This window comes from Oncorhynchus kisutch, linkage group LG15 (assembly GCF_002021735.2).
Source record: "Oncorhynchus kisutch isolate 150728-3 linkage group LG15, Okis_V2, whole genome shotgun sequence".
Classification (NCBI taxonomy): domain Eukaryota; kingdom Metazoa; phylum Chordata; class Actinopteri; order Salmoniformes; family Salmonidae; genus Oncorhynchus; species Oncorhynchus kisutch.
Window position 1 is genome coordinate 53,500,284 of NC_034188.2, and position 288,358 is coordinate 53,788,641.

At 42.5% G+C, this 288,358-nt stretch overlaps 7 protein-coding genes and 2 long non-coding RNA genes across 19 annotated transcripts in view; 3 read left to right on the forward strand and 6 right to left on the reverse strand.

The window, feature by feature from the left end:
- Positions 1-4,428, reverse strand: part of LOC109905463 (phospholipase D3) — a 12,811-nt gene extending 8,383 nt beyond the window's left edge. The window contains exons 1-4 of one of the 6 annotated variants that reach the window (XM_020502844.2): positions 4,069-4,428; positions 1,086-1,205; positions 919-1,000; positions 779-829 (exon numbers count right to left, since the gene is read on the reverse strand). In XM_020502844.2, coding sequence (XP_020358433.1) covers positions 779-829; positions 919-945 — 78 coding nt within the window. In that variant the 5' untranslated portion in view covers positions 946-1,000; positions 1,086-1,205; positions 4,069-4,428. Of the gene's footprint in view, positions 1-778; positions 830-918; positions 1,001-1,085; positions 1,206-4,060 lie in introns of all 6 variants that reach the window. The other 5 variants (XM_020502845.2, XM_020502846.2, XR_004203104.1 and 2 more) reach the window with 5 other exon arrangements.
- A 31,262-nt stretch (positions 4,429-35,690) lies between these two features.
- Positions 35,691-39,877, reverse strand: LOC109905464 (hepatocyte nuclear factor 3-beta-like). Its single transcript, XM_020502847.2, has 2 exons — positions 39,377-39,877; positions 35,691-38,431 (listed from the first exon to the last, which is right to left on the reverse strand). The coding sequence occupies exons 1-2, from the start codon at positions 39,446-39,448 to the stop codon at positions 37,184-37,186; spliced, it is 1,320 nt and encodes a 439-aa protein (XP_020358436.1). The 5' UTR covers positions 39,449-39,877; the 3' UTR covers positions 35,691-37,183.
- A 1,144-nt stretch (positions 39,878-41,021) lies between these two features.
- On the reverse strand, positions 41,022-47,225 carry LOC109905466 (interferon regulatory factor 2-binding protein 1-like). Of its 3 annotated transcripts, XR_002257276.2 has the most exons (3): positions 45,114-47,224; positions 44,808-44,867; positions 41,022-43,883 (listed from the first exon to the last, which is right to left on the reverse strand). XR_002257276.2 is itself a non-coding variant. In XM_020502849.2 (2 exons), the coding sequence occupies exon 1, from the start codon at positions 47,003-47,005 to the stop codon at positions 45,134-45,136; it is 1,872 nt and encodes a 623-aa protein (XP_020358438.1). In that variant the 5' UTR covers positions 47,006-47,225; the 3' UTR covers positions 41,022-44,864; positions 45,114-45,133. The 3 variants fall into 3 exon arrangements, 2 of the variants coding, with proteins under 2 accessions (XP_020358438.1, XP_020358437.1); XM_020502849.2 differs by having other exon boundaries at positions 41,022-44,864; positions 45,114-47,225; XM_020502848.2 differs by having other exon boundaries at positions 41,022-44,867; positions 45,114-47,223.
- Positions 47,226-47,239: 14 nt separating this feature from the next.
- LOC109905467 (DNA-directed RNA polymerase I subunit RPA34-like) lies at positions 47,240-49,275 on the forward strand. Its single transcript, XM_020502850.2, has 3 exons — positions 47,240-47,642; positions 47,877-48,012; positions 48,235-49,275. Exons 1-3 carry the CDS (start codon positions 47,567-47,569, stop codon positions 48,986-48,988), a joined length of 966 nt encoding a protein of 321 aa, XP_020358439.1. The 5' UTR covers positions 47,240-47,566; the 3' UTR covers positions 48,989-49,275.
- Positions 49,276-56,841: 7,566 nt separating this feature from the next.
- Positions 56,842-114,375, reverse strand: LOC109905468 (RNA-binding protein Nova-1). 2 transcript variants are annotated; one of them, XM_020502852.2, is made up of 5 exons: positions 113,436-114,375; positions 111,487-111,561; positions 102,475-102,618; positions 82,007-82,173; positions 56,842-70,476 (listed from the first exon to the last, which is right to left on the reverse strand). In XM_020502852.2, the coding sequence occupies exons 1-5, from the start codon at positions 113,590-113,592 to the stop codon at positions 69,448-69,450; spliced, it is 1,572 nt and encodes a 523-aa protein (XP_020358441.2). In that variant the 5' UTR covers positions 113,593-114,375; the 3' UTR covers positions 56,842-69,447. The 2 variants fall into 2 exon arrangements, with proteins under 2 accessions (XP_020358441.2, XP_020358442.2); XM_020502853.2 differs by lacking the exon at positions 111,487-111,561 and having other exon boundaries at positions 113,436-114,374.
- A 20,373-nt stretch (positions 114,376-134,748) lies between these two features.
- LOC109905469 (G-protein coupled receptor 4-like) lies at positions 134,749-184,423 on the reverse strand. Of its 2 annotated transcripts, none has more exons than XM_031790500.1 (2): positions 184,086-184,423; positions 134,749-136,934 (listed from the first exon to the last, which is right to left on the reverse strand). In XM_031790500.1, the coding sequence occupies exon 2, from the start codon at positions 136,401-136,403 to the stop codon at positions 135,279-135,281; it is 1,125 nt and encodes a 374-aa protein (XP_031646360.1). In that variant the 5' UTR covers positions 136,404-136,934; positions 184,086-184,423; the 3' UTR covers positions 134,749-135,278. The 2 variants fall into 2 exon arrangements, with proteins under 2 accessions (XP_031646360.1, XP_020358444.1); XM_020502855.1 differs by lacking the exon at positions 184,086-184,423 and adding an exon at positions 159,326-159,395.
- A 5,405-nt stretch (positions 184,424-189,828) lies between these two features.
- On the reverse strand, positions 189,829-212,382 carry LOC109905470 (echinoderm microtubule-associated protein-like 1). 2 transcript variants are annotated; one of them, XM_031790501.1, is made up of 22 exons: positions 212,219-212,382; positions 202,186-202,392; positions 201,433-201,565; positions 201,096-201,200; positions 197,204-197,226; positions 196,224-196,353; positions 195,500-195,649; positions 194,551-194,620; positions 194,120-194,230; positions 193,849-193,944; positions 193,479-193,613; positions 193,292-193,391; positions 192,955-193,109; positions 192,571-192,696; positions 192,261-192,392; positions 191,965-192,032; positions 191,700-191,788; positions 191,420-191,517; positions 191,242-191,329; positions 191,058-191,153; positions 190,498-190,628; positions 189,829-190,325 (listed from the first exon to the last, which is right to left on the reverse strand). In XM_031790501.1, exons 1-22 carry the CDS (start codon positions 212,289-212,291, stop codon positions 190,200-190,202), a joined length of 2,442 nt encoding a protein of 813 aa, XP_031646361.1. In that variant the 5' UTR covers positions 212,292-212,382; the 3' UTR covers positions 189,829-190,199. The 2 variants fall into 2 exon arrangements, with proteins under 2 accessions (XP_031646361.1, XP_020358447.1); XM_020502858.2 differs by lacking the exons at positions 201,096-201,200; positions 201,433-201,565; positions 202,186-202,392; positions 212,219-212,382 and adding an exon at positions 199,920-200,032.
- A 12,611-nt stretch (positions 212,383-224,993) lies between these two features.
- Positions 224,994-232,040, forward strand: LOC116353620 (uncharacterized). Its single transcript, XR_004203105.1, has 3 exons — positions 224,994-226,725; positions 228,899-228,966; positions 230,474-232,040. It is a non-coding gene; the product is annotated as an uncharacterized LOC116353620 (long non-coding RNA).
- A 28,986-nt stretch (positions 232,041-261,026) lies between these two features.
- Positions 261,027-263,840, forward strand: LOC116353621 (uncharacterized). The gene is made up of 2 exons (XR_004203106.1): positions 261,027-261,272; positions 261,642-263,840. It is a non-coding gene; the product is annotated as an uncharacterized LOC116353621 (long non-coding RNA).
- Positions 263,841-288,358: the final 24,518 nt, after the last annotated feature.

A 288,358-nucleotide genomic window follows, 5' to 3' on the forward strand; every position in this document is an offset into this window, starting at 1 on the left:
TGTCTGTTTAAAGGACTATTTTGCCCATGTAATTCAGTGGTCCCTAGTAGACACATTCACACACAAAATTGACAATGCCTGAGTAGATATCTAGCTTTGAATGTCCTGACCAGTCCTGATGTTCCCAATTGCCAGTTTGAGTCAATTCCTACAACTCCCAAGATTCCCCTCTCTCTAACTGGGTGGAAAGGACGACGTGTGGGTTGAACTTGGTTCAACGTGTAGGTGTCAAAAGTGCTTCAACCTCTTCAAAAAATAATAATGTTCCTTGAGTTTTGTCGGAGTTTAGAGTGAAGAAAAGCAGCTTAACAGCCATGCTCAGTGCTCGCTCATGTTTCATCAATGAGCAGCCTAAGCAGAGCCGTTGCTATGGATACTCAGACACACGCAGAGCCATCATGATGGGGGGGGGGGGGGGGGGGCTGAACGTTGCAGGCATGGGTAAGGCTCAGGCAGGGCTCTATTAAACATTGGTCACAGAAGATCATTTGAATTACATGCCCAACATAAGTTGTGCTGCTTTCTAATAATCACTGGCATAGAAGAGCAGGATAGAAGTGTAAAGTGTTAAATGCAACTTTTTGACACACGGGGTCTTTCGATAGCTATGATGCAACTGTATGCTAAATTATGATATGCGTAGTGGAATGACTAGAAATACACATGAAAATGAATTTAGGGTACATTCCCTTTTAACTCACAACCTTGGCCACTGACTAATCATCTTTTTACACCATTTTCATTAGGTTGCTTGGTAAATGTCATTAATATTGGATACCATCTGTGCTTTCCTGCAGGACTCTTCTCTCCTCGACTCCACATTACACATCTGCACCAGAAGAAGATATTAAGGAGTTAGAAAACTGAGACACAAAATTCCGTCAAAACATATGACAACAGTACTGACAAAAATCTTACCTTCTCATAGGGAATATCAGAAATCATGGTTACAGAGTACTGTCTCTTTTGACAAAGTTCTTCAGTAAGCTCAGAAAAGGCTCTAAACAGAACAGAAGAAAATAACATCAAATAATTTAAGACCCAGCTATAGTTTTTAATTCTAGTCCTTTAGCAGACGCTCTTACCCAGAGTGACTTACAGGAGCAATCAGGGATAAGTGCCTTGTTGTTTGTGGTTCAAGTGACAGGAAACGTGTTGAGCTGTATCTCTATAGTGCCTGATGAGTGACCTTACTCACTGAGCCCCTATATCACAATGAATGGTGGAATACAGTACTCTCAGTCAGTAGTGTTATTCCACCGACGACATACTATCGTCTCCACACTACCTCTGCTGCCCCCCCACCCCCAATTCTGTCAAGACCTATTCATAATAAAGAAAGTTCAAGGTGTCATTAACACTATAGAAGAATGACTGACTTCAAAGCTACAGGCCAGGAGTGTTTGCAGGCAGGTGTTCAAGATAATGCACAGGCCTATATGGTGCACACTTTACATACAGTGCACACTTTACATACAGTACATGCAGAAAGTATTCAGAGCCCTTGAATTTTCCAAATTTTGTTAAGTTACCCCCTGATTCTAAAATGGATTTTTTTTTTTATGTATCTAAACACAATACCTCATAACGACAAAGCAGGTTTTTAGAAATGTCTGCTAATTTATACATGTTTTAAAACAGCAAAACCTTATTTACGTAAGTATTCAGACCCTTTGCTATGAGACAAGAAATTGAGCTCAGTTGCATCCTGTTTCCATTAATCATCCTTGAAATGTTTCTACAAATTGATTTAATACCATCCCTACAGTGAAGCATGGTGGATGCAACATCATGCTGTGGGGATGTTTTTCAGTGGCAGCAACTGTGCGACTAGTCAGGATCGAGGGAAAGATGAATGGAGCAAAGTACAGAGAGATCCTTGATGAAAAACTGCTCCAGAGTGCTCAGGACCTCAGACTGGGGCGAAGGTTCACCTTCCAACAGGACAACGATGCTAAGCACACAGCCAAGACAATGCAGGAGTGGCTTCAGTACAAGTCTCTGAATTTCCTTGATGGCCCAGCCAGAGCCTTGACTTGAACCCAATCGAACATCTCTGGAGAGACCTGAAAATAGCTGTACAGCGACGCTCCCCATCCAATCTGACAGAGCTTGAGAGGATCTGCAGAGAAGAATGGGAGAAACTCCCCAAATACAGGTGTGCCAAGCTTGTAGCGTAATACCCAAGAAGACTCAAGGCTGTAACCGCTGCCAAAGGTGCTTCAACAAAGTACAGAGTAAAGGGTCTGAATACTTATGAAAATGTGATTTCCATTTATTATTATTTATTTATTTGTACAAATTTGCTAAAATGTCTAAACCTGTTGTTGCTTTGTTATTATGGGGTATTGTGTGTAGATTGATGAAGATAAAATTAATTTAATCCATTTTATAATAAGGCCGTAACATAACAAAATGTGGGGGAAAAATCAAGGGGCCTGAAAACTTTCCGAATGCACTGTATCATTTGACAAACAGCACGAGATACTCCAGAGCACATCTTGTGGCTTGACATTTAATTTGTGGAACGCATTTCCTATGCTCATGACTCCAAAAAAATTATACGCCATTTCTGGACAAAATGTTCCAGAAAAGCAGAAGCATCTTAGATACGCTTAAACATATCAGTTTCTGAGGAGAAGTTAAATGAGCTGTTTCAGAGCTGTAAGTCACGAGTGGGAAGCCTCGACTGAGGGCAGGGCTCTAGTGACTATGAATAGGCTATCAAGCTGTACGAACTTAAAGGCAAGACGTTAACAGAATCATGTTGACCATTGTTTGCTTTGCTAATGACTGGTTCTCAAAGACACAAATAACAAGTGCTTTTAGTCAAACAAATGGCATATTGTTAGTGCTAAATTCAACAAGGAGCCTCACAAAACATTGTCTTGTGGCTGGCCTAGTCTATCTCTTTGTAAGAATAACTACATTTGTAGGGTAAATACGAAGAAGAATGCTTATGAGGCGAGTCAGCGTTAGAGAAAATGCTACTTATTTCAAACTTTACCCTTAAATGGTTATCTTCAATGACCATGTCATTATGGAAGATAAGATGGCTACATTTGGAGCTTGCCCCATGGTAATTGGCATTGAGTCATAGACAAACACGGTTATGCGTAGGTCCCCATATCCATGGTACAGTGAAATAAAGACTTGATAAAACATATCGTTTCAGATTTTGTGTTTATGTTCCTCTTTCTCCCTTGTCAGTAAATTGAGTGTCGTAACCACCAATTGCCTATGCATATTGAAAGTGTTCTGTGTGGAACACCTAGAGTAGGCCTATGAGTCAATTTCCTGTTTTTATTTGCTGAACTTGTCAATCAATTAGATATCATATTGCATGAGTATTGCAGCGGTTACATTATAGCCATAACATTGTTGCAACCAGTGGAGTTAAATACTTAATTAAAAATACTTTAAAGTACTACTTACGTAGTTTTTGGGGGTATATGTACTTTACTAAATAGATTTTTGCCAACTTTTACTTTACTACATTCCATAAAGATAATAATGTACTTTTTACTGCATACATTTTCCCTGACACCCAAAAGTACTCACTACATTTTGACAGGAAAATGGTCCAATTCACACACTTATCAAGAGAACATCCCTGGTCATCCCTAATGCCTCTGATCTGGCTGACTCACTACACACAAATGCTTCGTTTGTAAATTATGTCTGAGTGTTGGAGTGTGCCCCTGGCTATCCGTCAAAAAATTATAATAATAATTGTGCTGTCTGGTTTGTTTGCTTAATATACTGAATTTGAAATGCTTTATACTTTTACTTTTGATACTTAAGTACATTTTAGAAGTTCCATTTACGTTTGATACTTAAGTACATTTAAAACTAAACACTTTTAGACTTTTACTCAAGTAGTATTTTACTGGGTGACTTTCCCTTTTACTTGAGTCATTTTATATTAGAGTATCTTTACTTTTACTCAAGTATGACAATTAGTACTTTTCCCACCACTGGTTGCAACAATGTTTCGATGTTTGGAGCGTGCCTAGATGATCAAAGGCTATATAAGCGAGTAAAACAACAAGACACTCACATCCATACCTGAAATCATGCGGCCAGGCCTTGTGAAATCCGTCATGGATTAAATTACCGAATGTAAATTATCGTTAATGTTTTTACCGGTTACATTAGGCTATTGTTTTTAACAACTAAATGTAGATAAACAAAATGCAATTGCCAGAATGAAAAAATACCAGAGCATATACTTTACAAATTGGCTACGCCGTCTCGAGCGTGTGGTCATATGACCAAGCCTAAACAACCAATGAGAATCCAACCCAACGTCATATTGTGAGGCATCGCATCTAACGCCTGAAAATAGATGCCTTACATACTGATCTTGACAAGGATGCAAAGGTGCCGAGTGAGGTTGTCTTCTGCACGGTTTAACCAATCCAAGTAAATGTGGAGGAGTTAAGATGGACGTTAACGCCAAAAGCGGATAGTCGCGTCACAGACTCTCTTTACATTTCCCCTGAAAACCGGTACATCTCGATGTCGGGGACTCGACAGGCTCTGCAGAGGCTACATCCATAAAGATAGATAGAGGACTCATTTTTGTATCTGTACAGGGACGGGCAACGCCATTGAGGAAATATACATTTTTAAGTAGTAAATTTTCTTCTTCATGATTGGCTGACCCCTCCTCATGACCAAGTTGGACATCACCAAGTTGAAAGTTCCCCCTAGTTGACTACATTAATAAAAATGGTGTAAGACCTTCAATGGCGCTGTCCACGCTAAGATGGCCTTTTGGCCACTGGAGGCTTCTATCATACTCTATGGCTACATCAAACCAAAAGCCCCTCATTGTACTCGCCATGTAGTTTGACAACCAAACGAGGGCGCTGTAAGATCATAGCAAATCCTATTGGGTTTATTAATTTGATTTGATTATACTGATTATGGTAACAATCCACAAATACTGTGACTGATGCCAAAAGCAGGTGATGCCCAGGCCTACAATGAATGGGTAAGTCCCTTTTGTAGTGAAGTCCCACTGTCATGTGCGCAGGTATTTTTATTTTTGTCACATAGCCTAGTCACAAACCCGATAGAGGCCCCCAACTAGGTTCAGATTAATGTTGATCATCAACAATATGCATATTTATGCTAATAATAGAAAAAAATAACAATCTACATCATCATCACACATACGCACACACACACACTGTTTAATTTATTTTATCATAAAGTGTTGTGTAATTTGCTGCGTCTTTCAGTGCTGTGAGGCAAGGTGCGGGAAAACGAAGCGGTAATAACGTCCCCAGGGAGGGGACAGCCGTTGAAGGGCGAGGCCCTCGGGAATTGTCGCTCATCCAGGATACGATCAGGTGAATAACTCCTCTGAAACGGTCGCTCATCCAGGATACGATAAATAACTCCTCCCGTCATGCCAAGAAATTCTACTTTCTCTATGAACTATTCTGTAGGTATGGACATGGTCCATATACTCGATTGCGCTTGGACCAGTTATAAATGTTTCGATAAAAAAGTAAATATATTTATAAATAAATAAGCATAAGTAAATAATGATCACTTGCATTTGGAGGAAGTGACGTTTGTGACGCCTATTGTTTCTTGCGTTGCGTTATTCCTTGCAGGCTGACTGCAAGGCAAACGTATTAATGAAAATGTTTTTAATCATTGGTTTAGAATAGATACATTTTATTGTGTTAAAAGTTAAAAGTCATATATTCAAATATTTAGGATTTTTTTTTAATGACAGCCCAGAGACTGGCACCAAAACGGGCACCCAAAAAAATGGGCCTACTGTTTTTGACTGTGTCTGTGTGTTAAAACTATACTTATCTATTCTGATATAACTTCCCGTTCAAGGGTTTACCTGACATTTGTTTAGCCAATGGCAAATCATACTCACTCCAGGTTAGAAAGACAGACTTTTTACAAAGTAGGCTAGCCTAGGGCCTAGCCTAACCCATATCGAACACCTGCTATTGTAAAGGGAGATTTACCTGCTTAGCCTACCTGTCCAATTCCTTCCTGATGGAAGAATGTATTTCGTAGGCCTTCAGTACAGTTATTCAGACCCATGGCATTAAAATAACACAACTTGCACAAGTGAAGGCCTATTATGATCAAAAGGATGTTTATTTTCAGATAAAAAATTGTAGCTTACAAATCAGAACAATGATGTACCAAATTAATCCTGAGGTGTATTGTTTCCAATCAATTTAATATTAATAATATCTTTTTATTTGTAAAGTGCATTTCCCATACACAATGCGCATAAGGAAGAAAACTAAACTCAAACTAAATTCAGCCACTATACATTAAAAAACAAGCACAATAACATCAAACCATTACCTACCTACTGATACAAAATAAACTTTGCCATTTACTAGTTGTAAAACTTCTAATAGTTTGCCTAATTTCAGTTTATTTGACAAAACAAGCAAGGCGTAGTGTGGAGAATCATTGTACCATCTAACCGTTGTGAAATATATTTTCAATAACCCAAAATACTTTATTTTCAGCTGTTTGTAGCTGGTGTACCAAACTGAAAGTAAGCTAAATCTAAACTTAAGAATTGAAAGCATAGAAATATCGCACATAGCGCAGATATACCGCTTATGTGACTTGCTTTCAAGTAGATCTATATCTTAGATTTCTATGTGAATTTGGTTGACTCACACACAAAAATTACATATAAATTGAAGTTGCCTCCCTTACATGTGTAGGTAGCGCATTCCAGAGCTGAGGGGCCACATGTGAGAAGGCTCTGTCACCCATGCTGCACTGGTTTGTTGCTGGTGTAACCAGGCTGTTTGAGTCTGATGATCATTGTGTGTATGCTGGGGAATAGTTCACTCATATGTATTTAGGTGCATCACCCTTGAGAAAGGTAGAATGTGCTCATCTTGCTCCGTGCACTCTTAGAGCCAATAAGCACACGCTCTGTTGTGTTGCAATTAAGTTTTAGGAAGTTTAACTGCATCCATCTCTTGATTGCATCTAGAGAGTCTGTCAGTTTAGTTGTTACCGTTACAGTATCCCCTTTTGTCCTCACATATATTTGTGTGTCATCAGCATAAAAATTAAGGTTTAGTCCAAATCCTATGATTAATATACCGAGTGGCAGCATGTATTTAGAGAACAGGAATGGACCCAAAACAGAGCCCTGTGGGACCCCTTAATATGACACTAAATATGTTTGTGCTTTCCACAGTAGGCCTACCTACTGTAACCACATGGTGCCAGAAAGTCTGAAAGAGGAGGGATAGAGATGGTGAATTTGCTGAATATTACTAGTTCCTCTCTGCAAGAGATGGTTATCCAGTTGTTTAGGTAAAGTTGACTTGATGGATGCCTTCTCACAATGTAAAAATATCCATAATCTAGGCTGAAGACTAAAACTCAACCATTAGGCTCATACTGTCTCCCTTCCTCAAGAACAGTGTAGTTAAAAAGAAACACATCCACTGTCAAAATCCCCCGTAACTGATGCAATATCCTAACAGATGAAAGGACACTTTATTAAACTTTTTTTTTTACAGGCAAATAATCCCTTCTTTGCAAAGCTGCTTCAAAAGAAATTTCTGACTGACCTCAGGAGAGAAAAAAACCTGTGAAATGTATGCCTTTTGGTGTTTCCACAGTGGTACATATAACCTGGTTTATGTAGGTGGCCTCTGCAAAGTGTACACTATTACAATAGGCTCTTTGCACATGCTAGCTCAATTAGCTTGCTTGTTTGTGGGAGCAGTATGACTGTCCAGCCCAAATGAAAAGCATGAAAAGCATACTAAGTACACTCTGGAGACAATGTTGACTTTGTGTGATTAAAAGCCTAGGATTGGTGTCCGGGCAGCTATTGTTGCACCTATAAACAGTGAAAAAGTCCTCATCTTTGCCTTTTTTGGCTTGACTTTTGCTCTCTATCCAGAGTAGGAGGAGAATGACTGTCAATCTGTGGCCCTTGAGGTGTAGATTCAAGTTCTCATGAATGTTTATTTCCAAACCATTGGGTCAAATGGAGTTTAAGCGTAGAGGGCAGGAGAACCCAGACATCAAATACCAAGAATATCAGAGGTGATGTCACCAGACAGAGGGATAATTAATGAATGTGAGAGGCACAGGTGAGTGTGGCAAATGGGTGAGGGGAGGGGGGTTACCATGGAGACTTCCATTGTCGCGTACTTTTTTTTTATGACAGGGTGAGTCAGACACCACTTGCTGGCATAAGGCTATAAGAGCTGGCGCAATTCCCCTCAGTAGGGGGAAATTTCCCCTGCATGCATGTCCTTTCCCTGTATGTGACGTCACACCTGGCAGAGGGAGCCTATACCTTTTCCCCCTCTCTCCCCATTTTCTTGTTTAACTTATTATGTTTTTATCTGTGCCTAACACACCTGGATCTGTTGGGAACTGCCCAGCCAGCCTGTGACACAGCAGATCATGTCAGACTCGCAGTGACCACCTGACCAGAGACTCATTGTAGTACTCATACCTTTGGTTAGTGTTCCTGTTTTGGTTAATGAGTACAGACAGTGCCAGAAGTTGTAGTTGATGTAATTTAGGACACTTTTCTTGATGCATCAAGTCAAACGTACCTGTAATTGTTTGCCTCAATACATTCGTGAAAACAAATATTTTCTACAGGACAATGTAGGGGAGACTTTAGAAACTGAGTGACTCATTTGTTGTTTTTCATCAACCTGGTATATTTTCTTATCATCATTAGGATCTCTCTCTCTCACTCGCTTTCTCTCTTTAAAAAAAACATGTTTTATTTATTTAACCTTTAATTCATTATTATCTCTCTCGCTCTATTTATATTCTTTCTCTCTCTCTCTCTCTCTCTGTCTCTCTCTCTCTTTCTCTCTCTCTGTCTCTCTCTCGCTCTCTCTCAAACACACACGCACACACCCTCTCTCTCTACCATGGTAACGTGTGCTGTTAAAAATACCTTTTTGGCCTCCTTTCAAACTCAATATTAGTATTTTCTATTTATATGCATCCCAATTAGCTGCTGCCAAGGCAAAATTAAGTTACAAAACAAATTATATACAATTAAAAACATTACATTACATTTCACAACATTTTTCACAATACATTAAGTGTGTGCCCTCAGGCCACTACTCTACTACCACATATCTACAACACAAAATACATGTATACGTGTGTGTATAGTGCATATGTTATTATGTGTATATGCGTGTGTCTCTGCCTGTGTGTGTGTGTGAGTCTCTTCACAGTCTCTGCTGTTCCATAAGGTGTAGTTTTATCTGTTTTTTAAATCTGAATTTACTGCTTGCATGAGTTACTTAATGTGGAATGGAGTTCCATGTAGTCATGGCTCTATGTAGTACTGTACGCCTCCCATAGTCTGTTCTGGACTTGGGGACTGTGAAGAGACCTCTGGTGACATGCTTTGTGGGGTATGCATGGGTGTCTGAGTTGTGTGCTAGTAGCTTAAACAGACAGCTCGGTTCATTCAACATGTCAATACTTCTCATAAATACTGTACAAGTAGTGATGAAGTCAATCGCTCCTCTACTTTGAGCCAGGAGAGATTGACGTGCATATTATTCATGTCACAGCTCTCTGTGTACATTTAGATTTCCTTCTGAAGGTGTGCACACATCATTTCTACAGGGCAATGTAAGGGAGACTTTAGAAACAACTCACCTGACTCTCTCTCTCTTTCTCTCTCTCTCTCTCTCTCTCTCTCTCTCGCTCTATCTCTCTCACACACAAACACGCACACACAGTTAATGCTACCCGGATCTTGAGAAAGCCATTTGCACGGTCTAAGGGTTTGGAGAAGAAACGGTGCAGATCTAATTCTGTGGCTTGGTAGCGATTGTGAGCGTGAAACTGGGTGGAGTGCTAGCACCCATTAGCTGGGGTGACGCCTATTCAAACACAAGCTCTGGGCCCACCTAGCCTTATGCTATGGCCATAACAATGCACAATGACACTCAAAATTAAAGCACTTTTCATCCTTTAATTTTGTATATAGGTACCAGTTTTTCAAACAACCCAACACTAATGTTTTATAAATGTCAATTATCCGTTGTAGTCAAAGTGACATCCAAAACCCCAGAACGAAGTTCAATTCCTATGCTAGAGAATAGGGTAGAGCAATCATTCTCTCAGAGGACAGTCGTCTTTGGCCATAGAGATAACCAGGTTGGCAGCCTACACTGGATAGGGTTAACTTTCTGTTGGCCCTCTCTTTTTTGGACCTGGTGACCTGGGGACGTGTATAAGGGAGAGGGGAGCGAACAGTTTGTTCGCCCGGGTGAAGGCTGGCAGATAATGGACTAAGGTATGGGGGTGTGGGGGTCAGAGAGGAGGGGAGGAATGGACGGGATGAGTAGAGTGACTGGGAGCTAGTGGGGTGGGTGAGGTAGGGGGGAGTGGGATGGGGTAGAGATCCCAGGTAACTCATTAGCCAGTCTGGTCGAACAAGGACGGTGAGCGGGAAGAGGTGGGGAAAGAGGAGTATCTGAAATATCGATCCAAATGAATCCAAATCCCCAATAGTTGTTGCACCAAGCTTTCCGGCAGTTATTTTACTGGACAACAGGTGTTTGCGTAAGCATCTTTATAGTAGATTACAAAGGATACCCCTTTGACTTACAAGGGTTTAGTGTGAAGTGCCTGTTTCTCTTGCATAAGGCTTTCTAATAACACCTACTCTAGCAAAGCTTTTTGAGAGTTTTGGGGATTCTGTGTTTTTCCCACCCGAGAATTGACGGTTGTTCACTTTTTGTTGTTGTGTAAATTCACAGTGATTATATTAGATACTGTACTTTAAAAATGAGGAAATAACAGGAAGTAGACTGAATTTAGCCAACTGGGTGAGAGTTCAGAGGTCACAGACAGAAAAATCCAGTTGTAATGGCTACCTCACCCAGTCTGGCCCTCATAATACAGTATATCTCAACAGGCAGGGATAACTATTAGCTCTAGATGGAATAAGGAATCCCATGGTTGGATGATTATGACATAAACTATACCTTCCAATAGGTGGCTTCCATTGTCACAACACAAGCCCGTTTGCAGTTGGTCCCCTCCCTCTTCTCCCTGGCCATGTCTGCTGGGCTGGCCTTATCTGTCGCTGTCCTTGGCCCCCACACATGTAGCAGCAGGCCACAGCGCCACGGGCTACTCATTAACTAGGATTTTATTTTATCCACCACAGACTGACGGCCCCTGGGTCAGCGCCCGTTGAAAATGCCAGGACCGGGGGCGAAACTGAGACACAGGGAATATGGTGTAGAAGTGAGCCTTGTCCTGGGCTGGAACCTCTTTCCAAATGAAATATGAGAAATAGGTTAATCTGAAGAGGGAGGATGGACGCTACATTGGTTAGCAAGTGAAACATGAGAGGGAGGTCTAATAATTAGGTGGGAATTTTACATTTCAAACAAAAACTGTCTGAGTAACTGAGCTAGAGTGTACTGTCCTGTTAAAATATCCTCTTTAGATTTAGGCTATGGCTCCAATGCAGCTTCTCTGATGGGTTGGGGTTGAACTCCTTTTGATGTTAGGTTTGGTTGGATCGTCTGAAAGAACAAAAAGACAGTCTCAGGCGTTGCTGTTCATGATTGTTGAGTTCGTTTTAAGAAGAAATCTTTGCTCCAATCATCATATTTTCTGTAGATGTTCGAATATTACCATTTTACAGAGGGGTTAAACTTTTTTCTAATCTGACATGTGTTCTCTGGTAACTGCTGGAGTAGAAGGCGGGCTTGACCAATCATTAATACAGGTGGTATGCGGCGGTCTTATCAGTTGGCACTGAGCCATCAGCCGGGCCAGTGTGGGGACTGAAAAAAATATAAAGGCCCTTATCAGTTCATGTTGGACACAACACTGCAAATCGGCTAGCAGCCAACCCTAAAAAAGATATTAACATAGGAAACATTTAAAAAAAAACAGATTGAAATGTTTGACTCATCCATTTTGATACACAACAAACCGTGTTGATATAGTATTTTGTTAAACTCTCCAAGCAGATTGCAGTTACTTCGATAGGTTACTTAAATGATGTGCTTCCTTTGTGATTTCAGTCTTCTATTTAGAACTGAAAATATTGCCAGTACTGTTAAATGTTAGGCTTTGAACTCTTTCATTGTTTTGGTAATGTGATTAAAGTCCATAAGAAAATGGCAAGTGCCTTGGCCCCAACCGTCAACGGAGAACGGGAGAAACCCAGTATTTCCAAACGTTGGCCTGTCAATAAGGTGCGTGACAAATTGGGAGGAACGCTTGGAATCCCCATCCTTCACCCTCCACCATGTCACCTTGCCAACCGAATGTGTCCTCGTCCAAACTCTCACTCTTAGTTCTCTCGGCCAGGTTTTGGAGGGAATTGTCACCTTGTGTTCATTGGAGAGTTTTCAGCTGTCAAAAGAACACATCCATCAGAGAGGTGACTAACCTAGCGCTCAACAATCAACTGCAAACATTCCAGACCATCACTGCTTTCACAGGCACCGTCAATAGTGGAGAGTAAAGGACTTTCCAGCAGCCTGAAGAGGGAGTTGGAAAGGGCTATAAAGAAAATAGAGTATTTACAGAATGAATGGGTCTGCTGAAACATTTCCTCTCTCACACACTGTGTAAGAGATTCACCTGCAGTAGCACAAAAGCTTTGCAGGAAGAGAAATGTGTGTACGAAAAGAGAAAGGTGTTTCAGAGTGCTGGTCTAGGGCCTTGTAACAACGGTTAGTGTAATAACCTACCAGTTATTGTAATAAAATGTTATAAGTTATTACATTAACTGGTAGTTATTACATTAACCGGTAAGTAACAACGTTTTGGATGAATAATGTAATAATTTCAACCGATTGTGTAATAACATACCAAAATGAATGTTTTTATCTACTACTTCCCTCAATTTGATGCACATGCCACCACCCACAGCCAATTGTAACACAAACAAAGTCATGCACATCATACAGGAATGCTCATACATAGAGACACTCACAAGCAATAGAAAACATCAAGGATTCAGTCCGATGGCCCCCTTTTCGGCTATGTAGCATTTAAAGGCAATGTTACGCCTGTTGAGAAGATCGCATTCAAAGTAAACAGCTGCAGATGTCAGCTCAATCCTTTAAATGTCAACCGCACTAGAATGCAGATCTTTCACAGTCCCGATTTTGGTTCAACTGGAACTTGTATTTTCGCAGTACCTGACCCCTGACACACCATGCACACAACAGGGAGTGTATCGTGAGGAGTATTCTATGTGGAGTCGCCAAAAAACGCTAACATCCCGTTTTCAGGGATACAGCATTTTCAACCTGACTTCCGTTTCCCCTGAAAAGCAGAAGTGGGAACTCTGCTATGGCGTCTCTCTATACCTGCTACGGTAGGCTACATGACGAGTAACCTTGCATGAAACCTTGTGGTAGATCTAGAAACCTGGGTTGGAATCCAGTCTTTGCCCAGATGGGTCTAAAAGTGTAACAGAGGTGGTTTGGTAGTTTGGGGAACCAAACTTGCATGTTCAGTAACCTTGTGTGAGACCTGAAGACTTATGTGGTTGTGCCTTGCTCAAGGGCACAATGGCAGGAGATGGCATCTAGGATTATATACCAACAATTATCCGGTTGTTGGCCAGCCCCTCTACCCTCTAGGCTACATGCCGCCCCATAGTTCAGCAAGGTAATAAGGTTTGAACACCAGCAACTGTCTGGCTCACACCAGACAGATTGTTCAGTTACTGTCCTGCCACTTGAACCTCTTTAGGTATCAAAAAATGTTTCTAAACACACAAGCATGGCTTATAGAACCACCTATGTGACACTCCACCACCCATTTCACCTCCTCACAGATACCTATCCAGGTCACACCACCAATGGGACAAACTGGTTTCTAACCTACAGGTAACTGCCAAAAATAAAGGAAACACCAACATAAAGTGTCGTAAAAGGGTGTTTGGCTACCACAAGCAGCCAGAACAGCTTCAATGCGCTTTCGTATAGATTCTACACGTGTCTGGAACTCTATTGGAGGGATGCGACACCAATCTTAAATGAGAAATTCCATAATTTGGTGTTTGGTTGATGGTGGTGGAAAACGCTGTCTAAGGCTCCGCTTCAGGATCGCCCATAAGTGTTGAATTAGGTTGAGCTCTGGTGACTGAGACGGCCATGGCATGTGGCTTACATCGTTTTTATGCTCATCAAACCATTCAATGACCACTTGTGCCCTGTGGATGTGGGCATTGTCATCTTGGAAGAAACCACTCCTATCAGGATAGAAATGCTTCACCATAGGTTGAAGGTGATCCCTATGAATGGCTGTGCATTTATTGGTGTTTACCTTCCCAATAAATGTGGTTGAGTGGACCTAAACCATGCCAGGAAAATGTACCCCACACCATAAGAGAGCCATCAGATGACTCATTTACTCAAGTGGTCCCTTTATTCTGGCAGTTCCTGCAGGCCAAGCTAAGCTTAAGCATAGACATTAGCTCAGGGAGTTTACACAAATCCTTCGGTCTCAGACAAGTTTAACCACACCTACATCACTTTTCAGGTGCTATTTCCCACTGCCTTAGTGACCATGAGTAAGGCACTTTGCCCCTAAACTGCTACAAGGGCAATGCTGATCCTGTTCTGCTCAAAGCCTGTTCTGTGTTTGCGGTGTCATAGGGTTGGATATGGTGACAACAAAAATACATGTTTCCATTATACATTATACCTTTATTTTGAAATAAAATGTATGTGTGTGTGTTATTTTGTCACATGCGTGTGTTTGTATGTGTGGGCAGTGTTGGGGAAGCTACTCTGAAAAATTTTTTTCCAAAAAAAGGTTAAGCTACACTAAAGCTACAGTTAAGAAAAATATTGTTTACTTAACTAAAGTTACTTTGGGAGACTCATGAGGCAGTGCACAATTTGCCCGGCGTCATCCGGGTTAGGGAAGGGTTCGGCCGTCCAGGATTTCCTTGTCTCATCGTGCTCTAGCAACTCCCTGTGGGGAGCCGGGCTGTCACGACTTCCGCCGAAGTCGGTCCCTCTCTTTGTTTTCGGTTGGCGTTCGGCGGTCGACGTCACCGGCTTTCTAGCTATCGCCGATCCACTTTTCATTTTCCATTTTGTTTCGTCTTTGTTTTCTACACACCTGGTTTCTATTCCTACCAATTCTACCAATTCAAGGATGAACGTCTTGTGCACCTGAGGCAGGGGGACGAGGAGTTCGCATTGGACTTCCACACCCTGGCCGCACCCTGACCGGGCCCTGATCGATCACTACCGTTGTAGTTTACGAGTTTACTGAGTTTTTTTACCAAAAAAAGGGTGGCAGTTCTCTTTGTTATTATTTGCTATTATTTCAACTGCTGAGTGCCCCTTTAACCGTCAAGTTATTACATTATATAATCAAATCAAATTGTATTGTATTTGTCAAACGCTTCAAGAAAACAGGTGTGGACTAACAGTGAAATGCTTAATTTTGGTCCCTTCCCAACAACACAGAGAGATAGAAAATAGAGAAATAATAGAAAAGTAAAACCCGTAATAATAAAAGTAATAATAGATACACGATGAGTCGCTATTTAGCAGTCATATGGCTTGGGGGTAGAAGCTGTTTAAGGTCCTGTTGGTTCCAGACTTGGTGCATCGGTGCTGCTTGCCATGCGGTAGCAGAGAGAACTGCTGGAGTCTTTTACCATTTTTAGGGCCTTCCGCTGACACCGCCTGGTATAGAGGTCTTGGATGGCAGGGAGTTCGACCCCAGTGATGTACTGGTCAAGATGCTCTCAATGGTGCAGCTATATAACTTTTTTAGGATCTGAGGGCCCATGACAAGTCTTTTCAGCCTCCTGAGGGGGAAGAGGTGTTGTTGTGGCCTCTTATATAGTGTGTTGGTGTGTTTGGACTATGATAGATCTTTAGTTGTGTGGACACAGAGGAACTTAAAGCTCTCGACCTGCTCCCCTACAGCCCTGTCGATGTGAATGGGGGAGTGCACGGCCCTCCGTTTCCTGTAGTCCACAATCAAATCAAATCAAATGTATTTATATAGCCCTTCGTACATCAGCTGATATCTCAAAGTGCTGTACAGAAACACAGCCTAAAACCCCGAACAGCAAGCAATGCAGGTGTAGAAGCACGGTGGCTAGGAAAAACTCCCTAGAAAGGCCAAAACCTAGGAAGAAACCTAGAGAGGAACCAGTGGCCAGTCCTCTTCTGGCTGTGCCGGGTGGAGATTATAACAGAACATGGCCAAGATGTTCAAATGTTCATAAATGACCAGCATAGTCAAATAATAATAATCACAGGCAGAACGGTTGAAACTGGAGCAGCAGCACGGCCAGGTGGACTGGGGACAGCAAGGAGTCATCATGTCAGGTAGTCCTGAGGCATGGTCCTAGGGCTCAGGTCCTCCGAGAGAGAGAAAGAAAAAGAGAAAGAGAGAATTAGAGAGAGCATACTTAAATTCACACAGGACACCGGACAGGACAGGAGAAGTACTCCAGATATAACAAACTGACCCTAGCCCCCCGACACATAAACTACTGCAGCATAAATACTGGAGGCTGAGACAGGAGGGGTCAGGAGACACTGTGGCCCCATCCAAGGACACCCCCGGACAGGGCCAAACAGGAAGGATAACCACAATCAGCTCCTTTGCCTTGTAGATGTTGAAGGAGCGGATTTTGTCCTGGCACCATACTGCCAGGTCTCTGACCTCCTCCCTATAGGCTCTCTCTTCGTCATTTGGTGATCAGGCCTACCACCATCATCGTGTCGTAGGCAAACTTAGTGATGGTGTTGGAGTCATGCGCTGCCAAATTAGGTAAAATAGATTGCAATTTTCCTGCATTGAAATCACCTGCCACTAGGAGCGCCGCCTCTGGGTGAGCATTCTTTTCTTTGCTTATGGCCCTATACAGTGTGTTGAGCTTGGTCTTAGTGCCAGCATCGGTTAGTGGTGGTAAATAGACAGCTACAAAAAATATAGATGAAAAAACTTGGTAAATAGAATGGTCTACAGCTTATTATGAGGTATTCTAACTCAGGCAAACAGAATCTTAAGACTTCCTTAAAATGAGAGATTGTGCACCAGCTGTTGTTAACAAAGAGACACACACCACCCCCCTCGAGCTTACCTGATGCTGCCGTTCTGTCCTGCCGACGCATAGAAAAACCAACGAGATGTATATTATCCATGTCCTTGTTCAGCCAGGACTCCGAGAACCGTAGGGCATTACAGTTCTTCAGGTCCCTTGGATAGGTTAGTCTCAAACAGAGCTCGTCCAGTTTGTTCTCTAGTGATCGTACATTCGCCAATAGAACAGAGGTTGGAGGCGGGTTTATTTACCGCCGAAGTCTCATCAGGGTGCCCGCTCTTTCTATTCCGAGTGTCGGGGTGTAGGGCCTGGTTCGTGGTGAGCAGCATGTCCAGCGACACCGACTCGTTGAAGTAGAAATCTTAGGTTAGTGGTCGCTTTCTGATGTCCAGAAGCTGTATTCGGTCATAGGAAACAATGGCGGAAACATTATGTACGAAAAGAGTTGAGATCAGTGCAAAAAAACAAAAATAGCAGAATTGGTCAGGAGTCCGTAACCAATTGTATTACATAAAAAAATCAACAAGTTATTACCTTTATTAAATGAACCACTGTTATTATATTAACTTTTGTTACAGACCTTTGTCCAGTGCCAGGACATAACCACTACATTGCGGTTTTTGATTCGGCCTAGGAAAATTAACTGTCCGTGGATCAGTAGTGAGCTGTATGACTGAATGATGTATTTTGTTTCAAGTTCCTCATGTCATTTACGGTACAATTAATAATTGTGTCTGAATATGGAGCCATAGGTTTAACACAATCTACAGAACAGAGTTCATGGATCGTAGCCCTTTCCTGCTGTCAAATGACCTAGTGGCCTCATGGGTGGAATGCTATTAATATTTTTCATAATTTCATATTTAATACACTTTTTTTATTACATTTTTAAAATCAATTTTTTCTATGTCAAACAGTGTTGTTACATGTGATGTAAATAAAGTGTAATATTAACGATGCAAACTCAAAATGTAATACATTTCGTCTCTATATCTGACATGGTACATGTGTCTTCTTTCTTTTAAGCCCATAACCATGTGTGTGAGGTGAATACCTTTGTCTCAAAATAGATTTGTTCGTTCAAGACTACCAGGAATCCCTCAGTGTACCTCTGATTTAGCCCACTGCAGTAAAAGGTTAAAGGGTGTTTCATTTATGCTACAATACCTGCTTCTACCAGCTTCAGTTTTGGATCTCACAAGTTGACATTATTGGAGACCAAACACTTAATGGATTGCTTTCCTGTGTATTCTAATTAAGGCACCATAACAAGGGGACATAACATGGAAATCATACTGATAAAACCCCCACTAATTACACTTTCAACGGTCTGTGCGGACTCTCCGATTGGACCCGCTATCATTAATGGTGATGGTAATAATCATGTCTTTATTGTTTGTGCTATTATTTTTTTTATTTTTTATTTGCTTGGCAAACATCTTGGTCTAGTATAACCTCCAACTCTCACTACCGTTTACTGTTTATAGATGACGTGGTTAAATCACACTCACCGGTCTCACAACCGTCAACTGGGTTCAAATGCAATGAGGAGCACATTCTATATGGCCAGAGAGCTGTCAGACCCTCCTGAGTACTCCTCACAATACTATTCCAATACAGAAGAGGGGAAATAGTCTGAATGAATAATGTCTTCCCCTTTTGGGGGTCACACTTTGTTCTTTACTCATCTCGTATCTTTGTCCTACTTCCTTTATCATAGGCACTCTGTGTCCGTCCCAAAATGGCCCCCTATTCCCTATTTGGTGCACTATATAGGGAATAGGGTGCTATGTGGAACACAGCCTTTAAAATTGAGATTTGGTACGAACTACGGCTGTCACAGTTAATTAGTTAACTCAAGTTAACTTTTTGTCATTTTAGTGCACTCATTCTTTTTTTATCATGATTAATCTCGCTGTCTGAAAACGTTCAAAATATATTGAAAACTCCCATATATACAGCAAAAAAACTGGGGTAACCCAGATGTAGAGATCGGGGGGTCACACGGTTGAGGTCACAATGGATTTACTTCATCTTTAGAGGCATCCTTCCCACAATGCACATTGTTTCTCCATGATGGTCCCTGCTGAGCCATTGTCTCGTGACACAGCACCCTTCACAAATCTTGACAGCCTTCACATGTCAGAGAGGCACAGTATCTGTGTGTATGTGTGTGCGTGTGTATGTTTGTGTGTGCATACAAGCGCATGTGTGTGTGTGTGCGTGCGCGTGTGTGTGCGTGCGCGTGCGAGTGTGTGTGTGCGCGTGTGCGTGCACGTGCAAGTGCGCGTGTGTGTGTGTGTACCTTCCCTGCCCTGGGTGATCCACTAGAACATGGGTTTCCAAACTTTTGACTTTAGAGTGCATTAAATTAGCATACAAGGAGTTTTACTATAACTGCTGCAGCGCATGATTGGACTAACCAAGTTTAAAGCCCCTCCTCTTCACATCGGAGATAACATTTAAAACGTTTTCAAGGTAATTTCCTGCAATTGCCATTGGGCAGAGACACACTTTTGCAGTTTTAAAGCTTAAATTACAGTACAAAACAACATTTTAAGGAATAAAAGAAGTATTGAGTTGAAAATTGGATCCTTGTTAGAGTACTGTGGATCCCTGTGAGCCTCCCAGGCCCAGTTGTGCGTCTAAGGTTAGCCTGTATTGTCGTTTAATAAGATTACATTGTATTGTAATGCACCCTGTAAAATTGTTTAACAGACCTCTAGGCCAAATTTGTTTCATCTGTTGTTGCTAGCAAAACATGTTTTTTTTTTAGGACAACTCATTTGGGGTCGGGGGAGATCTGGCCGCGGACCACCTGCAGTACCTCCACGGACCCCCAGGGGTCTGCAGACCCCAGTTTGAAAACTCCTGCACGGGAAGACAATCCCCTGATGCCCTCACGACCAAACAAGGGCTGGACCGGGGCAGGTTCACATAGAGGCTTCTCGCTGATCCCGTTAAAAGCAATTAGCAGTGTGTTGACTCAGTTGTAAAAGCCACAGTGTTCCCCTCCCCAAGGGTCCCTCCCCAGCCTCTCTCAGAACCAGGTGTACACAAACAGCCCTCTCTCAAACACATGGATGAGCTGGTGGTCTCAGCAGGGGGGAAACTTCCATCATCAGGTGATAACAGGAACAGCAACTGACTGTTGAATTTACACTACACTCTTAGAAAAAGGGTTCCAAACGGGTCCTTCGGCTGTCCCCATTTTGGTTCCAAGTAGAACTCTTTTGGATTCCATGTAGAACCCTCAATAGAAAGGGGTTTACATGGAACCCAATAGGGTTCTTCAAAGTGGTCTCCTATGGGGACAGCTGGAGAACCATTTTAGGTTCTAGATAGCACTTTTTTTTCTGAGGGTGTAGATCTGTTGAAACTTGTAGGTTCAATCTCAACGTTGTCAAGTGTAACTGATGCTATTAAATGGGCAAATCCATTGTGAATGGATACATCTTAAACTGGTACAGGGAAGCATCTAAAACCGATTTGGAGAACATCTTATCACTGAACTGTAACATAACCCCCCCTACACAGAATTTAAATACTGGTGCCATTGATAGTATATTCAATGAATTCCATATATTCAATATTATTCATATCCTTCAATTAACCTTTCCATCTCCTAACCCTATGCATCCTAGCCCTGCTGCTGCCTAATCCCTGAGCCAGGCATCGTGAGTGGGCTGAAACCCTCATCCCAGCCATCTATTCACAGATAGAGCCAGGTGAGTAAATGAGCAAATAGTGGACACAATACCAGTCAACCCGATCATCCACTCTCCTCTCACTCTGAGAAGCCAGGCATTGTTTTGGCCCTGGCTCTGGATGTGAGCGATCTACCTGAGCTAGGTCCCCCCCCCCCCTGCCCCCCTATCCCTCACCCTGGTGGTTCATTTACCTGCAGAGTCTCCCACTGGCTATCTGGAGCTATGGACCCACCCCTCACAGAGGGGATAACACAAGGGAGGGCTAGGCTCACTCAGACCAGAGGCTAATTCCTCTCTTAGCAGCCGGCCGACTACAAACTATTATAGAGACGTTTTATGTCTTGGAAAGGTGTCTGAGAAAACCTGGCTTCACATACTGTATTGAGGGAGTGGGAGGAAGCTTCTCCTTATGGCAGATGGGTATTTTTGGCTTGTTGGCTTGTTTTACATGCAGCGCCTCGAAAAGAGTCATAAAGATCTTATCTAGGCCAAAGAGAAAATGTGCGCTCATTGAAATATAGAATTAAAATATGCCTCAATGTGAATCACATGCCAATATTGTATGAACAGTCATTTAGTGCATATTTTGTACATTTGCACATTGTTTACTGTAGAGTTACATAAAATGTTGATGTACATCCCTAAATGGCAAAATGATATCGTAGATACAAATGTCCAGCTGACATTATATTGCTGATTAAATGTGTACTATTCTATTACTATCCCTATGACTATTCTAGTATCAGATGTTATCAAGCACGGTCTATATCCATTCAATAATCTATCCACTTGTGCCTGACAATCTCTGTCATTGTGGAAATGATTAGTTAACCCACTGCTGTTTCTTTACGTTTATCCCTGGGGATCTGTTCGCACATTGTCTCGGGCTGTCTCCCCAACCAGTGGTCGGCCCCATCGCCAGCGCCATGGCCCTGCTGCCCACCCACCATATTGAGCAAACAGGACGAGCAAACAGCGGGGAGTGCCTCAGATAGGTCCCCCCTGCCTCCGCCCAGAGCCCGGGCCGTGAGCAAACACTCCAGCCTGCAGAACAAAGGAGGATGAATAATCGGAGGGAAATGTCAACGTTTCATCGTGGCTGCCCTGGCCCGGTGAGTTATCCATTAACCACAGGCCGAGTGCTCTATCGCAGGGACGCCTGAATGTACCCGCAACAAGAGAGAGAGAGAGAGAGAGAGAGAGAGAGAGAGAGAGAGAGAGAGAGAGAGAGAGAGAGAGAGAAACACCATTGTAAATACAACCCATATTTATGTTTATTTATTTTCCCTTTTGTACTTTAACCATTTGTACATTGTTACAACACCGTATGTATACATAATATGACATTTGTAATGTCTTAATTATTTTGGAGCTTATGTGAGTGTAATGTTTACTGTTCATTTTTGTTGTTTATTTCACTTTTGTATATTATCTACTTCACTTGCTTTGGCAAGTAAAGCCCATTGAAATTGACAAAAATTGAGAGAGGGAAAGGGAGATAGAGAGAAAGTGTGAGAGAGATTGAGGCAGAGGTGAAGAGGAAAGACAAAACGTGTGTTGAAGTAGTAGTTGAAGAAGTGAGACACAACATGGGGTGAGAGAGAGAGAGAGAGAGAGAGAGAGAGAGAGAGAGAGAGAGAGAGAGAGAGAGAGAGAGAGAGAGAGAGAGAGAGAGAGGGAAAAACACATTTCTCATTAGTATTATTGTAGACAGACACATTACCAATCATCCTGCACCGGTTGAGGGAGTATTAGGACTGAACCAAATCTATTACTTCAAAGCCAAGTTACATAACAGTAAGTCATGCTTACCAACAATGTTACCAAGTGTTTATTCAATTCTAATGAGATATTGGACTATTTCGTGGCAAAACCGAGTAATGACTTTGAGTCTGATGCTTGTATTTATGACGATATATCAAAGAACTTGATAGTCGGCTGTCATCGCAATGGTCCGATCACAGCCCTGTAAAGGCAGACTTTGTGGGTGCACCTACTGTATATCTATAGCACTAAGTGTGGCCGTATCAATGTCCACAGCACATCACTTCTGCCCCCCTCCCCATATAAAGCAATATAAGATGCAATTAAAGGAGATGTAATTATAGTTTCATTGCGTATGTATAGTGTACAAAGAACTTAGTGTTGGTGTCTCTCTCCCCGGGTTCGAGTAGGGAAACATACCAGGGTATTTATTCCAGAGAGAGAGAGAGAGAGAGAGAGAGAGAGAGAGAGAGAGAGAGAGGTGGAGGGAAGAGGGAGGAGGTCAAGACAGTAAGGGCGGGTTGGAGGTGGGGGGGGGGGGATACTCTGGAAATAAGACATCTGATTCATGAAGCGGATGTTTTGAAGGAAACTGTCTAAGGACGTCGCTGCACCAACTGTACCTTCCAGCGGCTGTTTCTGTGCCGGTCTGCTTCCCAGGTTCCTGAAGTATAACTGTGATGATACACATGTTATTTCTCCTATTTAAATGGACTGGAAAGCATTGCCTTAACCAGACTCATAATTCTCCCATTGATAGACTTGTGAAGCCTGTGTCCAAAGGCCATCCAGCTGGTATTTGTCATTTGCGAGAAATGTAAAATTCAGTACCCTCCATTTATTACCTTCAAATAAATGGTGATTTCCTTCTTTAACAATACAACAACAAAAAGATTTAAAGAAACGTTGCATTGGGTCAATTGAGGTGTTTGCACTGGGTAAAGTCTGAGAACTTGTCTGACCTGTGGAAGTTCAACCATAACCTTTAAATTGCCACTCTATGCCACTCTATTCCACTCTATGCCACTCTATTCCACTCTATGCCACTCTATTCCACTCTATGCCACCCTTTCCTATTTATTCTTCTATTTATGTCGAATGTGGGGAAGGTTTTTTTTCCACGTTTTTTTCAGTGCGAACCAGAGAGAAAAAAAACTGTAAATGAATCTGCGTTATTTATTTGGTTTGGAGCCCTGGACCTTTAGCAGTGAAAAATCACCCACCGTATCACTAATTCCGTCTCCTCCAGCTGCCTGTGGAATTAAAAGACCCCTGAAAGAAACGCTGAACAGAACCAGCCTGTGTGCCCTGCCCTGCCGGACATGAAGGATTTCGGCAGCCATGTGCAAAACCACAATTTTTGTCCCTGACTACTGCCCTCTTCTGATGGAGTGGCCTGAATCTTATGTGGCCACTCATAGTCCATTCAGAATAATACTCTCTTCTTCACCTATTACCAGAAGATAATTCTCAGTGAGTATAAAACCTCCTGAATCTTTGTGTGGAAAAATCCATAGAACATCCAGAACTATTTTTGTTATTTATTGTCTTACACGTGGACACCACCAATTGGCCAATGCCGTTTCAGAAAGAACAAGCGCAACATTGAAGGACAGGTCATAATACAGTCTCTACACAGGGGAAACAAATAACACCAGCCAGCCTCAAAACAGCAATCAGAATGACAGAGTAAAGCCAGAGAGATACAAGAGGGACCTCAGCATCACCTGATTCATGCATGTAACATCAAAAAATCATCTGGGGTTTGGACAGTGTGATTATGCTACGCCATGGGCACACCTCCATAAGACATAATGGCAAGTTTGAAAAAAGGCCAGTACACAAAGAGGCCTTTCTAACGGCATGCATTACTGTGGTAGAGAGAGCGAGAGAGAGCGAGAGAGAGCGAGAGAGAGAGAGAGAGAGAGAGAGAGAGAGAGAGAGAGAGAGAGAGAAGCCAGTGGGTTGTGTGAGGGATAAGTGAGGGTGAGTCATGAATGAGTACACATTGTTAGCACAGTTAAATATCCTCGCATGTTCCTGGAAGAAAAAAAGTCTTACGTGACACCAGGATGCAAGACAGCTCCTGAGAACAGGATCACCCACCCCTCCCTGCAGCCTGCACCCAGGCCTCCAGCTAGCTGCCCCAGGCCTTCTACCTCCTTTACTGTCTACAGAGAGATTCTCATTCGCCTCAAAACTGGCCCCAGGACTGCTTTTTGGTATTTGACATTTGTTTTTCAATGTCAAACTCTTTGATTCAATGCTTTGATCAGATGTTTGAGATGTCATTTGTATTGTTGAGAATGACAGCTACCGAAAAAGATAGTAGAGCAAAGATCAGACTGGTCTCACAGACTAGACGTAACATAGTAAACGTAAATCCAGGACACTGAAATTAGTAGGATGTGTTACGTTTGGTGTGGTTACAGAAGACAGAAGGTTGCTTAAGGCAACAAAAAAAGGGAGGTGGTTGGTTAAGGTGGATGGGTGGTTGTATAATGCAAACGTCTAGCAACGCGAAGGTTGAGCGCTCAAACCTCATCACGGACAACTTTAGCATTTTAACAACTTTGCAACTACTTACTACTTTTTAGTAACTTAGCATGTTAGCTAACCCTTCCCTAACCACAACGTTAACCCTTTTAGCTAACCCTTCCCCTAACAATAAACTTAATCCCTTAACCTTACCATGACCTTAATCTTAACCGTAACAGAATAATACGAAATGCTCTGAGACCATGTTGCAAAGATAGCTATTCTTATTATAGCTAGATACATTTCTGTTGAAAGCATTCAGTTGTACAACTGACTAGGAATCCCCCTTTCCCTTTGTTGAATAAGCAATATTGGAATGGAATGAATTTTATGCTGTGGTTTATCTTTAAGTGAATTGAGCATTGCTCATCATTGACGTGATAGGTCTGTGTGTCCTGCCTACTGTATGGGAAGATATGGGAAGCAAGAATCCCTTTCTCACCTATGTCTTTCATTCGGGATGTGAAGTAGTGATGTACGTTCTGATGATAATTGATTATGTTTACTGCTTCCAGCCGGAATGTGGCACGGCTAGCTTGTCCTCAGATATACTGAATCCCTCCTCTCGATTCCCTCTGAATCCGAGCGTCTTTGCCGAGCTAATCTTTATTTGGCGCTTAACCGCAAGTCTTTGAATAAGGCACACAGCTCATTTACGGGAAACACACAGGGCACCATCACACCCAGCCACCTCATGCGTCCAAACCTTTTCCAAATTGCTTTGCACGAAGCAAACCATTTAGAGATTTATAAAAAATATAAAAAATCCTACTCCACGACAACCCCAGTAGCTAAAAAATGGTCAGCGGTGAAAAATAAGTTTATCTAAATATAAACCCGTAAAAAGGTAGCTTTGTAAACCAAGGTGGCTTGAGAGAGTGAAAGTGAGAGTTAGAGACCTTCTCCCTGCGGCCTAACTGCTAGGATGGAGCCAGGGGTCGGATTTTTTGCCCACTATGAAAGGATTGATTGTCCCGGGTCCCACAGAGCCAGGAAAGTTCCCCCGGCAGCGGTTAGGACCCTATCTGCCAGGAACGCAGAGCGAGAGAGAGGACGCAGAGAGAGAGAACCAGCACTAGGTATGTCAGATACCTTTCAAGAAAAATACATTTTAATTTGTTTATAAATGCCTGCGTCAAAGTAAGCATGTAGGGGCCATGTAAAATACAAAAGAGCTCTCAATCTGTTTATTTTGACAGAGAGGAGTGAGCGGGGGGGGGGGGGGGGGGGGAGAAGGAGAGAAAAGAAGAGGATAGATATTTTGGGGTTGTACATTCCACTTTGAAAAGAACATTCCATTGATTGTCTGTTGAGATGGACAACATGGCGCACATGTTTTCAGGCACTTTGTAGCTGTCACAATGCAAATATCAGAGCCTGAGGGAATGTGGATGGTGGACTGGGAGCCAAGGACCCTTCTCTTCCACTAACTCGGAAGGCCCTGTAAGGTTTAGAACACTGTACCAGTCCATGTCCATATTAGATCAAGCCAGTTCAGTGAGAATTGGTCAAAGTTAATTTGATAGAAATGCCGTTTTAGGAAAAAAACATACACAGTATAGATAATCATGGCAGTTCCAGAAACAGAATGGTACTGAACGTTGTGTCCTAGCTATAGAGTCAGGACTCTGCAGTACTCTTGGAAATTGTGGTGTGTGGAACAGGTGCTCTAAGCAAATCTCGCTGACACTCGATGTTGTTGATGTGAGAATACACCTGTTCCACCAGTGCTGTGAAAACCTTGAGTTTGTCTATGGTGCGTGAGACGTTCTGGGCTTTCGTGAAGTCCTGTTTGTGAGAGAGCCATCGACTCAGGAGCCTCATTCATCCCTTTGCGGCCCAGCTCCCTCCCCTGCTTTTTTCGTCCCCCATCCTCCTCTTCCTCCCCCTCTCCCAACCACTGGCGTTTATGGTGCCCAACAGCACGAAAACAGACTAGGGGAGAGGTTTGCGGGACGGGACAGGCCACGAGATGCGTGGTGGACACATCCGTGACAAACACATGGTGTTCAAACCAGTAGCGGTATCCAACATAAAGTGCTGCTCTACTGTTAAAGCTGTATCCTGCCATGTTAAAGGGGATACCGTATGTGTTGGTGGGATGACGTTGTGTACAATAGTAAGGTAAATGTGAGTCAACATGTTTGTGAGAGAGAAAGAGGGAGAGAGAGATCAGAGAGAGAGAGAAAGAGAAGAGAGAGGTCAGAGAGAGAGATCAGAGAGAGGGAGAGAGAGAGAGAGAGATCAGAGAGAGAGAGAGAGAGATCAGAGAGAGGGAGAGAGAGATCAGAGAGAGAGAGAGAGAGAGATCAGAGAGAGAGAGAGAAACTCAGAAGAAGTAGGAGTGTGTCTACATAGGTCCAATGAGAGTGAGTGTGAATGATTGTGTATGCTCGGGACATACTGTATTGTTGCTGGCAGCCCTTTCTCCCATCCTTCTCACACCCTCCTTGTTTTTAGCCCCTCGCACCGGTAACCCGAGAGGCAGGCGGGACGCCTGGAATATGGCCCAGCTGGTTCCTGATGTTGCTAATTGGTGCAAACGAGGGGGACCTGTGATTGCGTGGCCATGAAAACAAAACCCCCAGTAACAGGCTCGTGACAGGGCGGGGGACCCAGGGTTAAGGAGCTGCTTCCACCAAACTGTGACCTCTCACTCAACCAGGACCCAGCGGTGGGGGGCGAACAGGGACTCCGAACAGGGACTCCAACCAGGGACTCCAACCAGGGACTCCAACAATGGACTCCACAGGCTCTTATAGATGTACAGACACAGGGAGAGGCTTTTTACGGACTTACTCAATTTAGAGTAATCATTCTGCCTTTAGGTGTAGACATGCCTAACATCCTTATACAGCCATAACTGTCACTTGAAGTGAGCTTTTTATGATCATGTAATAACCGAGGGGTGGTAGACGAAGTGTCAGTGTTTTTAGCTAGACTTTTGCCAAGTAAGTGATGATAAGAAAGATCGTAATGATGCTGATGGGGATGAGTGAATACCGCCAGTGTTATTGATGATTAGTCGATTCTGGAGGATTGCTAATTTCCAGGGTAATATAGTCACCACACAGAAACAACTGACAGAGCTCCGGTATTATCCATTTGAACAGCTGAATACACACTGAGGCCACTCACTTTCAGTGGCTGGCTCAAGTTCTCGCACCCGTGTGACAACCTCTAACCCTCTGGTCAAAAGTCCAGGTCGGTCATAATAGCCTTACTACCCCTTTGCTACATCTGTCAGTGGGTCAAGGGAAACTAGTGTGTATCAGATACGGGACGAGACAGAGAAAAGCTTATCTGATTGGACTGAGTAATGAGGTCACATGCTGCAACGGCAAAGGGGCGGGGGCGTATATGTCACTCGCACACCTGGGATGCAAACGGCTCATAAGTACTGATAATAACCGCTTGGAGACGTCGGGTAGGTTGGGTGTGTCAAAAGTCCAGAAGTCCTTGTTGGGTTCCTGAAGTGTTGCTACCTACACCCCTTATCTACCAGTGCTCTCTAGCAACATGCTTGGAGAACAGGAAGAGGATCTCTAGATTTCATCAGATCATTAAACGTGGTCTAAAGCCTGTGAGATCTTAGCTAGATCCTATCTTGTCTACAATTGAGCACATTCAGATTATTGTTGTAAGGATGATAAAACCCTTTTCAAAATAACCATGTGTTGTGCTATGTATAGGGGCCATGTGTTGTGCTATGTGTAGGGGCCATGTGTTGTGCTATGTATAGGGGCCATGTGTTGTGCTATGTATAGGGGCCATGTGTTGTGCTATGTATAGGGGCCATGTGTTGTGCTATGTATAGGGGCCATGTGTGGTGCTATGTATAGGGGCCATGTGTTGTGCTATGTATAGGGGCCATGTGTTGTGCTATGTATAGGGGCCATGTGTTGTGCTATGTATAGGGGCCATGTGTTGTGCTATGTATAGGGGCCATGTGTTGTGCTATGTATAGGGGGCATGTGTTGTGCTATGTATAGGGGCCATGTGTTGTGCTATGTATAGGGGCCATGTGTTGTGCTATGTGTAGAGGCCATGTGTTGTGATATGTATAGGGGCCATGTGTTGTGCTATGTATAGGGGCCATGTGTTGTGCTATGTATAGGGGCCATGTGTTGTGCTATGTGTAGAGGCCATGTATTGTGATATGTATAGGAGCCATGTGTTGTGCTATGTATATGGGCCATGTGTTGTGCTATGTATAGGGGCCATGTGTTGTGCTATGTGTAGAGGCCATGTATTGTGATATGTATAGGAGCCATGTGTTGTGCTATGTATATGGGCCATGTGTTGTGCTATGTAAAGGGGCCATGTGTTGTGATATGTGTAGAGGCCATGTAATTGTGATATGTATAGGAGCCATGTGTTGTGCTATGTATATGGGCCATGTGTTGTGCTATGTATAGGGGCCATGTGTTGTGCTATGTGTAGAGGCCATGTAATTGTGATATGTATAGGGGCCATGTATTGTGCTATGTATAGGGGCCATGTGTTGTGCTATGTATAGGGGCCATGTATTGTGCTATGTATAGGGGCCACGTGTTGTGCTATGTGTAGGGGCCATGTATTGTGCTATGTGTAGGGGCCATGTGTTGTGCTATGTATAGGGGCCATGTGTTGTGCTATGTATAGGGGCCATGTGTTGTGCTATGTGTAGAGGCCATGTATTGTGATATGTATAGGAGCCATGTGTTGTGCTATGTATATGGGCCATGTGTTGTGCTATGTATAGGGGCCATGTGTTGTGCTATGTGTAGAGGCCATGTATTGTGATATGTATAGGAGCCATGTGTTGTGCTATGTATATGGGCCATGTGTTGTGCTATGTATAGGGGCCATGTGTTGTGCTATGTGTAGAGGCCATGTAATTGTGATATGTATAGGGGCCATGTATTGTGCTACGTATAGGGGCCATGTGTTGTGCTATGTATAGGGGCCATGTATTGTGCTATGTATAGGGGCCACGTGTTGTGCTATGTGTAGGGGCCATGTATTGTGCTATGTGTAGGGGCCATGTGTTGTGCTATGTGTAGGGGCCATGTGTTGTGCTATGTGTAGGGGCCATGTATTGTGCTATGTATAGGGGCCACGTGTTGTGCTATGTGTAGGGGCCATGTATTGTGCTATGTGTAGGGGCCATGTGTTGTGCTATGTATAGGGGCCATGTATTGTGCTATGTGTAGGGGCCATGTGTTGGTGGTGGAGGTGGCTTCACCCAGGGGAAGCAGGGTGGGTGATGAACGCCTCTGGAATGTCCGCCGCCATCTGGGGTCCATGTGGACGTGGGTGCCGGCCCCGGCCCCGGCCCGGCGGGAGCAGGGGAAGAGCATGTCAGCCCCGGCTAGACCTTAAGACAACACGGCCAGGTCTGACAGCCACTGTCCACTGCCTTGTAAATCACCGGCCACACTGTCGCACACTGTCCCTCTTACCCTGCAGCGAGACACTGCTTTGTTTGGACTCGGAGAGTGCCGTGTTTTTGGAAAGGAAGAAATAAGCATTCCTCCCTCTGACTGAATGTCCTCGTCAAAATGTGTCAGCTCGTCTGTCGCAGTGTAAGTACCAAGAGGCAAATGAGGGTTTATGGACGTGTGAGCGACAGAAACTGTATCAGATGTACGGAGGGCAACTATTACAGGCCATACCAACAGTATGTGGTAGTTGGACATCAGCCAATACATAAGAGCAGACAGAAGCTCCTACGTGCCGAGTTACAGCCAGAGGTATGACTGTGGTACCGGGTTGGCCATGGAACCTTTCTCTCTGTATCTGTTGACTCAAAACTTAGGCCCTGATCAATCCAGTAGCTTTCCTTCTTTCTTTCTCACAGGGAAATATAATCAGTCCCCTTCCCTGTCTCGTTCTCTCCCAGTCCTGCTTTATCAGGAGCCACTTCAACAACATCCACAACCCAAAGAGCAAAGTCCAGCGTATTATCTCTGCCTCTGTCTCTCCCGTGTGCACTCGCTGACTGGCCTCCTCTGCACAGCACAACATACAGCATGCTGGAGAGAGCTGGAGCAGGATATGAAGTAGTGGGTGACAACAAGCACAGTCTAAAATAAAATATCTATATCTGTGTCCCGTTACCACACTCTAAGAAAAAAAGATGCTATCTTGAACCTAAAAGGGTTCTTCGGCTGTCCCCATATGAGAACCCTTTGAAGAACCCTTTTTTTGGTTCCATGTAGAACCCTTTCCACGGAGGGTTTTACATGGAACCTAAAAAGGGTTTGACCTGAAAGTAAAAGGGGTGCTCCTATGGGGACAGCCGGAGAACCCTTTTGGTACCCTTTTTTTCTGAGAGTGTATACCAACATAAGCACAATGCCTAATGTACACTATCTACATTAAACATAAGACAAGGCATGTTTTCATAGTCTTCTTTATCTAATGTAATTATTACATACGAGATTACATTATGAATGTAGGCTATCCATTATAACTGTAAAAACATGCAATATCACCATGTTCTATTTCACAGGGCTCAAACGTGTAATATTTCAGTACATGCTTCAAAGGGCAGCTACATTCAAAAGTGCAGTCATCCCACTTGCGCAACAAGTCTTTCGTTATTTCACAAACGTTTTCCTCCCAACAATCCAACACGAGAGTATAGCCTGAGGGTTGAACTGTAAGCCTCGGCTTTTTCTTTCTTCTCTTTCCCTGCTTAGGAAATGTCAACAGGATGCAGCGTTGCATCCAGGATACAGGATACAGCTCTCATTTGCATAGTACATCTTAAAGGGATGAGCCAGGAGCCACCCTTCTCTCTAGCTTTACCTGTCACATACACGGGTAACAGCCAAAACAATGGAAACACTTGAGTAAATGGGAGAAACAAAGTATCTTGAAAGCAGGTGCTTCCACACAAGTGTAGTTCCTAGGTTAATTAAGCAATTTACATCCCATCATGCTTAGGGTTATCTATCAAAATGTTTGGCAGGCTATTATTTGGGGCAATATTTTGGAAACCATGGCTATGCCCCAATGGGATGATAATGCCCCCATCCACAGGACACGAGTGGTCACTGAATGGTTTGTTGAGCATGAAAATTATGTAAACCATATCCAATGGCCGTCTCAGTCACCAGATCTCAACCGAATTGAACACTTATGGAACATTCTGGAGGGGCGCCTGAGACCGCGCTTTCCACCATAATCAACAAAACATCACATTATGGAATTTCTCTGGTAAGAATGGTGTCGCATCCCTCCAATAGAGTTCCAGACACTTGTAAAATCTATGACAAGCTTCATTGAAGCTGTTCTGGCCCAACACTCGATTAAGACGCTCTATGTTGGTGTTTCCTTTATTTTGGCAGTTACCTGTACATATGACTAGAAAAACACAGCCAGGTTATAAGTATCCAACATCAACCGCCTGCTATGACAGCTTCTAACATCCCAAATTGAGTGATGGCTGACAAGCCAGGAAATCCAAAGTGTATTAAGCAACAACTTAACTGAGGGTGCAAATAATAGTTAATTAGATACATGGTCTGGATGAACCCTTGGTTCTCTATGGTGTTTAGGTCAGAGCGTGACTAGGGGGGTGTTCTAGCCATTGCATTTCTATGTTGGTGAGTTGTATGGTTCCCAATTAGAGGCAGCTGGTAATCGTTGCCTCTAATTAGGGATCATATTTAGGTAGCCTTTTTCCCACATCTGTTTTGTGGGATATTGTTTTTGTGTGTGTGCATGTTGCACCCCGGCTATCACGGTCGTTGTCTGTTTATTTTATTTTTATGTTTCACTTTAAATAAAAGATGTGGAACTCAACTCACGCTGCACCTTGGTCCGTCCATTACGACGATCGTGACACATAGAGAACATCCGAAGGTGTTAAAGTATGTTTTTCACCTGTTCCTGTGCCTCAGGTGAAACGTTTAACAAGAGCAACTACAGAGTTTCTCTTGAGAATTACATTTTAAGATACTATGCAAGACTGTACCCTCTGGGTAAAACTGGATTGAGTCGAAATAGTTGACTTGCTATTTTCATCTTACTTTAGTGACGTGACTTGGTTGAATTGGCAAAAAGTTCTCAAATTGTGGTTCATATTTTTGTCTCATTATGCTATTCTCAAAAGTGAACAGATTCTGATCATCAGTAGTGTTATGCTCATACAACTATCTGAGAGGTGTTTGAATGGGGTTATCATGCTTCCCAACAGACTGCAAAACCAATCACAGCTAATATATGGGGGTGTCACTTTGTTGCAGGTTAGTCATAACTGGGCAGGGCTCTGTCCCTTGTTCCCAATGCACCTTTGTGTAGCTGTGGCTGCCATATCAGCTAAATACTAGCCTATCTTATCGAACCAACTGCACCGTTTTGTGTGAAATATGACGAACGGCCATATATTCCCATGAAAACATTCAGACCAGAGAGAGAGAGAGTGTGTGTGTGTGTGTGTGTGTGTGTGTGTGTGTGTGTGTGTGTGTGTGTGTGTGTGTGTGTGTGTGTGTGTGTGTGTGTGTGTGTGTGTGTGTGTGTGTGTGTGTGTGTGTGTGCGCGCGTGTGTGCGCGATCTACGGTCAGCTTCAAAGGCTTGCGACGTCACACTGGAGAATGGTTTTGCACCCCTGCGTGACAACTCCAAAAACACAGAGCAGTGTTGAGCAAGAAGGCTGTGGAGGGCTGTCCTACGGTCAATGGAATGCTGGTCTCTACTGAAACTCAATATAAAGGTTTCCTCCCCCTGGATGACTCCTTCTTGTAGAAGGTGAATAACATGCAGTTTATACCCCCTCCAAGAACAACACAGAATGTGTCCTGTCTAATATGATGCAGAGAAGTCTTCTTTTTGGTCACACAAAATCATTTGAAGGAAACTTTTTTTTATCAAACTAGAAAAAGTCAATGTTCTGAAGAAGCTTTGTGTGTTTGCTAAATCTGTGTCTGGCAAGGCGTTACAGGTCACAAAGAAGTATATGTAAGAATCTAAGTTAGGGTAGCCTGAACACTTTCAAATGAGTTTTCATTTAAAAACTTTAATAGTTACAGCGTTTACTAGGGACGCAACTGTTTTTGTTGTCACATAAACACTCCAAACAGCCTACCCAACCACTCGGAGGCATCTGCATGGTCCTAAAGCAAAGCATCACATTCCAATGATAGAAAATGCAATTTCATGATGTGAGGGAGGACATGTCCCCCCCGTCCACAGTGAAAGTTACGCCCCTGGCGTTTACTCTAATATTCATACTCATGCAAATTAAAATAATATAATGTCTAGGTTTATTGCAAGTGGGAATAGTCTATTCTGTCGAGTTGGATTGGTGTTATATCTTACAGTACATTACCTATATTCAGTATCATTATAAGTAGGCTATCTGCAACTTTAATATGCTGTGATCTGTAATCATTGTGTATGCTAATGCATGCACATGTTAAAGTTTACAGTAATTAAGTAATATCATGGTGTTTCCTGAAGTTGGTTTGGTGTTTCTAGCTTGAATGGTTAAGAAAGCAGTGGCACTTTAGATATCATGGTTGCCCTTGACTCACATGCCAATTATGCAAATGTTTAATAGTTCTAATTTCCAAATGATCAAAGAAAATCTAAAATCTGACTGGAAGCAACATAATTTACACTGGACCAGACATTTTGACGTTTCACATTTTAAACACTGTTTTTTTTAATTAATTATGAATACAGGAAGTGTTTCTATCTTCCTGGAAGTTGTTTTTTGTGTTTCTAGCTTAAATGGTTAGTAGTATTTTGAATGTCTACCCATTGACTCCCACGTTATTAATTGGGCATAACATAATCCAAAACAAAAACAAAACAAACTGCAAATGCATCTAACAAGTTTGTAGTCACAAGCTTGATGTAGTCATTGCGTGCAATGAATATGAGACCAAATACTAAAACGTACACTAAAGTGCTTTCATTTCTAACCGGTAAAATAGATGTGTATGAAAATACACAAAAATAAAAGCTGACATTATGTACTGTCGCCTAATACGAAACATTCTCATATCTAAAATGCTGGAATATAGAGCCAAATGTAAAATGTTTGCTTCACTGTCCAAATACATACGGAGGGGAGTGTACCGAGTTAAGATTATTTACAGCCAAAGTAGGATATCCTGAAAACAGCATGACAAAACAAAACTGCAATTAGAGATTTTTTAATACCTAGAATTATGCTTTTTGTTCAAATGTGAAGGCACCAAATCCTGATTGAAACACTCGGTTTGAGATGATTCACTGGCCATCAGAATACAGTAGTGTCTAGAAGCCAGTTTATGTTGGGGCCAGAGGACCAGCATGAGTTCCACACTGTTTAGTCTAACCTACCCAAAAGTCACATACAAGAGTAATTTGGTACTGTACGGAGCTGTTTCAACAACCCGATAATTCAGCTGAACCTGTCAATCCTGCAGCAAGACCTACATCACAGAGCCTCCAAATTAACATGTAAATGACATCAGATGTATTTGATTTTTTTTTCTTCACAATACGTCTTTAAATTATTTGAAAGGATTTTGTAAAATAACATACACCCATTTCATCAAGTCTATAGATAATCTCACATATATATTTACCTCAACGCAACAGACAACAATCGTGTTTCTCCCCAATGTTTTGCTTTTTAATAAGAAAAACATGAATCATTCAAATCACAACATTCAAACCATGAACAACAACCTCACAATATATACATAAACATAATTTTCCAAGTCTGAAAAGCCACATAGTTTAAATAACAAGTCTTTAAAAACTAAAATACAAGAAATAAAAACAGTATTTCTGACCTGAAACTCATGGTTTATATTTCAAAAAGTGTTCCTTCAGTGAATATGCAGTTATTGGTCATCCATTACCAGAACATCTTGAAAGGCACTTTGAGGATGAGGGTTGCGACATAAAGCTCAATGTGGCATTGACAGTGGTCCAATTCTAATTGACCATTTGCAGTAAAAAAAAAGAAGAAAAAAAGGTAATTACATAGCATTGTTGTAACATACACTATCAGGGCCACCCAAGCTGTGCAAAATGGTGGGAACTCTTGTGCAAAGTACTGTATGTAAATGGTCCTCTTACTGCATTTCCATTCAACTCCTATCTTCGTAACTGACATACCATGGCCCCTCTCCATCCTAACCCTTGGTATGTTGTGTAATATAACGTGAAGCCATTCCAAAATATCCTATGCCATAAAGACCTGTGGAACAGCAGGCTCTCATCATTGATAATAAAAGGGTCCTCTGGGGGGGAAAAAAACATGTTTTAAAACAGACAAACAAAGATGAAATTAGATCTACCACAGTTTCATCCCATTTTAAACAGACTTCATCCCCCCCCTCCCCCCTTAAAATTGATACCTGGTAAAAGAATACAAGAAATGGCTCTCTTATCAGTAAAAACAACATCACTTGCACCACATGTAAAAATGAACCATGGCAGCTCATTTGTGTTCACGGATGTGTATTTGAAGAGATTAAAACAGCATGTTAAGAATAGGAATGAAGTATCATGCTCTAAAACACAACAAGAATTCCCTGTAATGCAGTAACAACTGCCCCGAAGCAGTAACCTGAACCTTTTCTCACTCCCACAATCCCTCACATTGTTTCATGTCACATTTGTTTTGTAACGCGTCTACACAGCACTGTACAAGATATATTAATTTTCTTCCCTTCATAAATAAATGCACATCGCCTTTCCCCCACTCCATCTATTTACAATGTGTACAACCCAAGTAGTCCTGCATGTCTGTCGAACAAACTAAAACCCAGTTTGAAATAGTCTAAAAATGGCACAACAAAATGGCAAAGGGGGGTGTGAATTTACTTCAGTGTGAATTTATGAATGTGTCCGTTTAAAGACCTGATGAATGGGTGTCTATCCAGCACTGGGTTTTTACCTGTGTCTTCTACTTCATGTATCTGCAGGTTTTCCCTGATCAACTGTGTATTCAGCTCTGCTAAATGTTATTTTCGTCCCTTTGGCCCCTCGTGAGTAGACTTTCAATGGCAGCCACCTTACACTTTGGGATTTCAAGGCTGCTAAAAGTCCTTGTCAGCACCACTTGGCTGTGGTCCAGAGGCCCCCATGTTAGGAGGCATTGAGGACCGACCGGCTGTAGAGGGTCTGGTAGTAGGCCCCAGAGTCCATGACCGAGGGTCCGGCGCTGTCGTAGATCTGCTTGGCTGCTATCGGAGAGGAGGAGGCGTAACTGTTGTAGGCCATCACGTGGTCCTGGTAGGTCTTCAGGTCCATCTTTTGCTCGTTGGACATGAGGTTGGTGATGGAGAAGGGGTGATTGAAGTTGTAGTGGGGATCCATGGCTTTGAGAGGGTCGTTCTGCAGGTCCAGATTATGCATGGCGCTGGGGAGGAGATGGGGGCTGCCTCCCATGACCTGGGAGTGGAGGAGAGGGGTGGTGGAGGGCACTGAGGAGGTGATTGCCACAGGGGTGCTCTGGATGTGGGACTGGGGCTGTGGGGGGCAGTCCAGCTGGACCATGCTCCTCTGCTGCTGCTCCTCTGAGGAGGAACCTGGGTGGGAGTTGTCAGAGTGAGCCGAGTCGGCCCCCTCCGAGCCCCCCGCTGGGCTGTGTTCCTCCATCAGGTTGTCTCCATGGCCCCCTTTCCCCGAGCCTCCCTCCTGGGTCCTGCCAGACTTCTTCGCAGCCTTCTCTTGATCGATCTTGAAGCGCTTCTGGCGGCGCAGGTAGCAGCCGTTCTCAAACATGTTGCCTGAGTTGGGGTGCAGGGCCCAGTAGGAGCCCTTGCCGGGCTTGTCGGGCGAGCGGGCCACCTTGACGAAGCAGTCATTGAAGGACAGCGAGTGGCGGATGGAGTTCTGCCAGCGCTGCTGGTTCTCGCGGTAGTAGGGGAACAGGTCCATGATCCACTGGTAGATCTCGTTGAGGGTGAGCATCTTGCTGCCGGACTGCTGGATGGCCATGGTGATGAGGGAGATGTAGGAGTAAGGTGGCTTGGCGTGGGTCAGTGAGCGGCGGTAGGGCTTGGGCACCTCCTTGGCCCGGTTGAGGGAGGTGGGAGAGGGGTAGCTCAGCTGGCTCATGGGCTGGCTCATGTTCTGGTAGTGGGAGAGGGAGCCTAGGGAAGGGCCTGGGGAGCCCAGCTGGGAGAGAGAGCTGGGGTTGAGGGATGAAGTCACCGGGGACAGGTTCATATGGTTGGCCCCTCCGCCCATGGAGGCCAGTTGACTGTTGAGCCCAGAGCTGCCATAGCCCATGTTCATGGTGGCTGGAGAACCAGCTGGGTTCAGGTTGATGTAGCTGTTGATGGTGCTCATTGAGCTCATTGAATTCATGGCAGTGGGAGAGGAATACATCTGAAAACATAACAGAAAATGGTTGATTTAGTCATTTAGAAACTAAAAAGTCGGTTTAGACAATAAATAATGTAATTTATTTTGTTGTGTCCAAAAGCCTGTACTAATGGAAAACATCAATGGTCAATGATACCATTGGAGCGAAAGGGACATGGATTTCACATATCATTGTTAAACCTGAAAATGCGTAACATGCGGGTCATGGATTCTTTCCCTTTCATTTAGTAGTTCTCCCTCGTCACTACTAAGTGCTCCAAAACCAAGGCAAATAAAACGAACGTTTTAAGAAACGTTCCAAAATATCTGACCATCAATACACGTTTAAAAAGGATTACACAGCCGTAAACTACATAATCATCAAAGTATCCTAATATTTATTTGAGAGCATATAAAGTTGATTAAAGACAGGATTTAATTTGCCATTACTTTAATCACGAATTTCTTGGGGGAAATGTATCGTTATTTCAACTCTCGGAGGTAGCCAACCTTGATCAAATTGACTGATAATTTAATTTCCGAGATGCTTTATCATTCACATAATTTGCATATTTAAATGGTATAGTCCATAAGTGTTAGTATAAACAGACTAGGCAATTCATTAAAAAAAATAAGATAGATTTGATGTAAACAAGCCTCTAAATGTCACATATACAATTTTAACAGGTCGCACAAGGACAAACTGAGCCAAATCCTATCACATCAGTGTTATATGTTGAATTGTAAAATTCTAACAATACAAAATCAAAGATAAGAAATTGCAGCCAAAATTCTGGAGTGATAAATATTAAAATCAATCCAATGTGTTTGTAAAATACTGAGCTTTCGATTCAATAACTTACTTCTAAGAAACTCTAGAATAGACTTTAAACAAACAAATATCCAGCAACCACACACACGCACATAGCCCATATGGTAAACTTATATAGGAAAAAACGGTGTTTTTACCTCAGTGGCTTCGCTGTAGAAGGCATTCCACTCTGGCAGTTCATGAGACTCCATCTTCACTGAGCTCAACATCCCAAATACAACTTTTTATAGTAAGAAAATATATTTGAGAGAATAAAAGACAGCAAATCCTTGTTTGAGTTTATAATTAGCTTTGAGTTTCTGCTCAAAATTCAGGACTTCAGCAAAGGAGTAAAATTTTAATCCAAGATAACGAAAGAGTTCCACTGACTAGATTGAAGACTATAATAAAAATAATCAAGAACTAAAAAACGTTTTTTTTTTATACAATGCTTCCTCGGGCTATGAGTGGGTCTTCAGTGAAATGTCAATATTTATTCGTCGATTTATCAATCATCCATCGTTTCATAATCAAGATTAACAGGTTATTTATCTAAAGCGGACGTGCTCTTTGGGAAACGCTAGATCCGTATGAAGTCCGCAGAATGCTCCTGTGCAAGCCCCGGTCCGTGTGCGTGAGTCAATGTGCTGTGGGCAAGTGGAGTAAAAGTTGGACGTGCCTTCTTAAAAACTCAGGTAAGGTCCCGCCCCATAAGGGCATTTGAATATCGTCCAAGGCAATTTGAATATCGTAAAAAGACGTCTCTTGCCCCCTGGTGAGGGTGTATATTGGCCGGGGACAGACACATCCATCTCAATTTCAAGCATGCATCCTCCATTTCTTGTCTAAAAACTCATGCTTAACCGTCTCTGGATGCAGACACTGATTGTAGGCTATTTTCATCATTTATTTTACAACACAATTATAACCTCGTAAGTAATTTATGGATTTAAATGATTAGAATATGAATGTATAAAGGATTGCTTAACACTGAGTCGTCTTCTGATTGACTTCAATTCGCAGTCAAACTGACGATCAATATGTAACTCAATGGAAATCAAATACCTTTATTTGGCTCTCATTTTAATACACTCGACCAAAGAAAATATCAGCTCAATAGGTCGAGATCTGAAATGAAGGAGGATTTATTGCAGGCCTTGATGAGGTATTGATGTGGACAGGGGTATAATCTCACGGGTTAAGGTCATCAGTGGGAGGTCTGATAAGGGAGCCTGAGGTGACTGACAGGTGGGAGAGCTGTTAATTCCCGCGACAATCACTTCTCTGGAGCTCTAACGGCTATATGGAGGATGATGAGTTGCTGGAGAACTTGGAATTCTCAGAAACACGTTGGTTCCCAACTCCCATAGCCTCGTTATAGGTCTGCAAAGTTTTAGTCCAATTGAAGGCCACATTAACGAAAATGTGTATTATACGTGTGCATTACAGGTGTACATGTTAAGGTAAATTAAGTGAAGAATATATTGGCCAACCAAAATAATGAAAAACAAATAATGTAGACCTAATCCAATGTGTCATGTAAGGCCTATCCTTGGCCTGATTCAGAATACACATCTCGTTGTCAAGCGCAGACAGTCAAATTTGAATGTCAATGCATTTCTTAATTGTCCATGAATAGAGCTGTAATGATGCGCCATAGGTGGTCAACAGGATTAGTTGAGAAAAGCGTTAAGGAAATTACGCAGCAAGGAGACGTCGCGTTCAGCGCAATACGTAGAAATGGCTTACTTCGGGACACTTTGTTTTTTAAAATAATTGAATGAATGAAAAACAACATAAGTATTTAAAAGTTTCAAAACAACAGAATCCGTTTATTCAGTCATCTTTTTTGATTTCACAGTAATATAAGCAGGACTATAACAAAAGCTTGATCTCGATCAGGCCTAATGGTCTGAACACGTCCAACGATTTGCGCCTTCTTGCAAAACGTTGTCAGGTCGATTAACACATTCAATGGGATAACACATGGCTGTCTGTAATGATAGTAATGAAGCTTTATAGAACAATGCTTTCCTAACCAAGTATATACCTACGTGATTAAAGTATCTATAAGCAACACATTTTTAGCACTGATTTGAACAATTATATTCAGGCATGGCCCAAAATTTAATTATATTCAAGCATGGCCCAAAATTTAATTGAACTGTTTCCCATGGCCAAATACATATAGCTAACCTCAATTGTCTTGAATCGAAGGCCAGCTATTTCGATAGATATAGATAACCCGTTCAAAAAAATGGTTCTACAATATGGAGAGCTTTGGAGGAATATGTTGCGCGCGCTGAAACGCATTTGAGTAATGAGCAGAGAACTACTTCCTCATTAATCCTTTGCCTTTAAATGGTCTATTCCCCCATCACAGATCCCTACATCCTCCTGCAGGTCGGCCGCTTCTAATGCCAATGTGACAGTAGATCGTTCATTAACACCTCAACGATTAGCTAACAATAGCTTTAATGAGTTGACACTAATAGAGGAAGCCAGAGATTTCAATATGCATTCTAGTGGGGGGAGTTACGATTCGCCCTCTACCATATCTTGGTAGGCGGCGTTGTACAATTACGCTAACCTTTAAGCGTGTTTAAAGAAGTGTATGCCTACAGTAAAATACATTGAAAAACAAATGACTACAACATCAGATAAAATAACACATTTATCTAAGTGAAATTATGGCCGATGTCAAATAAGAAGCCATCTAATTGATTAATCGGCAACTGTGCCATTTCCCTCCAATATAGACGACCGCCTAGATGATTTATTTTTTTGTTCACAACACATCTCTAAAATCAAGATCTGCACAGGTTAAAGTGCGCCATCTACTGGACATAGCAAGACAATGACCATCGAGCGTTTCATTGCAACACAGTTATAACACCGTGGTAGTATTTTTGATTTATTTATTTATGTACGCTTCAAATTTTTGGTCAATTACCTAGAAGCTTCATGAGAAATAGCAAATAAAATGTGACATTTACATCCAATGAACAAAACAAATCATATGAAACGAAACGATATGAAACGAAAAGTTTATATAGAGTTGGAATACAAGCTTTACCCTTAAACTGTGTTGAGATAAGCAACTACAAAAACAACTCAACAGGAGGCCATGGCAGACAGGACCAGAATAATAGAAAGGCTGGCACAAGACAATCCTTACTAATTTAGTGGCCAAATACAAAAGTGAATAGACTTATAGGGATTTTTAAAAAGTGCTTTCAGACAGAGGATGCCATTAAAGGCACTTGAGGAAAGTTGCATGAACATAGTGTTTCTGTGGGAAATTCATTTTTTGTTGTATTGGCTACATTTGAATTACAGTATCCTATTTTAGATAAGAAATAGGCCTAGGCCTAATTTTGGTACTAAATACACTTTCAGATACAGCTACTAGTGTACAATACGTATGTTTGTACAGTATACATTCATGCCCACGTGATTGGCAATGGCTTGATGCATTGTCCTCATTTCATATTAACACATGCGCATGCTAGGGTATTGATTGGCACTAGCTTTGCAAATTGATCATTAAATTCATATATTCATTTTGGTGACAAACATCAAAAGGTTAAGGAAAACCTGACAGGGAATTATTTTGATATACATGTATATATTATATTTTAGACAATTCAAAGAGTTAAGTTCATAGGTAAAAACAGAGCATTAAATTGGGATATTATAGAACTTATTAAAATAAAATAAAAAAAATCCTATTTCATGAGGATCACATGAAACAAACCTTGAATCTCAATCTATATAGAAAAAAACCTTTGACTTTACATGAATAGTAAATTCCTTTAATTAAACACCAAACTATTAGTTTAATCTACACCCTCTACAACTTCAGTTAACAGAACCTATAACTATCCTAACAATAACCATTTCACCCACTATTTCCCTGGCACATATTGAAATAATAAAGACATTTAACACATAAAGGATAAGATTAGTTTTGAAATGTACAGTGCCTACAAAAAGTCTACACCCCCTTGAACATTTTCCACATTTTGTTGCGTTACAAAGTGGGATTGAAATTGTCATTTTTCATCAACAATCTATTACTCCGTAATGTCAAAGTAGAAAATAAAAAATAAGATTCTTCAAGCTCTGTCAAGGTGTCAAGGTGTTGGGGATCATGGCTAGACAGCAATTTTCAAGTCTTGGCGTAGATTTTCAAGCAGACTTAAGTCAAACCTGCAACTTGGTCACATTCACTGTCTTCTTGGTAAGCAACTCCAGTGTGGATTTGGCTTTGTGTTGTAGGGTATTGTCTTTCTGAAAAGGTGAATTCCTCTCCCAGTGTCTGGTGTACAAACAGACTGAAGCAGGTTTCCTCTAGGATTTTGCCCGTGCTTAGCTCCAACACATTTCCCTTTCTTCCTGAAAACCTCCCCAGTCTTTGCCTGTGTCAAGCTTCTGAACTCATTTAGGCTTGCCTAAACAAAAAGGGTGAAACTTATACAACGACTATATTTTAGTGATTTCATTTGTAAACATTTTTTAGACGCCCCCCCCCCCTTCACTTTGACATTAAATGGTGTATTTTCTGTAGATCAAACAAAGATTTTTATAAATCTATCGCCATCCTACTTCCTAACGCACCAACATTTGAAAAAAGTTCACAAATTTGTGGGAGGTGGGGAGAACCTGTTGAGATTGTCGTTATCTGTCTGCAGGCTCCAGCTCCACTCAGGCGTCAACAGCCTTCTGTCCAGACAGACATCACACAAACAGATTATAAATGGTAGATCTTCTATAGGGCACTGTACATTTACTTCAGCATGAATCTTTGGTTTCGATGCACGTGTTTAGGCTACTCAGTGGTACACACCACAAGCTGTATTGGTCTCAAAACTATAGATTGCACATCTATTACCGCGGAGCAAGATCGTCTTGCATTCGAACATTCAGTATAAAATAGAGAGGTATCCATCCCATTTCATACATGCTGGATAAAAGCGTCTTTGTTGGGCACTGTGAAAGCCATGTTACTGTATCGTCTAGCACTGAAAGCCACCGTTGCTCTCTTATAATATCGATGGCGCGACAGACGTCAACTGCTGCTGGTCTGAGGTTTCAACAAGGAGCAAACAATTCGCTCCGTGACAGTCAGTTTTTTAAAACGTAAAGCGCAAAATGTGGCGCAAAACAAAACACTTCTAGTCTGTATGTTGCTGTAACATGTAGTGAAGTCGTCCCTCTTTCACGTTGACACTCAGAAATCTGTTAGAAAGATGTTCAATGAAACAGAAAACAACAGCCCTATAATCACCTAGAACAGAGGCTAGATGAAGTTTATACTTCTCAACCATGGTCCACTGGTTTATAACTTCAGTGACTAATACTAGTGACCAATACTAATGTATATAAGTTGATGTTTGAGGGACATAGGGGTGAATTAGGTATTAGAGGTGAGCTGGGGCTGGGGGTATCGTCACCCCCCTAACCAACCAGACAGTGAAGTGGTAGTGTAAGGCCTGCTCCATGCAGGTGGATGTGTATGATGATTGGCTGTGAGTTGGGGAGAACCTGGTGGATTTCCGTGGTGATTGGCTGCGAGGTGGGGAGAACCTGTTGAGATTGTCGTTATCTGTCTGCAGGCTCCAGCTCCACTCAGGCGTCAACAGCCTTCTGTCCAGACAGACATCACACAAACAAACAGATTAATAAATGGTAGGCTGACCATATTCGGTGACAATTTAGGCTACATATCATATATTATACTGTATCATAAAGCATAGGATGTATTACCTATAAGCATGTCACAAACACTAAATTAGCCTATGGCCTAGCTACATAGAGAATACTTTGGCCTAAAGACTGACTCCAAGACAACAAACTCAATGGAAACCAAGGTGTAGTGAAATTGCATCTTACAGTCAGCTGTCCCAGAGGATTTAGGGGTCGCGCTCCTTCTTCACCTTGACGTCTCCAGCCAGGATGGTAGCGATCTCTCCCTGCATGAAGGCCCAGGGCACGTTGGAGCCCACCAGGGGACACCGCTCTCCACTGGGGCAGAACACCTCGCTGCCTGCCTCCTGGCTCCGGATGAAGTCTCTGGTGCAAGGGAAGCAGAACTTATGGGCCGCAACCGAGGGGCACTGGACAAAGTGAGTGTCTTCCAAGCGCTCGTGGCAGATGGTGCAGCAGAGAGGGGGACCAGAGGAGCCGGAGGGGTCCCCTGCTCCTTGGTCCGAGGCCCCAGCCAGGGGGAGAGCTGCTGTGGTGCCCCCTGCAGAGTTGCTGGCTCCCTGAGGTTCCCCATTCCTGGAGGCCAGGCGCCGCTGCTGCCCCGCAGGGCAGGCCGCCATGGGGCTGCTGCTGCTCTGCCTCACTGCCAAGGAGGAGTGGCCCAGGCCTCCACCACTACTGCTGCTGCTAGGGGCCTCTCTGGGTGACTCAGCCACGCTCATCAGTGCTGTGATGGGGGAGGGGTCGCTGCTGTGGGAATGGGAGGCCGAGCCCTCCTGGTGGGGAGGTGGCTGGCTAACGCTGGGGAAGGAGGAGGCAGCTAGGTGGATAGCCATTCCCGGGTACATCCCCATGGGCCAGTGCTGCCGGAGCTGCTCCTCTGTGGTCAATACCTCTCCACCCTGGGGCTCTGGGGAAGCCTTCCTCCGGCGCCCGCGGACTGGCGGTGCCGAGCGGGACATGTGACACAGCGCTGTGGGCAGAATGGAGCAGCTGGCGTCCAGGTAGGGCTGGGGGAGAACGTCAGGGCCGGGGGTGTCCTTAAAGGCCCTTACCGCATCACTCAACAGCTCAGAGAGCAGTCGCCAGTCCCCCGTGCCATGCCTTTTCTCGTACTCCACATACTTTAGGCCCGAGTTGACCATCTTGCTCCCTGAGTCTCTCTGGCTATCGTGGAACATCTGCTTGACCAGCGCCGCCAGGCTGGAGAACATGTTCCCCGAGCCGCACGGGTACTCCGCAAAGATCTTCAGCTCAAAGTCCAGCGCCAGCTTGGCGTCGAAGGCAAAGATCCGTCCCACCAGGCTGTGGTCCTTCTTGAAGCGCACGTTGAAGGGGGTGCAGCCGGAGAGGGTGAGCAGGGCCCCTCGTACAGCCTTGGGTCGGCCGGCCCAGTCGTCTGCTCGGTTCCGTACACTCTCTGACAGCTCGGCCAGAGCCTCTGCGTTCCTCTGCTTCTCCCTCAGCTCCTTCTCAAACTCAGGGCTCAGGAAGGAGGCCACACTCATGCCCATGCTCAGCTGCCTCTTGGTGATCTCGTTCAGCATGGGGGCAGAGAGGGTGAGGGGGGCTCCCCCGACTCTGGCATTTAAACCAGGCACAGCTGCTAGCAACCCGTGTGGAGCCCCCACAAGGCCTTGTGTCATTAAATTGGGCGGAACGGTACCCCCCATGGGTCTTCTGGCGTTGTTAGGGCTTTGTCCACTGAGTTCTTGTTGTGGGCCCCCGTCATCTATTCTGTGCAGACCGTTGGGGATCCGTGCTGGGGCTCCGTAGTCCCCTCTTCCCCTTTCAAAGCGTTCAGGAAGTGGTCTGCCACCCTCCATAGGTCCATCTCTCCCACCTGGGCCATGTTTAGTGGGTTGGGGACACGGGGACCTGTCATCCTGCATAACATGAGTTATTTTCAACTGCCTTGCCGTCTCTATGAGAAATTCAATACGGTCCGTACCTTCATAATTCACACAGCCTCGGCAGACAGTCTCGCTAAAGTCCCAGATCATAGCCCATGGCATCTTAGGCAAATCGCAAAGGTAACAACACCACTGCCGCCTTGAATATGACTGGGGGGAGGACATATTTGATAGGCCCTTTTATATCTTTCTTGCTTTCTGAGGTCCTGATTAAACAGATGCAACGTTAGCTTTCAATAGTTCAGAAATAATCGCCGCGTCTGTTACTTCTCCAATACCTTAACAAATATGATACACACTCTGTATTAAACACACAAAAAAGTTGTGTTTACTCCATTTCGGCCGCCCTGTGCACGTGAGTGTTTATACTAGAAGACTGTCTTTGCTGGAACTTACACAACGCCGTGCTAATGGTGCATTCTGGGATTTGTTGTTTTCGTTCCGGGCCTTCGCGAGTATGCGCTTCGTGAACAACATCAGTTGCGTCTAAAAAGCGAATTTTGACTGCACACAGACCATGGTTTATATTAATCAACACTCTATGTAAAATAAGATATATTTACAAAGGTACCGATATGCGCAGCCCAGATCATCGCGAACCGAGCTAGATTTAGTGTATCCAGGTCAAAGGTACTATATATTTTTTTGGAACAAAACATGTTGATGCAGGCATACGCTTTTAGTTAGACTAAGTTAAATGTAGTCATTTATCAGTACTCCGAGATCATGCCAAATGAGGTATCTTCATCAAGCGATGATTCAAGTGACACGGAGGAGGTTCCGCAAAAACGGAGAAAGCAGGGTAAGTTATTTTCTACCTTAACTAGCTAACTTAGCTAATGTTAGCCACTCCAATCAACCCCATCAAAGCTGACTGCCAGATATCTAGTAAATCCTGTTAGGAATCAAAAGTGAAGTGCTGTAATGGGCAGACAACATTGTGCATTCAATGCTGATTTCCCAGACACACACACACAGAGTATGTTCACTTAGCTAGCTATCTAGCGAATAACAATAACTATGTCACAACCCTCAGCTTCCAGGTATCAGTGTCCAGCTGATTTTGTGGCATTTACCCACAAACCCTGTGCCAGTACCCTCATCGAAAGGCTTCGTGATGACAACACAGAATTATGGCTAATCAAAGCTCCCAGCGGATTCAACCCGGACTGGTAGGCAACCCCTCTTTCCATTTATTTGAATTATCTTAGAAGAGGCATGATTCACTTCTAATAACAGACAGGGAAATATCTAACAATGTCCTCAGCATTTCTCTGTCTGTTATTAGAAGTGAGTCACTGTCCACTTCCATTGCTTTACACCCACATTGTCTACATCTGGTGTGCCTCTTAGCACACTGTCTGTGACTGTCATCTCTCTCTCCTCCCTCCCAGTTTCAGCAGTCTGAAGATGCCTCTGTCTGGGCTGCAGACCATGCAGGCCCCTGCCCAGCAGGCGCGGGGCAGTGGTGGGAATTCCGGGCAGATCTATAGCGTGCTGGGTGGGCCCTCTGGTGCCGCGGACCTCCACCTCCTCACCAGCCACCGCCAGAGGCTTGACTCGGTGGTCTGTGCCCCGACCTTCAGCGGCCTCCTCAACATCTGTGAGAGCTACGGCGACTGCAGCACCAACCAGACCACCATAGCCATCCCAGCCACCCCGGCCCCCACCGTGCCCCCGGGGCTCCGCCTGCGCTTCCAGCCTTTCGGAAGCAGGACCCCCACCCTCTCCAGAGTGATGGAGTATACACTGGATACTCCGCTGCCGTCTTCACGAGAGACGCCTCTCAGGGTCACACTGTACCCGGGGGAGGAGAGGAAGAGCAAGAAGAAAAAGAAGAGGAAAGACAAACTTATAAAGACTGAGGAGGAGGAGGAGGAGGAGGTGGTCAGGGTGAAGCAGGAGCTGCTACACATGACCCCAGAGGAGTCCTATGAACTTCCTGGGCAGGAAGCTGAACTCTCAGAGGAGAAGAGGAGGAAGAAGAAGAAGAAAAAGAAGGATAAGGACAGAGGAGAGGCAGAGGGAACTGTAGATTTGTCTTTTAATGTAATTAAACAAGAGGTGGAAGTAAAAGTTGAACCAATGGACAATTCCTATGGTGACGTTGAAGATTCTGGAAAAAAGAAAAAGATAAAGAAAAACTAGCATGACGATGACGAGTCTGTTGTTTTTACCATCATCTGGTTTTGTGAAGTTATGCTATGATATAATTGTATTATTCAATTAGGCACTTCAACAAATAATTATTATACTACTGTACTGTCATTTTGTTTTTTTGGGGAGAAATGTTATTGTCTAATAAAACCTAGACAGTAACACATAACAGTCTTCAGACTTGTGCCCCTTTTCACACTGAACAAGTATATAAACGCAACATGTAAAGCGTTTGTCCCATGTTTCATGAGCTGAAATAAACGATCCCTGAGATTTTCCATACGCACAAAAAGCAAATTTTTCTCATTTTGTGCCCAAATTGAAGCTGATTTAGAGAATTTGGCATCACGTCCAACCAGCCTCAACTGCAGACCACGTGTATCCACCCCAGCCCAGGACCTCAACATCCGGCATTTTCACCCGCGGAATAGTCTGCTTCTTTTCTGTTGAATGTTACTTGAAGAACTGAATACCATGAAAATACTGTACCTATTAATGCTTGAGGGAGAAGTGTTCAGCATAAATGGCTATCCAATGTAAATGAATGTGTAGATAATTGATTGCTGTAGATGAAACTGGGATTGCACAACTGAAGAATTTCTGCACAAACTGTCAGAAACCGTCTCAGAGAAGCTCAAATGTATGCTCGTCATCCTCACCAGGGTCTTGACCTGACTGCAGTTAAATGTCGTAACTGACTTCAGTGGGCAAATTGCTCACCTTCGATGGCCACTTCCACACTGGAGAAGTGCTCTTTACGGATGAATCATGGTTTCAACTGTACCGGGCAGATGGCAGGCAGCGTGTGTGGGTGAGCGGTTTTCACATTGTAAACAGAGTGCCCCATGGTGGTGGTGGGGTTATGGTTCGGGCAGGTATAAGCTACAGACAACGAACATAATTGCCTTTTATCAATGGCAATTTGAATGCACAGAGATACCGTGACGAGATCCTGAGGCCCATTGTCGTGCCATTGATCCACTGCCATCACCTCATGTTTCAACATGATAATGCACAGCCTCATGTCACAAGGATCTGTACACAATTCCTGGAAGCTGAAAATGTCCCAGTTCTTCCATGGCCTGCATACTCACCAGACATGTTACCCATTGGGCATGTTTGGGATGCACAGGTTCCGCCAATATCCACCATCTTCGCCCAGCCATTGAGGAAAAGTGGGACAACATTCCACAGGCTACAATTCACACCCGGGTCAACTCTATGCAAAGGAGATGTATCACGCTGCATGAGGCAAATGGTGGGCACACCTGATACTGACTGGTTTTCTGATCCACACCCCCTACCTTTTGTTTTAAGGTGTCTGTGACCAACAGGTGCATATCTGTATTCCCAGTCATGTGAAATCCATAGATGAGGGCCTAATGAATTAATTTCAATTGACTGATTTCTATATATGAACTGTAATTCAGTAAAATCTTTGACATTTTTGCGTGTTGCGTTGATATTTTTGTTCGTTGTAGTTAATTTACCCTCAATGTTGCCATTAACTATTGATTCTGCTGCAGTCCTGCAGTACTCTTGCTCCACAGGCAGATGGTGCTGTAGTTCTTCTCTCGTCACCGGCCACAGATGCGGTCGGCTGCCTCTCAGCCTGCTCTTACTCTGCACTGGAGTATGGTCCTGTTTTCTAATGAGTTCAGAGACACCTCTGGTGCTATCCAACTCGATGTCTGTACTTTCCTCCCACTACACCACCCCCTGCATGTATGCCTCACTTACTCGCTGCAAGTCTGTGGTAGTGTCGCATTTCCTTATTTTTTTCGGACACTTTACTGTATTTTTTTAAGTTGCGTTTGGGTTTGTGAGTGAATTATGAGCCGTGAACAAAATAACGTTGAATAGGCTACATGTTCAATTCAATTCTTCGTATAAAAGGTTATGTAATTGTTAAAATATATATATATTATATATATATTATTTTGTACATGAATAACACTTTTTTTTAAACTTGCATGGAAGTTCTGGTCTTCAGAATTCTTTCTTGAAGCTTGATGCTCAGAGAGTATCTCATAGACAACAGCTGCTATTTTATAACTCTGGTATGGAGGGCATAGAACTTTGATGTTGGATCAAACCTTATGCGAGATGTCTATGTATTCTCACAGATACATGCAATGTGTGTGTGTTTGGGATCTCAGGTATGGTGTTGCAGATAACTTGGCTCCTAGCTAGTGGGTTACACAACAGGTAAACAGCAGAACATTGACTCCTGTTCTGTGGGTGTCTCCTACACACACCGCTACTCACCTTTGCTGTCTCACAGGCTAACACGTTTCACCATGGCTGGTTATTTGTCCGTTTCCATTTGACCCACTTGAGAGCAGTCGAATGTCCTCCAGCAAGAAACCAAGATGGACACTATCATTCTGGTGCCTGTGTCTTCCTCCACATTGTGCACACGGTCATTATTGTTCAGTGGATTAGCCATAGGGTCACCAGGCCAAGTCACAGCTGGGACAATGAGGTCCTGAAGTGAAGCACCTGGATGTGAAACAGAAATCTAGTCGAACTCTATGTTCTCGTCTATCTCTATGCGTTGATGTATTGTTTAATGGGGATAGATCTGCTATAGGCGCAGCAGGTTGCTTGAACAGTAAGTGCCGTCTGGCAAAGCAGATGAATAATTGAATGCAGTCTGAAGTTTAGATACAACGTGTCCAGACTACAGAGCAGGATTGGGCCATGCGCGCCCCAACCGATGCAAATTTGGGGGGAGGGAGAGGGGAGCGACTTGTGGGGGTAATGCATTGGAGAACCAATCTCGCCTGCTGTACCCACCCCCCCTTCTCTTCCCCCCTCTTCCCTCCTCCCTCCCCATCACTGCAGCGATTCCCTCTCCCCCGTCTCCCCCTGTACTGCTCTCCTTTTCAACCAGCGCGCTCCAGCTAGCCTGCTGCAATGTGAGGGTTTCCATGGCAATGCAGTCCTGCCAAGGACCATGGTGCTCTGCTCTGTGGCGATGGAGAGAGAAAGAGAGAGAGAGGGATTGGGCTCATCAATGTATTATACGTGAGCTCCACCACTTCGGGCATGCTAAGATTGCTGTCTCGGAAAGCTGCAGTTCCCCCCTGCTTTCCTCTCTGTCCTTTTCTTTGCAAGCCCATAACACTCAGCGTTTTGACGGAGATTAAAGTGCATGGGTCGATGCAGAGAGAAATGGTCCATCGGTTTAAGGATGACAGTGAAATTGGTCTGTGTTTCTTAAATGCAATGAGAATTGGTCTTGCGTTCTGGCGTTGTTTGCCCTTTGATGAATAAGTGCCTCCCTGACATTGCTTTGGCTGCAGGAGAGTGCCTCCAAAACAAGTCTTACCACACCAGCAACTTCATTGCATACTAATGCCTTAACATGACGCACACTCAAGCAGCCCTCCCATTCATAGAGCAGAAATATGTCATTGAACCGAATAGGATAAGGCCGCCTCTGCAATATAGAAGAAACACAATACAGAAGTACTGATGCGTAATATTTGAACGTTTTGAATGAACACTGTCTTCTGAATATAAAGACGTTCTGTCAATGGAGACAAACCTTGTACCGTTGATCAGGTGTATGAGGGTTTGGGAAGCTGTCGCTGATGATGTTTGGGGTCTTTCTCGTCTCCTGGGCCTTCTGTTCATTTGAATGGGCTCCTCTTGTCTGCTTCTTTTCTGTTGAATGTTACTTGAAGAAGTGAATACCATGAAAATACTGGACCTATTAATGCTTGAGGGAGAAGTGTTCAGCATAAATGGCTATCCAATGTAAATGAATGTGTAGATAATTGATCGCTGTAGATAAAGTGATTGAAAAAAGAAGTATTTAGATTTGATTAGCCATTCAAATGAACAAACCTTCAATGGGAGATGGTCTGCACTGAGGAAAATCTGTTGCTATGCACTAACAGACAAGTCAAATCAGATGTATGCTGTGAAAGCAGCCCGAGCTGTCTTTGCAGCCAGTCTCCATGACAACCTCAATGCTATTTCCCTCATTGTTGCCTTGGACTAGCGTTAGATATGCTGAAAGCGTTTCTTGGACCCTAATTCGTAAAAGCCTGGAAGTCCTTCTTTGGGCTTGCATGTATTCATAGTTGTCATTCCCAGGTGGCAGTGTAGACTTCTGGAGGACTAGACAGCAGAGAGAGACAGCAGTCCCCTCAGGGAGAGACAAGTCCTTGCCTTGACCTTCACAGTGGCAGGGAAGAAGGAGCAGTGAGCAGTTCAAACCATACACTGGAGACTAAGACACCTAAAAATCAACCTTGTTGTTGTTGTCTGCATGCTGTACAGTGCCACTACACACTGTGACATTAGCCATACGTTACTGCAGAACATTCACTCCTTCAATCCAACATATGAACTATTTCCAAATCGGCGCCATCTAAACATTTGTCACTTGAGTTTGCTCATATGTAAGGTACGGAATGGAATGTGTATATGTATTGTACACCTTAAGACACATACTGGCATAAAATATACATAATATTGGTGGGATGTTATTAAAACATTCAGTAAATATTGAATATGGGCAGTAATGTGGGTTACTTTTGTTCAAGAATGACTACGTTGACTTGAATTCAGTGAAATATACCACATAACTACAGTCCATTGTTACCGTAATTCCTCCTTTATTCAGAGTGGACGGCACAGCTGGACAAGCTGTGCAGGTTAAGTGCTTTGCTCAAGGGCAGAGCAGCACTTTCTTCTCCTGGGACTTCACATGGAACAGATGACACCATACCTTAGTCCTTAAGAATGCACCAACTCACTGTCTCTAATGCAGTCTGACATTGGCATCATTTGCGATCTTTCAAGACGTCATAGCATCTCATTTAACAGAAGGAATCAAACCTACATTGTTAGCAACAATGTGTACTATACTATTTAATTTATCACGTCATATACAGCCCAACATTTTTTTTGTGGCTAATTCAACCTAGTATGAAGGTTCAATGTGTTTTTAGCAGTGTAGCTAATTCTACCTTGTATACATTGTCATACCAGCTCAGTGTGTTTTAGTGGTGGATGAGGTTTGTTTGTGTTTGTTGTTGACAGTTTTGTCTCTTTGTGTGGCCTGGGGGACCGTTGTCAGAGGCCAGGTTTCAGGGGCCAGGGCGCATGATGAGGAGCACGTAACCTGTCGAGGAGGGCCACCGCTGCCTCTGCCATCCCTGCTGTGCACCCATCTGCCGCTGGGCAGCAATACGCCCACATGGTTCCGTCTGTCCAGTAGCTCACCCCACACACACGCACACGTACATGTCTTCACCCACCGTCTCCATGTTGTTTTAGGGGTGAACTAGATAAATGGGGAAGTGGAAGAGGAAAATGGGTCACGGGTGCTTTATATACCTCCTCCATGTGTATGCTTTAACCTTCAAGTGCTTGCTGCTGTCGCTGGAACGGTGGACGGCCATTTTATGTGACTCAAAGTGGAAACCCTAGAGTGGGATCCACTGACAAATATGACAGAGGCTTTTTCCTCCAGCCATGTTCAGTATTACAGTATGCATGAAGCTTGAACCAGAAGTTTTGGTTCAGAATAGTATCACATTTGAATTAAGTGGGTCAAGATTGCAGCAGGCTAACTTTTTCCCTTAAATAATCACTGATTAGTCGTGGATATGAACATATTAGTGGACCTACAATCAGAGAGTACCCAATACATTTTAGTATGATAGTAGCAGAAATGTATCTAGGCTGAAACTGGACTTTCTCACATTATTCTGCTTCTCAGAAAGCAGGCTCCATAATCTGAGTTATGTAAAAAAGGATTATGTCTACTGCAAGTATTGCATAAATAACCCTGTCATTCTAAATTCTCCCTGTGATGTTCATCCATAATTTTGTATCCCTGGGCAATACACAGGTGATCCTTCAATCCTCAGCCTTAAAAGTCAGTTCAGTTTACAATTGATCTATTTTTATAAGTGATTTTGCTTCCAGATGTCAATTATCTAACCATTATGTTTCGCCGTGGTCTCCGGGGGAGAATAAATAGCAGTCGTTTAATTTTCCTGCCCACTTTATCTGATTTGATTAGTCTGACATTGAATGGTCATAAAGCCTATAATAACTTGGATGGGTTCAATCTAAAGGGCTAGTATTATTTGTGTCCTACTTAATATGTCTAGTCTATGACCTTCCCCAGTTGAATAATATCTTACCTCATGTACTTTATTCAACCTTTACCTTTTTGTCCCTGTGTGCCTGCTCAAGTTAAAGTAGCAGCTCCTTGCCCATCAGCCTATGGAGTAAAATCCACACAACGGCCTCAGTCTGTCTCAAACTGGGCCAAGTCATTTTGAGCTCCCCTGGCTTCTCCCTAATGGTTCATTGGCATGCTGCAGAATCTTCCATCTGCGGCCTTCTAAGTGTCAGGCCAGGGCTCCTTAGAAAGGTAAAATATGTTTGTGTTTCTGGAGGCTCGAAAAAAGACTAATGTGTGCCTCTAGGGTTAAAGCGATCCTTGGAAAGTCCCCGGGTGGCAGGTGTACAGTGTACGTCTGTAGCAGGACATGAAGCCAGACATCAGGTGATGGAAGAGTGGTCGTTTGGTGTCGAAGGAATTTGAATTTCACCATGCAGTCTGTATCGACCAGTGTAGAGTACCTAATAGTACCCTGTAGTCTCTGTGATCGATTAGCAAGCCCTGGCTGGAACTCATTACTAAGAAAATGGGTGAGTCAGTGTGCATTTAATTTTCCTGACTGCTTTGATCTGTAATTGTTCAAATTAGCTGTTTAACACAAATTGCTGGAACAATGACTATACATGGTACAGCTATGGTTGATCATCTATTATGTGAGCATTTATAAAGTACAGTATATGCCGCTCCCTTTGGGTAATTTAAATTAGACAAAGTATCGTATAGAAAGACAGTTCAGGACCGTACAAACATTAAGATACCAAAGCTATTGAAAGGACTGAAATGAATGATGCCATTGTTGCTTCCCTCTACGAAACGTTTGTTTCGTGCTAATTACCTGATGTCATTACAGAGTGTTCCTTTGTCCATTGGTATCATAGTAGTTCAGATTTCCTGCAGGTACTACATGCCAAATCATTTCAGATGGGCTCATTAATAAAACACACACACACACACACAGAGTATCATCGGTTGGAAAATGATATGCACCCAAAAAACATTCTCATTATGCAAATCCACTTTCAATCGACCCAGGCTCAGAATTCTATTGGTATGCTGTATGTGCTGTCACCCACTCTATTTCCCTGTAGGGTCATGTTGATACTAACCACACAGAGACAGTTCACACATAGGATACTGGAATAATACAGCAGGCACTGCTTAGGCTTCCCTTATATACCGTAGAAAATGTATTTATTAAAGCATATGCTCAAGAACTGAAAAACAACAACTGCAAGATTGCAGAACATATCTTGTACCATAAAATTGATAAAGGAATCACTGTACACGCCACAGTGTTTTACAATCACAGCTTTTGCATCGCAATTTAAATGTATTTATTCTCATTTGTATTTATGCACATAATAATCAAACATTCATGACTTTTAAAATACTTTTTGGAATAGTTAAGAATGAAATGTGTTTCTTATTTTAAACTTAATCTGTGATGTTGGTTAGAAATATCACAACAGCAAAAAATAAAAACATACAAAAACGTACAATCATTGTTCAGTATTTTGCTTATCTGACTGGCATAAATTATTAAATCAATTTGATTTAAAGATAATTATCAACCAGATGGAATACATTTTGGTCTGTGGAATAAATGCTCTGAAATATAATCTACAAACTGGCCGTGAAGCAAAGTACCATCATTATAAAATCATTGGCTTACACCTGTCCTTACATAGGCCCGTCTCATACCAATGCAACTACCTGTGGAACGGCCTATTACACTGTAACAGGCTAGTTCAATGTCTATGTAATGTAAAGTGTTGCCAAAGGACAATAGCCAGTTTCCACTTTAGTTACTTAGGATGCGGGAATAATTTTAACATTGTTGCTAGTCAAAGATGGACAGCTTTTGTACCAGTACAGATGGCAAGTTTTAGTGAGAGAGGTCCGTTGAGGTTTTCTCCAACCTTGGGGTTTGTTGTAGCTCAGTGGTTTGAAGTTTATTTCCAGGCCCAGGAATTTCGATATAACTTTTATGATGAATACTTGTTAAATGCATAGAAGGTACACGCAAATGGAAGACAGCAACAACTGAATGCTGAAAGACAAGTGGTGATTTAGTTTCAAAATTTCAGCCTTGTGACAGTCTACAAATGTGTATCTTCCTTCAATCAAAGACAAAGCATTAGTTTCCTAGACAAACATGCAATAAGTAGACGAAAACATTCAAGAGATAACCCAAACATTGACCTGAGTCCCTGTAAAATTGCCAAAATTCTGGTATAACTGTTAGAACACAAACTTGGTCTTCCACAGGCAGTCGAAATACAAATAGCATTCTGTTTGTCAAAAATATACATTCCAATTTCAGATTTAATTAAATGACAAATAATCTCCTTTATCAGCCACTACTTTCAAATCTGATGTCGTCTAGAATTGAAAATGTGTCTTCCCTAATTTTGATACAAAATATTGCATTAAAAATACATTTATCTATTGATTCAAGCGGAGGGAAGGGTGAAATTGTCATTAATATAAACACAGGATAAAAGTACTCCCTAATTTAAAGTCAATCAAATGTCTATGTACCTATGCTAATTCTTAGTCAGAATTTTCTCTGCAATTCTTGGTCAGAACTTTCTCTTAACTCTTGGTGAAAACATCTCGTAAGGGAACAAATCTCAAACATTGGCTGTTACGACACATTATTATTCTTATCCTCTGTATCAACCCGTGCCTGGAATAGCCACGCACAAGAGAATAGAAATGAGCTTCCATGGATTTCAATTAGGCAGTATACCACTGTGATTTGCCAAGGATGAAGTGCTTGTGTGTTCTATCAATTGAAAACATATGTTGTTTATTCTGGCAAATGCACAGCCCCCTTACCAGCGACCTAGGTAACAGCGCAGTAGGGTGCGAGTGGACATGGGTGTGATGTTGCAGACAGAAATCTGAACAGTTACATACAGTAGGTATGGTGGCGTGAGGAATGCTACTGTATTGTAGCCACAGGCAAAGCAGGTTTGATTTACAATCTGATTGTGCAAAACGCAGGTTCAAAATAATTATTAGCAACCCCCCACCCCCACATTTGTATCTATGGCACATTATAAATCGCTATCATCTTATCTATGAGGGGGATTATCTATATTTTATCCTGTGGACCCCATAGGGTCAAGTCCTGACTGGTTTGTTATTATGATATTATCAATTGGAGTTGATTTTGATGGCCTTGTTCTTAGGTGAGGGTGCAACTAGGTGCACAATCTAGTCGCTCCAGACTCAAGCATACTGTATTAGGGCAAACTCTTTGTCTCTCACTCTCTGTCCTCTGGAACTGAGTAGGATGTTAACCAACACTAGCATCAGCTGAGAAGCAGTGAGGAGAAGCGCCGAGATCTCAGCAACAAGATGCTGTACGAAAGCAACAAGGCATTATGTCTATCCTACCTCTCCTATCTAACTTCCGAACAGGACGAGGGAATTCCATGGGACAGCTGGTCTGGGATTTACAGGGATTCTTGGGCTTCAGATGAACAAGGGAATGGAAAAAGAGCAGCAAGGAGAAGGAAAATCAATACCGCCTCAGGCAGGAGAGATGCACAATTAACAGGATTGGCTGCATTGGCAAAGATGAAGCACAAGCTACCACCACTCCAGTCCCACTGGCAGGAGAGATAGATGGGAGGTATGTGGAGGGGCCTAATCTGTCACTGTAGCGGCTTCACCAGATGCCCAGAGGTTTTCACGTAAAAACACAAGCCACAAATGGGGCTTGCAGAGTTTGAGTGGTATTCCGTGGAGTGAATAATACAATGCAAACACACCCTTTAGGGATAGTTCACCCAAATTACAAAAATTACATATTGGTTTCCTTACCTTGTAAGCAGTCTATGGACAAGGTATGACAGCAATCCATGCTTTGGCACTGTTTCCACATGCTAAGGTTTTTGAATTTGTGGCATTAAATCCCATTCAAGTCATGGGACCGATATTAGCATTCTTTGCGCATCATTTTCTAAACATATGTGACTTTGTCGAGCTTCACAATTAGTTTTAGATACGTTGGATGATTTGGACATAATGCGTGAAAAATGCTAATATCGGTCCCATGACTGTAATGGGATTTGTGCCACAAATGCTAAAACATAAAGCACGGATTGCTGTCATCCTTTGCCTGTAGACTGCTTACAGGGTAACGAAACCAATATGTCATTTTGTAATTTTGGGGTGACTATCCCATTAACATTCAGTTATTCTCCATTAATCTCATGACTTACCTCCTTTCAGTTCATTGAAGTTCTGGTATGACTACAAAGCTATCAAGGAGACAAAACAAACACATCTACAGTAGCGCCTAACGAAAGGCACGTCAAAGTTCTGACTTTGCTCTACCACATAGCTCAGGGGCTCATTACGAACATTGGGAGGTGTGTGCAGGAAACCATAAATTCTGCTTCATTCTGAACCTTGGAGGTACTTCTTTAGTGTATGGAAGGTTTGCGAGACAGGTTTGGTTTTCAGACCATCCTGTGAATATTGATATGCCTGGAGACTCTGCTGTGCTGCAGGTCAATAAAACAACAGCCAATGCATGGAGAGGTCTAAGCCCATTAGCCAGAAGTTGCATGGATCTGCCTAAATCCGCCGGTCCGGATAGGTTGGTTGTGGAGACATGGTGAATGTGGGGGTGGTGTTTGCTGGTTGGATGAACTGGTTGGTGCACAGTGATAGTGGGAGGATGAGAATGTCAAAGAGCAACATCTTGATTGTGTCACTTCTAATGTGTTGGGTGTACTGGATGGGGTGAGAGGAGTCCCAACCCTTCCGATTGTTTCATAACCTCTGATTGCTATGCTGCAACCCTCCTGATTTCCTGATGCCCATTCAGCAAAAACATGGGCATGTCCAACATTGTCCTTCATGTCCTCCTTATATACCTAAATCCTCTTGAAATATACTTTCTGCCTGGGGTAAACGTGTGTTTGTGAAACACCACAATATCAGGTGCACATTGTATTACAGGAGTAGGGGTGTTTAACTTACCTCTTTTGGGGTTTGATTATAGTAATAACTGTATTCGGTCCAATATCAACTGATTTCCAAACACCTCTTTGAGTATTAACATGGTAAACCAATGTGTGGGCCTTGATGAATTAATTAGTAAGACTAATGTCTACCTGACAATTAGCTTCAATGGTTTATTTGACCCATTATTACCATGTACAAATGAACAAAACCTTTACAACATTTTGGCATTCATTGGTCCAAAACCTCTCCTCATGGTGACATTAACACGCACACCAACGTTTGTTTTATTATTAGCGTCTAAATGTTGCACGAATTTGACAATGTACCATCCATTCTAACAGTTCAAAAAAATATATTTTCATTGCAAAAAAATAGTACCATGCAATGACTCATAATTACATTAACTCATGTCACAGAAATTGTCGTTGAAATGTCATCATTTAGCAATACGGAATTTGTTTTTGTCCTACACATTCTTTTTCAACAGCGTTGGTCTCATTTAGGTTGTAAACAATACAGTATGTGCACGCTCCTCTAAGTAGGTGCACATCATCCCTCAGAATAATTGCTAAGCAACCATTACATGAACATGGAAATCATCGTCGTCTTTGGGCTCCATAGAAATCATTAGGGCAGAATAAAGTGGGACAACCGCAGAATGCGGGATATAAAGGTAGATCAAGGAGACACCCTGAGCATCACTATTTCTCTCTATCCTCTTGTTTTGAGACAAATCGTTTTCTGATGGGCCTGGCCCCGGCAGCTAGAGAGGATGGTTGAGTATCATGTGGGAAGCAGGTTGACTGGCAACGCGCTCCTTTTGGAAACATGGAGGAGACATGTTAATGTGGATCTGGTCGAGTAGTATGTTATCGATGGAGAACATCACATGGTGATGACGTGTGGTAAGGGATGACTCAGGGATAGGGTAGTGGTGGAGAGTGGTTGGGTGGGAGGGTTATGAACGATAGAGTCGGCTCAGGTCACATGATGAAGTTCCAGCTATAACGTCAGGGGATTCCATTGGTGAATGGAAGCCCTCCAGGTTTTAGCTTTGGTGGACATTGGACAGAACACCCACCCACCAAGGCTGAGATAGCAGCCTTTCCATTCACTCACTCACGCGCGCGCACGCACACACACACACGTTGCTCATACCATATGGCCCCGCCCCCAGACCGAGCACATGGTTTCAGGCACAAACTTGCAATGTGTTACTTGGATGAGACTGAGTGTAGTGGGAGGTGAAGAATAAGACAACAGAAGACAGGTGATGCTAAAATGAACATTTATAATGACTGTTGTTGCTGTCGGAAAATAATAATCCTTAAAATAAAGATGAAATATATATTAGCACTAGATTGCCGACTTCACTGGTAATCCACAAGTCAATAAACACAACTCACTACTTTTTTTTCCTTTTTTTTTTACAAACACAATGCTACAATTACATTAAATATTCAATACTCTTTAAGTCAGTTAATGAATGGTGTTAAAAGCAACCACTAAAATGCTAAAAAAACAAAACAATAATTCACCTTTCCAGTCATTCCCTTTTTTCTTGTTGTCTTGTAATTTATTAATAGTATATTATAGGTTGAAAATAAATAGCTCATGAAGTGTTATCAGAGAATGAGGCTGGCAGCATAAAACTTTGTGAGTGGAGCACAAAGCTAAGCAATGATATGGTCAGTCCAGTCTAGCTGTGTCAAATGAATACTTTCAGTCAGTTTAACTCTACTAAACTCACTGAGAGAGATATGTCTCAGTTGGCACTACGGGCACCTTTGTCATGTTGGCATTTACATTCACCAACGCCCACCTACAATATGCCTAATTAACATAATCCTAGTTCTAAACTATATCACTTCTATCATGTAAACCGCAGTAACTCTATTGCACTAAAGAGGCCTCAACTTCCTTTTTGTGGTTTGGGAGCGACACGTTTTTTCTCCCCCCTAGTCTTGTGTGTCCCACATTTAGTGTAAGGTGCTGAGTCCAGCAAGTTCTCCACATTGATATCTTCGTACACTACAAAGCATTACAATAACTACGACTCACTCTAAGCGGAACAAAACCACCAACAAATACAACTACGGTAGCAAATGTAAACAATTCTATCAGCTCCAGAACTGAATTATCTTCTACGTTTTTATATAATTTTATCTAAGTGGAGCTAGCATGGCGATAAACAACAACAAATACAGCAGGTCACACCAATGTCAAGACCACAAGCTACTGTAGCAGAACAAACGAGTAGATGTATGAGGTGCACCTTTCTTTTCCTCTTTCCACTAAGTGGATTTTATGCTGCCGGCCCCATTCTGTTGAACACGCCTCTCTTTACAGCTCAACAAAATCTGACAAAAATATTTACAATGAGAGAAAAATGAAATTGTGGAGAAACAGTTTTTTTGTGTTTTTTTTTGTCTGTATTTCTTTTGTGGATGATTTTTCATTCTTTATCTCGGTGAATTGCCCCACTGATAAGAAACAAACAAAAAAAAAAACAAATAATTTCAACTAGAATTGCACAGTCTCAAATAGGTTTGGTGATGGAATGGAGATTTAAGTCCAAACAGTTTGATGAACATAGAAGGGGAGGAAGAAGGTCAATAAAGTTCATGAGGGGTGAAAAGTTCAAAGTTCAGAAGACAGAGGATGGCTGCGCAGCTGACGATTACACTCCTCACACCATTCTGAGTGTGGTTAAATGTTAAAGAAAAAAAATCGTCATTAGAAATGGATTTTTTTATTTTTTTTCCCATCGAAAATCAAATGGAGAGACTTGGGGGGTGAGGAGAGTGACAAGTGCCCCCAACACTATGGCACACAATCAATGATGTCCTGGAGGTTGAAGAGATGATAGAGAATTAGGAAAAGCAGTTTATGAGAGGTAGCCAGCCTTTACCGGGTTAATCCAGGTCTGCTTTTAGCTCGTTTATTGTTTGTTTTTTTGATCTGTTTCTTTTGGGTAATGTTGAGGCGTCATGACTGACATCATGTTATGGAGGAACATGCTGGCTTCATGGGTGCGTCCAATGGATGTCCAACATACAAGAAAACTCAAAAAAGTTTGGAATGGTACTGTTTTTGTTTGGCACTCGGGAGAAACTCGAGGAGGAGGAGAAGGTGGGGGGGAGGGGGGGGGGGGGGGTGGGAGTTGGTGGTGTGGCGGGATCGGAGCAGAAGTGTGGGGGAGTGGTTGGAAAAGGAGGGGCAGTGAAAGTGCAAAAAGGAGAAAAGGGGGAGTAAACAGGGTACACATGAATGGCATTTTGTTATAATTGGTCTAGGTTAGAGAGCGTAGTACAAATAAAAAACAGGAAAACAATAAAGAGGAACTGAACAGTGATATGACAAATGCAGTTTAAAATTGCTGGTGCTTCGATGGGGTACAAGCTCAAGAGTGGGACCCTGGGTTCCGTGAATGTCTGGCTACGGGTGGTGGGTGCGGGTGAGAGCGAGGAGGGCGGGGGTTGGGGCATTGTGAGGTTTTGGAGTTGAGCACTAGTAGCCACACACCCACTGAAAATAAATGATGTCACCTGTAGCAGGTGAACCATAAGTTTGCATTCCTCTGCACATCACAAAACAGATCTGTTCACCCAGCGACATGGAGACGACACCATGATGCTGACCTACTGCAGACACACAGACACGAGAGCCAGACAATAGCACATGCACAGCAAGGTACTACTCTATTGCACAAACCCCCATCTCAGCTTACTCTACAGAGCTATACAGCTATACATGCTGACATTCTATTGCAACTGAGGCATCGCTAGGAACAGGGATGTCAATTTGGTTATAGTTTAAACTGAGTGTCCCTTTTTGACACTAATCTAGATCATTGAACGCTTGAGAAATATACAAAAGGCAAGATCCTGTGTTAAATGAGGAAAAGCTATGTTTTCTTGTGGCTGACCAGTTTTTGTTATTTACAATCCCTTTTTGAGCATGCCGACACCACTCAGTTGTCTAATGGTGAAACTGAATGACAGTTGGGAAATGGACAACATGGGGAATATTGGCAATATTTGTCCTTTTTTTTCTCTCACTATAACTTTTTGTTGTAGAAAGTGTAATCATGTAATGAGACCAAATTCACCGAATAGAGAGTAAAACACACCGTGTCCCAAATTCTGGAGAGAGACCCAGGGGATTGAGAAATACAAAAGCCGAGCAGCAACAGAGCGTGAAAAAACATGGTGCCTACACACAGCCTAGCTTGATACTTCAAAATACTGTTTCCTTTCAGGAGATGGGGGTTTAAATGAGAACTCTGTCTAAATGAGAAATATAAAGTGCATATTTACATCAAGACAAGAGATCAAGCTCAGAGGGAGCCGGAAGGGTAAACAGATGGTTAGAATGACACTAGGGCCAGATCTGGCCTTACCTGATGTTAGTTATTCACACAAAACACATGGACACTCAAGCCCTGAAGTCATGATCGAAGAGTGATATGCAAACTTATGCAGAGGTGAGTACATTCATGGACAATATCTCGGTATCTATGGTAAAAAGCATAAAATATGATCCGGAATTAAATAATGCAGTTTTAGTAAAAGAAGCACAACCAACAAAAAAAAAAAAAACGAATTGTTTCATGTTTGATCAAAAGTTTGTTCCTATCTCTCTAAGAATGTTTAGATGCCTAGACAATGTTCTCACAAAATACTCATCCAGTCATACAATCTAATTACACTGTGGCCTTGCTCTACTGGACGATGTCCCTGCATGTGTTTAGTGAAAACAACACACGTTTGAAAATGTGTCAAGGAAAATAAAATTGCTTTACCATTGTTGGCATGCAAAGATTTGTCTTCAAAATGAACAAAACACACCGCCAATTTTTTTTAACAATTTTTGTTTCTTACATTTTTGTTGTCCACGCTTCACTTTGATATCATGCAATATAGACGTGCAAAAAAGATAACATCTATCTCCACAAAATACATTTTCAGAACTATAAAAGGCTGTATTAAGAATGTTAATATCATGTGTATCATTAACCATGCTAATCTATCTATACGTTGATTCTTCTGGCCCAGGAGTCTAAGTACTGTAGAATTCAAGGAAATTTGGATTACTGGCTAACAAGATGGCTCCCTTCCTTCACAATCCCTTATTTTATGTCACATAGTAGTAAAGAGGGCATTAAAAGGTTTAACTAAAAAGCTTATTTCTAATTTTTTTTATTGATTTTACTCACACACAAAAAAGTATCTTGTACCATTCCCTTCTATTTACAATTATAAATATGGTTCGTTTGGCACTTTTCACATTATTTTTCTTATAAAAGTATGATTCCTTTCATGTAATGTTTTTTAAATCACGCGCATTTCCCGTTTCAGTCTTTAAAGATCTATTTTGGCACAGGTTTATTTGTTGAGTTTGTTTTTACAGTAATTATTATCTTATCAGCATGTATAGCATTTAGTACACCTCTGGGAACTACAACATCCTGCTAAACGACCAATCAGATATGTTTTAACTTTATTTTTAGTACATCACTTATTAAATAGCAGCAATTTCACAAATTAAAAAAGTTGTAATTAGGTAAATCTATTTAACATCTAGGTAAATCCAAAGCTTTGACAACAGACAGAATAAAAAGACAATACAAGGACAACATGCTACTACGTATATTGCTTCCAGTACTCATCACATTTTATCTACATCCCCTAAATTACAAACCAAACAAAAATGGACGCTCTAAAACCCCATCATCATGGGGTAATTTTGTTGAATTCGATAAAAAGATAACAAAGCCATCCTTTGACGAACTTTGTTGGCACCTTCTCGTGATCTCCAACGACAGGTATTTGATATTGTTGTATTTGATATCGTTCACATTGATTTGTCACAGTTTTCGCATCGCTTATATCCAGTAATCTCTGTCATTTCTTCATGACTTCAACAAGCAGTATTTCCCTTATTCTACTCGCAATCTATGTGAATGTGTTTATGAATGTACTGTATGTATCTGCCCATGCATTCCAAATGTAGCAAAGTGCTTTCACTCCTGTCAATAACATACAATATAAAATATGGTTTCAAGCCACTGGCCATTGGATTGACAGAATTAAGTCAGCTGGTATCTTTCTCTCTTAGTTGCCTGGTTGCAGGTTCTCTTTCCTACTTCCACTGTCACCTACTAATTTGTTCTCACTGCTGCTGGCAAAATGGTCACTAACTAGTCTCTCATGCTCAGCTCTACAATCAAGGGGACGCTGTCCTCTCTACCCTCAAAGCACTAGGAGACTCAGAGAGTCATTGTTTTGGAGTAGTTGTGGTCTGGAAGGGCAAGCAGACATGCATCGCAACACCAGACACTATCACCCATGGAGAGATGTGAGAGGGGGGGCTCTGGGTTGATGTGTAAGAATGGGGTGCACGGCGGTACAAGGGTTGGGGGGGGGTGAGGAAAGTGGATGGTATTAGATGGGAATAAAGAAGACTCCTTACCAATCTGTCGAGATACGCGCTTCACTGTCGCTCCAATAGACAATAGAGAAAACGTTCCAATGGCGAATACTAGTGAGAGCCCACCATTGGATAGATTGCCTTAACATGACAGTGTCTAAATGTCCAATTGGGGAGATAGGTTCCCTTACCAGACCACGTTAGATTATTTAGGGTCGAGCAAAATGTGCCCCCCCCCTCCTCCTTTGGCATTTTAGAAGTCATCACATTTTAGGTTAGCCAGCCATTTTCAGTTGGCTAACAGAATAAATCAATTTCAACTGTTGGTCAAAACAGCAAATATAAAAAGGGTCGGACGATTAGAGCAACCCTGTCAAAATTGGGATAAAACTCCACATACCTCCAACTATTGTTGTCTTTGAATAGCAAAAGCTGAACATGCACACTTGCCACTCCCCCCCCCCACCCCAATCCCATCCTATAATTAGAGACTGTTTCTACAACCACATGACTTTCATTGCCAAACTGAGTCAAAGCGCATCCAAAGCCTCAACCCAGGATCCCGGTTTCAATGTGGTGTTTAGGAACATGAATACTCTTTCCTCGTCTTGCATATCTAACTGAGAACTGACACTGTATTGCAAATAGAGTTCTGTTCATGAGATATGATTAGTCGCCTGGTATTTCATGTGCGTACATTTCCCTGACATAATAACGCACACGCCTGTGACAAAGCTCCCCTACAGAACACAACCCTGACCTCATGGGCAGAGAAAACGATCCCCACACTTCACAGTGCATAAAGATCAACTTCAGTGTACTCCGATTGCAAAAACAATACAAAAACAAGAGAAAAACAAACAAAATCATAGCAGCTTATAGGTTAGTGGGCAGTATCCATTGCATGGAACGTGTAGTGGGAGGTCCCTGCAGTTTGCCAAAAGCAGAATAACCCACAACCATTAGACTTAGCTGTCGTTAACGCCCAACAGACCGTGGCACGTTACCTTCCCCCCGTTCATCGTGGACAGTTGAACACTGCTTGATAAGAGCAAGTATTAGGGGAAAACAACTTCTAAATATGCACTGTGTTCAATACCTCTGCTCGCCACAAGACAAGGCCTGGCAAACTGCATGGACCCTAGTGAGATCAACTTTCTCATCTTCAGTGTTTGTATTTCTCAGTAGTATGTACGTATACTGGCGGGGCCACCACCTCTAGGTTCTAAGTGCCCCTGTTCCTGGTCTCTCGCCTGGCCTGTCTAGACAGAGTGTTGTTAAGAGTGCCACAGGCAGAAGAGCAGCGCTCGCTGGATATCTCAGTGGAGACGCCTATGGTCCTACAGTCCCAACAACACTTTGGCTTTTCACAATGTTGAGGGACGCAGGCTAAACCGGAGGGAGGAGAGACATCTGAGCTCAGACAACATTGAAACAACTTTGGGTTGGCGTTTTTCGAGCGCTTCGGCCCCTGCCAGAATGTGAACGGTGCTCTTGGGCCCGTTGTGCAAGTGGCATTTTCATTTTGACGCTATCTATGTATATACTGTAGAGACTAGTCTGCTTGATTTCACCGTAATCTGCCATGTAGATATGTTATAATCCCTTTATAGCACTGAAATAGCATCACAGGGTGTGTGTGTGTGTGTGTGTGTGTGTGTTTAAATTGAATATTTACTGTCCTGCTCTTTTCTGGATATCAAAGTTGACCCTTACTCTTCATCATCACTGCTGTGATGCTTATGCTCCATTTCTTACTGGACTTAAATAAGACATACTGTATATTACACTATGTGACATGTTATTAAATCCACTTAAATGAAACAAATCAAATCAAAAATAGTCTTTTACATTCATGTCAACCTGAATTTACAGATAAAAAAATAAAATAAAATAAACGATATGGGCGAAATCATATTCATAAATAATGACGATGATATCGATAATAATCATAATAATAATAATCATAATATCAGACTGCAAACCGTGTTGAGAAAAATGCCCCGACCTCCATATGTACTCTTGCGCTACGCTAGAATTCTGACCCAATGAGATGCACCATGCGTCTCTGCCTTCGTCCTACATACGAAACACAAGCATCCCGGATATATAAATAAGGAGCGTGGCATAGCATGCATCTGGTTAAATCAGAACCTAAGGCGCGAGGCTATAGGGGGTACGAGGATAATCCATGTGTGGAAGTTGGGCACATCTCTCCCCCTCCTTTGCTCAAAACAGAGTGGGGGTGGCTGGGAGAGGGGCGAGGGATCGGGGCATGGAGGGGTATGTCATCAACTACAGGGATTTTCCTTAGATCTCTAACCAAGCACTGGTTTGCAGTCTTATCAGACCCTTGTAGGGGCAGGGCAAAAAGTGGGGGGCAGGGTAAGGGGAAAATTGAAATTGAAGGCAAATCTGAAGAAAAACATCAGTGAGCTACACAGGAATGGGGGTGGGGGTGGGGAAGGGGCTGATTCCATGGGGGTCGGCCCCCAGTACCCCCACCGCCCCCCTTTTCCAAACTGCAGCGCGGCAGCATGCCAGTTTAAAATCGCATTCACCACTGTCCGGAGAATACACAAACAAACAAAAAAACAAAAGAACTAGAAAATAAAACAAACAAAAAATCCCGAAACATCAAGACTTAAGTAATAAAACCGTATTTACATTTTACACCTTATTTTCCTTTGTTTTCCGCGGTACACTTTCTCCTCTCTCCCCGAGCGAATTTTTGTGTTGCATCATTTTTTGAATACTGAAACATCAAAAAAACGGGCAGACGATTCCTTCCAACATTCTTGCTCTCCTCTCCCTTTCTCTCTCCCTTTGCATTCCTCCCCAAGCCCCCACTCGTTTTCTTCCTTTCCATTCTCATTTTCTAGCCCACCTTCTGTGGGTTGGTGGCGCGCACACCCTGCTCATACGTGATCCGTTGGCTGATCAGATACTGAGCTGCCTGCGTTGACGCCGGAGAGCCGGTTATGGTAACTTTACGGTTCCGGGTGCCGGGAATGAACTCTCCCTTTTTGGAGATCTGGATCCGGGCTCCAGTCAGCTCCTGGTACTCCACTAGCGTTTTCCCTCCTTTCCCCAAGATGGCTCCTACCAGGTTTTCGGGAACAGCGATCTCCACCACGTCCTTGGCCCCCTCCTGCATCTGCTTCTCAGTGGCCATCAGGGATTGTGCCATCAGCGGGGACGAGGCGCTCAGGTAGCCATTGGTGGCCCCAGTGGCCGCGGCCAGCGAGCCTAGGGTGAAACCTCCCAGGGAGGCGGCCTGGTGGCTTGCGCTGGTGGAGGCATCGCTGGCGTAGGACGCCAGGAGGTTAGCAGCGGCAGCCGCGGCAGGGTTAGCGCTAGCCGCTACGGCGGCCAGGACTCCTGAGGCTGCGGCGGGGTTGAGCCCCAGGCCCAGGGAGTTGGTGTTGTAGCCGTAGCTGGCTAACGTGTTGAGTGCCGAGGTGATGGTCAAGAGGTCGTTGCCTGAGAAGCTGGGACCCATGGTGGTGGGGAAGCCGCCCATACTCTGCATGGTGGCCTGACCCAGGAGGCTGGAGGCTGTGGCAGCGGCGGCAGCAGCAGCAGCGGGGTTCACCTCGGCTGAGTTGGCGTAGGGGGAGCCGGTGGGGTTGGAGTTGGCCACAGGGCCAGAGATGTTGGAGTAGCTGATGTTGAGGCAGCTGCTGCTCTGGGGGTCCTCTTGGATCTTCTGAACGATGATCTCCACGGCTTTACGGTTCTGCTCGGGCTCTCCGCTAATGGTGACCACGCGCTCCTGCAGGTTGATGCCCTCTGGTTTTTGGGAGAGCTGCACCCAGGCGCCCGACTGCTCCATGACGGCCTTGACTGTGGCTCCACCTTTACCAATGATCAGACCTGCTGTGCTGTTTGGTACTATCAGCTTGGCCTGGGGAGAGGAGCAGAGAGAGAGGACATAGAGATGGTTAACGCGCTGCTTTAACATTGTATCTCCACATGACAGAAGTGTGATATCAATTGAATGGAGGAAGGGACTGGGCGAGGGAATGGAAGAAAAGAGATAACCAAGATAAGAACTTGAAATAGCCTGGAACAATGGAGAAGGACGTAAGATAACCAACAAAGAGTGAAAATAGGGAATATATGTTAGAAATACCTGACAGACAGAGAAAAAGAGAGTGAATCAAGCTTGAAATAGAGGAGGCTAGTTAAAAGGGGAAAAAAAGCACAAAGGGGGGATACACTCAAGATATTTTTTTTTATGGCGTAGCATCGGGGAAAAATAAGAGAAATACCTTCGACCAAACATTATAACATTGACAGAGAGAGTAGTTTCTGGAAAGAAAGGGAGAGAGAAAGAGTGTATTTTGTCTTTGTTTCCGAGCTGTGAATCTATGGTTATAAAGAGGCTCCTGGTGAAAAGCATCTACTCCCAGGGGTCAGTGTTACCATGGAAACACAGCTCCAGCATTCAAGGGGTACTGAAAGGGAGTCGAAGCGATGCGTAGCAACTAGACCCCCCCCCCCCCCACCAAATTCACACAAGCGTGCACGCACACATACACACTCAACAATTCTCCATACAACTATGTGTATACTATGTACTGTATTAACAGTATACATTCTCACATAAACACCCATATTGAAACATATTCACGCATTCACTGTCCTTTGTCTTACAACTTTAGAGAAAAGCTGCCAGCTGGGCAGAGAGTAAGGAGGGGGGGGGGGGGGGTGCTTTTTTCTTGATAAGTACAGTACTTGATATGTAATTGATAAGGACCACAAATAATTTATGATCGTTAAATGTACTGTAGTGGTATTTTGAACGAGGGTAGTTTTGCACCAAAGCAAGTCACACAATGTTCTGAGTAAACCTACTCGGTAAGGATGATACATGAGAGGAGTTTCTGTTCTGAAGTCTCACAGGTTACCTACAATATGTCCTTATACAACGTGGAAACGGTTACAAAACTATTCTTTCAATATATTTGACAAAAATGGCAAAAGAAAAGCAAGTGAGTGTTGGTTGGTTGGAGGACAAGGCAAAGAAAGGAAGGAACAAAGAGAGAGATGTTGTGTGTGTGTGTGTGTGTGTGTGTGTGTGTGTGTGTGTACAGGGGAAGTATGGGGCTAGTAATTGGCATAGACTCCATGTTTCTCCTTTTGTGTGGCTGGATTTGATCTTTACACGTTCTCAATGTTTGCTGCAGTCCTCCATCCATAAACATTTCTTTACAGAGGCGCTGCTGTAACCTTGATTCTGTAGCCTTGCTGGCTGTGGTACATTGCAGTGAATTTACATAGAAATGGGAAATTAACAGAAGGCAGGGGGAGGGAAATCAAGACTTGACTTCAAACTATTAAACATCAAATATTATTCTGTGTTTGTAGTCAAATATTTTATTCACATATTTATTTGTGACAGAAATGAAGATTCACCATGCATTGGAATTGAGGGATTATTATTATTATATTTTCTTTTTGTTAAATAAAAAAAAAACATTGATCGGTCCCCATATGGATAAGTGCCATCTAAATTGGTCTTGGCTCATCCAGTTTCTCACAACCAATTTTTCACAACATTCCCCCTAATTTTCATACAAATGTGTGTGGTTCAGTGTTGAGGCAAAAAACGTTTCCCTCTTTTTCGTTCAAAGCACAACATTAGAGACGCGGCTCAAAACAACTGAGTGAGCGAGAGAACGAGGAAAGACTCTCCTAAGAATCCTTTTCATCTTCTACATTGCACATATACATGCACACACACACACACACACACACACACACACACACACACACACACACACACACACACACAGATGTTGCATGTTGTTGGATTGGACGTGTAATGATTCAGATGGGACTTGCCTCCTTAAGATTAGGAGAAGCAGTGGAATAAATAGCTGAATAGTGTGATGTATAAAACCCATTACTGCTAATGATGAGTCTCGAGGACCACATTCAGCTTTTCAATATTTGATAGATATTCAAACTTCTATTTGACTTTCTCTCATAAGTCCTTTACCCCACATGCACTGTTTCTAAAGCATTCTTTTTTTTTTCTTGGTCGCCGTTGAGTTTCCCTCGCCATGTCATGGGCGGCCATTTTAATCTAAAATAATCGTCCTCATCCCTGAGAGTTATAGCTGACTTTCATTTTTTAAAATTTTTATAAAGGCAAGAACATTTGGCCTGTGCGTCGGAGCAAGCTGCTGATTAAAATGTAGGCTCTTTAGCGTGGGGTAAGAATAGAGCAACGTCCACAGATACGCCGGGCTAATTCTGCTGAATGTGTGTCTAATGTTCAGGCAGAGAGACAGAGATAGAGAGAGAACGAAAGAGAGAGGGGGGGAGTTGTGAAGGAGGAGATTGAGAGGATAGCGGGAGGGGTGAGAGAGAAAGCGAATAAGAGAGAGACCTGCTGCCGTTTCATCAGCCGTGGCTAGTCATTCATTATGTACTGTGTGTGTATGTGTGTGTGTGTGTGTGTGGGTGGGGGGAGGCTGGGGCTGCTCTGATGGGGAGCAGGGATAATAGGGATGGGGTGTGCTGAGGCATGGAAATATGTCAGAACCAGCTTTTGGAGATAACATGAAAACAAAACAAACATACCCCAAAAGTTAACAAGGCCAACAGCAATCAAAGAGATAAAACAGAGTCATTTGCTCGGCTGCCGCCGTCCCCGTTATAGAGACCGCTTCTTTTTTCGGTTCCAGGTTTCCATCACGCCCATAGCTTGACAGAATGTATTGCTGAAGCAGTACTACACGCCCACTGTTCATCACCCCCTCTCCTGGTTTCTCGCACCATGCTCAGGGATACTGAGAGGCTCAGCTCATGTCTTCTCTATGTCACGGGCTAAGGCTCACCCTAAACCTCCCACAGCACTGTTTCAGCAAGGAGCCCGAAGGGCGTTATTGTCTGTGGACGCCAGAACCCCACCCCACCCTTCTCTACCCTCCCCAGCCCCCGGTTACGTACGTGTGGGGACACGGAGCAACTGTTGCCCTCTGTTCCCTCTGTCCAGCCCATGGATGTGGTATGATCCGTGAGCAGGGGGCTGTTTGTACTTTGAAGTCTTAAGCACTAGACTTTAGGTTAATCGCCTGTCTCCTGATCCCCGGGCTTAGCCGCTCCTCTCTGCCTCGTCTGCCTTTCAGTGTGTGGCTCTCTCTTCGAGGCTGGGGGGAAAAAACCCTGGTTAAAAATAACACAGAAGCATCACACTGCAGCCGACCAGCCGCTCGGCTCCAAAGGTTGACAAGAAGGGTCCCGAGTGATGGACCTTCGTCCGCCCGCCGCGCAATCCAAATCAAATGATGAAATGAAAGAAGAATGCGTGCCTAGAACGAGCGCTGTGGCACTCACTCTGGGCAGCTAGCCTGGTGTAACAATTGTAATTTTTCTTGAAATATATATACATATATATTTTTGTGGCCGTAAGGATTAACTCTGGTGGTCATCTCAACCCCTCCCTTTCTCAGTAATGTTAATCCGCTCATTCTCCCTCCATTTCACTGCCTATCACACTAAGAAAGCTGCATTTAGACACGCTAGTGATATGAAGGGAGTTTGTGACTTTTCTTTCTTTCTGATGCTATGGCCAAACACAATAGGGTGGAACTGACATCTAAACAGAGAGATACAGTATTTGAGGGGAGGACTTAAAGTGGAACTCACAGTGTTTTAAAACTACTTTGCAGACATGAAACAGACAAATATAACATTAGTCAAAAATATCAAATTCACAGTTTATGCTTCAAACCAACTGTATAAGAGGTTGAGAGAATAGATGGATGCAGTTCAATGCATTATTAATATAATTCACCAATACATTTCTTGGTAAGCCAAAGAATATTGCTATCCAGGCTGTAAATCACAGCTGGCCTGAAACATTGTTTGCTGCCTTCACCCATTCGGGATTCACTGCTTCAGTTTCAATGAATCAATATTTTGAACAAATACAAATGATTGTCACTAAGTCTGGGAATGTCAATACAACCAAAACTAGCAAGGGCAATGATCACACGTCAGTCATAAAGTAGCTAATGGGCTAGCGCACATGTGTCAAGGCCCGATACACAAGCGAGTAGGATACACAAGCGAGTATAAATCAGTCAACAGTTGAGTCATCAACTAAGTACAGCTTGATGCGCTCGCATCGGTGAATTCAAATTGCGCTGTTTTCGCGGGTCCCGTTTACAGCGCGCCGCAGAGGGAAAGTGTGCAGACACACGTCACAGTCCTAGCTAGGCTAATAAAAATGTCGCAGTCAGGCTTCGGTTTTTAAAGCTTGACAATTAATAACCAAAAACCCACGCAAAGGGGAACAATGTAAGCCAATAACTGCAACATTTGAGCAGTAGCCTAGGCTGGCTACTCAAACTACATTGCATTTTGAGTGTAACATACAGCTATCAACCACAATGGTGATCCATGCAGTGCAACATTTTATTTTTTTAAACACGTTACAGTACATATTTAAATGTTACAATGACCTACAGCTATTTTTTGTTGTTTGGAGTTATTAAACACTTTTTGATGAGGGTTGATGAGCTGATTATGCACATCTGCAAGTATAGCAGCAAAGGCTGGACAAATAGTATGTATCTCTTTTGTTTAAAAATGTTAAAATGCTATACACAGCATCCTATGTCGAGTAAGTGGGCATGATAAAGGGCCACATCTTCTCAAGTTAAACAATGGCCGGCGAATTTGTTGTATTTTTTTCAATATGGCCCGTGAGACTAACGTTAACTTGCTAGCAAACCGATGGGAGGAGTGTGGTGAGCGACCAACTTTTTCCCCTTTATATAGTTTTCGGTGGCTACAACTAAAGATTCAGATGTCATTTGGTTAGCTAGCAAAGAAATGTCAATGCTGACCTTGAACGACTGTTATCCACAGTTAGCATATCTCTTAGTTGTCAATCAAATGTATTTGGCATCAATCAAATAGGCAGGCAGGCAGGAAAGTTCCCATTCAGTTGTCAAAACTTGGGTTGGGACACGCATTGGCAACCAAGCTGCAGGAGGAGGAGTAGGCCAGTATTCCCCATCCTTTATCAGAGCAATTTTGATGATCAATTAGCAGAAAAAGTTTTAGAGAGTTTATCTAATGTCCCCTCATTAGATTTTTAAGCTCATCTCGCTCTGGTTAGCATTAGTTATTGATATTGTTGTTGTTCATGTGGATAAGCAACTGAGGGAGAGATAGCTGTAGCCTTTCATCGTTCTTTGATCAATAGGACTGTGAAGTTCGCAAATGTAAGAGGACTCCCTTGGGTATTTGCAGAAATCCATTAAATTCTATTTTGTGGCATTTGGTGAATGTGTTCTAATGATCTAAAGTCACACTGTGGCTACTGCCTGTAAACACACAGTTCAGTTCAAAGTGAATGATGGCATACCCGTGTGGCAAATGGTTTATTTTCATTATAGGCCTACTGTAGCTCAAATTGGCTATGGCGCACCGGTCTGCGTAGACTCCGGTCCTGAACAAGACAGATGTTTTTTGGAGGGTTTATTTTTAGTGCAGTGTCTATTAATTGTCCAAACGGCCGCATTCCCACTCTATAGTGCTATAGAATTTTCACAAGTGCCTTACTATACGCCATTCCCAGACATTCTATGAATTTACGAAACTGTGAAAATGACCACATCTAAGTGCTCGCTTGTCAGAAAATGTTTATTTTTATTTTTTACGTGACATATTCTCCCAGGGGGTATATAGTAACTGCCCCTGAACAAGGCAGTTAACCCACTGTTCCCTGGTAGGCCTTCATTGTAAATAGGAATTTGTTCTTAACTGACTTGCCTAGTTATATAAAGATTAAATAAAAAAAGATGAACAGATTCTAATAAGATTTCATGTTGCTAAAATGCTGTCAGTTCCATTTGAACTGTATTAAAAAAGCAGTGCATTCCATATGGATTGTGATCTAAAATAGGATCTTAAATGTTTTGGGTCAGTATATTCACATATACCATAATGTATAGTACATGAACATATGCACGTGTTTTGCAAACACACACAAGCTCACACGCACACACGCCCATACACACATATAACAGCAACTTTGCTCAGAGTCGTGGCTGGCTCTGATCCCAAACCTGAGTCCTAGATCATGCATTAAGTGACCTCATGAGGCCTGCCATCGAACAAGTGCTGATGAGGCCCAAAATAGCCTGTCCTTGTGGGGCTGAGGTGGGGCCACGTCCATCCGAGGAGCCTCAGTGTGCTGCTGAGCCGGGCCGCCGGGCCGCTCTGCCAGGACGTGTTCACTCACAGACCTTAACACACTGTGACAACATGGAGCGGTGAAGAGAGAGAGAGAGAGAGAGAGAGAGGACTCGAGAGGAAGACCTTCTCCTTCCCACTCCAATGGAAACAGGGCTGATGCTGTGTTCAGGCTTTTAGGCTTGGAAGTACCATTCAGCCTTAAGTAATACAACACCACTGTCCACTTAGCCCTCTCAAGGCATTCATTAACAGAAGAATTCTGAGCTGTGGCAAGGCTGATAGAGAATTTTAAGTCACTGGGGAATGGCAGTGTGTTTTGAGATAGGCTGGGAAGACCATGTCAAACACTATCCAACCAGAGGAGGCGATGGATGGCATGCTCAGAAATGTTGGCGACCACAATCTTATCGGATTGTTTTTACAGACATCCCTTGTCACAGTGGATTACAATAACTCAGGACATTGGTGTGCCGCTGGGTAGGAATTTTTCTCACGCATATTTAATAAAAGGGGACTAGTAATGAATTGTTCTAGTATCCATGGCAACTGCTGACCTCCATCCTCCATCTTGGTCCCATTCCCGGTCCAAGCCTTGCAGACAGATATCGTACATTACATTGGGGCTACACATGTTTTTATCTTTTTTTTATTCAATTTAAAAAAAAAATACAAACCATACGCATTCAAACAGCATACAGACCCACGCAAACATCAATTACATCACACCTGCCCAGACCCACCTGCTCACACCCCTATCCCCAGCGCCCGCATCACTCTCCGCCACATGGCCTCAAACTGCACCATGTTGTTTCTCTCTGTCGCCCACGCACTTTCAACATTTAGTTAATAAATAAAACATTTGAACTTTCCATTCTGTTAACGATGGAGGATTGGATGATTTCCAGTTTTTAAGTATATGTTTTGGCTACACATTTAAAATACTGGACATATCACATACACACATAGAAATACTACCTTAACAACAGATATGTTAGCTTTGCTTCCACAGAAGCCTGATCTAGACCTGATCTAAGATTCCTCTCCACAGATACTGTAAAGCAGCAAATGGATAAACCTGTATTTCAAAAACATGAAACACTCTCCTTCAAATGACCTTTCTTTCCCAGATACACACACGCATGGAAGCACGCTCACACACACATCCATACACACAGTGGCACATTTGTCCTTTCTTCCTAAGAGATTTAACCCAACATTAGCGGGTGCATATCCTTGTCAAGACAACAAATATCTTGTTGTGCCTCTCTCTTACCGGCTTCCCTACGAATGGGATCGATACCTGCCAGAGGAAGTGACCTTTTCCTGAGCCAGCTGATGAACGTGAAGGTTAAAAATGGCATAAAATATTTTCTGCCGGCAATCGGTCCTCCTGAGACAAGGCTGGAGAGGGAGAGGGGGCGGTTGGGGGGGGGGGGGTGGGGTTGCATTGCTCTGTTTTATTTTTTTCATGCGTTACAGCAATTTTCCTGATGTTGCTTTTAATTTAGGAGACGAACGGCCAACGCTGCTTGCGCTAGGCACGGCTGTATGGATTAGCCGGCGCTGTGTGCTGTTCCAATGAGTGCAGTTATTAGATTCAGGATGCTGGTTAATGAAATAGACTGGGCTTGGTGGTGTTGTGGAGGGAAGGGTGGGCTGAAACGGTGCAGCCACTTAAAGCAATCACTTATGTCTTTCCAATGGAGAACAACCTCTGTGTTACTACAGGGTTAGGGATCATTTTAAGAGTTGAGTTTTACGGCTCTTTTAAGAGATGAGAAGAAAGACCGATCGTTTACTGCGTAGGATCTTCTTGGTCGCTTACATGTTGATTTTCGGAACCGTTGAGAATATAAACGGTATTGTTTCTGTGACCGACCAGAATAAAATCCACATTTCAATTGGAAACGAAATCACTGAAGCACAATTCCTTGTAATTGACCACAAAACCTCAGTTATATCAGATGATCATCACGGAAACCAGAGAATATTTTACATTATTCAGGAGTTGCTAGGGTCATGCTGTGAGGGAGGGCTCATGTTGTATGGGAAGCGATTGTTTATACTGTGCAGAGTCACTCAACTATGAAACTATTTCTGTATCACAACAAATAGCCCTCTACACACATGGTGTGCTAGTCACAACTACAATGCATTTTGGTGTCCGATGGTGGAGCATGACACATTTTTGGGAGAAATTCCAATACCATATCCCACATTTCCACTTTTCCACTCACTCACAGCTACCTCGAAGTTAACCTGACTCCTGATTTCCTTTGCATTAATGGGCTACTTCCTGTGTGGACAGGGCAATAACAGGAAGTAGGAAGCAGGTGTTCCAGCATGGGGTGAAAGGTCACAGGAAACTGCGGTTGGCCAGAGGAAATCACTGGAGGGAGGATTCTGAAAACATTTGAGACCAAAGGCAGCAGGGCACAGCGCAAAGTTGACACAACTTCACTGTCATCATGCTATTTTAGACATCACAATCTCGCCATAGTGGGCTGTTGTTGCCTTGAAATGCCAGATCAGATCAACGTTAGCTAGCACAACAATGCTATTTAGCATTTCAGCTAAACTAGTCATGTATTAGCCTAGGTATCAGTTTGAATGTCGCTCCATGTTAAGTGAGATTCAGCGTCGGTGGGTGTGAATGTGTTTTGTGCTTGCCTGTCTGTCTGTCCTGAGTGATTTGATTGAGTTAGGCGTTAGCTTTTATTTTTTGTAAGCTGCCTGTGCTCCTGCCTGTCCTGTCTCCATTTGGCTAGTGGATATTAGCGGCTGTACCTCACAGAGAGCCAGGCTGGCAGCTGTTGCTTAACATGACTTTACATCTGATCTTACATCTCTCACTCACTCCGCTCCCTAGGGTGACCAACAACGAGACACATGCCACGACAGCCGTGCTCGTGACAACAACCACGTTGAAACAATAACCACACACACAACCAAAATTTAGCCCTCAAAGCGCATGCGTTGGGCCTTTGGGTTGAGTATGGAAGTCCATTCATCAAATGAAACCAGACTATTGGGAGTTTGGAGAAGAGCTTACATTACTAATAGTCCAGCAATCGACAGGCTACACTGTCTGTCTGTAATTCAAACACAGAATCCTTCCACACACCACTCTCAAACTCATTATTATTAATAGTAAAAGAGAGGCACGGGAATTATTTCTGTCTAAAATAACTGCCTTTTATCTGATGCCATAGGAGCTGTTCTTTTTCCAGCCCTGCCATCAATCCATCGTTGGATTGATCCAAGGTCACTCCAAGTTCACTCAAAAGCTTAACGGAACGATTCGCCCATTTTGAATGTTATTTCGTTTTAGTGATGTTCTCTGAGTGATGTTCTATCAATTCCGGGGGTCATTTCATGTACATCTTGAGCTAATTGCCGCTCAAGCAGGCAGAAATACAGCTGGTGTGACGAGTTGTGCAAAAACGTACAACATTCAAAATGAGTGCATCTTTCCTTTAAATACTGGTTTGTGTATCCGCGTGCATCAGTTTCGATATGCACTGTATGTGCGTGTGTTCCTAGGAAACATTATGAGTGTGTGTGTGTGCGTGCATGCATGCCTGCCTGTATAATGTGTGTGTAAGTGTATATTATGCATAAATTCCTGACTATATCAGAACTGCAAAATGTCCACTCTGCAGTAGCTTTTTCCCCAGTGGACTATTCTTTAGCCAGCAGAGAGGTGTGTAACTCGTCTGATAACTCCTACAATTACACACGTTAATAATAAGGGCTGGCCGCGCGGCAGGAGAGGGAGCAGGCCGTGTTGTGTTCCACGAATTTAGGTTATGGCCTCCCGTCACTGAGTCTGAGCTCGGTAAGCACAGAAGGGACAACGCCATGAGGGATGAGCATGGCCGAAAACATAGCACAGATACCAGAAAAGAACTCAAGTTCTGAATTATTAATACCCAACATGTGCTCTTTGTCCTAAAGGGTAATTGAATTAACGGGACGGTAAATAGATGAGCAGGGTCAATGATGCAGATGAAAACAATGCAGGTCCTCCCCGAACGATCAATGGAGTGCAATCATCAAGTGGCCAGAAGTGATAATCATTTAAAGAGATTGGGAGGGGGGGGGGGATCAATGGCTTGCCTAATTGAGCCTGTTCTGTGTTGGTATGAACTGGTGGACTCTGAAAGGCCAAACAACAGAGTTCTATATGAAAAAAATACAGTGACAATTCTTCTTGTAATTTTCATTCGATGGTTCCGCTACGGTTGATTTTCAAGGAAGTGGAAGCTGGAGAGGGTGATGGAAAGAGCAAATCATCTGGATTAAATGTCGCAGCACAAATGAGCTGAAAGTCTCAGCCCTGATGTGGATTTTTGGAGGATGGCCTTTGCCACTTCTAACACCTCATCTATGTGTTTTAGCTGGACGACACTTATGAGCCACACTTCCTCTGCAGTGCTGGGGGAGCTTCCTTCCAGACCCTGGCCTGTGTGATAGCCGGTGACAGGTTGAGGTTAGTGAGGCTAGCGACCCATGGTTAATGTCACGTGTGGCTTTAAGGGGGCCTATCTGGAAGAGCAAGAAACCCCACACCCCAGCCTCCGTGTCCTGTCTGAGTGGATTATATCACAGCCGGAGGATGTCTCTTTCTGTCTGTTAACATGGAAGCCGGGAACACTCCCTCCCTGCATCGAGCCTCGTGCAGACACAGAATCAGAGCTTGGCCACAAACTCACACTGCAATGATTTATTAGATTGGGCCTTCTTCGAAAGACAAATAATAAGGACTTCCACCCCTTGTTGTGAGATGGTAGCTGCCAACACACAGACAATGGAGTGAGGCTATATAGAAACTAATGACTGGGATTAGAATCATCCATTTTGGGCTGACTAGCTCAGGGGTCAACATTTTGGCTCAGCTACCGCACTGACGCTCCTCCATAATGGTTCAGTCCAGGATTGTCAGTTTGCTAAGTCACGTTCATACCTACCTACCCAACACACATCTACAACCAGACGTGTACGTGCACACGCACACGCACACAGACACTTTCATTGCCTCAGTTGGCATGAAATAGGTTACAAAAACACATGGGAAACTCCCTTTTACATTCACTATACACTCTCAGCTTGAACTCTCATTTAGTCCAGGGAGAGAATGTAGTCTCGGTCTCAACACTAGAGGGTCTTGAGAGAAAAAAGGCAGGGGTTGGGATCATGGTAATGGGCTTCACCTGTTTGATGCGGTCAGGGTTGACGGTGGTCTGTGGCTGCAGTACGCTGACCGGTTCTGATTTCTGGGTGCTCTGCGGCATCTCCCGCACCTTCTCAGCGATGAAGTTATGGACTCCATTCAGAGCCTCCACTGTCCCCTGGATCAGACACACCCGCTCTGTCGTGCCTTGAGAACAGACGGAAACACATACAGAACATGACTTACTAACTTAAAGATTTTGGTAGGAGCTTTGGTTGTTGACAAATACATATAGAACATATGCAATATTTATTACTGGTAATGTACTCTCATTACCCATCAAACATCTTCAGAAAATGTCATTTTATGAGTATGTGTAGGCCTAATCAAACATAAAAAAAACAGAATGTGTATTTCTTTAATGTCCAGTGATTCCCTCTTTTCCCAAATGTCAAAAGTTTCACTTCTGGTCTTTCCCAAGATGGCGGCCAACATAGGAATTGTGTAATAATAATAATAATCCCATCTGTGAAAGTAATATCAGTAACGCCTGGTCAAATTCCACCAGTAAAGTCATACAGGGTCAGAAGGATGAATACAGCCTGGTTACAGATCTGTTTTGTACTGTTTTGCCAACTCCTATTGTCATTGTCTCACCAAAAGTATCATACAGGAGTTGTGTATATGTCACAAACAGATCTCGGACCAGGCTAGAATGAAAATACTAAATTGACTAGAGGCATGCTTAAATGAAGTCCATGACTATTATACTATGGTGTGTCAGGTCATTTGAAATGTACACAGTGATGATATACCTAAATGAAGCCTGTTAGGCTGCATGAATACTACTGAGTAATTAACATCACCCAAGGTCAAAGTGCGCTTACAGTAATACAGCAGATTAAGGATCTATGTCATGCTCTATGCACTAGTCCTATATTTCTACAGTATATATATATATATATATATACAGTGGGGAGAACAAGTATTTGATACACTGCAGATTTTGCAGGTTTTCCTACTTACAAAGCATGTAGAGGTCTGTATTTTTTTTAATCATAGGTACACTTCAACTGTGGGAGACGGAATCTAAAACAAAAATCCAGAAAATCACATTGTATGATTTTTAAGTAATTAATTTGCATTTTATTGCATGACATAAGTATTTGATCACCAGTAAGTATTCCGGCTCTCACAGACCTGTTAGTTTTCTTTAAGAAGCCCTCCTGTTCTCCACTCATTACCTGTATTAACTGCACCTGTTTGAACTCGTTACCTGTATAAAAGACACCTGTCCACACATTCAATCAAACAGACTCCAACCTCTCCACAATGGCCAAGACCAGAGAGCTGTGTAAGGACATCAGGGATAAAATTGTAGACCTGCACAAGGCTGGGATGGGCTACAGGACAATAGGCAAGCAGCTTGGTGAGAAAGCAACAACTGTTGGTGCAATTATTAGAAAATGGAAGAAGTTCAAGATGACGGTCAATCACCCTCGGTCTGGGGCTCCATGCAAGATCTCACCTCGTGGGGCATCAATGATCATGAGGAAGGTGAGGGATCAGCCCAGAACTACACGGCAGGACCTGGTCAATGACCTGAAGAGAGCTGGGACCACAGTCTCAAAGAAAACCATTAGTAACACACTACGCCGTCATGGATTAAAATCCTGCAGCGCACGCAAGTTCCCCTTCTCAAGCCAGCGCATGTCCAGGCCCGTTTAAAGTTAGCCAATGACCATCTGGATGATCCAGAGGAGGAATGGGAGAAGGTCATGTGGTCTGATGAGACAAAAAGAGAGCTTTTTGGTCTAAACTCCACTCGCCGTGTTTGGAGGAAGAAGAAGGATGAGTACAACCCCAAGAACACCATCCCAACCGTGAAGCATGGAGGTGGAAACATCATTATTTGGGGATGCTTTTCTGCAAAGGGGACAGGACAACTGCACCGTATTGAGGGGAGGATGGATGGGCCCATGTATCGCGAGATCTTGGCCAACAACTTCCTTCCCTCAGTAAGAGCATGGAAGATGGTTCGTGGCTGGGTCTTCCAGCATGACAACGACCCAAAACACACAGCCAGGGCAACTAAGGAGTGGCTCCGTAAGAAGCATCTCAAGGTCCTGTAGTGGCCTAGCCAGTCTCCAGACCTAAACCCAATAGAAAATCTTTGGAGGGAGCTGAAAGTCCGTATTGCCCAGCGACAGCCCCGAAACCTGAAGGATCTGGAGAAGGTCTGTATGGAGGAGTGGGTCAAAATCCCTGCTGCAGTGTGTGCAAACCTGGTCAAGAACTACAGGAAACGTGTGATCTCTGTAATTGCAAACAAAGGTTTCTGTACCAAATATTAAGTTCTGCTTTTCTGATGTATCAAATACTTATGTCATACAATAAAATGCTAATGAATTACTTAAAAATCATACAATGTGATTTTCTGGATTTTTGTTTTAGATTCCGTTTCTCACAGTTGAAGTGTACCTATGATAAAAATTACAGACAATTACAGACCTCTACATGCTTTGTAAGTAGGAAAACCTGCAAAATCGGCAATGTATCAAATACTTGTTCTTCCCACTGTATATATATACACACAGTGGCTGATGAAACTATTCACCCCCTATTTTTTTTTTGGGGGGGGGGGGTTGTATCATTTGATTTACACAACATGCTTACCACTTTGAAAATGCTAAATATTTTTTTTGGGGAAACAAACAAGAACTAATATTTAAAAAATGGAAAACTTGAGCGTGCATAACTATTCACCCCCCCAAAGTCAATACTTTGTAGAGCCACCTTTTGCAGCAATTACAGCTGCAAGTCTCTTGGGGTATGTCTCTATAAGCTTGGCACATCTAGCCACTGGGATTTTTGCAAGGGGGATGAATACTTTTGCAAGGCACTGTACTAGCAACCCATCTGCTACATTCATTATCAACCATTTGGCTTCACTATTGCATGTCTACAACCATGATTAGCAGTGAGACATGTTTAAAATGGCCACATGGCCACATCTGTTCAGTGTTACACTGTACTGTGATCCCATGACTGGATGAAGTTGTGAACGCAGCTGAAACAACAGCCACACGGCTATGGAGTGTCTTGTTGTTCAGAGAATGGCCTACAGGACATAATGACTAGTGTTGGACAGGGAGTCTACTGAAAGACTTCATATTGCAACTAATTCAATAGTAACACGAGTCATTGACTGGTCTGACATTGGAGTGTCCCTCAGGAGGGGAATTGGACAATAAAAGGGTTTATTTACAATGTCGACCTCTGCGTTACCAGTACTATACAGTAAGCACTTCATTTTTAGGTCCAGATTCTTTCAGCCTTGCTACAGACCTTGGTTAATTATCTTCCTCTACTGCCTTTATCAGTTGCATTGGCGCCATGCATCCAAGACCAACACAACTTCTCTCTGTGTAAATATATTATCACCGTTCTCTCAGAACATGTGTGTTTAGACCATGAAAGGAAAGCAACCCGCCTAAAAGCCCTCATACCGTGGCAGAAACTAGGCCAGTCCCAAACCGAGCCCTCTCCCTCTCCCTGTTTCCCTCCCTCTCTCTTCTGTTAGGGCTGGACTGACATTTGTCCTTATCGCCTCCGACCAGTTGCAGCGTCCTGCTTCCTCCTTTCCCTCCATTGTTTTCTTGGGCCAACGGGGTTGAGTTTGGCCCTACGCAGTACCAGTTGTGGCGCACTATTAATACAGAGCAATTGAGGAATCTCAGACTGTCACTTGGCGTAAAGAGCCTCTGTGAGTTCCTGACAGCTGGTGTCCCATGGGTAATCTGGGCCCGACCAATCAGCCAGTGGATTATTAGGGCAGAGATGGCCATTGTCTTGGCATGTTGATGTGGGTAAGAGGGGTGGGGAGGGGAGGGCAGACTGGTTATACTGCAGCAAAGGCCATCCTATCAGATCCTATCAAATTGTACCTTTTTTTTGCAACTGTTTTCCTGTATTTTCAATTGTATTGGTCATTTCTATAGATATACTCTCTGCCTAAGGTTTGATATTCAGCAGCACAGTTGAACCCTACTCGTTAAATGAAGGCCTAGGAAAGTGATGACTATTGTAATGTAGCTAAAGGGGAAATGTGTGTGCGTGCGTGCGTGTGTGTGTGTGTGTGTGTGTGTGTGTGTGTGTGTGTGTGTGTGTGTGTGTGTGTGTGTGTGTGTGTGTGTGTGCATGGGAGGGAGGGGGTGAGGTTACATGTGGTAACCCTGCAGGAGAAGTGTCACTGTTTGACAAAGCTTTTCTCTGCTATGTTGACATCTCCCACAGTGCTCACAGAGCATGCTCAGTTGGCAGTCCCATCCTTACTACTCGTGTTGGTCTGACTAACCTCTACCTGGTTACTGCTCTAGTTACAGTTACTATGGCAGGGAAACCCCTGGTTTCCTCCCAATTAAAAGCACACAAGACTGCTTAAAAGTATTTAGTACTTTCTTATTTACAATTTCTACGGGTGAAGGATTTCCTTCTGCAATCATCTGAACCTGAAATGAATGAAAATACGAATACAACTGAACTGTTGATGGGCATTATAGGGAACAGGTCAAATATTTTCTTCAAATGTGGTCAGATGAACCTCGTTTTGGAGCCGTTGGCCTGACACAAGTCATTGAGAAGCACTTCATGTAGTAGATGGATGGCCTGGCTGGGAGAATTCAGCTACAACAACAACTGCCATGCTGAGAGCAATGGGCCATTTCAAGAGCAGTTGTTTTTATGGAATCATTAATTGTGTGACTCATTCATTCCCTGCACGAACGGGCAGAGAGGGGAGCTGCTGAGAGATGATGTGTGCCCTGGCCTCCCCTGCTCCCCTGCCCCTGAGAGCATGACAAACCTCACATGCAGCAGCAGCAGAGGGGGCAACCCTCCGCCTAAATGTCCTTTTACACAGCTCTTACATACACACTTCTCCTGGCTAAATCTGGTGGGCGTCCAATGGCAGAGCCCATCTCTGGACCACCAGGAAGCACTTGAAGATGTATTTAATTCTACCGCTTTCACTGAAATCATCCCAGTTCAATCCCTTATTCCAATTCTGAGACTTCTTGAAAACAATCCAGTATTCTATCATGGCTGGATTCACACTGGGATAACCTTAGAGAGGGGAAAAGCCTGATACATACCAATCTTAAACTTTGAGATATGGTGGATAGGTTTAATGTAAGCTCATTAAAAGGAGCTCCATAGGCCCTGGGTAAACCCGGTAAACTGTGTACCTTTGATCTAATAGAAGGATTATCGGCCTATTATAGGGGAGACTTTCATCCATTTTGTTTCAATGGGTTTAATATCACAAAATAGAGGAAATGTGATGAGGCAGAATCACTCAGCCATGTCACATATGCTGTGTTTGTTCTAGGCTGCCTGTGTAAAAAATATCAGAATTCTCCTGCCTGTGTAAATGCAGAACAAAAACAAATCCAGATTAAAAGAAAGCTCTCAGACACTCGAAGTGTGTTGTTCTCATGGGTAAACAGAATGCATACTCTCCAGTAACCTTATGGTCAATTTATGGTGTTAAACTATTTTTAGATTACAGGTTAACACTGAGTCACACCACAAAGGTTGAATAGATCAAAAACCCATGTCTCCAAGGGAAGAACTCACTGTCATTTAGAAAGTGCTGACCACAAGCTGATACCAGCCTAGCAGAGAGAGATTGATTGATTCATTGATTGACAGGGTACTGAACCCATAGAAATGGCTTAATGACCCGGCCCAGCTCCAGGGACAAAGTAGGCAGAGCTATCTGTCTCAGCAGACAGGGGGACACTGTAGCAGAAGACTCTGCCTGTTCTGACTAGGTTTTGGAACATGAACTCTTACCCGTGGAAGGGGTTACAGATGTTTCCTGGCTTGATGACCATCAGAGAGAGAGAGAGGAAGAGAGAGAGGGGAATAGGGAGAGAGAGGGAGAAAGAGAGAGAGAGAGAGAGAGAGAGAGAGAGAGAGAGAGAGAGAGGGGAATGGCGAGAGGGAGAGAGAGAAAGAGTGTGTAAGAAAGAGTCAACGAGGACGACTGAGAGACAGGGGAGAATATAAAAACAGGCTTCACCCTTCCTCTGTGACTCGTATTTTCCTGTCCACCCATCGCGGCTCACTTGATTGCACTTTTGAAACAGATGGGTCCCCTGAGTGTCGGGGGCTCATTGTCTAGCCCTACACACAAAGCAGGAGAGAGAGGTGCTGGGAGACTGGGGTCTCCAGGGATGCAATGTGTTTATGTGTGTTTTGCTGGAGAGAAGGAGGGGGTTGGTTCAGTCCAGACCCATGACTATTCCTCCTAGTCACCCAGGCAACCGGCAGGCCCCCCGAAAATATTACGGGGCAGCTGTTGCCTGTTGGGTGACGTAATGTGCTATTATTTAAAAAAGAGAGGTTGCATGTGAGGCGACTACACTGGATGTGGACGTTGCATGTGCTTATGCAATCATGAACAGTAAGGGAGGAGGGGGTGGGGGTCAAGGAAACTTGGCAAATGGTTGCCGTCCAAAATCACTTTATGTCTTTTGAATGTGGATGAGATGAGTGGTCAGAGAGAGAGAGAGAGAGAGAGAGAGAGAGAGAGAGAGACACACTCTGCAGCCACTGAGTCTGAGGGCCAGGTTGGGCCGGAGTACAGCCAAGGAACGGATTTAGGTCATTTAGGAAACCATATGAAAACGGAATGTTGGTGTGGACAACTGGCCTGCAGCTTTCTAGAGGAATAAGTACCTGTAACAGCAAATCAGCAAACATAATTCACAGCCTCCTCCTCAGCTTTGCAATGATTGAGTACACCAGAGGAAGAATAAGAAAATCTCAAAAGAATAACAAAAGCACTTGGAAGAAACAGTAAATTCCTCTAAGGTGATGTCACTCTTTTGAGTGAGTCCTGGGCCTTCTCCCCCCCTGTCCACTCAGCCACCCCCACTTTTACTCAGTTCGACTTCAGCCAGCAAGAATGGCGTTGTCATGGTTATGGGGCCCATGCCGTGCAAACAGCTGAAAAGATGCCATGTCTGCTCTCTCCGCTGGTGTGCACTTCATCTTCTCTCACACTCTGTCCCTCACCCCCCTAAGGCCCTCTTTCACACCTCTCTGAGACCTTCCAGCTAGTAGACAGTGCACAGGAGAGGGAGAGAGGGGGGAGGGGTTTAGAAAGAGAGAGAAGGAAAGAGAGTTAAAAAGAGAGCGAGAGAGAAGATATGGGAGAGAGAGAGAGTGATAGAGAGACAGTGGTGGGAAAGGAGGGGTGTTACCCAGAGAAAAACACATTCTGCCAGGTTGCTGTAAGGACTCTTGGAAGTTGTAATTTCCATGGACAGTTGTCACACTTTCTTCCAATTAAATTTCAAACGGGTCTAACTGCATGTTAACATGGCCACAGAGCCAGAGTAAGGAGATGTGTCAAACCAGCCTTGTTTGGCTGTGAACCAGGCTGCGTTAGCGAGGAGCAACGTGTTTTTACTATGGAGATGATTTCAAGTGGCTGATACTACTAACATCCTAAAACATCTGACCCACAATACACACAATACACACACGCACGCACACACACATGCACACACACACACAGAAAACTCACACGTCCAAAAGCATACTCACAGAGGCCTATATATACTGCTATAATCACCAAACATTCACTCTGCTTAATGCACACATACCAGGCACACAGACCAAGAAAATAATCACACACTGACACACATATACCTAGAATAGATGCTCTCTTCCAGCTAAACCGTGCACATTTGAAACACACACAGAAACACAGTTACATATACACATTTCAGCAGCTCATTTGTGGTCTCAGGGCTTGTGTGGTAACTGGACCTCGTGTGAATTCTTGGTCAGCCCAGATCAGTCTAACGGTGACTGATTGCCATCCGCATTGGGCTCAGATGGAGGGAGGAGATGAGATCAGAGGAGGAGGGGGGGGGGGGGCTGGAGCACTCTGAAACCCTGTCTCATCAACCCCTGGGCCGGGCCGTACTGCACAGACGGCCTAATTATGATACACCCACACTCCCCTTCGCACACACACCAACACACACACACGCACACACTATGAATAATGAGGCAGCTACTCTTGGTTAGTGGGTGATGGAGGAGATCGAGAGGGTAGGAGGGAGGCAGGGAGGGAGGGAGGGATGAAGGAATGAGGCTAGGGGGGAGAGAAGAGAGGCTCTTGGCTGCCCTCCCTCACTGAACTTCACCCCTCCAGCCCTCCCTCTCTGAACATCAACCCCCCAGCCCTCTCTCACTGAACATCAACCCCCCAGCCCTCCCTCACTGAACATCAACCCCCCAGCCCTCCCTCTCTGAACATCAACCCCCCAGCCCTCCCTCTCTGAACATCACCCCCCATCCCTCCCTCTCTGAACATCACCCCCCTAGCCCTCCCTCTCTGAACATCACCCCCCTAGCCCTCCCTCTCTGAACATCACCCCCCTAGCCCTCCCTCTCTGAACATCACCCCCCTAGCCCTCCCTCTCTGAACATCACCCCCCTAGCCCTCCCTCTCTGAACATCACCCCCCTAGCCCTCCCTCTCTGAACATCACCCCCCTAGCCCTCCCTCTCTGAACATCACCCCCCCTCTCCTCAACCTCTCACCACAGTTAGGTTTAAAAAAAAAAGTTGTATTTTATTTTATTTAACCTTTATTTAACGAGGCAAGTCAGTTAAGAACAAATTCTTATTTACAATGACGGCCTACAGCAGCCAAACCCGGACGACGCTGGGCCAATTGTGCGCCCGCCTGCTTTTCTACTTGGACTCTATTATGTTGAATTGACTATTTGACTCCCACCCGAGCTATCCCTCTAGCGCCCTGTGTGTGTGTGTGTGTGTGTGTGAGGAGGACAGGAATGGAGGTCTGAGTTTAGACTGGCAGCAGTGGCCCGGGGCTTTAAGAAGCATTAAGGCTGGCTGTGACCTTCTCTGCAGTGGGCCCGGGCTCCAGGGTCAACCAGACCATGGTGGCTCCTGTCGATGGAAAGAGATGGGGGCCTGGTGAAGCCTTCACTCTGGGGATGGGGTGGAGGCAGCTGAAGGCAGTCGATTAGGGCTCTAAGCCTCTAACCCTACCCTCCCACCCCAAATGCTCCCTGTCCTCAACTCTTTTTTGTCATCCCCATTAAGAACATCTCCCCTTGGCGGTGTTGGGTACCGCACACCTGTCCCCGTTCGCCCCGCGTCCATCAAAGTTGTCTAAACATCCCCCTGGTCTGGTCTGGAGGGTGGCCAGATTGTGTCAGCTGGCATCAACCACCCCACCCTACCCTTTGCCCCTCTGACCATCTACTATCCGTGTGTCAGCTGCCTCCCTTCCTACCCACAGTGACTCACCCTCCGTTACCACCCTCCTCCCTCTATCCTCCACCTGGTCGTGTGGCTCCCCTGACGAGCTGCAGGGTTTATTGGGCCGGTCACCCCCCCTCCCCCCCCCCACACACACCTCTTCTTCTCCACCACCCCTTCTCCACGTCGTCTTCTCCACCTCTCCTTCTCCACCACCCCTTCTCCACGTCTTCTTCTCCACCTCTTCTTCTCCAATACCCCTTCTCCACGTCGTCTTCTCCACCTCTCCTTCTCCACCACACCTTCTCCAGCCATGATGATGGAGTCCAGTGGGAGCCGCAGATTCGAAACAGAGTTCTTTTCATTGTTTCCATGGGCACGTGTTGTGAGTAGTGTTGTTCCTTCTAAACTCTTATTCATCTGCACCACAGCGTTTACTCAACAAATGACCTTTTCCATGGAGACAGGGGATGCTTGCCGTTTTACATCATATAAAATCTGTTCCCTATTTTATACAGCTGCAAACTGCAATGAGGCAATGGAGCCTGTGAACGGGCCTCAGCCAAATAACAGAGGCTCTGCAGTCTGCACTCAGCCCTACATGGGCTGCTATTTGAACTGCATTGTTGGTTAAGGGCTTGTAAGTGAGCATTTCACGGTAAGGTCTACTACACCTGTTGTATTTGGCACATGTGACAAATACGATTTGATTTGAATCGCGCAATCCCACGGAAAAACCACATGAAACCCATATGCTTGCCGATGTCGGCACATCCTTTATCACAAGTGTTGTTCTACACTGTGTAAGCACTATGAAAGGCAAACTCACCTATATGAATGTGCTCTCGCTCTCTCCTAAACAAACAGAATCTAACACTCACTGGAGTGTCAAGTAGACAGCTACGTGTCAGTCAATATGTTGTGAAATAGCTAAACCACCTCCTGGTACAGGACGGCATGTTTTAGAAAACAGCGAAAGATTTCTCAAGTGGAGACCCAGTCTCTGAGACGACACTAGTAAAGACTCTACAGCTGAATCGGTGGATCAGACGTTTCCTTTCAAATGTGGTTCAGCATGAGAACGCCAAAGGTTTGAGTGTATGGGTCAAGGCGAGTCATTTGGCTTTTCCCAGGAAGCGTGGGGGTTTGTTAGGGTTAAGATGCTGCCCCCCCTCGATTCCCCCCTTTTTCTCTCGTTGCCTGTTGGCAGGCGGACTGACGATCCCCTGTCCCCTCGCATCCCGGTTAGAGGTGTAAGGCGGTATAGCGCGCAGCTCCAGAAGAAGCCTCTGAAAAGCAGCCTTCTCCTCTCGCACCTGCCAGGAAGAGGAGGCGTAGGGGGGCTGAAGGCTGGGATCGCACGTGCGGCCCATGGGCGACCCTGGCCTGGGCTGCCTCTCATAGGCCTCTCTGTGTTTAGACTAGAGACATAATCAGCAGGACTATAATTATGCAGAGGAGAGGGTCTGACTCAACTAACAAAATGCACGGGACACCATTCCTACTCCATCCATTCGCCTCCTCTCTCTCCTCCTCTTTCTACAGATATTTTTACTCTTTCTCTCTCTCTCATCTGATTTATGGGTGTCCTCTTTCAGTCTTTTTGGGGGGTGTTTGTGTGGTTCCAACAGCAGGGTGAAAAAATAGCAATTAGCTATCAGCAAAACAACAATTAGCAATGTCTTTAGTGACTAACGGGACCAAGGTTTCACCCGTCTTTACTAATGCAGTGGAGCTGAGGCCGCTGCTCTAGGAGTGACATGAAAAACTCACTGACAGTAAAGCATCCCAATTCAACACTGATGTCATTATCATTCATCAAAACCCTATGGCGTTGGATGGCTATGATTTCAACTGACCCAAAATAATTTGTTTCATAAACAGCCTCACCAATTCATGCTGGGCAAACATTAGGTTGATTTACTGTTTCCATATTTCTCTGTAATTAAAAAATACATCGTAAATCACCATATACTGTATTTTTGGTTAGCGAGTTAATAAATAAAAACTGTCTCAAATTATCATCTAGAGTGTGTCATGCAAGAGAAGAACAAGACCCCAGAATGTAGACGCCACGCATCATCAGACTCAGGTCAAGGGTTATGAAACCCATCAAGATCTCATCACAAGCCCTCTCAGGGCTCCAGCAGCCATGTGACAATGGGTCCGGCTGTCTCATGACGTGGCTGGACACCAACTGTACTGACCCCAGCCAACACACCCACAGCCCTGCCCCCCTGCCCTGCTCCCCCGCCCCGTTGCCCCCTAATGAGACCCCTCTGCCAGGTCACAGTTAATTAGCGTGCCCCGATCTGCCGCAATTAAAGTGAGAGTGCAGATTGTGTGTTGAAGGGGCCGTTCCAGCTAATGGCTTTGGGGAAATGAACCACAGAGAGGGGGCGAGGATATAGGGGGTTGGGGCGGGGCGGACTTGGGGTGTGAAGGGGGGAGCTTTTCACTGGGGATTAGAGATAATGGAGGGACAGGGGACGGAGCTAGAGGCAGCTGTGGAACCTGGTCTTTTTTTTTTTAGGGGGGAGATGGGGGTTACCGGGGGTGAGTGGGAGGGGGCACAGGGGGGGAGCTTTGTCCCCATGTAAGAGACTGGGTCTGTAAAGATGGGGGGGAAATCCACTACCGGGGCAGCTCTCTTTTTCAATGAACCTCTTTGTCAGCGCTCACCTTCCATTTTAAAGGGAATGCAAACTACACACAAAGCAGGTCTCCATCAGGCAGTAAAAGTGCAGCACGCTCCTTTAAGACCTTCCATTTCTTTCCGCTGAGAGTTGCGGCATACACTCTCTTTCCTTCAGACAGTGTCTCCACCCACGGCAAGGACATTAGGAGATTTAGACCTTTGCTTCTAACCTCGTTCAGCAACGAGGGACGTCTCCACGGCAACCATAAATGCTAAGTGTCATTGTGGTGAGTGTGCAATCACAGGAGAGCGTACTCAGGGCCCCAACCCTGCTATTGGGTGTCTGCGCGGCAGAGAAACCAGGCAATCCAGTTGGAGCACAGATGGCTCGATTTGCATATAAAGATCTTGTATTTTTCACACGTTCTCCCTTTGAATATCTGTGCTTGAACAGTAGCATAAAGCCAGCGACCATAATCATGATTAAAAGCTCACTATATTTGCTCTATAACTTAATACTTGAAAGTAATGCATTACCTATAACAACCACGATAGACCCAACCAACGTAAACGATCAAAACCACAATGTTATCGAATCCAAAAAGGCTTCGAAACAATCCAGTTCTCTTATCGAGGTAGAACTTCCATACAAGTAAAAGGTCAATCTGACATTGCTGTGTTTTTTCCCCATCCTTTCCGCGGGCGCACAGAAACGACTGCAGCGCTGTTCGCTACCCATTGGTTTCCTGAATCTGTGGCCCCCTCGATCTAAGTCGAACACGGAGAGCCGCTGATGAGCTGCGCAGCCGCAGTCCCACGTCACCCTCCTCTCCTCTAGCAGAGACACAAGGCCCGAAGTGACAGACATCTTCCTCTTCCTGCTACACCTGCTGAGGCGAGGAAAGGAGAGGAGGGGGGGGGGGGGGGGGGGGGGAGGAAGGGAGGGGAGAGGGCGCCGTTGCTTGGGGAGCTGTCACTTTGATTCCGATCACCAAGGCAACAGGGCGTGCAGTGCAGTCCCACAAAACCCTGCTTTGTTTTGCGAGGCAGGGTGGAATACGAGGGGCGTGTTGTCTCCTGCTTTGTACCTCGAGAACACCGTACACACGTATACACACACAAGCATGCATGTGCACCAGTGGAGGCTGCTGAGGGGAGGACGGCTCATAATAACGTCCGGAAAGGAGCAAATGGAATGGCATCAAACACCTGGAAACCGTGTGTTCGATGTATTTGATACCATTCCACAGATTCTGCTGCAGCCATTACCACGAGCCCGTCATCCCGAATGAAGGTGCCACCAACCTCCGGTGATGCGAACACAGGAAGTCTCTCTCTCTCAGCTCTCTAACATCCCACAATGCAGCTCAATTCAGATGACAAAACAAGTCAATTGTGGTGGTGATTCAGACGTCTCAGTGGGTGGGGCTGAGCTTTGTGACAACATGTTTCAGGAGAGAACACGTCAACTCTTTTCTCTAACTCGACTCTGTTGTTGAAGCCAGAACGTCTGTTGTCTCCTACACTGTCACTCATGGCGTGTTCCACAGTAACGTTTTTTCACCCCTCTTTTTGTCTGAAGAGGCTGGCCTTGTTGCTTAGCCAAGCAAGCCTAAATAAAGACCACGCATTTTTGTGATGAGCTCGCAGAAAATATGCAGCTGATGACAAGACGTGAAGAGAGAGTCAGGCAGTTTGATAGCCATCAACTATATTCTGCTGGCTTCAGCAGGGTGGTACACAACAACAAGATATATTGTGATTATATCAAATCATACTCATGGCATTGACAAGACATGGAGAGTGAGTTGCATTATTTCATTAACTGCTAGGATAGTACAATGAGCTAGAAAGCCTGGGTTTGTATCTCCTTAGACAGCATATTTCAGTGGAGGCTGGTGGGAGGAGCTATAGGAGGCCAGGCTCTTTGTTATGGCTGGAATGGAGTCAATGGAACGGAGTCAAATGTGGTTTTCATACGTTTTGATCTGTTTCATACCACTCCATTTATTCCATTCCAGCCATTACAATGAGCCCATCCTCCTATAGCTCCTCCCACCAGCCTCCACTGGTAGAATTACTGTAGCTATCAAACTTATACAACACACCCAAACATGTGGTCAAGCTAGCAACCAAACAAATGCATAACATGCTAAAACAGATCAAACTATAGGCCAGTGCCTGCACACACACACCACACACAGTGTGACATGAACCTCTTGAGGCAGATGGGCGACCAACTCGCTTCCCCCTTCCCCCACCCTTGAGGGGCTGAGCGGTCACAATGGCAAAGACTCTATTGTCATTAAGAGTGGCCCACCACTCTCTATTGTCGCTGACAGTTTGGGGCCATCATTGACCATTCAAACCACTGGATATTGCTTTCCTTCATCACTCTCCCATTCTGTTTTTCCCTCCCATTCTCTCTGTTCCCCCAATCTGTCACATACACATTCCCACCTCTAATTAAGGCACAACTCTCTCCTTCCACATTCACCTCATCCATTCATACAGCTACACTCTCAGAAACCTCATCCATTCACACAGCTACATTCTCAGAAACCTCATCCATCCATACAGCTACTCTCTCAGAAACCTCATCCATTCATACAGCTACTCTCTCAGAAACCTCATCCATTCATACAGCTACTCTCTCAGAAACCTCATCCCTTCACACAGCTACTCTCTCAGAAACCTCATCCATTCATACAGCTACTCTCTCAGAAACAAAAGACCCGTAGCCATAATCTCTTTACTTGTGTCTTCAACCATAGAAATTAATATGCCTGCATCAACCCCCTCTAACAAACAGGCTCTAGCATTGATTAGTCCTATGTAGGTCTGGGCCTCTTTAGGTCAGGCAGTAGCAGTTGTTGTATAGTCCCAGAGAGGAGACAGCACAGCTGGGGCAGAGCTTTGTCATGCCAGCACAAAGGAAGGATTGAGGTGGGCTATTTTCGACGCCCTTCGTACATAATCAGCCTGTAACAAAAGCCCCCGTCCCTCTCTGTCAGCCAGCCCGGCTACAGCCAATCACAGGACAGCTCTGGCCTGTCTGCTGTGCCGGCAACCACAGAGGTGTATTCTGATTGGTTGCCAGGTCTGATGATGTTGTGATTGGCAGGTGCCCTGTGGCGTGAGATTCACTGGGTCAGATTTCCCCAATTTAGACACAGAAGAGGAACCTGTTCAAAGATTCTTAAAAGAAAGTAAGATAATGACTGGATTCACTGTCCCCTGCATTCTTTTACTGAGGAGAATATTGTTGCAGGACATTTTTTAAACCAAGTTTCATGACATACAATTTCAGCTGGAGATAATGCACCCATTTGGTTTTTATTCAAGCATTTTTAAGAAAACATTGCTATTTTTTTTACTCTATGGTGTGAGTTATCAGACTGACTGGCTGTGGTGCTGCAGGGGGAGTCTGGGGGGGATATGAGTAACCGTGTGATAAAACTCAGCGGGTGGAAAAAGATTACTGCCTCTCTTCCCTTAACCTTTCCCTGCACACTTAGCCACAGTTCTCATTTCCAGAAGTAAACACAGACTTAGGCCTGTTAAATCAATGGAGGTTATGCAGGGAATGGATTATCGGGGGTTGTTTGATAGTGAGAGTGTAGGGGGTTGATGACAATCATATTTCACCATGCAGGCGGGCAGGATGCTCCCACTCCCGGCACAATTGATTTGTGGGATATGTTGATGGAGGCCGGTCCCAGTGAGCTCTTTTATTATATCTGATTTAAAAAGCTGGAGCACATGGAACCGGCGAAGGTACACCACCTCAGAGACTGAAGACAGCAGGGAGAGAGAGTGAGAGAGAGTGAGAGAGAGTGAGTGAGTGAGTGAGTGAGTGAGTGAGTGAGTGAGTGAGTGAGTGAGTGAGTGAGTGAGTGAGTGAGTGAGTGAGTGAGTGAGTGAGTGAGTGAGAGAGAGAGAGAGAGAGAGTGAGTGAGTGAGAGAGTGAGTGAGTGAGTGAGTGATGCAAAATGGGATAGCTGCAAAGGATCGGAGGGAAGAGGAACGCATCTGGGTATATACGTCTGCAGGTAGCTACAATGTCCTGCACTCTGCTATGGATGTGGCTCTTAGATTGATTAGCCATGCCTTTCCTGGCTGGGCAGGGTGATTGATGTGGCCTGATGCAGGCATTGGCAGAGGTAAGTGAAGCCTCTGGGTTAGTTACACAAGGCAGCTGGGTGATGGAGTGGACCTGGAAGCGAACAGAATGTCGAGCAGTCTATCTCGCCAAACTGACTACATCACAAACATAGCTGTCATATACAGACAAGCAAGGCCACCTTGATAATGCCAGAAAACCATTCAAATCAAAACAATAACCCGGTGAAGATAATGTGGATGATGAGGCTGATAAGTAGTAGTTTAATCCTCATCATTCTAATCCTCCCTGTGCTCCTGTGTGTGCTGCCTGCCTGTGACGTGACAGCCCCATGGTGGCATGGTAGACCGTGCAGTGATCGCTCAGGCACTGACTGGCACCGAGGAATTATTCAGCCAGTGGGCCGTTTGTTGGCGTTCACGGTGACGTCACACATGATGGAAAACAAAACAAAGCCAGTGGGATTAAGGGGACCTCCTCTGCCCCCACGGTGACGCTGGACACCCTGTCACCAGCCTGTGATCCCTCACTGGGACTACTGCGACTGCTGCTGTTACTACTGGCGACACTGTCACTACTGCTGCTCAACAAAGACCCTCCACATACTAGGCTGACATGCACACAGGCACTGCATACAACTAGGTAGCATTGACTCAGCATCAGCCAAGTGCTGTGGAGTTCATGATATTGTATTAAAATGAAGATGGAGTGTATTGCTATTAAAATGAGAATGGTTGCTTTTAAAGAACGGCTCATAATAATGGCTGGAATGGCACCAAAGCATGTATTTGATACCATTCCACCTATTCCGCTCCAGCCATTACCACGAGCCCATCCTCCCCAATTAAGGTGCCACCAGCCTCCTGTGAGCTGTACATGTATGCCAATGGCATAATGTTGGCAGTGGTGGATACAGGAGAATTTTCTATGTTTTCTAAAGGTAATCAATGACAGAAATCATTGACAGTTCAAGGCAAAACTATCTCAACCCAATGAAACTGGTTTGTCTCTAGGTGTGAGTTCACGGAGGTTAACATCAAAATACAGTCAAAATAGTGGTATCCTTCCACCATTAGCCTTAAAATTCCCCTTCCCATATCTAACTAATCCCCTGAACAGCATCACTTCCTGGAATAAAACTACAGCCTGGAATGGCTGACCAGAAGTGAAAAGAGAGAGGGCAATCGAGAGAATGACAACATAACTTCATATCAACAGTGAAGCTCTCAGTTAAGCGGCATGGCACATCAAACTATGCATTCATCCCAATATTTCTGACAATCAGTCAGAATCAACATCAACAATTGTATTTAGATTACATACTGAATTAACTGAATAACTGAATTAAACCACAGACGGTAATAATGATTCATCTAGAAAATAGACCGTAAATGAAAACAAACACAAAACTCATTTCACCCAAACGAGTTGGATATGCAATATTGCGGGTTTTCATCCCTCAGTCAAAAAGCTTAGAGCCTAAGCGGCTTAGAAGGGAGAAATCAGTAATGTTGATAATGCCTGGGGGGGGGGGGGGGGGGGGGGGGTTGGCAAGGTATTAAATACTGAAAACCGAAATCATGGCAGAGGATTAAGACAAAGCTTCAATATGGTGCCTCGCTCCAGCGATAGGGAGGGACAGAGAAGCTGGAGGGAAAGATCAGTGAGCGGTTGGTCAGGATACGCGAAATGTGGAGGGAGTCAACATTGAGGAACAAACAACAAGACGGGGGGGGAGGGGCACTGTCGCTCACTTCAAGGGAGAGTTCTTTATTCTTCCACCATCGTCACCTTTGAACCCCATTAAAACGACCCTGTGGTGACTTCATACCGGGAGGGCATCCTAGGGGATGGGTGTCACAGTTGGACAACGACAAACGATTTGGAGGTGGTAGCCTGTAGGTGGGTTCATAGGTCAAAAACATGTAAAGGCTGTGGTCTTTATGAACCATGTGACAATAAGCATTTTACTGTAATGTATCTCCCAAATTTGCAGCAGGTCCTCAATTTAAAGGAGGGAAGGAGACGCCACCTCCATTCTCTTGACCTACTTACGGTCTCTGGAGACAGTAGACATCTTCCAAAGACTGGAGAGGTGACCCAGAACAAGTAAGCTCATCACCTGGATGATAATTGGACTGGAAAACACCTAGCTATCTTCTTGTATTCCTTAGTCGGCAGCTAACATATGAAAGTGAACGAGCATATAGCACCTTGGGGCTCTTTGCCATTTACATTTTTTATTTATTTAATTGAACCTTTATTTAACTAGGCAAGTCAGTTAAGAACAAATTCTTATTTACAATGACGGCCAAACCCAGACAACGCTGAGCCAATTGTGCGCCACCCCATGGGACTCCAATCACAGCCAGTTGTGATACAGTCTGGAATCGAACCAGGGTGTTTGTAGTAACGCCTCAAGCAATGAGATGCAGTGCCTTATACCTCTGTGCCACTCAGGAGCCTATCTGAAGGCATGAAATGAGAAATGTTGACATTGACTTTCTTAATCAGTTTCCAGCATTTCTCAAATGTCAATATCACATACAGCATGAGCGGGAAAAGCCTGACTAACCTGTACCCCCGCACATAACCTGTACTAACTAACCTGTACACCCCCTGTATATAGCCTCGTCCCTGTATATAGCCTCGTCCCTGTATATAGCCTCGTCCCTGTATATAGCCTCGTCCCTGTATATAGCCTCGTCCCTGTATATAGCCTCGTTATTGTTATTCGATTGTGTTACCTTTTCTTTTTTACTTTAGTTTATTTAGTCAATATTTTCTTAACTCCATTTCTTAAACTGCGTTGTTGGTTAAGGGCTTGTAAGTAAGCATTTCACGGTAAAGGCCAACACCTGTTGTATTCGGGTCATGTGACAAATAACATTTGATTTGATTTGATCAGTTCCAATTGTGCTCTGGGTGCGATGGCTAATGTCTTAATATCTTTGTTCTGCTTGTGATCCCCAAAGAAAGAGTAATGGAGGACACGAATGGCCGCAGCATCCTTAACCTTCTCTCCCTATAGGCCCAGACACCTGCAGTTATGAGCAAAGACGCTGTCATACAGAGATCTTCTTTCTAATCTACGTTTTTTTCAGCCCTTGTAAAATTGAGCAGCGCGCCTCCACTCTGTCCACGCAAGGTCGCAGTAAAATATGGCCTCTACTTTCCAGTAAACATTGCAGCGGCCTATATTTGGAAGGGGCTGTATCTAATAAATCTTGGCTCCAATAATAATGAATGTTGCCTGTCTCGGCCCAATACTGCTGTGGCCAACTAATTGGTTGGGAATTAAATGCTGGTGAGGCACTATCCCAGGTTGAATTGAGGCACTATCCCAGGTTGAATTGAGGGAGCACGTCTTGTGCGGTGGGACAGTCTCAAGCGCTACACGGCCATTTGCTTCTGACTTGATTCAACTTTTTTCATCATTCCCCACGGCACCCACTACGCCCAGCGCCTCCCTCCGTGCCCCCCTCCCAGACAGGACATCGCAGCAGGTGGACCTTTTGATTTGTCACCCAGGAAGTGCCGCCCGGTGCTCATTTGCATACAGATGCCTCCTTCAGTGCAGAGGAAGGACCCCCCCCCCCCCCCCCCCCCCAAGACGACAGAAAGGGGCCCTTACAGCCATCTCTTTCTTTAGCCCCCTTTCACTCTCTTCCTCCCTCTTTCTGTGGTCCTTTTCACTCTCTATCTCAACCCCTCTCAACATAAGATCGCTAGTTACTGCCAATTGCAATAAGGGAGGAGTGTTGGGGGGTGGTGGGGGTCTCGCATCTTGCATCTGCTCTAGCTGGCTGGAGTATGGGGTCTTGAGTCCCAGGGAGAGGAGATACAATAGAGATGGCCTGTTCTGTTGACATGGCTAGCAGTAGAAGGATGTACAGGGAATTAGAATGTTCTTCTAACAAGGAGCCCAACATCTGAAACTGATTCTACCTTCTCCCATTTCACATGTCCAGACAAGAATCCCATTGAGTGCGATAGAGATATAACATGTACAGTGATTGGTTCGTCTCATAATTTCAATGTATCCCTTCCTGCCTGCGATGTACAGAGCAAATTCTCATCGAGCACACAAGCTGCTTCACTGACAGCCTGGGCACATAGCTGAGGCGCATCTCAGTTTAGGCAAATACAATTTCACCTTTAATTAACCCTAATCCTGTATCTGTGGTGAACTTGACTCTGTGTTCGCTCCACGGCTGCATGAAACCTGAGCCCCGACAGAGGCCATGTCTGTTACCCAGTGGAATCAGGTTTCAGACACAACACGTCTGGGAAAAGGGAAGCCTCTTTGAGAGGCAGAGGTCAGAAAATAAATTCATATAGGACACTCCGGAAATAAGCTTATTTACTGTATATCGAAAGATCTCTAAAATACAGCGTCATTGATTGAAATATAGCACTGGTCAATGAGCACTCACCAGGGTAGAAGTCTTTGGATTTGGACAGCTTGATGGTGGCGCCGGTCTCTTTCTGCAGCTGGACGATGGTCTGTCCGCCCTTGCCGATGATGGAGCCGGCCGCATAGCTGGGGATCAGAACCTTCAGGAAGTACTCACCTTCCTCTGCAGGCAGGAAACAGAAAAGGAAGTAAGAATATACTACACTCAGGTGATCCATTTACCTGTAGTAAAATTATACAGCCACTATCATCCATCTCTGTTTTGCACCCTCTTTCTCCCCCAACAACTATCCTCTTTCTATGCATTTACAGCTGTAAACCCCCCCCCCCCAGTCTTGTCTCATTGCCGCAACTCCCGTATGGACTCAGGAGAGGCAAAGGTCAAGAGCCATGCGTCCTCCGAAACACAACCCAACCTAGTCGCACTGCTTCTTGACACAACACACATCCAACCCGGAAGCCAGCTGCACCAATGTGTTGGAGGAAACACCGTACACCTAGGAGTCGCCCGCCACAGGAGTCGCTAGTCCCTGCCAGCCAAACCCTCCCTAACCCGGACGACGCTGGGCTGTGACTGTGCGACTGTGCGTCGCCCCATGGACCTCCTAGTTGCGGCCGGCTGCGACAGAGCCTGGGCTCGAACCCAGAATCTCTGGCGGCACATCTAGCACTGCGATGCAGTGCTCTAGACAACTGCGCCACCAGGGAGGCCCCAGCTGTAAATCATTTCACTAATTATTTTAATCTAATTTTTGCGTTTCACAGAAGAACCTACTCTTTGTCATCATCTTGGCAGACCGTTATTAATAAAGGGATGGGATTTGTTAAATCTAATTGGATAGATGTAATTCTTTTGGAAACAGTCACACATTGCATAACCATATTCCCTTATATACACCATCTACTGCTACACAGTCTGGTTTCCATAAATGTCCCTTACACTTTGGCCAGTTTCGAAACTACTGTATACATTAACAGAGAACACTTTGACATCGCTCTCAGCCCACCCTTCTTGGATATAGGACAAAACATGAAGGCACACAGGCCTAGGAACACAACTGAAACATCAAAGACATGAAGGCATTGCTTCAAAGCGGGCAGATGGGGGTTTAGTAGCATAGAAGAAACAACCCCCCCCCCCCCGGAACAAAAGTACCTTTGTTTTGAAGGGCGATAGCTACCTGCCTCCTGAAGCGTCCACATGCTTCCCATCCAAAACAGTTCAGAACAGTTCCTACATATATTATAACAACATTCTGTGACATTTTTGTTCATTTGGGACAGTTTCTTTTTTTGCTGTTCGTTCATGCAACATTCTTTCTCGAGGCAAGCCGAAATTCAAAAGCCGAAGTCTACGCCCCTTCGTCGGTGATTGGTCACCAGTAGGGTTTCTTCATTTAAGTGTTTGTTGCCATTCAACGATAGACAACTTATTTTCATGCACATTTGTTCACTGGAGAAATACTGCACCAAACATCCTAGTTAGATTTAAAATTGTGCAACTAAGATCTCCTTGGCAAAAACGTCCAAATGAATGACAGATTTCTTGAATTGTGACTATTTTGAGGAAGTGTTTTACTGGCTATGGCATCTCAAGATAGACAAACAGTTTTTTCTAGTTTTTCAAGCAAAGGTCTTTTCAAGCGGTCGAGCACACTTGCATACCTAGGCGCCAGCTGAACTGAAGCATGTGGAAGCCTTAAGCCAGCTACCGGCTGTAGCCTATTCCCTGACAGGGACTTTAAGGTCTATAGCCTCTTCCCTGACAGGGACTTTAAGGTCTATAGCCTCTTCCCTGACAGGGACTTTAAGGTCTATAGCCTCTTCCCTGACAGGGACTTTAAGGTCTATAGCCTCTTCCCTGACAGGGACTTTAAGGTCTATAACCTCTTCCCTGACAGGGACTTTAAGGTCTATAACCTCTTCCCCGACAGGGACTTTAAGGTCTATAGCCTCTTCCCTGACAGGGACTTTAACCCTCAAACTACTGACTGGGGACATTCTGACCCCATAGGCATACTTTTGATCATAGTCCTAAGGTGGTTTTATTCAAATCTTCAATTGTTTTAATGACTTTGTCAGTCCACTTTTTCTTAATAAATCGAAATAATTGTATGGATTTTCATTTTTTACATTCAAGTCCTTTGGGGTCATTCTGACCCCCAGCCAAATACACATCATTCTGCCGATAGAAATGGTATATATAGGACCTTCATTTGAATCTAGGTTTCTCTGGGGACATAATTACAAATTATCCATGCCACCAGAGGGTTTAGGGGGACCTGTATCAGATAGACGGATCACCTGCAAAGATATACCTCCCCATGTACTCTCCTAAAATGAGACTTTTCTCTACCACGTATCGTATGACCGTCTACAAAACCACCTTATTTTTGTGAATATAAAAATCTGCCATAGGTATTCCAAGTCTGCCAATGGTCTAAATACTTGATAGAACTGCAATACAGAACTCAGATATGTTCTGAATCTCTGTGTATTCTCCGAAAAGTCATTATTCTAGGGCAGGGATCTCCAACCCTGTTCCTGGAGAGTTACCGTCCTGTAGGTTTTTTCAACACAAATGTATCACACCTGATTCTAATAACGAGCTAGTCGATAAGATGAATCGGGTTAGTTACAACTGGGATTGGAATGAAAACCTCCATGAGGGTAGCTCTCCAGGAACAGGGTGGGAGATCCCTGTTCTCGGGAAAATCCAAAAAACTATTGATTTGAATCCAGGTTTCTCCAGAGACATAATATTAAGCTGAGCAGCTCAAGTCCCTGGTTCACCTGGAGAAGATTGACCCCAAGAGAAACATGTAAGAAGGGGTGTGTTATATCGAGCCTCTTTTGGCTGTCATGGACAAAGTTTTTTTTTTTTTTAGGTGGAGAGGGACCTGTTGGAGTGATCTTGACCTGAGATATGGATATGGAGCATCTTATGTACTTGCCTATGGTTATAACTGGTTATAACTAGGTATGACCATGTACAAAATCAAAATGACCTAAGATACATGCTTAGTCGCAGTCAAAATAGCTCATAAAAGTATGTCAGTGGTATGAATGCTTGGTAGAATTGTAACACAGAAACCAGTTAGCTTCCCCTCTGAATGTATATATAGGGAAAGGGGATACCTAGTCAGTTGTACAACTGAATGCATCTTCCACATTTAAACCAGTCCCTCTGAATCAGAGCGGTGCGGAGTCTTCGGCACCCAAAGAACAGTGGGTTAACTGCCTTGTTCCGGGGCAGAACGATATATTTTTACCTTACCTTACCAGCTCGGGGATTCAATCCAGCAACCTTTTGGTTACTGGCCCAACGCTCCTACCCGCCAGGCTACCTGCCGAGTGTAGCCTGGCGGTGCTGATTTGTATATACTTTTGTATTGGTGTGTATTCTCCGAAAAATAGTTATTCTACAGAAAATGATATATAAATACCAGAATTCCTTTAATATCCTCCAATATTCTATATGTGCAACTTGTTATGGTACTTTGGTTGCTATAACATTTATTTTGAAGTGACTTTAAGGATTCGGGTATGCTTTTTTTAGGCATCCTGCCATAGACCCTACCACTTCCATTGTTTCACTAGCAGTGATGCTAATGCTGGCTGTGGGGTAAGTAAATAAAGCAAACTAAGCCATATGTCTCTCAGGAACAATGAGTGAATTCCTTTTTGTCCCAAAAATCGAGCATATTTCAAATTTTGGTGTACTGCCCCTTTCAATGACAGACATTTTTACCACAAATATGACACAATTCATACTTACATAACTGAATGATATTACAATCAATTGATGGTAAATCAGCTTTTTAGTGTTAATGTGGATGTGTATAAGGGATTTTTTTCTTATTTTCGTTTTACAGAATATGCTAATTAACCGTAGCTAAAATAACAATCTGTTTATATTTAATTTTTTATTATCTGATAACATTATTTACATGTCTAATGATGTTTTGAAAATAATTAAGCTGACCCAAGATGGTAAATCACATATGTAAAATATGTTGGTAGTTTAAGGGTTAAGGTGACAATGTATCCCAGTGTCTCAACCAATCGCCTGGGTCCTCTCCTCCTCTCCTAATATTCCACCACAATTAATCCAGGTTGCCTCCCCCAAGGCGGCAGATATAAATAGGATTATTATTAAGAGGGCATGGTTTTGTGTCACTTCACGACACACATTCACTGTTGATGGAACAAGGCACAATACCTGTTCTATACTAATGCAACAGCAATCAATCCACTGTGCAAGATGTGGAGAAGGGGGAGGGGGGTGCGGGGTCATGAGTTACGACACCGATTATAATGATGGCTACCCTCACACTTTGACTTGAGATGCAATAAAATAGCGACACCTCTTGCATGTGTATTGATGACTTCCTAGCATGTATTCAGGAGTGTCTCGTATTTCTAACCAAGAACACTGAGTACCTCATAGAGTGACGGTGATGGTGAGAAGGGTGCAGGCAGGCAGACAGAATTAGGTTTTGGTCTGGCCAGGGGAATCATCAGCTAATTGAGAGAGTTCATTATCTTTCATCGAAACACTCACTGGTCCTGCTATAATCTCATTAATCGATGCACCCCCACTTGTTGTGTTTTGTGTGTGTGTGTGTGTGTGTGCATACGTGCGTGTGTGCAGAGAGTCTGTGTTTGTTAGAAATAGTGTTTTCTAATCACGGCTTTTCTCCTCGGCATGCTCCAAATCATAGAACTGCACCATTGGCACCGTCTGGGACCTGGTCTGTTGAACGAACCCAAGGGCGATGGAGAGAGAGCGCTATACACGAGGAGGAAATACGATACTTTCCCTTCTAACTGTGAGTAAGGTCATAGACATGAAATCCTACATAGAGCTGGGACGGACCTTTGTGTTTTAAAGCAGGTTATAGAATTGTTTTCTCCCGCACAGCACTGCCTGACAGTGAGCCTGCCTACGCTGAGTATAAGAAGCAGCAGAACTGCCTGTGTTCTGCAATGACCCAGATTCCAAATAAAGCCAAGACTGACCTCATTTTGATTGGGGTAGATCTACTTTTAACCAGCCTCAATTGATAAGTAATATCAAACACAAACGGGTTCTGCTGCTGCACATGAACCCTGGTACGCACTACACAACACACGTATACACACACAAATACAACAAAAACACAGACAGACAGGTGGACATACATACATACTGTATATCCATAGAAACATCTCATAAACAGTAAACACACACCTTTCATACACAGTGGGCCATTTTTTTTATACATGACAATTAGGTTCTAATTGTCTCTGTTTAAGATACTTGTTTTATACAGATCTGACTGTATCATGGCGAGTCCCAGTCCCTGAGATGATAATCCTGAATGCAGCCCTTACTAATCAAGCATGATGACTGTGCACAGTTGCTCGGCTACTCCTGGCTAGACAATCAGCACGAATTCTACATCGATCTCTGATAGGGAACATAAAACCACTCGCTCTAACCCGGTCAGATTTAGTTCCTCGACGGTGTCACCAAGGAAGGCTAGGGCAGAACACCCTTAGATTGAATTAGTATGTCTGGTGAGAAGAGGCTTTCGGCTGAACTGTTGGTTTTAAATATTTAGCTGATACGTCCCAGTGAGGACTGTGGATGGATTGATATAAATGAGCATGGACCTGACAGAGATGTGATCCGCCCCGAGCAGATGTTAGGCATCAGGATTGTAGTTCCTGGTCTTTGCTTTCTTTCCTCTTACACAACACAGACAGGATCCCAGCAGTTCAAGTTTCTGGAGGAACACAGTCATTTCCTCTTACTTGTCAGTGCATAAGACTTGAAGGTATACTTGAAGGTATACTTCAGGATTTTGGCAACGAGGCCCTTTATCTACGTCCCCAGAGTCAGATAAACTTGTGGATACCATTTTTATGTCTACGCGCACAGTTTTAGGAAAGTTGCTAACTAGTGCTAGCGCAATTGCTAACTAGCGTTAGTGTAATGAATGGAAGTCTATAGGTATCTGCTAGCACGCTAGTTAGCATTGGCTTGCGAATCTCTAACTTCCTGAGTGGTGCAGCAGTCTAAGGCACAGTATATCAGTGCTAGACGCATCACTACAGACCCTGGTTTGATTCCAGGCTGTATCACAACCAGGCCGTGATTTGGAGTCCCATAGTGTGGCGCACAATTGGTCCAGCGTCATCCCGGTTAGGGTTTGGCCGGGGTAGGCCGTCATTGTAAATAAGAAATTGTTCTTAACTGCCCAATTAAATAAAGGTAAAATAAAAAAGAATGTTGCTTCCAACTCACCAACTACTGGGAAAACAACAAAGTGAGCCAGCTAGGTCAGAATACATCCAACATGTCTTACTCCTACTATGCTTGGCGTTGGATCCGTGTCATTTGTTCAAGAGTGTGCGTGTCATTATGTGTGTATGTAAGGGGTAGCTACAATAAATAATGAATAGGCATCTGACATAATAAACTAGTTGGTAAACACAGCAATCTGTTGCTAGGGGCTCCCAGGAGTCCTGGAGCCCAGAATAGGCTCCATCAGCCTGGACGGTTCAAATCTGGGGATCTGGTGTCGGGGGCTGGGTGTGCCTCTGGGCTAGGCTAAAGCATTGGGGTGTTATAAAAATCCAGTTCACTTAAGCTGGGTGAGTTTGTGTGGGGGAGCAGAGCTTAGTCTCACCCTCCACTCCTTTTGTTCAAGTTAAATCTCCACACCAGTTAGTGGACAACCACCTGTCTTGGTTGTATATGGGGTTACTCTGAGTCATGAAACCTAGAACATGAATAAGACCAAATAAAAAGTATTTCACATCTGTAGCCATTCTGTTGTCGCGGGGTATTTTCAAGGTCACCAGTGAATCTGTATGAACTTCTTGGTGGCTGTCCTCTGTTCCTTATGTAGCGAGATGCATAATGTGTTTCGGTTGGGTCTAACCAGTGTATAGTCTTTTCAAAATGTCCCCCCTTGTAGTGTCCACATTTGAGCCTTTCCGGACACGGCTATCTGAACTATGCTAATGCCCATGCTGAGCGGCACTCCATCTCCAGTGTATTTGAGTGTGTGAAAAGCGCCATGCATTGTTCGTCAAGCACGGCTGTTTCGAGAGGGGGCTAGATCTTCCCCTCTGCATCGCTCTTTTCATCGCTCTCATCCATATTCATTGTGAGGTCTCTCCGCCACTCGGCAGCGGGCTGGAGGAGACAGGCGACTTCAGTGTCCAATTGTAAGCAACCATTTCGAGAGCATCACCCGAAACCCCGCCCTATACAATGGGATTTTTTTTATTTTGTTTGACGCAGTGCTTTAAAAAAAGAACAGATGATGAAGAAGAAGAAGCAGCGCCCCCTTCATGTTCATGGTAATGGATGGGGATCGATGGGCAGACACGGCTGCATGTGGTTGCTGGGGGTAGGTAGTGAATGGCAGCTGGTGATTGATGAGGTGGGTGGGTAGGTGGAGAAGAGGGAGCAGTCGTGATGGTCTGAAGGAGAACCATGATTAGCATGGATGGAGAGAAAGAGAGCGCCGTGCTGCCTAGAAACACTCAGTTGAAAAACAGCCATGCCGCAGAGAAGTGGGAGGACACGCAGTGTTTTGGCTACAACAGCCCGAGCTCACACACACTGGGTGGCTATGAGATTGGCAGGCGATAGGCCGGGACAACGCTTATATTTGCCCTTTGTTCATAGTGCTCCTTCACCATCATTGACAAATCAATATCCAAATGTTTATGCAAAGCCTTTATAAAAAACCAGCTCTGCTATATTTTGGTCTTTTTCACTCTGTGAAAGTGTGACGCATTCTCCTCAGCACCAATGGATAGATCCGGGGGAAGGTAAGTCAGCTCAGCTCCGGAGGGGAAAGCAACACAAAACACGAGTGATGTGATCGCCTACATCAAAGGCCCTGTCCTATAGACCGATGGCTCAGTGCTCTGTATGGTATCTGCCAGACGGGGGTGGGGTGGGTTGGAGAATAACTACTCGTCTGGGTCCTCATCGTCACCCCCCCCTCTGTTCACCCTCCACGGACGTATTCACAGTCTCCTCACGTCATTTGGCAAGGGCATTAGAAGGCCTCCTCACCACTGTCCACTGAAGCCACTTTGGTGCCAGTCCATCCATTAACGAAATGACTTCAACATATCTCATTATAGTGGACAGAATCTTTTTATTTATAAGAGGGGAGTTGGGCTGAAGCCCTATCGGAATATGCGTCCCATGGGTATGCAGTGGGAGCATGTCAAGCATGTGGATGGTAAAAAAAAATCTAACCAAGGGAGTCAGTGACCCCCCTTGATATGAATGTCACCTTATGTCACATATAATCATGATTTAGAGCCTCTATAGGTTACAGCACAATGCCCTCTCATCCCATCTCTTCTGCAGTATGACCGAGACCGAGATGAACAGAAGAGAGACAATATTTAGAGAACACAACATCCATTGAGGTTTAAATATGTCTAATCCACTTTATCATCATTCCCAATCAATCCCCCCTTTTAACAATGTCATGCAAAAGGAATGAAGGTGATCGTGTCAATTACAAAATGATCAACAACCAATTTCATATACACAACATATCCAATAGATGTGCAAATATTACAAATGTGATAACCTTTTCAATTCCACAAATGTGAATAGCATGGCAAAATAAGCATGGCAGTTTAACATGAAAATGGATGCTATGGATTTACGTATATAAAACGTAAACATATGCCTACATTTTCTGCAGATGATATGCTTATAATCAAAGCTTCCATGATAGTCCATATACATAAGATGCTTATGAATTAAGATACATTTAATCAGTTTAGCTCAATTAAAGATGTAGGCCAAATCTATTAAATCAGATTTAGAGGTTTTCCAGAAATAGTTTCAGAAAAGATTGGGTTATTTTAGTCTGCAGACTATTTTTTGCCTTTCTTTAGGAACTATTCATATCACTGTCAAACTGCTATAACAATATTGTAATTTAGTAAGCGAATAGCAAAAGAAATTAGAATAATAACAAAATCAAAGTGTCTCTCTTACCATGTGCCTCAGAGTGTGATTCCTGGTGAGGGAATACAATGCCTTCAGTTTCAAAAAGGGGTTGCAGGAAGGCCACTATACAGGAAGAGGAAGCACATTGTGTGTGTGTGGCAAAACTAATGTTATCACACATAATTATGAGGTACTGTGCTCCCCTGTAACTGGCATCAATGTCCCGAAGTCGACAACTGGTTCTGTTTAACCACAAACAACCTGCACATGAGGCCTGTTGATTTAGGTATTGGGCTCCAATATGGACAGGCCTCGAGCTAGCCTACGTACAGTGTAAATGGCTGCTCTGCTATTGACACATTCAATTACTCGTGAGTATTGTGATGACGGGGGTATCGTTTAGAATGGTCTCAGTGGATTTTTAGTGAACATGTTCTGAATGTTTGTGTGCAATGCAAATCTTAAAACATCAAGCTATTGAAGCGGTTGCTGCTACAAATGCTTTACTACTTGGCAGTCATCATGTCTGAGCATTTATGTGTTCTTATAAAGCGTGTATCTTTCCGGGACCTTGCTCTTTATATCACTTCTAAGGAAGTCATTCCAATTTTTCAAGAAAAACAAAACTGGCATTTTACTACGGTACAATCTCATTGAGTAGACGCATGTGTGTAAGTGTTTTGACTGGGCGTCTGACTACAATACTCCATGGGAAAGTTGTGGTAGTTACTGCACTCTAGCTGTTCTCATAATCACAGACATTTAATTTGGTCAAATGGATGAGATGTGTGTGTAGGTAATGTCTCCCAAGAGTGCTGCATGGTTTTTTAGATATGTGCAGCTGAGTATCGATTCCTTTTAACAAAGCTGTCTCACTTCATTTCTTTGGCAGCGTTTGATCACCGTAATGCATTGTGGGAAATTACTTTTTGGGTCACTATATAGCTATTTCTGGTTGTAAACAATATCATGATATTGTTATGTGTGTGGTAGGTAAGCGCACCACACTCAAATTAATATTCTACAATATATTTTGTTTACCTTCAAAAGTGTTTTGTAAGCCTATCAAAAGTCCACGAAGTCAGGATAAGTAAATATTAATGGTATAGTAATAATGACTAGAAGGTTGGAAATGCTTGGCGCTTAACAGCAATGTAAACAAAAACCAAATGCTGATTACCTACGGTGACATCCATGTTTGATCCAACCAGTGAATAGAATCATGATTAGAATGTATTCATTGCCAATGTAGCCTTTCTTTAATGAGAGGTGCTGTATTTGGACTGCTACAATGATAATGATGAAGTATAAGCAGTGACTGCATAATAGCGGATGACAATGTTGCACTGAAATGGCGACATATACTGTAGACTCCTGTATTTGGGCTTATTACTAACGGTGTCTATATGCATGTTATTGTCTTCTTGAGTAAATTGTACGCAAAGAGACTAGAGTACCCTAGCCTATGTGCCAGATTATCGATAATCACACGATTACCCGTCACACAGCAAGGGATGTGAGCGCGGTCAACAATGGAATGTTTTTCAGTTGTTTGTAGTTTGGAGACGGTTTTGTTATTCGCAATTTATTGTGCCCAAACCTAAAAATGGGTCAAATAAAATATGAATGAAATAACCCTTTTAGGTTCTAGATAACACCTTTTTTGTGCATGTGCATGAGATCATAGGGTTCCCTCCAAATCAGCACCCTCTCACTCACCCCCTTCATTGTCTTCATTCCATCAACACAAAGGATTTTCTTTCATTTGTAAATAGATGCAATGGATAAAAAAGACTATAACAAGAGGCAATATATTGGACATTTCGCTTTATACATCACTAAATAACACTAGTTTCAGTGGTGTCGAGGAATGCTACATCAAGATGATAATCAACCTGCCATCCTTTCCCTTTCTCCGTGCTACCTCTGTGTGGGCATAATGATAAACTGGATTCACACATTCGAGATAATCTCCCGCATCCCCATCATTTACTTACCTCCAGTGTTTGTGCGTTTAGTGCTGCTTGCCTCAGTTGGGGTCTCTAGCGGTCTTTTACGCGAATCTGGGGGATCCGACTCCATGTGCGGCTGTTGATTGTGATGGTGAGGATTCAAGAAAATCCCGTTTTGCTGTACTGCCCCGCCGGCCATCATTTTTAAAGTAGGTTGGATGAAACTGCGTTTATCCCTTTATGCAACGTAACCAATTGAGAAAAAAAATGGTATTTGAATAGACGAAGCGATTCAAAATCGAAAATGCCTATATTCTTGATAATGAAATATCTTGCGTGTTATCCTCGCCCTTTCAGAGAACACCGAGATGCTACGATGAGTATGGGCTATGTGTTCTAACCGAGGAAGACGATGCTTGCGCTGCGTATGGAACGTAACCTCAACAAAAATCCAATGAACCGATAAATTATGTCCCGCTCCAGATACTATAAGCGTGTTGTAGAAAGTAGGCTAATTTAATCTTCCATTAATTTCTTCATATGTGTGTTATTTCATTCCACTGCAATAAAGCGCGTATTCCTATCAAGCAATGCAGAACGACCTCCTCCTCTCTGTATTGCAGCTAGGCAATGGTCAACAAAATAAAAGATCAAAACAAAAAATATACAGACGACAGAGGTTAAATAAATAAAGGGAAAGGAAAGGTGTTGAAATACAAATATGGTGTTCTATCCGGTCCTCCTTTCGTGCACGAAGACACCCTGCAGTTCGATGTTGGAGGGCAAGAGGTGCGTTTTCAGGAGGGTCCAAAGGGGAGAGAATACCGAGAATGGATACAAAGCTAGAGTGAGATGCGATTTGTTTGTAGTCTCTCAGGAAAGATGCTGCAATCTTGCGTTTAGAGCATCCCTTCGCTTTCTGACTGTCGGAGCGCAGGGTATCGAGTGACGTCATGAGGATCAGAATAAATCCCTGTCAAATGTTGAGAAAACGAGCCGCCCCTCTCGAAATGCGATTGGATGAACTGATTTTCTCTGGCAAACGGAGTATAAAACGAATGTCACATGATAAAGAAAGAGGAGGTGTCGGGGACAACTAGGTCATGGCTAGAAAGGATACAGGTTTTTGTCAAATTAACGTCAAAAGTTGATATTTTCTTAGCTTTTTAGCTAACCCTAACCATTTTCCTAAACGGAACCTAAGTATCATAACCTGCTACGCTAAATCTCCTAACCTGCTGCGTTAATTATCCTAATTTGCCACGAAAAGGTAAATCTGACAAAAGCTGTATCCCATCTAGTAAAAATCGGACAACTAACCGAGGGTCGCGCTGCACAGGAAGATGTAAAACTAGGCTGACTTGAAGCCGTAACTTCTAACGGCGCTCAACTGTGCCTCGTTCACTGAAATAAAAAACAGCCACGATGAAGTGGCTTAGTCATAAAATCATATTATTACTCTTATTATTACCTATTAGGGTAGGCCTAATTATTATCTTATTGTTAGAGTGTAGGCCTACAGACTATAATTTCCATAACATCGTTGACTAAATAGTTAAACATAATTACACCCCTTAAATCAATCAGATTCTAAAATAAACCCTTTCCAGAAAATGCTATACCTATAGGAAAGGAAACTTGGAAGTATACCTGTGTGGACTCCAGCCATCTCCGTGTGGAAGAAACCAAATGGAGGGATCCTCCGTGCGCGCGAACTCTCCGAGCCGGTCTTTACTGCCTCTCTCACACACAAACACACTTGCCGGCACACACCCTCTCTCACTGTCCAGTCCAAGACAGATGCCGAGCGCCCCTCGTGCTCCTCTAGATTCTCGTCAAGGTGACATTGCGTCGACCGTGGCCTAAACACAAGCAGGGATCTCACACGATTTCACATGGCTGTGAAATTCTATGCGGGGAGACATCTCGGTTTTCTCCGAGAATACGCCGCTTGATGTGTGGAAATACGTGACAAATCCAAGGCAGATGTATGCCACTTTATTGGACCGTCGGAGTTCGGATAAGAAACAATTGCGCAGCATCCCACTTTCTTTCAGCCCATGGTGTGGACCTTTCATGTCCAGCTATCTTTTTAGTGGTTGCCTGCTACAGTAATATGGAAAATGTGAAGTAGCTGAGCCCATAAGCTATTTTTAAAATGAGGAATACTAAGAACATTATTTGGGTTTTTATAAGGCAGGCTGTATAGCAGCTAACAGATGTAGCGTAGACTATTATGACGCTTATCTGGGTGTACATTTCCTAGATTGCCTAATGGAAAATGTAGGATGCTATTTGTACCTGTTGATAGAGAGGCTGATTATTCAGCCGACGCACTGCACAACATACGATATGGGACCATAAATCGGCTCTGGCATTTCTACACACTGGACAATCCCCCCTTGAAGCCCACAAACCGGCACATCTTTGTTTTATTTATTTTTATTTAGTTCACCTTTATTTAACCAGGTAGGCTAGTTGAGAAGGCTAGGTGAGAATCAAGTTCTCATTTGCAACTGCGACCTGGCCAAGATAAAGCAAAGCAGTTCGACACATACAACAACACAGAGTTACACATGGAATAAACAAACATACAATCAATAATACAGTAGAAAAATCTATATACAGCATGTGCAAATGAGGTAGGATAAGAGAGGTAAGGCAATAAATTGGCCATGGTGGCTAAGTAATTACAATATAGCAATTAAACACTGGAATGGTAGAATGTGCAGAAGATGAATGTGCAAGTAGAGATACTGGGGTGCAAAGGAGCAAGATAAATAAATAAATAAATACAGTATGGGGATGAGGTAGATTGGATGGGCTATTTACAGATGAGCTATGTACAGGTGCAGTGATCTGTGAGCTGCTCTGACAGCTCGTGCTTAAAGCTATACCTGCCTATTTTATTCCTTGAGACGGCCATTATTAGCCAGATATTTATAATTTTGGGCAAAAAACCCAACTAAGACAGGTCCACTAGGCTAAAAATGTATTGTGTGTCATTTGGAGTATCTCACCTTCCTCTATGACAATAGGGCAGCTCTTATAGGGGTCCAGGCCAGGGAGACCCACTTTTATGATGGTCTCTTCCAGATGTGGCAGGGTGGCAGACAGGCCATTCGGCATTTGCCCAAAATGCCAGATGGCCTGGCAACTAGACCCAATACCACCATTAAAATAACTGGTAACTGCAGTGGATTCAGGGTGATATGGTACCTATTATGTGAAGGTAAGCCACCAATCTCTGTATTTTCCCATCAAAGCATTGTATTAATTTGGTCATTTTGGACAGATGGCTTGGGGTAAAACACTCCATTCCAGCAATATGGGTTTATGAGCTTTCACATAAACCCATGCGGCTCTCCTTCTGTGCTAGAAGTAAAAGGCTAAAGCCTGCGTGATGTAGACCAGCAGCGGATGATTCTCCATGCATAACCCCCATCCCATTGTTTGGAGGGGGTCCCCATCTGCCCCCTCCTACATGGTGTTGGGACTGTTGTTCCCTCCTGACCTTCTGCCTGAAAGGAGCCGGTCAAATAGCCACATCTGGTGTGATCATTCTTATGATATTTAAGTTTTTAAAGTCTCCATTATGTATTATTATTTATTATAATCATTATTATTAATAATAATATTATTATTCAACTACATGAAAATTAGGTCAAAGTTGTTTGCACGTTTTATTATTAAATCGTATTGTTATTTACTGTTATGATGTTTTGTAGATATAATATTTCATATTTTTCCTGGATCCTTGATCCAAAAATAACGGCCTTTGAATCCACAAACCCTCGTCATTATGCATTATAGGCCTATCCGCATGGTGATTGGTGAAAGAAAAAGTGGGCTATGATACAAGTGGAATTAGGATTATTATGCAATGTTGCCACCTAGTGGTTAAACTGAGGAAACAGCTAAACTACTCTAGCTACAATATGTAGCGGTATCCAGCTGCAGCCCCGGAGACTGTTAATGTCAGGTTACTACTCTTGGACACCCAGAACTTGATTAAGATGCTTGATTAAGTTCCAGGGGAGATATGTTAGAAAATGTACTAACAAGAATAGCGAAGTCTCCCTCTCTCAACAGAAACTCTCAGCCAGTATCTGAAAAGTATATGAGACAAATGTCCCCTTCCGAAATTCAAAAAATGCTAGAGCCTGCAAAATCATTATTTGTCCAAATTATCAGTAATTCTTTTGTCCAAATGATCATACCTCCAGACATGGTCCCCAAAATGGTTGTCTTCACACAAACAGAGTACACAGCATTGACGCCACACAATCTCTACACTGGACCTTCAGGTACAAAAGTACTCATGACTCACATGAAGAGATCTAAGGGGTGCTTTTATGGTTAGTTCTATCAGGAATCCTTGGGATGTCCCTACCCTAACCATAACCTTAAGCAGTGGCGACCTGTCATTCAGGGCAGGAGGGGCAGAGCCCACCTGTTTTGAGTCCCACCTGTTTAGCAAAAAAATTAACCCTCACCCTAATCCTGTTTTAGAGAAATGACATCATTGAATATCGTAAGAGATTTCATTGTCTGCTTATATGCCCCCTTTATTTATCCTAGGATTCTGACTTGGTGTAAAGGAGAATACTGTAAGAATGTCCCATGTTCTGAATTCTGTCGCTGTACATTTCAAAAGTGTCCTGAAGAAATAGTTATATTGACTACGTCCGTCTTAGCTCGCTCATTGTCGTAATCATAATTACTGACTGCCTCTTATCCGCTCATCATTCCCTCATGCCATAGTTTGTACATTTCAATTGTCAGTAGAAATACACATCACAGACAAACTGAATTGGTCCACTCACACAGACAGCATCGTGAAGAAGGCGCAGCAGCGCCTCTTCAACCTCAGGAGGCTGAAGAAATTCAGCTTGTCACCAAAAGCACTCACAGATGCACAATCGAGAGCATCCTGGCGGGCTGTATCACCGCCTGGTACGGCAACTGCTCCGCCCACAACCGTAAGGCTCTCCAGAGGGTAGTGAGGTCTGCACAACGCATCACCGGTGGCAAACTACCTGCCCTCCAGGACAGCTACACCACCCGATGTTACAGGAAGGCCATAAAGATCATCAAGGACAACAACCACCCGAGCCACTGCCTGTTCACCCCGCTATCATCCAGAAGGCGAGGTCAGTACAGGTGCATCAAAGCTGGGACCGAGAGACTGAAAAACAGCTTCTATCTCAAGGCCATCAGACTGTTAAACAGCCACCACTAACATTGAGTGGCTGCTGCCAACACACTGACTCAACTCCAGCCACTTTAATAATGGGAATTGATGGGAAATGATGTAAAATATATCACTAGCCACTTTAAACAATGCTACCTAATATAATGTTTACATACCCTACATTATTCATCTATGTATACGTATATACTGTACTCTATATCATCTACTGCATCCTTATGTAAATACATGTATCACTAGCCATTTTAACTATGCCACTTTGTTTACATACTCATCTCATATGTATATACTGTACTCGATACCATCTACTGTATCTTGCCTATGCTGCTCTGTACCATCACTCATTCATATATCTCTATGTACATATTCTTTATCCCCTTACACTGTGTATAAGACAGTAGTTTTGGAATTGTTAGTTAGATTACTTGTTGGTTATTACTGCATTGTCGGAACTAGAAGCACAAGCATTTCGCTACACTCGCATTAACATCTGCTAACCATGTGTATGTGACAAATAAAATTTGATTTGATTTGATTTGTTTAAGCAAGTCAGCCATATCAGCTATGTTTTTTTAAGGCAGTAAATGAGGCTGAATGAATGAGTCTCTACTGATAGCCAGGTGTAGCGGTGGTAAGGATTCACTTCATGGTGCTGAAAAGAAAGCTCTGCTGTTGGGACATCTTTCTGTAGGCACTACCAGTTTGTGGGCACCGTTTGTCACCGTTATAGTGCAATTCATGTATTGTTTGGTGTTGTACTGTGTAGTGGCTTTACTGGCATGCATCTAAAAATATAGATTTTTAAGTTTGCCCCATCAAGATTTACGTGTTAAAATCGCCACTGACCGCCAAATCGCCACTGATCGCCAAAATCAACCATAACCCTTACCTAACCCTAACCTTAACCCTTACCTTAAAGGTGCAATATACAGAAATCGCCCCTCCATTTCCTCAATGCTCAAATTCAAATAGTTACCCTTATTTCAGTTTATGTGACCAAACAAGCAGGTTTGCGTAGATAATCATTGTAACATCTGAACTTCTGTGAAATATATTTTCCATAACCAAAAATATTGTATTTTCAGTTGTTTGAAGCTGGTGTAGAAAAACCTAAAGTAAAAGATGCAATAACTAAACTTAAAAACAGAAGCATAAAAACAGCGCACATAGAACAGATATAGCGCTTGTTAGACTTGCTTTCTATGAGAATGACACATTTATAACTCACATTTCTATGTGAATTTGGTCGGGTTGCCCAAAAATGTGAATATTTCAGCTTTAACGTCATAGCGTCATAAACGTGATTTGTCCTGTGTTTTATATATACCACTATGAGGATGGAATAATACTGTGAAATTGTGAAAAAAGACAATCAAATCAAATTGTATTAGTCACATGCGCTGAATACAACAGGTGTAGATCTTACAGTGAAATGCTTTCTTATGGGCCCCTAACCAACAATGCAGTTAAAAAAAAGGATAAAAATAAGAAACAAAAGTAACAAGTAATTAAAGAGCAGCAGTAAAATAATAATAGCGAGACTATATACAGGGGGGTACCTGTACAGAGTCAATGTGTGGGGGCACCGGTTAGTTGAGGTAATATGTACATGAAGGTAGAGTTATTAAAGTGACTATGTATAGAGAATAACAACAGAGAGTAGCAACGGTATAAAAGAGGGGGGGCAATGCAAATTAGGTGTTCAGGAGTCTTATGGCTTGGGGGTAGAAGCTGATTAGAAGCCTCTTAGACCTAGACTTGGCGCTCCGATACCGCTTACCGTGCGGTAGCAGAGAGAACAGTCTATGACCCTGGTGGCTGGAGTCTTTGACAATTTTTAGGGCCTTCCTCTGACACCGCCTGGTATAGAGGTCCTGGATGGCAGGAAGCTTGGCCCCAGTGATGTACTGAGTCATTCGCACAACCCTCTGTAGTGCCTTGCGGTCGGAGGCCGAGCAGCTGCCATACCAGGCAGTGATGCAACCAATCAGGATGCTCTCGATGGTGCAGCTGTAGAACCTTTGAGAATCTGAGAACCCATGCCAAATCTTTGATAATGCCCTTTTAGTGTAAGAGCTGTTTGAAAAGGCTGCCTGAAATGTCTGCCTGTTTTGGTGGGGTGGAGTTTTGGCCTGCCTGGTGACATCACCAGTCAGTAAATTAGCTAATAGACCAATAAGAAAGAGAATTCGATACCTCTATGCCAATAATAGCTAGTTTTCAGTTTTCCCCTCCCGACTTAGACCACTCCCAGACAGTCCTAGAAAATTATTTATTGAGAAATTTCTCTTTGCAATTAAAGAAGCTATTTTTGTTTATTTTTGACCATTTTAGTAAAAAACTATCATAGTAAGGTACTTAATTGTTACCCAGAAATGATATGATGTTGACATAAAAACAGCTGCATTGGACATTTAACCGTTTTCAATTTCAACTTCAATGGGGTGATGATCAGAGTTGGGACATCCCAAGGATTCCACTTAGACTTTTCCATGCTTTTATACTTTCTGCATGTCTCCACTAATTAAGGTCCCCTGAGAAACACTGACCAAAACATTGGATATGCCACAGTTGTATAACCACAGAAGCATTAGACAATTATTTAGTGTGTGATTTCATTTAATAGTTTTGACAGATTTGAGGGATATTTAAAAACGTCTTCTCCCTGGATTTATTGTGTGGCAACAGCTGTGTCGGTAAAGATGATGATGATGATGCTGACTATCAGGCAGAAGCTGGATAATGCAGAAAGGTGTACATCGTTGTACACTAGGTGGCGCTCTTGTGTCTTTTCCTTTATCAATTTTAAATGGTTCTTCAGCAACAGCTGTGTACTTGCTGTAAAGGCCAATTGTGGTACATCAACACTTATAAAACATAAGTGTTGTTTTCTTTTCATCATCTAGTTTAGGGACAACATTATAAGCAAGTAAGTTCTAGAAGTTAATAATACACCTTTAGAGTTATTCGTTGCTTCATACATTTGTATATATTTGTATATACGAGTATATTTTAAGAGTGACGCGATAGGAATGGTCTGTTTTATGCCTGTCTAGCACAGAGACAATGCCCTCCACAGTGGATGCTGGTACATATGATATGTTGATGGAAGACAAATAGACAGATCTTATGTTCATATACACGTTTTTTTTTTTTACCAATCTGTGTTTATTTTTGCAACATTATGTTTGTTTAGATTGTGTGGGAAAATGGTCCCTTGTTCAATGCAGAATTATGCAACCCTAGTCTCTGTCTTGGTGTCTGGACGCCTTGCATTCGCAGGCCCATCACTGGGCCACATCCTCATAGGCCTCTTCATATTCATTGCCATACAATAATCACAGATCAACAGGGCGGAAGTTCCCAAGTGAAACCCATTCTGACACATTGTTTTTGGGGCAGAATTCCTGTGGATTTTACAGTGGTGAGTTTTGGGTATCATTTATGATTTTACTAGAACAGGGGGTTAAAAAATCAATTCTGCTCAAAACCCAAATGAGAAATTGACCAATGTTTCCATGACCCAAATCGCACTGCAACTACCAAAATGAAGAAGAATAATTGTGTTTTTGGATGTATTCTCATAACTCACGGCCCACCTCTCACATGCTCTGGGCCCACTTTGGTTCCCAACCCATAGTTTACGAAAACAAGTACTAGACAATCAAACACGTAATTAAGGCAAACAAAAACAAGCAATTACCCACAGATCTGTTAATAGATTGAAGCTCTTGAAAAATATTCTGTTTGTTAGACAATGACATTTGATTAAGTTTGTGCCAAACACTCAAATATGTGCAGAGGATTTTGGTTGTTTGTTTTTAAGTCGATTATGTTCACTGATACCCCATCTCTGCAGCCGCCAGCCAATCACAGTCATAACCAATGGTACTACATGTTCTCTGTTCTCTCCAACACTGTTCTCTCCTTCCTGAAGTCCCCCATTACTGCAAGACCCATCAATCACACCAATTTACTCAAGATGAAAGAAAGATGATTTAAACATCACCGTGCAATTGCGTTGTAAAATCACCACTGTATTTCAAAATGTGAGAAGACAGATTTATGCATGTTTCTCAATACGTTGTCAATAGTACTTAAAGAGCCAATTGGCATGTGTTATTCTGTTGAACGAGATTTCAGTCTCGTTCAACAATTAAAAATTGATTTAACCTTTATTTAGCTTGGAGTCTTGGAGGTGTTTCCTGACTGACTCCACATTTGGTTAATGATGTTTGTCCCCCATGAGACACTGTAGCCTATTTCACTTCCTCAAAATCCCCAGAATGAATGTAAGATAACTCAAGAAATCTGTAATACATTTTGATGTTTTTGCAGTGGATGTTTTAGTTGCACAATTTTACATCTAAGGTGTTTTTGGTGCAGTATTTCTCAAGTAAAAAAATTTGCTAAATGTTGTCTGTCAACAAAGTCGGAGTTGCTGGGCAGGTCTGTCTCAAGGTCTATGCTATTGGATAGAACGCAATCACTGTAGCTGTTCACCACATGTTAGTGGGCAAATGGACATCATCAAATCAAAACCTAAACTCTGATTTAGACCAGACTGACTTTATGACCAAAATGATCCTATGTACACTTTGTAGTCAATTTTGAGACTAGAATAACTGTTTCTGACTCATATCAATGCCACATAGGCCGTTTTCAAAGGGATTTGTTGCTTTTAAAGGCAGTCACTCTTTATTAAGGCCATGCAGTGCATGATGCCAGGCAGGAAGTAATTACAGCATCACTAAGAGGTCATTCCCATCTCCAAGCCTGTACTGTGTGCTGAAGAGATTGTCAAGTGGACTTAGAGGGGTTTACATTTCACATTCACTTTTGACATACAATTAGCCATACGAGCCAGCACAACATCCAAAGCAAACCTTATGTCTCACCAGTAAAACACAAGTTGTGTTCGAATACCCTTACTGACATACGGTATACTACATACTTAATGAGTATACACTACATACTATATACTATTATTTCATTTTAGTATACTGTAAACGAATAGTACCCTTTCCGTTGAGCGTACTAGCGCTTCACCTGTCAACCGGAAGTTGATGCTGTTGCTATGCAACCTCTTGCTAGGTAGTTAACATAACAAATGATCAGTTAAACATTTTACGACTTCGGGTGTGTTCACTTGTAAATTCAGAGCGTTCCGCTCTCGGAGTGCACACTGGACGTTTTGGCCAAGGTGTCACGACTTCCACCAAAGGTAGTTCCTTTCCTTGCTCTGCGGGTCGGAGTAGCAGGTCTACTAGCCATCACCGATCCCTTTTTCCTTTTCTGTTTGTTTTGTTTTTGGTTCTTTTCACACATGGTTTCATTTGCCTTCATTTCTGTGTGTATATATTTACCCTGTTGCCTGCCTAGGTTTGTGCGGGATTATTATTTTATTGTGATGTAGCTCGGTGAGGTTATGCCCTATTTCTTGTTTTCACAGATTTTTAAGAGTGTTATTGTCGGAGCTTTGTTGTTCCTCCATGCGTCTGTACGGATTCTCTGTTGTCGAGTGCGCTTTACTTTTTTGATTGTAACATACCGGTGTTGGTGGACTTGCCAATTAAAGTACGTTTCTCAGACATCTCTGCTCTCCTGCGCCTGACTCTTTCACCTACCTCCTAATGCAACATTATCACACAAGGAGTAGGGTTGATTTGAGCGTTCTGACTTTACAATGGCAGTCAAGCACCCAAGCTAACTGGCTAACTTGCTAGCTACTTCCAGACACAAATGAGACCACTCTGACCATTTTACTCGCCCTAGCAGAGCTGGTTAGGCAGTTTTAATATTATCCAGGGCATTGGTGGCTGTAACTGTGCTGCTGGCAACAATTTAATTACGCTTTTTTGTCGAAGTGTACTGACATCGGCCATATTCAACGGGTGTGGAGCTCTCATAAATTCATTATTCTGCGCTCTGGTACTCTCAGACGAGAGTGCATTGAGAACGCACAACGACTATACTATTTAGCTAAGCTAAGAATGATGGGAATAATCAAGTCAATAATTGTTGGATAGTTAGCCTATAGTTAATATAGTGGAAAGTTTGATGTATAAGTAGCTAGCTAACAACATATCGGTACATACTGCTGTAATGATATGCTATGTGGTTCGTAAGGACAGTGTAGCTAACAAATTGTCAGCCAACGTAACCTGGAAGGTAACTTGTTTGAAAAGTCATTACTTTATTACATTGCTTAACATTTGTCATAATTAGTTAAAGCAATGAATTTGTATCTGCTCTCGTCGGACTTCGGCTGCATATTTTCCGCCATTTTCTTCAAATCTGAAAACAATGTGAAGCCATGCCCATTTCCTGAAGAATTGCATTATGGGCCCTAAAGTACAGAAATAGTGTCCTCTGCGTGTATACTTCATATTTTGGCGAATTTAGTACGACATCCGGGAACTTTTGGCATACTAACTATATCCATACTATGACCAATAAGCATACTATATACTCAATTTACGTCACAAATAGTATGGTTAGTGCAGTTAGTATGAGTATTCGAACACAGTAACAGTCTGACTTTTTCTTTGTTTGGGTCTGTTGCTAGTACACTTTGTCATCATACACCATTCACCTCTCTCTCTCTCTCGCGCTCTCAATCTCTCTCTCTCAGGCCCCTCACTGGTGCAGTCACGGAGTTATTGGAGACTGTGTTTACAGATGGGATGGGAATGCTGGAAACATGACCGCATCCTGAATCTGTCTCTGTCTCCCCTGGTCCCACTGGACTCAACACTGTGGGACCAGCTGGAATCCCGTCTCCCCGGTGACCCAACAGTGTGACGAACCACGAGCCATCACCATGACGATGATTCCAGCAGGAAGTTGGATGCGCCTTAGGGCTGATTTCCTGCTTCTTCTCTGTGGTCCACCATCATTCCATCACAAAGATGGAGCAGCCTACACTTTGTAGCTCAGTTGGTATAGCATGGCAGTGGTAACGCCAGAATCGTGGGTTTGATTCCCAGGACTACCCATACATTATGTATAATGTATGCACGTGTGACTGTAAATCGCTTTGGATAATAGCGTCTGCTAAATAGCATATTACAGTTTTTCTCAATTGCTAAAACACTAAAACTCATTGGCTGAACAAAGTTCCCAGTTGCCTGGACTCATTTACCTAATTATGCAGTCTGTTGTCAATACCTTAAACCATTTCACATGGTAAAACACAATTTGCAGATCTCACTTAGACTTTTCAGGAAAACTCAAAACACATTCTCATTCTCAAAACACATTCTGCACTCTAATGCACATGTCATCCATACTGGTAAACACAAGTGGCAACAATCAAATACAAAAAGAGAATACATGTCATTGATTGAACACAACCACTCAAATTGATTTAACCTGTTTCAAATGGCACGACACAACCAATATAAGCCAGTTCAGAGAGCAAACAGGTTGTTGAAGGTGGGAAGGAGAAAGTCTGAGAATGGATAGAAGAAACAACGTGAGAGGACGAGGACGAGTGCGTATGCGAGGTGGGCGACGAGGAGGAGGAGGGCAAGAAAGAGGAAGAGGAGGAGGAAGAGGAAGAGGAAGACAAAGAGTGGAAATATCTGATGAAATTCGAGCAACAGTTAAAGACCATGTTCTTGTCCATGGACTGACAAAGAGGGAAGCAGGACTTAGAGTGCAACCCAATTTGAGCCGATTTTCTGTGTCCACCATAATAAGGACATTCAGAGAAGAGAACAGGTATAGGATACTACTGTCTTTTTGTAATTGCAAATTTACTGTACTACACTATATGCAGCTGTTTCAATAGACATGTGTAAAGTTAATCACTGTATGTATTGTACTGCATGAATATGTTTTGGAACTGCACAACTACTTTTTGTAGAATTGCAAGGCTGCCACATGCAGGTGGAAGGACAGCTATATTCACTCGGAAGCAATAGGCCGTTATAGTTGACATGGTCCTTCAAGATAATGCAATACGACTCAGAGAAATCCAGGAACGAGTGATACAAGACAACACACACTTCCAGGGAATCGACAGTGTGAGCATTTCCACAATTGACCGTGTCCTCCATCGTAACAGGATGCGAATGAAACAAGTACACAGAGTACCTTTTGAGCGCAACTCACCAAGGGTGAAAGAACTGCGAGCTTAGTATGTGCAAGTAAGTGTACATTCAGAAACATTTACTGTAATCCAGATTGTCTACAGTACTAACACATACTATGTGAATGACATTACTCTTCAGTACATACAAGGTATGTGAATCAGAAGCCTAATTGTACTCTACAGTATAGCACTGTCTCTGTACATCTTACAAAATCCTACATACAGTATATTGAATTTCTACACAGACAATATTTGACTTGGAATCCTTGGACAGACCCCATGAGTTCATCTTTGAACATGATTCGACAGCGGGCCATTGTTGAAGTCCCTGGTCAACGAGGTGGTAATGTCACAATCTGTGCTGCTATCAGCAACCATGGTGTTCTACATCACCATGTTACACTCGGGCCATATAACACACAGCACCTTCTAAGATTTATTGCCAATCTAAGAGATATTTTATTTGAGCAGCAGGTTCAAGAGCAGCAGTGACAGAGCTAAATGAGAATCCCATTCCCACCTATGTGTTAGTGTGGGACAATGTCAGTTTCCACCGAGGTGCTCAGCTAAGGGAATGGTTTAACATCAATGGGCAGTTTATGAACTTGTACCTCCCTCCATACTCGCTTTTCCTGAATCCGATTGAGGAATTTTTCTCCTCTTGGAGATGGAAAGTGTATGATAGACAACCATACACCAGAGTAAATCTGCTGCAAGCCATGGATTTAGCCTGTGGTGATATAGGTGAGGAATCATGTCAGGGCTGGATACGGCACACAAGAAGCTTCTTCCCCCGTTGCCTCAGGAGGGACAATATTGCTTGTGATGTTGACAAAGTGCTCTGGCCTGACCCAGCCCAAAGACAAGAAGCACATTGATCACGTTTACTCCTTTGATTTTTGTCCCTTTTAGTATTGTATACTGTAGTACAGTGCATTGTAGGCTGTATACTGTACAATGGACAAATTGTATGGCCCTGAACATTGTGCTTTCCATTTATTAACAGTACTGACTGCTCAATAGATTTTGACTGGTTGCAGGTTCATATCAACAAAGAACAAGAATTACAGTATCACAGAGACAAAGGACAAGTGTGTGAGATGCAGGGTACAGTACTGTAAAAATAGGGGAACAAGGAGGAGGAAGAACAAAAAACTAAATTGCGAAGAGCAAAGCAGAGTAGTATTTTCTGATCAATTTTGAGCTACTATGATAGAACGATGGAAAAATATGAATATTTTTTTAGATTAAAAATTGACTTCTCCCTGAGAATTGTATGTTTTGAACAATGTGTTTTCTATTTTTCGGTGTATTGTTTACTGACTGCTTGAGAGTGTATATCATTTTGATCACATTGTTTATGATTTGAGAGCAGTGTTTGATTTTGAACACAGGTAAAACTGTTTTGAGGTGAATGTTTCATTTTGCGAGAGGAGTCAGAGGTTATGTAAATAGTGCTTGAAGATGAGGTTTTGTGTTTAATGTTTTCAGGAAATGGAGCAAGGTTTCAGAAATTGTGTTTTAGCAATTGAGAAAAACTGTATTACAATATTATTAGATGTCAGATATCCCTGTGGCAGAACCCTTTGAAGAACCCTTTTGGGTTCCAAGTTTAACCCTCTGTGGAAAGGGTTCTACATGGAACCCAAAATGGTTCTTCAAGGGGTTCTCTCATGGGGATAGCCCAGTTGGGAACAGTGAGGCCTAAGGATTTATCTTTTCAATAATATTTCAATGATATTCTAATAATATTATTATTTTCAATGATATTCAGATTTAATCTCTTTAGTTTGTGTTGGAAAGGAAAGGGTTAACACAGAAGAGAAGAAAAAAAAGATCCAATCAGGATTTTTCTTTGATGGTCTCCGGGGAGATAAAAGAAGTGACTTGAAGGAGTCGGAGGTTCACTCCAAAAACTCCGCAGACGTGGTATTGTGGCCTACTGCAGCCGCTAGCTAGCTAGACCGTGAGAAAACTGCTACTCGCTATTGCGCACTGACCTGTCGGCCTTCTGGAAGGCAGACGATTCCATACGTTTTTGTAAAAACGGTCCCACCCATAAGTCAAACTGTGATTGGTTGATTCCACTGTCACTCAGAAATCCTGTCCTAATAAAGTTGAATGTAGGATGCCTTCTATCGACAGTGTCTTCAGAAAGTATTGATACACCTTGACTTGTTCCACAATTTGTTGTGTTACAGCCTGATTTTTCTCTCTCACCCATCTACACACAATAACCCATAGTGACAAAATGAAAACATATTTTTTGCAAATGTACTAATAATTGCTCAAATATTGCTAGACAGACATTTTCAAGCCTTGCAATAGGTTTTCAAGCGTCACCATGCTCAAAGGGATATTCAATGTCTGCTTTTTTTGCCCATTTACCAATAGGTGCCCTTCTTTGCAAGGCATTGGAAAACATCCCTGGTCTTTGTGGTTGAATCTGTGTTTGAAATTCACTGCTCAACTGAGGGATCTTACAGATAATTGTATGTGTGGGGTACAGAGATGAGGTAGTCATTCAAAAATCATGTTAAACACTATTATTGCACACAGAGTGAGTCCATGCAGCTTATTATGTGACTTGTTAATCAAATCTTTTCTCCGGAAATTATTTAGACTTGCCATAACAAAGGGGTTGAAAACTTATTGACTCAAGACATTTTTTATTAATTAGCAAAAATGTTTAAAAACACAATTACACTTTGACATTATGGGGCATTGTGTGTAGGCCAGTGACACAAAATCTCAACGTAATAAATGCCTTAATTCAGGCTGTAACATAACAAAATGTGGAAAAGGTCAATACTATTTGAAGGCACTGTAGCTTCTGAGGCCCTAGCCAATGGCTGTTTTTGTATTCTTATGATTGGGACCTACTTGCTTTGTGTAGATTTTTTTAGTTTTGTTTGGTATTACGTGTTGGAAGATTTTTTTTCCCACACTGAAGGCCTACGTCCAATAGCCATGGTTCGCCACTGCGTAAAACCCTTTTAGGTTTTAGGTATAACCTTTTTTCTAAGAGTGTACAGTCTGTCTTGATGTTATGTTGCTTCCAAGGTCTCTGCTAATGCTCTTCTACATTTGTACAAAATTATATTACATTTTGCCCATACAGCGCATTTAGCTAATTTAATTATGCTGCAGTAGTTTATGTGTCGGGGGGCTAGGGTCAGTTTGTTATAACTGGAGTACTTCTCCTGTCTTATCCGGTGTCCTGTGTGAATTTAAGTATGCTCTCTCTAATTCTCTCTGAGGACCTGAGCCCTAGGACCATGCCTCAGGACTACCTGGCATGATGACTCCTTGCTGTTCACAGTCCACCTGGCCGTGCTGCTGCTCCAGTTTCAACTGTTCTGCCTGCGGCTATGGAATACTGACCTGTTCACCGGATGTGCTACCTGTCCCAGACCTGCTGTTTTCAACTCTCTAGAGACAGCAGGAGTGGTAGAGATACTCTTAATGATTGGCTATGAAAAGCCAACTGACATTTACTCCTGAGGTGCTGACTTACTGCACCCTCAACAACTACTGTGATTATTATTATTTGACCATGCTGGTCATTTATGAACATTTGAACATCTTGGCCATGTTCTGTTATAATCTCCACCCGGCACAGCCAGAAGAGGACTGGCCACCCCTCATAGCCTGGTTCCTCTCTAGGTTTCTTCCTAGGTTTTGGCCTTTCTAGGGAGTTTTTCCTAGCCACCGTGCTTCTACACCTGCATTGCTTGCTGTTTGGGGTTTTAGGCTGGGTTTCTGTACAGCACTTTGAGGTATCAGCTGATGTAGAAGGGCTATATAAATACATTTGATTTGAATAGGAACCACCAAACTAGATCACAATGAAGCAGGCAGAAATAATTAAGCAATTTATATTACTGGCTAAAGGTTTCATTCTAACATGTCATATTAAATAGAAAAATACATATTCTGCTATATGTACAGTACCAGTAAAAAGTTTGGACACACCTACTCATTCAAAGGTTTTTCTTAATTTTTTACTATTTTCTACATTGAAGAATAATAGTGAAGACATCAAAACTATGAAATAACACATATGGAATCATGTAGTAACCAAAAAGTGTTAAACAAATCAAACTATATTTTCTATTTTAGATTCTTCAAAGTAGCTACCCTTTGCCCTGAAGACAGGTTTGCACACTCTTGGCATTCTCTCAACCAGCTTCATGAGGAATGCTTTTCCAACAGTCTTGAAGGAGTTCCCACATATGCTGAGCACTTGCTGGCTGCTTTTCCTTCACTCTGCGGTCCAACTCATCCACAACCATCCCAATTTGGTTGAGGTCGGGTGATTGTGGAAGCCAGGTTATCTGATGCAGCACACCATCACTCTCCTTCTTGTTCAATATTGCCCTTACACAGCCTGGAGGTGTGTTTTGGGTCATTGTCCTGTTGAAAAACAAATTATAGTCCCACTAAGCGCAAACCAGATAGGATGGCGTATCGTTGCAGAATGCTGTGGTAGCCATGCTGGTTGTGCTTTGACTTCTAAATAAATCACAGACAGTGTCACCAGCAAAGTCCTCCATGCTTCACAGTGGGAACCAAACATACTCTGCGTCTCACAAAGACACAGAGGTTGGAACCAAAAAATCTCAAATTTGGACTCATCAGATCAAAGGATAGAATTCCTCTGGTCTAATGTCCATTGCGCGTGTTTCTTGGCCCAAGCAAGTATCTTTTTCTTATTGGTGTCCCTTAATAGTGGTTTCTTTGCAGCAATTCGACCATGAAGGCCTGATTCACAGTCTCCTCTGAACAGTTGATGTTGAGATGTGTTTGTTACTTGAACTCTGTGAAGCATTTATTTGGGCTGCAATTTCTGAGACTTGTAACTCTAATGAACTTATCCTCTGCAGCAGAGGTAACTTTGGGTCTTCCTTTCCTGTGGCGGTCCTCATGAGAGCCAGTTTCATCATAGCACTTGATGGTTTTTGTGACTGCACTTGAAGAAACGTTCAAAGTTCTTGAAATGTTCTGCATTGACTGACCTTCATGTCTTGATGGACTGTCCTTCATGTAATGATGGACTGTCCTTTCTCTTTGCTTATTTGACCTGGTCTTGCCATAATATGGAGTTGTTTTTTATGCAAATAGAGCTATCTTCTGTATACCACCCCTACCTTGTCACAACACAACTAATAGGCTCAAACATTTTGAAGGAAATACATTCCACAAATTAACTTTTAACAAGGCCCATCTGTTAATTGAAATACATTCCAGGTGACTACTTCATGAAGCTGGTTGAGATAATGCCAAGAGTGTGCAAAGCTGTCATCAAGGGAAAGGGTGGAGAATCTCAAATATAACAGATATTTTGATTTATTTAACACTTTTTTGGTTACTACATGATTCCATATGTGTTACTACATCGTTTTGATGTCTTCTGCTATTCTACAATGTAGAAAATAGAACAAATAAAGAAAAACCCTGGAATGAGTAGGTGTATCCAAACTTTTGACTGGTACTGTGAATATTTTATACTTAAAATTATTCCACATTTCAGTTATGTAAAGAGAAGGTATTCTAGTTGGATATCAGATTTCATGGAATGGATATGAACATGAAACCTTTGATGAAAAGAATGGACATCTGTTGAAAATAACAGTTTCCATAAATACAGGACTGTTATCTTTTGCCAGAATCCTCTCAACAGCACGTGTCAGAAACCAAAACTCTGGAGTATATTGATGTGCGAGACTCAAGCCACATTTTTGTTTTACAGAGGATACCACAAAATACTGTGGTAAAGAAGATGATGATCGTGTGAATGAAAACGCCAGCACAATGAGATAGTAATTACATAAGAGGTTATTTGTAGCTCTGCCTGAAAATTCACAGTATCACACGTCACTGCTTTCAATGTATTCACTGTGTATCATTGTGATAGAATAAACAGTATCTTACTGTACCATACAAATGAATGTGTTCATTTGGATAAAAGCTTACAGTAATTTCAAGCTTGGGTTCATCAGCGAGTAATATAGTATACCAATGATAATTTGCATGACAATCCAAATGTACAGTAGTAATGCACGACAAAGGTCATTACTCACAGTGTTAGTTATTTCTGATTGATATAGGACAATTGGGGCACACTAACACCTTGTCTTATCACTGAGGATATCAATCAAACGAAATGCCTGGAGATACTTTCTCTTATTTTGTGTCAGTGTCAAGCCAGTGATTTGGTTTGTGGGAAACGTCAGAGGAAATTTCAGTTCAGAATGAACATGGGTTTATGATGCCAATGAATTAGCAAGGGAAAGCCTTGTTTCTGCAGTTTGTGTTTTATCTGTAGGTTGGCAGGATGCATTGGAGAGACCTGTTTGTGGTAAGATGCAGTGTGATTTGTTTCCGCAGATTCTAAGCGGTGCTCACTAAAGCAAAGTGTGGGCTGTCATGCTAAGATTTCACAAGCGTAATTATAGAGAAAGGACTGTTTTGGTTACAGCATGGCCATTATTATATCTGATTAAGAGCCCTACGCCAACAACAACAACAACAAACATCAGTGGGCTAGGGCTGTGATATTTCACTGGTCGTTCTTTCCCAGAGTATTTCTGTGACAAGATCTCCTTCAGAAATAACATTTTGTACAGACTCCAGGCAAACCTAGTGTATGTCACTTGTTTAATCCTCCTCCTGAAGCTGCCACAATTAGGTGATTCAGAATCCATTTGAAGAAATAACTTCATCTAATTCAAATACTCATTCGTATTTCCATATTGTCATAACAAAGTAGGTCACGAGGCTCGCTTTAAACCCCTTAATATCAATGAAAACATAACCTGCCTCTCGGAGATAAGAAGCCCATTGTATTTGAACTATTGACCTTGATCCTTTCCATGTCATTGAGCAACAGCCTTAACCCATGGAGGCAGAGCGAGAGGCTGCAGATGACCCCAATCTGATCTGGGAAACATTTTACAGGCAGAGCTGTGATCACATCTGATTAGGAATCTCACCGGCTCATTAGTGGTGATGAGGGTGATAGCTGCCTTGCCCTGCTTACTTTAAATAGGCACATCATGCAGGACTTGCAATGCCAATGTAGTGTGGACCCAGATCACACTGCACTGTTTTCATTGGGAGGAGTTGTCTCCCTGACATCTCAACAACTACCACCCTGGAACAATGTGACAGTCCCATCGACACACCATCAATATCGTGGTCCGTCAGCCACAGGGCGGAGGGAAAACAATCCCCCCCCCCCCAGTGGAATTACCCATCATCCTCATTACTTTTATCTCCCTCACCAACTTCAAACATCAGCTATCTGAGCAGCTAACCGATCGCTGCAGCTGTACATAGTCTATTCGTAAATAGCCCACCCTTTTCACCTACCTCATCCCCATACTGTTTTTATTTATTTACTTTTCTGCTCTTCTGCACACCAATATCTCTACCTGTACATGACCATCTGATCATTTATCACTCCAGTGTTAATCTGCAAAATTGTAATTATTTGCCTACCTCCTCATGCCTTTTGCACACATTGTATATAGACCCCCCCTTTGTTTTCTACTGTGTTATTGACTTGTTAATTGTTTACTCCATGTGTAACTCTTTGTTGTATGCTCACACTGCTATGCTTTATCTTGGCCAGGTCGCAGTTGCAAATGAGAACTTGTTCTCAACTAGCCTACCTGGTTAAATAAAGGTGAAATAAAAAAATAAAAAAATAAAATAAAATTATCACATCAGTGAATGGTGTGAAAGTCATTTGGAGTTTTATGTCTGATTTTCGGATATGACAGACAAGACCCAAGAAATGTTGATGGGGACATTAATCATAAGTGTTTGTTATTCTATCTATTCAAATAGGCACCAACTGCAAGACAACCTACAGTAGTTTCAAGAGTATGACAATGAACATTGAAGATGGACACACCACTATTATCAGGTCCATGGTCAACACACTAATGCTTTTACGGCAACACATCAACCATAAAGTTGACCCCCCTTGGTTTCCTGACATTATATTTGTTCAAAGTACTGTTACAGCAGACACAACACAATTGAAACAATGATATAATTTATTTCCCAGTGAAATTGTCGAACAAAACAAGTATTATTGTGCTTCACTCTCCGGCTGACAGAACACATTTGGGATTTTTGGAGCTGTTACGAGGCATCTGGAGCTCATTGAAAGAGAAATGTAAACATGTCGAATCCATGGTTAGATAACCTTGTCCCAACTAGAACACAAACCTACTATAGATCACGAGGAGGAGAAAGAAACCGTTTGATGGCAAACATCCTTTGTTTCACATTGCATCACATCTATGCCACTGAACATACTATAGTCTTTCTTACGGCTGTCACAATGTACCCATGGTCCATCTTGATTTGATTATATTTGTCTATATCAAACACATTTCAATCACAGTTTAACATATGAGGTACATAATATGAGGTGTCATCCCCAAAACTAATAAAACAGCTAAAACATTACACATAATAAAACCTCTCCCATTTTCTATGCAACATAAACTGACCCACTTCCTCATAGTCTTGGGTTTTTCTCATGGCGGATCAGGATGGCTGTTCATTTCTTAACACTGAGTATGGTCATCTGAAGACACTCCTCTTTGAGGGCCACCAGCTCTGTCTTGTAGGTGCTGGCCTTGACCTCGCTGTACAGGCCCAGCTGCTTTTTGGTGGACAGTGGTGTCTCCAAGGTGAAAGATCCGGCTGCCAGTGCATCAGCTGGCGCGGGCGAGTTCCGCTTGAAGACACCCAGCAGGGTGGTGAGCGCGTGACCGACGTCATGTCGTGCGCCCTCGTTAACAAAACAGTAGAGGATGGGGTCAGCCACACAGTTCAGGCTGGTGAGCGCCAGCGCCACATGGTAGGCTGCAAACAGGTCCTCCTCTGCGCCACAGTCGCAGGGCTTCTGGAGGAAGAGGATGCTGCGACACAGCAGGAGCAAGTGGTATGGCCCGAAGCACAGCAATACGATCAGGATTAGACTCAGCGCCAGGCGCTTGATCTTCGCCTTCTCGTGACACTCCGTGGACACATTGCCGCGCACCGCCCGCAGAATGCCCCGGTACGCACCCAGCATGATCAGCCAGGGCACCAGGAAACCCAGAAAGGTCCGGTAAAGGTTCATGCCCGCCACCCAGTCTTGCATAGGGTACTTCTCGAAGCAGAAGGTGTGGTTGAAACGGTCCTGGAAGAGCTCGTCGTGGAAGAGTGGCGCAGAATTGGCCACTATCTCGATGGTCCACACCACGGAACTGACCAGCACGGCAGTTTTCACCCGCCGGACCTTGGCGAACTTGAGCGGGTAGGCCACGGCCAGGTATCGGTCGATGGAAATGCAGCAGAGGAAGGCGATGCTGACGTAGATGTTGGTGTAGAAGATGAAGCCGAAGAGCTTGCAGGAATTCTGGCCATGAATCCAGTCGTCGTGCTGGAGGAAGTAGTCGATCCATAGGGGCAGGGTGCCGATGTAGAGGAGGTCAGCCAAGGAGAGGTTGATCAAGTAGATGCCCAGCTCGTTTTTCTGCTTCACCTGCAAGTAAGCTGCCCACAGAGCCATGCAGTTGGTCGGCAGGCCCAGGACGATGACAATGATGTACAGCGTAGGCTGGAAGTACTGGTCGATCTTCGAGTCCACATTACAGAAGGAAATGTTGCACATTGTCCTCATATTCTGTAGGTGCATTGTTTATTTTGTGACTAAGCGTTTAAAGGGACGGGACAATCCAACATGTTGTTGTTAATGAGAAGGAAAGAGGGAAAACGACATTCCGTTAAGTGACGTTTCCTTTTTGTTGTTGAGTAATTCCTTAAATCCAGGCCTGAAAGCACACTTTCTCTCCAGATGGGCTTCACATGTAAAACAGACGTTTCCCATTTCACGGCTGGTCCCACACCTTTTTCTAATGAGGAAGAAGATGAGAGAAAAAAAAAGTGGTGAAATAAAACCCCTCTTATGAACAAAGAGCCAGGCCTCCACTCCGGCACAAGGACATCATAAATCTTGGAGAGATTATTGTCCAAGGTCTGTCGCTAGCTGTGGAGAGGGAGGTGGGAGGTTGATGGGGTGTAGGGGGATGAGAACTCTTCTGCTGGATGAGAGCTCTTCAAACGCCAAAGAACACACCCTTCCTCCAAGACTGTCACTGACGATCCGTGCCACGCACACAGCAGCAGCAGGCGATCTGTTAACTCAGGCCTCTTCGTCACTGCCCATCTAAAACAGAAGAAAGGAGAGTGTGTGAGATAGTGTGTATTGCCCATTTCAATTAGTTTCAGTTTTCCAACCCAGTTAGTTGTTCACATACAGTTGATGTTTATGCACTTGGATTGAATGGTCAGATCCTTACTCTATATCAGCTTTCTGTACCTATTGTTTCTGGTATGTACTCTAACCTTGAACTTACAATACTCCTCGCCTCTGCTTGTTTTCATATTGAAGCCATTATTTTTTATTCTTAGATCATTCCAGTCTGACCAACAGTCTCTCACACTCGTATGTTTTCACTCATAGTGTATGCATTACACAAGAGTATAAAAACATATTTGATACGAAAGTATTTACTTTTCTAATGAAAACACAGCAATCACCGTAACCACAGTCCAAGGTTCTCCTTCTTGAACAGAAATACAGACGGACACAAGGGACAGTACTTTCTAATCCACCTGTCATGATTGGTCCAATTAGTCCCAATTCTGATGGAAACTACACCAATCCCTAGTAGTATAATATTCAGTGGTTTTGAACAGTAATTATGACCATGAAAGACACCATGCTAGTCTTTGTTGTGAAAGGAAGGATGGGCCACTCCTATGGTCACCGTGTCAAATGCAGTTCAATGATAACGATCCTTCTGATATTCAGCAGAATAACTGGGTTACAAAGCACGTAGTCAGCAAGCCATAATAAAAAGTGCTTAGCGTTACGGCTCCTGTTAGTACCCACAATAGGAGAGATACAATTACACAGTCATGGTGGCGAGGGACCAAAAATGTAAATCATTCTCATCGGTTCACAAGTACGCCCATGTGTACGTGTGTGTGTTTGTATGGGTACTGGCAAGTCGAGATGCACCCAGAGGATCGTTGAAAAACGTATTTTGTGAAAGTACAAAGTGAGGGCTTTTCGAATTCCAGGTCATGGGGTTTGGGTTGACAAATGCTCCAAGCAGCTTCCAGCGTCTCATGGACCTGGTGTTGTCTGATTTAGGGTGGACAACATGTTTGGTGTACTTAGATGACTTCATAGTGTTTGGTCGTACATTCCAAGAGCATGTGAAGCGTTTAGACAAGGTTTTCAGCAGATTGGAGCAGGCAGGACTTAAGGTGAAGCCATCTAAGTGCCACATGTTCAGGTCGCAGGTGAGCTACCTGGGACACATCATCTCGGGCTGAGGGAGTGTCCACTGACCCTATGAAAACAGAGACAGTCAGGTCATGGCCTAGCCTCAAGTCGCTGACAGAGGCAAGAAGCTTTCTAGGCCTGGCGTCATACTACAAGAGGTTCATAACAGATTTTGCAGCTATGACGGAGCCTTTGTACAGGTTAACAGATAAGGGGAAAAGTCCAAGCTTACCACATCCCCCATACTGGCTTTCCCGGGACCCAAATCTAGATTTCATCATGGATACCAACATGTGACACAGGCATAGGGGGCAGTCCTCTCCCAGAAATACAAGGGTAGAGAGAGAGAGAGAGTAGTAGCATATGCCAGTCGGGCACTGTCAAAAAAGGAGATGAAGTATTCAAATACGAAGAAGGAGCTTCTTGCTGTGGCAGTGTTTCCAACACTTTTTGCTGGAGAGGACATTTCTACTGAAAACTGATCACAGCTCACTGAGGTTGGCTAGGGACAGTTGGCGAGATGGTTGGAGAAACTGGGTCAGTTTGACTATGATATCGTCCACAGGCCAGGGAGACTGCACAGTAATGCTGATGGAGTGTGGACACAGCTGTCTCACAGGAGGCCACTGTCAATCTGAGAGCCATCGTAAACAAGCCTCAGGATGTCACCATTGAGCCTGTAGCTGGAGCTCAAACAAGCCAGGCAGGATCCAGAAATGCAGCTTTCCTTTTGGAAGCACAGGATAGAGACCCAGTGGTCTCCCAGTTAAAGACATGGAAAAAAAGAGGGTAGAGCAGAGCTCCCTGTGGAGTTGCAATCGGAGCCAAAGTTTAGGCCTTTCAAACAAGTGTGGGGGGCATTACATGTGAAAAATAAGGTGTTAAGAGTCAAAACTATGAGACAGATGACACCTGCCCGCCCGTCCAACATCCCTACTCTGGACGGTTCTGACTTAGAATATGTGGACAACTACAAATACCTAGGTCTCTGGTTAGACTGTAAACTCTCCTTCCAGACTCACATCAAACATCTCCAATCCAAAATTAAATCTAGAATTGGCTTCCTATTTCGCAAACAAAGCATCCTTCACTCATGCTGCCAAACATACCCTTGTAAAACTGACCATCCTACCGATCCTCGACTTCGGCGATGTCATTACAAAATAGCCTCCAATACCTTACTCAATAAATTGGATGCAGTCTATCACAGTGCCATCCGTTTTGTCACCAAAGCCCCATATACTACCCACCACTGCGACCTGTACGCTTTCGTTGACTGGCCCTCACTTCATACTCGTCGCCAAACCCACTGGCTCCAGGTCATCTACAAGATCCTGCTAGGTAAAGTCCCCCCTTTCCTCAGCTCGCTGGTCACCATAGCAGCACCCACCTGTAGCACGTGCTCCAGCAGGTATATCTCTATGGTCACTCCCAAAACCAATTCTTCGTTTGGATGCCTCTCCTTCCAGTTCTCTGCTGACAATGGCTGGAACAAACTACAAAAATCTCTGAAACTGGAAACACTTATCTCCCTCACTAGCTTTAAGCACCAGCTGTCAGAGCAGCTCACAGATTACTGCACCTGTACATAGCCCATCTGTAATTTAGCCCAAACAACTACCTCTCCCCCTACTGTATTTATTTATTTATTTTGCTCCTTTGCACCCCATTATTTCTCTCTCTACTTTGCACATTCTTCCACTGCAAATCTACCATTCCAGTGTTTTACTTGCTATATTGTATTTACTTCGACACCATGGCCGTTTTTTTGCCTTTACCTCCCTTATCTCACCTCATTTGCTCACATTGTATATAGACTTATTTTTCTACTGTATTATTGACTGTATGTTTGTTTTACTCCATGTGTAACTCTGTGTTGTTGTATGTGTCGAACTGCTTTGCTTTATCTTGGCCAGGTCGCAATTGTAAATTAGAACATGTTCTCAACTTGCCTACCTGGTTAAATAAAGGTGAAATAAAATAAAATAAATCTGGAGAGGGGTTGTACCAGATGAGCTCGTATATGAGATACTTACAGTTGAAGTCGGAAGTTTACATACACTTATGTTGGAGTCATTAAAAACTTGTTTTTCAACCACTCCACAAATTTCTTGTTAACAAACTATAGTTTTGGCAAGTCGGTTAGGACATCTACTTTGTGCATGACACAAGTAATTTTTCCAACAATTGTTTACAGATTATTTAACTTATAATTCACTCTATCACAATTCCAGTACATACACTAAGTTGACTGTGCCTTTAAATAGCTTGGAAAATTCCAGAAAATTATGTCATGGCTTTAGAAGCTTCTGATAGGCTAATTGACATCATTTGAGTCAATTGGCGGTGTACCTGTGGATGTATTTCAAGGCCTACCTTCAAACGCAGTGCCTCTTTGCTTAACATCATGGGAAAATCAAAAGGAATCAGCCAAGACCTCAGAAACAAAATTGTAGGTCTACAATTTTGTTTCTGAGGTCTTGGCTGATTTCTTTTGACAAGTCTGGTTCATCCTTGGGAGCAATTTGCTAATACAGTGCCTTGCGAAAGTATTTGGCCCCCTTGAACTTTGCGACCTTTTGCCACATTTCAGGCTTCAAACATAGATATAAAACTGTATTTTTTTGTGAAGAATCAACAACAAGTGGGACACAATCATGAAGTGGAACGACATTTATTGGATATTTCAAACTTTTTTAACAAATCAAAAACTGAAAAATTGGGTGTGCAAAATTATTCAGCCCCTTTTACTTTCAGTGCAAGCAAACTCTCTCCAGAAGTTCAGTGAGGATATCTGAATGATCCAATGTTGACCTAAATGACTAATGATGATAAATACAATCCACCTGTGTGTAATCAAGTCTCCGTATAAATGCACCTGCACTGTGATAGTCTCAGAGGTCCGTTAAAAGCGCAGAGAGCATCATTAAGAACAAGGAACACACCAGGCAGGTCCGAGTTACTGTTGTGAAGAAGTTTAAAGTCGGATTTGGATACAAAAAGATTTGGAGCACAAGGAGCACTAGGAGCACTGTGCAAGCGATAATATTGAAATGGAAGGAGTATCAGACCACTGCAAATCTACCAAGACCTGGCCGTCCCTCTAAACTTTCAGCTCATACAAGGAGAAGACTGATCAGAGATGCAGCCAAGAGGCCCATGATCACTCTGGATGAACTGCAGAGATCTACAGCTGAGGTGGGAGACTCTGTCCATAGGACAACAATCAGTCGTATATTGCACAAATCTGGCCTTCATGGAAGAGTGGCAAGAAGAAAGCCATTTCTTAAAGATATCCATAAAAAGTGTCGTTTAAAGTTTGCCACAAGCCACCTGGGAGACACACCAAACATGTGGAAGAAGGTGCTCTGGTCAGATGAAACCAAAATTTAACTTTTTGGCAACAATGCAAAACGTTATGTTTGGCGTAAAAGCAACACAGCTCATCACCCTGAACACACCATCCCCACTGTCAAACATGGTGGTGGCAGCATCATGGTTTGGGCCTGCTTTTCTTCAGCAGGGACAGGGAAGATGTTTAAAATTGATGGGAAGATGGATGGAGCCAAATACAGGACCATTCTGGAAGAAAACCTGATGGAGTCTGCAAAAGACCTGAGACTGGGACGGAGATTTGTCTTCCAACAAGACAATGATCCAAAACATAAAGCAAAATCTACAATGGAATGGTTCAAAAATAAACATATCCAGGTGTTAGAATGGCCAAGTCAAAGTCCAGACCTGAATCCAATCGAGAATCTGTGGAAAGAACTGAAAACTGCTGTTCACAAATGCTCTCCATCCAACCTCACTGAGCTCGAGCTGTTTTTCAAGGAGGAATGGGAAAAAATGTCAGTCTCTCGATGTGCAAAACTGATAGAGACATACCCCAAGCGACTTACAGCTGTAATCGCAGCAAAAGGTGGCGCTACAAAGTATTAACTTAAGGGGGCTGAATAATTTTGCACGCCCAATTTTTCCGTTTTTGATTTGTAAAAAAAGTTTGAAATATCCCATAAATGTCGTTCCACTTCATGATTGTGTCCCACTTGTTGTTGATTCTTCACAAAAAAATACAGTTTTATATCTTTATGTTTGAAGCCTGAAATGTGGCAAAAGGTCGCAAAGTTCAAGGGGGCCGAATACTTTCGCAAGGCATTGTACCTGAAGGTACCGCGTTCATCTGAACAAACAATAGTACGCAAGTATAAACACCATGGGACCACGCAGCCGTCATACCGCTCAGGAAGGAGGAGCGTTCTGTCTCTTAGAGATGAACGTACTTTGGTGTGAAAAGTGCAAATCAATCCCAGAACAACAGCAAAGGACCTTTTTTATTTATTTCACCTTAATTTACAACTGCAACCTGGCCAAGATAAAGCAAAGCAGTGCGACACAAACAACAGCACAGAGTTACACATGGAATAAACAAGCGTACAGTCAATAACACAATAGAAAAAAAGAAAGTCTGTATACAGTGTGTGCAAATAAATTTAAAAAAGAGTGAGGTGGTAAGGCAATAAATAGGCCATAGAAGAAAAGTAATAAAAATTTAGCAGACTAACACGGGAGTGATAGATGAACAGATGATGATGAGCAGATGATGATGTGCAAGAAGTGAAACTGGTGTGCAAAAGAGCAGAAAAGTTAATAAAAACAATATGGGGATGAGGTAGGTAGATTGGGTGGGCTATTTAGAGATGGACTATGTACAGCTGCAGTGATCGGTTAGCTGCTCAGATAGCTGATGTTTAAAGTTAGTGAGGGAAATGTAAGTCTCCAGCTTCAGCGATTTTTGCAATTCATTCCAGTCACCGGCAGCAGAGAACTGGAAGGAAAGGCGGCCAAAGGAGCTGTTGGTTTTGGGGATGACCAGTGAGATATTCCTGCTGGAGCGCGTGCTACACGTGGGTGTTGACCAGTGAGCTGAGATAAGGCGGAGCTTTACCTCGCATAGACTTATAGATGACCTGGAGCCAGTGGGGCCTGGCAACGAATATGTAGCGAGGGCCAGCCGACTAGAGCATACGGGTCGCAGTGGTGGGTGGTATAAGGGGCTTTGGTAACAAAACAGATGGCCCTATGATAGACTGCATCCAGTTTGCTGAGTAGAGTATTGGAAGCTATTTTGTAGATGCCGAAGTCGAGGATCGGTAGGATAGTCAGTTTTACTAGGGTAAGTTTGGTGGCGTGAGTGAAGGAGGCTTTGTTGCGAAATAGAAAGCCGATTCTAGATTTGATTTTGGATTGGAGATGTTTGATATGAGTCTGGAAGGAGAGTTTACAGTCTAGCTAGACACCCAGGTATTTGTAGTTGTCCATGTATTCTAGGTCATAACCGTTCAGAGTAGCGATGCTAGTCGGACGGGCGCGGGTAGCGAACGGTTGAAAAGCATGCATTTGGTTTTACTAATGTTTAGGCCACGGAATGAGTGTTGTATGCATTGAAGCACGTTTGGAGGTTAGTTAACTTCTCTAGGGTAGGGGGCAGCATTTGGAATTTTAGATGAAAAGCGTGCCCAAATTAAACTGCCTTCTACTCAGGCCCAGAAGATAGGATATGCATATAATTGGTAGATTTGGATAGAAAACACTCTAAAGTTTCCAAAACTGTTAAAATAGTGTCTGAGTATAACAGAACTGATATGGCAGGCGAAAACCTGAGAAAAATCCATTCAGGAAGTAGGATTTGTTTTTTTGTTGTAGTTTTCTATTCAATGCCATTACAGTATCCATTGACAAATTGCAGTTCCTATGCCTTCCACTAGATGTCAACAGTCTTTAGAAATTATTTCAGGCTTATATTCTGAAATATGAGGGAGTAAGAGCAGTCTGAATGAGTGGACCCTGCCGTGTCACAGAGCTTTTTCTCGCGACCGAGAAAGTGCCTTTCTTGTTTACCTTTTATATTGACAACGTTATTGTCCAGTTGAAATATTATCGATTATTTAGGCTAAAAACAACCTGAAGATTGAATATAAACATTGTTTGACATGTTTCTATGAACTTTACGGATACAATTTGGATTTTTTTGTCTGCCTGTTGTGACTACGTTTGACCCTGTGGATTACTGAAGTAAACGCGCGAACAAAACTTAGGTTTTCGGATATAAAGACACTTTATCGAACAAAAGGAACACTGATTGAATAAATGAATGTATCCTGAGTGCAACCACATGAAGATCATCAAAGGTAAGTGATTAATTTTATCTCTATTTCTGACTTGTGTAACTCTTCTACTTGGCTGGTTACTGTTTGTAATGATTTGTCTGCTGGGCTATGTTCTCAAAAAATTGTAAGGTATGCTTTTGCCGTAAAGCATTTTTTAAATCTGACACCGTGGTTGGATTCACAAGAAATTAATCTTTAAACCTATGTAAAATAGTTGTATCTTTTCTGAGATTTTATAAAGAGTATTTCTGTATTTGAATTTGGCGCTCTGCAATCTCACTGGATGTTGGCCAGGTGGGACGCTAGCGTCCCACATACCCTAGAGATGTTAACACAGTGTACAAAGAAGGGCCAGATGTATACAGAATGGTGTCGTATGCATAGAGGTGGATCAGGGTGGATCAGGGAATCACCCACAGCAAGAGCGACATCGTTGATAAATACAGAGAAGAGAGTCGGCCCGAGAATTGAATCCTGTGGTACCCCCATAGAGACTGCCAGAGGTCCGGACAACAGGCCCTCCGATTTGACACACTGAACTCTGTCTGCGAAGTAGTTGGTGAACCAGGCGAGGCAGTCATTTGAGAAACCAAGGCTATTGAGTCTGCCGATAAGAATACGGTGATTGCCAGAGTCGAAAGCATTGGCCAGGTCGATGAAGACGGCTGCACAGTACTGTCTTTTATCGATGGCGGTTATGATATCATTTAGTACCTTGAGCGTGGCTGAGGTGCACTAATGACCAGCTCGGAAACCGGATTGCACAGCAAAGAAGTTACGGTGGGATTCGAAATGGTCAGTGATCTGTTTATTAACTTGGCTTTTGAATACTTTAGAAAGGCAGGGCAGGATGGATATAGGTCTATAACAATTTGGGTCTAGAGTGTCACCTCCTTTGAAGAGGGGGATGACTGCGGCAGCTGTCCAATCTTTAGGGATCCCGGACGATACGAAAGAGATATTGAACAGATTGGTAATAGGGGTTGCAACAATGGCGGCGGATCATTTTAGAAAGAGAGGGTCCAGATTGTCCAGCCCAGCTGATTTGTACAGATCCAGGTTTTGCAGCTCTTTCAGAACATCTGCTATCTGGATTTGGGTGAAGGAGAAGCTGGGGAGGCTCGGGCAAGTAGCTGCGGGGGGTGCAGTGCTGTTGGCAGGGGTTGGGGTAGCCAGGAGGAAAGCATGGCCAGCCGTAGAGAAATGCTTATTGAAATTTTAGATTATCATGGATTTATCGGTGGTGACCGTGTTACCTAGCCTTAGTGCAGTGGACAGCTGGGAGGAGGTGCTCTTGTTCTCCATGGACTTTACAGTGTCCCAAAACATTTTGTAGTTAGAGCTTACATGATGCAAATTTCTGTTTGAAAAAGCTAGCCTTTGCTTTCCTGACTGACTGTGGGTATTGGTTCCTGACTTCCCTGAACAGTTGCATATCGCGAGGACTATTCGATGCAATTGCAGTCCGCCACAGGATGTTTTTGTGCTGGTCAAGGGCAGTCAGGTCTGGAGTGAACCAAGGGCAATATCTGTTCTTAGTTTCTAGTTTTTTGAAAGGGGCATGCTTATTTAAGATGGTGAGGAAATTACTTATAAAGAATGACCAGGCATCCTCAACTGACGGGATGAGGTCAATATCCTTCCAGGATACCCGGGCCAGGTCGATTAGAAAGGCCTGCTCGCAGAAGTGTTTAAAGGAGTGTTTGACAGTGATGAGGGGTGGTCGTTTGACCGCGGACCCATAGCGGATGCAGGCAATGAGGCAGTGATCGCTGAGATCCTGATTGAAAAGAGCAGAGGTGTATTTGGAGGGCAAGGTGGTCAGGATAATATCTATGAGGGTGCCCATGTTTACGGATTTAGGGTTGTACCTGGTGGTTTCCTTGATCATTTGTGTGAGATTGAGGGCATCTAGCTTAGATTATAGGACTGCTGGGGTGTTAAGCCTATCCCAGTTTAGGTCACCTAACAGAACGAACTCTGAAGAAAGATGGGGGCAATCAATTCACATATGGTGTCCAGGGCACAGCTGGGAGCTGAGGGGGGTCTATAACAGGCAACAGTGAGAGACTTATTTCTGGAGAGATTCCTTTTTAAAATTAGAAACTCAAACTGTTTGGGCATAGACCTGGAAAGTATGACATAACTCCTCGCCCTTTGGCAGTTCTGTCTTGACAGAAAATGTTGTAGTTGGGTATGGAAATCTCAGAATTTTTGGTGGCCTTCCTAAGCCGGGATTCAGACACGGCAAGGACATCAGGGTTGGCAGAGTGTGCTAAAGCAGTGAGTAAAACAAACTTAGGGAGGAGGCATCTGATGTTAACATGCATGAAACAAAGGTTTTTTCGATTACAGAAGTCAACAAATGAGAGTGCCTGGGGACAAGCAGGGCCTGGGTTAACCTCCACATCACTCGAGGAACAGTGGAGGAGTTGGATGAGGGTACGGCTAAAGGCTAACAAAACTGGTCGTTTAGTGAGTTGGGGACAGAAAACAAAAGAAGCAGATTTCTGGGCGTGGGGGAATAGATTCAGGGCATAATGTGCAGACAGGGGTATGGTGGGGTGCGGGTACAGTGGAGGTAAGCCCAGGCACCGAGTGATGATAAGAGAGGTTGCATCTCTGGACACACTGGTTATACTGGGTGAGGTCACCGCATGTGTGGGAGGTGGGACAAAGGAGGTATATGAGGCATGTACAGTGGAACTAGGGACTCCACTGTAAACTAAAACAATGGTAACTATCCTAAACAACAGTATACAAGGCATATTGACATTTGAGAGAGACAAAAAGCGAGGCATAAAGCAATCACAGGTGTTGATTGGGAGAGCTAGCTAAGACAACAATGGGTAAGACAACAACAACTAATAAGCTAAGACAACAACAACAGGTAAAATGGCGATGACTGGGCAGAGAGGGTCGGTTAACAACACACAGGGCCTGAGTTCAGGGCTAGGGCCGACAGATAAACAAAAGTAAACAAAGTGGAGTACCGTGATAAATGAACAGTCCAGCAGGCATCAGCTATGTGGCCAAGTGATCATAGGGTCCAGTGAACAGCAATAGATGGATCAGGGAAGCCGCGGGGTAGTCGTTGCTACGCTAGCACATGGGAGACACAGCATTTAGAGTTAGCAGGCCGGGGTGGGTAGAAGCGTCTACTCCGAAGTCCAGCAAAGACCGGTTGAGGGCACAGTGAATGGAATTACGTCTGTGGAACAGTCTCGGTGGTACGGCGGGGCGCCGTGTTGACGAAGGGACCGGACCAGATGGCGAAAGAGGTATTGTAGTAATTTAATTTGCTAGCCGGGAGATGCGCCTGGCTCAGGGCTAGCATCGGGGCTGGGTCACTTGGTGGCAGCTAGCTAGCTGTAATGATCAGGAGTAATAGTCCAGGGTTTACAGCAGGAAGCCGGCGTTGTAGTGGAGTAAAACAGTCTGAGGCTGGCAGGTATTATACAGGCTAAGAAATGCCTGGTGCCTGTGTAGAGGGTAAAGGCCGCTAGCAGTGGCTAACAATGACTAAATAGCTAGTAGCAAATTAGCTGGTTAATGTCTGATGGCTAGCTTCTAATGAACATTTTCGCTATAAAGTCTAAAAAAAATAGGGGATCCTTGTCACATTGAGTGAGGCGGGTTACCAGAAGGTATATTTAATTTAAAAATGGAAAAGATATTGAAAAATACATTGAAATATATACAACAAATATGAAAAATACAAAAAGTAAACGAGAGGACGACAAACCACGTCTGCACTGCTACGCCATCTTGGATAATCTTGTGAAGATTCTGGATGAAACCGGTACATAAAGTATCTATATCCACAGTAAAACGAGTCCTACATCGACATAACCTGAAAGGACGCTCAGCAAGGACGAAGCCTCTGCTCCAAAACCGCCATAAAAAAGCCAGACTACGGTTTGCAACTGCACATGGGGACAAAGATCATACTTTTTGGAGAAATGTCCTCTGGTCTGATGAAACAAAAATAGAACGGATTGGCCATAATGACCATCGTAATGTTTGGAGGAAAAAGGGGGAGGCTTGCAAGCCGAAGAACATCCCAACTGTGAAGCACGAGGGTGGCAGCATCATGCTGTGGGTGTGCTTTGCTGCAGGAGGCATCATGAAGGAGGAACATTAGGTGGATATATTGAAGCAACATCTCAAGACATCAGGAAGTTAAAGCTTGGTCGCAAATGGGTCTTCTAAATGGACAATGACCCCAAGCATACTTCCAAAGTTGTGGCAAAATGGCTTAAGGACAACAAAGTCAAGGTATTGGAGTGGCCATCACAAAGCCCTGACCTCAATGCCATAGAACATTTGTGGGCAGAATTGAAAAAGCGTGTGCGAGCAAGGAGGCCTACACCAGCTTTCTCAGGAGGAATGGGCCAAAATTCACCCAACTTATTGTGGGAAACTTATGGAAGGCTACCCAAAATGTTTGACCCAACAATTCAAAGGCAATGGCAATGGCAATGGCAATGTTACCAAATACTAATTGAGTGTATGTAAACTTCTGACCCACTGGGAATGTGATGAAATAAATAAAAGCTGAAATAAATCATTCACTCTACTATTATTCTGACATTTCACATTCTTAAAATAAAATGGTGAGCCTAACTGACCTAAAACAGGGATTTGTTATTTGGATCAAATGTCGGGCATTGTGAAAAACTCATTTTAAATGTATTTGGCAAAGGTGTATGCAAACTTCCGATTTCAACTGTAGCTATATCCACAATGATAGAACAGGAGGCCATTTAGGAGTTGACAAACTCACCAGTAAAATTAGAGCAAGATTTTATTGGCCAAGATGGTAGAGAGCCATAAAGCAGGGGTGTAAGGGCTACGTGGCGTGCGCTGCATGCAAGTTACAGGGTCCAGTCCCCAGAGCATCCATGACGAGATCTGTCACAGGCCGCCCTTTTGAGAGGATAGCTGTAGACTTAATGGGTCCGTTTACAGAGACAGAACGAGGTAACAAACACATTATGGTTGTGTCAGATTACTTTACCCGGTGGTCAGAGGCATATGCCATACCCAATCCGGAAGCAGCGTCCAAGAAACTGGTAGAGGAATTTGTGTTGAATCTAGGCGTTCCTCTCTCTATCCATAGAGACAAGGGGAGAACTTTTGAATCTACTCTTTTTCGAGAGATGTGCAATCTTTTACAAATGAACAAAACACGAACCACTCCGTATAACCCACAATCAGGTGGTTTGGTGGAAAGAAAGAACAGAGCTCAATATCCTGTCACTTTTTGTTGATGACAATCAAAGAAATTGGGATGAGATACTCTCATATGTGATGATGGAATACAGGAGTAGTGTTCAATCTTCCACGGGGTTCACACCATACAGGATGCTGTTTGGTACTGAAATATCTTTACCGGTTGATGTGGTTATGGGAACACAACAAAACGAAGGGAAACAGTATGTTTTTCAGTATGTGCAAAAGGAGCAAGGGTATTTTAGCACTGTAAGGGAAGCTGTAAAGAGAAATCACCTAAAAGCCACAGGTAAACAAAAGCAATACTTTGATCTGAATGTGACACCCCAGAGGTACGAGGAAAATGAATATGTTTGACTTAGAGACTACCAGAGGAAAAAGGGGTTGTCACCCAAACTGATAAAGAAACTCAAAGATCCTTTCAAAATCGCAAAAAAAACTGTCAGATGTGCTGTATGAAGTAGTACAGTGTAATGGACCTTAAATGGACCTTATCATGCCATGGTACAGTACAACAGGCCCAAACCTTTCTTTGGGGTTGTTTCAGAGCATGAGGTCCCTGGCACGGGACAAGATACTGAGTTGAGCATTGACTCATTTGTGCCTAATCAGTCATACTAGCTCTCAAGGAAACCGGATGCTCTGAGGAAAAAGCAACCAATGTTGCCTAGGTTACCCTTCAGGAGAAGGATGGTGGACATTGTGAGAGTGTGGGCTCCAAGGGATATTAATACCTCAGTGGAACGGGACACTGTCAGGACTGAAAGCTCAGTCAATGACAGAGAGACTCATACCACACAAACGGATGTGAACACCGAGTTGCCCTGTGCACCTGCAAGAGAAAGTGTCTCCTTTGAGAAGATCACATGGGTCATGGTGGTTAGACCCAAAATAACTATTAGGAGGCCTGTTTTGAGATGTCACACGGTCAAAGCATTCTGAATGTGTTTGGTTGCTGGATACTTCTCAGAGGGTATTTTCTGTGTGTTTGTCCAGGTTATTAAACAGGGTGTGTTCAGTTTAAGAAGGGGATAACGTAATGTTTTACATAATTTAAAGTCTCTCAGCCTATCACACAATGTTCAGGGATGATAACTGCTGAGGGCCTAAAAAGGTGACACTTTTTTGTTGTTGCACTGAAACGTGCAAAAAAAATCCCTGCTAGGGGGAAATGCAGATTTGAACTAATTCAACAACAAAGAATATTATCTACATGATCAGTCTCTGTGTGTAAAATAAAAAGTGGTTCATGTGAACCTAACGCACAGCTAAAAGAAAATGTAAAGAAAGCAATCCAATGGTATTTGTTGCCTAGACTTTACTGCAACTGACACTCAAGTCTTGAGAAAAAAAACAATACACTAATATTGCAGTTAGCCATGACAGCCTTTATAACAGAACACTAGTGACCACACACGTGAATATTGCACTTGGGGGAAAAAACATCTTAAAGTAGAAATAGAATGAAACAAACAGGCATTCTATTTTTGCTCTATTATAGTGGCCACTATAGACATCGATCAAGTGCACAAGGCTACATGTGTGCAAAAATAACGCTCACCGAGTTAAAAAAATATATATACCCCACCCCACTCACACACACACACACACACACACACACACACACACACACACACACACACACACACACACACACACACACACACACACACACACACACACACACACACACACACACACACACACACACACACACACACAGGTTCCTTTCACCTCTATAGTGACATCCATCTGAAGCCAGGCCCAGCTCCAGCTACACTTGTTTAACAAGCAACGCCTCATTTAGACCTAATTCTCTCATTCTGAAAATTAACCACATACTGTAGAGGGAAAACATTAGTTAACAGGTTAGTTGGTTTGCTAGTTAACATTTCACACAGATTGCCAGGATCCAGTAAGCAACTAACGTAACACGTTAGTTATAGTTAACACTATAGTGAATTGGTTATGTTACCAATGTTAGTTAATCTGATGTTGTAACGTTAGCTAGCTGTCTGACTTTATTAGCAAGCTAATTTTTACATCATGAACTCAATTATTTGATCATATAGGTTGGCTAATGTTTCTCCCTCACCTCAAACTTTCAAAATGAAGTACGCTTAATCACATTCTCACCCCCTGGTCAGGCTTCTCAGTTAATGTTACACCTTCGTTATCGTTCAGGGAACAGGCTGCTGTAACTGGCAAGCTTCATTTCCAGAGCGCGCGCTGATGCTGTAACTAATAAATTGGTTGTCTCTTCTTTCTGCAGCCGTGTGCTGCATTCTGTTGTTACATTAAGCTAGCATTGCTCCAAACATGCATCACTCGCTCGTTTACAGCCAGTAGTGATCCAAATCCCCAACTCACCCAAACTTTTCTCATCGGATCTACACGAATCACGTAGGTCATCTATTTTGGAATCAAAACGGCACATTTCGCCGAAAGGTGACTAGTTTGCATCCCTGGATGTTATGCAAATTAGTTGCTGTATGTGCGGTTTTTGGGAAGTCATTGTGTACACTGTCTGTCTGTTCATCCAATTAAAATACAGCTTGATTATTCCATGGGAAATCAGTGTCCTAGAATGTTTACGCTAGTCAACATGCGAGTTTCGTTGGCCTTACAGGTTCGATTCATTATTTTAGGGTTATTTTAGGTCTTGTTTCAAAGTTTTCACAGATTTAAAGCTTATGTTGATCTGGTTTCTTTCTAGGAAACAAATATGAACACTGACACTAAAGAATGTGGTTTGTGCCTACAGTCAATTTCAAATGCTTATCTCAGTTTTTGCATGCGAGGGTGGAATCGTAACACTGCAATGTCAACTACAATATAATGTAGTTGTGACCTCTACCTGACCCTGGGACAAACTGGACTTAACATGCTTAGTGTTTGGTTGACTTTGAAGTTAATCATGCACAGGTTATTCTATTAATGTTCTTTAATGAAGCCAGTAGGTTACACACCCTGGTGATTATTATTGTATTTTAGACTGTGTTATTATTATATTACTTAGACTGTGTTGACAACTCTTCCTTCATGGCTCAGTGACCACACTGATGTTATCAGCACACCTGCGATAGTCTTTTGAAGGTTGCAGGCGTACTGATGACATTCATCAGGTTCAACATCTGCCAACAGCTCGCTTTTGGCTTATGAGCCTCAGCCTGTATGACGTAACTCAGAGGGGTGTTTTGTCCTGTGTCCTCATACCTGGTCAGTCAAGCCCAGAGACCTGATTGGCTGGATGACACATGGAATTGTGCTCTGGATAAACCTGTGCCATATTGGACGTTACGCTAGCCAGTCGTTTGTGAGGACTGGCCATTGTTGGCCATGCAGCCTTTAGATTCCAGTGAGAGCAGCAGGGAGAACTAGGGGAGCCTGTGCTAACCTGGAACACATCGTGCACAAAAGCGTGGCGTTTGATTATCGAAGCCCCGCCACACGAAGCAGCCACATTGGCTGTCGCACCCAGCAGCCATGCACAGCGCATTTGCCCTCCGCTCCCATAAATGTGCTTAGCTCACACTTTTTGCTCACTCTTACAAATGTAATTTCCGTTCAACTGATTTTAGTCTGTAGCTCGTTTGTTTACTTTTGTGTCACAGGTGTCCATTGTCAAGGGGGTATATGTAGGACGTCTTTCCCTGTGTATATTCAGCTATAGTTTGTGTGAGAGTGTGTTCTCACACCATAATACAGTGTGTAACTGAAACGAATTGAAAACATTCATGTGGATCCTTGATGAACGATGGATCCCAACTTAACTAAGTCTAATTTCACAATGTCATTGTGAGCCCCACCACGATCTTGGTGTCACCTTTGTGTAGAAGTTATCATGATGTCCTAACTCACACAGAGTGCTGTTGGTCTGTGCCATTGTACACTGGTAATTGGGACACATGAAGGTCACCCTGTATAATGAATGAATAACAGTCCAGACTTTTCCATAGAACCACATGTCTCACACTGTGATTAAGTACTCTAACAAAGAGTGCTCTAACAAAGAGTGCTCTAACAAAGAGTTCAAACGTTACAGGAACTTCCCAGTGAGCATTTCTGGATGTAGAGTGGTTTAACCATGAAAACAAAAGCTGATGGACCTAATATAGGGAGAAAGCTCTAACTCAGACACAAGATTACAATGTGTTCTGGAGCATCAGAAACTAGGTGGTGGTTGGCCAAACACTCAGGTTGACAGTGAAACACTGGAGTAGAAGTACTATTCCTCAGTGGCGAAGTGTCATTTCACGTTTTGCATGTTATCTTGGTAATAATACGTGACATATATAAGTTTGCAAACAATGTATTTAGTTAATAAAGCCGCATACAAACATGGTCTCTTTTTTGCTATCTTGAGTAAGGCAACTCCAAAATGCAGGTGTTTCAGCCTAGCTCTGTCACGCCCTGGCCACCGCGGAGAAATGCCCACCCAAACCCTCCCCTATAGGTTCAGGTTTTGCGGCAGTTTTTTTTTGGGGGGGGGTACTGTCATGCCCTGACCTTAGAGCTTTTTATGTCTCTATTTTGGTTTGGTCAGGGAGTGATTTGGGCGGCCATTCTATGTTCTTTTTTCTATGTTTTTGTATTTCTTTGTTTTGGCCGGGTATGGTTCTCAATCAGGGGCAGCTGTCTATCGTTGTCTCTGATTGGGAACCATACTAGGTAGCATTTTCCCACATGGTTTTTGTGGGTAGTTAATTTCTGTTTAGTGTTTTGTAGCTTACAGGACGGCTTCGGTTATTCTCTTTGTTATTTTTGTTATAGTGTTTAGTTCCAATAAAATGCATGAACACTTACCACGCTGCAATTTGGTCCGATGAGTCCTCTTCCTCTTCTTCAGACGACGAATACCGTTACAAGCTAAATGCTTTCTGTGGTGGTGGGGCAGCCAGCGGAAATACAGAGCGTAGGTTTGGTAATGTTCTAGTTGCGCCGTGATTGGCTCAGTGTTCTGTCACTCATGGGGACACTACGTCACCGCAAAATCTGCGGGGAGAGCTCAAAAATTCAAGCCCTTTGGGTGCTGCCAGAGAGTTACATTAGTTGTGCCCATCCAAGAATTATATCTACAATATATCAATCTTAGCTAGCAAGCTAGCTGTCATCATCAAGAATCAAGTCGACAATCTACTGGCAAATCCTTTTCAATCCTTGTCATATGAAGAGAAATTAGATATAAAATGTCTCGGTGCTCATCGGCCATTGTACATAAACATTACACAACTAGTCAGAAATCGCAAATTCAACAATGAGTGGTTTGGAAGGAAGCAGTGGCTAACTGCAAGCATCTTAAAGTAATCATTGCTTCCCCTGCCTGCTATTCAGTGGAGAGGGTGTTTGGTCCAAGTCTGAGTTTAAGGATTTAAAAACGTCTGTCTGAAAGGGTTTCAAAACATGAGAATTGTGCATCACATATAAACAACACTGTTAAACTGGGATTACTATGGAAATCAAACGTTGTGGCTCAGCTAGACACTGCATATAAACGAGCCATCAACCTTCACAACCAACAAACGGAGGAGAATAGGCGCTTGACAGAATTCTAGCATGCATTAAATTGTGTGGCAATTACGGTGCCATGATGAGTCGGCCGGCTCCTTGAGCCTAGGCGTTTTCAGGTGTATTTTTGAGACCATGCGTGAAGGAGATTACAGGCTACAAAGGCATTATGACGACCAACCAATTTCTAAGGTTACATCAAGCACGATCCAAAACACACTTTTGGATTGTATGTATGAAGTGTCCAGAGAAGCTATAGCTAAGGAGGTGTCTGAGACTCATTTTGCGTCTGTACAGGCAGTCGAGACCACTGATGTCTCCTGTAAATCATAGATGGTAATAGTGCTGCACTACATGTTACCAGACCACAGTGTGTGGAGAGGTTTTTGGAGTTTGTAGAGGTGAAAGACAAAACTGGTGTTGGCTTCTCCAACACTATCAAACAAGTCCTAGCACCACTGAATGTCAAGGAGAAGCTGGTTGCACAAATGTACGTGGTGTCCAAATGCTACTGAAGGAGACTTATCCAAACGCGTAATTTGTGCACTGTTTCGGCACACCAACTGAATCTAACGCTTCAGCAACTTTGTGCAGGGAGAGTGAGTGTGCTTAGTGTTTTTGGCAGACCAATCCTCCTCTTCCACCCAAAAGACTCTCTGCTCTCGCTGAATCAACGAACAGGTCACCAGGCCACTGGGTACACGATGGAACTTCAAAAGCAGAAGCGTCAACGCTGTGTGGGAGGACCGTGGGGCACTGGCCCAGTGCATGGAGGACATCCACACGCAGCCTGGATGGGATGAGATCATCATCAGCGAGGCTTATGGCCTGTCCATGAAACTCAAGAATAACACATTTCTGCAACCGCTCGAGTTCTTTTACTTGGTCATGCCAGAGATGGATGTTTTGTACAACTTAATGAAGAAACAAACCATTGATGCAGAAGGAATCGCCAGAGCAATCAACAACTTCAAGAGGAACATTCAAAATATTTGCGAGCAAACTAATGCACTGGTCAAAGGACATGTTGATGCCACTGAGCCAAGGCGGAGCAAACTTAACCCTGCACCCGTGATGAAGGAGGCATGCGACACAACCGCTGCTCATGTGTAAGAAAGGTTTTCTGAAAATAACTACTTAATGGCAGCAAAGTTGGTGGACAGCTCATTTTTCTCCCAGTATGTTTATTGCTTTCTGATGGCAGATCTCCAGTGTGCTACCAAACTATGGCCTTTGGGCAAAGTTGAAAACGGAGCTGTCCACTCTCTACCGGCATCCTGAGCTGCACACTGGAAAGACAGCACTTTCTTTACTGAAATCACTCAACAACCTGCAGGAGGCCTTGTCTGAGATGGGTCTCTCTTCCCCCTTAAAAAGATCAAAACAACTCGCAACTCCATGGGCGAGAAAAGGTTAAATGCATTGGGCCATGCTGTATGACCAGCATGACCTCATCCAGAGAATGCCAGACTTTGATGACTAACTAATTGAGAAGTTTGCCCACGAGAAGGACCACCTTGCCAACTTCCTGTTCAAGACAGCACAGCACAACAATGATGAGTCCATAAATATGTCTAGTATGCTGCTACATAAGTGATGTAATATGCCAGGGAGATATGTATACTGTAGCTAAGAAAGTAATACTAAGTATGTTGTGTAGTACGTAGTTAATAGCCTATGTGTCTCACCCTAAGAATTTGGTCCCTTCTCTCCTTCGAACTTAGCCTACTGTTCTGACTTGGTGGTGCACATCTAGCCTATAGCCAGTTTTAGAGAAATGTCATCATTGAATATTGCAACAGATTTCATTGCCTGCTTACCTGCCCCCATTGTAATAGCTTTCATTGTCTGCCCTATGTGCCCCCGTTATTTATCCTACGGTTCGGACTTGGTGTACATTCAGAATACTCTAAGAACAGCCCATATTCAGAATTATATCGCTGTCCATTTCAAAAGTGCTGAACATTCGGCTACATTCGTCTCAGCTTGCGCACGTCTTAATCGAAATTACGGCTTGCCTCTTAATCACTTATCGTCATAGTTTGTACATCGGCATTGTTATATTGCTTATATAGGTCTATCTCATTACTATCTTATTAATAATTTTAGGCAATGTTAGAATGATGCATTTCATTGTTTTTCTTACTTTGTGTGTTATAGTTAGCTCTGGTGCTTTTCTCCGCGAGGAGGGTGGTAAGTTATAGACCCAACAGCATTATATTACAGTATCCCCTCCCTGTAACCATGGTTGCCAGTGACAGTCTCTTCCAATTCAAATACTTTTGTTCAGCAAAAAGTTCAGTAATAGACCCATGTCATTCCAGTTCATATTGCGAGGGCTGTTTTGTTTATGCAATACGCTGTCAGTGCGTCTATATGTTGTCTACAAAAGTGGATCCTTGTGATTGTATTGTCCTTCCTTTAGACTACATAGGACTAATAAAACACTTCAAATGGTAGGCTAATATCCGAGTCTGGGTCTCTCTCTCTCTCTCTCTCTCTCTCTCTCTCTCTCTCTCTCTCTCTCTGGTGACTTAAAGAAGAGTAAAGTTAAGGCCTCAACATCTATCTGAATTGTTGTCGCTGTCCATTTCGAAATTGCTGAACGAATAGGCCTAACTCTTCGCAGCTCGTTTGCTTGCACTTGCTTATACTTAGAGCTTAGTGTTAATTATATCAGAACGAACACTGTGAACATGAACGTAATAATGTTTGAGTATGGTTCAAAAGTCAAAACTCATGTCGACATTCATTATTATTGAAGGAGAATGCGGCTTTTATCCATATTTATTGAAGCAAGTCAGCCATAAGCTCCACTCTTGGGACAGCTTGATGTAGACCCTAAAAGTTTGTGGTCGCTGTTTGTAACAGTTATAATGCATTTCATGTATTGTTTGGAGTTGTGCAGTGGCTTTGCTGGCTCACATCTTAAAAAATGGGTTGTTTGCCCCACCAAGCCCGACATGCTAAAATCACCACTGCTACTCCTAACAACACAAGTAAATCCAGGACAAAGGGACCTAGACATTGTCTTCTTAATCTTAACTCATTAGACTCAATACTGTGCCATCATGAAAGAGTTAAAAATGATATGTAGCCATAGGAAAAACACTAGGATACATCTATTGAGATTAGCATCTATTTGGTTAGCTTAGTTGAACTAATCCTTTAATGCCAATGAAAACAGAGATTGCACAGTATTGAACTCACTAAACACATTGGCCTTTCTTTGTTTCCTTGGTTAATTTAGGTTAGTGGAGCATTAGCTTCAGGTTAGTCAGGGTTCACACAGCGGAAGAACAGCAACCTCCAAACACCTGTGAGTTATTTATTTTAAACATATCAGATAACTGTGATTTATTGTTCACAGTTACTGTATATCTATTTGACCAACCTTTAAACGTTTCATAATGGTGACTTGCGATCTTTAGATTCAACAACAATCACCATTTTACTGCACATGAATACTGTAGGTGCATTTGTTCAACTGAATTAGCAGGGTCCCCTGGCCAATGTTCAAAAGGCACATATACTTAAAACTGCCTAACACAGTTAAGCCTGAAAACCTGCTACCATAATATCATCATTTGATCTATTTCAGCCCGGGAGAAATTGTCAGTGTTGTTTGGATTGAGATGGGAAGCACACGATGATGTGAGCCTCTTTCAGACAGGTCTATCTCCCATGGTGATGGCTGTCCAAGTCGCACAGCAACCACTCAAACGATTATTTTTCTGACAGACAGAAGAGTAACCATTTTGGTGAACCCTATGGTGAACGGACAATTGAGAAGCTGGCGCCACAATAGACAGTTCATAAACAATTTATTTTGCTTATGACTTGTTTTCATAGGGAAACTTTGAGATTGTAATAAACTTCTGTACTGTCTGAAGAATAATTGCTTTGACACAAGTGACATGGTGAATACACTCCAGGTAATATATGATTCTATGATCAGATTTCTCCTAGTCCAATCCTTACCTCAAAAGTAGATCGACCTCACTCCAGATAAGTGCCGATAGGCAATCTATACCGTCACCATAATGACCCAACATCACTTAATATTAGCAATGGTAAGGAGGGTTGTTCCCTTCCTGTAACACAGCCAGTTGGACAAGTGACATTACAAGTTGGACAGTGTCACCGTCATTCGCAAGTCTGTGTTTTGGACAGGCGTCCCAGTGGACGGCCCAGTTGGTCCCAGTTTAATAATGAGTCTAAACACATAGGCTTCCAGATGGCCCCTGCGAGGACCCTTCTCTGTCAACTCCCTTAGGTCTGGTGGGAAAGACCCTGAGTTATTGAATCAGTTTCATAACAATAAACACAGTGGGGGTGGTGAGCACGAACCTGGCATCCTTTTAATCAGCCACCAGCAATGCCCGGGAGAGAGAGAGGCGCTTCTGTTTCCCCCTCACTTTAACGAGAGAGAGAGAGAGAGAGAGAGAGAGAGAGAGAGAGAGAGAGAGAGAGAGAGAGAGAGAGAGAGAGAGAGAGAGAGAGAAATAGGATGACGGGTCTAAAATTGAGCTGCATGATTATTCATTCATTGGGGAAGATTAGTGAGAGGATACTACAGTATGAGAGGGCTTAGCAGGTCTCCTAAACAGGCAACAAACAGAGGGGTCAGCTAAGGTGTATTTGTATTCAACTGAATGCATAAGGCACAGGGAAAGGTCAACGGGATAAAGGGATCATGTTGACTGCACCTCCCTGACTCTGGTCTCTGAATAACTTTGACTTTGTATTCTAATGGGAATGCATTCATTCCACAGCTGTGATTAAGACATGGGTTCATCAGATAGTTATGATTGTGAGATGATGAGCATTCAAATATCAATCTTAAAAACATGAAATGTACATTATTCTGGTATTTGTAATTTCATCCCCCAAATATATACTTGATTACCCACTTGTTTCAGGGGGTCTGGGGGACCAAAAAATTATTTTGAAAAAACGTTTTAATCACTAGATTACTAATCCTTCCCTGAAAATCCCACCCTCAATAATTAATTGACAGGTCTGAAACTCTACCAACCCTGTGACTCACAAATATCCTGCTCCTTCCCTGACAATCCCACCCACAGTAATAGATTGACAGTCCAAACTGTCCAAAATGTGTCAGGATAACGCAAGACAATGAGGAAATTAAATTGAAAATGCGAGTAATAACATTGTTTTACACAATAAGAATTAGAATGATGTACTGTACTTGGTAGTTTAAGAAAATACATTGTTAAATTGCACATTAAGTTTTCATTGTCTTATTGTCACAAAATAATGCAATCACAATAATGTAGTACAATTAGAGATGTGAATGTTGATGTATCTTTCAAAAAGTGTCTTTCTCAATATGGCAGTGTGTCACGCCCTGACCTTAGAGAGACGTTTTATTTCTCTATTTGGTTAGGTCACGGTGTGATTTGGGTGGGCATTCTATGTTTTCTATTTCTTTGTTTTTGGCCGAGTGTGGTTCCCAATCAGAGGCAGCTGTCTATGGTTGTCTCTGATTGGGAATCATACTTCGGCAGCCTTTTTCCCACCTAATGTTGTGGGTCATTATTATTTTCTGTGTGTTTGTGTGCGCCATGGTTGCGTCACGTTCGGTTTCTGTTTACCTGTTTTTTTGTTGTTGTAAAGGTTTCACTTTATTAGAGATGTGGAATTATATGCACGCTGTGCCTTGACTCATCTATGACAGGGAGTTTGAAGACAGTGAACGTGACACAGTGTTATCTGGTCGGGCATTGAACAAGAACTGTCAACTTGAAAATGCAAACTAAAGGGTTGCATTTAAATTTGATCACATAGTAATATTATTTTTAACGTATTATGAATTTATCATTATAAAATGTGATTTTTTTTAAACAGCTATATATATATATATATATACATAAATTGCTGCCCTGAATCTGCAATAGAAATAATAATTCTGGCAATTTGGGTCATTTTTTTACGGTTTGGGTTAGAGCAGGGGTCTCCAACCAACCTCATACCAAAATTTTTTTACCATGCTACTCATATACAGCCTGCATATTTTGTTATTGTGTGGGCCTGATTTGATGAATAGAAACAATGAACAGCACTGCATACTGTATTTGTGTTTTGGTTCTTAAAACCACACTTTTTTTTATTGTAGCCTACCTTATAAATATTTCCATTTTAAGATGAGGAAATTAAAGGGTTTTATATTTGAACAAATATGTAGCATGCAGTTACAGGACTAGACTACTATAAATTATTCTCCAATTCTTTTTCAATTGTAATTCTGTTTAATAAAGGCCTTTTAAACAACACAGTAGCCTACATAGTTGACAACAAATCGTGAAGAAACAGAATAATCATGAAAAGTATGAGGAATAACCAAAGGGTAGTCCCCCCCCACATCTGTTGTTTGAAGTGCTGTCACATTACAGTGTCACCATGACAATGTTTCAAATTAACTTGTCTCAGCAGCATACACATTTCATGCAACGAGAGTAGAAATGGCTAATTTGGTCGATATTACTTACCAAGCCAAGAAGAGCTGTTTTATAGAGATACAAATATCCTGTACTTTTTTGTGCTGTTGTTTGAGGTGCTGTCACATTACAGTGTCACCATGACAATGTTTCAAATTAACTTGTCTCAGCAGCATACACATTTCATGCAACGAAAGTAGAAATGGCTAATTTGGTCGATATTACTTACCAAGCCAAGAAGAGCTGTTTTATAGAGATACAAATATCCTGTAATTTTCCCTTTTGTGCATAGGCGCATACAGACACCAACTACTGAGCATGCAGTTTTCTGGTAGGCTGATGGAAGGGCAGGCTACCCAGAGTCAGAGGCAGCGATACAGCGAAGCCTAATCAGACATGCCAGGCTGCGAGGCTCATCATAGTTCTTACAGGCGAAGTGAAACGATACAATGAATTTGCTTTTGGTGCACGCCACTAAAATGACATGTAACAACACCCTGAGTGCATCGGAAAATTAAACAACGATACAACAGCACAACAAAATATATATGTAGGCAGGTGCCTTTTCATTTTAAACATCAGTGATGAAACTAGTGCTTTCTAACTGCACTGAACTTAAACAGTGGCGCGCTGGAGCGAAGCAAAACTTTAGAATGGTCAAAACCATTCATCTTAAGGCGACGATGGGTGCATAATGCAATCTATTCATTATTATATCATATATAAGAAGGACATATCTATTGTAAAACAGATTAGCTCAAAACATTACTAATCATTGAAAATAACTAATTACCCACTGGATCATGTTCATTTTGAAAGTGGGGGTGCAGCTGCTTCGTTTGCTCCATTGCTCAGGCGCCTATACCACTGGGCACACACTGGTTGAATCAACATTGTTTCAATGTCATTTGTCAACCTATTGTTAAGTGGGGTCAACGCAGAAAATACATTGAATTTAAGAAGAAAAAATCAATAAAAATCAGCCAGTACTGTTTTAATTTCAACCAGCGTTGTAAACATTGAAATTAGGGTAAAACTTCAACTTAAATACATTGACTTAACCTGACTAACAGGTTGTAATTTCAGCATAATAATCAGAACGATGTATACGTTTAAACTCCAATGAAAATTCACCATATAAATATTTTTCACCCTACTGTATATTCAAAATAGCCAATATTGGGGTGGTTGAGATTGTGTTACATTTTTTATTTTGATTAGACACATTATTTGATCTTGTTTCGATGTTGATAGTAAAATGCTATGTTTGAATCAACGTCATTGTTTTAACATCATGCCATCAACCTAAATAAAAAGGTACTGTATATTGACATAAAATGTAAAGACACAGTTCAACGATTGCAGCCTGAACATTGACTCCTACTGGCAATGCAGTTCAATGGGAACTAGTCCACCATCCAGATGCCTTCCTCTATGTACCCTGCTTATCTATGGAAACAAGGTGTGTTTGATTAAGCTGAGCTATCATGTCAACACATTTAGAAATTGGTCAGCTTCCATACTCATTTGCATAGACTACTTAAATAACATTGAATCGTTGAAAGTTACTCCTCTAACTTAAATAAAATATGTCTAATAAAATGTGAAATTCTACATACTTCCAACCATCTCATTATACACGTAGTATACCAAACATTAGGAACACCTTCCTAATATTGAGCTGCACCCCCTTTTTGTCCTCAGAACAACCTCAATTCGTCGGGGCAGGAACACTACGAAGTGTCAAAAGCGTTCCACAGGGATGCCGGCCCATGTTGACTCCAATGCTTCCACAGGGAGGCTTACCCATGTTTACTCCAATGCTTCCACAGGGATGCCGGCCCATGTTGACCTCAATGCTTCCACAGGGAGGCTGGCCCATGTTGACTCCAATGCTTCCACAGGGAGGCTGGCCCATGTTGACTCCAATGCTTCCACAGGGATGCCGGCCCATGTTGACTCCAATGCTTCCACAGGGAGGCTGGCCCATGTTGACTCCAATGCTTCCCACAGGGATGCCGGCCCATGTTGACTCCAATGCTTCCCACAGTTGTGTCAAGTTGGCTGGATGTCCTTTGGTGGTGGACCATTCTTGATACACACAGGGAAAAAACAGCAGCATTGCAATTCTTGACACAAACCGGTGCGCCTGCACCTACTAGCATACCCCGTTCAAATATTTTGTCTTGCCCATCCACCCTCTGAATGGCACACATACATGATCCATGTCTCAATTGTGTCAAGACTTAAAAATCATTCTTTAACTACATTGATTGAGGTGGATTTAACAAGTGACATCAATAAGGAGATCATAGCATTCACCTGGGTTCACCTGGTCATGGAAAGAGCAGGTGTTCTTAATGTTTTTATACTCAGTGTATATTGAATATAGGATGTAAAATATTTGTTACGTCTCTACATGGAATTTCAACGTATACATAGTTCTGATGATTATGTTGAAATTAGAATGATGTAACAACATGTTAGTCAGGTTAAGTCAATATACTTAAGTTGATGTTTTACCCCAATTTAAACATTTACAACGCAGGTTGAAATCAGATGAAAACAGTGCTGATTGATAACTTTTTTCAAATCCATTGTATTTTCCACATTGATTCCACGTCACAAGACATTGACAAATTACGTTGAAACGACGTTGATTCAACCAGTGTGTGCCGGGTGGGTAGGTTGCTGCAGCAGCGGCTGCTGACAAAATAACTGGTGGGGTGGAAAAATAATATGTAACCAACATAATACAGATGCTGCCACTCATACATCTAGCTATGAATCACACATATTATTCAACAAAAGAAATGAAAGTCGTAAGATAATAATTGTCTTTAGAGGAATTACTTGCTTCACTGATTCTAAACCCACAGGATGCAGCTGTACACTAGGGCAACACATGGCCATCTCAAGTCCAACTGCCATTGGAAATAGTTATTGTGACATCACAACATATACTGTACAAGATGAAACCCTGATGAGGGAAGCATGCCTGTCAAACTGTTGGTATCTATTACATGTATTGTATAGGAGCCATAAGAATGTGTGGGTGGGTGTCCGGGGATATCATCGGATGGGGCCACAGTGTCTCCTGACCCCTCCTGTCTCAGCCTCCAGTATTTATGCTGCAGTATTTTATATGTCGGGGGGCTAGGGTCAGTTTGTTATATCTGGAGTACTTCTCCTGTCTTATCCAGTGTAATTGTGTGAATTTAAGTATGCTCTCTCTAATTCTCTCTTTCTCTCTTTCTTTCTATCTCTCGGGAGGACCTGAGCCCTAGGACCATGCCTCAGGACTACCTGGCATGATGACTCCTTGCTGTCCCTAGTCCACCTGGCCGTGCTGCTGCTCCAGTTTCAACTGTTCTGCCTGCGGCTATGGAATCCTGACCTGTTCACCGGACGTGCTACCTGTCCCAGACCTGCTGTTTTCAACTCTCTAGAGACAGCAGGAGTGGTAGAGATACTCTTAATGATCGGCTATGAAAAGCCAACTGGCATTTACTCCTGAGGTGCTGACTTGCTGCACCCTCGACAGCTACTGTTATTATTATTATTTGACCATGCTGGTAATTTATGAACATTTGAACATCTTGGCCATGTTCTGTTATAATCTCCACCCGGCACAGCCAGAAGAGGACTGGCCACCCCTCATAGCCTGGTTCCTCTCTAGGTTTCTTCCTAGGTTTTGGCCTTTCTAGGGAGTTTTTCCTAGCCACCATGCTTCTACACCTGCATTGCTTGCTGTTTGGGGTTTTAGGCTGGGTTTCTATACAGCACTTTGAGGCTATATAAATCAATTTGATTGGATTTGTTATTTTCTTAATGTACTGTACCATAACACAGCAATGCTATCTACAGAATGTGGATAAGAGTTGAAAGCTTCTTTAGGTTCAACACATTTGAGTTCATATGTTGTTGTGCTCTCCGGGGAATCCTGCTCTTCCAGCTGGTGGAGAGGCCACACTGTGCTGAGTCTCTGGTGTCACACAATGTCCTGTACCGAACTCAACTGAACCGAGCTAGATGACTGTCGAGGGCATCTGTTTTCAAGAGTCCCTGTCACCACTGTTTGGAATATGTTTGCCAGAGGCCAAACTCAGATGTGAAGACACAGGCACTTTGTGTGGCCTCACTGGCCTGGTGATGGCTTTGAAGTGATCTAATGTTCTCCTTTTTGTAATGGTCAACACAACATCTGTTCAAATTAAGAACTGCTCACAGCACGTAGTTTGGTTTTTCACAAGGAATCAGAGCAGTGCACAACTATACAAGCCTCACAATGTTCACATTCAAACTATTCATGTAGTGACAAATTTGACTTAGCCTTTTTCAGAACTGTGTAAGGTGACTAGGTAACAGGAAGTATATTAAATAATGCTTCATGTTTTCATTCTCAAAATAAGTCATTTAAAAGGCCCACTGCAATCACAAAATGTGGTTTCCTGGTGTTTATATATACTGTAAATATTTAGTTTTTATTTGTACTATTTTCTACATTGTAGAATAATAGTGAAGATATCAAAACTATGAAATATCACATGGAATCATATATGTTATATTTGAGATTCTTCAAAGTAGCCCTTTGCCTTGATGACAGCTTTGCACACTCTTGGCATTCTCTCAACCAGCTCATTCTCACAGTTCCTCTGTGGAGATGGGATAACCTTCCAGAAGGACAACCATCTCTGCAGCACTTCACCTATCAATTTCATAGCAACAATTAGGATGGTTTGCTAATATGGCTAGGATTATGCCTTTGGCTTCTGGACAATGAAAGAAAGTTGATATGAAAACCACTAGAAAAGCAGAGAAATTATTTTTTGGTTACTACATGATTCCATGTGATATTTAATAGTTTTTATGTTTTCACTATTATTCTACAATGTTGAAAATAGCAAATAATTTTAAAAAAATCCTGGAATGAGTAGGTGTGTCCAAACTTTTGACTGGAACTGTATATAAAAGAGCATTGCTTATTTAATTTAACACTGTGAAATTGTGAAAATGATAATGCCCTTTTAGTGTAGGAGCTGTTTGAAAAGACCACCTGAAATTTCAACCTGTTTAGGTGGGATGGAGTTTTGGCCTGTCTGGTGACATCACCAGGGGGTAAATTAGTTAATAGACTAATAAGAAAGAGAGTTCCAAACCTCTCTATCAATAACAGATAGTTTTCAGTTTCCCCTGCCCACTCAGACCACTCCCAGACAGTCCTAGCAAAATTCTTGCTTTAGAAATGGCTCTTTGCTAACATGCTGACCAGACCGGACACGTCGCATGCGCGAGTGTTACAAAATACATTTAGAAATCCATGTTATTCAATTATAGCACCCACACTGCTCGCGCCCGTCAACGAGCGTCTGCGTTGCCAAGGACTAAAATAGAAGTCATTCCTATTTCTGACGAAGATCGCGTTGCAAGTCCTGCCTCTCCCATCTTCTCATTGGTTTATAGAAGCAGGTACCCACGTGCCATGTCCTCATTGGTTATACCCACGTGGGTGATTGAAAGACAAACTGTTTTGCCGGTCGTTGTGATAATACTATGAAAGTTTTGATGCCAATCACCATATAAGTTCAAAGATGAAAAGGCCTGGAAGGAGGAGAGATGACTAGAAACAATTTGGTTGACCATTTTATGTGTGTATTAATTGTCAGAGTAGAGGACCTTGTGCATTTCATGTAACATAACAACTCAATGTTTATATCCCAGGACAAATTAGCTAGCAACAGGAAGCTAACTAAATAGGACAAATTAGCTAGAATGTGCAAGCTAGCTAGCTAAATTGCCATACATGTTTAATGCTTTTCGACCTGTCCCCAAATTAATGTAATTGGTTCAGAGTTTGTTTTGATATTTTAACCTGCGTGTCGTGATCGCATTTGGTGTGGGGGGACAAAATAAATGTATGCACGATGGCGCACGATGGCGCACAGCCGGTTTGGGTTCCGTGTTAAGAAGCTATTTCTATTTTTTTTTATCTCAATTTTAATTGAAAACAATTTCACTAAGGTTATTAACTGTTATTTTATTGTTTTATAGACAGTGATGGTCGGAAATGTAGGCTAAAAGGGAGACAGATGCAGAGAGGAAGGACAGAGACAGGATTTGTACCCACATCGCCAGTGAATATATGGTTTAGAGTCTGGGGGGCTAACCACTAGGCCAGACTCCAGCACAAATGCATTCCTTTCTTAATGTATAGGTGATGACAGAGACTTATCACATCTAGTCTAACTGGATACCAGAGCTGACAAGGAATATATGTCAAGTGTTAGGATACTATTTTTACATACTTGATTATGCATCCTTTAGATTACTGATAACTAACTAACTACTAACTAACTACTGATACATCCTACATCCTACCAGCTGTGCTTGTATATAGATGTACAGTCTGGCCAAAAGTTTTGAGAATGACACAAATATTAATTTCCACAAAGTTTGCTGCTACAGTGTCATTAGATATTTTTTTCAGATGTTACTATGGAACACTGAAGTATAATTACAAGCATTTCATAAGTGTCAAAGACTGTTATTGACAATTACATGAAGTTGATGCAAAGAGTCAATATTTGCAGTGTTGACCCTTCAAGAACTCTGCAATCCGCCCTGGCATGCTGTCAATTAACTTCTGGGCCACATTCTTGCGTAATCAATGTTTGGAGTTTGTCAGAATTTGTGGGTTTTTGTTTGTCCACCCGCCTCTTGAGGATTGACAAATTCTCAATGGGATTAAGGTCTGGGGAGTTTCCTGGCCATGGACCCAAAATATTGATGTTTTGTTCCCCGAGCCACTTAGTTATCACTTTTGCCTTATGGCAAGTTGCTTCATCATGCTGGAAAAGGCATTGTTCATCACCAAACTGTTCCTGGATGGTTGGGAGAAGTTGCTGTCGGAGGATGTGCTGGTATCATTCTTTATTCATGGCTGTGAGTGAGCCCACTCCCTTGGCTGAGAAGCAACCCCACACATGAGTGGTCTCAGGATGTTTTACTGTTGGCAAGACACAGGACTGATGGTAGCGCTCACCTTGTCTTCCCTGGACAAGCTTTTTTCCGGATGACAATCAGAAAGGGGATTCATCAGAGAAAATTACTTTACCCCAGTCCTCAGCAGTCCAATCCCTGTATCTTTTGCAGAATATCAGTCTGTCCCTGATGTTTTTCCTGGAGAGAAGTGGCTTCTTTGCTGCACTTCTGGACACCAGACCATTCTCCAAAAGTATTCGCCTCACTGTGCGTGCAGATGCACTCACACCTGCCTGCTGCCATTCCTGAGCAAGCTCTGTACTGGTGGTGCCCCGATCCCGCAGCTGAATCAACTTTAGGAGACGTTCCTGGCACTTGCTGGACTTTCTTGGGCGCCCTGAAGCCTTCTTCACAACAATTGAACCGCTCTCCTTGAAGTTCTTGATGATCTGATAAATGGTTGATTTAGGTGCAATCTTACTGACAGCAATATCCTTGCCTGTGAAGCCCTTTTTGTGCAAAGCAATGATGACGGCACGTGTTTCCTTGCAGGTAACCATGATTGACAGAGGAAGAACAATGATTCCAAGCACCACCCTCCTTTTGAAGCTTCCAGTCTGTTATTTGAACTCAATCAGCATGACAAAGTGATCTCCTGCCTTGTCTTCGTCAACACTGTGGATATGTGGAAATGTTTTTGGGGGATTCAATTCATTTGCATGGCAAAGAGGGACTTTGCAATTAATTGCAATTCATCTGATCACTCTTCATAACACTCTGGAGTATATGCAAATTGCCATCATACAAACTGAGACAGCAGAATTTGTGAAAATTAATATTTGTGTCATTCTCAAAACCTTTGGCCACAACTGTACACTAGCTGGAACTGAAAATGCACTCATAAGAGAGATTGTTGAAAATGTACAGTACATGGCCAAACAAAACCACAAGCATGATAACAGAGTCATGACCAAAATATAAGTAGCAAAACCAGCAATCCAAACCCAGTACGGTGGGCAAGAGATAGTTATCACGCTTGATATATGATAATCATAATTATCGTCACTCACTCTGACCGCACTGTCTTTAAGTATGAGTTGTTGACTGTCATAAGACCAAAGCTTTGTGTGTGTGTGTGTGTGTGTGTGTGTGTGTGTGTGTGTGTGTGTGTGTGTGTGTGTGTGTGTGTGTGTGTATGTGTGAATATGTGTGTGTTTGAAATTTCAATCAAAGATGAGGTGGTTGGTGAAAATATCAAGATAAGAAGTGCCCCAACCCAACCAGGAGCGAGAAAATTCAATTTAGCGAGGAACAGAGGGAGATGGATAAGAGGCGCTAAGACCAAGTCAGGGACACATTCATTACCCAGCCAGTCTCTAATCTTCTGACAAAAACAACGGCCCGCTCTACTTTACAGAGGCTGGCTTTTGATCATGGTCTCATCTGTTTCTTTTTGTTTCATCCGACTAACTGGTCAGCTGAAACGTGGGCTCAATAGGGTCAGCATAAGTGTTTCAGGTGCAAGAGATCCTGTTTCTCTGTTATAAGATCTCAGAAAGCAATGTGCTTGCTGCTCAACAGACACCCTGGTTTCAGTTCCTAGTTCATCGATGTAAAGCAGCTCAGAATGGGAGTTGGAGGCATGACCACACAGTAGACCATTACAGCCTTGCTAACCATAGGGGTAGTCGAGGTGTCACGGGCAGTTATCACCGTCTAGACTATGTGGTGTGCTCAGTCGCCGACATGCACCTAGCCCCCTAATTAGGATTATGTCGGGATTTTGTCTTGGTAAAGGTCTTAAGAGCAAACATAAACATCTCCTATGCAGAGCGCACACACACACACACACAAGCACACAAACTTACTTCACCATTGTCGCAATTTGTCTCTCCTAGGCTACTACCGTACCTACGAAACAGAATTCATTTGAATGCAGGGAAACCGAAATCTGTCTTACCCAATTTCTACCAGCATGCCACCTTTGCAACTAGAGGTCGACGAAACTCTAGATCACCTTTACTCCACACACAGAAACGCATACAAAGCTCCCCGTTGTCCTCCATTTGGCAAATGGTTACAAGGAAAAACTCAAACAGGAAGTACAGTCCCAGCTCAATACGGAAGTGGTCAGATGAAGCGGAAGCTAAGCTACAGGAGTAACACTGTAAGTTATTTATTTGATCATATCAAATATAACCGTGATTTATTGTTCACAGTTATATCTATTTGACCAACCTTTATACGTCCATAATGGTGACTTGTGATTTAAATATGCTGAACCTCAACACGGGGGCCCCTCAGGTGTGCGTGCTTAGTCCCCTCCTGTACTCCCTACTCACCCACGACTGCATGGCCGTGCTAGACTCCAACACCATCATTAAGTTTGCTGACGACACGATGGTGGTAGACCTGATCACAGACAACGATGAGACAGCCTACAGGGAGAAGGACAACAACCTCTCCCTCAACCTCAGGAAGACAAAGGAACTGATCATGGACTACAGGAAACGGAGGACCGAGCATGCCCACATTCACATCGATGGGGCTGTAGTGGAGCGGGTCGAGAGCTTCAAGTTCCACAGATTTCACATCACTAAGGATCTATCATGGTCCACACAAACCAACACAGTTGTGAAGAAGGCACGACAACACCTCTTCCCCCTTAAGAGGTTGAAAAGATTTGGCATGGGACCTCTGATCCTCAAAAAGTTATACAGCTTCACCATTAAGGAAATTTTGACTGCCTGCATCACCGCTTGGTATGACAACTGGTTGGCATCCGACCACAAGGTGCTACAGAGGGTAGTGTGTACGGCCCGAGCTCCCTGCCATCCAAGACCTCTATACCAGGCGGTGTCAGAGGAAAACCCCCAAAAATTGTCAAAGACTCCAGCCACTCAAGTCATAGATTCTTCTCTCTGCTACCGCACGACAAACAGTACTGTTGCACCAAGTCTGGAACCAACAGGAGCCTGAACAGCTTTCACCCCCAAGCCATAAGACTGCTAAATAGTTAGCTAAATAGATAATCAAATCTGCATTGTATCTGCATTGACCCTTTTTGCACTAACGTTTTTTACTCATCACATACACTGCTGCTACTGTTTATCTATCTTGTTGTCTAGTCACTTTATTCCTAGTTTCATGTACATATTGTCATGACATTACTTTCATTAATCTGATGACTGTTATTAATTGAATCAACTAAATATGTTTAATTGTTTACCCAATTAAATTAATCATGAAACAATTAACTCATTAGGATTTGGGGCACCACAGATGAGGTTGTTTAAAGAGTTACCATCTCCCAAATTAAACTCTAAAGGTCTTTACTGATCACATCCATAAAACAGTCAATGTAGTAATCATTACCTCTTATCATATCATCATTCTGAACAGTCGTACCCTCGTGCATCTGCAAAAAACCCAGCCTTACTCATGATTCAGTACTACGCAAATTGGTTTAATTATTTATTTATTAGCTAACTAAATAATAACACAGAATAAACATACACCCTTTACATGAGACAAAGGTCCCTAGTGGACTGATAAAATATGGCGGCTTGTACACAACGAATGAAAAAGGGTGGGGAAGATAGAGAGAGAGAAAAAGGGACACTAATCGTGGATACATTTTAGAACTATTCTCACATTAATCATATACTTTGCACATGAACTGCTGACCATTTGGAATAAGAAATCATGAATGTATTTACGTGTGAGTGCTTTGTTTGCCATTTATCTCTGGTGGAACCAGGCCTTCTTAGAAAGGTTGTGGGTTGGCCTTTCAGAGGCACGCTTGTAAAGCTCTGATTGTCCGGAATGGTCCGGCCCGTCTCTTCTACTGTTGTTCACTCTGGAAGATAGCCAGCCGTGAGATAGCCAGCCGTGTCGACGGTTCCCATTGGTGATGAGCGTAGTAGGATAGTCTTACTTAGATGAGCTTTTCTCGATATCTGACTTAGGACAGCTAATCCGCCGTACCAGTGATTGTCTGGTCACCTACACCTTATGTTGATTATTGAGGGTTCAGGATTCAGATCACTTTACATGCACAGCTACAACCTGGCAATGTTCTGGTCTAAAGGAAGGTGAGTTTATTTCTAGTGATGCACCGATATTACATGTTTGGCCGATACTGATATCCAATATTTTCCTTGCCCAAAAAAACGTTACCGATAATCGATATTTAAAATATTAGTGGCCTTTTAAGCATTCTAGTATAGTTAAATAGTTAACACACACATGGACACAGCTGTCTAAGGCACTGCATCTCAGTGCAAGAGGCATCACTAACATCCCTGGTTAGAATCCAGGCTGTATCACATCCGGCCGTGATTGGGAGTCCCACAGGTCAGCACACAATTGGCCCAGCATTGTCTGGGCCGTCATTGTAAATAAGAATTTGTTCTTTAACTGACTTGCCTAGTTAAATAAGGGTTTTACACACACACACACACAGACACATACACGTGTATGACCCCATTACCAGTAAAACATCATCAAAATCTATTTCTTTCACTTACTTGCTGGGCTGTTTCGTTGTTCATTTGTTCAGTCGTTTCTTTCTCAACCAGGACTTATATTGGAACGCCATTGGGTCTTTGCGTGTCAAAAAAGATATACATCAAATAACACTATTTGACGTGTCAAATAACATGGCATAATCTGTTTCGGTAGCTATAGTTAGCTAGCTAACTATATAGCTAGGTGTCATCATCTAAAATAACCCTAATTTATAAGACAGTTCTTATTTGATAAATGGTGGTCAGACCCATTTATGTGAAGCTAGCCACAATAAGGATTAGGTGCAATAGTCAAATCATCAAATCAAATCAAAACACATAACCCGGTCTGGTCGAGCCTCACTAGACTGATGAAGCTAGCTGGCTACTTATAATGTTAGCTTTAGGCAACTGGGTTAAGTAGCTGGCAAGCTATTTATTTTCATGAACTGAAGTTCAATTTCAATAGGCGAACATCAAGTGGACACCTAGATAACACTTACTCACAATGATTCCTAAATCATTGCTAAGAATAATGAAAATGACTGCAGTTTCTACTGGTCATTGTTTTCAGGCTGGTTGTATTGGTGCTAGCTAGGTACCAAGCTAAAGCTAGCTACCCCAGAAGTTGTAATCGAACAAATTATGCTTTATTACCAACGCGCTATTGTAAAACACATCGTTCGTGGCCGGTGTTTGCTTGTTTGCAGACTTTTTTGTACAGCTTTGACAGTGCTACCGTATCTTTTTTGACGCGCAAAGACCCAAACGGTGTTCCATAGTAGGTATGTCATGAAGCTAATAGCAGTGACGCTATTAATCGGTAGGGCAACATCTGAAAAATAGCGCACTCGGTAGTGTGTACCAGTGCTTGACCAGTCGGAGAAAGCCAACATCACCCACGAAAGAGAACGGTTGATTGTCAAGGGCAATGAATTCCATTATCTTGGCTTTAATGGATTTCGCCTTTGAGTTGTCTCACTGAAAATGTCTTACTCTTTCAAATGACTGCTCGACTTGTTGACTGCTCGATCCACACAGCAGACATTGTGGGCTAGGTTGGGAATGCTGTGTAGCATGTGTATGCGCAACATTTTATGTGGCATTATTACGTGATGTACCTACGTTATATAGGTATGCATGGTAGCTTTGACATCAGTTTTTAACATCGGCATTAAACTAAACATGTTGGCATTTTCAGCTAATATTGGCCGATTTGGAAATGTTCTCCAATATATTGTGCATTCCTACTTATTTCATCAGCTCGTGTTGAGATTTAAAGTTCCAACCATTTCAAACGTGTAGCTCACGTTTCCTGTTCTCTGAGATTCACCGTTTAAACCACTTCAGATGTGGGCTGCAACTCCTCGTCTTTCCTGGTCCGATGTTATTTTCTGTGGGCAATCCTTTTATGCACTTTGGCCAAATGGGACGGTTCCGTCAGTCTGACACACTCTCCGACCGCACTCGAGGCGTGGCTACTTACTATGCACAGTTCATAGGAGATAGATCCTCTTATACCTCCTAAAATCACATTCATATCTTAACTAAAATACTTTCATCATTTTAATATTTCATATACAACGTTAAGGGTGGAGACTTCACAACTAGTGTTGGGAAAATACTTTTCAAGTTACAGTATTTCCTTCATAACCTTTTTAATGACATCACAACAAACAACATGACATTAGTTTTATTTAGCTCCCCACTGACCATTCCCCACATTTTTATGTTAGAATTATTGTTCCAGTATCCACATTTGAACGTGTTATAGTTTCGGCGGGAAAAGTCTGTTAACAAAGATATTCTTCTGGTGAATTTTACTGAAGGGGGAGAAAGAGCTCCCTTCTCCTGCAATTTATAACAGGGTGTGAACTATCAAACTGGCCCAGTTCCCTGGGCCTCTTCTGTGGGTGAGAGAATGTCTGGTTATTGTCAACCATTTCCATTCCTTGCCATGCTGATCTGACCTGTGATCCTCACAGGACAGTCATGACAATATCTACCTCAATTACCTCGTACCCCTGCACCTCGGTACTGGTACCCAATGTATATTGCCAAGTTATCATTACTCATTGTGTATTTATTATTACATGTTATTACTTTTCTATAATGTCTCTATTTTCTTTCTCTCTGCATTGTTGAGAAGGGCCAGTGTAATCATTTCACTGTTAGTCTACACCTGTTGTTGACAAAGCACGTGACAAATAACATTTGGTTTTATTTGAATGCTGACCTGTATTTGGCTGGTGGCAATCTGTTCTTTCATACCATGACAAAGTCTGTCAATTTAAACTGAGTGACACATTGTGGAGGTCAACTACCTATACTAGCTCTAGCATCCCATTCGACAGACATTATGATGTGAAATACTGTACTGTCCATGAGATGAAGGGCAAGGTCAGCTACCATCGGCCTTGGCCTCCACGTCTGCACTGCAAATCATTGCAGCACACAGTGTCCTTAGCTCCCTGCATCACCCCTGTGACTTATACAGCCAGTGACTGATGTGGGGGAGACCAGCCCATGTACGGTGTCGGCCGCAGCAACCTTCACTTGGCCCTAAGCAAAGAGCAGGTATTTAATCCTGGCCTAACAGGCTGCTCATTTCACGCTCGGCTGGAGAGCCAACTTCGGGTCTCTATAATGCCCAGGGCAGGCGTCCTGCAGGGGAAATTAATGACTTCAATAAAAGTGCCACATTTTCCACTCAAATTCCCACCGGAGGGTTTTATTGGCTGAGCCTTAATTTGGCCCAATCAGCTTGTTGCACCGGAAATTAATGAATGAGTGTTGAACAGTGGCCACACTGACCTGTCGACCCTTTCGAGATTCCTACAAGACAACTGATGTATCACCCTCTCCCTCTGAGGTAGGATGCTGAAGTATCAGTCACCTCCAGGGACACACTGGGGCATTCAAGTTGCCATAGATAAACAAGGTCTGTGGGATGTTTGTAAACACCAGCACTTTATGACAGTCTGTTTTATTTCTGAGTCTGAATTCAGGCTTTGAAATCCTCCAGGAAGTTTTATGCAGAGTCCCAGAGCCAAAGTCCAACTAGTCACTGTTATCAGCCTGCTGGTTGACAGGCTTGAAGTGGCAGCAGACCCAGAGTACACAGGGGAAGAATGCCACTGACACTTCCTAAACAAAAAAAACAGCTGCCCTGCCAGAGGAAATACACGGTAGTGCTACAAGGTGAATGCCAGAGTGCAAATAGATCACTTCAATGAAGAGAGGTCTGGCTCTGGGTGGAGGAGGTATGGGTGCCGCTGGGATTTGTCAGTTCCTGTGTGACTTCCTGTTCTGTCAAACTTAGTTTATTTTACTTGATTAGTACTCTTCTGGTGGAAACACGCAGCTTGCCATGAGGTCATAAAAGGTCAAACGAAACTAAATTATCTAATTCATACTGTTTGTGTGAAGACAGTCCTTTCTCATAATGCTGGTGACCAGCATTGTGAATGAAACCTAATGAGACACGACCATAATACACAGACTATGGTTCCGTTGTGAGTTGATGAGCATGGTGCTCCCTAGTTTGAATGTGTGTGTGTGTATGTATGTATTAGTAACAAGCTATGTGATACCCATGAGAGCTCCGAAGCAGAATGAGATTTTATTACCAAATGCGGGACAGGTACCCAAATTAACCATACATTACTTAATTAACGGTCAAGAAAACAAGTCCCCAACAAGCTTTCCTCTGTCCTCACAGTGTTAAAATAGGGGTGAGAAAGGGCACATTTTTTACTGCTTAAAAGGAGGAAAGAGGCCTAGCCCACCATAAAGGTTTTCTGGGAAGTGTAAAGGAATCTGAGGCAGTACTAACTCAAGTTGGCATGTTTTGTTCTGTGTGTTTTTCCCATCTGTTGTTTAAAACACCACTCCAAGTCAGGAAATCCTCCAGTTTACAAGCAGCGTTCCCCCTGCCAATGAATATTAAATAAAAACAACCTCTGACAGGAAGGATAGCCCTCGACTCTACAGAAATGGTCTCTAAATTCGATGTAGTTATTATTTTTTCACCTAAACTCAACCAACCATTTGCTATGCCAATCCAATGGTCCTCACATTCAAAATACAAATCATTTTGTATGTCACAACAGCGCTCATGGATAAAGTACCCTGGAGCTATGACTGCACTTTCCAAATACAGAAGAAGAAATCTTCCTCTTCCCCAAGGCTTCCTTCCTATATGATATTTCATCCACATGCACTTACGTTTTCAGAGCGCTGAGTAATCGAAGGTCTGCAGATTAGGCAAAGTGCTGGTAACAGGTGCAGACAGAGTGCAGACCACTCAGAGGCTTGTATTCCCTCTGTGATGTCTGTGTGAAAGTGCTGACAAGTGCTTGACTGACCTTCATGTCTTAAAGTAATGATGGACTGTCATTTCTCTTTGCTTATTTGAGCTGTTCTTGCCATAATATGGTCTTGGTCTTTTACCAAATAGGGCTATCTTCTGTATAGCACACCTACCTTGTCACAACACAACTGATTGGCTCAAACGCATTAAGAAGGAAAGAAATTCCACAAATCAACTTTTAACAAGGCACACCTGTTAATTAAAATGCATTCCAGGTGACTACCTCATGAAGCTGGTTGAGAGAATGCCAAGAGTGTGCAAAGCTGTTATCAAGGCAAAGGGTGGCTACTTTGAAGAATCTCAAATATAAAATACATTTCGATTTCTTTAACACTTTTTTGGTTACTACATGATTCATATGTGTTATTTCATAGTTTTGATGTCTTCAATATTCTTCTACAATGTGAAAATAGTACAAATAAAGAAAAACCTTGAGTAGGTGTGTCCAAACTTTTGACTGGCACTGCATATACAAACAATATACAGTGCATTCAGAAAGTATTCAGACCCCTTGACTTTTTCCACATTTTGTTACACTACTGCCTTATTCTAAAATTGATTTAAAAAAAAATCCTTATCAATCTACACACAATACCTCATAATGACAAAGTGAAAACAGGATTTTTTTTTTTTTGCAAATGCATAAAAATAAAAAAACAGAAATACCTTATTTACATAAATGGCCCTTTGTAATGACACTCGAAATTGATCTCAGGTGTATCGATCATTGATCATCCCTGAGAAGTTTCTACAACTTGTTTGGAGTCCACCTGTGGTAAATTCAATTAATTGGACATGATTTGGAAAGGCACGCACCTGTAAGTTTTGTCCCACAATGTAGCCACAAAGTGTGCCATAAGGTCCAACAGTTGACAGTGCATGTCAAAGCAAAAACTAAGCCATGAGGTTGAAGGACTTGTCCGTAGAGCGCCCGAGACATGATTGTGTCGAGGCACAGATCTGGGGAAGGGTACCAAAAAATGTCTGCAGCATTGAAGGTCACCAAGATCACAGTGGACTCCATCATTCTTAAATGGAAGAAGTTTGGAACCACCAAAACTTTCTAGAGCTTGCCCCCAGGCCAAACTGAACAATCGGGTAAGATGGGCCTTGGTCAGGGAGGTGACCAAGAAACCGATGACCACTCTGACAGAGCACAGTTCCTCTGTTGAAATGGGAGAACCTTCCAGAAGGACAACCATCTCTGCAGCACCACCAATCAATCTCATAGCAACAACTAGAATGGGTTGCTAATATGGCTAGGATTGTGCCTCTGGACAATGAAAGAAAGTTGATATGAAAACTAATAGAACAGTAGAGAAATTCTGGTTAATGGCATGAGGAAGTCTTTATAAAATAATTGCCTCCAAGTTTCTATAGGTTTGATTTCCGCTAGGCTACTTTGAAGCAAAGTAAGACATGCCTCATTCTTTGAAGTAAAGTAAATCGTTCAGGTTTCAAACAATTATACTGCAGATTGCTAGATTGGATTCCCGAGCTGACAAGGTAAACATCTGTCCTTCTGCCCCTGAGCAAGGCAGTTAAACCCACTGTTCCCAGGGCACCGATGACGTGGATGTCGATTAAGGCAGCCCCCCCGCACCTCTCATTCAGAGGGTTTGGGTAAAATGCGGAAGACACATTTCAGTTGAATGCATTCAGTTGTACAACTGACTAGGTATCCCCCTTTCCTTTCCTCAAGCTCACGTTGCAAAGTGGTGGGTGACGCGCGGACAGCCTGCCTACTGTTGACTATACACTCAAATGGCGAATGGAAGGTGTGCTTGAATTACAAGTAGCTCTTTTTAATCCTGGCCATCAAAACAGTTTCTAACACAAGATTGCATTTTAGAATAGTTATTTGTTGTACAATGTACAATGACTGGGCTTATAAAAGCACGTTTCACTCCAGTACCAGCATTTTCAGAAGGTACTCTCGTGCTGCCTGGCAGGTGATAGGCTATTCCTCTCCGCAAACTAGGCTCTGTATGTATGCTGTATGTTGTGCGCGTGTGATGAATAAGATACATGACGACTAACTAAAATACAATTTAGTGGCCAATTGAATGACACTAAATGATGCAAATGAACCTATAAACCGATAAGCATGACCGGTCAAATGTATTTTCAGGCCGATTAACAGTTAAACGTTAACATCCCTAATCCCAATGTTAATTGAATCAGTTCTTAATGACTTTTCTAAACTGAGCGAGTTGAAATGGAATTGACCCCTACCAAGGTGTTAAACCAGGAATGTCAGCAAAGATCATCAAGACTGAAAACCAAGTGAAACCTAATAACTTATCGAATATGAAAGATCTGACTTAAAAATGTCAAACATGGCATGGTATTGGTCACAGCTGCCATAATGCAAAAATGCACCTCAACCAGATGAGCATAAGGAGGCTAGTCCTTTGATATTTGAATAAACACACATTTGCTTGGTAGCCTTACCAATGTAACACAAATAAGCACAGGAGACGTGAATAGGTGGATTGTTGCAATGTAAATTTCAGTTAGCTTTATGAGGGTACAGCAAATATAGGGATATGAGCTCATAGTTAGGATGCCAAGTAGGCATGTGGATTGAAAGGTTTCAATGCATCGTCATTAAACGGAAAATACAACTTCTTCCACAAGAGAGCTAAAAACATGCCAAAAGCCTTTTCATGGCATATTCCCAGTGAAACGTCTACCTCAGTGACATGCACAGCAAATTAGAGACTACAGTCCAATGACATCACCTTAGCAGGCAATCCAGCTCTACCTGGAAAACAATAGACCAAGCTGTCGTAGGGTCGGCTGTCGTAGGGTCGGCTGAGGCTCCCCGCTCATTATTGGGCTATAACCACTTCACCTGTCAGGCTATTAAAGATGCACTGTGCAGAAATCGCTCCGCCATTTCCTGGTTGCTAATAGTTTGCCTAATTTCAGTTTATGTGACTAAACAAGCAAGTATAGTGTAGAGTACAATCATTGTACCATCTAAACCGCCGTGAAATATATTTTCCATTACTACAAATATTGGTGTACAAAATCTGGTGTACAAAACCTAAAGTAAAAGACGCAAAAAACGAAACTTAAGAAAGGGAAACCTAGAAATAGAAAATATCTACCACTTCTTAGTCTTGCTTTCAACAAGAATGACAGATCTATAAAACACATTTCTATGTGAAATTGGTTGGGTCGCCCAAAAAGTTACATATTGCAGCTTTAAGTGTCCATGCTTATCACACGTCCCCTGTGTGAGACCGTGAGCAATTACGCAGCGCTAGCTCGGCTAGATTAAACGTGCGAGCGCTTCCCCCTTCAGTGACCCTGGATACTGAGGACCCAGCCCCAGAGAGACAGGCGCGCAAGCTGGCATGCAGAGGCAGGAGGACTAGCTACTGAACCCTCATGAGTGGTTGACCTGGAAGAGATCATCCACCAGCCATTGTGTGTGGACATGATTTAATATGATGCCATGAAAATGCAGTCAATGAGACAGTAAAACCCTCCATAGCTCCCGTTCAGTGGGTTCAGTACACTACAGTAGATACGGTGGTGCCAGCATGCAACCCAATACACATTGAGTGTATAAGAAGGGTACTGTACTTTAAAGGGATAGCATTTTTATATATTTAGATATTTGTTTCCAGTCTATGGACAAGGAGTGACTGCAACATTAATCCCACAATGCTCATGTTGCTAATTGTTTGCATTGTGGATTGCAGTCATTCTTTGTCCATAGACCACTTTCAAGGTGAGGAAACTAATTTAAAAATGAGCAAAACCGCTGATCTATCCCTGTGGTTTGAAAGGCTGTACTCGATTAAACAATATGAGGTATTTCGGAGAGTATTAGTGGCGTGTATTCATGGATGCCCAGGGAAGCCAGGCTTTCCCACAAAATTGACCAAGATAAAAGACATTTTTTTATTTTTTATTGTTTGTCTCTCTGTGTTTCAAAATTGTCCTTCAATTCACAAGATGCTGAATGTACCCCACTGGAGAAAGCATCCGAATGAGCGAAACAGCACCCCTTTGTCTCTCTATGTGTATCTATTTGATGCTGTCTGGTCAAAAAGAGTATGATATTGTTGCTGCCCGTAGCATTGAATGCAAGGGAAGCCAGCGAGCATTTGGCCTCTCTTGATAAGAAAATTATACAATAATAGCCCATCAGCATTCAGCGAAACTGAGTGAGCTCAACTGTGAATGATCCTGGCGCACCCCCAAAAAAAGATTTCTCAATGGGATTAAGGTCTGGGGAGTTTCCTGGCCATGGATCCAAAATATCGATGTTTTGTTCCCCGAGCCAATTAGTTATCACTTTTGCCTTATGGCAAGGTGCTCCATCATGCTGGAAAAGGCATTGTTCATCACCAAACTGTTCCTGGATGGTTGGGAGAAGTTGCTCTCGGAGGATGTGTTGGTACCATTCTTTATTCATGGCTGTGTTCTTAGGCAAAATTGTGAGTGAGCCCACTCCCTTGGCTGAGAAGCAACCCCACACATGAATGGTCTCAGGATGCTTTACTGTTGGCATGACACAGGACTGATGGTAGCGCTCACCTTGTCATCTCCGGATGCCCCAAACAATCGGAAAGGGGATTCATCAGAGAAAATGACTTTACCCCAGTCCTCAGCAGTCCAATCCCTGTACCTTTTGCAGAATATCAGTCTGTCGCTGATGTTTTTCCTGGAGAGAAGTGGCGTCTTTGCTGCCCTTCTTGACACCAGGCCATCCTCCAAAAGTCTTTGCCTCACTGTGCATGCAGATGCACTCACACCTGCCTGCTGCCATTCCTGAGCAAGCTCTGTACTGGTGGTGCCACGATCCCGCAGCTGAATCAACTTTAGCAGACGGTCCTGGCGCTTGCTGGACTTTCTTGGGCGCCCTGAAGCATTCTTCACGACAATTGAACTGCTCTCCTTGAAATTCTTGATGATCCGATAAATGGTTGATTTAGGTTCAATCTTACTTGCAGCAATATCCTTCCCTGTGAAGCCCTTTTTGTGCAAAGCAATGATGACGGCACGTGTTTCCTTGCAGTTAACCATGATTGACAGAGGAAGAACAATGATTCGAAGCACCACCCTCCTTTTGAAGCTTTCAGTCTGTTATTCGAACTCAATCAGAATGACAGAGTGATCTCCAGCCTTGTCCTCGTCAACACTCACTCCTGTGTTAACGAGAGAATCACTGACATGATGTCAGCTGGTCCTTTTGTGGCAGGGCTGAAATGCAGTGGAAATGTTTTTGGGGGATTCAATACATTTGCATGGCAAAGAGGGACTTGCAATTAATTGCAATTCATCTGATCACTCTTCATAACATTCTGGAGTGTATGCAAACTGGCATCATACAAACTGAGGCAGCAGACTTTGTGAAAATGAATATTTGTGTCATTCTCAAAATGTTTGGCCACGACTGTAGTATGTTTTTGCACATTTGTAACATATATTTTGAATTGTCATTCGTAACATATCATGTGAAATGGGCGATGGACATCCACAAATTAATACATACCATATGAAATTAAACAAAGCATACTAGATGTATTATCACAGATTTACGTACAGAATAATATAAAATGCTCTGAGACCAGGTTGCAGCAAGCTTCATGTAACTGTATGCGTTGTGGACACCACCAGACAGATGTTGCTCTCCGGTTTTGTGATGAAACAAAGGTGTGGTTGAATCTATTCTGCCACTGTGTCTTTTTATTGTCTCTGCCTTAGGCCTGTATATCAAGGTGGCAACTTGCAAGGCTTATGAACTAACAGGTTCTAGAGCAAACAACACAATTATCACAACACATAGATTGTAATGTGGCTTTTTTTCTGGCTTGGCTTACCCACCGATTTTACACACGCACCACTACTGGAGAGTATACCCTTCTACAGGACTAGAATGTTTTAATAAATGGCTTACAAAAAGCAAGGGAAGTGAGCAGTTGCAGTTAATTGCAGCGGTTTGGTAAGAAAACACTGTCTAAAAGACAGGGTACATAATTCCAGAGCTTTTAGCAAACCACATTGTCATATGTGAGTCTTAAAGGTCAGCTGCTCAAACAATTAAAGGGTGATCGTTCCTACTGGTTCAGAAATGGGAATTAGTTAAACACAATACAGATAGTCTTTAAAAGGTGAGATTATGCTGTAAATACTACAACCATCAATGCAGCCAATGGGGAAAATTCTGAAAGGGGGAACATGCGTCCCCCCCCCCCCCCCCCCCCCCCCATGAGCATTGAATTGACTCAATTAATACTCATTGGAATAGTCTTTCTTATGCGCAGGAGAGCAATTCAATTATCTGCTTTGCTACTGTTAAATAAGTGGGCGCGGTAGAGATAGTAAAACCTTTAATTAAATGAAGTTACTATAAATGCTGCCAATATAGCAGTTTCATTTTCACATTTCACTAGGCCCATCAACAATTGTAAACGTTATCGTATCAGGAATTCACACTATTACCTACGTTACTTTCGATAGGTCTACTCTAAATAGATTAGATAGATAGATAGATAGATAGATAGATAGATAGATAGATAGATAGATAGATAGATAGATAGATAGATAGATAGATAGATAGATAGATAGATAGATAGATAGATAGATAGATAGATAGAAAACAGAGAGCTTAATAAAAAAAGGCAATGATAAATGTAGTTATGGTACAAAACATACGCTTAAAATAAATGCTCATCCTTTGTCATGCAGGTGACAACAGGCGCGCTCACTTCTGAAGTCTAAATTGGCATTTATAGTTGACATGAAATACACGGTGAAACACTTACATTCGCGATATTGTCCATAGTACAACTGATTCGTTGAGTAAACTGTGTAATCCTCACTCCTCTGAGTACAGCGCTGTGTCGAATTCTCCTGTGCTCACTTCATGTGGATGGCGCCACTGGGACAGTGCACTGAAGGTACGCGTCTGCAATCGCCACACTGTAGTCTCTATCTGGCAGAATGCTTCATATTTTTCATCAGGTGCTTATCATCGGACATTACATTTCTTTTACTTCTGTGGAAAACCCCAAAAAGTTATTGACAGCGAGAATGGAGAGTGAAGAGAGAAAGAGCGCGAGAAAGAGTGCGTGCGTATATGAGAGAGCGTGGGTTCGAGTGTGTGTGAGAGAGATAGATAGAGAGAGAGAGAGAGAGAGCGAGCGAGAGAGAGAGCGAGAGATTCAATTGCTGCCATGAAACGTGTTAAAATCATGGCCTCTGTCTGTACATCCCACTTAATGGCCCCCATCCTAGCAGTGGAGGTGAGAAATTACACTGTGTGTAATAGCAAAATATATTGCCATCGATTGTTTCAGTTCTTAAGTTCCCTGAACAAAATCCTCAAATAAACAGAGAAAAAAACAACTAAACATGGACACACATCAGCTGTTACCATCACAGCCAAGATAGGGTTTCAGGGTGGAACCCAGGGCATAGATTTAAATGAAAACAGTACTTCACATTCTTGACATATTCATAATATTGGAATATTTACAGGTTCACTTCAACAGGGGGGGTACTTAAAATAAGCTTAAAATTATCCCAAGACTTATGTAATGAGGTGGCGGGGGGAGAGAGAGAGATAGTGATTAAATTGCTGCCATGAACAAGACATCAATTATTGTAAAGTAATGGTCAACATCAAAAGAGGGATCCAATGTGAAACGAAACATGTCGAAATCACGGCCCCTCTTTCCGTACATCACACTAAAAGGCTTCTATCCTAGCAACAACAGTCATTAGAGTCCATTAAAAGAGCCATCTTCCTCATTTTACGGTGCATAGCTCCATTTCAGAGAAATTCATCATGTGCCACACCAGATGAACTCAAGAGATAAAGAGATAAAGAGAGAGAGAGAGAGAGAGAGAGAGAGAGAGAGAGAGAGAGGGAGGTGTGTACCCCACGCTGCCCTGCCGACCCACTACTGTGGCAACTGGAATGTGTCAAATGCACAGCACAAACACCTCTGATACAACCAAACCTCCAAAGAGACAGAGATAGATAGCCAGGGCCCAGAGAATTAGAATCTACAAGACAGACAACGGCAAGGGGTTTGTCAAATGCAGTTCTGGTGTCATAGTAACCTACCCACAATAGCCTATGAAGAAATGCATTGTAGCCTATGCAGATTTCCACGTCAGATCAGATGCTTGTTTGCTCGATGGAAGTTTTTCCACCATAAAAAAATTACATGTTATTTTCCATATTCTATATGAGCTCCTCCCATCAACATTCCACTTCAAAAGCACACCTGTGCATTTATGGATCCCTGTAGTGTCAGTGATTTTTTTGTTTTGAACATACATTCCTAGCTGTGTCTTTTTGTTTCGGGCCTGGGGTTTGACTCAGGCCAAAACCAGGCTCTTTTTGGGCATGTTAAAAAGAGTACAGTTTTCCAGTAACACACTCAAATTGTAAACAACATGTTGGACAGCACACTGCTGCATTACCATGCTTTGATTCAGATCAGCCAGATGCCTTCAAGCATCTGTAATCATAAACAACAAAAAACACATGTTGAAATGATGCTGTAGTCTCTTGTACAGAGATACAACAGCCTATACTGACCATGACTTCATAGCATAATCTGACTGTCATGATTGATGAATAAAACGTTAGCATCATTAAAAAAGTAGCACCAAGGCAGCGGCTACTCTTCTTGGGGTCCAGCAAAATTAAAGCAGTTTATACAATTTTAAAATGTTACAGTACTTCGCAACAGATTTCACAACACAAGTGTCTTCCCTCCGGCCACTACTCTACTACCACATATCCACAACACAAAATCCATGAGTACGTGTGTGTATGTTATTGTGTTTGTGTCTCTTTGTGTTTTAGGGGGTATGATCTTTGACCCTTGTAATCTTCTCACTCATCATTATTCGAGATTCATTCAGGATTATTCCTAATCATAGTAGCATTCACATTTACGTAGAAGTGTTTAGTAACTAATTCTATTCTTATTTACAATGAAAATGACTTCAAAATAACACACTATATTATTTAGCATGTATTTCTATTGAGCACAAAATCATTTGAAATACAATGAACTGCAAATGCATCCAACAAGTTAGTCACAATCTTGATGTAGTCATTGCGTTGGGATATGGGACGAAATACTAAACTTTTGACTGCTTTATTTTATAAGAATGTTTAGGGGTGTCAATAATTTTGACCCCTACCTTTTTAAGAAAAACAATATATTACTTGTTAAAACCTCTTAAGGATCTGCCCCTCCCTTTTTTTTCTCCAATTGTCGCCTAAAATGACATACCCAAATCTAACTGCCTATAGCTCAGGACCTGAAGCAAGGATATGCATATTCTTGATACCATTTGAAAGGAAACACTTTGAAGTTTGTGGAAATGTGAAATTAATGTAGGAGAATATAACACATTAGATCTGGTAAAAGATAAAAGAAAGAAAGTTAATTTTTTTTTACCATCATCTTTGAAATGCAAAAGAAAGGCCATAATGAATTATTCAGGAGCAATTTAGACTTTGACCACTCGATGGTAGCAGTGTATGTGCAACGTTTTAGACTGATCCAATGATCTATTGCATAGCTATTCAAACTGTTGTATCAAGACTGCCCAAATGTGCCTAATTGGTTTATTCATACATTTTCAAGTTCATGATTGCGCACTCTCCTCAAACAATAGCATGGTATTCTTTCACTGTAATAGCTACTGTAAATTGGACAGTGCAGTTAGATTAACAATAATTTAGAGGTTAAAGGTTAAACAAAATCTCTTTCTCTGAGCAATTGTATTAGTATAGAATTATATAATCCCAAATATTTTTGAGGGTATTACTCAGTATTTGAATGATTTCTTTTAAACAGTCATTTTTGCCCATCTTTATCAAGGCTGTCAGTAATTTCGGACCCCACTGTAGACTTTCCATATCAGTGGTCACTAGGGTGTGTTGTAGAACCTACATCCCTGCATCTGTCCACATGAGTTTAAGCTGTGATTGTGTGAGATCCAATTAGTCTTTCATCCAGTCTGATGGGATGTCAGGGCTATAAGTGAGTGAGCACCTACAGTAAGTGAGTGCGTATCTACAATTCACATGCAAGCCACAAATGGAAAAGGAATCACAGTGTATCTCTTCTGCATATCCAGCTGGAGATTGATTCATGCTGGCCAACATAAATACTACACACAAGACCAGAGAGAAAGACATGCAGTATCAGCCTTCCCAGTCTTGTGTATTGGAAAGTGATCAATTAAATGGTCCTTGTTGAGAGGAGAAAGGGGGATGGCTTCTCTCCATGTGGTGAGCTAAGGGAACAGTGTGATCAGAAGTATGGTAAACAGACTCAGCACAGGCTAGACGTGTCAAAGAATCAAATAACGTCTAGCGTCATTTTATGTTCTGTGGGAGACCGGAGTCAAACTCTTCCACCCGCTGCGGTTTTACTTGGAATCTGTTTTGGACCATCTGCTTATTTTCTGTCCTGAATCACCATCTCTAAGGGGTAAACATCAAAACAGTTATTCCCAATATAAAATGTACTTTGTTTTAAGAGGATTCATTTCATTCTAATTCTATTTATACAGGGATATAAATCATTTATATAGAGATATAAATCAGAAATATTGTGGTCTTGAATGTTTCAAGAGACAACCTGATCAATGACTCATCCAAATTGGCTATTGACTTGAATTACTACTGAACATCCTACAGGCACCACACTTTATAGATATTGGACTGGAGACATAACCCCCTTGTGGCCATTCTTAGGTCTACCAATGTTAATCCATCAATTCTTCATCAACAGGCACCTTGAGGTGTAATTGTAAATACACTTTTTCAAAAGAATTTAAAAGAAACATGGACAAGCCAATTGCAGTCAATTGAGACAAAAAGGCGTAGCATTACATTTGCATTCTTATATTTGTATTCCTGTTAGTTAAGATTTGGATTCATGCCTAAACCTGGAATATTTTATGTTTATCAGAGACTGTTTAGAGCTTAATATGGATAAATATTTGTTGCTAATGAATCTTTGAGCCCATGGTCCTGACAGTAGAGAAAAGCAACTCAGATTTATTTACACTGCAAAAAGTTAAATGTAAGCAATCTTATATAGAGTAATACATCACTTGTTTTTTTTGTGCGTGTTTGTTTTTTCTTTTCTTGCCAAGCTAAATTATCTAAACGTCATTGGTCGATCATTTTGCTTCTTTTAACCTTAAAAAGGCTTAATACAAGTCATTTAAATCTTATTTCAATGTATTTTACCTTCACTTTATGGTAACCAAATTACTCATAATTGCTTTGTATACCACAAAGAATTACATTTTTGTCATCAATCTTAAGAGGGAATTTCAAGGGGAAGAGGTGGGGTAAAAGATCTAGACCTCCTATTACTAAAGTGGTTCTACTTTGAGCCTGGGCTTTAATCTTGGAGTGAAAACACAAAAAAAGCCACTCAAGTGGCTGCTTGGCACAGCTGCTGGGAGTCTCATCTGCCTAATTCCACTCTAAAAATGTTAGTAATTTTGTATAACTTTTGATATCCCCCAAGAAGTCGATATTATTACCCCCACCCCCCAACCTCAGTGACTGAGCACCAGGGAGGGAGCAGCTTGAGGCGGCCTGGAAAGAGGCAGATTAGTGTTCCCACACACCAGGGCTTCAACACAGCAGCATCAACCCAGCTGTTGCCCAGCAACCAATTACCCAAGATATGCACTTCCTCTTTGAAGATTAAAATCCACTAACCTCCCTGCTTGAGCTTGGGTTTGTAGAGACCCGTTTTACATAATACAGTACAGCAGCATTTGCTATATGTAGACAGTCAACCCACTTGCACCACCACTTTCATGTTTGTTTTCAGTAACACACAATGTTTGTTAAATGATGAGTGAGGTATTCTGAATAGCTGACAGAAATTTTAAGCGGGACAGCAATTACTTTGATGCGTAAGTAGGAGTGCAGAGGTTTTTGGTGCAAAACACAGAGTACCTGAACGTGTATTCACCAACTATGACTAAGTTTTTTGAAGTACTGTGTAAAATAGGATTGCAAATGGACAACTATCAAGGACATTGTCTGTTTACCTAGGATTTACAGGAAAAAACATGACTTCAGCCACATGATTGAACCCCAGAGGGCAAAACAAAATAGGACGTTAATGCTGTTTTAGGTTTACTATGACCTTCTTCCTTGCTAATCAGGCACGTGTTGACAGGTCACCTCCACAGCAGCCTCATGACCAATAACAACAGGTTAGGGCTTGAGCCTTCAAACAAATAGGTTAAAAGGGGTGTTATGGTCGTCAGCATGTCGACAGTCTACAGAGAACAGGAAGTGATTCGAGTATACTGTAGTGGATGATCAACTACATACCGGTAGCTCCAAAGCAAGTCAGAAAACCCAAAATGTTTGCAATTCTACATTACATTCAACATGATTATTTTAGCGCTACCTTTTAAAGTCGCAGTACACCGTTTGAGTCACTGCCTCTGATAGATAGCTCTTTAAATACAGTATCAGAGAATATTCAAACATGATCAGGTTAGAAACTTTATTAAACAAATGAAGGCAAAGCACAGCTTAAACTCAGTCCTAAATATGTTTCAAGTGCTACTGTAGGTGCCACACCACATTACAGTTAATATTAGAATACCACAGCCACTCAGATATACTTCTATAGACCTTTGCAACATAAATAGCAGCTACAACTGTGTTTAAATAGTCTTAAATAGGCTCGACATGCTTATTCTCTGAAGTCAGTGCCCCACCTAGTGGCACCTCAGGACAGTACCATCAGACAAACAGGAGTGCAGAGAGGAGAGGGTTAAAGTGGGTGTTTTTATAGGCACAGAAGTGCTGCCCTCTAGTGGGCAGGAGGCGACGGTGGAGACTGATGCAGCAGGGTTGTCTAGGCGACCACCCACTGGAGGATGCTGGTGTCCTTCCCGCCGGTGGAGATCAGGTGACTGTCGTCGTGGAGAAAGGCAACGTTGGTCACATGGCTGCTGTGGCCACTGTAGGTATGGCTCGGGGCCTGCATGGCGTGACAAGGAAGGGAGACAAACAAAGAGAAGGTTAATAATTCATCCACTTCTGTCAAATGTCCCCTGAATGATTAACTTTGTTTAGATGCAAACAAGTTCATTTAAGTGGATGAGAAAACACTAATATAAAAGCATATAAGATGTAAATGACAACAAACGTACCCTTGGCTGGGAGCAGGGGTTGGAGAACAAGTGCACTTTGCCAAAGTCATCAGCAGAGGCCAGCAGGGAGGAGTCATGTGACCTGCACACGGCGTTGATGTCTGTGCCGTCAGCACCGTCGGGCCAAACACCTAAATTGAACCAGCGACGTAGTGGTAAAGAAACAATAGCTGGGTAAACTGTGATTGCCAGTCGTGGTGAAGAAAAAAAGAGTCACGCTTAAGTGTTTATACTTTCAAAGCATTCTTCCGCAAAAGGTAGGTAGGGTAGACGGTAAACGCAAGTAAACACTATTACTCCACCAGATAGAACCAAACCAGACCAGAGGCAGGAAACAATATAGATTCCCACTTGATACAACTGCAAAGACTAACAGCTCCATTTTAAAATGATTGACTGCTGTCACAATCACCAATTGCTAGAGTGACCTGAACCGACTGTTTAAAGAACTCCGTTACAGATGACGCATAGAAGTTTCATTTCTTGGATTCATAAAGCTACAGTCTGGCTTTGTCATCATTACCCCATATCACAAGTGAAAACAGGAAGTGGTGACTCACCAAAGACGCTGAAGCCTAGTACACAAGTGGAGGTTGCCCACTCCACATTACGAACTAGGTCCATGCTCGTCACATGTTTGCCACTGGAAGCTTCCCCTTTAACCACAAACAGAAGATAAGCTAGAATGTACCACAACACTACAGTTACAGACAAGAGTTACCCGTTTGGACAAAACAGACTCACAGAATAGGATCTCGTAGTCTCCTGAGTTGGTTACAATGTATTGGCTGTCGACGGACCAATCCAGGTGGGTGACAAAACTAGAGTGTCCCTAGGAGGAAAATAAATAAAAATGTTAGTGTAATAGTTTTTAAAAACAGGGATTTAATTTCCCATCCATGGGATTGTCTTTATTACTTACAGTGCATTTCCCCACGCGGCTGTACTTCTTGCCATTCTCCGTCACGGCATAGATGTAAACAAAGTTGTCATGGGAACCCACGGCTAGGAAGTTGCCGTCTGAGAGCAGGAGAGTTAGGTTAGTTGTGATTGTAGGAGGAGGTGGATAAGAACACTGTACAATCCTGTACCATTCAGTTCAGACAGATGGTCAGCCATTTTCTGAGATTTCACTTATACGTTAAACAACGTGTATATTTAAGGCGGGATTTGTAATATCGGAAATGACTCTTGCACAGTACCTGGGGAGTACTTGACATTAGAAATTATCTCGTTGCCATCAGTGTGCATGTACACCAGGTCTTGGGTGTCCGTGTCCAGCACCAACCACCTACAGACAGGATGAGGAAATTATAGGGAGAGGTTATTGGATGGAGTCATTGCACTGACACCATGTAATCAAATTACATAGCAAATCCTTCATCCTGTCCAATTGAATTGTGCCGTTAGCGTTTCACTGTCCAATAAGAGATGATCGTCAAGCCAGTGCGTGAGGATCTGAAGTACCTTCCTGTCATGGTCCCCACTGCCAGCACAGCTCCACTGGGATGGAACCCTGCAGAGCGCCCTGGGTCCTGGAGGAACGGAGGGAGACATGGAGGATCAACAGGGCTGCACGGTGCCCATCGCATACAAGACAACTACTTTGGACTGATGTAAAATCACTAAGCTAGATGTTTCAAGTGCCTTTGTCATTACAGCAAGGTAACCAAGTGCGGATCTGGACCAAGTACAACTCTTCTTGAAGCTGGTGTATATTCAAAAGGAGAGTAGCTACAGAGAAGAGCTGGAAGATTGAGCACCTCGGTAGTCTTGCTCCAGAGAGGCTGATGAGAGTTGGTGTCCCATAGGTGGACCTGCTTGTCCTGGCCACAAGTCACAAACTGCTCCATGGAAGGATGGATATCCAGGCCCCACAGCTCATCTGTGTGACCCTGAGAGATTAAGAGGCGAGAGAGGTGAGATAGAGAAAGTACAGAAAAAGCAAAATGGAGATAGACGAGGACGAAAGGTAAAAGAGGAAGGGAGAGAAGAGAAATATGGGGGTTATAAAACAGGTAAAAACCATACTTCCTACTGATATGTTCCATTGGCAATTGACAGGTGGTGTACCTGTACTATAGGGTTGAGTGTTTCAGGGAAAGAGCCTGTAAGGACAGTGTTCTTGGTGGTCCCCACTAACAGCTCCCCCTGCTTCCCCTCAGTCACGGCTCTCACTGGCCCAAACGCCTCAGGCACCTGAGAGAGAGGACACACGACAGCAACAAGCATAAAACTATACCTCCGGGGCCTGTCATTCTAGTAGAATTACGGCTGCCCAAAGGACACCTATACAGTTAAACGCTTGGTCTTGCTAACCGTTATGTGCTAAAGGGGAAAAGTTGAGGGAAGCTATGAGCTCAGCAGTCTCGATTTTGGGTCATAAAGAGTACAGCGTGTCCTTATCTGCATAAGGTTTACTCATCCTTCGGAGTCATCCACACCCTCTTCTCTCACCTCCATCTCACTCTGCTTGTTATAGTCATGGTCCCAGAGCACCATCCTGCGGTCCTTCCCTCCACCGGACACCAGTGTACCATCCTTCAGCACACACAGGGAGAAGATCCCGCCCTCGTGGGCCTTCGCCACCACCTGGCTGATCCGGTTCCCACCTGTCAATCACAAACCGCTGTCAAATAATATACTTCAAGGAGGGATGTGAGGTGGACTTCTGCGATGTGTGCTTTTTTTCTTAATAAATTGCTTTCATATAAGAAATGGATGTGTGAACTGAACGACTGGTTGCAGAGCACTAAGTTACAGTGGCTGAGAAGGCTACGGTCTTCAAACAGACCTTTGGCCCAGACGTAGATGTTTCCACTGGAGTCTCCTGTGATGGCGTCTCCGTTCTCAGCAAAGGCCACACACAGCACGTACTTGGGCTTCTCGTTTTTCTGGGAGAAAAGGTTTAACAATTCCGTTATAAGTTTAAAAAGTTAACAGGAGGCAGAAGTTAAGTTGTCTTTCGCTCATCCACAGACCTCAAACAGCCCCTGGCGCTTGGTGAGAGTGTTTCCGTCCATGGTCCAGAAGTTCAAGTGGGACTTCCCACAGGTGACGATCAGGTTGGCGTCCATGGGGTGGAAGGCTGCGGCCAGCACTGAGTCATTAGAGCACTGGAGGGGATGACAGCAGGAATTAGACCCCTGAACTGGCAGACGATGGTGACTGATTGCGCCACAGACTACAACACTTATTCATACCTAGGCCTACACTGCTGACGCCTTCACTTTTCTTTATTTATGATCAGTGATCAATCATGACTCGTCTTTATTGCAGTGATATGCCATGCAATATCAAGGAAAGCAGCTCTCCTCATGCATACTGTAGTTTAGTCTGAGGCCTCGTCACCTTCACATCCGCCAGCTGTTTCTCCTTCTGCCAGTTCCACACAGACAGGATGTGGTCATTGGCATCGTCGACGGCACAGAGATGAGCACCACCATTCTGTTGAAGGACAGGTGTTAGTCAGAGGCATACGTGGCTCTATTCGTTTGACAACTTATAGATATTTAACATATACATGCCGGCTATTGTCATGGAACATGTTTTCAAAGTACTAATGAATGACTGACTTTCTCTTCTCAAAGTTCGGTCTGTAAGCAGGTTGGGGAGGGCTTACCGACTTGGAGAAGGCCACACAGGTGACTGCCCGGTCAAACACGCCCATCCCAATGACATGCAGGGTATTGAGACTGACCGAATCCCACACTCGCACATGAGGCGGCAACATCTGAGAGCGAGAGCGTGGGTTTGAGAAAGAAATTGGATACAGTGCAGTCATGCGCTATAATTAATTTATAAATATTATACAATATAAGATGGCCATAAGAGGATATAACAGATCATTTCTTCAGAAATTGTTGATTTTAAATGTACCTTTCCCTCTAACAGCTGATAATGAAATGAATGAAAGAGAGAAAGAGTGGGTCTGAGAGAGAGAAATTGGAACCACTGCAGTCATACATACATACTACTGTGAACCACAGTACGATTCCCATAAGAGGTCATTCCTCCAGAATTGAAGAAGATTGTTTGGTTTTAAAAATGTACCTTGCCATCTTTGGAGGTTCCGGCGACTTGTCCAGTGGCTATGGTGACCATGTCTGGATGGATGCCTAAGCTGTCGGGAAGACAGAACAGTCACAGTGATGTGGCGAGTCATAAGGCCAAGCTAACCTTTCCCACTGTCCTCTGGGGAATTCTTGTTTGTTTCCCCCCCCCCCAGTCTCTGTATACAACAGGCTAAAATGCTGTCAAAGTCAACTCATTTATTCAGCCCTTTAATGACTCATGAAATAAACAAACTGTCAATGATACTTCAAAAAGCAAATAACAAGCCCTACAACAAATACACTGGTATGAAAAGCCCTTCAAGCATTAGTGTTGTGATGATAAGTAATACTTTCATGAACACATTTGCACATTTTGAAGATAATAATGTAGAATTTATAGCCACACTGAAAACAGTCCACAATACAAATGAAAGAGTATTCTGGTCAGGTATGTCAGAGTTCGCTATAGCCCAACATGTATGAAAATGATACTGTGCAAGTAGGACATTAACATATACCAGCCCAACCTTTGTTTGCACAGGAGACACCGAGCCTCGAACAGGACCTCGTTTAAATAACGTTTATTCTGAATCAATGTGTCATTCAAGGAAGTTCTCTTGGCACAGTAAGCCTTTGGAAAATGCAAAACTATCTTGCCCCGATTTAAATCAAGTGATAGCTGATGATTATCAGACAAAACTGTGAATGCCATCTAGTGTGCAATCACATTTAGCTAAATAAATTCCAGATGACACATCTTGCCCTTTGCAAAGCTTATGACGTGCATTGCTGCACTAAATGCAGTGGGGTGTCACCATCTGGAGTCAAAGCGAAGGCTAAGAAGAAGAAAATAAAAAATCTCAAAGAAAAGTCATATGCCTACACCAGTCATCTAAAAAGGTTATGGTAGTGGGAGCTACTGGACCAAGCACACCAACTAGCCTTACCATTTGACATCGTCGTTGTGGCCCAGGTAATGTCTCTGCTGCTGTTCCTCCACATTGTAGAGCACCACCACGGAGGCATTGAAGTAGACTATCTCCCCTGTGGGGAGCAGGTAGAGGTTGGAACGGCAGTCTCTGCCCCTGTACCCATACCTGGACAACCGAGGGTTAAGGACCACAACAGTAATCCTGTCTGAACAATTATACTGTTGAACAGTAGGAGGCTGATGCCATCTCAGAACTTATGGGAGGTAAGTACAATACAAATCAAAGAAGATACTCTCCAGAGGCCACACACACACACACACACACACGAGTAATCAACTATAAAAAAATAAAAATAGTAATGTGGTACTATATATTTATTTGTGATGACAGTACTGCAACACTGAAATGTTCTTTCACAAACGCACATTATAAACTGAACTCCGCGTTGCGTGGCGCCTAAAAACAGCCCTTAGCCATGGTATATTGGTCATATACACATACACACATTATTGCTTAAATATACTTCTATAGCCATTGTCCCCCACAAGCTTTCCCTGCCTCATCTGGGGTGTAATCCTTACTCCAACCCTATCAAACTGGGGGAAAAATGCAACAAAAACAAGCTTATATTGGAATAGTTCAGGTAGGTTCCACCCGGTTTGTTTTCCGTTTGGTTCGTAGTGAATACACCCGTATGCCTTGCGGCACTATTCTCTGTTTGTCAGTGACGGAAGGATACACCCACTGCAGTTTGAGCTTGTGCTCAGGCAGCGTCCCCTTGTGGTCCAGTCTGTAGCTGTCCCTCTTCTGGTCAGGCATGTGCATGGTGACTGGCCGACCCCTCAAGAACATCCTCACATAGCCATCCTCTGATACAGGAGAGGGGGAGAGAACAGGGAGATAAGAACTTGCAGGAGAGAGAGATTATTATAATATTTTTTTTTAAATGGTGAAACACTTCCTATCTATACCGCTCATTGCTAGCATGAATGGTATATAGTGAAATGTAAGTCTCCTGAACATAAGCACGCAAACAAATCCTGTTCCACCACCCATGTAAGAGGCAGGATCTGTGCATTGAATCACTGAAGCATGATGGCAAAAGATATAGCTTCAGTGTATGTCATTTCAAACGGTTCTGAAGCTTTGCACAAAAACATGACATTGAGGTGCCACAATAACTCAGGGTACCCCATAATACGGTCTCTCTTGGCTGACATAACGTTATATTAAAAACAAATTGCGGTTATGGTTGGCATTATAGTGCTGCGGCTGCTGTCATAACGGGAGTCAATTGAGCTCATTAACGGAGCAGTGTGCTGTCCTCTCTGGCTCTTAGCATGCAGCTCTGCGGTCCCTAATCATCTACCCAAGCACTCAGAGGACATGGGAAAATGAGGGTAATTGGCTTGTTAAAAATGAATATAGCCCCAACAATAACAGACAGGCTACTGGTTGTTGTTTATTGGACATGTTTCATGGATTTCCATGTAGTACACTGGTCAATGCTTATTTTTTAACGGGGGGGGGGGGGGGGGGTAGTATTTCTAAATGCTCAGTGCCTGGAAATTATGTTTTTGTTTGCATATAATTAATATAATGAATTATCTTGCTACAGTATCTTGTACACTGTATTCTGCAGTCAAACTGTGAGGTATAAAAGGGCGCCGGGTATGGTAAAGGAATCACACGCAGGCCTGTTGCCGTGCTAAGACGTACCTGCATTGACGGAGCATTCTTTGCTGAAACGAGAAAGAAAAAAAAGAAGAGAAGAGTGATTTTCTGAGATGCCGTTTTTAACTCATGGTGTTGCTGCAATGGACTAAATTATTCAGTGACCTCATCCTTCATGCCTCCGACTTTTCTGTCTACAGTAGAACCCATCCACCTGCGCCACAATGCCCAGTGAGCATTATCCAAATAGCCTGCAATATTACAAGTAGTAGTTCATACTGTAGAGCATATAGAAAACAAACATTAAATACAGTATTCAAACAATGCGGACGGGAAAATACTGTATTCATGATATAGAAAATACAACTGGTGCTGTGCCATGAAATAGAAAATAAGGTCAGTTACGAGAGTGACAGAGAATGAAATAAAGAGCAAGAGAGAGTGACTGAGACAGCACAGACAGTCAGTAGCCTGTCGGGGGGCCTCTCCAGCACTCCCCTACATCAGCTGAAAAGCAATGAGTTTCTGTCAAAGCCACTGAAAGGTTGCCTAGCTAGGACAGTTTGAGATTACCATGGCAACATAGTCACAGGAGTGATGGTGCGTAAGATAAGAGAAAAGTCTAGGAGGAACATGAATTGCCAATCTGTGCATTTTAACCAATCCGAGAGTATAGAGCAGTAGGTTATTCGGAGGAAGACTGGATACAATTACAATACTGCTGCAGATAATTTTCTTTGACAGCTTGTTTCATTAAATCATGCTATTCAAACGGACACCGTATTAGTAGTACATTTGGGCAAATACCAGTTTGGTTAATCGCAGGGCATAGCACACAGTAAGATCCAATACAGATCGACAGACTGAAAACATGAGGGATAAAGTGCAAGTAAACAGAGAGGCTTTCATGTTTCGGTCTTTGGCTGAGCATTCATTCACTACAGTGTATTATATCTGGAGCCTGGTTATTTGTGGAACAACCACAGAGACAGTCGGGGAAGGGCTCTCTTTAAAGTACCCACATAAAGGCCTGTTTGTCTCCCTGCATGCGGATTTTCAAAAAGAGGAGAGGCCCTGTTGTGTCCAATGGGAGTCGCTGAAAGAGCCAAAACCACTAATTAAAGCAAGGCTTGATGGCAACTGGCAAACAGGAAGGCCAGAGAGATAAATAATGGGGTGGCTTGAAAAGCCTCCGACAGTGCAGTTTATTTCTTTAAGAATCATCAAAACAAGAAATACTGTACCATTTGGTAGAACGTTTCCGTTGAAATCTATGAAGTAAATACTAAAGTAGCCATTATAACCTACCATCATAAGGCCTACCTAGTAAATTCCAGGTGCTACCCGAATGCAGAGAACAAAAATATGCAAATAGATCCATAGTCGACTTCAGTACAGATTGCTGCTTCATCTCATTTAAAAAGAGCAAGAGATAGAAAAGTGGTCCAACAGGACATCATTCACTCTTCCTCAATCAGAATTTGCATGCACTCAGACCCCCAAATCAAATTTGCCATTCAAATACATGCAATCTGTTCCTCATCCTCAGGCTCAGCTATCCCATCAAGCCAGTCTGCAATCAGGGTGCGTCAGTCGAGATGTTTAATGCATGTGGATGAGCAAGAGTGCCAATCAAGTCATTCTGCAGAGCAAGAGGAATCCGTAATCCAGATAAACAAACTACCCATCCACCCACAATCCCAATGAAACATTGCAACAGCAAGGGGGGGGGGGGAAATCAACCACAGATAGAAAAATGCCCATTCTTTTTGGTTTGTTGACTCACACATCCGTAATGCAAACTCATAAAGGATCTGCCTAAAACTGGAATGGGACATAGCTCCCTTTAGCCTATTCATAGACGCTAACCCTAGTGTATATTCACAACGGTATCTTCCGTTCAGGGAGGGTTTCAAGAGCCTCGACGCTCGGTCTGAACATTAGCATGCATCGCTTGCGGTACAGTTTTGGAAGCATAAGGACCTTATCTTTCATATCAGTGAGATTATTATTATGTTAAACAAAAGGTTCAAATTAACTACACACCTTTGTGGCTAGGGTTCCCACACGGCGCTTGTTTCCGGAAGACAGAGGCGACTACCTGCGCTAATTAGCTATCTAGCACGCATCCGAACACCTGTGAGTAACGGAAGGAGGACGCCAGAATAGTGTTTGAACTGAAAAATACAGTGGGTTGCAACTGTTACAAATGGTTAAAACAGCGTACAGTAAGTGTATATTTTTGTATTTGTGGAATGAATTTGATGTGAGAGTAGAGTTTCTAAAACTGTATCGCAAGCGATAATTAACGTTTCTAAACGTTAAAACAGTGCGTCGGAATTGCCGTGCACATGATCCCAGCTGATGGCCAATACTTACAGCTGAGAACCCTAGGGAGAAGACAGAATGCTCCCTTGGGTTCCCCAGAGCAAAGCTCCCCCATGCAAACACTTATGTTCTTAAAGAGACGATACAATGGACAGGTCTTTGTACAGTACGAAAGAAACGTTACTTGCATTTCTTTTGATTTCGTAGTCATGTGTTATCTATGGCTTTAGTTTGTTGTAAATCACCAATGGGTATTTGCATCATTCTGGCCTTGTTTCTTTGCTGTCCCTCCCCTAACCACATTGAAAGATAACTCATCAAAAGGTCCTACATAAGATAAAAACAGTTACTGCTTCCTGTTGGATTAAACTACCCATCGACCCAAAATGGCTTGTCAAACAATCACCTGCAAAATGTTTACGTATTCATTTACCTGGGTGATCTCTTCATGGTAACTTTTCCGTTAGGTAACAGCAACGCAGTTCACACAACAGAACCCTGTCGACAACTAACAGGCTTCCTTGTTGATTCAGTTAACTTTAGCTGTGTCCGGAGTCTGGGCACTTTTTCCACCAATGGGGAGGCACTTCCTGACTCTGCTGGACCTCCCTTCTGCTCAGTAACCACACCTCCGTTACCTAAGCCCCTGAAATGTGACACCCTCAGCAGAGTGAGCTCATTGAGGGAAGAAGGAGTGGACGGACTGACTGTATCCATCTGTCTTTCAAAGCTTAATAGCACCTCCATAAAAACAATCAGATCTTGTTATCTACTATTCAAACAATGAGCAGGTGTGGGGCGTTTCTGTTTGGTACAAGCAACCATCCATGCATTTGACTGTGAATACACTGTTCCATCTTCCTTTATTAAGCGACTGATTCTGTTAAATACAGTAGCCTACATAACACTGCACCGGACTAAAATTATGGAAGTACAAGTTAAACACATCAGTAGATCTGAATTTCTATATGTATGTAGACAGAGAGGTCAGATGACCTCCACCCGTCTCCTCTCCTCCCTAGACATTACACATACAGGGGTCTAAATGATTCAAGCCAGTCAAACATCCAGCGTCCATTCACCTGCTCTCCCCGTAGAAATACAACACCACAGTGTTACACGACAATGCATCAGTGGTGCATTCACACAAGTGTTTAAGGATCATTTGTCATCTGATCTGAACAGCGAGAGGTTAAAAACAACGATCGGTCTACTGATCAGTGCCCTAAATTGGACGTCAACAAAAAAAACTGAAACTATGGCACCTCTACTCTCAGAATACAATGTCAGCCCGAGGAATAGCTGAGAAGAACACAGACCCACACCATATGTCACCTGTCTGATCGAACAGGGAGATAGAAAGGCTATTTTATCTGGCAAGTGAGGCAGTTACGGCTGCTCAGGACGTGACGAGCTGTCTTGATATTTTCCTCAGAGATCAGAGATGAGCTGTATACCCATTCTCAGATGTTGGGTAGACTTCACAGATGTATACGGTATGCATGGATGCTCTATGCTCTCTCAGTTAGTCAGATGGAGCAGGAGTGTTTGCTGTGTCAGTGTCTGTGTTTAGGGGGTTAGCTGTGTCTGTGCTGTATCAGACAATCACCTGCTCCTGCCACATGTGGAGCTGCTTGACGAGGTGGTTCTGCTTCTGCTGTCAGACACCATCTCTCTCCTGACCGTGGACAGACGCTCCGTCGACATGCTCTTCCTAGTGGGGGAGAATAGGTGAGAGGGAGAGGAAAAAGACGAGAGGTGGAAAGAGGGGGAGGGTGAAGAGTGAACAAGGATATTGAGAGGGATATGAAATGTCTCCAGTCATAGGTTTGCCGTGCAGACTGTAGATTCAACGCCACACTGCCACCCTAAGGATGGGCTTGGAAATGCACAATAGAAGGATACCAAGAAAAACAGTATTAGATCCACACATTTGGATGTCTTACCTTTTGATGGACTGCAACACTTCCTTTTTGGGAGAAGAGGGGGAGGAAGGGTATCCCCCCATCTGTTTCTGCTGGACATAACCATTGCTGAGAGTGAGAGGCTTGGATGGTAAGGCTTGCAAGAGTTGGCGCACTGGCATCAAAAGAGGGAGAGAAGAATGGTTCAGTAAACAGACCTTTGTTGTTGAAGTTTTTCCAATTTGACAATGCAAATTCTTACACCATGTACTGTATGTGGTTTTTGGTATCTCTCCATTGCAAGCTTTAAATACATTTAAAAATATATAAACTGTATAGTGATATTTCTTATATCTCTCAGAAATAGGACAGACACTTCAGAACAAACTTCCTTAAATGATATATTTTTGACTTTCTTTATTCAATGCATTTCTTTGGGCCAAATTAAATGTTTAAATCAAATCATTTTTGTGTATATATATATATATATACACAAAAATGTATATATATATATACACAAAAATGTATATATAAAATGTATATATATATATATATGTGTTTGATACCTTAAGGGGTCCTACAATTCCAAATCAAATGGCTAAATTATCCTGGGTATGACCATCTTAAAACAATTCCCCCTGGCTGGCAACTAACACTCTCCACGCCTTGTGCATCAGGTTTATAATGCAACCTCCTCAGTAGAAGCTTCTAGACTCTCCTCTCCTATTACAGCTAGTACTGTACGTTGACGAGACTACAGTGGTCTAACGTGGTCCCAGGCTCCCAGCTCCTCACCCTTGGTGGGTGCGGCCACGGTAGGCCTCCTCCCCCCCGCTCCGGCCCCAGGCTGAGTCAGCTCCTCACAGCCGCCCAGTCTGCGCAGCGCGTCGGCCAGTGCAGCCTTCAGCAGCTGGATCTCATCCTCTTGCAACTGGACACGCTGCTCCAGGTGGGACAGGCGGTCGTCCACCTCCATGGTGCTGCCCGCAGACACGTTGTCATCTGGGAGACAGGGAGAGAGTGGGGGTTAGAGGGAGGGGGAGAGAGGAGAGAGAGGGAGAAGGAAAAACGGACAGAGACAGAGTCAGGGGGATGGAACAAAGATGTTTTGTTGTTCACCCAGTACAAAAGCAGGAATTTGCATAATTCTCCAAGCTTTGTGTTCGTTTTTCCTAATAAAGATTACACTAGGCTACTTCCTTGACAAACAATATGTTGGTCTTAAATTCCTACAGCAAAGAACAAAAATGACAGTGCAGTTCTGACATTAATTAAAAGCATTATTTACTTGAAACAAAATTGAGGCCAACCCCGTTTTGAAGACTTTACTCTTTTATGTGTTGTCAGTAGCACATCATACCTGACCCTAGTTCTAGCTCCATGGCGGCGGCAATTTGAAAAAGTATATTGTGCTGATTTGATTAGCGCGTTGAACCATGTCGCGCATCTTACTTTAAAAACTCAGTGGATAGTGCGAAAACAATGACCTCAGTTCTGACGTCAATTATGCACCGTCGCCAGCTAGACCCTAACCTCTCGTCCTTCACTGGGATGGCATCATGTGGCTGTCCAATTTAATACTCTGTTCCAGCTCAAATGCTTAACTGTGCAATATCAGATAGGATGCCCTGTAACTGAAAGGTCTGACAATTCTGACAATGTAACAGAATGCTGTACATACATTATAATGTTGAGTTGACGACTGTTTGCCACTTGGCAAAATTCCAGTGCTTGTTATCATCATATCCCATTCAATGGTGGGAAAAGTACTCAATTGTTATACTTGAGTAAAAGTAAAGATACCTTAATAGAAAATGACTCAAGTAAAGATGAAAGTCACCCTGTAAAATACTACTTGAGTAAAAGTCTAAAAGTATTTGGTTTTAAATATACTTAAGCATCAAAAGTAAATGGAACTGCTAAAATGTACTTAAATATCAAAAGTAAAAGTATAAATCATTTCAAGTTCCTTATATTAAGCAAACCAGACGGCACAATTTTTATTTTATTTTTATTGACAGATAGCCAGGGGCACACTCCAGCAAACGAAGCATTTGTGTGTAGTGAGTCCGACAGATCAGAGGCAGTAGGGATGACCAGGGATGTTCTCTCGATCAGTGTGTGAATTGTACAATTTTCCTGTCAGAATGTAAGTACATTTAGGTGTCAGGGAAATGTATTGCGTAAAAAGTACATTATTTTCATTAGGAACATAGTGAAGTAAAAATAAAAGTTGCAATAGTAAAGTAAAATACAGATACCCAAAAAAACTACTTAAGTACTGTAGTACCTTAAAGTATATTTACTCAAGTACTTTACAACACTGATGCCATTCAAATGACCAAGAACCATTGTTAGATGAATGTGTCTTTGGAGAAGGATATGCAGTACTACCAACAGGATTTCTTAGTATAATGCTGCCCTGACTGACATGCCTATTTACTCTGCCTGTAACATGCCTGACCCAGTAGAACCAATTACCTCATCTCTCTGGCAGAAAGATTGTGGGAGAACCCACATTCAAATTGGGCATAGTTGAGAGTTTGACTTTAAAAATCCCAATATCTGTTAGATGTTTTTGATTCAGCAGGAGGGGAAATGAAAGAACATGTCAAACTCAAATCAAATTGTATTTGTCATGTGCGCCGAATACAACAGGTATTACAGTGAAATGCTTACTTACAGGCTCTAACCAATAGTGCAAAAAAGGTGTTAGGTGAACAATAGGTAAGTAAAGAAATAAAACAACAGTAAAAAGACAGTAGCGAGGCTATAAAAGTAGCGAGGCTACATACAGACACCGGTTAGTCAGGCTGATTGAGGTAGTATGTACATGTAGATATGGTTAAAGTGACTATGCATATATGATGAACAGAGAGTAGCAGTAGCGTAAAAGAGGGGTTGGTGGGTGGTGGGACAAAATGCAGATAGGCCGGTTAGCCAATGTGCGGGAGCACTGGTTGGTCGGCCCAATTGAGGTTGTATGTACATAAATGTAAAGTGACTATGCATACTGGATACTCCGACCAACATAAACAAATACCTATTTACTTGGCTGACGCTGTCAATTAACCATGCCGTGCTTTTATAACCTTGGTCACAATTTGAAATCTGCTGAGTAAAAGCATTGATAAGATTTCAATCGCCTCTGCAGCAAATGTCAATTACACTGCCTCTGAACGGCCAAGGTACAAAACAACTACATCTACGGGGGTTTACTCCACCCATCCCCATGTAAAAATAAAAAAAACTGATTGAATTGTTTCTGGTAATGAAGTAAGTAAGTGTGATCATTCATTCATTTAAACCTACCTAATTTTTAAACAATGCTTCCACAGGAATGCCATCCCATTACTTTGTTAATGAAACAACCTTCCCCCTCGCACTTTACACGCAGTAGCTGTCCAACAGAACAGACTGCAGGCTTATGATGCGTACTCAATAACTTTCTCTTTATTGCCTCCAGCAGATGACACAGCACAGGCAAAGGACAGCTATAGCTAGCACAGTTAAAGCAGGTGGCAGCTGTGTTAAAAAATGTTTTTTAAAAGCATGGCTACTAATGATATAATATGAAAATGACTAAATGGGGAGAGGAGAGAGGGAATGGGAGGGGAGGAGGGAAGGTTAGCTCTATGGCGTAAGGTGGAGAGGGATGAACCCATGTGTGATGCGAGAGGACAATGGAGGTCAGGGCGAAAAGCAAAGCCTGCTGAAATATTCATTGGGCTCTGGAGTCTGCTTGCCTTTCCCTACCTGTCATGCTCAGTCACTCAGCCAGTCAGCCAGTCACTCAGTCAGTCTGACAGCCTGCTCTCCTCTCCTTAGCTCTCTTGGGGGGTCCCGGGATGCCAAATCTGGGCTTCTTTCTGATGTAGGGTTTTCCCCTCGTCTCCTCTACAGCCAGTGCCTGTTCTGCCTCTCTCTCCCTGGACCAACCCCCCCTCCTTCTACTTATTCTCCTCCTCCTTTCTAGAAGTACATGCGGCTCACAAAGAGACAGGCAAGTCACTGTTTGTAACAGGACACTGCTCCCGGCAGTCCTGCCTCCACAGTGGCAGCAGCAGTGGATGCAGCCTGAGGCTGGCTTGGCTGGGGGCCAGACATTTACACCGCTGCAGAAACAGCCAGGCACAACCAGGAAGTGAGACTGCAGTGGGTGGAATCCGAGTCTCCTCCATTCATGACACACAAATGCACCCACGCACATGCGCATACAGAGAGACAGAGAGACAGAGAGACAGAGAGAGAGAGAGAGAGAGAGAGAGAGAGAGAGAGAGAGATGGCATGGCATGGCTGGAATCATACTGTACATAATATCGATGACAGAATGACAAATACAATTCAGCCCCCTGCCTTCATCTCCAAGGAAGTCACTGAGGTCTTCTCTATCAATAACACAAACACGCACCACTGGGACCAGGGTCTACATGAGTAACAATGTGAGCAAACCTTAGAGAGGGGATCGTACTACCTGTTGTTACACCATGTTGAGTCAATGGTTAATACACCTAAACGCTGACCTGTAGGTATTAGATTTCATGACAGATGAGCCATGGTTGTTGCACGCAGTCTGAGGCAGTCAATAACACAAATGGGCCAGATGGTCACAAGTTAAAGTGTATTTACCTTTGCAAGCCTTTTACTATCTATTGTTTGCATTCATGATAATCAATAGCTTGTTGTGGGATAAAATACACCTGTACACAATTGCTATCTCAGCTGTTAAAGTACTTAACCTATAGTGACTGTAGGAGCTAAACTGTTGCTGTCACCACCAGCACCAGACAATTCAGAGTCCAGACTAGAGCTTTGGTCACAGACACAAAGGCAGCAACCAATCTACAGTAAAGGTCAACCCTGACCAAGATGGCTCCAAAGTCAATTCTACCTCCCTTTGGCAGAGAAGCTGAGCTGCTCCCCTCTGTATTCCACCGTCTGGGGTGATCTGCAGCCTGGAACAGATCCTAAGTCTGCAGCACATCCAGGCTACCCAGCTAGCACATTTGGTTCTTTGGAAGTCGTGGGAACATATGTTTTTGGTTTCAGACTGGTTGCAGGAACGAAGCCATATGTTTCATGACCTGGTAAAACGGATCCTTTTTCAAATGTTTTTCCTCTTCTGGGAATGTTTACTTTTAGGTTGCTGTGAGGTTCTGAGTGTTTTAATCTGGTTCCTTTATTTCACTGCACCTATCTGGTGTATTTGACAATAAAACATCATGTATGTGACAATTTTTTTAAAAATTATTAATGCTCTGAGAACAGAAATGATAGATTATGTGGAGGTTAAACTTAATTAAACTTCCTTTTTTCAATTGGACTTTTGATAACACTGCTAGCTTATGAGTTTAAAAAAAGTGAACTTCGAGCACAGATAGGACACATGGAAATTCATTTCCTTGGGCATTATTTATGCAAACATTTCTTTTTTATAGCAACATGGTATCAGTGAGATTTAAACCTATAATCTTCTGTTCTCTAGCCATGGGAATTAGTCAACTGAGCCACCAGGATGTAGCTAGCATACCATGTTTTTTAAAGCATACAAAGCTGTTCATTTTAGTATTTTCAAACAGACACCATTTTAAAAGAGACTAGCAATCATTAAAGATCAGGTGTGGCCAATTAGTGGACACGGGACAACACACCTAAAGGAAAACTCAAAAGTGATATTTTGGCATTTGTTTGATTAGTGCACTGTTGATATAGTCCCAAAGTGTTTTGCAGGTCTTGACATAGAATTTCAACCAGATTTAAGTCAAAACTGTAACTCGGCCACTCGGGAACATTCACAGTCTTCTTGGTAAGCAACTCCAGTGCATATTTGGCCTTGTGTTATAGGTTATTGTCCTGCTGAAAGGTGAATTCATCTCCCAGTGTCTGGTGGAAAGCATACCGAACCAGCTTCTCCTCTAGGATTTTGCCTGTGCTAAAGGTCCATTACGTTTATTTTAATATCCTGAAAAACTCCCCAGTCCTTAACGACTACAAGCATACCCATAACATGATGCAGCCACCACTATGCTTGAAAATATGGAGAGTGGTACTCAGAAATGTGTAGTATCGGATTTGCCCCAAACATAACACTTTCTATTCAGGAAAAAAAAAGTAATTACAATGCCACATTTGTTGCAGTATTACTTTGGTGTCTTGTTGCAAACAGTATGCATGTTTTGAAATATTTGTATTCTGTACAGGCTTCCTTCTTTTCACTCTGTGAATTAGGTTAGCATTGTGGAGTAACTACAATTATTCTATCACAGCCATTAAACTCTGTAACTGTTTTAAAGTCACTATTGGCCTCATGGTGAAATCTCTGAGTGGGTTCCTTCCTCTCCGGCAACTGAGTTCGGAAGGATGCCTGTATCTTTGTAGTAACTGAGTGTATTGATACACCATCCAAAGTGTAATTAATAACTTCACCATGCTCAGTGATATTCAACGTCTGTTTAGTTGTTTTACCAATCTACCAATAGATGCCATTCTTTGCGAGGCATCGGAAATCCTCCATGGTCTTGGTGGTTGAATCGGTTTGAAATTCACTGCTCGACTGAGGGACCATACAGATAATCGTATGTGTGGGGTACAGAAATTAGGTACTAGTCATTCAAAAATCATTTTAAATACTATTATTGTACACAGAGTGAGTCCATGCAACATATTATGTGACTTGTTAATCACATTTTTACTCCTGAACTTATTTTAGGCCATAACAAAGGGGTTAAGTACTTATTGACTGAAGACATTTCAGCTTTTCATTTATTACATTTGTAAATAAAATCGAAAAACATAATTCCACTTTGACATTATGGGATATTGTGTGTAATCTAAATGTAATACATTTTCAATTCAGGCTGTAACACAAACAAATGTGGAAAAAGTAAAGGGGTGTGAATACTTTCTGAAGGCACTGTACATAAGACAGAAGGTTACTTCTGCAAAAACGAAATTAGGGTAGTTGGTCGGGGTGGATAGTGTTAGCTAAGATGATTTTGAAAAAAATATTACATCTGGAAACGCTGCAGTGTTTCTACAATATTTTCAAAAACATCATATGACACAGGTCTTCTTTTAAGAACTTTCCCGAAATTCAGGCTGTCATAATTACTATTATTGGTGAATGTATATGTTCCAGGTACAGCATCAGTGTCTACATTGTCAACAACCTTTCAGTATTCAGATTACAACACGCAAGAGAAATTCTGCAAAATGGGGGGGGGGGGGGGGGCATTTTAGCTGCAGACATTGTTGTTCTATAGCAGATAAAAATGGATTGACTGCTCAAAAATGTGCATTTGTTACTATCTGCATGTTGTTCCTTGATCAAATGCAAACCATCATATCTGTCAGCGATGTTGTTTAATTTCAATTTAACATTATGGATTTTTTTATGATCAATTAATCAAGAAGCATAAATCAAAGTTAGATTTGTACTTTGTTACAGTAGACAACAGAACAATGATACATGGAAAGTTATAGCAGATAAACAGTTGTACTGATAAATACAAATCAATAAGAAATATTCACAGTGACAACAGTGTATTTCTCCTGCTCCTTAACTCCCAATCACTGTCGACATCTTAGACGGGGTTAGACGGTCAGATTAAACCAACCACATCCCCAGCTAGCCTGGCACCTAAGCTGTTTCAAATCAAAGGGGAACATCTCACTGTACTTCACTTTAGAGAGAATGTTTCTGTTTAAACCAGGGAATGCTGTGAACTCTCTGCCTGGTTGGGTTTTAACAGCTCTGCCTCCCTGACAACCTCCACAAAGGCTAGAATGTCCCTGGTCTGGCGACCAGCATGATGGATGCCACTGGACTTTGATGCCTCGAACTCAGCGTCTGTGGTGTCCAACATGTCCTCGACAACAATGGACTTGCTAATCCTGTCTGTTGCTTGCTCAGTCATGTTTGGACCCAGGTCCTTCAAAAATGGCTTTAAGACGCTGAGGAGTTCCAGGTGTAAGTCAAGAGGGATATTCCTTCCCTTCACATTCTAGAACATGTTCCAGGTAAGACTGTGTGCCAACAGAAGGGAAAGAGTGGCAATGACTTGCAAGGTCAGTAGAAGGGTACTGTAGGCATATTGGCTATGACCATAGGCCTTGTAGAACAACAGAGCTACAGTGTATAACCACAAAAACATCTCCCTTCATGTTGGACAGGAAGAAGCCAAAGCTGAGATTTGCCTCTGTATGTTTTTTTTTTTTGTGGTCCTCCTCACTAGACTTGGGTGTATTCATTACGGAAACGGTTTACCATTTAAGAACCAAATGGAAGCAAACAGAGCAGACGGAATGAAATGGGGAGGGACCTACCTGTTTATGTCCAATTGAATAGAATGTCCAATGAATGTCCAGAATAGAATGTCCAATAGAATTTACATTGGAGTAAACAGTTTGTTGCAAAACATTTTGCAACAGACTAAACATTTTGCAACACTGGCACTGAATCCACTACCAAGTCATGTTTTCTCCCTTGCTCCCTTGTTTTCTCCCTGATGGTTCTTCCTTGCTTTTCTCTATGAGTAAAAGAAAAACTGCAACCTGGCATACGGCATGGGAGATGCTTCCTCGGTAGAGGTTGGCCCCTGGACATATTGCTGACACCGGTGGCAATGTCAGTGATGTCACCAAACATGATGAATATGTCCACTCCATTTGTGACACAGAGACAAGCAGCCAGCTCCTCTTCACCTCTTCACATCAGGCGAACCAGTAATGATGTGGTCGGGAATTAAACAGTCTGGGACATCTCTTAATACAAATTCAAAAAAGTGTAATAACGACAATGATAAATACATATTAGTTAATGCAATTAGACATGACAAAAGAACTATGATATTTCAAATATATAATTTTTAAAAATTATATCATGGTAAACCAATTGTAAAGGTACCATCTCATTGTTTTCTAGGATAAAAATATATTCTCAGATATGTTGGACATTTTCAAGCATTTAATTTTTACTTATGCACTACTAGCTAGCTAGTTAGCTAGCTAGGAGTCCAATTAATGTTCAACATAGCGTGGACTTAATTAATATCAAATTATGTATAGTTACCATTTGCATGTAACATGAACCTCCTCCACAACAATCCTCATGAGGTTCTCCATACACTGTTGATGCCAGCATATTCCACCACTTGTTGTTCAGCAACCAAGACACTGGGTTACTGAAAACCTGGCAACGTCCATGGATCCCCAGCAGTGATCCCCAGTTTCACAACCTCTCTGATCTGGTCCTCCATGAAGGGCGACCAACGGCGACAACAACGAGTATTGGGTTCTCGATCCACAGATTATTAGAGGATGCTGATTGGTCCGGCCATACGGTGGATAGAAGGGAGGGGCTCAAACGGTTTGACTCTTGTCGTGGCCAGACTGCATCCGTGTAGCGAAACATAATGTAAGCTCGCGAGGTCAGGATGGTTCGCAAGAGGCTAGAACATTACAAACATTGAAATTAGATGTAACCATATTTGATATTTTAGGAAACGTTCTTGTTAAAGTAATGAAATACCAAGAAAATAATGATTTTGTTTAGGTCAATTTATTTAAATGTGCTGAGAATGTTCAAAGCCAAGCAACTATCCTGCGCCATTCCCAGAAAGTTGTGGGAAGCTTGTATTCAAAATAACCATCGGACAACCACACTCTCACCAAGCTCTAAGAAACATATGGTTCTTAGAACATTATGTGCTAGCTGGGTAGGCATTGGCCATGGGAGACCCTGGCAGGACACCCAGGCTGGGTACTGGGCATACCAGACTCTGCCATGGGAAATATCTACCCAGACTTACAGGGTCAGGACAGCCTGGCCATTTGAACAGATGACATGTCTCTCTCCATGTCTGTCCACCTGTCACTGAATATGATTTTATAGTAGGCTATCTTCTACTTATAGGTTATATGTAGACCTACATGTAGCCCAATACACAGAACCTCTGAGTTTCACAGATTTTTGTTAATTGAATACCTTGCAAGTCTATTTAGGTATGCTACACTCGCACACTGCTTACATGGCAAACGAGGCGTTGATGCATAAGTGGATTTGTGAACTATGTGAAAATGTATTGGATAGCATGGGTGCATAAAATATAAATAAATACTTTACCGAATAAGACATTACCGATAGTGTGTTGTTTGTTTTCTTCTCACACAGTGGACACTGGACATGCATGAACCTGGTCTTGTGATGTGGCCAGTTACAGCATCATTGCATCAGCTTTTCTTTGATTATGCTGTAATGTTATGATTGGTCTTTACAGTCATGTCCAGCCCCTGCTGCTCCTCAAAAAGTGAACACCATTCTCTAATTTACAACACAGCGAGATGAAGCCACAACAGTGTACTTCATCTGCCACTCTCCTCTCGGAGGCAATTCAACTTAATCTGAAACAGTGAAACCATAATATGCAAATAGTTCCGCTATTAAATATCATAGAGATAGCCTATCTGTTTCCCCCCCAGCCGGATAATGTTTTACATATAGTCAAAGAGGGTTGGCAGGATGACACCAGAGCCATATATGTTTCTAAATAAATGGCTCTGGGTTACACCTATCAATCACAAAAAAACAGTGAGTGAACATGAAGTTCATGACAGCCTGCTCTATGATGGATGGATAGATCCTAGATCATTCTAACGATGCAAGCTAACATTCTATTCAACAATCTGTAGCTCGAGGCACATCTCTGTTTCGTGTAGACTGGTATGAAACCTGCAAACAGGTGCATGAAAACCTTAGTCCCACCACCGTGTGCCACGGTTCATATCAAAACCGGTCGACTTAGATGCCACCAGTCAAAGGTGAACTCACCATTGCAGTACTGGAGAAGGAGTGAAGTGGTATCATAAAGGTTCCCACATGATGAAGCGATCCTCTCCGACATTTCTTTCTTTTCAAGCAGACCCGTCACTTCCCCTTTCTTGCAGCCTCCTTATCCACACGTCTTTCCACCCCACTTCTCCACATCCAGAAACCCTCAACACCTTTCGCTGTTTGTCGCTCACCAGCCTGACTACCGTCTGCTCTCCGTATCTGTTACTATAGCAACAGCCTCACCATTGAGTTTGCCAACCATTCGGAGGTGAGGGGAGGGGGTGGCACGTGACAGTTAGGACGCGTTCGTAAATTCGCTCTGGCTATCTACTCCGATTTCAGAGCACTCTCGTCTGAGTGTGCTAGAGCGCAGGCTTTAACTGATGAATTTACGAACGCTCAACACCAGTTGAATATGACCGGTGTCAGTAACGTTGGGAAAAAAAGATTAATCAAATTGTTGCCAGCAGCACAGTTACAGTCACCAACGCTCTGGATAACATGAAAACAGCTCAGCTAGGGTAACGTTATGTACAATGGTCAGAGTGAGGTGTCCTCTCATTTATGTCTGGAAGTAGCTAGCAAGCTAGCTAACTTTAGCCAGTTAGCTTGGGCGCTTGACTGCCGTTGTGAGGTCAGAACGCTCGGATCAACCCTCCACCTCTGCCACGCTCCGAAGGCGAAACGCTCTGAATTTACTGACGGACAATCTGACAAAGCTCTGAATTTAAGAGCGCGCCCTGAGCGCTCCAGAGTGAATTTACGAACGCACCCTTATTTGATACATGCATAGAAACATAATTACCTCAAAGGACAATTTGGGAGTATTCAATGTGGAGAATGAGGGGATAACTTGGCGCAAAATCTGTTTTCTCTAGGTGGGGTTTGTTGTGTTTTTCGCTTACCAAGCGATGAGTTTGTGTCAAAAGAAATCTATTGGCTTATTTGATCAAATATACGTTTTTTAAAAATAATTATGTTGTTACGGGTGTACTGATATAAGTAGGACACGGCAACTTTAAGAAAACATTTTTTATGTCGGAGTATTGCCTGGTCGTCACTAGCTACCATAGCCACAAAGTCATAAACCCCGCCTATTTCTACAATTTATCTTCTTAAAATGTGATTTTAATAAATCTAACCGTAACCAAGCTAACTTTATGCCTAACCCTAACCTTGAATTAAAGCCAAACAGCACATTTTAGTTGTCATGAATTTGAACTTCTACGATATAGCCGCGATATTTTGACATTGTGACAGGTAACTAGTGGAAACAGTTGTGCCTGTTGATCACGCGCGTATCTGCCCTAAACATTGGCTAGAATGGTCCCACCTGATCTTGCCTCCTCCGACCAAGTACAGCAGTAGAGATGGAATGGGATTCTCCAATGTGAGCTGTAGATGTTAAATGTTTCTGTGTTTTGTTCTGAACCTGTTTTATACTTTCTATTCCTCCTGATTTACTACTACTGTTAATAGCACAACAAACTTTGTTTTCATCTTTTATAGGGCTGGTTTTCCAGACTCAAATGAATACTACTGGACTAGAAAACATGCTCGATGGAGAATCTCTATGCCATTGGAACTTAATGTGTGGCTGTAGAAACTAGCCCATAAAGGAGTCTAAGAAACTCCAATACCTAGTCAAATTAAAATAAAAAAATAAAAACATGACTGCAGTGTGCAATCCGGGGCCGGGCTCAACGTTCGACCCCGCCCACTTGTTTTTGTCTGAGGTTTGACAGTCATACACTGAATCCAAACACACATGTTTGCGCAAGCCACACGTTGAATACAAATAGATTTCATTTTGAAGATCTTATGAAATATCATATAAAGTACCAGCAGATGTGTTGTAACTTTTTGCTTCATGCTATATTTGAGACAAGCTACATATACTGTTGCAGTGAACAGACTTGTTATGTATGTCATGTACTGTTAAAATTGTGTTGATAAATGTTATACCTTTGTAATTATATTATTTCATTGAGCATATATATACACACACACACACACACACACACACACAGTTACTACCTATCCTGATTTATAATGCTATTTACTTTCCTCATGAGAATGGAGACAGAATATACCAAATAGACATACTGACAAGCTGAATGTGCTTTGTACAGCTCCAGTACAGAGATCAGAGACTCGGGTACTTCTACAGCATCTTTACTAAACATAACACAATTAACAATTAAGACAGCAGACAAAAACAATGTTTGATCACTCCTCAAAAATGGCTTCACTCCTGCTCCTCAAAAGAGGCAAAGAGAGTCATTTTCTTATTGTCACATAGAACATCTCATCTCTCTGTAACATGAATGGTTTCTTGAGGAGAATATTTTCCTCTTCATCCAGGCCATCATACAACCGTAGTTCTTTAAGGGTTAATGCGGTCTTTCATCCATCCCAATTACACTAGGGAGAGAAACGGTGCCTTTAAATGTTTGGTGTTTGCATCACCTTGCTGTCTCTAGGGTATCCCTTAGAAGAACATCTGTATCCTTGAAGAAAAAGGAAGAATGTATATTAAGAGTAGTGCCTCATTGGGTGATCAAGACAAATTACACCCCACTTTCACAATACCACCATGCAAACGAAATCTACTATTACTAAAGGGGTTTTCAGTGATATCTATAACTACTCAACAAGTCATCACTACTAGTACATCTTGCCATGCATCAAGCCTTCAGCATTACACACAGTAGACTATATACCCAGTTCACAGCTCCCAGTTCGCCATGCATTTTGTTTTCAGTATCGTCTAGAAAGAAAACAGATTGTGGTCATTACGTAATGTAAGGGAACCTCTAGGGATGTGTGTACAAGAATGCACCTTACTTTAGCTAATAGCCTATAACGTACCTGATCCTGCAGAGCTGGATGCTGATGTGACCTGCTGTGACTTCTTGGGGGGGGGGGGGGGGGTTAAATCTTTAAACATTGGTTTAAGACTATACCACTCATCATATGATGGGGGGGGGGGGGGGGGGGGGGGTTAAGTATTTAAACATGGGTTTAAGACTATACCACTCTTCATATGACATCTACCTGTAGTGTGTTTTGTTTTCGCCGCCTTTTTCGATCTTTCAACCTCTCTTCTTCAGATCTTAGTGAGTGAATGACATATATTACATACTTTCAATATGAAAATATATTCAGGTCAGTCTGTCTACAGTGAAAGAAGTGATTTTAAGGATGCAAATGAAAAGTTTTTATAATGTTCAAGACTTACTGCATGGGAAAGTTCTGCAGGAGAACTAGGCACCACCATCGCCTAATTTGCGGCATGTTTTTCTTTGAAAAAGAAAATCACACAATCGGATCCCCAAAAAACATTATATCCCCAAGTGATAAGAATTTCCTAATTTATACATACCTCAGTGAAATCACACTGTGCTTCCATTGGAGGGTACAGAGCATACTGTAAGTCAAGAAAGAGTAGGTTGTTAAGTTTGATAGTTATAATAACAACAATAATGATTGTTGTTTTAGAGTTTTTGATGTATGAATTGTGTATGTAGTGTAAAAACTGTAGGAAATTGGTCCCATAAAGTGTCAAGAATAATAAATAAGAAAAAGTATGAGCAATAACAACAGTGTGCTATGCATGCTGCAAGCACAGAAATAATAATAACTCTTCACATGTTATAACAGAAACTAGGACTAATATCATATACTGAATAGCATCTTACCATCAAAACAAACACCCCACAGTTGTTTGAGAAACCTTGCTTTGGTAGGCCCTGTGATGTGAACAAGGTACAATTATCAATAAAGGAATTTCAATGAAATGGTACAGTTCAGTGGAATAATTGAAAGGAACATCATCCACACCAAAAGTCCCCCAAGGTCCAGGGGAGAAGAATCAAGCAATGTTCCTGTGAACACAGTTTATGTGAAAGTAAAGAAAGTACAATTCAAAAGCTTTTTAATACTCCAGCATGCATAACAGTTTTGAACAGAGTTGGAACTGAATTAGCCCGAGTATTCTTCACAACATGTATGAGTGTTGCTGGACCAGAACATTTATTTTCGACTGCAAACACACCATTTCTCACATGCCAAAAATATTTCCTTGGACACGGTTTCAAAGCAATGTGTATGCTTTCTTCGTAAATGTGTTTGGAAGTTTCTCTTATGGTCCGGCGCGCTATCGACTGTGCCGCAAAAGCATGCTCATGCGGCAGGGTCGATTTCCGGGCTTATAAACCCAGAGTCGTTACAATACTATGCGTAGGCTGTGTAGACTCGTTATGTGTAACTAAGGGCATCAACGATACACATTTAGAGCCAGCCAAACACAACAAGGCATACATTGAAGAAACACATAAAATCAACGATAAATCGATTACATAACTGTACATGCAAACCTGGGCTTACTGCTCATGTAGGCAAATTTGTACAAATAAAGATTCCCTCATTGTGAGCAATTAGCTAGCTCACGTGCAAATGGATGGTAATTAACGCTATGCTAACATCGGTGCGGTAATTGGTCATATAAAAATATACCACTGCACTGGTATAACATGAATATGACAAAGTATATTATGCATAATGACAGTCTCACTTCCATGGTTTATATTTTTATCCATGTACGTTTGATTAAGATTCGCTTTCTTTGACGTTGATACCTTCAACGTTTACCTCAACTTCGGTGATCTTTGAAGGAGACGGGAAGGGTTCGGGTTAAACGCGTTTGACTCCGCCCACATTGAGCCCGGCCCCAAACTGCACACTGCAGTCAGGGGCTTCTCCCTCCGACTGCTTTCCATTTTCGAAGATAATTATTTTCATTGTTAGAGCGCCCACTAGGTTATCTGGTCAATATAATGGATAATCTGTGATGTAGCTTTAATTTGACTTTAGGCAACGCCCACATAAACATTAAAATATTAAAATATTTCTTGTTACAAAGGGGAAGTTCAAAATGTTCTCTTATATTTCATCAAGGTCACATGTTCCAAGACATTGATATGTGATTTGATGAAAGGCTTCATGTCATGCCTCATAGGCCCAAAATACCAAACCTGCAATGTGTCTACAAATAATATTGGTGATTTGACGGTTTATATTTTCCTATCACTGGAGGGCGACATTACACTAGTCTTTATCACTCCATTGAATATCAATAGTCTACTGAAGGAAGTCAGACCACCCATCCCTCTTTCCATATAACTACGGCAATGATCTACCGTCCTGTGGGTTTTCAGTACAACCCTAAAATAACACACCTGATTCTATTTATTAGCTGTTAAACAAGACCTTAACTAGCTGAATCAGATATGCTAAATTATGGTTGGACTGAAAACCTAAAGGACAGTAGATCTCCAGGAAGCGGGTTGGGCAGCCCTGCTCTAAGACATCTCCAGAAATGTACTACAAAGAGGATCAGTACACAGTGAAGATTGACATCTTAATAATCTCTAATAATAGTCTTTCTAGACAGATGGGTTGCCTCCCATAATATTCCAGCCAGGTCTGGGATTTCCGAAAGTACCCATCTAGCACATTTGGTTCCTTGGAAGTTGTGGGAATGTACACTACCAGTCAAACGTTTTAGAACACCTACTCATTCAAGGGTTTTTCTTTATTTTTACTATTTTCTACATTGTAGAATAATAGTGAAGACATCAAAACTATGAAAAAACACATATGGATTCATGTAGTAACCAAAAAAGTGTTAAACAAATCAAAATACATTTTATATTTGAGATTCTTCAAATAGTCACCCTTTGCCTTGATGACAGCTTTGCACACTTTTGGCATTAATCATGTTATTTGAACATTCTCAGAACTATGTGATTTTGCCTACCAAAATAGTCGTGTTCCCTAAAGGTTCTCTTTGGTTATTAGACAAATAACTTTCCCATAACATTATGGGAATAGTTTTATTTACAACTATGTGGGGAACGTTATATACAAGTTATCAAATTCCAACAAAATAACGTTATTTTACAAAGGTAATTGAACTTTCTCACAACTATGTGATTCTCCCTATCAAATAGCAACGTTCCCTTAAAGTTCTTCTTTGGTTATTAGAAAAATTTCTTTCCCACAACGTTCCCACAAAGATTCAAATATGTCTGCAGAAAGAATGGGGTGTCTGCTAAAATATGACACTGAGTTTGAAAAACAATATTTTGGTTATTGAACCTGTTGGTTCCACTTTTCTGGGCTCCGTTATTTACTTAACAAATAAGGAACACTCAAAATGTGCACTTATAAATCATAACCATTTGAATCGAAATACAGCTGTAGACAGAAGTCAAAGATCAAACATCACACATACATCTGATGTCTCTCCTGAGTTCTGCAAAATAGGAAAAGTCCAAGTTGCTTTTAATATGCTTGCAGTCAACCCCTAGTGATGTAACTGCCGATGTCAATATCTTCTACTCATGAGACCAAGCATATACAGTTTTACAAACTTGCAGGAGATTCAATAGTTCAAGTGTTTTATAAGGGCTCAGCAGTTAAATGTCCACTCCCCAAGTTGCTTTATAGTGGTATGTCTTTTTTTCACCTTTATTTAATCAGGTAGGCTAGTTGAGAACAAGTTCTCATTTGCAACTGCGACCTGGCCAAGATAAAGCATAGCAGTGTGAACAGACAACACAGAGATACACATGGAGTAAACAATTAACAAGTCAATAACACAGTAGAAAAAAAGAGAGTCTATATACATTGTGTGCAAAAGGCATGAGGAGGTAGGCGAATAATTAAAATTTTGCAGATTAACACTGGAGTGGTAAATGATCAGATGGTCATGTACAGGTAGAGATATTGGTGTGCAAAAGAGCATAAAAGTAAATAAATATAAACAGTATGGGGATGGGGTAGGTAAAATTGGGTGGGCTATTTACCGATAGACTATGTACAGCTGCAGCGATCGGTTAGCTGCTCAGATAGCAGATGTTTGAAGTTGGTGAGGGAGATAAGTCTCCAACTTCAGCGATTTTTGCAATTCGTTCCAGTCACAGGCAGCAGAGAACTGGAACGAAAGGCGGCCAAATGAGGTGTTGGCTTTAGGGATGATCAGTGAGATACACCTGCTAGAGCGCGTGCTATGGGTGGGTGTTGCCATCGTGACCAGTGAACTGAGATAAGGCGGAGCTTTACCTAGCATGGACTTGTAGATGACCTGGAGCCAGTGGGTCTGGCGACGAATATGTAGCGAGGGCCAGCCAACTAGAGCATACAGGTCGCAGTGGTGGGTGGTATAAGTTGCTTTAGTAACAAAACGGATGGCACTGTGATAAACTGCATCCAGTTTGCTGAGTAGAGTATTGGAAGCTATTTTGTAGATGACATCATCATCGAAGTCGAAGATCGGTAGGATAGTCAGTTTTACTAGGGTAAGTTTGGCGGGATGAGTGAAGGAGGCTTTGTTGCGGAATAGAAAGCCGACTCTAGATTTGATTTTAAATTGGAGATGTTTGATATGAGTCTGGAAGGAGAGTTTACAGTCTAGCCAGACACCTAGGTACTTATAGATGTCCACATATTCTAGGTCGGAACCATCCAGGGTGGTGATGCTAGTCGGGCGTGCGGGTGCAGGGAGCGAACGGTTGAAAAGCATGCATTTGGTTTTACTAGCGTTTAAGAGCAGTTGGAGGCCACGGAAGGAGTGTTGTATGGCATTGAAGCTCGTTTGGAGGTTAGATAGCACAGTGTCCAAGGACGGGCCGGAAGTATACAGAATGGTGTCGTCTGCGTAGAGGTGGATCAGGGAATCGCCCGCAGCAAGAGCAACATCATTGATATATATATATATACAGAGAAAAGAGTCGGCCCGAGAATTGAACCCTGTGGCACCCCCATAGAGACTGCCAGAGGACCAGACAGCATGCCCTCCGATTTGACACACTGAACTCTGTCTGCAAAGTAGTTGGTGAACCAGGCAAGGCAGTCATCAGAAAAACCGAGGCTACTGAGTCTGCCGATAAGAATATGGTGATTGACAGAGTCGAAAGCCTTGGCAAGTTCGATGAAGATGGCGGTTATGATATCGTTTAGTACCTTGAGCGTGGCTGAGGTGCACCCGTGACCGGCTCGTAAACCAGATTGCACAGCGGAGAAGGTACAGTGGGATTCGAGATGGTCAGTGACCTGTTTGTTGACTTGGCTTTCGAAGACCTTAGATAGGCAGGGCAGGATGGATATAGGTCTGTAACAGTTTGGGTCCAGGGTGTCTCCCCCTTTGAAGAGGGGGATGACTGCGGCAGCTTTCCAATCCTTGGGGATCTCAGACGATATGAAAGAGAGGTTGAACAGGCTGGTAATAGGGGTTGCGACAATGGCGGCGGATAGTTTCAGAAATAGAGGGTCCAGATTGTCAAGCCCAGCTGATCTGTACGGGTCCAGGTTTTGCAGCGCTTTCAGAACATCTGCTATCTGGATTTGGGTAAAGGAGAACCTGGAGAGGCATGGGCGAGTAGCTGCGGGGGGGGGGGGGGGGGCTGTTGGCCGAGGTGGGAGTAGCCAGGAGGAAGGCATGGCCAGCCGTTGAGAAATGCTTGTTGAAGTTTTCAATAATCATGGATTCATCGGTGGTGACCGTGTTACCTAGCCTCAGTGCAGTGGGCAGCTGGGAGGAGGTGCTCTTGTTCTCCATGGACTTCACAGTGTCCCAGAACTTTTTGGAGTTAGAGCTACAGGATGCAAATTTCTGCCTGAATAAGCTGGCCTTTGCTTTCCTGACTGACTGCGTGTATTGGTTCCTGATTTCCCTGAACAGTTGCATATTGCGGGGACTATTCGATGCTATTGCAGTCCGCCACAGGATGTTTTTGTGCTGGTCGAGGGCAGTCAGGTCTGGAGTGAACCAAGGGCTATATCTGTTCTTAGTTCTGCATTTTTTGAATGGAGCATGCTTATCTAAAATGGTGAGGAAGTTACCTTTAAAGAATGACCAGGCATCCTCAACTGACGGGATGAGGTCAATATCCTTCCAGGATACCCGGGCCAGATCGATTAGAAAGGCCTGCTCACAGAAGTGTTTTAGGGAGCGTTTGACAGTGATGAGGGGTGGTCGTTTGACTTCGGATCTGTAGCGGATACAGGCAATGAGGCAGTGATCGCTGAGATCCTGGTTGAAGACAGCGGAGGTGTATTTGGAGGGCCAGTTGGTCAGGATGACGTCTATGAGGGTGCCCTTGTTTACAGATTTAGGGTTGTACCTGGTGGGTTCCTTGATGATTTGTGTGAGATTCAGGGCATCTAGCTTAGATTGTAGGACTGCTGAGGTGTTAAGCATATCCCAGTTTAGGTCACCTAACAGAACAAACTCTGAAGCTAGATGGGGTGCGATCAATTCACAAATGGTGTCCAGGGCACAGCTGGGAGCTGAGGGGGGTCGGTAGCAGGCGGCAACAGTGAGAGACTTATTTCTGGAGAGAGTAATTTTAAAAATTAGTAGTTCGAACTGTTTTGGTATGGACCTGGAAAGTATGACATTACTTTGCAGGTTATCTCTGCAGTAGACTGCAACTCCTCCCCCTTTGGCAGTTCTATCTTGACGGAAAATGTTATAGTTGGGTATGGAAATCTCAGAATTTTTGGTGGCCTTCCTGAGCCAGGATTCAGACACGGCAAGGAATCAGGGTTAGCAGAGTGTGCTAAAGCAGTGAGTAAAACAAAGTTAGGGAGGAGGCTTCTGATGTTGACATGCATGAAACCAAGGCTTTTTCGATCACAGAAGTCAACAAATGAGGGTGCCTGGGGACATGCAGGGCCTGGGTTTACCTCCACATCACCCGCGGGACAGAGGAGGAGTAGTATGAGGGTGCGGCTAAAGGCTATCAAAACTGGTCGCCTAGAGTGTTGGGGACAAAGACTAAAAGGAGCAGATTTCTGGGCATGGTAGAATATATTCAGGGCATAATGCGCCGACAGGGGTATGGTGAGGTGCGGGTACAGCGGAGATAAGCCCAGGCACTGGGTGATGATAAGAGAGGTTGTATCTCTGGACATGCTGGTTGTAATGGGTGAGGTCACTGCATGTGTGGGAGGTGGGACAAAGGAGGTATCAGGGGTATGAAGAGTGGAACTAGGGGCTCCATTGTAAACTAAAACAATGGTAACTAACCTGAACAACAGTATACAAGGCATATTGACATTTGAGAGAGACATACAGCGAGGCATACAGTAATCACAGTTGTTGATTGGGAGAGCTAGCTAAAACAGTAGGTGAGACAACAGCTAATCAGCTAGCACAACAACAGCAGGTAAAATGGTGTTGACTAGGCAGAGAGGGTCGGATTAACTACACACAGAGCCTGAGTGCGGCTGGGGCCGACAGATAAAACTGACTAGTCTCTTATCTCTTTCACTCCCCTGCAGGGTTCTGTGTCTATGCATCTCTTTTAGCCTTGAGTCACTTTCTCACAGACACCCTGTTTTGACTGCAATAACTCACACATCTCGCAGACCGTTTCTTTATAAGAGGCAGAGACTAGAAAATAACTGTGGAACAATATTAAACCTTACAATGCATATACAGTATATATTGTTAATATGTATTCTAGGACCCTATAAATGTAGTGGGGTGGTGTCTTATAACCCCCCTTCTATTAATACAACATAAGCATAATCAATCATTATAATACATCAAACATTTGGTGCAGCCCCTATCATGACCCCAAGTTTACCCCATCAAACCACAGTAGGTGAAGTGGATTTACATCCCGTAACATGGTCTGCACGATACAGAAATGCATAATTATGCATATGAATATCATGGTGATGTATCCTGAATAGGTACACAAAAGGTAGAAATATGCAATATCCTTCTTTTGCATAATATTATTCTACACACCGGCGAGTATTGTAATAAGCTCCACCCCTAAACAACACCACATTTTGTTGGTCCAGACCAGACCAAATTCTAACCAATCATAGACATCCATGTTTCACAAGTTTGGACATCACAGTACAGTACAGAACAGTACAGCCCAGCACAGTTGAGCAGAGTAGAGTTCAGTACAGTAAAGTAGTTATGTTCAGTACAGTACAATACTGTACATTCTACTGTACTCTGTGCTCTACTGTACTGTACTGTATAGTAGTACTGTACTGTTCTCTTCTGTGCTCTACTGTACTGTGCTGTCCAAGCTTGTGAAACATAGACGTCTATGATTTGTTCAGATTTGGTCCGTCCGTTTCAACTACTTTCAACGTCCATGGACATCCATGGACAGAGGATAGGTGGGAGGTGTTGTGTTAGGTGTCAGTAAGTGCCGGGATAGGTGACATTAACTGGACAGAGAGAGAAGAAAGAGAAGCAGAAAGAGAGAGGGGAGAGTGAGAGGGAGGGGTTGAGCTGGACATAACAGTATGCCAATGGAAGAGAGCACAGTAGCAGGTGACCCAACTGTCGTTTTTGACTACTATGTCTTTGCTAGATCTAATCCCAGAGCAGAGGAAGCTAATGTGAAGCTAATTGAACTAACTAGGCGCAAACTGAACATTACTTAAAATACATTTCTTTGGCTAGTTCTTGTATTACTTATTTACCAAGAGTGGCAGTGGCAAATGATTTCACAATTATACCATTTACAAGGTTGATGAATTTTTCCTTAGTAGTTAGCTAACAATCCAGTTTTCATTAAATGGATGGCTATAGGCTCACTTATCGTCTAGTTAATTATCATCAACCAAAATTAAGAACAAGAACACACACATGACGATTACAGTAACAAAGCATATTTAATTGAAAATCTTTGTCATTCATTACTTTGTCCTTTTCTGTTTCACGGGAAGCAAAGTTCGAGCTAGCAAACAGCACATGCTTCCCCCTGCCTAGCAATCTGCAGGCAGAGATGACTGCTTCATTCGCTTTGAGAACTAGCACAGACCTCAAACAAAGTTGTTTTTCTAATAATGTAGTTATTGTAAAGATGTCAGTTTGGCTTATCATAAAATTTGCCTAAAATGTACTAACTTTACTGTGTGTGGGGGAAATATGTAATATTCGGTTAAATCGTATGGCACTCCCATGAGCACAAATGCAATAACGGCTGGCTTTGGTCTACTTAAAGGAAATATTCACTCATGTTGAATGTTATATTGTATTTACGCATATCTGAGTGATGTTCTATCATTTCCCGGAGTCATTTCATGTGTCACTGAGATATTCGCCATTCAAGCAGGCAGAAAAACAGACGGTATGACAAGTTTTGCATCATGTGATCAGATCATCATGTGATCATTTTCTGCCTGTTTGAATGGTGAATACCTCAGGTACACGTGGAAACATTAAATAACCCCGGGAATTGATAGAACATCGCTTCAACATTCAAAATGGGTGAATTTTTCCTTTAATAAACCCCTCTGACAACACCCCGGCTTGCCCAACGGTAACACAAAGCTACACTAGAGGGCAAACATAGACTGATGTTTTATGAATATCCTGTAGTACTGGTTACATTGCATTGTGATGGGGAATTAACTGTCCATGTAGTGCTGTAGGCTCACATGCAGTAAACAGTACAATGCACTTTAATAGTATTTTTTGTGTAATTCATTACAAATGAACCTGTTGCTCTATGGTCTTTTTAATCTTGTCACGTCCTGACCATAGAAAGCTTTTATTTTCTGGGGGGTTCTTCTAGTTTATTTTTTCTATGTGGGGTTCTAGGTTCATTTTCTATGTTGGTGATTTGTATGATTCCCAATTAGAGGTTAGCTGGTTATCGTTGTCTCTAATTGGGGATCATACTTAAATAGCATTTTTCCCACCTGTGTGTTATGGGATATTGTTTATGTTTAGTTGCCTGTTCGCACTGCATTGTCGTCACGGTTAGTTTATTCTTTATTTGTTTTGTATTTGCTTGAGTTTCACTTTATTCATTAAAAGTATGTGTACGCTGCGCCTTGGTGCGATCATTAATTTGAACAACGTGACAGAATATCCCATCACACCAGGAGCAAGCAGTGTGCTACAATGGTGAAAATAAGTTAGACCTGGGAGTAAATAATGGAAGGACAGGAGATCCTCCCTTGGCAGGAGTCACAGCAGACGGAAGGAGATAATGGAGAACAGAGACGACGCCAGGGTTCGCGGCCACGACGCAAGCCCAAGATGCAGCCTCTAAAAAAAAATTGGGGGTGGCACACGAAGTGATCGGCAATGCCAAGGGGTGAGTCAGAGACCGAGGAGGAATATTGGGACAGATTGAGTGAGGAGTGGTCGGCGAAAGTTGAGGGGAGTGAACCAGAGACTGTCAGTGAGTTGAGGGAGAATGTGGAGGAGAGAGAAATGAGTTATTGAATTGGTGGATGATGCACGACATACATTTGCCCTAAGGAGCGTGTTATCAATTTAAAGCCACCTGAGTCAGCTCTCCGTACTCATCCTGAGAAGTATGTTAAAGTTCCGGTACAAGTGATGCCGGATATGCGCACCAGGTCTCCAGTACGCCTTCCCAGCCCAGTACGTCCTGTGCCAGCTCCTCGCACTTGCTGGGTGAGGTGTGTCATCGAACCAGTACCATTGATGCCGCTATACTCACCAGGTCTCCAGTACGTCTCCACAGCCCAGTACGTCCTGTGCTGCTCCTTGCACTCTCCCTCAAGTGAGTCTTCCCAGTCAGGTGCGTCCTGTGCCTCCTCCCCACACTCGCCCTGAAGTGCGTGTCACTAGTCCAGTGCCACCTGTACTGGCCCCACGCATCAGGACTCCAGTGCGCCTCCCCAGTCCAGTACGTCCTGTGCCTGCTCCCCGCACTCGCCCTGAGGTGCATGTCACCAGCCCGGTACCACCAGTGTCGGCCCCACCCACCAGGCTTCCTGCGAAGATCCCCAGTCCGGAGCTTCCGGCGACAGTGCTTCCGGCGACAGTGCCCAGTCCGGAGCCTCCGGCGACGTTTCACGGTCCGGAACCTCCTGCGACAGTCAACGGTATGAAACCTCCAGCTCCATGGCAGGAGCCCTCCTCTACGCCGATGCCCAGTCCAGACACGGCATCCAGCCTGGGTCCATGGCTAGATCCGCAGGAGGAGTGGGTTCTTCGACCCCGCACCAGAGCCACCACCAAAGATGGGTGATCCGAGAGCCGAGAACTGTCGCGGAGCTGCCTCACACCACATAGCAACCACTCTCCATTCCATTAATTGCATCTCTTTTTCTCCATTGATCAGAGGTCCATTACCTCAGTCTCTCATTCTGAGACTTTAGATGAGCTGAAATGCACATATAAAATGATCACACTGGCTCTCAGCCATTTCAGTGTGTAATATGTGATCTTGATTGATCCTCCATTTTTCTCTACCCCAAAGGGCTCTTATTACAAGTCCCAGGTCCTGAGAAGTCATTTTTTTAAATTCAACGGCTTCATCATAGTCCTGTTTGGAGCAAGGCCACGATGGAACAGAATATTGCACCTTGGTGGATCTTGACTGTGATAGCGGTGTGCAGAGCACTGGCTCACGTGGAAGGCATAGCTTAAGAAAATCTCAGCAGCAGCTATGGAACACATATGACACAGCTCAAAGAAGGTGAGGCTCCCCGTATGAGCACCGCACGCTAACACAGCACTTAAAGTCAAAGCCCGAGGGTAACACTATACAGAAATGGCCAGTGATAACCTTATTTGTGTACAGGAGGAGGAGATGCCAAAGTGCATTCAGTTTCCAACTGCTGCAGATTGAGATAGATAACAAATGCTAGAGAGAGAGAGACATGGTGAATAATGTTATATGGTCTGGCAGTCCTATTAGTAATGGCCAGATTTAGAGTACAGCGCCTCTGCATGCACCTCTTCCCTGTGATAAGAATGAGAATCACATTTCATTGACTTGCTTTACTGTGCATCAATTTGTGTTTCCCGGTTGCACTTAGTCAAGTTTGATTTCCATTTTGCCTTGAGGAGGAACTTTGGGAAGTCACACAGCGAGCCTCCCACTGAGGCTTAGGGCAGAAAAACAAAACCAGAGGCAGCTCTCCTATCTCTAGATAGGGTTTTAACAGGCTCTTATTCCTCCTGAATATGTGCATCCACCTCACAGACGTCTCAACAGTGAGCAGACAGACAGGCAAAGCACCCGTGATACTGGATAGACTCATGTCTGCTCCACTCTCCTGAACATGATGAACATGTTTACATTAGACATGCTTTTAGATCTTCTACAGAATATATTTTCAGCAGATGCTCATCCAACCAATGGGTAGACTAACATTATTCGTGCCGTCCCTGGATCAAACCCTGTTATATAAAGCCCTCTCTTTCAAATGCAATGAAATGGATACATGCCCGAACAGTAGGTTTTCCTGCAACAAAAAAAAAAGAATAGTATTTTGCTCTGAATATGTCTGCCTTTTGCATTATGAGGAGTAAAAGATGGAGAGCCCACTGGCACCAAAGAATGGACATAAGAGACAGCACATAAGAGGACAGCACATTTGACATAAGCATTGGAAACACGTCATTGACTCCCTGTGCTGAAAAGTCTCCCTAGACCTCAAATGCTGCCTTAATGAAATCCAAGGACACATCTGACATTTGACAGGAGTGATATATGTCTGGCGCTGGCACTGTAACAAAAACCAGTCTGGGAGGAGAAAGGTTATCCTGTGCCAAATGACTTGCATATTCGGCTTCTACACCCACTCGTATATTTCTGAGCAATTGAGCATTTCGTCTTTGCAAAGTGCTTCCAAGATGTGTAAAACAGGGAAATGAGATGTCAAGTAAGACCGTACAAATCTCCAAAAAGGCAATTGAACTTAATGCAAGATGATGATAATAGCACAATTCCTCAAATATATTAACTTATTTTAAATATTAACTGACAAGAAAATGTGCAACACAGTACATGGAAATGATTCTAGAAAGCAATAAAATGGCAAACAAATCCAATGCCTGCACAGCTCCTGAGCACATTACTATACATTTGTTTTATTTAACCTTTATTTAACTAGGCAAGTCAGTTAAGAACAAATTCTTATTTACAATGACGGCCTATTACTAATCCTGACAAAAAAAATTGTATCTATGCTTTGACCTCTAATGTTGCACAGTTGGGATGGAACTGTAGAAGGTGAGGATCTATTGCACATCTCTGCAGGTTCTTGCTTTTCATGGGATTTTGGGTCCTATCCAGAACGCAAAGCACCTCCCTGAACACTGCAGCTGCAGTGTCTCTTCCTCTACCACTAGAATGCTGACTCCTGAAGGAGTCTGTGCTTGCACCACTGTGAGAGAGGATAACAAGTCTATTCAGTGGTTCCATTAAGAGGGTGGTTTGTGTATGGAAGATGAGTGATGCGCTGACTGTGCTGGCTGTCTGCCTGGTTGCAGCTGTGTACTGAGCTGTGGGCCTGTGTTTGTATATCTCCCTCTCTGTGGACTTTTGGCAATGCACATACTCTAATTATCCCTCTGCTGGCCACGGAATCTACACCACTTTGACTGCTTAACAGAAATCTTGTCATGACAGGATTCTTGATTTATTTGTGTTGGCAGGTTCAGTGAAGGAACCAATTCCACTTCCCCACTTCCTTGGTTAGGTTAACATACATTTATTGGACTGTGGTCTCTGATGTATTGTTGTGATTATTTCTATGCCCTACCTTTGGCTGAACTCCATTTACTTCTACATGTACTGTATACAAGTTTAGTATAGGGTATGTTCACTATATAACTGTAGCAATGATTTTTCCCCCTTTCAGGACACTGTTGTACGCTCTTGGACTGGCTGGATCAGCAGTAGGGGACACAGAGACCACAGGAAGTGGAGGTGGGGCCCGAAACCACAGACTTTATTTAATATTTCTTTATCCAATAAAACAAACTCCCCTGTCTATTCCATGCCTCCCCTTGTACTGCAACAACAATCAAATGAGTTAAGTAAACCGGTTGCATTTTTGTCATATCTCTCATTTTGAGTTAAACTTAGGCTGTTATTGTTGCTAATCATTTCAATCTGTTCAAAATGAAGAGGTTTATTTCAAACTTATTTTTAGGTGTCAATGTGCCAATGTGCAATTGGAGAAATATAAAACATTTGTACTAGAGTGATGCTTTTGTATGATGGAATGGGGCCCAGTATCAGACAAGAGAGGAACTACTCACTCTGTGAGCTCAAATACTAATATCTTCACAGGGGAACATCAATGTTTTGGCTGAATAACTGATTTTGGCATTGATGGTGATATTTATTGCTCATCCAGGTCACTGTCTTTCATAACAAATCACAAGTGAACACATGTTTTTTGTTGGCTTTGTTTTTTGGTGCCTTTTCTTCCTGCTGCCAAGACAACCCAGACAAAGCCATTGGTCCAATCACTTTGTGAAGCACCAATTGTGCTCAATGATCCTTGCAACCAGTCTCTTAGTTGATGAGAGGACTGGACTAGATGAATAGACTGTCCATTTCAGGGGAAACCTATCCATCCCCATCAGCATTTAGAACAATTAGTGAAAACAAAGCTGAAGCACTTTCCTCAGATATCGGGTCAATGCCTTTCGTTACGCAAGTGTACACTTGCCCTAGCCTGAAGTTACTCACTGAGTGTACAAAACATTAGGAACACCTTCCTAATATTGAGTTGTACCCCCTTTTGCCCTCAGAACAGCCTCAATTCATTGGGGCATGGACTACAAGGTGTCGACAGCATTCCACAGGGATGCTGGCCCATGTTGACTCCAATGCTTCCCACAATTGTGTCAAGTTGGCCTGATATCCTTTGCGTGGTGGGCTATTCTTGATACACACGGGAAACTGTTTAGCTTGAAAACCCAGCATCGTTGCAATTCTTGACACACTAAAACTAGTGCGCCTAGCATCTGCTACTATACCCTGTTCAAAGGAACTAAAATATTTTGTCTTGTCCATTCACCCTCTGAATGGCACACAAACAATCCATGTCTCAAATGTCTCAAAGCTTAAAGATCCTCCTTTAACCTGTCGCCTTCCCTTCATCTACACTGATTGAAGTGGATTTAGTCCCCGAAAAGGGACATCAACAAGGGATCATAGACTGACCAGGTAAATCCAGGTGAAAGCTATGTTATGAAAAGAGCAGGAGGTTCCTAATGTTTTGTACACTCAGTGCACAAGTTACAGTATGCTCCTGTGTTTTGACTGCAGCTGTACAGAAGACCCCCAACCTTACTAACAACAATATGCCCTGATGCAAACACTCTATTGATGCAAGACCACTGCCTTGGGTGTGAGAGAAATGCTTTACAAATTCAATGAATTATTACTCATTGCTCTTTCCCTTCTCATGCTCTTTCCCCAGATGGCCATGCTTTAATTCTCAGATGGCTGGTTAAAGAGACTACACTTGCTGTTGACATAGAGGGGATCCCCACCCACTGGAAATTTTCTCTAATAAGGCAAAAACAAAATCTCAGCCTCATGGCAAAATGTGCAACGACAAAATGTTCTCTGTCTCATATGGCAGGGTGTGTAGAATAGCATGAGATTAGCAATAATAATAATTTTTCTTTGGCCCATGGCAAATGTCAGGGAATTTAGCTGTTTTGTTTTTGGGTTAGACCCGAAAATCTGAGCAGTAGATCTCAGTTTGCATTTTGAATCAGAAAGTGATCTTGACTCCGAAAAGGTTGGTGACCACTGCTCTAGTGTTTGAAAGGACCCCAGGCGTAACATTAATCCAGTGAAGAGTGAATGGGAAGAAGAATATGAAGTCAATCGAAGAGACCAGCTCCATCCAAAGTGTTTACATGCTTGCTGTGTTCCAGCACTACTGGGCCACCACTGTGGCTCTTTGCGTTTGACATGGATGCCCCACTGTGCTGCCCCCAGAACCCTGGACTGTCTGGCTTTAACATCCAGGAGCTTAACAGAGGGGCCAACATACCTCCGAGCACCGCTGCTCAACTCCACTCCAGTGCACTAACACCAGCCTGGTCTCATAGGCTAGATGTAACATAGTAAATATAAATCCGGCACACTCAAATTAGTATGGTTACATGAGACAGAAGGTTACTTAAGGCAAAAACAAAAGTTGGGTGGTTTGGTGGCGTATAAGCAGCCCAAAGATTGCGTGATCGAATCTCATCACAGACAACTTTAGCATTTTAGCTAAATAGAAGCTACTTTGCAACTAAACTCAGCAAAAAAAGAAACGTCCCCTTTTCAGGACCCTGTCTTTCAAAGATAATTAATCAAAATCCAAATAACTTCATATCTTCATTGTAAAGGGTTTAAACACTGTTTCCCATGCTTGTTCAATGAACCATAAACAATTAATGAGCATGCACCTGTAGAATGGTCGTTAATACACTAACAGCTTACAGACGGTATGCAATTAAGGTCACAGTTATGAAAACTTAGGACACTAAAGAGGCCTTTCTACTGACTCTGAAAAACACCAAAAGAAAGATGCCCAGGCTTCCTGCTCATCTGCGTGAACGTGGCATGCTGCAAGGAGGCATAAGGACTGCAGATGTGGCCAGGGCAATAAATTGAAATATCTAAACTGTGAGACGCCGAAGACAGTGCTACAGGGAGACAGGATGGACAGCCCCCCAGAAATGTCTGGGAACTTGCAGGTGCCTTGGTGGAAGAGTGGGGTAACATCTCACAGCAAGAACTGCCAAATCTGATGCAGTCCATGAGGAGGAGATGCACTGCAGTACTTAATGCAGCTGGTGGCCACACCAGATACTGACTGTTACTTTTGATTTTGACCCCCCCTTTGTTCAGGGACACATTATTCAATTTCTGTTAGTCACATGTCTGTGGAACTTGTTCAGTTTATGTCTCAGTTGTTGAATCTGGTTATGTTCATACAAATATTTACACATGTTAAGTTTGCTGAAAATAAATGCGGTTAGAGGTGAGAGGACGTGTGAGAGGACGTTTATTTTTTTTTGCTGAGTTTACTTAGCATGTTAGCTAACCCTTCCCTTAACCCTAACCTTAATCCTTTAACCTAACTTCTAACCTTTACCTTTGCCCTAACCTTGAGTCCTATCCCCTAGCCTAGCTAACATTAGTATTAGCCACCTAGCTATCGTTAGTGTAATAACATATTAACACATGTAATAACGCATTCACTGCTGTTGTCTGCCTGTGGCCTAACCATGCAATTATAGCTTGCACTCTGTGTCATAACCTCCCCCCTCTCCCTGTTCTCCAGTAGATACTAACCGCACTGGAAACCCCCCGCACAGGTGGCTGACTAAGATAACATACACACTGAAACTCCTAAACACACACACACTCAAACCCCCTTCGGGATTGGCTCCAAAGACAAAGAACTCTGTCGAGAACCAATGGGATACTGACACCAGGCTGGAGGGGACTGTCTATCACCTACAAGCAACCTACCAGAAGCCAGGACTACCAGAATCTACCTACGTCATTTCAATGTATAAAATGAACTGCACATCATGTTTCAGCCCTCTTCTTCCGATAGTTCCCTAAGAGCTAGACGAACGGGGCCGTGCAGCACGCTTTGCCAGATATCATTACTCTTGAATAAACGGCCTTTACTATACCTTATCCGCCTTGTCCAGAGTCTCAACTTGGTCTCGTTTCTCATGTATCTATTCATCAACATTAGCCACAACAAATTGGGATTAGTAACATATCATATGTTTTGATAATTCTTAACATATTGTACAAATTGCAATTCATAACATAACATATTAATTGTAATTTCTAACATACCATACAGAATGGAGGATGGACAACCACAAATTAATACATATCATATTAATTGGAGTGTCCCGGACATACATTTGTGACCGACCGGCTCGATTCCGTCTTGTGTAGCAACATTTGAAAGGGTGTTTTTTTAAATTGGATAAAAGTAGAGATTCAGATATAGAAAATGGTATATCATACACTACAGTTGAGGAACAATGGGAAAGTAATTTTGCTTTGAAAGTTAAAAAACTTCTAACCTCACTTTTGAGAAAATGGCCTTTGAATGTTTTGGTACTACTGGAGAACTCTTCTTTGTCCACTCTGCATCAATCACACCCTCTTAAGTTTTAGCCCCATCCATCTCTTGAAGGGTTGATCCGAGTGTTCTGTCCTAACAGCAGTCAAGTACCCAAGCTAACTGGCTAACGTTGGCTAGCTTGCTAGCTACTTCCAGACACAAATGAGAGAACAGTTCACTCTGACCATTTTACTCACCCTAGCAGAGCTGGTTAGGTTGCTTTTATGCTATCCAGAGCGTTGGTGACTGCAACGGCGCTGCTGGCATCAATTTAATTACGCTTTGTTGCCACCGTTTACAGGCCACATTTACTGGCCATATTCAACAGGTGTTGAACGTTCGGAAATGTGTCAGTTATTATGGACTCTGGCATACTCAGACGAGTGCTCTGAAATCGGGGTACATAGCCAGAGCGAATTTACCAACTATCAACAGTTTTTGCAGTGACATTAACATTCTAATGAAATGGTTACTTGCATAGTGGAGTCTTTTGTTAAAACCTCTAGTGACTCCCCATCCCGCATGAGGGAGCATAATCATCGCCTGACATGAATTAGCATAACACAACGGACATAAATCTTCCTAGACAATATTGCTATTCATGAAAATCACAAGTGAAATATATTGAGACACAGCTTAGCCTTTTGTTAATCACCCTGTCGTCTCAGATTTTCAAAATATGCTTTACAGCCAAAGCTAGACAAGCATTTGTGTAAGTTTATCGATAGCCTAGCATAGCATTTTGTCCAACTAGCAGCAGGTAACTTGGTCACGGAAATCAGAAAAGCAATCAAATTAAATCGTTTACCTTTGATGAGCTTCGGATGTTTTCACTCACGAGACTCCCAGTTAGATAGCCAATGTTCCTTTTTTGCAAAAATATAATTTTTGTAGGCGAAATAGCTCCGTTTGTTCTTCACGTTTGGCTGAGAAATCGCCCGGAAATTGCAGTCACGAAAGCCGAAAAATATTCAAAATTAGCTCCATAATAGACAGAAACATGGCAAACGTTGTTTATAATCAATCCTCAAGGTGTTTTTCAAATATCTATTCGATAATATATCCACCGGGACAATTGGTTTTTCAGTAGGACCGATTTGAATAATGTCTACTTCTGTATTTTACATGAGAATCACTCTGGGAGCCATCAGGTGACCAGTGTAGCCACTTACGGGTATTCTTCAACATAAATGCGTAAAACTACGTCACAATGCTGTAGACACCTTGGGGAATACGGAGAAAAAGTAATCTGGTTGATAGCCCATTCACTGCTCAATAGGGACGCATTGGAACACAGCGCTTTCAAAACATGAGGCACTTCCGGATTGGATTTTTCTCAGGCTTTCGCCTGCAATATCAGTTCTGTTATACTCAGACAATATTTTTACAGTTTTGGAAACTTTAGAGTGTTTTCTATCCTAAGCTGTCAATTATATGCATATTCTAGCATCTTGTCCTGACAAAATATCCCGTTTACTATGGGAACATTATTTTTCCAAAAATGAAAATAGTGCCCTAGTCACAAAAGGTTATTAAGACATGTAGCTAGCTAGCTAAACAATGAACCATAATCCCACCTCATGACATTACTACCCAGCATGAATCTGCAGGTAGCTAACCAACCAGGTTCAATGTTAGCTAGCTAAAATTAGGCTATAACTAGCAAAGCAAATGGCACTGAGATACAAATAATATTACTACACAGATCATACACATAACGTTAGCTAGCGAGCCAGCCAGCTAACGTTAGCTTGCTAGCTAACAGTACACTTTAACTTGAAATGAAAACTACTTTCTGACAAAATTAGAAATGTGTAATATATGAAAATGTAGCTAGCTAGACTATCTTACCTGTATACATGGACGGACGCTTCTCACTCCCTGTCACGGATGCCATGGTTGACCTTAGTTTGAAGATGTAATCTGGAGACAAGTGTTTTCTCCATCTCCTTAGCTATCATACTCTAATTCCACTGATTTCAAAACTCGGTCCCCCAGAAAGTGTAGAGGAAAACTTTTTATGCAGTTCTACTACACAATATATATATATTTTTTAAACGGGTTAGACAGAATTACCTACACATACTGACCAGCTCAAATAGACAGAAGCGCGCTACATGGCAAACCAATCAGAACTCATCTCTCGGCATGTCCAGCACACTCATCATCTCAGCCAATCATGGCTAGCAGGAAGGTTGCTGACTTTTTCTGTGGCTGAACCAACTAGGCTGGTAATTTAACAATAGTTTTCATATTTACAGATGGCATTCAAGTTTGTTATTAAGGCACATGAAAGTAAAAAATTATGCATTTTGATTTTAAAAAATTAAGTTATGTTCAAATGGCTCTCCTGTGAAGTAGGGACCCACTGAAACAAGTCACATTTACTATGTTAGTCTACCCGAGTCCAGGTTACTAACCTAAACAAAAAAAAGCCTGTCTTCATGCATTCTGCGCTGTAAAATGTGTTTTTCTGAAAACCATTCATCGTGGCTGATTATTATAGAGCAGGGTTGTATGTATGGATGAGAGGGGCTACCAGGCATGAAGGGGATCAGATTCTAGAGCCGTCACGCTCTCAGCAGGAGACTGGTCTGAAGCAGACAATACTGGCTTTAGGAAAGCGCGTCTCTTATTATCTTCCCCCCTCTCTGTCTGTTCATTGCTCTTTGATGGGGTGGGAGATCGGTCAAATCAAATTTGATTGGTCACATACACATGGTGAGCAGATGTTAATGCGAGTGTGGCGAAATGCTTGTGCTTCTGGTTCCAACAGTGCAGTAATATCCAACAAGTAATCTAACAATTTCACAACAACTACCTTCTACACACAAGTGTAAAGGGATGAATAATAATATGTACATATAAATATATGGATAAGTGATGGCTGTGCAGCATAGGCAAGATGTAGTAGATGGTATAGAGTGCAATACAGTGGGGCAAAAAAGTATTTAGTCAGCCACCAATTGTGCAAGTTCTCCCACTTAAAAAGATGAGGCCTGTAATTTATCCTAGGTACACTTCAACTATGACAGAAAAAAATATTTTAAAAATCCAGAAAATCACATTGTAGGATTTTTAATGAATTTATTTGCAAATTATGGTGGAAAATAAGTATTTGGTCACCTACAAACAAGCAAGATTTCTGGCTCTCACAGACCTGTAACTTCTTCATTAAGAGGCACTTCATGATGACAGCAGTGAGTGCTAAGGAGCTATAGTCGTTTAGCTCAGTTAACTTAGCTTTCTTGGGGACAGGAACAATGGTGTCCTTCTTGAAGCATGTGGGAACAGTAGACTGGAATAGGAATTGATTGAATATGTCTGTAAACACACCAGCCAGCTGGTCTGCGCATGCTCTGAGGACGCGGCTAGGGATGCCGTCTGGGCCAGCAGCCTTGCGAGGGTTAATACGTTTAAATGTTTAACTCACATTGGCCACGGTGAAGGAGAGCCCACAGGTTTTGGTATCGGGCCATGTCAGTGGCGCTGTATTGTCCTCAAAGCGAGCAAAGAAGTTGTTTAATTTGTCTGGGAGCAAGACGTCGATGTTCGCGAAGGGGCTGGTTTTCTTTTTCTAATCCGTGATTGACTGTAGACCCTGCCACATAGGTCTCGTGTTTGAGCCGTTGAATTACAGTAGCAGGGTGTGGTAACCCATAATGGACCTCCACCACGTGACCTGCATTAATACTGATGAAGACGCAAGCAGTGTCTTCATCAGAGAACTCTGGCCAGGAGCTAGCCTTCCTTTAGTTCGGTCAGTGCATCACAAAAGAAAATGAGTCTGCCTCAGAAAACATGTTGGGGTTTTTAAAGAGTCTGGTTGTCACGGACGTCGTTGTGGAAATGACCGGACCAAGGTGCAGGGTGGTGAGTGTACATTTTCCTTTGTTTATGTAAATGTTGCCAACAAAACAAGAAACAAAGAAACGACCGTGAAGCTTACAAGGGCTATAGTGCCACTAACAAAGATAACTACCCACAAAATACAAAGGAAAAAAGGCGGCCTAAGTATGATTCCCAATCAGAGACAACGATAGACAGCTGTCCCTGATTGAGAACCATACCCGGCCAAAACATAGAAACAGAAAACATAGAAATAAATAAACTAGAATGCCCACCCATGTCACACCCTGGCCTACCCAAAACACAGAATAAAAGCCTCTATGGCCAAGGCGTGACACTGGCCGTGGAAGTGATGACGTGAAATTACGATCAATGTCCAATTGTGTACATGAGCGCTGAAAGTGTGCTACAGTCTACTAAGAAAAAAGACTTGGAGACTTGTAAATACACTATACTCTTGAACTTTTACCTCTAACAAAATATCTGTGTATACTCTCAGGGCAAATTGAAATTAACCACATTTTGGCACACAAATGGTTATTTCAACAAAGAATATTTATGAATTTGACAAAGATCGGAGTAATTCTGCTGCTCACTGACACCAAATCCAGTCAATGAAAAATGATGGTTTCCTTTTAATTGAAGCAAAATTGAAACACTCAAAGCTGTTCCATGATGGACCCATACTAAGTTCATTAAGAGCCAGGTCTCTTTTGGATGGATGTGTTAGTTGGATGCTATGCTGTGTGAACACTGATCAGAGCGGGGTTAAATGAATCTCGGGCAGCCCCGGATGGTTAGCGAAAAGCTACTGAGGGTTTCATTCTAATGTGAGCCGAGGAACAGGTGATGTTGAGTAACGAGTGTAAATCAATTTTAATCATTTTTTTTTTCTCGTATGCAAGTGAAGAATTTACTATAATTCAAAAATCATTTTTCGCTCTAAAGAATGCTTGACAAGTATGCATGATTGTTTTTCGTAATCCGTAGTTTAAACTTTAGATGTAGGCCTACTGTGTAGGCTGACTTTCAAAAGGTCTTAAGTCTTTAGTGATACTTTTTGATCTTACTGTAATCCCAACATGGGAGGGATCACATACAACTCTGCTTTCTGTACTACTTATGTTTGGTCAGACATCAGTGCAGGTTACTTTTGATCGTGTTATGTCAGCCTCGAGCAGCTATAGACTAAGTCAGGTCACATCAGGAAAATGTATGATGTGTGTCAGTTCAGTTTATTCATGGAAGAATGCACATAAACATAGGCTGCCGTTTGTTCATGTGTTCCTTCATTTCCCTCTTAATTCATTTTATACTGTACTAAACAGTGTAGCTATAGAGCTCAATAGTAATGGCATCTTTTTGTAGGCACTAACTCTGCCATGGTTCGTTGGACAAAGCCTATGGGGAAATTAACGGGTTTTTGAAGGGGTTGTGGATAAACGCCAAAAAAAGGTATGTGTTATTTTTTTATTGAACCTTTATTTATCTAGGCAAGTCAGTTAAGAACAAAATTGTATTTACAATTACAGCCTACCGGGGAACAGTGGGTTAAACTGCCTTGTTCAGGAGCAGAACAACAGATTTTTACCTTGTCAGCTCGGGGATTCGATCCAGCAACCTTTTGGTTACTGGCCCAACGCTCTAACCACTAGGGTACCTGCCGCCAGAGGTGGAAATCCCAGGGGAGACGGGGGGGGACACGACCCCCCCATCCTAGGAAAAATATGATTTGTCCCCCCCAATATATCACTGTAAACTTAACTTGTAATTTCAATAATATGCAATGAAAGCACTTGTGATGATTATAGACACTTAATAGCGTGTTTTTAAGTTTCAAAAGATTGTGACCCCCCCACCCTTTGCTTCACAATGATTTGATCCTGACCTCCAGTAAGTAGTTCAAACAAAGGATATGTTAGACATTTCTTTACTTCTACCACTCAATACAATAAAACAGTTGCCTCTTCACTGTTGATGTTGAGACTGGTGTTTTGCGGGTACTATTTAATGAAGCTGCCAGTTGAGGACTTGTGAGGCATCTGTTTCTCAAACTAGACACTCTAATGTACTTGTCCTCTTGCTCAGGCCTCCCACTCTTCTTTCTATTCTGGTTAGAGACAGTTTGCGCTGTTCTGTGAAGGGAGTAGTACACAGCGTTGTATGAGATCTTTAGTTTCTTGGCAATTTCTCACATGGAATAGCCATAATTTCTCAGAACAAGAATAGACTGACGAGTTGCAGATGCTCCAGATACTCAACTAGTCTAAAGAAGTCCAGTTTTATTGCTTCTTTCATCAAAACAACAGTTTTCAGCTGTGCTAACATAAGTGCAAAAGGGTTTTCTAATGATCAATTAGCCTTTTAAAATTATAAACTTGGGTTAGCTAACACAACGTGCCATTGGAACACAGGAGTGATTGTTGCTGATAATGTGCCTGTGTACGCCTGTGCAGATATTCCATAAAAAAACAGCCGTTTCCAGCTACAATAGTTGTCACGCCCTGGTCAAAGTATTTTGTGTTTATCTTCATGTATTGGGTCAGGCCAGGGTGTGGCATGGGTTTTTGTATGTGGTGTGTATATATTGGGATTGTAGCTAGTGGTGTGATCTAGCAAAGTCTATGGCTGTCTGGAGTGGTTCTCAATCAGAGGCAGGTGTTTATCGTTGTCTCTGATTGGGAAGCATATTTAGGCAGCCATATTCTTTGAGTTTGTCGTGGGTGATTGTCCTTAGTGTCCTTGTTCCTGTCTATGTATTAGTTTCACAAGTATAGGCTGTTTCGGTTTTCGTTACGTTTATTGTTTTTGTAGTGTTTGTATTTAGATTCGTGTTACGTTTGTTTATTAAATTATGGATCGCAATCTACACGCTGCATTTTGGTCCGACTCTCCTTCACACCTAGAAAACCGTTACAATAGTCATTTACAACATTAACAATGTCTACACTGTATTTCTGATCAATTGGATGTAATTTTAATGGACAATTTTCTTTGTTTTTCTTTCAAAAACAAGGACATTTCTATGTGACCCCAAACGTTTGAATGTTAGTATATTTGTCCATAGCTGTTGTTTGAAGAGCTGAGACACTGACTGAACAATAAATAAGTATTTTTAAAGGATATTTTGGTTGATTTATTTGGGTTATTCATTGAAGTAGTTATTTTGCTTTTAGAATATTTACTTTTCACATATTTAATGACCATATAAATGTATCGGAAAAAGTCAAATAAAAAGGTAAATTCAATACTGAGACGTTGGTTCTCAATGGAGATTTTAGATGAGATCTCGCCATGCTCGTTGTATTTACGAAAACTACACCCATACACAGTGTACAGTACCATTGTTCCCTACTAGCTTTTCTTGGTATTGCTGGTTGTAAATACAAATGCCTGCATATATACTGGACTGATAAGGAACACTGCTATAACTATTATTTGTAGTAGTATTATAATGATTTAAACACTTGAACAAGTTGGGAAAACCCTTCAGTTAACTACGTATCAATTATCCAGTATTAGTAATTATGGTTCATCAATATACATTTAACATATTATAAAGTAGGCTATGTGTTACAGCACTACTTTTGGTGTGTCCCTAAGGAATTGCTCTTGAGAAAATGTCATGTAATTGTCCACTCTAAAGTTGATCAGATTTTATCCCCTGCCTGCCGCACCAAACACAGGCTTAGGAAATCTTATTTGTTTTATTCTATGGCATAATCTTCATCAGCTAACGTCCCTTTTTGTGAATGTTGATGCATTTACAGTATGTAATCAAAACAAGCACATAAAGCACCTAAAGGCTTCATAATTCATAAAGGTCATGTTAACTGACGGATATTATCTGGTGAGCATTTGACAGTTACACTGTACAGTAGCTGTCAGATGCTATGTGGTCCTATGGCTACACACCAGTGTCAGTCAGTGCCGTTTAAGATGAGGGAGGATGTTTATTTTTTTTTCATGAGCATGGATTTATTTATATTGCAGCATATTGGATGACTGTCATTAATATTCCATTCTCCCAGTTCAATGTAACAGCGATAGGTTTAGGCTACTAAATACATGATACATGAGCTTGCTACAACCTAGCCTATGAAAGAAAGTGTACAACTTAGGTGCACACAGGTCGAGAGAAAATGTTGAGGTGGCAGACAGTGACACATGGACAGTGACACATGGACAGACAGTGACACATGGTGTAATCATTAGCCCAACAGTTGAAAACGAGAGTTTCTATTGGACAAATTCAGGTATGTTTATCCCCGTTACGTTCAGGTTACTTCTGTTGAATATTATTTTTTTGAACAGAATTGGCACAATGAATACAGTCCTGATCACTCGTAAACAATATTCACTATGAAGCAGCCACGTTGTATTCCTTCTCACATGTATGCGCTCTCCTCCTCTTACCTTTTCCCTTCGCTTGTGGACTTCTATGCACAACACATCAGCTGTATGTGACCTGGCAAATAATACTTTCCAAGCGAAACCATATCATAAGCGCTACACACAGCCTACATCGTTGTCACCATATTAGCTAAAGTAACATCATAGTCAACATACAGTAGCTTGTAGAACTAACAAGTTAGTACACCCGCCACAATCTTGCAGTAGCAGTACAGTCAGTAAGCAGTTTAGCAATTACACCGGGGTGGCCCAGGGGCAATAAATTAATAAAACCAAAAGCTTACCTTGACTTTGAAGAGTGTTGTGTTGGATAGCCATAGCCATAGCCAGCAAGCTAACATAGCATCCCTCTGTTTGAGCAGGGTGTTTGAGTAGGCTAAACTAGCTAGCTGCATTTGCTAGCCAAGTAAGTGAAACTGAAAATAAATGACAATCTTTCTCTCCATCGTTCTCTTGCTTCTCATTCATTTTGGAAGAAATGAATTTGTTCAAAACTGTACAACTATTGTCTTCCTCTCTCTTTGAGTCAACTACTCACCACATTTTATTCACTGCAGTGCTAGCTAGCTGTAGCTTATGCTTTCAGTACTAGATTCACTGATCCTTTTTTATTGGCTGGACAACATATGAGTTCATGCTGCAAGAGCTCTGATAGGTTGGAGGACGTTCTTCAGAAGTTGTCATAATTACTGTGTAAGTCTATGGAAGGGGGTGAGAACCATGAACCTCCTTGGTTTTGTTGAAGTCAATGTACCCAGAGGAGGACGGAAGCTAGCTGTCCTCCGGCTACACCATAGTGCAACCCTACAGAATGCTGTTGAGGCTAATGTAGACCTTCATTGTAAAACTGTGTGTTTTAATCAATTATTTGGTGACGTGAATATATTTAGTGTGGTTTAATGTAAAAAGGATACAATTTTAAATGTTTTCAAAATGTTATTTTCATGAAATTCACTGAGGATGATCCTCACCTTCCTCCTCTGAGGAGCCTCCACAGCTACTCACATGCATAGATGTCATGACTTACTTAACTTTTACTTAATTAACTCCTAGTGGAGCAAAGGGCCTCTGCATAGATGTAAACAACAACGTACAAGTGATACCATTCGCCAAACCTTTTGAAGTGTTAAACAGTTACATTGAGGACAACTAATGTCCAATTTCACTGTGACCACTTATGCTGTTTGCTCTTGATTCCATATAAATGTAAAACATATGGGATGATTCAATTTAATTAAGATATTTTAATGGCAAGTATAAACCAGTCAATTATGCGGCCAACAAGGGCTGTGGAGCGTGAAGTGAGTAAAGACAACACATTAAAAACAAGATTTAATGACTGCCAGTATGGCAGGCCCTAACTCATATCTGTTGAGTCACTGCCAGAGGCTCCATCTAATAACACTGTAGCTTTGTGGCTTTGGGGTGTCAATGCTACAATGTCAATGAAACACTAACTCACATCTTAAACAGTATCAGGGTCAGCTAATTTTAACATCACCAGAAAGACAAAAGCTTTTCAGAGGGATTTTCCATATGTTTGAAGTCTGTTGATGATCGTTTAATATAGGTATTTTGGCCTGTTCCACATTGCATAATGTACTGCAGATTGTGGTACGAGATGAGGGCTTTCCCATACATAGGCAAATGACTGCTACTGTAACTTTCTCAATCATCACAGTGGGAGTCCAGTAAGCTTGTGGCTTTTGTCTTATATAACATGTTTGCACAAAGAGAGCTGCCACCAGGCTTGTCAACGAGTGGTCAAGTTGGTCTCACACACGCACTACAGCAGAGAGGCAACAGCTGAGCACTTGCTTGCCTGAACACCTATTCAGCCTGCATGTTGTGAATCGTTCTGAATTGACTAATTGACTGCTGAAATATCTATAGCTTTTAGTCAGGCGAAGGGGAAACCGTCTATCAGTAGGCTACATACCGTTTTTTCAAATGGTTGCATTTCACCTGAACAACCTGTCATTCAACCTGTCAAGTCCTTTGCTGTTAGTTAATTTCAGCCTGCAATGTAGGTGTGTTTGCTTCTGTGGAGCCGCATACAGTTCACATAGAATTTAGAGTATGCTGCTAAGGAGAGCGTGCCTTGTAGTAGATGTTGATGGATGCCTTGTAGTTGATGTATGCCTTCTCGTAGAGGTTGCTGGACGCCTTGTAGTCAATGTTTACATGACTGACTTGCTTTTCTCCATCTTTTGCTTTTGGCTCAATACATCTGTGTGTGGCATTAAGAGTTAGCCGTCTTTGGTTGGACAGCACCTCCGCAGACAGATAATGGGCCACTGACCTTGACTGACCTTGGGAGTATTTTCAAAATATTTTTATTTATTTAACCTTTATTTAACTAGACAAGTCAGTTAAGAACAAATTCTTCTTTACAATGACGGCTTACACCGGACAAGCCCAGACGACACTGGGCCAATTGCACCGCCCTGTGGGACTCCCAATCACGGCTGGTTGTGATAAAGCCTGGATTCGAACCAGGGTATCTGTAGTGACACCACTAGACCGCTGCACCACTTAGATCACCCTTAGACCGCTGAGCCACTCAGGAGCTGTAATAATGTAGACAGCTATGTTTTGATTAAGAAAGTGAAATGGAAATGGAGCCTATTGAGAAAAGACTGGGCGAGTCTGCTTTGCATGGCCAATGCCCCAGGCAGAGACCTCTCCTTAGGAGGAACAATGGAATGTTGAAAAACAAACTCGCCCACTGGAACGTTTTCCCTAGACAAGATGTGTGGTTAGTACTTGCCCTTACTCGGAAAATAGCTACTCTAGTGAAAATGGGCTTCCATAAAGTTGTTCAACAATCTTCGGCAGATGGCCAGGATATGAATTACATCCGACTAGCTTCTACTTGGACTGTCAACCATCAAACCCGACACTGGTGTATTGTTGTTAAGTAGCTAAATTTTCTACATTAGCTAGCAAGCTACAAGTCATTATTTGATAGGCTATGCCATTATGATACTAGGCTGTGATACTGTAATATAACTAACTAAATCATAGTCTCTCCCAAACTGTACTGTGAGAGGAAGATTTGCATAGCTAACATTTCACTTGAAGACAAGTTGATCCCTACTAGCTAACGTTAGCTCATAATCAAGCAAACCTGACGTCATGTTTGATGCGTGTTGCCAGCTTGCTTTCAATAATGTTTCAACTTGAACTGGGTAGCTACTGTCCTTGTTTGTTATGATTGAATGGCGAAGACACACCCAAGAAACCACCCCATCAAACCACACCCCAAGACTACTCTCGTTTTCCTTCAGTCATTTTTTTTATGTGCATTCATGAAAACAAAGTGAAATCAGAAGTGCAGTTGCTCTTAAATAATAATGGATTTATTTTTGATTGAGTCATCATGTTTTAGGAAAACTTAGAGGGTTATATGGAAAAAAGATTGTGGTTTCTCTCTGTTGAAATTCAAAGCAGATGTTTTGATAAACATAAAATGGCTGGCCCTCCATTGCAGACGAGCATCTGATTTGATTTTAGGTGTGTTTGGTCATTCAACATGTTGTACTCATCAGTACCTGACAGACACTCCATGAAGGCATGCTGTTTTTAGATACAGTAAATCAACAACTGTCCCTCTCTGATTGATCCTTGCCATGTAGAGTACATGTGGTTCAATTCCAAAATGGAGCCTTCATTCCTTTACCATTACGTAATAATGAAATACCACATGTTTCTGGGAAAGGGTTTTGGTAACAAACAACACGTTAATGAGTTCTAGGACAGGATGATGAGTGAGGATATTGACCTAAGAAATGATTCTATTCCATATTCTTGCAACATTTGGCATTGCTCCACTCCTATTTGACTACTATCCTTGACTGATGATCAGAAGAAGTGTTTATAAATGCAAGAAAGTGTCTCAGTGACATTGAAATATTTCTTATGTTTGGTGTGACATTCCAGCCATTTTCTGTTTTGGCATCCCATTAGGAAGAGCAATGTTTTACATGTAGAAGCGTGATTATAGAGCACCCACTCTATATACCCTCACACCGCTGTTTTTGAATTTAGAGAATATATAAAAGTTCTACAATATGTCAATCTCGCCCCTAGAGTTTCCTACAGACACACACACACGGTTTAAGATTTTCCTGAGTGGTGAGACGCCCTCAGCTTTTCTCCTGTCACACCTGTTGCTAATGCCCAGGGAGCAGATGGCTTTGAAAGAAGATCATACGGTCACTGGACAGATTGCACTCAGGGTCCCCATCCTCTCACTCTGGGCCCCCTTCTGAAAGCAGTACTGTGGCTCCTGGAATACCCAGTACTGTATACACATCCTGGGATTGACTGTTCTAACTCCTGACACACACTTCATTAGCAGTGATTGGGTTACCTAGTGAATAAACTCTATACTGTTAAATGGGTTCTCAGAGCCCTTGCTGATGTTGTGATGAGCTAACAACTTACTGGTCATATGACATGAAGAAATAGCTCTTTGGCCAAGATTACCAGTAGTGGATTTGGCCTTCAAAAGAACAACGCATAAACAGTAAATACCTAATCCCCACCGTAAAATATGGTGGTATATCTTTGATGTTCTGGGGTTATTTAGCTTCCACTGGTCCTGGGGCCCTTAGTTAAGGTCAACAGCATCTTGAACTTTATCTAGTTCTAGGACATTTTAGTCAAAAAACTGATTGCCATGAGGCTGAAACTTGTCTGCAATTGAATCTTCCAACAAGACAATAACCCGAAAGTACACTCGAAAATCCACAAAGTTAATTGACCACAAAATCAAGATTTTGCCATTACCATCTCAGTCTCCGGACTTGAACCCCATTGAAAACCTGTGGTTTGGCATGAAGAGGGCAGTCCACAAACTATATCAAGGATCTGGAAAAATTCTGTATGGAGGAATGGTCTAAGATCCCTTCCCAATGTGTTCTCCAATCTCATAAAACATATTTGAATCTTTGAGATTTTTTGTTCATTACTTGTTACAAAAAATCTATTTCACTGGGCAATTGGGTGATGTATAGAATAATATAATACAACAACAAAAATGTTGCACACAATATAGCTCAGTATTTGTATTATTTCTATCATCTTTATCAACGGATCCAATAATTCCACGCCCCATGATACACACTGGGTCTATCATGGTATCCAGGAACCTTGCGGGGGTAACAAGCTAAAGTGTTTAAGAGTCTACTTGTCATGCTCTGCTCTTGCCTGTGATAGCAAGGTGTGACCACACTTGCTAACCGGTATTCATTTTACGGTAAACTGTGTTATAATCACTCAATGTCAGCCTTGGTCCCAACCCACAGGTGAAGGGCGGGGCATGCCTCAGTGTGTGTGTCTTCATGGGGGCATGTTGATTGGTTATGTATGTTTGATGTTTGAACTGTGCCACTGTGTGGTGTGTGTCATGCAGCCTGCAGTGTTTGGGCTTGATGTGTGTCTTTGACACCTCGTCAGGGACACTACTGGGGCGTGTTGTTCCACGGAGTACCCAGCTAGCATACAATGTTCAGAGAACAATATGTTTCTTAGAGATTGGTGCAAGCATGGTTGTCCTATGGTTATTTTGCATACAACCTTCCCACAACTTGGGAATGGTTCAGAATAGTTGCTTGGCTTTGGAACATTATCAGCATATTTCTTGGTATTTCATTACTTTAACAGAATGTTTCCTAAAAGTTCAAACATAGTTACATTTAATTTAAATGTTGATAATGTTCTAGGAACGTTTTCCAACTGGTTTGACATTGGGAATGATCTCAAGTAGTTCAGAGAACATTAAGAAACAACACTCTTCTGTGAGAATTTCAGTTCAATGTTTCCTACAGGTTTCCTCATGGTTCTGTTTAAAGTCATGTTCTCAAATTGTTCCAAGAACATTAAAGCTGCAATATGTAACTTTTTGGGCGACCCCGAGCAAAAATGAACATAGAAACGTTAGTTATAGATCTGTCATTCTCATTGAAAGCTAGTCTAAGACGCAGTAGATCTCTTCTATGTGCGCTTTTTCTATGCTTTCCAAGTTTTGTTTTTGCATCTTTTATTCTCATTTTTGTACACCAGCTTCAAATAGCTGAAAATACAATATTTGTAGTTATTAAAAATATATTTCACAGTGGCTTAGATGGTACAAGGATTGTTTTGTCACAAACTGAAATTAGGTGAAATATTAGAATTTTAGTAACCTGGAAACGACATAGCGATTTCTGCATATTAAACCTTTAAGAAACAACGCTCTTCTGTGGGAAATTTAGTACTTAAGCATAACGTGTCCTCATGGTTCTATTTAAAGTTCTCAAACTGTTCCGAGAAATGTTAAGAATACAAGAGAACTTTAGTAATGTTCACAGAACATTACATTTTTTTTATTTAAAAACATACATTCCATTCTCAGCATTTAATTAAACTCTATCCTTTATCTTGGGGTGCATTCGAGCGCAGAATAACTGATTCATTTACGATTGCTCGGGCCTCCTGGGTGTTGCAGTGGTCAAGGGCACTGCATCACAGTGCTAGCTGTGCCAACAGAGACTCTGGGTTCACTCCCAGGCTCTGTCGTAGCCGGCCGAGACCGGGAGGTCCGTGGGGCGACGCACAATTGGCCTAACGTCGTCCAGGTTAGGGAGGTTTGGCCGGTAGGGATATCCTTGTCTCATCACGCAATAGCGTCTCCTGTGGCGGGCCGGGCGCAGTGCATGCTAACCAGGTCGCCAGGTGCACGGTGTTTCCTCCGATAGCTGGCTTCCGGGTTGGATGCGCGCTGTGTTAAGGAGCAGTGCGGCTTGGTTGGGTTGTGTTTCGGAGGACGCGTGGCTTTCGACCTTTTTCTCTCCCGAGCCCGTACGGGAGTTGTAGCGATGAGACAAGATAGTAACTACTAACAATTGGATACCACGAAAATTGGGGAGAAAAGGAGGTAAACATTTTTTTTTTTTACGAATGCTCAACACCCGTTGAATATGTCCGGCAAAAAAAGCAGAATTAAATTGTGTCAAGAAGCATAGTTACAGTCACCAACGATTTAGATAATATGAAAACAGCCCAGCTCTGCTAGGGCGAGTTATATGGTCAGAGTGAGGTGTTCTCATTTATGTCTGGAAGTAGTTAGCAAGCTAGCCAATGTTAGCCAGTTAACTTGGGTGCTTGACTGCCATTGTGAGGTCAGAACGCTCGGATCAACCCTACTCCTCGGCCAGACGTCCAGTGTGTGCTCTGAACGCACCAAGAGCGAAAGGCTCTGAATTTACGAACTGACAATCTGACAACACACTGAGCGGATTCTGGCACTCCAGGTCGATTTTGCGAACACACCCTTAATTAAGTGTGTTCAGGTGTGATGGCCACACCCACTAATTGGCCTCCCCTGATCTTAATGAGAGCTTGATTCCTTTGAAATGGGGTCTGTTTGAATAGACTAAAATGTATTACTTTGTATGTGTAAAAAAACATAGCATTCTAGCTCTATCCTGTGGGCACATTGGAGTAATTCCATGGATAGAGAAAAGAAGATCATAGGTTCTGATGCCGTGTCATTGTCACAATTGTTATAATGAGCGGACCAAGCGTGCGCAGGGTTCCACATATTTTAATTAATAGAAACTCACCAAACAAAACAAACAAGCACAAACAAAACATGATGCTACTGGTGTGCACATAGGCAACTATCTGTAGACAAGATCCCACAAAGCACAATGAGGAAATGCTGCCTAAATATGATCCCCAATCAGAGACAACGATAAACAGCTGTCGCTGATTGGGAACCATAACATACCAGGCCAACATAAACCATTAATCACCTAGATGACCCACCCTACTCACTATCACGCCCCAACCAACAGAGAATAAACAGCTCTCTATGGTCAGGGTATGAACGTCATAATAAAAAATAAATGTTTGCATTGTTAATACCTAAGGAAATTTATTTATATCTGTGCTTGGAGTTCAAAATATATATATATATATTTTTTTAAGCTAGCAGTGTTATTAAAAGTTGGATTGAAACGTTCATGAACGTTTTAAGGAAGTTGTTAAAATCTAAATAACTGATCATTTCTGTTCTCAAACCGTTAATAAAACTTCCCAGGAAAACCTCCAAGGAACCAGAGCAGAGTAAAACGTTTTCAGAACCTCCTTGCAATCTAAAAATAAAAATGTTCAGACCAGGCTAAATTTTCACTTCTGTTCTCAGAACAATAAAATACATTCAGTCGTTCCTACAACCAATGTGAAACCAAAAACATACATTCCCACAACTTCCAAGGAGCAAAATCTGCCAGCTGGGTAGGCTGCTTGTTCATAATGGAACACTTCCATGACAATGACTCATGGGCTTCATTGAGCCTCTGCTCCTCTATGGTGGGGATTCTGCTAATTCCCCACAGTTCAATTCTTTAAGAAGCAGCCTTTCGCAGTAGTCAATCAGGCATCTTGCTGAGTTTCTGCTGTACTTGAATAATTTTAGTTTATCCATGGAGTCCAAGATGTCCCTTGTTTTTAAACGATTATGTCTTATAGGAGCAACGAAAACAAACATAACATTCTAGTGTAATAGTATCATGGTGGATTCATTGACAAATGTATAAAACGATCTGATACAATCCCACAGAATCTAAAGCATGATGTCTGGCTCAGGGTCGTTCATTGCTCAGTGATCTCTGAGTCCACTGAAGCAGCTCTCTGTGTCTGAACATTAAATCCACCATTGCATCCCTCGGAACAAGCATTATGTCTGCAATATGTCTGTTTTATGTATACACAACACTAATCTACAGAGATGCCAAAATGAGCAATTCCGCATGTTCAGAATAACTGCAGCTGAGGAGAAAAGACATGGCCAGATGCCATAGATGCCGCACAGCAGGACTGTTTGCTTGTGGAAATATTCCGTTATGAACCAGGTTCTATAAATACACCCCTGTTTACATTTTTTAAAACAAGATTGATACCACCCAGTGTACCGCAATAACTCCAGCTTATTGTTTCCCCCCTATGTTTGTTTGTTTGCTCATTGAACTCTGAGTGAATGGAGGAAGAGTTAAAAGAGGAGGGCGGTAGATAATTAGTAGGTTGTGTGCTTGAAATGAAATGGAAATTTTGTGAACTCGAGTGCTTGTGTGAACATGACAATGTTTCTCGTTGTGATAGGGCTACCCTGTGTCATAAACATGGGAAGGGGTTACGCCCATGTCTATGAAACGATGCCAGTACCTATCCCTCCAGTCACATAAGCAAAGCCATGAGGTAACAGGCAGCAGCTGGTACCCAGTCTGGTATGGCCACTGTTCACTTGGGGAGATATTAAGAAGGATATGGTCCTCCGTGGCCATCTGCACACAGCAAGGGTAGGATACTGAGGGCAGCTGCAGGGTCGAATGGCGCTAGTGGCTTTAGCAGGCTGTCCAAGTAGATTTTTGTCAGAAATGGGCCACAAGGAAGGTGCTGGGTCCCAGGGAGCAAGTTTAAGTTGGCATAAAGGTCAGTGTCGTGAATGATTTCCATTAAACTCCACAGCCCCTCATTCAGTATCCTTTACCTGTATGTTAATACACCTTTATGGCCGTTAGATAATAACTACATGATAATAACCACTGCTCCTGCAGTGGAAATTGAGAGTTTCACAAAGAGTTTACAAGGCAGGTGTCCTAGCTTTAATGTTGACATGTACTGTAGTGTATTTGTATGCACACTTGCACTGTATACAGTATATACTTTGTAAGGCATGCACGCACGGGTAAGGGTACAGTATGTCCAAGCTGTTCTTGCAATGTGCAGGCAGTTTGGAGACTTAACTTTCTACTCATACATGTGTTAGAGAAAGTCGTTAGGCTACATTCAAAGCTGTCACCACCCAGCACTCATTCCCTGCCAAGCTTACATTAATAAGGATCGGCCATTTAAAACCCAAATCTAACTGCCTGTAGCTCAGACCCTGAAGCAAGGATATGCATTTTCTTGGTACCAGCTGGAAGGAAACACTTAGAAGTTTGTGGAAATGTGAAAGGAATGTAGGAGAATATAACACATTTGATCTGGTAAAAGATAATACAAAGAAAAAAAAACACCGTTGTTTTGTATTTTTTTGTATTATCATCTTTGACATGCATGGGAAAGACCATAATGTATTATTCCAGCCCAGGTGCAATTTAGATATTGTCCACTAGATGACAGCAGAGTACATGCAAAGTTTTAGTCTGTTTTGTATCAAGACTGCCCAAATGTGCCTAATTTGTTCATGTTCAAAACTGTGCACTCTCCTCAAATAATAGAATGGTATTATTCCACTGTAATAGCTACTGTAAACTGGACAGTGCAGTTAGATGAACAAGAATTTAAGTTTTCTGCCAATATCAGATATATTGGCAGAAAACTTAAATATATGTCTATATCCTGGGAAATCAAATCAAAGTTTATTTGTCACATGCGCCAAATACAACAGGTGAAATGCTTCCTTACAGGCTCTAACCAATAGTGCAAAGGCTATAAAAGTAGCGAGGCTACATACAGACACCGGTTAGTCAGGCTGATTGAGGTGTATGTACATGTAGATATGGTTAAAGTGACAATGCATATATGATGAACAGAGAGTAGCAGTAGCGTAAGAAAGGGGGTGGTGGGTGGCGGGACACAATGCCGATAGCCCGGTTAGCCAATGTGCGGGAGCGCTGGTTGGTCAGCCCAATTGAGGTAGTATGTACATGAATGTATAGTTAAAGTGACTATGCATATATAATAAACAGAGAGTAGCAGCAGCGTAAAAGAGGGTGGGGGGCACACAATGCAAATAGTCCAGGTAGCCATTTGATTACCTGTTCCGGAGTCTTATGTTTGGGGGTAAAAACTGTTGAGAAGCCTTTTTGTCCTAGACTTGGCACTCCGGTACCGCTTGCCTTGTGGTAGTAGAAAGAACAGTCTATGACTGGGGTGTCTGGGGTCTTTGACAATTTTTAGGGCCTTCCTCTGACACTGCCTGGTGTAGAGGTCCTGGATGACAGGCAGCTTAGCCCCAGTGATATACTGGGCCGTACACACTACCCTCTGTAGTGCCTTGCGGTCGGAGCCCGAGCAATTGCCGTACCAGACAGTGACGCCAGTCAGGATGCTCTCGATGTTGCAGCTGTAGAACCTTTTGAGGATCTCAGGACCCATGCCAAATCATTTTAGTTTCCTGAGGGGGAATAGGCTTTGTCGTGCCCTCTTCACCACTGTCTTGGTGTGTTTGGACCATTATAGTTTTTTGTTGATGTGAAAACCAAGGAACTTGAAGCTCTCAACCTGCTCCACTACAGCCCCGTCGATGAGAATTGGGGCGTGCTCGGTCATCCTTTTTCTGTAGTCCACAATAATTTCCTTAGTCTTGGTTACGTTGAGGGATAGGTTGTTATTCTGGCACCACCCTGCCAGGTCTCTGACCTCCTCCCTATAGGCTGTCTCGTTGTTGTCGGTGATCAGGCCTACCACTGTTGTGTCGTCTGCAAACTTAATGATGGTGTTGGAGTCATGCCTGGCCATGCAGTCGTGGGTGAACAGGGAGTACAGGAGGGGACTGAGCACGCACCCCTGGGGAGCTCCAGTGTTGAGGATCAGCGTGGCAGAAGTGTTGCAACCTACTCTCACCACCTGGGGGCTGCCCTTCAGGAAGTTCAGGATCCAGTTGCAGAGGGAGGTGTTTAGTCCCAGGATTCTTAGCTTAGTGAAGAACTTTGAGGGTACTATGGTGTTGAACGCTGAGCTGTAGTCAATGAATAGCATTCTCACATAAGTGTTCCTTTTGTCCAGGTGGGAAAGGGCAGTGTGGAATGCAACCTCTATTGTACTATATCTGTGGATCTGTTTGGGCGGTATGCAAATTGGAGTGGGTCTAGGGTTTCTGGGATAATGTTCTTGTTACTTACAACCTCATGCTAATCACATTAGCCTACATTAGCTCAACTGTCCCGCAGGGGAACCACCAATCCTGAAGAAGTTTTAAGGAAATAGATTCTAAATGTATTAGTTTTCACCCTTCGACTAACAACGTTGTTCGGACACATTCAAATAATACCTCGGGCTATTTTCAAAGTACACCACCCACACCATTTACACATGTTCCTTTAGTAGTGGTTAGAATCATGAAAACGTATCAAAACAGCTTGAAGACTAAACCAAAGGTTATTTTACATTTAACAGTACCGTGGTTCATTTGCTGGGTATATTGTTCTCAATAGCCTGTAAGCCACCATCAGCAGCCTTGGGCTATATTTTCTCTTTGATATACAGTGCCTTTGGAAAGTATTCAGACCCCTTGACTTTTTCCACATTTTGTTACGTTACAACCTTATTCAAAAATTGATTCAATAGTTGTTTTCCCTCATCAATCTACACACAATACCCCATAATGACAAAGCAAAAACTATTTTTAACATTTTTGATAATAATTTTAAATAATGGAATATCACATTTGCATAACTATATATGACCCTTTACTCAGTACTTTGTTGAAGCACCTTTGGCAGCGATTACAACATTGAGTCTCCTTGGGTATGACGCTGCAAGCTTGGCACACCTGTACTTGGAGAGTTTCTCCCATTCTCCTCTGCAGACCATCTCAAGCTCTGTCAGGTTGAATTGATCATCCTTGAGATGTTTCTACAACTTGATTGGAGTCCACCTGTGGTAAATTCAATTCATTGGACATGATTTGGAAAGGCACACACCTGTCTATATAAGGTCCCACAGTTGACAGTGCATGTCAGAGCAAAAACCAAGCCATGAGGTCGAAGGAATTGTCCGTAGAGCTCAGAGACAGGATTGTTTTGAGGCGCGATGTGTGGAAGGGTACCAAAGAAATGTCTGCAGAATTGAAGTTCCCCAAGAACACAGTGGCATTCATGATTCTTAAATGGAAGAAGTTTGAAACCAAACACTATTCCTAGAACTGGCCGCCCAGCCAAACTGAGTAATCAGAGGAGAAGGGCCTTGGTCAGGGAGTTGACCAAGAACCCGATAGTCACTCTGACAGAGCTCTAGAGTTCCTCTGTGGAGATGTGAGAACTTTCCAAAAGGTCAACCATCTCTGCAGCACTCCACCAATCAGGCCTTTACGGTAAAGTGGCCAGATGGAAGCCACTCTACAATAAAAGGCACATGACAGCCCACTTGGAGTTTGCCAAAAGGTACCTAAACGACTCTTAGACCATAAGAAACACGATTCTCTGGACTGATGAAACCAAGGTTGAATTCTTTGACCTGAATGCCAAGCGTCACGTCTGGAGGAAACCTGGGACCTTCCCTACGGTGAAGCATGTTGGCTGCATCATCATTCTGTGGGAATGTTTTTCAGCAGCAGGGACTTGGAGACTAGTCAGGATCGAGGGAAAGATGAGCTGAGCAAAGTACAGAGAGATCCTTGATGAAAACCTGCTCCAGAGTGCTCAGGACCTCAGATTGGGGCAAATGTTCACCTTCCAACAGGACAACAACCCTAAGCACACAGTCAAGACAACGCAGGAGTGGCTTTAAGACAAGTCTCTGAATGTCCTTGAGTAGCCCAGCCAGAGCCCGGACTTGAACCTGATCGAACATATCTGGAGGGACCTGAAAATACATGTGCAGCAACGCTCCACATCAAACCTGACAGAGTTTGAGAGGATATGCAGAGACGAATGGGAGAAACTCCATAAATACAGGTGTGCCAAGCTTGTAGTATCATACTCAAGAAGACTTGAGGCTGTAATCACTGCCAAAGGTGTTTCAACAAAGTACTGAGTAAAGGGTCTGAATACTCATGTATGTGATATATTTATATATATATATTTTTTTTACAAAAACCTGTTTTTGCTTTGTCATTATGGGGTATTCTGTGTAGATGAGGGGAAAAAACAATTTAAGCAATTTTAGAATAAGACTGTAACATAACAAAATGTGGAAAAAGTCAAGGGGTCTGAATACTTTCCAAATGCACTGTACATGAAATAAATATATGGGCCGATCATTGCATAGCTGACTGCATGCATTTTTCTTCTGACTCACATCACTTCCTGTTAAAGCCTGATTGGACAGTGTTCTGAGGCAGGCTGCTGGCTCGGAACAGATGGTGATGAGATACCACTGGCCATTGGAGCATTATGGAACTCGCTTTACTTGTTTGTTCGTCATAAATAAAGAAGTGCTGCATAGACAACACTGCCATAAGGTACACCTTGAGTGTTCTTCAGTTCTGACTACACATGAGTCATTACATGAATAAAACAGCAGTAGCCTAGGCTATAGGTCATTCTAATCAGCATATCCCTCCACCTCTGTGTCATTAAAATACATTTTACTTTTAGAGATGCACTCTCAAACTTTTGTATCATTTCAGCCACTAGTTTTGAAAGTGGGGCTCAGGAGCCAAAACGTATCGATGTTTTTCGTGTACTAATTCATCTAATTGTGTACGATGTCATCCATTTCGTGTTATGATAACAAATTCAGCAATTTGTATGATACCATAAGATTTTTGCAATCGCGATATTGCAACGAATCAAATTCGTGCAAGTATGAGTCTATGTAGTATGTAAATATGTATGCTAATGATAAAGGTTTCCTGGGGTTCAAACTTGCATTAGTCACTAGCACAATACAATCTCCAATACTCCTCAGGTTTCTTTTATCTTCTTTTTCCATGCGGAGTAGTCGAACAGTAAAAGCTGACATTCTAATAGAGAATCTGACCAGCAGTTGTTAATTCCAGCCCCTGGTCTAAAACAAGGCTTACGCTTGTGTGTTTCTGGGAAAGTGAGGACCAAATGACAGTTAATATGGATGGGTGTGATTATAACATTCCCAATACAAAGATGTATGCACTCCTACTGTAAGTCACTCTGGATAAGAGTATCTGCTAAATGACTGAAATATACAATTCTAAAGTAGACAATAAGTCCTTGACATTGCATGTCAGACGGCTCCCAACAAACCAGTAACACTCGCAGAACATTATCAAAGATTCCCATTAAGTTCTAGTTAAAGTTTTATCTAACATTAAGATGATACCATCCCCAAAACATGTTTTTGATAACAAATATATATATTTTTTGAAAATGTTTGCGAATTAAATATCCTTGAAATGTTCTCCTAAAGTTCACTAAAATGTTGCCCACAACATCGGTAACAACCACCTGTCACGCCCTGACCATAGAGAGCCCTTGTTTCTCTATGGTGTAGTAGGTCAGGGCGTGACTAGGGGGTGTTCTAGTTTATATTTTCTATGTTGGCGTTTTGTATGATTCCCAACTAGAGGCAGCTGGTAATCGTTGTCTCTAATTGGGGATCATATTTAAGTCGTTATTTTTCCCACCTGTGTTTGTGGGATATTGTTTTGTGTATGTCCGTAGTCACATTTAGTTATTCGTTTATTGATATGTTTTGTTTTGTTGAAGCTTCTCTTTGAATTAAATATGTGGAACTCAACATCTGCTGCGCCTTGGTCCCGTTCTTACGGCAGCCGTGACACCACCACAGATCATTCCCCAAACATTCTCATTAGGTTTCCAGGTAACGTAATATGACAGATACATTGTGTTTTTTTTAGAACTTACTGCCGCAACAAAATGGCAATCTAAATGGTTCTGAGAAAACATTACGGGAACATTCTGATAAGGTTGATGGAGATGTCATTAAAAACATACATAACCACAAGCAGGGAATATTCCCACAATGCTCTCATAAAGATATACTGTGACGTTATGACGACAACGTTCCCCAAACAATTCTTCAGCAATCATGTCAGGATTCAATTAAATTGGTTCTGAGAAAACGTTACTGGAGAGTTCTGCTAACGTTAAGATTCTGTTTCGGGTGTTCGGGTAATGTTCTTGGAACATACTGCCACAACAAAGTGTGGGTGCAATAGAAGAACAAGACGGGAATATTCCTACAATGGTCTCATACAGTTAAGAGTGTGACATTATGACATGGTGGTTCTAATTACATTCCCTGGACATACTTCAGCAATAAAACGTTGGAGCTTTTGTTGATGTAGATATTACCACTGACAACAAGAATAAGAATAAACAAGAAACGTTCCTGCAAGACTCTTATAAAGGTATTCTGTAAGGTTATGACAAGATCATCCAGAATTGTTCTAAAAACACACTTTAACGATAGTACAAGTAGTTCCTAAAATTTTCTGCTCATATTGATGTGTAATATTAACATTACTATGTGAAGTTGCCAAACTTCGAAACAAATGGCATTTCAATCTTCTTACGTCATTATATTTCAGTAGGGTATTGTCCAAACATACAGTAGCTACAGCTTTTTAAAGTAGATTTGAAGCTGCCATTTTCAAACCCTGCAGGCTACTTAGTCTGCTGTGTCACCAAGATCCTGATGTTTCTAGTGGATTTCCCTTTGTACTGAAATTGTAAAATTATTATTCAAACTATGGCTACATGTCTTAGTACATTAGTACATATGCAGGATTCAGCTAATGAAATCAGTGCTTTAGGACTTTCCCTTAGGCTGTTGTGTCGTTGTCTGCTCTGGCCCATCAGACCATGTGGTTCATTGTCCCTAGACGGGTTTGAGACAGATAGAAACAGTTAGCCTGCCAGCCAGCCTGGCATTTAGCACACTATTATCCACCCACCCAACCACCCACGCACAGTCAAAACCATGTAGCTTGTCCATTGTTGACAGGCAGTAGTGTCGTGCAGTTTTGCGGGTCCTCCCAAAAAGTCCAAACATTTGCAGTTTTATAAACATCTCATGCTATTTTACATAATTTGTCATGAGGCTGAGAGAAAATGTTTCCTGCTATTCTACACATTTTGCCATTTTGCAATGGCGCCGGGAGGTTACCAAGGCAGAGAATTCCTGAACATTTATTTTTTATTTGTTTGAATCTTTTTATTTTAGGTTTTGAATAGCTAAATGCGTATAAATTAAGCCTAGGTTACACCTCGTGCACCTGGAATTTAATGGCAAATCAGCTCTTTGAACATTCTGTAGCTAGCTAATAATGCTAGCAAGTTAGCTATCTAGTTACCTAGTGTGTTTTGATTTGAATACACCACCTTATTTTCTGGTTGTTTCTAAGGTCTCCTGACCCCTGAGGACTCCAATGGATGGCCAGCTGGCAGTGATAATTCCATTGCTTAGTCTGAGGATTCCTCCAAAGTTTTCTCAGGACGGTCGTCATTGAATGAGAGGGAACTTAACAACGAACTTCATCTCATACAAGGCAGTCAGACGGCAGGGATGGCGAGGCGCTGGTGAGACGCCTTGAATGGAGAATGAACTGTGCTGCCTGCCTGCCACCGAAGTACCTGCTCATCTTTCCCTGTTGACAAGCCCCTCCCTCTGTTCCTGCTATGTGGAACCCATCTGTTGGAGGTTTGAAACACCCAAAACGTTCAACTCTAGCTGACAATAGTCCAGACTTACTCTCTGTTATGTAGCTAAATATATATTTTATGTGCTACTTGTTTATTTTGTATTTTCAAGCGCTTTGAGAATCATTCTGTAGTTAAATAAATTATTATACATTATTATTACAAGGTTGAGAGAACAATCCATTATTTTGTTCGGTGTCGGCGTTGATCCCATACACTTCTATGTACAGAGGATCTCAGAGGGCAACAGAGCAGTCTACTGGATCCTTTAAAGGGCAATGAATGTCATTGATTGGGTAATGGGGGGGGAGCAAAGTTTAGACTGATTGAATTGAACTATGAGAGCTTAAAAGCAGATGACTATCTGTGGGTGTTTGTGGACAGAGCCTCTCAATGTGTACTCTGTTCATCTGCCAATAACAACAAGGCCTTTATTTGCTGTGTGGTCTGACCGGACACTCTACAGGGAAACACTGGGATGTTTACATGTTTGTTGAACTTTTACTAATTGGTGTCTATTCAGAAATGTGTGTGTGAATGAGTTTGTGTGTGTGCGTGTGTGGGTTCACGGAAGCGTGTGGATGTTTCCAGTCTGATGCACATAGTATATACAGTGCATTCGGAAGGTATTCAGACCACTTTACTTTTTCCACATGTTGTTATGTTACAGCCTTATTCTAAAATGTATTAAATCGTTTTGCCCCTCATCAGTCTACAAACAATACCCCATAATGACATCTTTTTAAATAATTTTTGAAAATGTATATAACCCCAAAAAACAATAGCACATTTAAATATGTGTCTTCTTTTTTTAAGCCCATAACCATGTGTGTTAGGTGTTTACTTTTGTTTAAGACTACCAAGAAACATTCTGTGTGACCCCGATTTAGCCCACAGTAAAATGTTAGTTACTTAAGAACTACTTGGCACCACACGTCCCGCTAGGGCACCTCCCCCCACTGCTCAACTGACACAGTAGCACACAGAACGCAAAAAATATTCTTAGAAATATTTAACCTCCACACATTAACAAGTCCAATAGCTCAAATGAAAGATAAACACCTTGTTCATCTAGCCACCAAGTCAGATTTCTAAAATGTTTTACGGCGAAAACATAGCACATATTTATGTCAAACCACCACCAAAGATAGGCTAATTTACATAGCCATTTTGTAGAACAATAGATGCAATCACAAAAGCAGGATTAAAAGTAAAATAATTCACTAACCTTTTGAAAATCTTCATCAGATGACAGGAATAGGACATGTTATACAGTACATTTATGTTTTTTTCAATAATATGCTAATTATATCCATAAATCACGGTTTACATAGAAGGTCATGGCTAAAAAATGCTACAACAATGCCTGGAGAAATTATGGTAACTCTGCCAGATAACAGAAATACACATCATAAACGTTGACTAAATATACATGTTCTACATATACTTAGAAAGATACACTTCTTCTTAATAAAACAGCTGTGTTACATTTATTTTTAACTTTACAGATTTCGTTCACTAGGCTATAATGTGAGTCGGCGCTCAGGAATTAGCATTTTGGCTCCTCTATCTCGGAGTCCACAGAAACCCAAATTTAACACATAAATGTTCCCTTACCCTTGCTGTTCTTCCATCAGAAGACCTGGAAGGGTTTATACTTACCAAAAACAGCTTTAGTTTTGAAGTCTGTGTCTTTCGGTTATCAAACACGACATATTTCGGTTGAAATGCAGCCAAAAAGTAAAGTTAGTTCGCACCAAAACGTCGAAATTACATATTATATGTCGACTAAACTTGTCAAACTTGGTTCAGAACACAGCGTTAACATGCTATATAGCTTCACCGCAATTCTCAGGACAAAGAGAAACACACGCATCGTTTAATCAATCTTGAAAGAAAGACACCACAGGCGCAGAATGCGCGTGAGAGTAACCTGTTTTCTCACGCGACCGAAAGGATTCGGCCTGTCATAACTCTCGTGAGCGCACGATTCACACAATGAGAAGCCCCATTGAAAGCGGACACCGCGCTGAAGGCATGGGAACTGTTCCCAGGACTGTAGGTGCTTGGGAAGGGTGGGGGCGATGACGTCAAAGTTGGGCCAACTTTTTGGATGACAAGAGAGAGTTTGGGAGAATGAGTGCCCTGAGAGTTCTGCTTTACTTACAGACATAATTTAAACGGTTTTAGAAGCTTTAGAGTGTTTTCTATTCAATAATAATGTTTAATTGCATATATTAGCAATTTTTGACAGATTTTCTTTCTGTTTACTATGGGCACGCATTTCACCAACGGGGGCAGTATTCTGCCCTAGCCTTTTAAGCATTAGAGGAATCCTGTATGATAAAATTGTTGTTTATTTTACAGTCTTGTTATTAAGCATCCATCCAGAGAGCACCCCAGGAGATAAGACTGAGTAACTCTGACAGCTTACCAACAACGTTCCAGCTCCGACATCTGGAGCCCCAGGCCTGTGTTGCCTGTCTGCACTGAAGCCTGTGGTAATTATGACAGTAATCGTACAAGGCCTTTTAGATGTCGCTATCCTTTTGATCTAATAGGAGTAAAAAGTATACAAATAACATTTTAAATGAGGACAGTGCAATAGTTATATTAATAGATTGTAAATGCTCTGTCTTTAATAGAGTGACGTATGGTTTTAAATTCCTTTCTATGCAGTACTGAAGTTCACCCTCATCCTGCCCTAAAGTTCCCATTAAGCTACTCCCTCTCTCGCTACCCTCCCTTCTCCCCTCTCCTCTTCCCTTTTCACCCCTCTCTCCCCCCCCCCCCCCCTCCCCGTGACTACTCCTTAGGGGTCCAATCAATGCTGAAATGGTCACATCTCTGAACCCCTCTCTCTCTCACAGGCTGAAGTACCTTCCACACACCCTTTTTACAACCTCTGGACATTAATAACAAGGGGGAAATGCTGCCGTGCAATCCTGGAGAAAGGTATTTGCTGAAGGACAGGACGGCTAGTAAAGAATGTCTAGTGATTGACCTTACTTCGCCATCTGGTGCAAAGCCTCCACTGTATTTTTTTAATTTATTTTACATTTATTTAACTAGGCAAGTCAGTTAAGAACAAATTCTTATTTTCAATGACTGCCTAGGAACAGTGGGTTAACTGCCTGTTCAGGGGCAGAACGACAGATTTTTACCTTGTCAGCTCGGAGATTCGATCTTACCAGTCCAACGCTCTAACCACTAGGCTACCTGCCTGACATTAATCTCCAAAGGCTTGAACCTTGTTGGTGAGTGGTTTTTAAATTGAATACATCTTCATCACCGCTAAGAATAATATAGCTGGCATTATACTGAATATAATGCACCTGCTTCATCACATCCTAAGGGACATCTTTTAGCACGCCAACATCCGTTTATCTGGAGGGTTTGGCGTGTGGCCGTGGCCAGGACAGTGCCTTCAAAAAGTGATTGGCTGAGAAACACTTTTTTACACCCCTCCTCCCCTTCCCCTGCTCACGCTTGCTTTTGAATGATGTGTTTATATGCACCTCTGAAAGTGAAAAGAGCCTGTCCTCCCTCCATCATCACTGAGAAAAGATTCCTTAGGGACTCTGGCCCTTTTTAAACCAATCCAGCAGCATTATTACATAAGTAGCAAAAGCACTAAACTGGCACATTCAAGAGTCATTCCTCTCCTTATTAATCACCCCCCTAATTCCAATCACATGAAATGGGGGCTTAAACCGGGGGTGAGTTAGTTTGACAAAACGGGTAGTTGGTTTGAGAGCCAAACTTGCATAAAGCTCACTTACCAAGCAAGGATATTTCTCTGGTTCATTTAACGACAATGGTACATTTTGTGGCTCCAGTCCGTGGCCAGTCTGTGGATAACGTCTGGGGACGATCAGCTCAGAGTTCTCTCACAATGATCAAGCAGTTTAAACTAAGTTGTCATATAAATTGACCAGATTCTGCAGGACTGCTTATAGTACGGCGCAAGCTCCTGAAATGCCTCACTATATAAAACATTGTCAATCAACACTGAATAGGCCGTCATAATCATCCACCAATAATCCGATAACACATCTTAGAGTGGCAAGCAAACACTTGAAGAGGTTGACCTATAGGACCTCATTCGGATGAAAGGAATACCAGTCGTTATAAAACCATCTTAGAAAACGTTGGAGAAAATAGAAGGTTGCTGTCAATTTGTTTTAACCCTAGTTTCAGGGATGTGGTGAAATGTGGTACCTGAGAACCAAAAATCGATCCAACCTCTGTTTGTTTATAAACTGACTAGGGATATAACACTTTTGCAGGTATAAGACAGTAGTTATGGACTGGTATTGTTCACAAAAACTAAAACTCCTTGCTCCTAAAGTCATATTATGTCTGTGCCTTGCTCTACATAATAATCCAGGATACATGACAGACTGGTGAAGGATATTATCCGTGCAATGTGAAACGGTCTATATCCAGCCCAGTAAGCATGACCCTGGATGATGGAGGTATTTTGGTAGCCTGTTTGTGCTCTTGAAGCTCATGGGGCTTACAGCAATCAAGGCTTGGATCACATCCATCTCAGCCACAGATATGATGCAATGTCATGGATTGTTGCAATGGACACTTTCCATTCCTTTTTTCACAGGTTATCCACTGTTTATTCACCTACCCCTTTTAATGGCTTGGATAACCTTTACACAGTTATTTTCATTCATCAATGGTAATATGTCAGCTGTGAAAGGGTATTATAACAACACGTTTTTCACCCCCGAGTGTGATGTGGAATATTTAGCTTATTGAAAAGACTACTGTTTCTTTTAGCACTCTTCACGTAACATTAATGTAGAATCTATACAGGTACTTATTGTATACTGTATAATCTTTTTATTACACCTTGTATGCTTACCATATTCATCCTTTAAATAATGGTTACACAGGGCTTTATTGCATTTTAATGTCACATTGTTAATGTTTGATTGTTCAACAGTATAATAAAGGGTCGTTCCCCCATCAGAAATATCCCATATTTTGTATATTTCTGTCTTTCCACTCTTGCTTGGACTGTACTGCAGTAATTAAATGGTATATTTGACAGATATCAAAGCCTTATCATCTCCATCCGTTTCTCTGTTTCTTCTTCTTTCACTCTCTCATCTTCTGAGAGATATGGATCAGATTGGAAATCCTTTGCATTTCAGTTATCAAATGAAGAGTACATAGCATTAGCACCTTGGTGAGATGAGACATTTATATGGATGACATCATTTTTTTGCTTGTTGTAAGCCTAGAGAGGTCATACTCCATCCCCTTCTCATGTAGCCAATCACGATTCATCATTGAACAGCAATGCACTCCAGACTGCAGAGAAAGAGCTTTTTTGCATTTTTGTTGAATGGTTTGTTTCTTGGAATAAATCATTTCTTATGGTTTTTATATTGCATTACTTAGTAATGGAATTGCTGCCATACTGGAATTGTTGGCCAGCCCAACAAACCACAGTACATCTAAAAACCATGTACAGACTTATATTTGCCTAAGCTGTCACTTGTCAAGAACACGTGATTTAAGATATTAATGACCAATATTATTGACCAACTACTTTTAACTGGACATTTCTTCACAGACCACTAGTTGACAAAGATTTCACATCCACCCATACTAAGTCTATAGAAATTTGATTATTCAACCTACTGTGCCTGTGAGAAATGTGTTTGTCAAAACTGGTCGATGTTGCTTCGAACATAACACATGCAGTATATTTATCCAGCCATGTCGATCACAGATCTGCATGCATCTTGTCACAGCTCTGTGTAGCGCTATTGCTGTCTTTGCACTTTCTTCAGTCATAATCTTGTGGCCATCTCTTTGGTTTTTATTGGCACAGTGTGTAGAAATGTTAATAGTGTGAGTCTTTGGTGAACTGTGCCAAGCACCTGTCTCTAAACTCAATGTTGTGAAATGGTTATCCACGTGGAATGTTTCAGACCAAGTGAACCCTTAAAAATTAGAGGCTGCCATAAGTCAGCAGGATAAAATATACCACTCCTCTCATAGCCCTAAGTCTAAAGAAGGATTAGACTGAAATCTATGAAACTGGGCTCTGGATTCTTAAGGATTAAACAGGACAACGGCAAGATGACATTGAGAGAAGAGGACATCAGTTCTGTATGTTAATCCATGATAACAATGACAGAAAAATCGGATTATCTCGAGGGACAATTATGGCGGAACAACATTATTGTGGGCGGAATTGCAGAATTTCTAAATGAGACCTGGACGGAGTCTGAGGACAAAGTGAGGGAAATGATCCCAGAGAAACAGAAGATGGATCACAGGACTGGAAAACCCACCACCGGTCCAGATGACAGGCCCGATAGTGTTAAAGTTCTTGAGGTTCAAGGACAAGGTAGCTTTTCTGGAAATAGCCAAGAACTTGAGAGGAATGTATATCTTCTATCCTGAAGCTGTGCGCCAGAAGAAGAAAGAATTTATCCCAGTAGTGAAAGCTGCCAGAGTGTGTGATGACATTGCTTACATCCACTATGAGATTCTCATTGTCCACCCACCCTCCCAAAAGCTTGGGAAGGATGAGAGAGCCAAGCTTATTGGTTCGTAGCTTCAACACCCCAGCAGCACGCAAACCACACACACACACACACACAATTATGGACTGCTGATTGTATTGATTTTTCTTGTAACGATTCTCTTCCATCTCCTCCTCTGATGAAGAGGTGGAACAAGGATCAGACCAAAATGCAGCGTGATGATGATTCATGATATTTTAATGAAGGAAAAAACTACACATGAAGAAACTACAAAATAATGAAATGTGAAAATCGAAACAGCCCTATCTGGTGCAAACACAAAGACAGGAACAATCACCCACAAAACCCAACACAAAACAGGCTACCTAAATATGGTTCCCAATCAGAGACAATGACTAACACCTGCCTCTGATTGAGAACCATATCAGGCCAAACATAGAAATAGACAAACCAGACAGACAACATAGAATGCCCACCCAGCTCACGTCCTGACCAACACTAAAACAAGGAAAACACATACGAATGATGGTCAGAACGTGACATTTCTCTTGCTTTGTTTGCTCTTTTCCATATTATGTCTACCTCTGATAAGCTACCCAGGAAAGGGCTGAAAATAGCCTATATGATAATAAGAAGATTGTGCAAGCTGTACTGTTAGATTTCAGTGCAGCTTTTGATATTATTGACCATAACCTGTTATTGAGAAAATGAATGAGTTATGGCTTGTCCGCCTCTGCCATATCGTGGATTCAGAGCTATCTATCTAATAGAACTCAGAGGGTTTTCTATAATAGAAGCTTATCTATTGTCAAACATGTAAAGTGTGGTGTACCACAGGGTAGCTCTCTAGGCCCTCTAATCTTTTCCATTTTTACCAATGATCTTTCACTGGCATTAAACAAAGCATTTGTGTCCATGTATGCTGATGATTCAACCATATACGGACTAACAACCACAGCTAATGAAGTCACTGAAACTCTTAACAAAGAGGTGCAGACAGTTTTGGCTAGGGGGCAGTATTTTGACGTCTGGATGAAATGTGTGCCCAAAGTAAACTGCCTGTTACTCAGGCCCAAAAGCTAGGATATGCATATAATTGGTAGATTTGGATAGGAAACTCTAAAGTTTCTCAAAGTGTTAAAATAATGTATGTGAGTATAACAGAACTGATATGGCAGGCAAAACCCAGAGGACAAACCATTTAACAAAAATAAAAAAATTCAGCCTACCACTGTTTCCAATGGCTATCATGTTTATTATGAGGCGAAATTCTCCCAGATTGCAGTTCCTAGGGCTTCCACTAGATGTCAACAGTCGTTAGAAAGAGTTTCAGGCTTGTTTTTGGAAAAATGAGCTAGAATTTGTAGTTTTTCTAAGTGGCTCCCATTTTGGCTCTAGTGTTTTCATGTGCGTGGATTTGAGCGTGTTCTTTGTAGTTTATCTCCAGTAAAGACAATAACGATTTTCCGTCTGAAATTGTATCATTTATTTACGTATTAGGGTACCTGAAGTTTGATTATAAACGTTGTTTGACTTGTTTGGAGAAGTTTATTGGTAACGTTTGGGATTCATTTTGTATGCATTTTGAAGGAGGGAAACCGGTGGATTATTGAATGAAGCGCGCCAGCTAAACTGAGTTTTTGGGGATATAAAGAAGGAATTTATTGAATAAAAGGAACATTTGTGATGTAGCTGGGACCTTTGGAAGGCCAACAGAAGAAGATCAAAGGTAAGGCATTTATTATATTGCTATTCCTGACTTTTGTGGCGCACCTGCCTGGTTGAAAAATGTTTTTCATGCTTTTGTATGCGGAGCTTTGTCCTCAGATAATCGCATGGTGTGCCTTTTTGAAATCTGACACAGGGGCTGGATTAATAAGAAGTTAAGCTTTATTTTGCTGTATGACACTTGTATTTTCAGGAATGTTTAATATTTCTATTTCTGTAATTTGAATTTCATGCTCTGCAATTGATGTTGTAGAGGTGGGTCGCTAGCACCATGTTAATAAACTGGTCCTGAACATCTTTAGGAGACTAGTACCTTAGATTGTAAACGGTCATGGTCAGAACATATAGATTCAATAGCTGTAAAGATGGGGAGAGGTCTGTCTGTCATAAAGACATGCTCCGTTTTTTTGACGCCACACTCCACAAATCAAGTCCTGCAGGCTCTAGTTGTATCTTATCTTGTTTATTGTCCAGTCATATGGTCAAGTGCTGCAAAGAAAGACCTAGTTAACCTCTTAAATTTTGGCCTAAAATGACATACCCAAATCTAACTGCCTGTAGCTCAGGCATGACCTAAAGCAAGGATATGCATATTCTTGATACCATTTGAAAGGAAACACTTTGAAGTTTGTGGAAATGTGAAATTAATGTATGAGAATATAAGATATTAGATCTGGTAAAAGATAAAACGTGTTTTTTTTTGTTTTGTACCATCTTTGAAATCCAAGAAAAATGTATTATTCCAGCCCAGGTGCAATTTAGATTTTGGCCAGCAGTGTACATGCAAAGTGTTAGACTGATCCAATGAATCATTGCATTTCTGTTCAAAATGTTGTATCAAGACTGTCCAAATGTGCCTAATTTGTTTATTAATAACTTTAAGTTCATAACTGTGCACTCTCCTCAAACAATAGTATGTGCACTCTCCTCAAACATGGTATTCTTTCAATGTAATAGCTACTGTAAATTGGACAGTGCAGTTAGATTAACAAGAATTTAAGATTCCTACCAATATCAGATACGTCTATGTCCTGGGAAATGTTCTTGTTACTTACAACCTCATACTAATCGCATTAGCCTACATTAGCTCAACCATCCAGCGGGGTTGCCATTATGTGAGCCATGACCAACCTTTCAAAGCACTTCATGGCTACTTACGTGAGTGCTACGGGTCGGTAGTCATTTAGGCAGGTTACCTTGGTGTTCTTGAGCACAGGGACTATGGTGTTCTGCTTGAAACATACAGCTATTACAGACTCGGTCAGGGACAGGTTAAACATTTCAGTGAAGACACTTGCCAGTTGGTCAGCGCATGCTTGGAGTACACGTCCTGCTAATCCATCTGGCCCTGCGGCCTTGTGAATGTTGACCTGTTTAAAGGGATTACTAACGTCGGCTACGGTGAGCGTGATCACACAGTCGTATGGAACAGCTGGTGCTCTCATGCATGCTTCAGTGTTACTTGCCTCGAAGTCCACATAGAAGTAATTTAGCTCGTCTGGTAGGCTTGTGTCACCGGGAAGCTCGCGACTGGGCTTCCCTTTGTAGTCTGTAATAGTTTGCAAGCCTTGCCACATCCGACGAGCGTCGGATCCGGTGTAGTAGGATTCAATTTAAGTCCTGTATTTACGCTTTGCCTGTTTGAAGGTTCGATTGAGGGCATAATGGGATTTCTAGAGTACCGCTCCATGAAAGCGGCAGCTCTACCCTTTAGCTCAGTGCGGATGTTGCCTGTAATCAATGGCTTCTGGTTGGGATATGTACGTACAGTCACTGTGGGAACAACAGTCATCAATGCACTTATTGATTAAGTCAGATTTGCCAAATGGAGAGCGAGGGAGAGCTTTGTACACGTCTCTGTGTGTGGAGTAAAGGTGGTCTAGAGTTTTTTCCCTCTTGTAACATTCTGGTAGAAATTAGGTACAATTAATTTATGTTTCCCTGCTTTAATGTCCCTGGCTACAGTTAATGTCCCGATGGTAGGATAGTCTTGAACTGAGATCATCCAGTTTATTCTCCAATGATTGCACGTTGGCCAATAGGACAAATGGTAGAGGCGGGTTACCCACTCGCTGACGAATTCTGACAAGGTACCCAGACCTATGTCCCCTGTATCAGCGTCTTCTCTTCGTTTGAGAAGGGATTTGGGCCTGGTCGGTATCTGGTGTAAATCCTTCCCGTCCGCCGCATTAAAGAAAACAATATTCATCCAGTTCTGATATCCAGAGGCTCTTTTCGGTCATAAGAGACAGTGGCAGAAACATTATGTACAAAATAAGTTACAAACAATGCGAAAAAACACACAAAATAGCAGAATTGGTTAGGTGCCCATAAAATGGCAGCCATCTCCTCCGGCGCCTATCTGTGTGTATGTACTAACATGCACTGTTTGTGTAACTGATAGATGCACATACACGCACACTACATGTACATTTTTGTCAGATCCCAGTAACACTAGCTGTCACCATTGTTGTCAGCTAATGGGGATTGTGATTTCAAAAGTGTATATACTATAAAGTGTTATTTTTTCTCATACTCAAATGGCCTACTATGTAGGATGCAAGTATGGGTATTCGGACACGCCCAGTGGCTTTGGTATACCGATCTAGAATTTCATCAGTGCAGAACCCTTTGGACTAGATAGATGAATTTCCTGGATTTAGTCCTTATGTTTGTTCTTTCTCTATGTGTGTTACTTTTCCCTGTGGGATTTCCATGTGTATGTTGTATTGTTGTCTTAAACACTGTTGTTGGATAAATCCAACAAGTTTAAAGACCAATAGATACGGCACCGTCATGCCCTGATCTGTTTCACCTGTCCTTGTGATTGTCTCCACCCCCTCCAGGTTTCATTTATTTTCCCCAGTGTATTTATCCCTGTGTTTCCTGTCTCTCTGTACAGTTCGTCTTGTTCTGTTTCAAGTCAACCAGTGTGTTTTTCCTGTGCTTTTTTGTGTTTTTCCTGTGCTCCTGCTTTTGCTAGTCCTCCCAGTTTTGACCATTTCCTGTCTTCTGAACTCTGTACCCTCCTGCCTGACCAGTCTGCCTGCTTGCCCTGACCTCGAGCCTGCCTGCCACTGTCGTGTCTTCACTATCATTAAATTGAAGACTTAGTTTTTAATCAAAGATTCCTGTAATTAGTATTACGCGATTAAACTGAATAATTATGTAACTGTAATTAACTAGGAAGTTGGGGCACCAAGGAAAGTATTCAGATTACAAAGTTATAATTTCCCAAAATAACCTTTGATATTTTCATATCTGATCAATAGTCTTCTGATTAATGATTACTTTATTTTACCTCACATTAGTCTCATTCCAAACGTCTTAAATTGTTGGTTTTCTGCACGACCCCAGTCTTCACTGAGTCATCCATACATCAATTGTCTTAAATCATTTATTACTAAGTAACTCACAGAAATGCATAAACAAACAACAAACAATGGTAAATGTGGTTACATGAAATGATAGGAAAATGTACCCTAGTGGGCTGAACCGACATGGCGGCTTGTTAGACAAAGAGAAGTGGGGGTCGACTAAGAAGTCAGTAATTATAACAATTGAAATGCTAATCTTTAACACATGAACGCTCACTCATTCGGGAACAATTGCAATGAATATATATATATATATATATATATATATATTTACACTCAGTGTGTCGTCTTGATCGCTGGTGAAAAGTCTTTATTTTGTAGAATTGTCCGTCTCGCTCCCTCTCTGTCTTGGTTAGAGGGGTTAGTTCAAAGTGACATTCATTATAGAATGGATGTTTCGGCGGTTGTCGTTCAATGATACTGAATTCCAGCTGCAGACGAGTAATTAATATCAGACTTGTTCTCATTCTGTCGGTATCGATAGTCTAAGAGTTTAACCACGTGGTATGGTTAAAAGATTCTGCAACCTTTAGTCATCTCGTAATTGAGGTAAGCTCGGTCTAGTGATAATTTTTCAAAGTTGTGTTTTATTCGGAATGGCAGAAAAGGGCTGTCCCAGGATGTCTGACCCTAACTGGGCTCAGGGGCGGTCCTCTGATTTAGTTCAAATCCAATTCCCTTTTTGAGTTTTCCTTCATTAAACAGTCCAAAATCACATTGTAAAATTGTGTCAACAGTATCATACTCACTCATTAATCTTAAACAACAATTAGATGTAAACCTTATATCTGAGGCTATTACATAAACAGTGTTATGGTAATGTGGCCACACCGTCTCCCATGAGCTTCCCAAAGTTGTGCCAAACGGATCAGTTCGTAGCTGGATTCTTCACCGATCTTTTACACTTTCTCCGGAACATGAAATTTGTTCGTACCTCAAGTTCTGTGAGGTGGAAGGATTTCCTTTGCCTCCATGAAAAACTACTCTCTATGACTGTGTGTCCATGAGGTCTTCTCAGGAATTTACAACCTCTGACCACAGCAGTCTAGTTGAAGGAGGCAGAGAGAGGGGGATGGGCTTGCTATACCCAAAGAGGCCAACGTCCTGACACCACTCTGTACCTCCTGTACTCTGATCTGGTTTTGACCTTTTGCCTGTCCACGACCATTCTCTTGCCTAGCCCTTTTGGAACTAATAAATATCAAACACCCAAACCATCTGCCTCCCGTGTCTGCATTTGGGTCTGGCCATGAGCCCTTGCAGGCACATCACTTGAAATGTCAACAAATTTGACATCCAAATGACATGACACCTTAGACAACTCGTCACATGAACTGGAGAGCCCAATGTGTTGTATTCCTAATATACTGTACATAGCTATAGCTTCTAACATAAATTCATGGACATACCAACACCATCAACAACCAACACCATCAAAAGAACAACCAGTCTTTGTTTCCATTTGCAGGTATTATTTACTGGTGTTTATTTGCTTTATCCAGGGTTTCTTCCAGGGGTCGACATGCAAAATGTAAACGGTTCTTTACTCTACAGAGCTTAATCACCATGACACTCAAGATTCAGGGTCTAGGAAGGTGCTACAGTTCAATTTCTTTGAATATGAGGCATGAAGGGTAGACATGGCTGGGGAGGCACACATCAGTGCCACTATTTGTTTCATGTGTTGTTCCCCCTGCTTACAATGTATCACTGTTTTACTCTGCTCACTGGTTGGTTCCTATAATGGAAACCTCAGTGAGAGAGAAAGGAAAGGGGATACCAAGTCAGTTGTACAACTGAATGCATTCAACTGAAATGTGCCTTCCACATTTAAGAGGGAGATGCTTTAGTAGTTCTCTATTGTTAAAGACAGTCAATCATCTGGATTCTGAGGCTCCAAACTAGAGAAGTACTGTACAGTCTGTGTAATTAGAGTAGAATTGGTTTGTCGGAGTTCGACACATGGTTATGATTTTGAACAAACAGCAGAGAGCAACTACGTTCTCATGGCTAATTCATAGATTGCGCTTAGTCTGACAATAGGGCTCATGTATGCACTCATAATGATGCACTACACTGGATTGCCATTCTCATGTTGCAACGAGACTCATTAGAAGAAATGCCTCCTCTGCTGTGTTCTTACCGGGGTGTCAGAAAGACACGAGTGACTGTTTGCCTACCTTTCCCTACTATGAAGTGTAATCACTCCTGTACTTCGTTTTGGGGACACTTGATATTGTAGAACCTTGAATAGAGTCTGTGAGGATAAAAAACGATCACGACACAAGCCCCAGATGCAGACACAGGAGGCAGACGGATTATAATAAATACCAGAGCTCAAACCAAGGGATGGACAAAAGGCAAGTCGGGAACAGGCAAGCTTTCATAGCCAGGGCAGAGTCCAAAACGGTACAGGGCGGCAGGCAGGCTCGAGGTCAGGGGCAGGCAGAGTGGTCAGGCAGGCGGGCTCAGAGTCAGGACAGGCAAGGGTCAAAACCAGGAGTACCAGAAAAAGAGCAACTGGGAAAACCCAGCGCTGAGAGAAACTGGAACAGACAGACAGAAAACACCGGTATAAATACCAAGGGGATAAGTGGGGAAGAAGGGCGACACCTGGAGGGGGGTGGAGACAAGCACAGGTGAAACAGATCAGGGTGTGACAGACAATTAGTCATGTAGCCTTGTCACAGACAGAACGTAATTTAGTCATTAGATATGATAAATTAGATATTCCCTGGATGTCTCATGGGCCAGTGGAAGAATCAAGTGGAACATTTCTCAAAGAAAACACCAGAAGAACCATAACCACACACACAAAAGTTGGTGACCCAGTGACACGTATGATTACTGAGCTGAATATCCCTCTGTGTGGTGCATCAAAAAATGACTTAGCACAGTGACTTAACACTGGCCCTTTAAATAGTGTTGACCTATTTTCCCAAGAGGCACTGTTGACGGCAACATCTTAAGCGATGCAGTTGCCTCATTAAGAAAATATTGAAAAGAAAGTGTTAAAAATGTTAATGTTAACGGTTGCTTTTAAAACCTCCGATCAACACACAACTATCCTACTGTCTTTTCCTTGAGCATTTATCTCCTGCAGCAGGGATCAATGCAGAAAAAGTCAAACAGGGCATTTATTTAAGATTGCAATCAATGAGAAATGCCACGTTACTCCGTGCCAGTACTATACCTATGCTGCTGTATGTGACCACACTCATAACATTTTAGTGAGAATATTTGTTTCAATCTTGTGTATTGACGCGTGTTTGGCAATTTGGACACACACTTTTGGACGACAGGGTTTGGAAAGCTATGGGAATAACCATCATTGTGATTTCATAATGCCTAACACGAGTGCTGTGCCAAGCCCTTTTTTATTTGCGCGAAACATAAAAAATAAAAAATTGGTCTTCACACATAGGCATGGTTTTTGTTGGGGTTTTGATCAGTCTACCTGATCCCCAATGAAACTCTCCACATGATGCTATTTTTTTCTCACACATATAACAACAAGACAGAAAGTGATGGACCATTCTTTAATGTATGAGCCCTATTTATGAAATATCTAATGTACTGTGCACCACATTGACCTGTGAGCAAAGCATTTGCTCACACAGCAATCAATGGTAAAGAATTCCAGTCTCCCGCAAGTTAAAAAAAATGTCCTGACAGGTGTTATTGTATAAGCACTTTACATGTAAATATTCAGACCATCCACAGTTCAATAGAATTGTGTTGATTATTATCGAGAAAGTGCAGATTTTTACAACATTTCTGATAATTACCTGACTGCTTTTCCTGATACATGTCACGGCAGATTTCCTCCTCTTCGTCTGAAGAGGAGTAAGGATCGGACCAAGATGCGGCGTGGTAAGTGTTCATCATTTCAATGGAAAAACTGAACACTACAAAACAACAACGTGACGCTAATCAAACACTATGCTAACAAGCAACATAACATAGACAATCACCCACAATGACAAAACAGGCTACCTAAATATGGTTCCCAATCAGAGACAATGACTAGCACCTGCCTCTGATTGAGAAGCATATTAGGCCAAACACAGAAACAGACAAACTAGACATACAACATAGAATGCCCACTCAGATCACATCCTGACCAAACAAAACATATAAACATACAAAGCAAACTATGGTCAGGGCGTGACAATACAACTCAATATAATTTCCCCAACACAGATGTCAGTACATTAGTAGAGTCAATGTATTGACTTAAGGTTATGACTCAAGCTGGTTTTAGGCCAGAAAGTGCTTGAGAAAAAAAATGGCTATCAGCCAACACAGTCATAATCCATCCAACAATCCTTCTGTGGCCAGCTCAAGGACAGCCTTCCACTGGTTCCTGGCGTGCTGGACTATGCTGCGCTTCAGTGTCTTATTGATTCAAGTAGTTAATTTACTGAATGCGGTAGAAAATCACCCTTTTGGGCAGGGATCATGATCTAGATTTTTTTTTCTTGAGTGGATGGTCAGGGGACCGGAACAAAATGACAAATAATTTGTAGACTGCAAATTGACCGCAAGAAGCCCAAACAGATATAATGTTTGACTAAAACATAGTAATTTCCGACCTTGCTTACTTTTGTATATGACCATGTGTCTCTCTATTATGCGTGGGAATACTTGGGAACAGATTTCTTAGATGCAAATCCTGGTGTTTTTACAGCGTTTTATGTCCAACAATAAAACATTTAAAAAGTAATTTTTTAAGTACATATTTTTGTTCCAAAAATGTTGGGGGTCAAATGAAACCACCCGTGGGCAAAAGTCGGCCCGCAAGTTGGGGAGCCCTGTTTTAGGGTTATCAGGAATGGATCAAGTTCATCTCAGTCAGGAGGAGGGTGTGAGTTCCTGGAGACAAGAGAAAAACACATGCTATACAAGCCTCAATGCTTTCATTCCAATCACTCAATGAATCATTTGTCTAATGATGGTTGGAGTGGGCCAGATCAGCTTCCTCTCTCGTACTGGGAGTAGAGGTGTGAATCTGACATACAGTTTGGTCCTCCAGGACCTGAGATGGGGAGCAGAGCTAAAAGATATCAGCTGCGATGAAGCTCACGCATTAAGCAGCTGCCAGACTGCCAATTGCCAGCTGGAACACTTTGGCCTGCAGCCATACAACGACATTCAGACAGCATCCCAAATGATCCCTGACAAGTGCGGGAAACAACCACCGCCCAGCAATGGGAAGTTTCCACTTCTGATGCCTAATATGGTTCTATGTTTCTCATGTGTTTCCCTGCATATCCAGATCTTGTCATCTCTCCAGCCAGGGGAGATTATATCCTTCTATTACTAAACTCAGCAAAAATAAATAAACAGCCCTTTTTCAGGACCCTGTCTTTCAAAGATAATTTGTAAAAATCCAAACAACTTCACAGATCTTCATTGTCAAGGGTTTTAACACTGTTTCCCCTGCTTGTTCAGTGAACCATAAACAATTAATCAACATGCACCTGTGGAACGGTCGTTAAGACACTAACAGCTTACAGACGGTAGGCAATTAAGGTCACAAGTATGAAAACTTAGGACACTAATGAGGCCGTTCTACTGACTGAAAAACACCAAAAGAAAGATGCCCAGGGTCCCTGATCATCTGTGTGAACGTGCCTTAGGCATGCTGCAAGGAGGCATGAGGACTGCAGATGTGGCCAGGGCAATAAATTGCAATGTCCGTACTGTGAGGCGCCTAAGACAGCGCTACAGGGAGACAGGATGGACAGCTGATCGCTCTCGCAGTGGCAGACCACGTGTAACAAACCCTGCACAGGATCGGTACATCCGAACATCACACCTGCAGGACAGGTACAGAATGGCAACAACAACTGTCCGAGTTACACCAGGAATGCACAATCTCTCCATCAGTGCTCAGACTGTCCGCAATAGGCTGAGAGAGGCTGGACTGAGGGCTTGTAGGCATGTTGTAAGGCAGGTCCTCACCAGACATTACCGGCAACAACGTCGACTATGGGAACAAACCCACCGTTGCTGGACCAGACAGGATTGGCAAAAAGTGCTCTTCACTGACGAGAAGCGGTTTTGTCTCACCAGGGGTGATGGTCAGATTCATGTTTGTCATTGAAGGAATGAGCGTTACACCTAGGCCTGTACTCTGGAGCGGGATCGATTTGGAGGTGGAGGGTCCGTCATGGTCTGTGGCGGTGTGTCACAGCATCATCGGACTGAGCTTGTTGTCATTGCATGCAAACTCAACGCTGTGCGTTACAGGGAAGACATCCTCCTCCCTCATGTGGTACCCTTACTGCAGGCTCATCCTGACATGACCCTCCAGCATGACAATGCCGCCAGCCATACTGCTTGTTCTGTGCGTGATTTCTGTGCGTGATTTCCTGCAAGACAGGAATGTCAGTGTTCTGCCATGACCAGGGAAGAGCCCGGATCTCAATCCCATTGAGCACGTCTGGGACCTGTTGGATCGGAGGGTGAGGACTAAGGCCATTCGCCTAAGAAATGTCCGGGAACTTGCAGGTGCCTTGGTGGAAGAGTGGGATAACATCTCACCGTAAGAACGGGTAAATCTGGTGCAGTCCATGAGGAGGAGATGCACTGCAGTACTTAAGTACTTGATTTCCAACCCCCTTTGTTCAGGGACACATTATTCCATTTCTGTTAGTCATGTATGTGGAACTTGTTCAGGTTATGTCTCAGTTGTTGAATCTTGTTATGTTCATACAAATATTTACACATGTTAAGTTTGCTGAAAATAAAGGATGAGGATTGCTAGAATGGTTTGTTTCTATTTATCCTGATACACCCCAAGGTTGCTATTGTTTGAAACCAGAGATGGTGGCTGAACGAGGATTTGGGAAGTAAGCCATGCTGCTGTTGTACCATCCATAACATTCATTCCCACACCCCACCAATGAAAATTGTTTTTTGAGAATGTTTTCTCTCTCCTTTCCTCTCCCAATATAAGCCATGCTGCTCTTATTTCTCATATTTTAAATATACGGTTTTAAACATATACTGTAGCATGTTTACAACAACTTCCTTGGAACATTTTCACATACACAGTCCTTGATCAATATGCCTGGAGATTAAACAGTGGAGTTACCATTTCACCCCCCCCCCCTCCCAAACCCACCTCTAGGGATGACCCTGGGGATGATCTGTTTGGGAGTGAGTGAGAGTCCCCATCAGTTCTGTTTATTGACGATGAATGGGCTCGTGCTCAGGGTGAATGGTGGCTTACGAAACAAAGCTCAGTCTTTCATTCTTCACCATGAGGAAAAACAAACCATTGAATCAACAGTGGGCTAAGCTAGCAGGGTGGTTAACCGTAATTGCCTGGGGGTCCCTTCTCTCCCATACATCCCAATCAGCGTTGAAGCCCCAAAGCGGTGCTGAAACCTGCAGCTGCAATCCATCACTTAATGAAGCACACTTCAAAAACAACAGCAGATACGGCTTATCAGGGAATCAGCCAGTGTCCTCCCAGAGGTGTGCTGAGACACATAATGGCTGTCAGAGATAATGGTGGTCACACAAAAGCATGTTTCCTAGTAGAGGGCTTTAGACAGAACACATGGCAATAAGTCAGATGGATAGAGAATGATGTCATTGATAAAGAGAGGGTGTCACTCATATTACTCAGAGTACACATTGGTAGCTTTTGCTAGGTGGGAGTGTTATGACAACATTGTGTGCTAGTATAACATGCTCACAAGCCAGGTTCATGGATAAATTAGTCACTTCTTTACCATGAGGGGTGGAGGTCCAACTTCAGAATAAATGCAATACCTTAGCAGTACACTAAGGTCTCCCTGTATGTCCCAGAATGTGAGGGTGGAGTGTGAGGAAAGTCTCCCAACTGGTTGACATTGAACCCTGCACTCTTGTCCATTGTAACCCTGATCCAGTTTGTTGCTGGTGTGTTGGGTCTAGTTTGGGCAGTCATGTGGGATTGGAGAGATATAGGTTTTGATGGATCAACAGTCACAGTACCTTTGTGTGGACAAGTGTGCTTGAGAGCACGAACAAACATCGAAACAATAGGTTGCTCAACAAACAGTGTGCTTCTGGCACGCACATTTTACAGTTAATATTCATTGAATTATTGTTGGTTTAGTAAAGCAGTAAATAGTCCAGTGTTCTTCTCTTTTGACCTCTAAATATCATTTATCCAGGGTCATTCTCGGATAAACTTTGAATTTAAAAAAAATACTTCACATGAATCTTTGGTCGTTTCCAAACTGTTTTGCTTTGAAAATGAATACTCTTAGACCCATGGCTGTACCTTTAAAGGGGCAATCTGCTGTTACTACATCCACTAATGGTATTATAAAGGAATGATATAGACTAGTTTAGTTCAACTGTTGTGACCCATCAGAAGCCAAACTATAAGCTTGTTTGTTCAATGTTTGCAAACAAAGTATATGTCAACAAACACCGTATGGCCTCAAAACATGTTTAAAAACTATCATTTTGATATCATGGATGGTCAGTCCTTGAATCCATAGCTCGGTCTATGCATTTGAGTGTGTTTAAATGTATACAGGCAAATCGCTTAGTCTCTTACCGAAACAGTGGCGGGGAAACTGCTTTGTTATTGTTTCGACTGCGTCAGCGACAGACATAGTTTTCCAAGTGTTTAGTGTTTCGCTGGTGTTTCCGAGCTCAAAGCGCAGTCGACAGACAGTGGGCGAACCGGATGCTAATTTGGTTCAATTCCTTGCAGAGTGGTTTTATGCTTCACATGTATCTCAGTGGAGGCGCCTCTGTCCTAGAAACTTTATGGATTCCGCTGCAACCCTGTAATTTTGAAATACGCTCTGTATTTGGCGTTTAAAGCCATTTCACTTGTGCACGGGATCTAGACAATTAACAGGAAAAAAATGATTCCCCGAACGGTAGGATTCTGCTTTCAGTATTAATCTCAGTGATAGTATTTATTAATGGTCTCTATTGCATTGGCAACTTTGTAGTCTGCATTGATAAAGAAATGCGTGAGATACTTTTTGAGCACGAGTTATCTAAAAATGATATTTTTTAAGTGGTTTAGCTCAGTGAGGCACATAAGCCACTTACTAATAATTGTGCATCATTTGCCCAATTATGTGTAACATGATTACAATTCGGGGAATTCAGGCGTCCAGGCATATGCAATACTATTTAACATGATCAGAAAGGAGACTTGCCTGGAGGAATTGATATTCGACCTAATTACAAAATATATTGATCATTATCACAGTGAAAATGTATTATAAATTGTAGGCTATATTATTCTTATTATTATTAGTAGTAGTAGGTCTAGTGATATGTATATTATTAGAGTAGACTTTATATTGTATATGTTGCACTTAATATTTTATATTGCTACATGTTATTCGTTTTCTTATTAGGGTTTTTCGTTTTCCTTTCCATTAGGCCTATTTATCTGATTATGGATGGTTACATTTTTGTTTCATTTTCAAAATGACACCTTTTCAAACGCCAGTAGGCTTGTTGTTACATCAAGATTATGATAAGTGATCGAAAGTTGATACGTCGGCGATAACAAATTATGGTTTTGCATGCCGGCTGCGGATAGGCTTCATCTCAATGCTTTGCGCACAACTAGCGCTCTCTACCTATAACTTTTCTCTTGACAGCTCTAGTGCAGAATGATTGGAAGTCGCTAGTCTGGTATCATTTCATCACTTGGTCAACCGTTTTAAATGTATTGGTTGGACAAAAAGCTGAAATGTCTTTGGTTTGAGGCCCGCGTGTGGTTTTACCTATTTGCTGTCATAGACTGTACAATTATTTGTGTGGCGTGGTGAACAAGCGTTGAATATGGAGAAGATCTTTGAACCAACAAAGAACGGAAACCTCCGGGGCGTTTTACGAAAAACCATATAAAACATTATTGCTCGTTTGTTGAGGTTTGAGGTGAGTTCAGGGGTTATTGAACACATGACCTCGTAAAAAAAAGAGGTGAGTTAATTACAGATTTAGTTATGTGATGTGTTCGAAACTGGGTATCCAAGTTGTTATAGCAAGTAGCTGCAAGAAGTCATATCTACAGGTGAATTCTTCTTCAAGAGGCAACGATGAATTCCTGACAAAAGAGAACTGTGCACTGACTTGCATCATTTTGATTAGATTAGTTGTTATGATCACTATGATTTATGTTTAGAGATGTTAGTTCAGAGTAAAGTGTCCATACAGTACATTGCTGATAGGCAATCACAGATTTGTCTGAATGACAGTATTGATGGAGTGTTACATATGTTTTCCTTCACCCTGCGCTCTCCACCCTCCTGTTAGTGGTAGGGGGTTTATGCAACACAAACCTTGGCTTCCATTGTCATGCTGTAACAGAGTACTGTTCATCATTTTTTTTGGACCAGTGCTGTCTCCTTAACATCATCCCTAAACACAATCACCTCACTACCAATGCCTCTTACTGGTAAAACATGCAAGCAAGATGATAGTACTTTTACTTTTTGAACATGTGAGAAGAAAGCACTGGGTAACAGTTCAGCATGGCTCATTGCTTCTTCTTTGGTAGCAGGTGCTGTCAGAAAGTTGTTACATGCAGTGCATATACACATATTTTTACGGTCCTTGGACATCTTGATGCTTTCATATTCACAGAGATCACCACAGGCTACACAGACACACATCAACTGAGCAAATCACATGCACATATACTGACTCTCCATACCTGTCTCTCTCAAACACACTCTCTGTCTTCCTCTCTTTGAAAGAGAGGATCACGGACGCCAGTTGTAGTAAGAGTCCTGTTATGTAAAATGAGAGCTCTTTTTGTCAGGGGTGTCAGTGTTAATTGGGCTGGCACCTAATGGCTCTGTGTGCTCCTCTGTTAGAGGCACAAACAGTTGTGTTGTGTGTCTGTCAATGTACTGGCCCACGCACCTGTCAGAATGACAGGGTTGTGACATCAGGCACTCCATGAATGTGGTGCCAAGGGGTTCACGGTTTAGAGAGCAACGGAATTTCATACCAGCAGGGGCATCTGATTGCTGGGATATGCCACAGCTCCTATACTTTACAAGGAGTCCATGAGTACATTAATGTAATGCTTTGGTTGGCTTGGTAAACATCAGTGGCTTGGGGCCTCCCAAGTGCTAGAGGCGTCACTACCGATCCGGATTTGATCATGAGGCGGCGCACAACAGGCCTAGCGTCATCCGGGTTAGGGGAGGGTTTGGCCGACTGGGATGTCCTTGTCCCATCGCCCTCTTGTGGCTGCCAGGCGCATGCACGCTGAATTTGGTCGCCAGCTGTAAGAGGTTTCCCAATGACACATAGGTGCGGCTTGCTTCTGGGTTAACCGAGCAGTGTGTCAAGAAGCAGTGCAGCTTGGTGGGGTCGTGTTTCAGAGGACGCATGGCTCTTGACCTTTGTCTCTCCCGAGTCCGTACAGGAGTTGCAGCGATGGGACAAGACTGTAACTACCAATTGGATATCACGAAAAAGTGGTAGAAAATAAATAAAATAAAAGTAAATAAACATCAGTGGCTTGCAACTTCTTTAAAGAGAATCCCCCGGATTAAGTGTAGACGGACACAAAATGGATGTCTTGAGCAGATAAAATAATGTTATCTGAAGTACAAAGTAAAGTGTGTGTATGTGTGTGTGGCATTGCCCTATGGCACCTGGATGAAATAGATTTTCATTATTCCACTGCCTTGTTGTGTCCTGAGTCCTGACATATTTGTGCTAACAGTGAGCCAAAATACCAATATTTCTTATTTCATTTAATAGATTGTATTAAAATATGTACACATAAAATCTAGGGAGAATGGTCAATGCTTGCTTGTTCAAGGTTTTCTACTTTTGAAGATTATGAAATGTATCTGTCCTTGAATATTATCAATGATCTTCCAAACTTTTTTTCGATGATTCTGTTTGTGATTTTCCGACATGAATAGTGTTTATGTACCGACATCAAGACGGGGAAAAGTCTCAAAGGGAGATTTCCTTTTTATATTGTTTGCCGTCTTGAAAATACAAGTAAACAAGACAAGCATGTTGTGGGTGGTTAGTTGATTACTTTCCTAATTTAAATTACGCATGCAGTATAACCTTTCATTCAGTCATACCCATGATCTGATCAAGCCCTCAGGTCCAATAAATCCAATTTTGTCAATGAAGTCAGCATCAATTGGCTGAAGTCTATGGAGTCCCTAAGTTGTACAGAAAGTTGATCATGGCAGGATAAAGGCCAGTAACACCAACTTCCAGTCAGATAAGCATACATAAAGCATCTATGACCACCTTTTGAGGCATAGACATCAACAAAAACAATAAGACAACAGACAACAACAAAAAATGAAAAGCTCGCTTTAAACACCCAATCCTGTTATTCACTATAGAACGTTCGCGTCTCGATTTGAAGGGAATACCTTAACTGGAATGCTATTGTTGCAGGTCTTTCTGTTAGCACTTCTACAGTACATGGGAACCCTACAAAAGTTATCCCCTCTTTTCCTTCACCCTCTAACTTAGGTAGACTTCTGAATGGCCCGAGGGGTTACGTTTGTTTCTAATCCTCCTCTATTTATGTTTCTATGTTCTGCCCATTGCTGTTCTGGCTTATTTCACTGCAGAGCCTCTAGCCCTGTTCACTATACCTTATCCAAACTTTCAGTTCCACCACCCACACATGCGATGACATCATCTGGTTTCAATGATGTTTCTAGAGACAATATCTCTCTCATTATCACTCAATACCTAGGTTTACCTCCACTGTATTCACATCCTACCATACCTTTGTCTGTACATTATACCTTGAAGCTATTTTATCACCCCCAGAAACCTCCTTTTACTCTCTGTTCCAGACGTTTGAGACCACCAATTATCTTAGCTTTTAGCCGTACCCTTATCCTACTCCTACTCTGTTCCTCTGGTGATGTAGAGGCGAATCCAGGCCCTGCAGTGCCTAGCTCCACTCCTATTCCCCAGGCGCTCTCTTTTGATGACTTCTGTAACCGTAATAGCCTTGGTTTCATGCATGTTAACATTAGAAGCCTCCTCCCTAAGTTTGTTTTATTCACTGCTTTAGCACACTCTGTCAACCCGGATGTTCTAGCCGTGTCTGAATCCTGCCTTAGGAAGACCACCAAAAATTCTGAAATGTTAATCCCTAACTACAACATTTTCAGGCAAGATAGAATGGCCAAAGGGGGCGGAGTTAGCCTGCAGAGTTCTGTCCTACTATCAGTTCTGTACCCAAACAATTTGAACTTCTACTTTTAAAAATCCACCTCTCTAAAAACAAGTCTCTCACCGTTGCCGCCTGCTATAGACCACCCTCTGCCCCCAGCTGTGCGCTGGACACCATAGGTGAACTGATTTCCCCCCATCTATCTTCAGAGCTCGTGCTGCTAGGCGACCTAAACTGGAACATGCTTAACACCACAGCAATCCTACAATCTAAGCTTGATGCCCTCAATCTCACACAAATTATAAATTAACCTACCAGGTACCATCCCATAGTCATAAACACGGGCACCCTCATAGATATCATCCTAACCAACTTGCCCTCTAAATACACCTCTGCTGTTTTCAACCAAGATCTCAGCGATCACTGCCTCATTGCCTGCATCCGTAATGGGTCAGCGGTCAAACGACCTCCACTCATCAATGTCAAACGCTCCGTGAAACACTTCAGCGAGCAGGCCTTTCTAATCGACCTGGCCGGGGTATCCTGGAAGGATATTGATCTCATCCCGTCAGTAGAGGATGCCTGGTTATTTAAAAAAAAGCCTTCCTCACCATCTTAAATAAGCATGCCCCATTCAAGAAATTTAGAACCAGGAACAGATATAACCCTTGGTTCTCTCCAGACCTGACTGCCCTTAACCAACACAAAAACATCTTATGGCGTTCTGCATTAGCATCGAACAGCCCCCGTGATATGCAACTTTTCAGGGAAGCTAGAAACCAATATACACAGGCAGTTAGAAAAGCCAGTGCTAGCTTTTTCAAGCAGAAATTTGCTTCCTGCAACACAAACTCAAAAAAGTTCTGGGACACTGTAAAGTCCATGGAGAATAAGAACACCTCCCAGCTGCCCACTGCACTGAAGATAGGAAACACTGTCACCACCGATAAATCCACTATAATTGAGAATTTCAATAAGTATTTTTCTACGGCTGGCCATGCTTTCCACCTGGCTACCCTTACCCCGATCAACAGCACTGCACCCCCCACAGCAACTCGCCCAAGCCTTCCCCATTTCTCCTTCTCCCAAATCCAGTCAGCTGATGTTCTGAAAGAGCTGCAAAATCTGGACCCCTACAAATCAGCCGGGCTAGACAATCTGGACCCTTTCTTTCCAAAAAATTATCTGCTGAAATTGTTGCCACCCCTATTACTAGCCTGTTCAACCTCTCTTTCATGTCGTCTGAGATTCCCAAAGATTGGAAAGCAGCTGCGGTCACCTCCCTCTTCAAAGGGGGGGACACTCTTGACCCAAACTGCTACCCTGCCTTTCTAAGGTCTTCGAAAGCCAAGTCAACAAACAGATTACCGTCCATTTCGAATCCCACCATACCTTCTCCGCTATGCAATCTGGTTTCAGAGCTGGTCATGGGTGCACCTCAGCCACGCTCAAGGTCCTAAACGATATCTTAACCGCCATCGATAAGAAACAATACTGTGCAGCTGCAGCCGTATTCATTAACCTGGCCAAGGCTTTCGACTCTGTCAATCACCACATCCTCATCGACAGACTCGACAGCCTTGGTTTCTCAAATGATTGCCTCGCCTGGTTCACCAAATACTTCTCTGATAGAGTTCAGTGTATCAAATCGGAGGGTCTGTTGTCTGGGCCTCTTGCAGTCTCTATGGGGGTGCCACAGGGTTCAATTCTTGGACCGACTCTCTTCTCTGTATATGTCAATGATGTCGCTCTTGCTGCTGGTGAGTCTCTGATCCACCTCTACGCAGACGACACCATTCTGTATACTTCTGGCCCTTCTTTGGACACTGTGTCAATAACAAACCTCCAGGCGAGCTTCAATGCCATACAACTCTCCTTCCTTGGCCTCCAATTGCTCTTAAATATAAGTCAAACTAAATGCATGCTCTTCAACCGATCGCTGCCTGCACCTGCCCACCTGTCCAACATCACTACTCTGGACGGCTCTGACTTAGAATATGTTGACAACTACAAATACCTAGGTGTGTGGTTAGACTGTAAACTCTCCTTCCAGACTCACATCAAACATCTCCAATCCAAAGTTAAATCTAGAATTGGCTTCCTATTTCGCAACAAAGCATCCTTCACTCATGCTGCCAAACATACCCTTGTAAAACTGACCATCCTACCAATCCTCGACTTCGGCGATGTAATTTACAAAATAGCCTCCAATACCCTACTCAATAAATTGGGTGCAGTCTATCACAGTGCTATCCGTTTTGTCACCAAAGCCCCATATACTACCCACCACTGCGACCTGTACACTCTCGCTGGCTGGCGCTCGTTTCATACTCGTCGCCAAACCCACTGGCTCCAGGTCATCTACAAGACCCTGCTCGGTAAAGTCCCCCCTTATCTCAGCTCGCTGATCACCATAGCAGCACCCACCTATAGCACATGCTCCAGCAGGTATATCTCCCTGGACACCCCCAAAAACAATTCTTCCTTTGGCCGCCTCTCCTTCCAGTTCTCTGCTGCCAATGACTGGAACGAACTACAAAAATCTCTGAAACTGGAAACACTTATCACCCTCTCTAGCTTTAAGCACCAGCTGTCAGAGCAGCTCACAGATTACTGCACCTGTACATAGCCCATCTATAATTTAGCCCAAACAACTATCTCTTTCCCTACTGTATTTATTAATTTATTTTGTTCCTTTGCACCCCATTATTTCTATCTCTACTTTGCACATTCTTCCACTGCAAATCAACCATTCCAGTGTTTTACTTGCTATATTGTATTTACTTTGCCACCATGACCTTTTTTTGTCTTTACCTCCCTTATCTCACCTCACTTGCTCACATTGTATATAGACTTATTTTTCTACTGTATTATTGAGTGTATGTTTGTTTTACTCCATGTGTAAATCTGTGTTGTTGTATGTGTCGAACTGCTTTGCTTTATCTTGGCCAGGTCGCAATTGTAAATGAGAACTTGTTTTCAACTTGCCTACCTGGTTAAATAAAGTTGAAATAAATAAATATTGAGGATGTGCCAAGGCATAGCCCTGCTGCAGCCGGGCTGAAGGCAAACAGTGCATAGAGCTTTTCTGTCACGCCCTGACCTTAGATCCTTTTTATGTCTCTATTTTGGTTTGGTCAGGGCATGAGTTGGGGTGGGCATTCTATGTTTTGTGTTTCTATGATTTTCTATTTCTATGTTTTGGCCGGGTATGGTTCTCAATCAGGGACAGCTGTCTATCGTTGTTTCTGATTGGGAACCATACTTAGGTACCCTTTTTTCCCACCTGTGTTTGTGGGGAGTTAACTTTGTTTGATGGCACATTGCCTTAAGCGTCATGGTTTGTTTTGGTATTGTTTATTGTTGGCGGCATCTACTATTAAAAGTATGTACGCTCACCACGCTGCACCTTGGTCCAGTTCTTCCTTCAACAGCTGTGATATTTTCTTATCTGTGTTGTGTAGAGAGGGAATCTGAGGTATTAGTGCAAATATGAGATCTGAATCTCTTTACCCTATTACGGTTGATATTGGGATGTGAAGTAACACACAAAGCTCCAGAAGTCCAAGCTTGTGTTAAGAAGCAATGGAGTTCGCATGAATGTACTGTTTCTCTCACTACCTTGCCGCACGAATTGTTCATGTTAGATTCTTCTTTGGTCTTGACAGAGTAGGTGAAGTCCTGTTTTTTTTGTTTACAGTAGGTAGGCTATTGCATTTATAGGGAAACATTTCTTATGTTTACTCAGTCCTCCATATTTCACCTTTGAATTTACTGATCTATGGTTTCTACAGCCTAAGTTACTCCCAGGGAATGTCTGCTTAATGATTGATTAACTGTCTTGCCAAGTCATGGCTGTCACGTCATGTGTTTGAGTACTAATTAAAAGGACTAAGGCCCACTTATGAGGAAACATCTGCCTATCATCAAGCCTTCAGGACAGAGAAAAATAAACATGGGAATTTAATGATGCCTTCCTCTTTTGTCATTGTGGTTGCCTCATGATTTATCAGGGAAAGATCCTAATGTAACCTATCGGTTATGAGATGTCAGACATTGCTATTGTTTGTTTTATCATTATCACATTTCAAGGTAAGACCCAGATGCAGACTGTCAAAGTAACAATGTTTATTACAACAACAGGGGCAAAGGTACAGGACGGCAGGCAGGCTCAGGGTCAGGTCAGGCAGAGGCAGGGAAAGCAGAGTAATGGGGCAAAGGTACAAGACGGCAAGCAGGCAGGCTCAGGGTCAAGACAGGCAGAAGGGTCAAAGCCGGGAAAAAACAGAAAACAGGAGCAAGGGTAAAAATGCTGGTAGGTTCTACGAACAAAACAAACTGGCAACAGACAAACAGAGAACACAGGTATAAATACACAGGGGATAATGAGGGGAGATGGGAGACACCTGGTGGGGTGGTGACAAGCGTGTGTGTGTGTGCGTGCGTGCATAATAATAATACATTTAATTTGTATAGCGCTTTTAATTACAAAGTTATCTCAACACATTTAGAATCAAGGCAGGTAAAATAGAGCGTGCTAGTGCTAAATAGATTTTAGATCGGGACTGTAAAAAATAGTCTGTAGAAGTGAGTTTTAAAGTGGGTTTAAGGCCTGTTTTAAAAGGGGCAAGTGAGCAGATGTCTTGGTCCCCAATAGTTTGGAGACGTGTCTTGGGGACTTGAAAGTGGCTGGAGTGAAGAGTACGAGGTCTTTCGCTGATTGAGATGAGGTCGCTGATGTAGATGGGGCTCAGTCCATCAAGGCTTTAAATGCAAGCATGAGGATTTTATAGTCGGTCCTG

Bases quoted from the DNA above. Each gene is read 5' to 3' on its own strand.
- LOC109905467 (XM_020502850.2), top strand. From the start codon at position 47,567: ATGCCAAATGAGGTATCTTCATCAAGCGATGATTCAAGTGACACGGAG. The intron at 47,643-47,876 runs GTAAGTTATTTT...CACAACCCTCAG, and splicing joins GCAAAAACGGAGAAAGCAGG to CTTCCAGGTATCAGTGTCCA. The intron at 48,013-48,234 runs GTAGGCAACCCC...CCTCCCTCCCAG, and splicing joins AGCGGATTCAACCCGGACTG to TTTCAGCAGTCTGAAGATGC.
- LOC109905470 (XM_031790501.1), bottom strand. From the start codon at position 212,291: ATGTCGGAGAGGATCGCTTCATCATGTGGGAACCTTTATGATACCACT. The intron at 201,201-201,432 runs GTAAGACATCCA...CTCCCCCACTAG, and splicing joins GTGTTGCAGTCCATCAAAAG to GAAGAGCATGTCGACGGAGC. The intron at 191,154-191,241 runs GTGAGTCTGTTT...TTGTGGTTAAAG, and splicing joins AGACTACGAGATCCTATTCT to GGGAAGCTTCCAGTGGCAAA.
- LOC109905466 (XM_020502849.2), bottom strand. From the start codon at position 47,005: ATGTCCTCCCCCCAGTCATATTCAAGGCGGCAGTGGTGTTGTTACCTT.
- LOC109905468 (XM_020502852.2), bottom strand. From the start codon at position 113,592: ATGATGGCCGGCGGGGCAGTACAGCAAAACGGGATTTTCTTGAATCCT. The intron at 111,562-113,435 runs GTAAGTAAATGA...CTTCCTGTATAG, and splicing joins TAAACGCACAAACACTGGAG to TGGCCTTCCTGCAACCCCTT. The intron at 70,477-82,006 runs GTGAAGCCCATT...TCCTCTCCCCAG, and splicing joins ACCCTGACCGCATCAAACAG to GCCAAGCTGATAGTACCAAA.
- LOC109905464 (XM_020502847.2), bottom strand. From the start codon at position 39,448: ATGTTGAGCTCAGTGAAGATGGAGTCTCATGAACTGCCAGAGTGGAAT. The intron at 38,432-39,376 runs GTAAAAACACCG...TTATGTTTTCAG, and splicing joins TCTACAGCGAAGCCACTGAG to ATGTATTCCTCTCCCACTGC.
- LOC109905469 (XM_031790500.1), bottom strand. From the start codon at position 136,403: ATGCACCTACAGAATATGAGGACAATGTGCAACATTTCCTTCTGTAAT.